General features: G+C 41.4%; 5 protein-coding genes across 8 annotated transcripts; 2 read left to right on the top strand and 3 right to left on the bottom strand.

Moving 5' to 3' along the window:
• Positions 1 to 8133: 8133 nt before the first annotated feature.
• On the bottom strand, positions 8134 to 56998 carry akap7 (A kinase (PRKA) anchor protein 7). 2 transcript variants are annotated; one of them, XM_085770489.1, is made up of 11 exons: positions 56505 to 56998; positions 56169 to 56412; positions 55247 to 55399; positions 54983 to 55137; positions 53947 to 54083; positions 51793 to 51953; positions 49282 to 49394; positions 47653 to 47699; positions 45935 to 46035; positions 15495 to 15530; positions 8134 to 10064 (listed from the first exon to the last, which is right to left on the bottom strand). In XM_085770489.1, exons 1-11 carry the CDS (start codon positions 56673 to 56675, stop codon positions 9844 to 9846), a joined length of 1539 nt encoding a protein of 512 aa, XP_085626615.1. In that variant the 5' UTR covers positions 56676 to 56998; the 3' UTR covers positions 8134 to 9843. The 2 variants fall into 2 exon arrangements, with proteins under 2 accessions (XP_085626615.1, XP_085626616.1); XM_085770490.1 differs by lacking the exon at positions 15495 to 15530 and having other exon boundaries at positions 9671 to 10064; positions 56505 to 56900.
• A 712-nt stretch (positions 56999 to 57710) lies between these two features.
• LOC146962015 (uncharacterized) lies at positions 57711 to 63470 on the bottom strand. The gene is made up of 9 exons (XM_085771734.1): positions 63279 to 63470; positions 63130 to 63197; positions 62909 to 63030; positions 62734 to 62794; positions 62446 to 62629; positions 62057 to 62166; positions 61680 to 61733; positions 58724 to 58918; positions 57711 to 58488 (listed from the first exon to the last, which is right to left on the bottom strand). Exons 2-9 carry the CDS (start codon positions 63188 to 63190, stop codon positions 58160 to 58162), a joined length of 1116 nt encoding a protein of 371 aa, XP_085627860.1. The 5' UTR covers positions 63191 to 63197; positions 63279 to 63470; the 3' UTR covers positions 57711 to 58159.
• A 47551-nt stretch (positions 63471 to 111021) lies between these two features.
• trdn (triadin) lies at positions 111022 to 132267 on the bottom strand. Of its 2 annotated transcripts, XM_085770258.1 has the most exons (6): positions 131867 to 132267; positions 122972 to 123170; positions 120170 to 120211; positions 113139 to 113186; positions 112556 to 112702; positions 111022 to 111260 (listed from the first exon to the last, which is right to left on the bottom strand). In XM_085770258.1, the coding sequence occupies exons 2-6, from the start codon at positions 123156 to 123158 to the stop codon at positions 111238 to 111240; spliced, it is 447 nt and encodes a 148-aa protein (XP_085626384.1). In that variant the 5' UTR covers positions 123159 to 123170; positions 131867 to 132267; the 3' UTR covers positions 111022 to 111237. The 2 variants fall into 2 exon arrangements, with proteins under 2 accessions (XP_085626384.1, XP_085626383.1); XM_085770257.1 differs by lacking the exon at positions 120170 to 120211 and having other exon boundaries at positions 131867 to 132258.
• Positions 132268 to 149325: 17058 nt separating this feature from the next.
• On the top strand, positions 149326 to 267045 carry nkain2 (sodium/potassium transporting ATPase interacting 2). Of its 2 annotated transcripts, XM_085770255.1 has the most exons (8): positions 149504 to 149918; positions 150081 to 150539; positions 212215 to 212352; positions 213186 to 213266; positions 233056 to 233256; positions 254485 to 254545; positions 262976 to 263057; positions 266491 to 267045. In XM_085770255.1, exons 2-8 carry the CDS (start codon positions 150486 to 150488, stop codon positions 266498 to 266500), a joined length of 627 nt encoding a protein of 208 aa, XP_085626381.1. In that variant the 5' UTR covers positions 149504 to 149918; positions 150081 to 150485; the 3' UTR covers positions 266501 to 267045. The 2 variants fall into 2 exon arrangements, with proteins under 2 accessions (XP_085626382.1, XP_085626381.1); XM_085770256.1 differs by lacking the exon at positions 266491 to 267045 and having other exon boundaries at positions 149326 to 150539; positions 262976 to 263061.
• A 6942-nt stretch (positions 267046 to 273987) lies between these two features.
• Positions 273988 to 286937, top strand: rnf217 (ring finger protein 217). Its single transcript, XM_085770647.1, has 7 exons — positions 273988 to 275084; positions 279930 to 280151; positions 281585 to 281749; positions 282684 to 282781; positions 282873 to 282976; positions 284273 to 284344; positions 286046 to 286937. Exons 1-7 carry the CDS (start codon positions 274080 to 274082, stop codon positions 286123 to 286125), a joined length of 1746 nt encoding a protein of 581 aa, XP_085626773.1. The 5' UTR covers positions 273988 to 274079; the 3' UTR covers positions 286126 to 286937.
• The last annotated feature ends 1421 nt before the right edge of the window (positions 286938 to 288358 follow it).

Here is a 288358-nt window from a genome sequence, read left to right as displayed (position 1 = left end):
ATGGAGTGCTGTGATGGAGGGCGAGCTGATTACCAGGCTCCGCTGAGACAAAACCGAACCAGCTGTGCCATCACTAAACCTGAACTTAAATCACAACGCTGACTGAAACCCACGGTTGCCTTCACAGAGAAAACATTGATTCTCTGAAAGGAAGCGCTGCGGATTTTGCATGTTTACATCCATGATGAACAACAACTGCAAAGTCTGATTGACCAGGCCACCTCTGAGTCAGTGTGAAAACCAGGCAGAGTGAAGTGCTACAGTCTTTTTTTTGGCTTGCTCATACCACTGCAGCTTACTACTATCCAAGTTTACTTGGTTTTGTTCCTAAAACATTACAAAACTGTGAATGTATATGTGTGTTACATCACCTGCCAACCAGTGTTTATCGGTAAATGAAGAGAAAATGGCTTTTGAGGCCATTGGGAAAGTGTGATTACAGTTTGTCAGGCTGTGTGTGTGCAGTGTGTGTGTGTGACAGTAGTTTTTCACAGCTGCAGGCAGTAGACACAATTTATTCAGTTATAAATCACTTTGACTGCGGTGACATGTAACCTTAAAATAAGATAATAGCATACCACACTGTACAAGTACTTTTGTTCACATGAAATTATTAATCTAAAAAAAACCACATACACACACACAAGTGTTATGAGGAAGAAAAACCCATTATGCCGCAGAATGACTTGTGGTTGTGGAAATAAATATATTAATGAATCGTTGGGGAGAAATGTTTGTGTAAGCGCTGTGTTAATGTTGCAGTTTATTGAAGTTAGTTTTAATTACCTTAACACTACTGCGCAGTGTGTGGTGTTTTAACCAAGGCAATGCATCATATTGAATGAACAGTTTGACATTTAGGAAAAATGCTCATTTACTGGTGAGACTTAAATGTAGCTACAGCAGCAGCCAGTTAGCTTAACCTAGCTTAGCACAGCATAAAGACAGGCCAGGGTAAAGCTGAAGCTGAAATGCTACAAGCACCTCCTTCTTAACCCTAACCCTAAACTGTAAACTGATGATAATACTACTAACACTAATACTAACAGGGCCTACTACTAATAATAATAATGTAGAAACAAGACAACAGATGTATGAGTAAATCGTGAGTCATGTTCCTAAAATACACTAGAAGTAGCCTAAATACATAGCCTAACCTCAAGTGGCCTAGCATTCCAATAAATCAGATTATACTGGTAGTACAGTACATTACAGAGAAAAGGGTTTGGGAAATACATTTGTTGAATGTATATCTAAAGGGATTAAGCAGAAACCTCTAATATGTTTCATTAGGGTTTGTTTAGGTTGGTTTATTTCTACATGCATTCACTTCCAAACACATTTCGCACATTAAATAGTTTAAGTTCTGTTCCCAAGTCCAACCACTCCAGGATAAGTGTGGATAAAATGATGGTATCATCTGAGCTGTGTAGTTGAACACTAATCTCTGCTCCTACTGGTGTAAAAAGAGCTGTAATCTGGATGACAGAGAGACAGAACATCATTCCTCCTGATAGATTCACTGGATCTGTGTTAGTGGTGCTGGTGGTGCTGGTGGCTTGTTCATATTCCAGTCATGTTTGAGTCACCTTGCAGTCGAGGCTCTTCATCACACTCTCACTCCCCCTCCCTCTGCCTGCCCTTTAATTTCTTAAAATTATTATAGCGATAATTGCCAGCTCTCAGCCCACACCCCAAGTCAGGTGGTTTCTATTTTAAAATGTTTATTATGGATATTGCAGTGTGTGTGTGTGTGTGTGTGTGTGTGTGTGGTGTGTATCCACTGAAATATGAGAAAAAAAGTCTGATCTGTGAGGTGGTGAGTAATAGTAAGCTGACCAGACATGCCTGCACGGTAGGCTATACAGTCTTATTATACATTCTCACAGTTTTTTTTCCTCAGACACACACACACACACACACACACACACACACACACACACACACACACACACACACACACACACACACACACACACACACACACACACACACACACAAAAACACACACACATGTGTTCAGAAAGGCAGAAGCCATGAACTGTGACAAAAATAGACAGAGAGAAGTGGGTGAAAAAGAAAAGAAAGCCAGGATGATATTTTGTCTTTCAGAGCAAAAGTAGAGAACAACCCTGTGGGCTTCAGAGAGCACACACACACACACACACACACACACACACACACACACACACACACACACACACATTCACATAGTATACTCACCAACATGCAAACAAACGGCACAACACACCATAGACCACTGACTTGTATGGATACTTGTCAAGTTTGACTATTTTCTTGTACTATGGTTTGTACTACGTCCTTTTCAAGATCTGAGATCCAATTATGTCCTGCATGTCTGTCCTCAGATGAAACAGTCCTTTTAATGGTTGTGTTTTTGAACTCAGCTGTCCTGACTGTTTTCCTGTACAAAAAAACATACACACACAAATAAAACCTAAGGTATAAAATAGAAATAAGTTCTTGTGCTGTGCTTGTGCAAAATAGAAGCGTTCCTCATAGGAGGCCTCAGGGAAACAGATGTGTTGCTGCTGCTGCTCTGACATTTCACTGGGTGAAACACTAAATGAGTCTAATTAGCTGGATGATCACATGGCTTGATATTTGGAGGAATATCATCTGTTGACATAATAGATATATTTTGGCAAAACATTCAAATACCAGTCTTGAGATGATTTAGAGTAATATGGCCGACTTTAATGCTGTAATGTTAAAGCTGAAATGGACAATAAACAACAGAAACGTTCTACTCTAATAAATGTCTTAGTATTCTAAATCAGTTTTAAAGAAGAAACACACACGTGGTCCTGTGATGGGCCTCATGAATATTCATCACCAGTCACATTAATGATTTTCACTCCCAATGAGACCCAGTGGGTGTGAACCACTAACAGGGGCTAATAGGCGTTTTCTGTCGTGATGCAGATTGTTTTTTCTATTTTTTCCATTTTCCTGGTGAAGCAGTCGCAAGGCCAAACATGAAACCACCAGCCTCGGGGTAATTTCAGGGGTTGCAGTCAAACACATTGATTACGTGATGAAAATGTAACAGCCAGACTGACTCAGAGGCTGTGAAAAAATACATTTTTAAAAAGTCCTCTGTGTCCATTTGTCTCCAATAGTTGAAGGGTACACTCATCTACAGCTGAACATTCTAAAGATGAATATTATTAGTGGGGTAATGGAGTTTCTTTTCATCTTTCACCACACTTTACTACAGATGGAGGTATCAGTATGCGGCCATGCAGCCACACAGGAGACAAACATGAAGTGATACATTTACATTCTGTAGTGTGATCTTTGCTGTTCCATGCATCAGGCCTACAGCAGAGCAAACCATTTACCAAGTGATGGGCTGTAAAGGGAGTTCCATCTTCAGACAATGCTATCTACAGTATATCCCCAGATCACTTCAGTCAGGTCAGGCGATTACGAATTTGCCCTCCATCCATCCATCTATCCATTCATCCATCCATCTATCCATCCTTGCGTCCTTCCTCCAGCCCTGTCTCTGCTTAAATCACGATGCCTTTGACAGTCACAGCTGGCAAGCTGTTAGGTCTCCTCGAGTTCTGATGAATCACGGTGAATGTGCGCCACTATATCACACACAGGTTAGCAGATGACTGAGGCACACCATCAGATATGCAGCATTACTATATGCAACTCAGTGGATTCTCACATTCTGAGGGAAGCTGCGAAATAAAAGAGCTAGCACGTTGGTAACACCCCGATGAACCCATTTCACACTGACTTTTTTTTTTTTAACTTATTCAAAAGCTAATATTGATACGAGAGAGAGAGAGAGCTGAAGGAAAAGTACAAAGACAGCAACACTGTGCTCTTCACTTTTCTTTTCTGAGCTCTGTATTTACTCAGCGTCTCTCCAGGCTCAGTGCTGCAGCTCTGAGGTTGGCTCCTTCACTTCTGCTCAATACCTGCTAAATGTCAACAGAAGGAGGAAGGTCATTGTTGTTTGTCAAATGGCTCATTATGCTGCATGTGGGTGAAATTAGCTGCTCTTATCCTGCTTATGCAAAACTTCTCTGTCCACTCACTCTGTCCCACCGGTTTCATTTCAAAGAACAGCTCATGGGTCCAAAAGATCCACTCATTTATCACTGGCTGTCCACAGATCTGTCTCCTGATGGTCATTCAGAGCGTTGCCTGCAGGAATCCCACTGCACCAGGATCATTAATCCACCTCCTCTGTCCTTGATTCAGACTTTCAGACCAGTTAGCCCCAGGGGAGAAATAGAGTTGACAAGTCCCCCATGTGTCTTTGCTGTAAAGGCCTTGCATGCAAACATACACACACAGATACATGGATGTTTTTCACGGCTGATTAAACCTCCACCCAAGCTGAAGTGAGACGGAGCCACCTCGCTGTAACTCCATCTTACCCAACAGAAAACAGACAGGTGTGAGTTGTCTCCCATTAGTCACTTAACTTCATGGTCTAATCAGGCAATCTAGTGAATCTGCATTTGCTGACACATTCTACTCCCTGACCTCTGCTACCCTCACTATGCACTTTTATTTCAGTACACCTGTTAAACAGCTCATTAATGCCAGTATCAAATGCAATCACATGCAGTCGCGGACTGGCACCAAAAAGAGTCCCTGGCATTTTTGACAGAGAGAGGCCACACATTACACAAACATAATATACAGTATATCAGTGATCATCATGATGATGAGAAAAGAAAATGCATTGTTCACCAAAACTGCACACTGACAGAAGGATTCAATCCCAGACTGGAACAAAATCCTTGTTCATAGAGAGAGCTGCTCTGGTGAACTACACTTTACTCATGATGTCAATGTTATTGTGTCTTCAGTGTTTCAGAGTTGGCCGGCCATAAACCAGCGGCTGCCTCATTACGCGGCCGTTGTGGCATTTGCCCATGTTGCCCTATGGCCAGTCCGTCCCTGATCACATGGCAGCAAGTGTAGAAAGGGAAGAAAGGTGATTTAAAGGGATAGTTCACCCAAAATTCAAATTTCACTCATTATCTACTCACCCTCATGTCAACTAAGGGCTGGGAGAAGTTTCAGAGTCCTCCCTGTCTTCTCTGAGTTACAGCGGGGCTCGGCGCAGCACTGCATGTCCATATGACGGTTGCGAATGGGCCTCACTTTTCTTCGTCCAAAAAGACACACCAAAAAAACATCCAAATACCTCCATAGTGCTCGTAATGTCCCTCTTGTATTGAAGCCCCAACACGAGAAATTGTTCAGAAAAAAATTAAATAAGTCTATATTTTAAGCTTGTTTGTAGCAGAAGCTCCCAGTGTCTCAGTTCACTGCTTTGTCTGTGTCTGTACAAATCTTGCGCGATTTGCATGGACAGTGGACACCTAGTTCACGGCTCCGCAAATCGCGCAAGATTCCAGCAGAGCAACACTGGGAGCTTCTGCTTCAAACAAGCTTCAAATATAGACTAATTAAATTTTTTTTCTGAACAATTTTTCATGTTGGGGCTTCAATACAAGAGGGACATTACAGACGAGCACTATGGAGGTATTTGGATGTTTTTTTGGTGTGTCTTTTTGGACGATGAAAAGTGAGGCCCATTCGCAACCGTCATATGGACATGCAGTGTTGAGCCCCGTTGTAACTCCGAAAAGGCACAGAGGACTCTGAAACTTCTCCCAGCCCTTAGTCAACATGAGGGTGAGTAGATAATGAGTGAAATTTGAATTTTGGGTGAACTATCCCTTTAAGTGACTTTGAACGTGGCATGGTTATAGGTGCCACGTGGGCTGGTCTGAGTATTTCACAAATTGCTGATCAGGAGTTTTCACACACAAACATCTCTAGGGTTTAAGTTCAACCGTTTAACAGCTGGTCCAAAATCTCTGGGTGAAAATACCTGGTTGATTCCAGAGGTCAGAGGAGAACAGTCAGTCTGGTTGGAGCTGAGAGAGATGAGACGTGGGTCTGCAGGAGAGAGTCTGTGAACTCACAGCATATCGAACCATGACGGTCTAGTAGAAGAAGAAGACGCCTGGTCCACTCCTGTCAGCTAAAAACTGGACACTGAGGCTCCAGTTCACACAGACTCACAGAAACTGGACAGTAGAAAATTGGTGGACTGATGAGTCTTGATTTCTGCTGTGACATTGGGATGGTACTGTAAGGTCACAATATTGCGTAAACAACATAAAAGCACAGACTCATCTTACCTTGTACTGATGGTTCAGGCTGATGGAGGTGGTGTATGTGTGGGGGAGGGTTAGAGTTTGGAATAAAGGCAGTTCTGAAGGCAACAGGGCTGTTATGTCAAATGACAAAACTGCACAATCTGGCCATGAAGCAAATGTTTAAGGTAATGGGAGGATTTGGTTATTAAAAAGCACTGGATGCTTCGTATTTTTACATTTTTATAACAAAAAAATTGATGAAAAAGGGCTAGTTGTTGTTTTTTAAAATCCTGCCTGTTTAATTGAAAGTTCTGTCCTCCAACCAAATGGATATGACATTTAAAAAACAAATGCTTTCATGAAAATCTCAGTTTGCCTTTTAGCTTTCTAATTTGCCACCAACAGTGAAGTCCTATTAGTGGATTCAGCTACTGTCCATTAACATGTTCACACAGCCTCAACCACAACCACAGAAACATGTAGGAAAACACAGCCCTTTTAATGTGAGTGAAAATGTACGACAGATGTACCACACACAAACACAAACACACACATCTGACCATGGTGGACAACTGGACTGAATTGAGGACCAAGAGAGGATATTGGTTTCAAATCTCATATCCTGTTTTATTGTTCAAATATGGCAGAACAAGATAAACAACACAGCACGAACAACTCACGCGCGCAGTCACACACACTCTGACAAATGGAAAGACGGACAGAGCAGACTGATCTGTAGAGATGTTCACACAGCTGTGAGCTGCGGTGATTGATAGAGACTCTGGGGAACCGCTGATCAAACATTCCACAGTCACTTTATGGGTTCAAGCACACCAACACACACACGCACTCACGCACACACACACATGCTCAGAGACAGATGAACAGAAAAATCATACAACAGGACAACTTGTGTATTAAAGGGGGTTTTAAGGAGATTAAGGATCTGGTGACAATAGAAGATCAAAATGAAAACGTTCAAAGTCCACCTTAAGACAGAATTCACCTTGTTATTGACGTTTCAATGAGCCCACAATGACAGGACTTAAGTGGATTTTACAGGGATGAGAGCACATTTTCCAGCTCACACCTGTTCGCACTAGAGGGAAATAAACCTCATGTGGCTGAAAATCTGGCTTTATCTCTGTGTCCATGTGCGCACACACACACACAAACTGATTTATCTACAAATAGGGATAATGTGAATTCTGTCTGGACTGGGTGAACCTTTTTTTTTAATTTCTGACTTTTTACATTTAACTCAAAATTCGGACTCTTTAGCCACAGGTTAACATTTAAGAGACTTTGGCAAATCTCACAGCAAAATGACCCATTATCATCATCATCTAGTCATTCACAGTGGCTAAAATGTTACCTACACATTGTCACCTTAAGCACTTACAGTTGAACAAAAATCACACATCAATTGTTTTAGTGACCGAAGGTCACTTAGAACAGAGGTGGTTTGATTTAACAGCATGTATATATTAACCTGCTCTCTGAAAACAAGACAATAAAAAAAAAAAATCATATTTTGTGCTTTTTTTTCACCTTCAAATACAAACTGAGTGTTCTTTTTCTCAGTTGAAAATAAAAGTTCTTCATTTTTTTCCACATTTAATTCATTCTTCTAACAGGAAGCCAGCTCTTCTGCTGTGTCAGCAAAGCAAATAAATAAAACAGTTAAAAAGAATAAAATAAAAATATGTAATGTCAGAGTGAACCAATCAGCTGTATCATCATTGTCTGGCTGTCAGCCCAAAACCCTGTCTCTCAAGACATAGACAGTCTGCTTTGACTTCTGAATGCATTTCATGAGCTCAGGTCAAAAGCAGCATAAGAAAGGCCACATTTCACTGACACATTAACATATACATATATATAAATATATATATACATATATATAGATGCATGTCTCTGTGTGTGTATATATATTTAATTTTATTTATTTATTTATTTTACACACGCAGATGGAAGACAGTGAAATTTAGAGCCAGAGGGTTTTCCGCTGACAGCAGCGATGGTCTGAGTTAACCTCTCCTGACATCAGCTTGAGCATCTGAATAACTGCTCAGCTTTAACTGCTCCTCCATGTGCAGCAGCACCAGGGGATAAAAGCTCCTCAGATCAGCACACATACTCCTCAAACAGCCAGGCTTCAGTCTGTCTGTCTGTCTGTCGGTCTTAGACTTCAGCCTAAACAATTTACGAATGGATTAAAAAGACAAATGGATAATAAACCGTCTGTATGTTCTTACTTCAGCTTCATTGTGCAGAAAAACAATAAAGTATGTGAATAAAAAATAATTGTATATGATCAGACAGGAAATGTAGTTATGAGATTAATGCCTGTGTCTAATGGCAATAACAGCCTGTCATGTAGTAATGTAATAGTTTTCAGTGAGACAAGCGCTCAGGTCATTAATGGAGTACAAATGCTTTCTTGGCAGCTCGTAGTGTGTTGTCGTAATGGTATATTATTTTTCAGCATCCCAGATGTAGTGTCTCCAATTCATCTGACATCTTTTGGAAAATTAGTGTCATTAGTAGAGAGAAATTAATGGATAATAATAATAGACCCACGCGTAGTGTGTATATGTGCAGTGTTTCAGAGTGTTTACAGACTCAACAGAGGAGTCCAGATTGGGTTTTTAACAAAGCTGGTGTCACTTACTTTCTGTTTTAAAAAATGACTTCAGAGTTTAGAGCTGGATTTACCTTAACTCAATGATTGTCTCAGTGCAGCCCGGGCACGACAACAGTAATGTATATAATACTTTAAGCACAGCTGGGGCCACTTTCTGTCAACAACTTAACATAAGGACAGAAGATGCAGTTGGGTTGTGTGGGTTTATGTCAAACTAAAATGAAATGCTGGAAGTTTAAAGAAGATCCATTTCCTGAAGTGGACAAATTCAAAGTGCGTTGAACCCAGCCTTGTGGCAAAATACAAGAAAAATACATCCAACATACTGTATTTGAAGAATCCAACCAGCTCTTTTCTCATTTTTTCCTCTGAATGAACAGATGAGTAATCCTTTGTGTATGAAATCAACACTGATTTTTTAAAGAGAAACATACGCTCAAAAGAAAAGTCAAATACTTCCATCACCTGAAGCAACATAGTAAAGGAGAGAGGAGTGTTATACAAGTCGGAGGGGAACGGAGCATATTGAGTCACTTTTCGAGTGCAGGCGATGGTAAACTGAACCGTTTACAAAACGTTGTTTATCTTCTAGTAAAAAGGGCAGTTAGTGAGGGAGCGGTCACAGTGAACCCTACATGTGCATGTCTCTCTCTGGAGGAGTGCTTCACGTATGTTTATGTGGGCTTAGTGAGAAAACACTGACCCTTAGCTGAGAGAAGGTTTTTTTTGGGGGGAGGGGGTCTCACTGTTAGAGTTAGTGAGTGAACTAACAGGCTTAGCTAGCTGCCTGTTGGGACGGTCACCTGGTAGCACTGATCTTAAGCTACATGATCTATTTAGCTAGCGCTGTGTCAAGCTAGGTTGGGTATGCAGGTAGCTAGCATGACGGGCTAGCTGGTGTAGTTAGCCAGCAGACCGGGCTGACTGGTTGGCTGGTTCAGGCCGCCCACCCAGCACTCTCCAGACCCGCTCTGTTGTCTTTTATGGGCCGCTGGTTTTTTTCAGTCTCTGTGCCTTGGTCCGATGATGTCACTTCCTGTTGTCTGTGGTGGAGTTAGCCGTAGTGTCCGTCTTTGTGGCAGTGTCCTCAGCGTTTCCGGGGAGCTGCGTGGCCGTGGCCTTCGGACCGCCCCCATTTTGAAGTGTCTCCTGTTTGTACTGTTGCAAGGCGCGGTTGACGGCGTCCTCCACCAGTCTCTTGCTGACCCTCAGCAGCTCGGCCTCGTCGGGCTCGGAGCGGCGGCGCCCACCTGGACAGAGCAAAGCACAACAGATCCAAACACTAGATCAATGACAATTTCTAATATTCACATATGGAAACCTCACAGTGCAGAATGAAAACCACATGTCAGATATCATCAAGGCAGCCAGCAAGACAATTGGCATACAGCAGCTCTCTCTGTCTAATTTCAGAAGAGTTTGCTCTTGTCCCTTCTGGGTGGTGATACCGGCACTTCCAAGGGTCAAAACCAACAGGTTTAAAGGGGACATATCACTTTTTGAAGGCTCTTTAACATATATTTAGGTGTTTGTCTTGCCTTTTGGTGCCCAAAGTGTGAGAATTGACAAAAAAAAATCTGTAGTTTTCAGGCTCCCTAGGTTTAAATCCATATGGTTTTAGGAGCTGTTCCCTCAGTTGTCTGGCAGTGATGTAACTAATTTTCAAATTTGGCATTCCCCTTCTCTCTGCCTCCCTGTTTCCTGTCTCTCTTAAATGTAGACATGAAAAGCCAAAAAATATGGCTTGAGAGTTTGATCCTTGGGGTATCTTGACCGAAGTATGTCACAGACATGTCTTTAAGACACCTGGGAACTATTCTAATTTGTAGAAAAGGGGCAGAATACGTCTCCTTTAAATTGTGTTTTATTCCTAGTGCAATAAACAAGCTCAATTTGCACTAGTCACAAACTGACATAATCAGTCTGCACTGACCAAAGCACTCATTATTCATTATTTATCTATTTATTTTAACTCCTCTTCTCTTTCATGCACAGCGTTATTTTATCCATTTTACCCGGTTTTATCTTGGTGGTTGTTACTGTGACTGTGACTGTTGTTTTTATTGTTATGATTGACGTCTTGTATTGTTTTACACCTCACACCGAATTCCCCCTTGAGGGACAATAAAGAAGTCTGAACTCATTCACAAACAAACTTAACACACACACAGATGTGCAAATGATATGCAGATGTGAAATATGTGTGTCTGTGGCTGCTATGTGCTCACAGCTATTTGCCAACTGTGTGTCTGCTGTGTGCTGATGGGCAGGTAACACACAGTGGGTTTATCTGAACATCTCACACAAAAAACAGCTGCAGCAGGACTGGTGAGAAAGAAATCAAATCAATGAGCTGAAAGACACTGAACTGCCCTGAGGAGCTGAGGGGAACTGAAGGGATGGATGATGATTCTGTGGAGATGTGTCAGTGTGAGTGAGCCTTTTCACATGAAACACTGTCATTTTCCCCATATTGATTAGTGCAGCTTTATAGTAAATGAAGTTCAAATGCGCCTGGAATTATATTCTGGAAATTATATATATGTGATATCCTGCCAAAATATGAACAGAATCTATTTATTTTGGGACAAATCACAAACATGTTGTTGCACTAAAGATCTTCTGGAAGAGATCAGAAACAGCCGATTTCAAACACTAATCCAGATTTATACCACTTAAAATGTGATACACTGACGCTACTAACACTTTCTGTAAAAAAGTAATTTTATGTGCAATTTCTGACGGGACTGAAATCCCTTTATAAAAATAGAACTACAACGTAAATCTCAAACTGAAACCCGTCTGCAATCTGTGGATTTTCCACTCATGTTTGTGCATCTCAGCTGGTGGTCCACTCCACTGTACGAGACAGGAATGACATATTCATATTATTTACTACAGTGACATTTAATGCCATTAACTCTGCAGAGGATTTGACTCCAGCTCTGAGCTGCTTCCTGTGGTGCTGGGTGTCGTTTTAGATGATAACAGGGCCTGTTTCCTTCTTCTGTTGTTACTCCACTTCTAAAGTAACTATTAATCTGACAGTAATACATGACTGCACAATCACTCATTGGAGAGTGGGTCCAGCAACAATAGATTGGATCTGACAACAATAGAGATGAGACAGTTGTGAGTGTTGATTTGATTATAATAGATCAGTTAAACAACCGTCTATCAGCTCTTTTATATATAGGTGTTTTGAATCTAATCTACCTCCTGCAGTGTTTGAAAAGACGATGAATTCAACAAGTGAAGCTTTTCATCACACTGCTGCTTCTGCTTTTGTTATGGGAAAAATGGCAGATGAGAAGATGGTGAGACCGAGGCAGAGTCAGACAGACATGAAGCCAGTTAGAAAGAAAATATAAGACCGGCAGAATGTCAATAATTCATGTAGAAAGACAGTTCGGCAGACAGGCTGAAAGATAGACAGCCGGCACTAAGCCATTCAGAAAGAGAGTAATAGAGAATCACTCAGGCATCCCGCCTGTCTGAGCCACACACACATTACTGCAGCGGTCCAGAAACACACTACAACCACCTCAACATTTGATTACTGAAGCCAAACAGAAAATCCCAAAGCTAATCTTCTATACCACAAGCTTCTCCTGAGCCCAGACGTTTGTTTATATGTGAAAGAAGTGCAGTGCTCCGTTATTCATTAGAGACAGTAGAGGCAGCAGGAGTCAGACAGCCAAAGGTTTCCTGAGGTCTGAGCCTGAGTGATATAGTATATACCGTATACATATTTTTACTATCATAGTCTTACCAATGTAATGTTGCTTTTTACATATTATTCTTCCTTGTTAGAGGGACACTATGGAGCAATGTTTATTGAAAGAGTCTGAGTTTGGCTTATTTCTGAAAACTCCACAAGGCCCCGATGACTTGGCACTTTAATACTCTGAATACTTTTCAGAAGCATGTGGTTATGGCTCTCTTGTGCTGTCTTTTTATTTATTTATTTACTTTATAAACTGATCTATGCCTTTCTTTAAAGCTGTATAGAAAAGAAAATTGAATTTGAGCCCACTGTGGGTCCTAACACTAGTGTAATAACTCATCTATCAGACAATGTAGGCCAAACTTCGTGCAAAATTCTATTTTCGAGTAAGTCCGGGATGAAAGTGTGGTATTTTTTTTCACATTGGATAATGCAGGTGTGCAAATTATGTGTCACGTTGCTCACGATTCATCAGCCACTGATATTGGATCCGTCATCCGTCAATCAAATATCTGAGACATGCACACACACATGGAGCTCAGGCTCGCCCCAAACATTGAATATCCCGCCCGCTCGATAACAACCAATCAAATTCAAATTTTCCTTACTCGGGTAAACTCGTGCTGCAACTTGTGAAAACTCGGCGCGACGAACAGGACAAACGGCCATTTCTGTACACCTTTAACCAATTGTCTTATTAAATGACTGTCTTCTGCCTCTCCTTTTAACTGTTGCTGTTTTGGACACCTGAATTATTTCCCTACAGGGATAGGGAATGGTAGGTTCAATCAATCAATCAATCAATCAATCAATCAATCAATCAATCAATCAATCAATCAATCAATCAATCAATCAATCAATCTAAAGACTCAACATATCATTGACTTTCTGGCAAACAGACTCTTTCTCTGAGCTAGTTCCCTAGACCCACTGGGCTTTTATGGCGACGTGTGACAGTTTTGATCATCGTGCGGTCGTTGTGCAGCTTTTTTTTTTTTTTTTTACTGCTCTTGTTGTAGTTGTTTTTTTCCGGCAGTATGGACGCTATCTAAAAAAAAGAGATGGGGTTTTTAATTGCTGTCTCAATTGTCTTTTGTTTGTATAAGTATTGGTGAAATGCACCAATGGCCACTAAACATAACACATCTAACCAGCACTACACTGCTGTGCCAGGTATGAATATGACATGTAAAAGTGCTCTGCAGGTGCTTCGGTCTAATGCCAGTCACCACATGCATCACTTCTTTCTTCCTCCTCCAGGAGTTTGTGCTGGCCTCAGATCTGCTCTACAGACCACTGGAATAAAACACAATCACTGACACATACATGTCACAGCAATATTTCACCACGGCTACCAGCTTGTTCTGTTGACACATGCATTATGCATTCGTGGATTTGTGTTATTTATGCCAAATACTCAGTCTGTTAACAAGAGGCTGGACAGAAACAAGGTACATTCATCAAATTGGTCATCTTGTGCTCAATTTGGCTTTTTTTTTTTATATAGTGCTAAGTTGATTTGTTCCTAACATGATGTTCTGTCCATTTCTGTAGTACATCTAGCTCATGCTTTATTGAGTTGTGCTTTCCCAGAAGCCCTGCTGTTGTTGTACTGAGGTGCTATTTGATTACCTGTGTCCTGCCTGTCAGTTTGGCTCACTCACACCTCCGACTGCTTTTTGATGAGTTATTTTTACCCACAGGAGAGTGGATTTATCAAGTCTGCCTTTTTAGTAAACACTGGGCACTAACATATGGAGCCTGTGTCACTAATGATCACAGTCAGTTATTCAAATCATGGGAACTAAACATTGCATGGTTATTGTGCCGGTCTCTATTCTCTCTCATCTGCTCCTATAAACCTCTATGCAGCTCATTACTGATGATTGGCTCCTGGCCCTTTGTGACCAACAGTAATCAGCCGCTGGTCGCACACAAAAATATTCTTCTGCTTAGGAAACATATTCCCCCACATAAACAGACATGAATATTTATGCAGAGACATTTCCCCCTCGTCTCTGGCAGCGCTGCGACGATATGCAGACGACATTTCAACCTAAACACAATGTACAGTAGAGTAGATGTAGATTGTTCAAACACTGGAGCAGCAGCTGCCATGAAGATGAGGACGCAGCAGGATGTAAACACGGTGAACCATTTCCAAGCCCATTCCTAACAGTTGCTGAGAGCCTCCACCTTGTTTGCACGATTTATACCTTATTTACACATATTCACTGTGCCATAAAAGCAGAAATGTCTGTAATAAAATCTTTTCATGGAAAATGATGAATAATAAAGTCTGTCAAAGCAAATAAGCTGTCACATTCAAAACTTTAATGGCTGCAGACACAGCCTAATGGATTTAGTGCTTTATAAAAACTGTAAATGAGAAACTTCATAAATCAGAGGACAAAATTCTTGTATTTGACAGTAGAAGAAGGACAGGACACCACAGACTGCCTTGCTCAGGGAAACTCAGGCAGGGCGGGGCTGCTGTGGATCCAGCCAGTTAATGGCCAGTCTCTGTAATCACTTCCTGCTCTGCAGCCTGAAAGCAGACAGACAGGAGCTGCCTCTGCTTTAACTGGATTTCAACTGATAGGGGATGTGAGATGATTACAGATGAGAAACATGGCATCAGCTACGAGGAAATGTTTTATTGATTCGATTGCTGATCTTTGATTCGTTTTAACTTACAATGATTTACAGTGGTTAGTTGCAATGTTTTGGAAATATATTTAATTGATTACACACACTTTGTTTTGTGTGTATTTATGATCAATAGTAATCCACGAGTCAGTAAATCACATCGTGACTCATCGTCAATTTGATTGTTCAAAGAGACAACATTATGGGGTGTATCTTTAGCCCACAATCATGTTAGATTACTTATCAAATCAACCCTCCCAAGTCTGATTGGAGATGTATGACATGACATGAGGCAGACACGTACTTGATCGTTTGGCATGGAGTGGACCATGAACAAAGTCTGAAACACAAGCATAAAGATAAAATGTTAAAAACAGCCACACATACAAAACAACACAAAAAGAAAAAAAAAAACGCAGAGATATATTTTATCTTGTTGTCTCGTGGATTTCATACACTCACCAAGCTGTGCAGTAATAAAAGCCTCTTTGTCTGTTAGCACAAGGGAGAGACTTTCAGTGCTACACAGCAGTGAGGAAAAAAAATAGTGTTGACCCCTGGGTAGGGCTGGGCGATATGGCAAAAAACTTTATCACGATATGTTTTTCCATATTGATCGATTCTCGATATCGTCTCGATATGTATTTTTTGCTGCCGCTGCCAGTTCAAGCAGCATCCTGACTGAATCCTGAAGAAACCAGAGAATGTGTTCAGTTTGGGAGGATGACATGAGTTCACTTTAATGTTCATTAAGGGTGGAACAGTTCAATAATCCACAGTTTGATTTGATTTACATTGTTGTTGCTGTTGTTTTCTGTTGTCTTTTTTCTACCATACATCAGCTCTAAAATGTGTCAATCATGAGGCTTTAGTCTTTCTAGTTATTTGAACAGGTTGTAGACAAATATTTAGCTATTTAGCTGCTCTGACACCAGGCTTTATGCCGAGCCCACTCTGATGAATCCAGGTGTGTCTGACTCTGACCTCAGTAGTCACAACAACTGTCAGACACACCTGGATTCATCAGTTTGTCCAATAATGTAAGACAGGAAGGAAAGGAGCCTGTTTGAGCTCAGGAAGTAGTGGAGCTGTGCATAAAGCCTATTTATTGATCTGACTCTGTAACCACGAGCGCAGTTCACGTCAACTCAGGTGATCTGCAGGTTGTTGTTTCACTTCACCGCTCCGACGCGACGCTCCGTGTGTGTGTGCGCGCGGCGCTGACAGAGAGAGAGGGAGGGAGAGAGGCTGTCCGCGCATACTGTGAGTGGATTTGACTCCGCGCGCACTGTCCGCGGACTTTTGCGGTTTCATAGGCAAGCATACAGTATCACATTTGAAACAGATTGAGTCCGCGCGGTCATAAAAATTGAGCTTTGCACGGAAGGGACCGGCGGACGCCCGCTTTGGGTCCTCGTCTGCCTCGAGTGCGCGCGGACATCCGCGGAGTCAAATACGCCGGAGTATGTGGGGGCCTGAGCCTAGCGCATGTTCTTCACACTGTACATGAGCAAACAGACATGTTACCGCAGAATAAACGTCACAAGCAGCTCCGTGTTTCCTCCACTTTCTGACCGTGGTAGGCTATCATCAGGTTGCTCTGACTCCACACTGACAGGCTTCTTTAGCCGGGACAGACGAACTGATGCTCCACACGTTCACAATCGCTTCAGTTGCCATCGGCTCCACCTCCACTCATTTCCTCCCTCTTTTACAACTTTCACTTTATCACAGCTTGGGATCAATAAAGTATATCTATCTATCTATCCATCTTATCCTTCCTCCCTTTAGCTGCAGCAGCTCAAAAAAGCTCTGCATGCTCAGGACAGGAGGCGGAGTATCAGACGGAAGTGTGGCCGGCTGCTGTCGCGCATATTTACTTTCATGTGATATCGAGGAATAGGGCCATAGCTTATTATCGAAATCGTTCAAAGATTTATCGCGATCCCCTATCGAGATCGTTATATCGCCCAGCCCTACCCCTGGGCTACATGAACACTATAATGGATGCACAAATATTCTGAAGAAATATTGTTATCCAAATCCACAGACTTTCTGACTACCAAAAGCTGCAAGACTCAGCAGAGGAAAAACCCGGGTGCAGGAACCTCTTATTTTAAAGATGGAAGAATTGCAAACACAAAATATTTGTAGTGCGTTTCAGACGAGGCAGCATTTTACAGGACACATCTTCAGATGCTTTCAAAATGGGAAGATTAAGCCATATGGGAAGCGAATCCCTCGTTTCACCTCTAGGTTTATTCAGATCAGTTCCTGCTGTCGCTATTAACATCCAGGAAATATTTACATTGTAATTATGACCCTGCATAAACAGACTGCTTGTTCTGACCTTGTCAAAGGTCTTTAAAAAGGTGTGTGTGTGTGTGAGAGAGAAAGTAATTTATCTGCCAGTATAATTTTGCCCTGGCGAAGTGAAGGCCTTTATGGTGGCTGTAAATGTGCCCTCTGTACCTGCCAACACGTGTAACACACACACACACACACACACACACACACACACACACACCTCACTGATTAATTCCTCAGTAGGATACAGTAGAAGTTCAACCGTATCTTCCACACTTCACACCCACTCCTCATAACTCACATCCTCACTCTTTGTTTCTCCATCTCTTCCTCTTCCTCTTCTCTTTCGTTCATACCCCCTCTATCTCTGCCACTCTGCTTCTCATCTTTACTTTTCTGAACCTCTTTTCATCTAAACCTCTTTCCTATCTCTCTCTAGCTCTCTCTCTTTTTTTTTTTGCTGCCAGTGTTGTCATGGTGACAGGATGAGAACCAGATAGGCACTTCAACTTTTAACAACACAGGAGGCTGCACTGACTTCCATCCATTTTTTTTGGCAGGTTTCACCCTCTCTTGTTCTCCTCCTTCACCTTCACCTTTGTTGTCTTCTCTCTGCGTGTCTTTCCTTCTCCCTGTGCTTCAACAACCTTTCTCTTTACAGCTCATCTTCGTCCTCATTTACTCAGCCTCGTGTCTCGAGACCTGGTGCCTGTTGAAGTCTTTGAAACTCCCTGTATGATGACATGTTTTTTTTTGCCTCTAAAAGCTGTAGCTCTTTCAACTACTGACAAATAACTGTGAAATCACTTGAGTGAGTCACCTGAAAAGCTTCAGCATTAAAATTCATGAGTAGATTTCAATGAATGACAAGAAGAGAGTTAAAGACACAGCTTTCCTTCCTTCCTTCATCAGTATGCGTTGTGTTAAACTCTCCAAACTCTGGCTCTGCCTCTGTCACTGTGATGTTCATTCATATACAGCTGGACTCAACCTCGTGGCCCATATGGTGCAAACCAAGCCAATTAAAGTCTTTAACTGGTAAGTAGAAGTAATGAGGACACAGTTTGACGTGGAAATTATTATCTTGCCTGGGTAGATTCTGGTTAAACCTGAGTGAAAATTAGATTAGTCCAGGATATACTGTCGTCTGTCCACCACTAATTGTGTGCCAGCTTTTGTTTTAATTGCCTGGTTAAAGGATTAGCCATGTTAGGGCCATGGTCGGTCACTAGGTCTAACATCTCGGTCCTGCTTCAAATATCTCATCTGAAGCTGCAACTAATGATCACATTCCTCACTGATTAATGTGCTGATTGTTTTCTTGATTTGCCAAGTAGATATTTGGTCCATTTTCTAGAAACCAAGTTGATTCCTTTAAACACCTCATTGCCCGTCACTAACAGATGAAGAACCTCAGATATCGATAATAAAACTGGAAAAGGAACAACTGACTGGACCTCAACTTTGTATCCAGTAACATTTTACTTAGTCCAGTACTTTGTAGTGTTTCCCCTCCAACTAGATAATGATGGCGATTGGCGAATGAAGAAGTGCCGTCGTTTTTTACAACCTGGACCTTCTTTCTGGCATAAAATACTGTTGTTTACTCACCCATATAACCTTGGTGACATTAGGAGTCCTTCAGACCATATCCACACATTTCTATATAGTGGGAGTGATCGGGGCATCGAAATGCAGACTCTAAATAACGTATTATCTGCCACCAAACTTGTTCATTGATGTTGTTATGATTCGTTAGTGCTCTCGAATGTATCTAAATATCGTCCAAAAGACTCGTAATGACACCAAAGTTATGCGGGGGAATAATAAATTACCTTATTTTATGCTAGACATAAGGTCCAGGTTGTAAAAAAACAGCACTTCTCCTTTAATATTTATACTCTTGCAGTGTGACATGACAACACCTAACATAATTGTTTTAAGGCACTTATGAGTGTATGAAATCCTCCTGGACCCTCACATTCTTTGTGCTAGAAATATAATGATTTACCCACAGTGCAAAATGTCCAGAAGTTAATGTGAGCTTGTTATTTTGACATTAGCGTTAAACACGGCCCTAGATGTTCCACCCTTCTCCTTCCACTTGTTCCTCCTCCAGTCTCTGTCCTGTGTGTCTCTGATGTGCACTGGTTCCTAGTGGCTGACACAGACAGAAAGGTCGAGAGGTTGCTGGTGTACGGCTGCTGTTTTTAGGGATTCCAACTGTGCACTGTCACTGAGCTGCAAGTCTGTACCATGTCAAGTGACAAGTGGTGTGCGTCTGCTTCGCTTTGGTTCCATTCCCAGCGTCAGCGGCCGCTCTGCCCTGTTGGACTTGGCTCTGCTCTTTCCTCCCTGGCACCGCTCTACTGTCATTTATTCTGTACTATGTAAGAACCTTTTAACACTATTACTTCAAACTTCCACGCGCAGCTATTCATCCTGTTCTGTGGCAACTTCTCCCCCAAATAATTAATAGAGTCGGTTGGACGGGAGCTGACATTCTGCTGAAGTCTGCCAAAAATCGTTCACCAGATGCTTTTAATACTTAGTACTTTCCATGATAGAGGGATCGCTCTATAATGCTCAGTTCCAGCTGATGGGGGCTACTCTGATGATGCAACCCATACACAAGCAGTATAATCCCATTAAAAACACCAATGAACATAGCAGTATAACTGATTATGTTTACATTCAGCTTAATAATCTGCTGCTATGACTAATTTCTTCTAAATCAACTGATTCCCTGAAAGCTCTAGCAGAGCTCTAAGGCAGAAATGTAATGCAGCAAATTTGGTGGGAGGGGGAGGATGAATGAAGAGAAAGCAATGGGCAGATGAGGAGGAGGAAGGAAAGAGGGGGGAAAAGAGGGGGAGGAAGACTACACTGTGGTACGTGATGTGAGAAAAAGCAGGGGTGAGCATATTTGTGCAAAGCGAGAACCTCTTTACAGGAAGGGGTGAAGGAGAAATAGAAGGCACAGCTAGTGGAAAAAGAGTGGGTACATTTAAGGACGGAGGGGAAGACTGGGGGAGACGGTGGAGGGACAGACATTGAAATAAGAGTCCAGGACGAGGACAGTGGTGTGTGGAGGCCGTGGAGCCGCGGGGTAGGTGGGGATACAGTGCTGATGGTGGAGCGGTTTCCTCAGGAAATACCAGGCGCTCTCTCAGACACGAAGATTACCGAGTCGACTGCAGCCCAGTTCTACAAACTCATGTTTACGCTGTTTTCCAGGGAAGCCGAGTATCGACTAGAAGGGTGTTGTCAGGTTATTATTATTCATTGCGGGGGAAAGACAGCTCATTACGGAACGCAAACACAATGCCACTTCCTAAAACACATGAAGAATAACACCAGGGTGTGTTTACTCTCAGTGAACATTAATCCAGTAAATTAAACATTTGGCAGGAGGTAGAAAGATCAATAAACACTAAGTTGTTCCCCTTTGGCTGGAGAAAGGCTGAGAGACAGTGTCCAATGTCCTAATCAGCTGGCACCGATCACATGAGTACACACTGCACTGAACTCTATTCAATGCATAGGAAATATAATAAGATAAATAAAAATAATAACACAAAACTTTGCAGCTCTCTGACTCATATTACTCAACAACATAATCTGTCACAGCCTCATCTGTCTGCATTTTGGTGAATTCTGTGATAGAGACCCGCTCTATCAAAATGAGTTGGATGTCGCAACGTTCTATTTTTAGATAATCAGCTGATAACGTGGAATTTTTTTTTAACCCTAATTTCAAAGCAATGACATTCAAAAACAATCTCCCAAAGTTTCACAGTCCAGATAATTGAGAAAAGGCACATAAATGATGATTAAAGTTGACCTGCAACTTAAACCCTCTGAAAATGAGCGTTGCATCGGTGCAAAACATGAAATATCTCCTGAACCGTTAGATAGAGACGAGCTGTAAACTGCATCTGAATCGCGGGATTCTCTGCTTTCCGACGGTCATTGAATGGTGCCTCTATGACGAGAAGGGACAGGTACAGAAACAGATGCTAAACCGAGTAGCATCGACGCTAACAGAGCGTAGCATCGATGCTAAACCGAACGTAGCAACAATGCTAAACCGAACGTAGCATCAATGCAAAACCGAACGTAGCAACGACACAACGCTTGCACATGTTTTACAAAACGTCAACAAAACATGACAACTTCTGAACCGTTTATGATAGAGACGAGCTGTAAAAAGCATCTGAATTGTGAGATTCCCTGCTTTCCGAGGGTCATTGAATGGTGCCTCTATGACAACAAGGGGCCGTATAGGTTGTGTGTAATCACGTGGTACAGGGACAGATGCCAGGGTCACTGGCAAAAACTTTAACTGCAATTTTCTCAGGTTTTAGAACGGAATAAGAGAGTGAAAGATCCTAATTCAAATGGCCACATCTCGAAAATCATCAAATGTATGACTTTGACTAGGGTATCATTTTAAAGCTTATTTTCTAATCTTTACATTGATACCAAAATCTCAACTTTGAAATTTGGGTCACTGTGACTCATTTTGATGGATCGGGTCACAATTAACATTTCTCACAATCTTTCCCTTGTGCCAAAACAATGGGATTGAGTGTTTGTGCCCAGAGGTTGTGTGAGTCATTACTGTACCTCTACCACTGCGCTGATCAACAATTTCATGGCTGATATAGATTTCCTCCACCGAGACAGTGAACACCATCAAAGCTCCATTTCACCATTGCACTTTCAAAACAGTGCAACGAGGAGGCAGACTTGAAGAGGCACCGATGCTTGATGGGAAAACTCTACCTGAGGCCGGGGCCTTCATATAACACTGACAGAAGCAGCAGCAGCAGCAGCAGGGTTAACTCATTTGGCTGCTGATAGACACACTTCGTTTTCATTTTGTCCCTCTAACATGAGCATGATGACAAAAGGCAAACTGACATCTTTCCAGGAAAAGAGCCAAAGCCTGGGGCCAGACGTTATGCTGCAAATATGACAGTGTGGAGAATACTGTGCAGGAGAAGACGTACAACATGAACTAATTGTGTTTGTGATTTCAGAGAAACGTGGTTCACAGAGAACGTACATACTAGTGCAATCCAATTATTCCTAGTACATTATTTCAACCTTTAGCCATAGAGGTGCTTTGAGCTAAATGCCAGCAAGCTCCCAGTGAAAGCGGCGTGTGGTTATTATATTCTGCAGGTAGAGAATACAGCACGTTAACAGTCAGAGTTCAGCCCGGCAGGATGCTAAACACAGATCATGAAAATAACATCTGGATTTCATGGTGGCGTTAGTTCATACACTGTCCTCCCCTTTTCTCCTCCCTATCATGGACCAGACGTTTCATCTAAGTCATTAGGATCCATCCTTTTAGGATCCTGAAGCAAATTAGTTGCTAAAATATTTCAAAGCAAATATCAGCCTGGTGTTGGCACAACAGGAAGCTCAGAGGGTGATCATGGTCTAGGCTCAAACAGACAGGGAGACACTGGATTAAAGAGGTGAACATCCTTTATTGATTGCATCTTAAAAAAAAAAAAAGCAGACATGGAGCGGTTTCCATCTAACTCTGCAAAACACACTCCACTGAGCGTCTGTAGAGAATTTCATGGCAAACTGTTTAATAGATGTTGAGAAAATTGAGTCTGGACCAAAGTGGTGGACTGACCGACTGATGTGGCAGAGACTTTATTAACATTTAGCAGGGAGGTGTGTGTGTGTGTGTATGTGTGTGTGTGTGACATTAAAGGCGTGCAGCTGGACAGGTGTGTCAGCCTGTGAACACGGCTTGACCGGACATCAAACACACAGCCTGGCCTTTATAGCATGAATGGGCCACGGGAGAGAAAACACATACTACGCTTTGATTTGACATGGTTTCAGCCTGGTGTCATAGTGCAACTGATCCCAAGCCAGTCTGTGAGCTACGTCCCAACAGCATAAGAAGCGTATCAGGTCAGTACAGCACAGGCCCACAGAGACTACACAGTGGTTTTTCTACGTCACAATTATACAAATAATGCGGGTATTATGATTATCACAATTATTATACATTAATTAATTTCACTCTATCACACTATGAATGTAAAATATAATTACATTACTAATTATTTACACAAAATAATTTAGTTAATATTCAAGCCATTAATTGTCATCTCTACCAAATGTTTATTCTAATAGTTTTCTTTTTATTCCAAATGACATGCTAACATTTCAGTTCCTACCAGTTCAATGTAACATTATGAAATGTAACTTAATTTAAACCAGTATCTGTGCATCTACCTTTATTTTGGTGTTTATTTGCCTATACTTTATGGTTCCGACATAATCTTGTTTGGAAAGTGACGGTATTTGGGAATCATGACGATTGATTAATTGTGGCGTTTAATACCGTGGTTAATTGTGAAAAGAAGTTATTGTGACATCCCTAGTTTCTATAGAGATCGGTGGTATGAGCCGTGACATCATCTTTGTCCCGATCACTTCAGATCAAAGCAGAACAAGGAATCACATGACTCTGCCTGTCTGCATCAGCCCTGCGTCTCCGCCACCACCAAAACTCAAACCCATAACTGCAGCTTTATGATGCGCTTAACACCTTCATAAAGAGCAGTGCCTGTCTGGCCTGGTTTGGAGACAGTGAAACCGTGTCTGACCAAAAGGAGAGTCTGTCCGTCCAGTCAGACCTCGTCATAATCAAACAGGGGCGAGACACAGTATTAAAGAAGTGAACGTCTCTTATTGATTGTATCCTTAAAAAAGCAGACAGAGCTGTTTCCGTTTCTCTTTGCAGAACAAAACCTCAGTCCCTCAGTCCCTCTGGCAAAGCTTAAGGGCATGCAACGCCGTCATTTAAACCCAGCAGAGCCTCCCTCCTGTGTCGCAGCCTGACTCGGGGCAAAAAGCAGTCAGCCAGGATTCAGGCATGGCTTTTCCTGCTCAGTGACCCGGCTCTCTGAGCTGTCGTCTGCTGTCAGACTCTCGCTTATTATACACAGCCTCACGCAGATCTGGGAATTTTTTGGAGCACGGACTAATAAAATGTGAAAATGTGAATGTTTTTTTATGTTTCTTGAGGAGAAAAAAGAAAAAGCAGACTGGACAGAAAGAGTTAACAAAGAGAGGCACCGGAATGAAAGAAGGAAACTTGGCAGACGGGAATGAATGGGAGAGAAAAGGATGAATTAAGCAGTGCTGCATGCCTCTCTCTGTTCCGTTCTCAGCTCTCCTCTCTTCCTCACATGTGGTCTCTGCTGTCTTCACCAGCCATCTCCTCCTTTGTGTACCACTCTGCTCACAAACACAACTACACAGCTCAATTTGGATTTTTGCGATTCCACTGTTGTGTGAAATGCTACATTATTTTCTCCTCGTCTGATCGAGGTCATCTCCGTTCTGTTGTTACACCCTGAATGCAGGTGATCGCTCGAAATGACTTGTTTTTATTTTTCAACAGCTCAACCAGTGGCCAAATGCAGACAGAACTGCCCTTTATTTGCCTATCTCAAGCAAGCTGTGTCCCTGTGAGCAGTCACGCTGCTCTTATCTGACTGTTATTAGAAGAGGGGGGAAACACATACCGATAAGAGAGGGAATAAAGGTTAAATAATGCTACGAAGGGCGTGGCACTGTTTGGTTGTGCATTCGATTATAAGGTTCTCAAAGGGCAACAGTGAGCGAGCACTGATGTGCATTAGCACAAAGTAATTACTGCTTTTAAGATCATGCTTGAAATGTTTTCTACATTTCTTCAGTCATCTGTGAAGCTGCTCATGAGGAGACACAGGTGACAAACACTCACTCCCTCTCAAAGAGCAGCAGGGAGACACACAAAAAACAAACTCCTACTGCACAATTTAGTGACTGGACTAAATGAATGCAGCTTTGTGAAGAAGAAAAACTACTCAGTTTGTCACTCTGTCTGGTGGTTGGCAGGGAATCTCACAGACTGCTCAGCACATTTAAATGAACTTTGATTTTAAAAAAATCAAAGTTAGAACACAACCAAGGGAGGTTTGATTTGATGCAGACAACACCCTCAGGAGCCTTTATTAACTACTTTGACTCCCTGACAGATAATCAACAGAGAATCAATCAGCATTAAGTCTCAAAATGGATAAATCATTTCAGCTGTTTAATCAAGTCAAATATTCCCATGTTGAGTTTTGTTGATTTTATGTGTTCACTATAATCAGACCAGAGGTGGACAATTATTTCTCCAAAGGGCCACATGAGAAACCCACAGCGTTGCCAGGGGCCACGACATTCTTGTCACCCAGTGCCTTCTTCTCACCACTAAGATTAAATATAGACAGGATAATGTGCACTTACTCTTATCATTTAATATTAATGGTAACAAAAATAACTGCAAATACAATCTTGCTAAGAAAATCACTGTACTGCACTGCAAACTCAGAATGTAAAGCAGCACAACGTCAGGGATGCTGTCAACATACATCCCATCCTACAGTATATTCCTGTTTTAAGAACTGTAACTTCATTAAATACATAATAATCAAATCAGAACCAGTAAAGACTGAGCCCTGAGTGAACTAATCATCTACATTATTCATATTTTATAGATTTTGTGATTAACTTAAAAAGTAATCAATACAGAAAATAGTTGTTAGTTGCTGCTGATGTCTACATCATCCAATTATCTATTTGCTTTTTGATATTTTGTATCCTTTTCTATACTAAACTGTAATTCTATAATTTGTTGTATATATTCTTGTTGGCTCCGTACTGTAACTTTTACCATAACGCATCAGTTAAAGTAACAATAACTATGGATAAAGCTGTACAACATGCTGGAACAGGCAGAAGCACAGCAGCAGCATACATTCACAAGGCAGCACTGTGAGTCTGTGGTCATGAGATGTGGTTCACACAAAGGAGCTAATTCAGCCACAGGCATTTGTGTTTGTGTGCACATATCTTGTACTTTGTTGTGAGAGATAGTGCGTGTTTGTGTAGTTTTCACCTGCAGCGACTGTTGACACGTCTGCGGCACCTTGTCATATTGGTCACGCTTGATTAACACACAGACACACACATACAGTACACATGCACGTGTCTGGCTATGCTCACGAGGATGACTGTCACTGCATCACAGGGGTAGCATCTGACCTACAGTACACACACACACACACACACACACACACACAGACACACAAACTCCCTCTCTTTGCCTTTGCAATTGTGCCTTTGTCTCAACATCACCATTTGTCTTTAAGCCCGTTCCCTCCATTTCCCCTCATTAGCCTGCATTCCCTGCATCACGCTTTCCCCTTCTCCCTCCATCTCTCTCCACTCAGAAGTAGGGCACAGTGGCTTGACTGTTTATAGCAATGCAGCTGCAAGCGGGGAGAGAGAGGGAAAGAGGGAAAAGAGGAAGAGAGAAGACACATAGGGGAGAAACAGGAGGCAGAGGAGCAGGAAGAGGGAGCACACAGTGGAGTGTGTATATGCAGCCTAGTTTAATATTTCTGTTACCAGTACAGTGCTTCAAAGAAACACACATGCGCCTCCACCCCTCCATCCCTCCTCCCACACATACACACACCTACACTACAACACCTATTTTCAAAATCAGCCAGTGTCAAAGTCTGCGTTTATAACAGGATGATCAACATGATCAACATCTTACATACAGCAAACACACACACGGACACACACACGTGTTATGTAATTATGTGAAGGCCACAAATCACTGGCTCGTTTTATGACTTTGTGCCACTGGTTAATCATAAATCCAGACCACATGTTTGCAGCAGTATTAATATACAGGTACGGTCATTTTCCTTCAGTAATTAACAGAAAAAGGGGAAACTAAAAAGTGATTAGAATAGAAGCACTTGTACCTTTGCTGGCAGTTGCATGGGTGGCAGATTTTCTATTAGTTCAAAGTGTCTGAATGTGATCAATTTCAATTTCTTGCAGTAAGATCGAAAACCAGGACAAACAACTAACTGATCCAATTTACTCCCCCAGACACAACAGGGTAAAGTGAACTCTATTGACTGAGGCCTTCCTTTCACTACAGCTAATCTATACCACACTGGTAAAAACACTGTGACTTCAACTTAATGCAGCTGACGTCTTAGCATATTACATGGTGGAATACCATGTGTCAGATGACATACTGTATTGTGTATTGTTTTTATTTTACTAGTAGATAAGGAATAACATTGAAAAGACACATATCCTACTCTTAAAACATGAAGTGGCACCAGAACTGAACAGTTCAAACAATTATCTGCTACAGGACAAGGAGGGAAGCCGCCGCTCCAGGCTGTATAATCAAAGTGCGAGCCGCATCAGTGACTATCGTCTCAAGCTCATTTCATTCCTTATGAGCTGAAGCAGACCGGACAGTTTCCTCTCTACATCTCTGTCATCTAGTGGAAAATGAGCGTCTTTGCTTTGGTCCTTCTCCATTTTAATTTTCCTCAAACCATTCCGCTGATGTTGTGTAACAACATCCTGCCCAAACAAGTCATCCAGAGAAAGTTGTAGTTGTGGAGATGAGGAGATATCTGGCTAATCTGCACCACATGGTCGTGAACAAATGGAGGGTGATCCATGAGAAGTTATTTAAAGTCCCTCAAGTGTTTTGTGTTTGAGCTCCACTGTTCAGAATTGAAGGCTGATTTATCCTGTTTTTTCCAACTTCACCTCAAATGGTAATAATTGAATTTAATTTGTCATAAAATGTGACATAAAATCTGACTCACATCTAAGAGACAAACACAATGTGCTTAACGTAATACCACAAAAGCAGTTTGAATATTGCATGTCCTTACTGAACACATGCTCAGGAGGAGTTTTGGACCATTCTTCCTTAGAGGACAACTTCAGCTCAGCCACGTTATTATAGGATGTCTGGTGTGAACGGCTCTCTGGAGGTCATTCCATAGCATCCCTATTGGATTCAGGTCTGGGCTCTGACTGGGCCGCTCCCAAAGGTGGGTTTTCTTTTTTTTAAAGCCACTCTGTTGTAGATTCACTTTCGATGTTTAGGGTGGTTGTCCTGCTGCGTCACCAGACAGCCACCCTGACATTATCCTGAAGGAAGCCTGGATAAACTCTGGAAGTCATTTTGCCCTCAGTGATGGCAAACTGTCCAGGCCCTGAGGCAGCAAAGCCCCAAACCATGATGCTCCCTCCACTGTACATCTGACATGATGTTTACATGCCATTTTTACACTATACGTACAACAAATATTAAAAAATGACATCTTAGTTTCATCAGTACACAAAACATTTTCCCAGTAGTGTTGTGGAGTGTTAAGGTGCTCTTTGCCAAACTTCAGGCGTGCAATGATGTTTTTTTTGTTTTTGTTTTTTAAAGCAGTATATGTAGAAAACTTCACGTACTTTTACTTTTCCTTGCCACTGTACAAAATGATGGGATGCAACTTACACAAGCGAGTGGCAGGGGATAAGTGTGACGTGTGAACCACATGTATACATAAAGTATGTCAGTGAGATATGTCATGTCCAGGAGATAGACATTTAAAAGGGGTGCTATTTGCACACTAACAGAATATGAGAATTTCAATTAAAAGAATGTAAATTCAACTGTCTCAAGCTTTCAGGTTATTCAGTACTGTATGTGCTAAAGCAATACAACAACTAAAGAAGACAGAGGAAACTGGAACACTGAAATATTCTGATAATTCTGAGAAATTATCTGGATCAAGAACAAATTGACTGGAACAGAAAGTTATTTTGCAACCACTCCGTTGTAAACAGCTGCTGTATGTCTTAGGTCACGCTCAGTGAAACCCTTACAGATGGCCCCAGACTGCTGCAGCCTGTCTGGTCTTCAATCAGCCCAAAAGGGCACATGTCTCTCTGCTCCTCATTGACCTACACTGGTAGCCCCAAGGCCGCCTGAATCAAATTCAAGTCACTAATGCTGCCTTCAGAGTGACTTCTGCATCTGCACTCATCTACTTCAATTCAAACTTACAGCCGGCGTTCCTTCGAGCAACAACGTCTGGTATCGTCATCCGGACACACAAAGCAATCACAGACCAGAACAAGACGCTAAACACCGTTAAAGCAGAAGCTTCTCTCTCTATCTTCACAAATCTCTTAGGATTCAACTCCTCTGAGAAGCAGCTCCTCAATCTAACACCTCCAACAGCCTAACATGCCTACCCTCACACTTACTGAATACATTTAGTACTTGGTATTTACAGCAATAATCTCACCTAATGCGTAAATGTCATGTAAATATAAAGCGGAGTTCTGAAGCAGCACTACGAAGCCTCATATTCCCAAGTGATTCACAACCTGTCAGTTCCATGTCATTCCACTCATGGACAGCTGGTGGCAGTAATGTGCAGAGATGCACGGCAATGTGTCAAAAAAAGGCAGCGAAGAAGAAAACTGCAAGGATGTTCACAAAGCATGGTTGAGAATATGAAGAGGATTTTTTTTTAGACCTCAGGGATGCATAATGTGTTCTGTTGAGAAACAGAAGACGTAAACACAACTTTTTTTTGTTTACTTGAAAACTCCACACAGCACCTTTAAGTTGCATCTTTACTGTCTGGAACAATCAAGTAAATCTAATTAGTACGAGGTTTGAAGTTGAGTCTGTCAGTGAGTCTGAACTATTTCATCTCTCAACTCACAATCCAGACTGTTACTGTACAAATATACAACACTGGGCTGCACACAAAGGGAAGTGCATGATTACTCTCTTTTACACGCATGTACTCTTTGTCCATCTGTAGGTCACATACAATCAGAGATGTAGACAGCTGACACAAAGCAACACACACACACACACACAGTGTAGATTATATTTTTTTACACGGCATGCCATGCACACATTCTCTCCACAACACACACCCACGCATGGAGACAGGAGCAGGAGACACTTACTGATTTTCTCCTCGGTTTGGGAGAAAGGGAAGCAGCACAGTTGACCCATGGCGCCTCCTTCCCTCTCCCTGTAACCCCTTCTTTCTCCTTCCCCTTATTCTAAAGGCAGACAGATGGAGCGAGAGTCCTGCTTCTTCCCCTCTGTCTCTCCCACTCTTTTTTCTCTCTGTCTTCTTCTCCCCTCTGTGTCACTCTTTCTCCCCCCCTCAAACGACAGACAGACCCAGCATGGATGGAGGCAAGGGAGGAGAGAAAAAAAAACCCACCACCACCCTCCCTTTTTCCCTCAGTGCAGCCCCGAAGAAGACAGAGCAAGGCAGGAGACAATGAAAAAAATGAACGAGTGGCTCCTTGCTCTCGCTCTACTTTGCACTGACACAGGGAGGAGGGGTGTGTGTCGGAGAGAAAGAGAGAGAGAGAGAGGGAGGGAGGGAAGAGTAGGAGAGGGAGGGAGAAAGAGAGAATGGGAGAGCTGGAGTGTGTATGTGTAGGGGACAAGAAAGAGTGTCATTTTTTATACGTGTTAAGTGGGGAAAAGCGGAGGAGAGGTGTGTATAAGATAACAAGTGTGTAACTAGATGCGGACCGAGAAAGAAGAGGAGGAGGAGGAGGAAGAGGAGGAAGAAGAGGAGGAAGAGGGGTGTTCTGCTGTGTGAGCAAGCTTCAGTAAGCGTACATTCACCAAAGAGACAGAGAGAGCACAAGAGTGTGGCAAGTGTACGGCCGAGGAAAAGGGAGCGGTATATGAGGACACGGCAGACACTACGGTGTGTGTGTGTGTGTGTGTGTGTGTGTGTGGAGGGGGGGAGGGGGTCTGTAAGCTCCACCTACACTCCTCACTGTAGCTTGAATAATGGTTGTTGAACGGCCGGCAGCTGCAGCCTGCTACTGCATCCATCTACGTTATTCATGAGATTTATGATGTTAGTATTCACCGACACACATTCTCAAGGAATAGAAAGAAAAAAAAATCGAATTCATTGTTACATATAGGTCGGCTCCAAGGTTAAGTATGGATTATGGTGGAGGCGATGGTCAGCAGTAAAGACAGACGTCCCAAAGTCAGGCTCATGAGGATATGGAGACGCACGTGGAGATTATCAACACTTCCCCCCCATACGTATTCAATTTATTTCATATTATCTGCTATAAGACAGCACTTATACAGTAAGCTGCAAATGTAAGGAATATATACATCTTGGATTTACATTCTGAACCTCAGTGGGTCTGACAGGATGAGGTCAGTCCACCTGCCTCGGATTAATTCATCCTCCTCCAACAAGCTGACGGTGGATTTCAACTGTTCAGTTTGCTATCAAACAAAAATGCTTTTTTAAATATCTGTAGAGGACATCTATCTTTAATTCTACTGGTTCATTGACAGCTAATGAAGTGAGTGTTAAAATGCCTCATATGCATCACATACATGTTTGCTTTCTGAATGTGAGGATTTTTAGCATGATAAACTACATTGTTACACAACCTGTGGTAGCCATTTTCACTATTTCTTTTATTTCATAAACTAATTAGTTAATAAGTAGTGCCATTATGACAGTAATTGTGAGGCAAAGCCTTTGTCATTTTGATGTTTTTCCACATTAGCTTCCATCATTAGTTCTCTCTTGTCTCATCTTTGACTTCCAAAATAAGGGATTCATTTATTTGTTTAGGAGCTGTCTTCCACTTGTTGCTCCTTGTTTAACGTCACCTGTCAAACACTTTGTGAAAACATTTGAATAGGAGAGAATTACAAGTGAGCACACAGCGAGTGACTCAGTCTGTTTTTGACGCGATACATCAGTCTGATGCCTGGTATCCATGATCAATTCTCTCTCTTCTCATTAATATGAATTACCATGCCTCAGTCAGTACTGCCTGAGGGGTTGTGTAATCAGACTGGTTGAGCAATTTGGATGTAATATATATTGTAGCGCCTAAAAAAGCAGACTTTCCTACTCTCGCTCCGCTCTGCACTGCACTCTGATGTAATGATCTCAAATGAGTCCTCACAGTTGGAGCTCAGTGTAGCCGCCAGCTTGAGCTGCTCGTGCTGATTGAAAACTCTGCTCTGACAGAGGAAATCCCCCCGAAAAACAAATGCTTTACTTTACATTATTCTGCTGTAACATTGTTCAATAATTGGTGAAAAGCAATAAGGGCCGTTTGAAAACAAAGAGCTAAAACAGACTGTAAACCTCTCTGGAGTTCCTTCCCTGACTGAAACTGATGTAAAAAGCAGAAAGCAGAGCAGTGCAGCAGAATGTGACCTTAGGGATTCTGTTTAAGTACAATTTATTCCAAAAACATACAGTACTTATGCAAATGTATCTGTGGAAATGTGACGTTAAGCCCATTTCCACTACAAAGCTCTGCAGCTACCTGCAGCGTAGCTGTCACTCCCTGAAGGCCGGCTGCGTGGTCATCACCAAACAAAGCAAAAACCAGTCTGCCTCCCATCTGGACTGGCACAGAAACACATTTAGAGTTTAGGCTCAAAAGAACTATTAGTCATGAATGACTTAGCCAGTGGCCACATTAAAGGTCCAGTGTGTAAAATGGTGGGGGGGGCGTGACATCTAGTTTGGGGCACTTGCACGCACCCCTCCCGTTGGCAAAGTGACGGTGGCCTCCAAGGACAAAACTACTTGTTTACCACGACTGAGAGTATTTCAGGAGCGATGAGGTGAAGATCTAAACCATTTGACCATATGTCTGTTCCTTTCTTCTTTCCTTCTGCCTTTTTCTTCGTTGGTTTATTTATGAACGCAAAACTCTTGAAACGTGCTCTCTGGTTGGCTGGATTTTCCATTCAGGCTGCCATACAAACATGGCGGCGCAAGATGGCAACACTCTCTAAAGCAAGACCCTCGCTATATGTATATAAAAGAAGAATTATAAGGCTACGAAAACCAAACAAACTTAATTTTATAGCAATTATACACTTCTACAAATATATTCATGGGTAGTATATTCTGATTTTGCCAATCAACCTTGACAATTATTACACACTCGACCTTTAAAGCAGAAATAAGCGATCCGGTCGTTTTGGCTAACTTTTTGTCAGCCCATGGAATTAGCAGCCCCCGCCCTCGTCATGGATCTATTGGTCCTCATCCCTACGTCACCACATTCACGTGCATCCCTTGGCTGCACACACAGCCGTTCATGCCGTTCTCTCTCCTCATTGGATAAAGGTTGTAGGATACAAGGAAAGTTTTCTCCTCGGCTCAGAGCAGAGTGACTGACAGACCCGTGTTTCAGACCAAACACTCTATATAAGTGATTGCTGTCGGAAGATACAACTATTTAAGACTTATATTAACACAAACATTCCGCTTACTTCTGCTTTTAAGTATAAAAAGCTAGGGATCCATGTGAGTATAGTTCCTAACGGACGGACCTAAAGGATTCTGTTCCCATCGTTGTGTAGCTGTCTGATGAGATGAGGATGCAGGTAGCAGGTAGCAGGGTGATTAGAGCTGGGCCTGGTTAAAGCCCTTTCAACAGCCTCCTTCAGGAGCTCTGCTGATGAGTCCTTGAGTCGCACAGTCAATCTCCACCAGTGTCAGGGGCAGGCGTCTGTCTTTGTAGCCTCGTGAGCAAAAAAAACTAAACAAACAACTGAGCTGGTTAAAAGCACATCTCCACTCTGCAGGGTAAATGGGGGATTGCGACCACGGGGTAAGGAGGAAGTAAGGGAGTGTGAAGAGGAAGGTGCAGTCAAAGCAAACAGCCACACGCACACACACATTGTAGTGCATGGTGCTCTGAGCTCAGCTGGGAGGGTAGACACTGGAGCTCTGTCTCCAACAGCAGCATTCAGCTCACAGCTGCCACTTCACACACAAACACTGGCTCCATCACACACACACACACACACACACATCTGTGATGACTGCTATTTGTGGGGCTTAAGTGTTGTCATTGATGAGACACAACTGCTACTGAACATCAGTTATACTGAACTTATACGTTAATGAGCACAGACTGATCACCCCTGTACACACAGGAATCTCTCAGTTTACTTTCATAAACCATTTGTAGGGCCCTATAAATAATTAATAATATATATATATATTTTTTTTTTTCCCAAATTCTGTTTTATTTTTTTCCCAAATTCCGTTTTTTTCCGTTTCAATTTTGGGGAATTCTGTTTTTTTACTCCTATTTGAATCCCCAAAACACTAAAATGTACACAAATTAAATAGAAATTACTTTAAATTAATTGAGGTACCAAACAAACAACACTTTTCCTTCACACCTTAAGAACAAATACTGCATGATGCAACGTAACACTGCACTATAAGTACTTCAAGTACCACCCAGATTTGCTTCCCTCTGTGCAATTTTCCCCAGACGTTCCTCTTCCACATGAAAACAGCATTTCTGTCAAATTATGTCAAATACCACAATACTCCACGTTAAAAATAGATTCCGATTTAATTGGCCAATTCCGCGATTAAGTCCAACTGTGGCTCATTTTGGTCACTATTCAACTGGAAGAAAATGATGTTTCATGCCGTAATATAGTTTGTGAGGATCTGTTTAATGTTTAATAGACACACCGCTTTCATTTAAGCCCTACAATGCAGACAGAGAGACGCTTTTTAAAAAAAACACCGCAACAGTGTTGACTTTGTTTAGCTGAAGGTCGGCTCACGTCGCCTCAGTACTTAGTCACAAGACAGGTTATACACCCAAAGAGAAGAAGACAACTGCATGCTGCAGATAACAGGGACTTCCTGGTATGGCTTAGTGCTTATCATAAGACTAATGAATAATTTACTCCAGACATGCTAACATGCACAAAGACACAGAAACATAAGCAGTGATGTAAAACAAAAACAAGCACCTGCGTATATGTGATGAATAATGTTGAGGCTGTGTGCGACACACCTGGTACTGTAGCTTCTACTAGTCATTCAGCTAATTTAATCAGGTGTAACCACAAAGAACTGCATGTCCAACTGTTACCTTTTTTGCTGCATTTAATATTTACACAGAGCTTAAATGAACATGAAAACCACCTTGAAAATAGCGCTGAGTACCTGTTAAAGAGCCACAGTGAGTGCACAGAGACTGAGTGAGAAAGAGAGATGGCAAATTCAAGGATTGTCTATATTTCCACTTTCACAAAACTGTGGTGTCACTGTGACATTTGACTACCAAAATCTAAACAGCTAATCACAGTTATTTTGTATAATCGTTAAAATTGTTTCCATTCATCTGTATAAAAAAAGCTGGCTAAAACTTACAGAAATGTCATACTTCCATCACTATTTCCACGTCTGACTGGTCCTCTGTTAAAGCAACACTATGTCGTTTTTCAACCTTAAAATAATATTTCTCAACTCATTGAAGCGGTAGAAAAATGGTTAATAAGATGAATGGTGCCAACGATGGCAATGGCACTGGCAACAAATTCACATAGGCTACTGTGCTTCTCTGGGGAAGACACAGTACCAGAGCAGTAGCTACCACGAATCCTACATAGTGTTGCTTTAATGACATCGTCATGTCGCGCCCTCTTCTGCCCTGGTTTAATGGCACATGAGTGGAGCTAATTTCAATACGCTTCATTTCTAATATTTAATAACCACATCGCATCTATTGGCATTAGCATCATGGATTTAGTTGCAAAGCCTAAAGGTAAACAGAAATGCAGTTTTTATTTATATGCTTCGGTGTTGAATGCCAATATATAGTATTTCTTCTTAATGGTTTATATTTATATAGCACTCTTCGATAAACCACTCTACCTCTTGAGCCACTGCCACTTCATAAGTGTGCGTGTATTATTACACTATTTTCAGGCTTACACTATAAAAGTGGCAAAAATGGTAATTAATCCTCAACAAAAATGTCATGATTGTGACAGTCGTAGTTACAGCATTCTATTGACTCAGTGTTGATCTTTTATTATATATATACTGTAGCAAACTGAAGTTTTTTGGCACTAATATACTAGAGTATTTTTCTGTCTGTGTTGGTCAGCCTGTCTGCTTGACAGCCCCATTTTGCAAGAAAAAAAAAATATTTCAGTGAGATGAACAGATTGAGAACTTTATCTTATTAGATAGAGAACAGATGTTGACACAGTTTTCCTTTTTGGACATATTTTTGCAGTGGCAAAATGGTATTACCTCGCAATGCATCACAATGTGCTATTGCAATACTCAGGATATTGAAAAATGATTACAACATAGCAATAAAATTGCATTGTGGCCTGATTTTGGCTTAAAGGGATAGTTCAGTTATTTTGAAGTGGGGTTGTATGAGGTACAAATGGCCCCACAGTATAATACTTATTTATCACTCCGCCTATCAGCTGATTGGATCAGACTCTTAAGGTGAGCGACATGCAAACCTGACGGAGCGACCCAATGTACACGGCCTTCTGCGATATTGTTGCGTATAGTGGGGCTCCATATTGTACTTAGGGGCCATTTGTACCTCTTACAACCCCCGAAAAACTGAACTATCCCACAGGCATCATAATAATTTTGTATTGTGGGAGAGCATAGCTAATAATCAAACAATCAAATCAAACATAATCAGAATAGAGCTACAAACCAACCCACCAACATCCAAGATAAGATCTTTAACTTAAAGGGATAGTTCAACATTTTGGCAAATTGGCCCATTGCCATAATCCCTATAGTCATAGCAGTAGGTTTGTTACCTTTAATTGTCGGTGTAAGCTATTTTTAGAACGGCGGAGCAGAGCCGCGAGCTGCTCAGAGCTACGCTACAGAGGCTAATGGGATTTCTTGGTTTCCCTCATCAAACTCATCCAAAAAGCTCTCGTGGACAAGTTGTGACCTGCACATTCACCACGCTATGAGATAATAACGGAACGTTACGAGATGGAGTTGTTTTAGAGTTAAATTCATGCAAAACCGCTGATGCACGTTGCGTTCAGGGACCGTTTTTCAGCAACAGACTGTATTTACCTCGAAAACGGCTCTGTTGCGTAACGTCCCGTTATTATCTCATAGTGTGGTGAATGTGCAGGTCACAACTTGTCCACGAAAGCTTGTGTATTTGATGAGTTTGATGAGGGAAACCAAGAAATTCCTTTAGCCTCTGTAGCGTAGCCCTGAGCAGCCTGCTGCTCTGCTCCGCCGTTCTAAAAATGGGTTACACGGACAATTAAAGGTAAGAAACCTACTGTACTGCTATGACTATAGTGATAATGGCAATGGGCCAATTCGCCAAAATGTTGAACTATCCCTTTAAATGGTTTTGAGGGGAACTCATGAAGACAGATATAGGAGGACAAACATGTTGCTTGATAAAGTTTCCTGATGCCAAGTGACGGTGTTCATGTGCTGCAGCAAAAAAATTTGTTTCTATTTAAGTGTTTAACAGAACTGATGTAAATAAATATTAAAAGTGATCAGCACTAGAATCAAATATTTAGAGTCAGCCAGACAGAGAAACAGAAACATTTTGACTGGTTTGGGTTGACTTTGTTCATGTCAGACACAGAAAACCTGAGCGACAGTTCATCCAGCGTCCTCCTCCACTTGTCACTGTACTCTACTATTATCCCTCTCTCTTTTTTTCCATCATGCGGTCTGATTTCTACTTCACTTGACCCATGACGCCCCCACGCCTCTCCTCCCTCACCCGCCGTTTAATATCAGACTTCAATTCGCTCATCTCTTTAATGTCACCTTCTCTCAGACTCTCAATTTTCTCTTGCCGTCTGTCTGGCCAGTGGACACGTTATTGCCTCCTCTCATCCTGGCTATCTGTTTAATTCCACTGCTTCTGCAAGTGTCTTCTCCTCTCTTTTCCCACACTCATTTATCACTCTTGTTTAATCTCCCTTATTCCTGGCTCTATCTTCTTCGATCTCCCTCATATGTCCTCCTGTCCTCTGGTCCACTTAGTCGCTGCTGCTTTATTTGCTTCTTACTTCGTCTCTAGCCCAACTCTCTCTGCCTCCTGTCTTCTCTCATCCACTTAATCTCACTCCAGCCCTTCTTCTATCCTCTTAACATTCGCTACTGCAAGCACTGAGTTGTCATGCATTGCTCCACTCAATGCAGATTTAGATATCAACGCAAGATAACACACCAGGATACTAAGTATACACTCTAATGTTGTTGCTTTATTGATATTTAAGGAGCACTATCAGCGACCTGATAGCATCTTTAGGAAACTACACATTCTATTTGTTTTGCAATCTCGTATTTTTACCAGTGATATTACGCATTAGTGCAATCAAAACTGTATAGTTCTTTTAAATTACATCCAACTGTATCACTGCTGTAGGCGACAATTTCCCGGTGGTTTGTTAACACTTCAATGGTTCTTTCACCGAGTGGGAGATACAGTATCTGTGACTGTCACCACACAGACTGGCTGGCGGACAGGTTGTCGTTAACGTGTCTTCCAACTCGATTGCTCGTAATCACAGTCTTAACAATATGATGTGAATGCAGCATTAGCAGACATCCTGCGTCAGGCCCAGTACAACGGCTGAGAGTCCCTTTGTTGCGGTGCGCATTTAATCAAGGCTCTTTAATTTCTTTCTAAAAATAGCTCTCTAGTTGTTGGATTGCCACTAATATTTCTTCCCTTTAAAGAGCATGTTCTTCAGTTGCATAATTAGACATCCTGTGGTGCTTTTCAGAACATGAAATTACTTTAGCCTCTGTCTTGTCTGAATGCTGGCCTCACCAAACAAACTTTGGCAACGTTCCTGTGGCCTGAGACGGATCCACAATACACAACAAAGACCAGATTCAGACGCTGCCCCTAATGAATAACTAATTCAGATTCTCCATCACTCCAATAAAATAACAGAGAAAGGGGTGAGTGAGTTTTAGAGATGACCCATTATCATTAATTATTATGAACAGAGCCAGTGGTGATGCCGATCTTTCTATGAGAGACGCCTTAAAGCCATGGTAGATAGAGTGTTAATCATACTTAAGGCTCATAGGTTTTTCTTTTTATTTCCCAATGTGGAGAGAATACGCAAATGAGCTGCTTAATCCAAAGAAGCAATTAACTGTAACACTACAGAGTTCTTGACTTAAAATTGTATTTTTAAACCAATTTTCCACACAGATATTTGTATAATTGATTTTTGAGCGGTTCTATCTGTAGGTGAAGCCTCTGTAAAACCAGCAACCATACAACAAACTCCGGTTTAGTAATTTCACACTCGATTTGACATTTAAGACATCAATGATCCCTGAAAACTGTAAAGCACACTTAACCTGCAGCCGTCAAGTGTTGCAGTCTTGTGATAGTGTATTTCTGCTGAGAGAAATTAGCCCACTTACATGCAAATTAGCATATTGCATCATCTGACACTCATGGACTGAATACTCTTTTCTCCTGGAAAAAGCCACAGTGAACATTGTGTGCAGGAGTGAGTGACCTTACCTCAATGAAATACCAAAAGGTCACAGAGCAATAATCCACATTCATCAGTTCTGTTTGAGGTCTATGCATTTGTGTCTGTGGGCTCCTTATATGTCTTCATATGTATCTATTCTGTATGTATAGCAGTCAGTGTAAGAGCTTTATATTGTTAATAGATCATGACAACTGGGGCTGTTACTTCAGTCAGAGTTTACTGACCAGTTAAGTATCACTTAACACACACTGTCCATTTGTCCTGGAATTTCACCCTCAGTCCTACGGTGTACAGGACCGAGCACCACATGTCCTCTTGCTGCAACATCATTCTTGGGCAAAATAAATCGAAAACAATTTTACATTGCTCATAGTTTCCCCAACAAATACCTTCGGAATTGACACGATGAGTAATGAGCACCATCTATCTCATGTACACACACATTCTTCTGCTTACATTAACATTGCATTCCTACGGAGCGGCAGCAGCAACATTGTTCTAAGCAATTAACTCTCATCCATCTGTCTAAACAGAGGTCGACCAGGCACCACAATATTTCCCATCCTTCCTTTTTTAGTACACAGAAAAGAGACGAAAAAAAGAGACAAGAAAGCAGGAAGGAGCAGTTTTAATTCAAATGAGTATACTATAATACTGTAGTATATGCTTTTTTTTTTTTGGCACTAGAATATTCTTAATTTAATATTTTATTCTAGGTTAATTTTTTATTTAACTTTTTACTATTTTTTGTACCTTTTGTGTTTGCACCTGACCCCATGTCAAGTTCCTTGTGCTATAAAGTGACCTTTACTGCTCGGCAATAAACACTTCTCTGATTCTGTTCTGATTTCTGGTTCTAATCAAAGAAGAAAGGTAACACTTTATAATAAGTACACACTATTAAACATTACGCAATAATGAAAATAATGAAAGTAATGGCAAACAAACACTGCATATCTCCAAAATCAGGAAGGTTTCCAAGATGCCAAGTAGCCTACTCGTTTTAATGTAACAATTGCCGATGAGAACCTGTGTCAAAATGGAAAAAAGGGAAAAGAAAAGAAAAAAATCGATCACAGACTTCATGATCGATTACCATGGCAACGAACAAAGCTTCGAAGCTTCAAATTTTTTGGGTCAGCCCTAATAAACTGTTAAAAATGTTTTACTCATCATTGGTAAGCACTAACTGTATTTATAAACTACATGAGCATCCATGCGTTATAAATGAAGAATTCAGTATTTATTAACGCTTAACTAATGCTTAAAGGGATAGTTCAACATTTTGGCAAATTGGCCCATTGCCATAATCGCTATAGTCATAGCAGTAGGTTCATTACCTTTAATTGTAGGTGTAAGCTATTTTCAGTACGGCGGAGCGCAGCAGCTGGCTGCTCAGAGCTACGCTATGGAGGCTAACGGAATTTCTTGGTTTCCCTCATTAAACTCATCAAATTCAACATCCCAAAACTCCACAGCGCTTTTGTAGACAAGTTGTGACCTGCACAACCACCACGCTATGAGATAATGACGGAACGATACGAAACGGAGCCGTTTTCGAGGTAAATTCATACAAAACCGCTGATGCGAGTTGCGTTCAGGGACAGTTTTTCAGCAAGCAGTCTCCGTATTTACCCTGTATTTACCTCGAAAACGGCTCTGTTTCGTATCGTTCCGTCATTATCTCATAGCGTGGTGGTTGTGCAGGTCACAACTTGTCTACAAAAGCGCTGTGGAGTTTTGGGATGTTGAATTTGATGAGTTTAATGAGGGAAACCAAGAAATTCCCTTAGCCTCCATAGCGTAGCTCTGAGCAGCCAGCTGCTGCGCTCCGCCGTACTGAAAATAGCTTACACCTACAATTAAAGGTAATGAACCTACTGCTATGACTATAGCGATTATGGCAATGGGCCAATTTGCCAAAATGTTGAACTATCCCTTTAATAGTGTGTACTTGTTATAAAGTGTTACTGAAAAAATGTACGGATTGACAAAGTTATATTAGTGTGACAATAAAATACAAACTGCAAAGAGCATTAGAAGCTACAGATCCATATATTGTCCTCAGGAGTGGGTGGAGACAGGTAATACTGGACAAGTAATACTGGACAGGGAGGGAACACTGTTGGATGTATGTAAACACACAACTGTTGGCTAACAAGTCAACCATGTGAACTAATAAGATGTTGATGTCAGTGTTGTGTTCACAGCTTGTTCCTGAAGCTGCAGGTTTGAAGACAGTGTTTCCACATATTTCTCAGCATCGTTAGGAGGAGAACTTCACATGCTGGATTCAATTCAGTTTTTTCTGTCACTATTTTCTGACATTTTATGGACTAAATAGTTTATCTGTTATAATTGAGAAAACAATCAGCCAATTCAGTGAGGGAAATAAGACTTAATCCACACTAATCCAGCGTTACTTTTTATCATTTTATCTCACCACCATTTATTTTACTGTTTATGTTCAAACAACATGAGCTTCTTGAACAGATAAAACAGTTGCTATGCTGTTGTATTTCTGACAAAATTGCCTCAAGAGTTTCAGGACCTGAACAGCCATAACATTAAAATAAGTGACTGGTTTTAACGTCGTGGCTGATTGGTGTATATCCGCAGGCTGTTTTAAGAGTTCAGTCTGGATCATTCGTAGTTTGATTTGGAATTTAATTTGCAGTTCCAATAATTTTTCACAGTTTTACTCAAATAAAACAAACAAATCAGTTACAACATTAAAACTAGTCGCCTGTTTTAATGTTACGGCTGATCTGTGAACATCCAGGAAAAGTATCTTGTCCTATCAGCCTTCAGTCTGTAAACTCTGGCCTCCTCCTTGATCTCCACACACAAACACACACCCTACAGGATTGTGTATCAGGGAGCTTGTAGAGGATTATGCTGTACAGTGGGTTGTGAGATTAACATACACTCACACACAAAATCAGACACTGACCACAACCAGCACCCTGACCCTCAGCAGCGCGCTGTGAGGCAGAGGAGAGGATAAACCCACCAAGACTCAGTTTAGAGTGTAGCCATCGCTTTCTCTAGTGTCATTTACACAGCATGAGGATGATATCATGTACAGTAAGTAGCACCATCAGACTCACTGGTGCAGCTTAGAAGATAAAACTATGTTTTCCAAGACTTCCAACAACACAGTAGGTCATAATAAATACTATGGATATTACATTATGTTATTATGGATCAATTTATATTGAAGAACTTAGTGGAAATTAACAATATGCAATAAATTGCAGAGTAATTAAAATAATTCATCTTATTAGCAATTTCTCAGTCAGATCTGTTGAATTGTTGGATGAGGAGTCAGTGCTTTATTCCCTGCTGCATCATTGTTTTCAATGAGCAATAAGACTGCTGCATGCTGGCTGAGTAATTGCTTTCCAGTAGAGAGTGCATGGCCTCATTTATGTGTCGGCTTCAAATTACAGAGACTTAGAGCTCTAGTGTGAATGTTGGCCGTACGTCTTTATGGAATTATGTGCTATTTGATTCAATTTTGGTGCATTATGAAAGTCACTGTGTATCAACTCAAAGACTACAACTTTAAAACACCAATCAGCTCTGTTGTTTATTATCTTACTTGTTCTAATGAATGTCCTGGTGGTGACTTTGGGGGTTATTGTACAGTATTAAGAAGCCTTGTAAGCTTTGAATTTCCTTTTATTTCCTACGGCTCTCCTGAGATGCCTCCATTTGGTGATTTAACAGACAGAGTGGGATGGGATCGTGCAAGAAACAAGCATGTCTCCCGGTGATGAACCGTGAGTTTACTGTCTTTGTTATTACTTTCTTATAAACCCATTAGAAATCTGAGACATTGTGTTAAAACACAGCACAAGTAAAAGAAACAGTGAAGAGTCAAAGATGGAAAACTGTCTCGGCAGTGTCGGTTAGTTACTTCTAAACATTATCCAACCATAAGTTTCCAGACCAAAAACACTGTAGTGGAAAAACCAAATAAATTAAACTGAGCAATGATGTGTTTATTCTTTATGTAGTCAGCGTTTCATGTAGAGAAGAGGACGGCGACTGTTGTATTTCTTCTTTTGAAATCTACCCGGCCGCAGTTTAAAAAGCTTTTGTAACGTATAGAGTGGAGGATGACAGACTTAATTCCTCTTACAGAGAGCAGAAAAGAAGTTTATTCTTGCATTTTAAATATGGATGTACTGTGGTGGAGAAAACACTTGACAATAACACAGGCTTTTTGATGATGAGAAGTGTGAGGTAAACATCCCCCTGCTCTGTCTCCCACTTTCACACACACACTGTCGCTCTTTGTCTCTCTCAGACAGCCCAGTGATCCACAAAACATTGTGACAGCCTAGTCCCCCTCATGGTGACAGCTCACACTCACACACACTCACACACACACATATACACATCCGTATACAAAGCAATTAGTGCAACTGCTTGACAGTGGCACTTGGGGAGTCCCTGTCAATCCACTATACATGTATACTGTGTGCTCTATGTGCTAATGTATACTAATGTCTAGGTATAATCCTCTTAACTCCATGGTAACAATGTGATCATTTATTCATGTATATTTACAGTATGTAGCTATTTGTAATTCTTAAAGAAGAAAATGCACATACACATCTTTCTAAATTTCAGCCAATTTTAATCCATAATGGTGAAAAGCAGATCCAAATCAAGCTTCTTTTTTTTTTTTCCTCTGTAGTTTGTTTTAAATGTGTTGGTTTGTCTGTGGGCTTTTGAAGCTGTGTTCATCATAAAATACTGTGAATGTGATCAGAGACCATGGCTGTTAGCAGTTCAAAGCAGGGATTCTCAATTCATGCTTTTCCGTGGAAGATACAGTCACTGATTTCATGTCATTACAGCCAAAACAAAACGGATGGCGTGGTTCCTCTAGTATTTTTAGAGAGAGGAACAGATCCTTAAAAAGCCCCTGCCTCTAATCCCACCGCATCATGCTACAGTACAATACTGGCAAGACATTTCAGAAGTAACAGATTGATGTTCAGTCAACTGTGATTAAGGACATATTTTTTTATCAGCGAACATGTAAATGAGACACATCCATACAATATTCAAAAGTTTGTTGTCTTATGTGAATCAAATTGCAGATTAGCTCCTCGCATGTGGTACAAGGCTCCAGCTTTAGCTAGACACCCTTAGCACAAAGATACTGCCTGTCTGGCTGCATGATCCCCAGTCCTCCTGTAGTCAACAGCCAACAGCGCCATCTCCAGTTCACGAGAGGCTACACATGTACATAATGTAATCTGCACCACAACAGGTCTTGCACGAGCTCAATGAGAAGGAAACACAAAAGACACAATACAGAAATCTGCTGATTCAATTCTGCAACATTTTTTATCTGATTTACAGCATTTTAAACTGTAGTGCAGGAGTCTCACTGATCTGAGCATGTCCTCTAGTCAGTTAAGCTCCAACTCTGAACTAAGACAACAACTAGGTGACAACAAATGTGTGCTTCTATCAGCACAGTTAAACACACAGTCAGAATAAAACCATATGGAAAAAATCATCTATTTTCTCCACACCTCTCTACTATACTACAATGAACACTGGGGGTATACATACATACATACATACATGCCCCACTTACGGCAACTGTTTAACATTACTCACTGACATCTCACTGCACATTGAGCAGCCATTAAGGCTGCTTTTTAATCACAGTGCCAACCTTTGAAAGAACCAGCATGGCAGTAATGTCTAAAATGGAAATGAGTATCCCCACAGTGTTGTAATTAGGCCAGATTGCCTCTCTTTTAACTTCTGGTAAGCACAGAAAGTGCTTTTTTTTAGTATTACACAAACTTACCCCCTCCCCTATATCATAAAACCAGCGTGGGAAATAGAATTCAAGCACAGATCTGCTGAAGTTGCTGACACAGAATGAAAGAATGCAAAGCCCAGATGACTTCCCTCCAAGCTCACTGACAAGGATGAAAAACAAAAACAAACTACCGTAATAAAAAATGTATAACCCCAAAGGTTATGTTGCACCAAGCTAGTTTTACCCCACTCAACTCACCGTCTCATCAGCACACAGCTCCCTCTAGTGGCTCAGTCACGTGCAATAACAGACAGGCAGATACAATAAACACATATTTACACACGCACACCTTGTTGGTGTGTGCACTAACCAAGTTGCAGAGAAGCCTCGGTGTGGTAGTACCCGTCCTGTTGCTTCTTCTTCAACATGGAACAAAGATCCACCCGCTCCACCGTCTGGTCTCCAAAAAACCTGAGTGACAGAGAGCAAACGTGTATAAGACCTTGTTGACGCCTCCAGCAGATGCAGTGCATGTCAGTCATTACAGCCACTTTACAGCAGTGATCACTCCAATTCAAACTGACAACCACATTTAACTGAATGGAGCAGTTTACTTGGGCAATGTGTCTATTTTCATCCTAAAAAAAACAACAAAGCAGGAAACATGACATTACACAATATGATACTGTTCAAATAAAAACAGGTCGATGTGGATTTCAAAGTTAGAAAAAAAAAATCACAAGAACTTTCAAAACACCAGTGAGTCACAAATCTGACAAACTTATGAATAGATTTCATTAGTATTTCTTTATTACTATACCTGTAAGAATATTAACTAAGATGTTGAGCTTAGACCTGGAGGACAGACACACAACATGTACAGGACTAACTCTGAAACATTTTTTTACTTGGTTGCCTAGATCAGGGGTCTTCAACGTTTTCCAGGCCAAGGACCCCCAAACTGATGGAGAGATGGAGCGGGGACCCCCTACTTATATTGTATAAAATTGTGTTTTATATTTAACGAGTCCTGTATTGCCAGGAAATGATAATACATACGTAGTCTATGAAAAAAAGTGGAAAAGTCAGGGGGCAGGGGCCCACTTTAGTATTCTTTCAGGGGGCCCAGAATTCCTAGCAACGGCCCTGGTGCCATATGCCAAAAGTGCCATATTCTCGACTATAAATCACGCTTTTTTTTAGGAGTTTAGTCAAAGGGACTTATATAAAAAATATATGCCATGCCATGATCACAACAGGTCACAACTATGCTTGTGGTAACTGAACGCTGCTACTGCACCAATGAAAGAATTACTAAACCATAAAAAGACAGAGAAAACAAAGCAGTGTTTCCACTACTGTTTTTTTCTCTGGCTTTTTATGCATTTATTTTGAAAGGGCAGCTGGAGAGAGACGGGGGCGCGGAGAGAAAGTGAGAGGGGGGATTGACACGCAGCAATGGGACTGTCAGAGGGTCGCTGCAGCGGCCGTGCCCTACCAAGACTCGTGACTCACCTCCAACCGTCAGCGCCGCGGTCACCGGAGCTGATTCTGGGAACATTTACACCGGGCCGCCGTGTCATGTCTCGGTTCCACGGAGCGTTTCAGTGACGGTGTCACGGCCTGACGCTGCTTCATTACTGCTGCGCTATGAGCAGACGTGGCGGCGCGCGTTCATGTCACCATCGTATGAGTGTGTGCTGTTAATTAACGAGTGTGTATGGAGAATTAAAACTAAAGTCCCATTGTTGTGTAGCTGACGGTTCAGGGGCCAAGTGTCACACAGCACCACTGACAGCGGTGTGTGTGTGTGTGTGTGCGCGCGCCCGCCATCGGGCTGATTTTAGAGGGGGGTGGGGGGGAGTGAGCGAGAGAGAGTGAGAGAGAGACGGTGCGCAGTGTTTGTATCAGATACAATACAAAGTCTCCTGACACCATATCTTTTGTCATATTTCTTTTCCCTCAACCAAAACTTTCGCGACCCCCCTGCAGTACCTCCGCGGACCCCCTAGGGGTCGCGGACCCCCTGTTGAAGACCTCTGGCCTAGATACTTTGCTAGTTATATGAAAATAAAACAAAGCACCTACTTGTTAGTATAGTTGGAGTAAAGGGCTGGGTCCACACGCTTTATACCCTGAGAGACACAGGAGCAAATGGTGTCATGTCACATTTATCACACACGCACAATCGTTCTGGACACATAGAAAACTCTACACACACACACACATATATAGAGGAGGGGAGGACAACAATGCAGCCGGCAGGCGCCAAGCAGAATAAGATGTCATCAGATGTCAAAGGAAAAAGCTAAAAGATAGATGCTATCCTTCCTCTGTCTCTCCCCTCCTGTCCACAGCTCGTCTCTGCTTATCTTCCCGTCCTCTCCACCCCTCACTCCCCCCTCCTCCTTATTTATCTGTTTCACTTCCATATCCATTCCCCTGGTCACACCACCACATTCCCTCTCCTCCCCTCAAACCATATCCTAATTCAGTCCAATACCATAGGTGGTTCTCAGCTTACTGTCACATATTGTTTCTGCTGAAAACACCACAGCAGGTGTGTCACTGCCTCTAGTAGTTTTGACTGGAGCAATAATTTAGATGATACATTTTACAGAGAGAGGTCGGCTGGCTGAGGACAGAGGTGAAACACTGCAGCTGTTTGGCGTCTCTCTCAGCCAGTTTGTTATGGGAGAGCAAGATCATGTGGAAAACACAATCACGCATCATGTTTCAACAAAGACTGAAATTGCTTTTTTTTCTTTTGTTGTGATTTTGTGTGCAAAATGTGCTTCAACATTAAAACTGCAGCAATTTGAGGACATCATTTTTAGTTCATGTCATGGGGATTTGGTAAAATGTTCCCACAATTCTGACTTCAATGTGCCCAGGGGGTGTGCAATCTCACACTTAGATTTAGTTATAGCCATCTTGAGCTAATTATATGAGATATCCTGATTTCTATTGTGGCATGAGATTGTGGACTCAGTAAAAGGTATCCTGGACTCAGGGCTCCAGACTAACTCTTTTTACTAGGAGCACAGTGGTCCCCAACTTAAAATTTTAGGAGCGCAAGTAGAAAATTAAGTGGCGTAAATCGACTTGCAAGGCAAATATTCACATGTTATAACGGCCAAAAATGTAATAACTTCATAATATATGTATCACTAAACATAACGCAGAACTTATTTCACAACTGTGACATCTAATACCCTCAAAATAAAAATAACATATAGTGATACATTATTACATTATTAGCTCCAGTTAATGTCAAAAGTTTTTTTAATACAAAGCCAGAATAATAACCAGCCAATAATTTAGTAATTTCCATTATTGCCAAAAAAAAAAGTTATTACATTATTGGTTATGGGCTGTTATTAGGTTTTGGGTTGCTACAATCCTCACACACATTGGACTGCCACCTGTAATGACAGATTCCGGATTGTTCGAGTTGCTCCTTCTACGATTCACACCGGTTGCACATGTGCAAGTAGATTAAATTTACTTGTGCTGTCTCAACTTTCAGGGGCAAAATGCCTCCATTTAGGGGCAGTCTGGAGCCCTGTCTGGACTGATAATGATGTCTTTTTTAAAGTTGATATTCATGAACAGCTGAGGTATAGGTATTATATATATATTGAGCATAATAAAGACATTTTTTTCCATGACCTACAACCTGAGTGCTTACATTTGCAGAAGTGCCCATTTGCATACCTGAGATCGTAGTTTTGATGCTCTAGACAGCTTCATCATGGTCAGGTGGGGTTCAAACCCACGATTGCCACCTTGGAGAAGACCCTGCTCCTCAAAACGCTGTCGCAACAACTCTGCAACAAACACACACAAAGTATGTAACCATGTATGAATAGGAAGAGACACAAGATCATTTTATACCCATAACATCATTTTTAATATTTTCTCCCAATTACCCAACTCAAACCTGATTTATGGACTTTTATAAAAATGACTGACCCAAATAGAGGGCCGAGCGTGTGTCAGAGGGAGAAACAAACAAAGACAGAAACACAAACAAGGGCACAAGCACAAGCTCCAAGGACATACACGCACAGATAACGACGCACACACCAACTGATGAGGTTTAGAGGGAAACCATAGAGGTATTTTTAGAAGACGAGCTGTAAAGGGAGAGAAAGGTTAGTATATAATCAATAACAGTGGCGGAGAGCGCAGACGAGAGGACGGGAGAGTCTGACTTCCTTCCTCATCCTTATTTTACTCTTTCAACAACAATACCTGGACTTTTGTTGATGACCTTTTCTTATCGCCACTTTGCTTTTCATCTCACAATTATAAATGGAGGTTTGTGACAGGAAGCTCCGGCCTTTATAAAGGCTCTTTGTTAACTTACATAAATGGTCCAGTCATGGTAATAATATTAAGAATTTATAAGCTGTATTTCAAAGCCACGTAATACTTTTAAAGAGCAATATATAAATAAATTGCTGCAAAGCACTTTACAAAGTGCCATTGTTAGGTAAAAGCTCAATATCAAAGTTAGCAAAATAAGTTTGTGAATTCAAGTATATGGACAGGACTTCTGTATTTTAAATTAATTTATCATGACAACGTATTTAGTAGACAACAGCACATAAACTTACATTCATAGACAGGGCGGTGCTCAGAGCAAACAGAGGTGCTGCTGTATTTCTCCTGCTTTGGGCTGTTTCACAGCCAAACTACAGTCGTCCTACGTTTGATACACGCAAGAAAACATTCTTTCCTAGAAGTCAAGATTACATGAGCTCTTGAGCAAAACTGTTTCTATTAATACTTTTCTCGACCCACTCCAGCCTTACTGCAGAACATGGTTAATCACTCAAGGGTTGGGGCTGACTGCGTTTGACTGGGCCAATTATGGAGGGTCTGCCTCTTACATCTGCTGAGAGGCTCAGAAACTTTGATGGAGAAATGTAAATCCAATTAGAGGCTGCAAATTCAAGTGGAATGATACGCCCACCTCGACTGAACCCCCTCTGGTAATTTGGTCATGTACTGGCCGCACTGGATCAACACTGAAAATGTGCACGCAATTCCAACTGATAACTTTAAGGTCTAGCGTACACAAAAAATGAATAAGATGAAAACAAAATCTCCTTTGAACTCTGGTTGTAGACGTTTTTATGAAGAACTGTTGTATTTCCCATGCTGAATTGAAATGTCGTTTGAGGTCTCAGCTTGGCCACCACTAATAGCCACATGCAGTGCTGCTCAAATACTGTATGTTCAGACAATTTAATACACATTTATGGACATCATCAACTTCCACATAGCTGGACACAAATGACAAACTGTGGGTCACATGCTGAGTTAATTGATAGTTAAGAGTGGGAATTGACAGTAATAAATACATTTGAGGTCATTTCCTCTATCTGTGTGTGTGACACTGGGTCTGTGTGCGTGTGTGTTGGTGTCACGAGAGCAACAGAGCGAGAATCCTCTTAGAAATGTTGGCTTAATGTTGTTGCCTAAGGCACAACACAAAAACATACACGCAAATGATTCTGCATTCAGCCCCCAGTCAGGAATAATGATGTAAAAGGACAAATGTAAGAGGACACGTGGATGTATCACACGCACACACACACGCATACACACTCGTGGGTTGGGTGAAAAAAAAGTACAAAAGAATGCAAATGTCAAATTTGCAAATTTCACCACTTATGCTGCTTTAAGAAAGAGGATGGAGTTGCACAATAGGCAATCAGTGCATCTGGTTGACTTTCAAGGATTAGAGATTAACAGCTAATTCTGGGCTCCAGGCCTGGTTGAGCTAAATTATCTCGCTTCTATTAGTTGATTATTTCAAGAACTCTTATTTAACCTGATCTCCAAGTCACTCCAGGACAAAAGTCAGGCTTAGACCACCTCTGAACTTAGAATGTGAGAGTGTGAGAGTTAGCGTCGCAGACCAAAGCCGTCTAATCTGTGACCTCTTAGCAAAGCCTTCAGGACAGCGAGCATCTAAGTGTCCTCATGAAAGACACTAAACCCTCCCACCAGCTGCAGGTCTCCTAAGATGACCCAAAGTTCAGATCTCTCTCCACAGGGACAGAAAAAGACAAGTACTGTACCAAAATAACATTCAATAGTCTGATTCATCTTCTAACAAAACAGCATGAAAACCATTTACAAAACAAAATGTTATTCAGTATTCACAGCCTACAAGTATACATCAATGTGAAAAGCTAAACATTTGCTACTGACCTGCCAGGCTATCCAGTGTGTGTCTGTGTTGTCCGGGGGCCAGCCCAACAAACACCACCTCCTTCCTGAAATGACCGATGCCTGAGAAGGGCAGCACCAGATCCCTCCCACCCAGCAGCTCGGCCAATGACGGCTCGACCTGGGTCAGCACGGTTGCCGCTCTAAAAGGAAATATACACATGAATATAGCCAACACACAATGATGCACGCACACACACAGACACACACACCAGTTCACAACTTAATCCTCTCCCTCTCCACCTCCCTCCCTCCATCCATCACTCTTATATTACATAACGTTAGAATAGTGATTACTAATGACACAGTCTTTTACTTGATGTAGATTAAGCATCGCAATCATCACATACTGTAACTCGCCTCTGTCATTTTCAGCACTGAACGATAGAGTGATAACTTCACTCTGGAGTATAAATATTCCTGCACCAGGCATTAGCACTCAATGTGGGTAATATTTATTGATGGGATTTTTACACACTAGTTTCAGGAACAATGTGTGTTTTAGATGAGACATTTCATCATGACAAAACATCAAAATGTCAAAAAACCTAATATTCAAGATTTATGCCGAGTATAAATATTTCAGAAGTAATAACCAATTGAATTGACTTTTACGAAGACAAATTGTAAGATATGAAATTTATTTGAGAATGGAGTTTACTGACTGCTGTGTGTGATTGTTGATTGGTAATTGGAATAAAAGGCACAGTTAGTGACCTAAATCTAAACCTGAAGAACGTATAGCACTAATTCAGAGTTTTCCTGGAAATGCTCATATGCAGAGATAAAACAGAAGCAGAAGCATGCAATATCTAATGTAGTATGCTAATGATACTGCATCTGTCTTCAAGCACTAACATTAGTCTGTATGTTCACAACCGCAGCAAGACTTTCTGAAGCTACAGTATCTGATATGTGATGCTATGACACATTACCATATCATACTGTAGCATCTATGATATGATAGACTATCACATCATCACACAATGAAGGGGTGGAATCGCATGAGCAAATGTGATTGTGTCTGATTGGAGTGGTAGATCGTTTGACTGAAGCTCAGTAATTTAACTGTGAGTAATAGGGAATATTATGAAGAACATTTTATCTGCCATCACAGAACAGACAGGAGGCAAAACAACCTGTCACTGTAGCAGAATAATACAGCACACGTCTTTGGATGTGTACATGTAAATCAAAAAGCCGATCAGTATGGACCTGCATCCACATGGATAGTTGGGTGCATTATAGCAGGGACTAATCAATAATGCAATATATAAACAGTACTTGTGAAATGGTTTCTTGCAATTCATTTTATGGATATACAAGCACCAGTATTGGATTTTAGTTTGTTTAGAACATTTGAACAGTGAACTGTACCGGCTGGTAGCCCTGCTTTCGCCAGCTAATGGGCTGTTTGACATTTAGGTAATGACTCGTGTCAATGTTGTTGTTTCTGTATTACATACAGTATGGATCCGGTTCAGTGCAATTTGCTACACATTTCACTTCCACCGTCTCTGAAAACAAAAATCAGTAAAACTGCAGGCGTTTGTGTCGTAATTTTCTGCTATTTAGAACAATATAATGAAGTCAATCACCGGATAGACCATCCTCTGAAGTTACACAAACACTGTCATGCACTGAATACAACTGTCTGTGCTGTGATGTCATTGCTTCTTTGTGCAAAACATTGTAGTAGTATATCTATGTATATATATGAATTGCTTTGTCATTTTCAGGCCTGTTGACCCTTTCTCTGCAGACATCTCAACATGTCATATCAGGAAGAACATGGTTGTATTTAAGAATATGAAAAATGTACAAATTTGTTTTATCAGAGCCAGAGCCTGAAAAAAAGCCAGCTGTTTTTCATTTGTTTATTGTATCATGCATTGTAACTGTTCAACAACGCTCTGTATCTTGTATTTCATTAGGTGATGTAAGCAGTAGGGCACTGACATGAACCTAAATATACTGTATGTGTGTGAATGGGCAAATATTGCATTTACTGTTAAGTGCTCTGAGTGGTCGATAAGACCAGATAAGCACGAAATAAGTGCAGCCCATTTACCATTTCCCACGTGTGTGTTTCTGCTGAGTTTATTTGTGTGTGTGTTGGCATGTGCGTCCACTCACAGGTCTATTTGTTCTTGAGTGGCGAGATGGGTGACTAACAGCGTGATATGCAGAGTCGGGATGGGGATCATGGCTTTGGCCATTAGGGGCTCCTGTTGAAGCACCGCCTCTTGGACCTCAGCCACAGCCGAGCTTATCTGTCGGTGGACAAAATCACCTGCAATCATTATCAGTTACATTACTGTAAGGCAGCAGCAGCGTCACACACAGTGAGTAGCCTCCTCTCTTCCCTCAGCACCCCAACCCTCCTTCCTGGAAAAAAGTTTGGTGTTAATGAGCAGAGGAAAGAAGATGAGAGTAAAAGTGGAGCACAGGGGGAAAAAACTGGGGCAGCTACAGCAGTTCAACATTACAGATGAGGCGTCGATACATGATCACCATGGGGTAAATCAATGTTCCCTCAGAAGAGCTTTATGGTCAATGAGCAATAAGATTTCAGTGTCACTAGGTGTCAAGTAAACAAATGCTTAATGTTTTTCCTTAAGTGATTTGCTGCCTGTAGAGATTGAGACACACAGACCATGAGGTGTCAAACAGAGAATTCATTAACAGTCAGGAGACTAAAGTTTTCACCAAAAAGGAGATTTCAAAGGGATTCGGAAAAAGCTTCTCTCATCGTCTTCACTCTTGACAACACATGAGGAGACCACAAGGTCGACAGTCATCTGTTTCTACTAGGTCATAATAGCATAAAAGAGTAGCGACTAAAACAAGCATTGATTTTATTAGCTTCATGAAAACAAAGAACTGCTTTAATACCAGAAAGTAAGCTACTGGTCAGATGAGGACAGCAGTAGAACTGTCATACTCATTGTAGCTTGAAAAAAACTGGATGAAGAATCAGTGTGATGATCACATAGGTTTTAGCTTATTTACTCTGAATCCTCATCAATTTCTGATACTTCCATCTCTGCACAGAAAAGTGTAACTAAGTTAAATCTGTGATCAATCAAAAGTTAGTTGGATAAAATGTGTGGAGCCTCCAGCTTGGCTCTTAGAAATACACAGGTAAGAGAAGAGTAGAGTAATAACTCACCTGTGGGTTAGTGATTGGGATGGAGATAAAGTAGTTTGGTCGTTGGCTCTCCTTCTTCTTTTTCTTCTTGTCTCCATCTTCCTCACTGTCCACTCGCCCTGTGCTGTCTCCTCTCTTCCTCTTTCCCTTTCTCTGGGTTGTTTCTGGGATGGGGACTACAGAGGATGGACATTAGATGAACTGAAATCACCATCAGGTCATCAATAATAGACCTGACCCTCTAAAGGTTACAGCAGAAATTAATTCAGGCCTCTTAATACATACATCCCAGCTCCTTCCATGTGGTGGGGCTGGTCAGAGCGAATGGGAGCTCTGACATTAAATTTTCCGAACTATCAGTTGAATTTTTCTTCATTAACTTCTTCCTCTCCCTCCTCATCTTCCTCTTTGACTTTTTCTCATTTGATGCTGCGGGGGCTGCCACAAAAAAATATGATACAACAGACACAAACATACTATGAATGTATGAATATGGATACAAAAGGACACGTACGCATGGTGACAGAATACACTTGACCTCAACACAACTGAGGTGCTGATTCCTAATAATGTTGATATGTTTTCCTGAAAGGTAAAATACAGTAAGACAGTCTGCTCCATAGTGAGTGACACAAAGTGGTGTCGTACACCACCTGTATCAGTCAAATGTGGACAAATCAGGAAGCAGGGCTGTTTGTTGGAGTTTTAACAGTTAACAATGCACAGTGCCAGACAATTTGACACAATATTTACAGATATCATGACATAACATACAGAAATAAAGCAGTTTGAACACAGATTGGCTATGGTGGAAAACCTGTAGTAGTTACATTTTGAACCAACAGGGAGAAGTAAAGAGAAACACAATACATTTAACTATTGTCTGTACAATTTAAGATTTAAGTACAACCTCATTTAAATGAAAGGTTACAGTGGGCTTACAGGCATTAAAGCCATGTGATGATGTGTTTACAGTCTCGTCTGTTTATCAAGCTGTTGGCACACCTGACATTTCATTTGCCACATGAGCAGCATGTGCTAATTTGCATCCTGATTTTAAATGATTTGGAAAGGCATCCCCATCCAGCACAAAGAGGCTGAGCATCAGCTGGATTCCAGAGCTGGACTTCATTCCAGCTTTTCTTTTTTTCTTTTTTTCCATGGCCATCTTGGCAACTCATTATCTCAGGCAGTCAGTTCTACTCACCGGACACACTGTCAGTGGCCCCTCGCTGGATTTCCATGCTGACTGCATCCACCTGGACAGGACTCATGGTTATCTTCACCAGCTCCTCTTCTTCTATCCCACTCCTCTGCCTAGCCACGCCTTCACTTTCACCACCCTCATCATCATCACCACAGTCTGAGGCAATCGCGGTGGTCTCATAGGAGACACTGGCTGGCTGCATGTCACACACTGTTTGCTGGTACAGGCGGGTCTGTGCTAGGGTCTAAACAGAGAGGGGTGATGTAACCAGATCAAAATACTGGAGTTTTGGTATAAACAGAGGTGAGGACAACAGCCAGACTTTTATGTCATTACCGTGAGGAGTCCAGATGGCTTAGGCAAGCTGACTTTGTGGCTGTGACTGGTGAATAAGCGATGCAGCCTCCGAACCGATACTTCGCTGACAGTTAACACAACTAATCCTGGTAAACAAACGCTTTGTGAACACGTCGACCTGAGGCTCAGCAGGACGCGGCTGCAGAGCATGGCACGACTGTGACAAACTTTAGCAGACGTTCAAACGGCTCGTTAGTTCAGCCGACAGTCCAGCTAACTCCAGCTAACCTACCAGCGACATGAAAACACACTCTCCGTCTAGTTGACACCTGTTGAAATGAATCACGCTGCCATGCCGAACATCTGGTGAGCTAGCCGACTGTTAGCTAACTGTAGAGTAGAGCCGCTAATTAGCAGAACTGAGCGGAACATCGTTGTTTAGAAAGTGGCTTCGTGCTGGAGGCGCAGACAGCTCTGCGGTGGAAGTTCACTCGGAAAAAGTCCAAGCAAATAACGGAAAATGGCATTCAAGCACGCGCGCTACTTCCAAGTGCCAACCGGAAGCAGCTCCTGTTTGTAAACAATGCCGCGCTTCCGGTATGGTTTTTCAGAGTAAAATAGCTTTTCTGTTTTCAAAATAAAAGCGCCTGGCACTTCAGATTAGCAAATAGGCTAATTCGTTTTTCTTAGTTAAAACTCTAAGAATTCAGTAAATATTCAAATAATTAAACCAACAACCAACTGATTACACGCACACAAATGTCTACAATTATCTTGCAGAAAATAGTCTACAGCAAAGTGAGAACACAATGCCCTTAACATTGATTTTTTTTTCTTTTTTTAAATGAACTGATAGAATCAGCTAAATACTTTATATAGTATAGAAGCTTTAAAAAACTCAAGAATCAGTCAGTCATTATGATCATGCTCATATTTCAAGTTTATTGAAAATACCATGCATAGTGTTCATACATCTTAAATAGGCCTACTTTTACATTTTTTATTTATAAGTAGTTACAGCAAAATGTAGATTACAGGAAATACGTTTTTTCTTCATTTGCGTAGTAATTAGTTTTCCTTTATTTGTCCTCTATTTATTGATTTGGTCTACTTTGATAAACACACAAAGTTGTGTGATAACCTAACTTGCACCATCTTCACTGTTAAATCTCTTACTATAGCCTACATTCAATATTAAACAGCGTTAGTAAAGTAGAGACAGTAATGTAAATTTCTTTTAAACACACTTGGATTCATTACATCGGTGAACTAGCTTATTCAGCAAACAGCATGGTGGCTCCATTGCAGACCCACTTTACATTATCAGCAGTATATGTTTACCTTTGGGCCTATTTTAAACTAGCCCTTTCCATAAACTTGCATGCATGGAAAGTTTAATGTACACTTGCTGCTCAAAAGCTCAGTGTAACATAAAGTTAAAAAAAAAAATGCTGCTTACCATTGTCTTAGCAAAAAGTCAAAAAGCAGTTGCACGGATAAAGAGATCATCCTTTTCCCTTTCAAATGAAATTTAAACAGATATAGCCTATGAAAAAACACACATGAGCTATTTTTCTTCTACTTTTTTTATATTTCCATCATTGATTAACATTTTGACATACACACATCAAGAGTCATTATTTCTTTGCAATCATTGATAATACCATTTTTACCACCATCAACACCAGGTACTATTACGGTTTTTTGTTAAAGAGATAGGTGGGTAAGAGATTCCTGAATCCATAAGATGTATCATTCCCACTTCTTTCAACCTCCATGCCTTCACTACCACCATGCTCTACACTGGCATGTTTCAGTAATTCAGTTTGTATCTTTGTGACAGCCTGATTATTTTGTTCACATCGCAGCAACCCAGCAGTTGTCTCATGGTAGAAAATGTTGACTGGAAACACATCACCATGGTCCTGCAGCCATGTTTTCACAGAGCTTGTGTACTTGACCTCACGTGTGTGGTGCATCAACACCAGAATGACAGGTTTATTATCTGTCATCTGTGTGTCATCTGTTATCATACAAAAAAGAGGAAGAAGTATGAGAAGGTTAAAATGGAAAATCATGACCTAAAAGATGTGAATTTGTGTCAGACTTGACTGAACACAAAAAGTAATGAAAGGATGTGTATTTCATTTTAGTTGTTAACACCATAAGATTCTCTTTTATGGACATATCAATACATTGATAACTTAATGTTGACCATATATAACCTTGAAAACCTGGTATTGGATTGAAAAACGTACCTTTAACTTTAGCCATTGCTGCTTCAACATCTGAGCCCACGCGTGAACTGATTGGACAGAAGACAATAATGACCTGGGAGTCCGAATTGTCTTCAACAAACTGAGCTGAGCTCGACTTGGAGACCCGGTCCAGAAGCTGATGATCGGCGCTAAAGGTTTGACCACAGATAATCTTCTGGTACTTCACTACTGAGGCTACAGGAAGAAAATGGTTGTGAAGTGGGTTTTCGGCTAGGTGAGGTATACAATTATTATGCACAGATGTAACCCACATATTATATGTATATAATATATGGGTTGCATCTGTGTATATGTATATAGTATATACACAGTGTGTGTATATATAAAATGGCTCAAACTTCTCGGGTAGGATGTGACAGTTAGCATCCATTATTAAAGGGATAGTTCACTCAAAATTGAAATTTCACTCATTATCTACTCACTCTCATGTGGACTAAGGGCTGGGAGAATGTTCAGAGTCCTCCGTGCCTTCTCTGAGTTACAGCGGGGCTCCGTGCAGCACTGCATGTCCATATGACGGTTGTAAATGGATAAGGAAGACTTATTTAATTTTTTTCGGAACAATTTCGCATTTCGGGGCTTCAATACAAGAAGGACATTACATACGAGCAGCATGGAGGTATCTGGATGTTTTTTGGTGTGTCTTTTTGTTACGAAGACAGTTGGTATCCATTTGCAACCGTTATATGGACATGCACCGCTATGCCGAGACCCCCTGTAACTCAGAGAAGCCACGGAGGACTCTGAAACTTCTCCCAGCCCTTAGTCCACATGAGGGTGAGTAGATAATGAGTGCAATTTGAATCTTGGGTGAACTATTCTTTTAACGTCATTTAGTGGCCCCTCCTCTCGGGCTCAGCTGTGCAGCCATTCAAGGTTCATGACATCCATGGCTTCATTCAAAGATTAAATTCCTGAACGAGGCATGCCATAATATATATATATATATATATATATATATATATATATACACAGTGGGTACGGAAAGTATTCAGACCCCTTTAAATTTTTCACTCTTTATTTCATTGCAGCCATTTGCTAAAATCAAAAAAGTTCATTTTATTTCTCATTAATGTACACTCAGCACCCCATCTTGACAGAAAAAAACTGAAATGTAGAAATTTTTGCAAATTTATTAAAAAAGAAAAACTGAAATATCACATGGTCATAAGTAACCCTTTGCTGTGACACTCATATTTAACTTGCATGCTGTCCATTTCTTCTGATCCTCCTTGAGATGGTTCTACTAAGAATTTCTGCAGCACTCAAGGTTCCTAAGAGCACAGTGGCCTCCATAATCCTTAAATGGAAGAAGTTTGGGACGACCAGAACTCTTCCTAGACCTGGCCGTCCAGCCAAACTGAGCAATCGTGGGAGAAGAGCCTTGGTGAAAGAGGTAAAGAAGAACCCAAAGATCACTGTGGCTGAGCTCCAGAGATGCAGTGGGGAGATGGGAGAAAGTTCCACAAAGTCAACTATCACTGCAGCCCTTTGTATTGGGCAGGTGATGAGCAGTGCCTGGTTTTCTCCACACATACCGCTTAGAATTAAAGCCAAAAAGTTCAATCTTCGTCTCATCAGACCAGAGAATCCTATTTTTCATAGTCTGGGAGTCCTTCATGTGTTTTTTGGCAAACTCTATGCGGGCTTTCATATGTCTGGCACTAGGGATGGGTACCTTTCCCATTTGAATCGATGCGGTATCGATACTCGGTACCTGGGAACCGATATCGGTACCAATCGGTACCTGTTTTCGGTACTTTTTGTGTGTGTGGTAATTAAAAAATAAATAAATAAATAAAAATGTCTACAATTTTTATATTTACCTCTTAACATCACAACTCCTCAGCCTTTAAGAGTATTTTATGTTTTAGGGATGGGCAATGATTTTCATATAATGAAAGATCTGCTCTCATTACGTGACGAGGACTTGAATGGCGCCGCTGTGATGAGAAGCGGGACTCGGGAGTCGGGACCGGACCGCTTCGGTACGGATTGTCACAACAGTCCGTTCTTCACGTTAAATGACGGACGGCTGTTTTTCAGGTAGTGATTTTAAATGACGGGCTGGCACTGCTGCTTCTCCGCCTCTCATTTCAGAGAGAGAGAGGGAGAGAGAGAGAAGGGGGCGGGCGCGACTGTGCAGGGCTCATGCAGACTGTCGCACGACGAAGGTGCGTTCAGGTACCGAAATGTGGTACCGATTGACTTTATGTGAATCGATACTCGGTACTTTGGTGGGAATTCAGTCGGTACCAAAAAAGTACCGGATTTCGGTACCCATCCCTATCTGGCACTGAGGAGAGGCTTCCGTCGGGCCACTCTGCCATAAAGCCCCGACTGGTGGAGGGCTGCAGTGATAGCTGACTTTGTGGAACTTTCTCCCATCTCCCCACTGCATCTCTGGAGCTCAGCCACAGTGATCTTTGGGTTCTTCTTTACCTCTCTCACCAAGGCTCTTCTCCCACGATTGCTCAGTTTGGCTGGACGGCCAGGTCTAGGAAGAGTTCTGGTCGTCCCAAACTTCTTCCATTTAAGGATTATGGAGGCCACTGTGCTCTTAGGAACCTTGAGTGCTGCAGAAATTCTTTTGTAACCTCCAATGAAGGAGTAGAAGCATCTCAAGGAGGATCAGAAGAAATGGACAGCATGTGAGTTAAATATGAGTGTCACAGCAAAGGGTTACTTATGACCATGTGATATTTCAGTTTTTCTTTTTTAATAAATTTGCAAAAATTTCTACATTTCAGTTTTTTTCTGTCAAGATGGGGTGCTGAGTGTACATTAATGAGAAATAAAATTAACTTTTTTGATTTTAGCAAATGGCTGCAATGAAACAAAGAGTGAAAAATTTAAAGGGGTCTGAATACTTTCCGTACCCACTGTATATATATGATGGCATATGGGTTACATCTGTGTATGTTGTATACCTCACCTAGCCGAGAACCCACTTGAGGAAATGATGTGCTTGACTTCGGAGGCATGGTGGCTAAATATTTGAAAAACAACAATTTTAAAATGATTTTAATTTTCACAAAATTTTCAAAAAAACATCATAAATTAACACTTTGAATTGCAATTTTATCTAAAAGTGAATACAGCAAATTACAGACAAAAATTACAAAAACTATACATTTGCAGCTACAAACACAAACAAAATCTTTATATAAAAGTGTATATTTCTATATAACTGCACCACTGCCACCTATGGCCTGTCACACAGAATAACATGAATGTAGTATAAACAAAATCTTAATTTCATTATATATTGGAATATCACAATACCCATGTCGTGAGAGTGTGAAGATTTACCTTGCGCTTCTTGAGGCGGACCAGCACTTTGACTTTTGCGAGGCTCTTCTTTAGAGGCTGAGTCACTTGCACTTGGCAAAGAACAATGCACTTCTTGACGCCCAGTCTTACTGACACCTCCATAAGACATCTCTGCTTACATAGATAACACATTCAAATAAGATCATTAGCCACACATAGTCACACAGCTCTAAGGGAATAAGCTAGAAACTTTAGTTGAATATTTTATAACAGATATGTGTGTTTAGGTCAGGCTTGAACTTGATCTTGGAAAAACACTCAGGCTCAACTTTACTACAGTACAAATTATTTGCCACAGTGTATTCACTATGCTCTGATGTAATATCATAGTAATTTATTTATCAGGGTTTCTCGTGCACTCAAGGTACTATAACAAGAAAACAGAGACTGCATGAAAACCTTTGCCAGGTTCCGTGCCGGCCTGAGGTTTTCTCATGTTCTCCAGGAGATCAATTTGAGCATCCAGGAAGTCCTGCACATTGGTCACTTGGGTCTTTATCTCCTTCAGGATAAGGAGGTAGTCAACCAGGACCCCATTGTTAGTTAGAGCAGCTGGGGGAAGAGTAACAGGTTGTGTGTGTTACAGTTACATTTGGATGATAATTTAGTTCCACACATTATTTACTTACTCAAAGTTTTGTAAATATTTTACATACATCTGAGCTCATCATGTGGAATGAACTCTGTCAGCTCTTTCAGCACCTTTCTGATTGGCTTCTGAAAAAGAAATATTAAAGGAGCATTTCACCGGTCCACTGTTAGTGGTACTTTCTTTTTCTTGATCTAGATCTTTCTCTTTTCAGATCATCACATTTTACCATGTGTGCTCACCTGTTTGTGTATTAATCCAAAGATCTCCCTTCTCATTTTGAGTTTGCCAGGTCCAGGAAACAGCTCATGCAGGTCCTGGCGACTCAGTGACTGGAGGTCTGCATCAGTGTGGAAATCTGCCTCTGAGAAGACAGGTGTGGTTCAAAGTACAGATTGATTTAAATTCATCTCAGCTCATGTCATATTTAGTCAAGTCAATCTGAAACTTAATGCTGTCTTACCTCTCAGTGTCTTAGCTGCCTCCAGGCTGAGCTGTTCGATTTCTCGCAGTAAAACCTTCATGTTTCACCTGAACAACACGAAGAGGATTCAGAACAGTTAGCTTGGAAAAACAACCGAGACGACGGTGGAAGGTAAACAAAAATCTGACCTTAAAACCGATCTGATTACACGATAGATGACCGACTTCAACAACGTTCAACAACAACGTTTAACAACACGGTGTCCACTGTCAGCAGCAGCAGCAGCAGCAGCAGCAGGTGTTATTACTCCGGCAAACTGTCAGTGAATTCACCGAATAAATATCTGCATATATCACAGTAGCTAATCCTACACTCGACAGTTTACACGGAAAAGAAAGTGAAACTATTCGAAAGAGCTGACGTAGAGGACGTCTCGAACAGTCATTGGTCGCTGGAACAGAGTGATTGACACTCATATGACCCCGCCCTCTTTGAACTATCAAGACTTGAGAGTTTTATTTTTCAAACCAAATAAAATTATTATTGCAAAATATGTAGCCTAGTATATAACAATTGCATATTAATTTTAAGAGACTAATGTGGAGTAAACGGCTATTGATATTGTAAGTAGTAGCCTGCTATGAGTTCTTCTCCACTCAGTTTTATTCATACTGAACATCTTCCATAAATAGATTATTGTTCATGTCAGACTTAATCTATAACAGAAAAACAGAGTGCATACATATGGCAGTTGCATGCAGTGCAGTATCTTCCAGTCTTGAGATACTGGGGTCAGTAGTCAGCAGTTACTTTGTGAGGGGAAACTTATTTTTCTTGTGAGACTGAACAAGATTTCCCTGGTTGGTTCAGTTCAGTTCAGTTCAGTCCTTTCTGGCCTCCAGGCGGCTGCTAATTAGAGCCGCGCTTTGTCACCACAGACTCCTCCAGTTGGGCATCACAGCCTAAAAGTGGCATCATGTTTCAGCAGCACAGCCAGCATCACACATCTCAGCATGATTATATGAATAATAAACCAGCAGGGAGCAGCACTGTACAACTTTTATTGCTGCATTCAAACATTTTGCTCCAATAAAGTAAAGCAACAATAGCTGTATTTTTTTGGCCATTTGCAAAATTATAGGCTACTCTCCATTGTATATGTGTATGTGTGTATCTGTATCAATGTGTGAATTCCATAGGAAGCTACTAATCACAAAACACTTATCTGAAAAAAGGCAATTAAAATCTAAAGTAGAAAGATTATTAGTGTGCTGAGCAAGGCGGGGTGTTGTGTATGAGTATGTGCCTCCTCCAGAGTTGACCTGAAATAGTCTTGGCTATGATTGTGTTTTACTGCAGCTCCACCAAACTCTGGCTGCTGTAATGTGCGACATAAATATCACTTTAGAAAATAAATATACCTAAGGTAAATTAAGCTTCTGGGTCAGCTACACGGGAGCAAAGACTTATCACACTTACATTAAATTATATTTCTATAGATTTATTAAACATTTTCTTACATTTTATAAAGTAAAATTAAGATTATAAATGGGAGCTGTACATGTTTAAGAAAACCACACTGTTGGATAGCCTACATAGCTATAAATAAAGTGGAAAAGTTTCTGTAATATAAATCAAAGTTTACAAGACTGATACTGTTCAGTAGCCCACTTTATGTTAAGTTTGAGAGTGTGTTCAGACTGTTTCCCTCCAAGCAGCAGGTACAGTAAGTTCAGTTTGATTTTGGACAAAGTTTGAAGGTGAAGTTTTTCTGTGTAACATGCTGCTTTCAATGTAATGACATGAAAAGGCTGTTTGAGAAAGTAAAAATGTGCAACTACTCCTTCTGCAACTTGGTGTTGTACCCAGGCTGCCAAGATGCTTTTGATATTGGATTCAGTCTGTGATGCCTTCAGTGGCATCTTGGAACAAAACAAAAACATTAATTATGATAATACAGAGGCTGAGGATGTATTTGCAATGAGTAGCCTACAACTGGAGTGTTTTTGATGTTTTCAATTTTGTTCATAATTCAGTGAATAAGTAAACACTTAACCATTCACTTAGCTGCCAAGTCTGTTCAGTTGTCTCTACTATTTTTACAAGCAGTGGCAAACTTTGGCCAGAAGATGGTAATGGGGTATCAGGAGTCCATCTGTTTGATCCCGCAGAAACAGGAAACTTAATAGAGAGGTTTAAAGGCTGATTTGGCCCCCAGCCTAACTCTGATCAAACCAAGTCTGCAGTGCATCAGCAGATTTTAGGAGAGAGCCAACACAAACAGATGTCTCAGTCTTACTCACTGCTCACTGTTATGGCCATCAAGCTCATATCAAACATGTTTGACTCTGAGTAAGTCAAGATTTATTTTGTTGAGCACTTATCACATCTTTCACAATAAAAGCACCCTGCAAAAAAAAAAAATCTAGTTGGCAGGATAACAACAAAGATCAACAATATATCAGATATGTTGAAATAACATCAGACAAAAGAGAGAGGGATCTTGAAGTTGAAAAATTACCTGTAGTACAAAATGTATGATACAAATCTTTATTTATAAAGCACATTCCCCAACACAAGTTAATTTGAAATCAACAGCAACAACTAAAGGTGTCATGCTTGTTTGGAGTGAAACCCAAGCAGCTTCTTTACAGTCTAGTGAAGTAACAATAGTCAGGAGATAACAAAAAAAAAGTTCAACATTTTCTTTCTTTCCAACTTCAACAGATTGATGTTTTCATTATTTTTTATTATTAATGAATTATTATTCATTATTCAAATTCGTTAAAAAGTGTGATGTTGTAGTACACTAGTGCAGAAAACAAAAAAGGCTAAAACAAACAATTGTGTGATCTGTCTTTATTTTAATCCACGCTGTGGGAACATCCAGTTAAAAAATAGAGAAACTTTAAGTTTGTTCTGCACATGGCCACAACTCAGAAATGGACCCAGGAGCTTCCCTATAGAACCCGCCGGCTGATCATTAAAATTGTCAAGACTCACATTCGGTCAAATCTGCCAAGACTCTTGTGAAGTGATATAAATAGCAGTGAGCACTGAGCACATCTGAGAGCACAGATCCTCTAGCAAAACTGCTCTAGTTTTAGAACACAGATTGTTTGTTCAGTTAATATTATACCCTCAGTCTGCTCCAGCATCTGCTCCGTATTGTTTGGGATTGACTCCGAATGCTGCAACACAAAGGTGAATGCAAAGCAAACTGACTCTGGCAGAAAATGTTTGCAGATGAGATCAGACCTCTGTGAGATGATCAGAAATATCAGACTATTGTTTAGTTTGGATTGAGTCATGATAACAGGATTATATGCATCGTGAAGCCCCTTGTGTGCTCTTCAGTTACTTTACTCAGCAGCAGTGGATTGAAAACAATACTATCTTGGCAAATAACGCAACATGTGTGGGTGTTTTTCTATGACAATGCTCAATTCAGACAACACCTCCAGTCTTTGGCAACAAGAAAGTATGACAAAGTGGAGTAGATTGAATGTCTATCTAATAATATTCCTTTAGGGAGGTGCAATTGAGTTGTAAGCCTGTAAACAACAGAAAGTCATACTGGTAAGTACTCAATTGAATTCCTATTTTTTGATTGCATAAAATCTATATTATTTGGAAAAATAATGGAAGAAAATGTTGCGGAATGCAACAGTCAATAAAATCCTATAGATATAGATGGATGGATATTATCTTCTTACACCTGCAATGTCTTTGCACAGCTGTAACAAAAAGAAGAAATACTGTACCATCAAGCAAGAGTTGGAGGAATGAATTCTCATGCACAAGGTGAATAGAGCAGATGTTGACCTTTGGGTGTTATACCAGGAATAGATATGGACACACAATGTCAAGTGGAGAGAAGAAATTCTTCTGCATTCAGTCCTTTGATATGAACGGCATTGAGATAAGGAAAGATGAGAAGCTGCTGTAAAACACGGAACCAATGATGCAACTCATGCTCCTTCACACCAGGAGTCTGATCTCTCCCTCTTAACATGCTCAATTATCGCAAAATATGATTCTCTCTCATCTAGGCAGAAGCAACATGTTAGATTAAAAGTCAAGGCTTTGTAGACACACACACTTGAATACACTCGCACATACACACACATATATATACACACACACTTGATCACAGTCACAGACATTGCCCTCAGTTATTATGCATTCATAAATCAAAAGGTTGTGACGGGAATTAATCTAAAACGATGGCGAGTGTAAGTCACCGGATGCAAATATGACAGCTTTATTAGAAAACTAGATTGCTTGAATTTGTCTGAATTAATGTGACACTTTTTCTGATTAAATAGCCCCCCTGCCCATACCCCCGCTCACTCAGCTGGGCTGAATGGGGAGGTGAGTTAGGCAGTGGCAAGAAAACAGAGGTGGCTCATTCTCAGTCAGCTTTGCCCCCGCTGTTATCCATTCACAGAGAAATGCACAATGCAGCAATACTTCTTAATTACATTTAACTGTGTCTGTAGAATGAGTATGGACTCCACTCTGAATAAATCCAAACCAGAGATTGTCTGTGATCCAGAGAAAATTAGGAAATTGCTGAAAGTGAATTGTTTTTCACAATAGGTTCTTGACACACTCATTTGACTGCCTCATAGCACTTCACATAAAGTCAAAGTCACGGCTGAAATCATTAGTCAATTAATCAATTAGTCTACTGACAGAAAATTAACTGACAACTATTTTAATAATTGATGGATTGGTTCAGTTAAAAAGTCATACTAGAATTTCTTTCAACCCACTGTGCTCTCAGCTAAAAGCTAACAAAATGACAACACACTCCTATTGACAATGCTATAGATACTGTATAATGAACAGATTGTACTGTAGTTTAGCCCAGGCATGGACAAACTACAGCCATAGCTACAGCCTGTGGGCCATACGGCCCCTTGGACTTTATAATCCGGTCTGTTGAATATTGGTACAAATTGTCCATGTTATAGCAAAGACTGCAAACTTTGATGCACTGGTAGAAGAGGGTGAGCAACAACACTGTTCCTACTGAAATTGAATGTAATTTGAATCTAAGTTTTCTTGTACTTTTTTGTAATGGCTTTCAGGTCATTTACATTAGTTCACAGAAACACTCTCCATCCGTCTGATACTGGTCCGGCCCAGCCATCAAACTTTAAAACTCATTGTGGCCCCTGAGCCAATAAGTTCGCCCAATGCCCACCCCTGGTTTAGCTGGTTAGCATGCTAAGATTAACAAACTAGCAATAAACACATGGTAAAGCTGATGGGAATTTAGTTACTTTTCGAGATGTTAGCCATAAACCAGATGTTTTTGTAGCCATGATACTGTAATTTCACCACATGAAAAAAGTCTGCAGCTGCCCGAATTCATTCTGAGAGGATTGAAGTTGTCTCAACAACATTTGATGATAACCCATTCAACACTTTTTTTCTCCAATATGTTTCAGTCTAAAACCCAAGTAGTGAAATTGTCATGGCCCTGAGCCTGTCGCCATTCAGTGGCTCGGTTTTCTGTTGTTTTGGACTGTTTTCTTCTGTTCCTGTTTTATTTTGTAGTTCAGTTCTTGTGAATTTTGTTCTAGTGTTACTTCCTGTGTTTTCCCGCCACACTCTCCTTGCACACCTGTCCTGTGTTTCACCTCGTCAGCCCTGCCCTGCTCCTTGTGTGTCTCCACCAATCAGCTTTCTCTGCCCCCGTCTCCTCACCTGTTGCTTGTTGCTTTGATTAGTGCTGTTGTGTGTCTTTCAGTTCCTTGTCCGATTATTGTGTGTTTGTCATGGTATTTTGTTCCTGCCTGTTGTTAGTTATTAAATGTCAGTTTGCAAGTAATCTGCCTGTGTGGCTCCTGCATTTGGGTCCTCCTGCTTTCCAACCGTGACAGAAATGATTGATATTAAATGAATATCTTTGAGACATTTTTGGACTTTTAGTTTCACAAAGCCAACAACCTTCTTTGTGTAGCCGATGTCGTATCTGGCCCTCTGCGTTGTGTTTCTCTCACGGCTTGCCCTAGGTGGGGTTTGAACACTAGTCGGTAACCCTTTAATTTCCAGGCCGTTAATTACGTCATAATATCAAGAAATGAACTATGGAAATTACCCAGAAAGAATGATTAATTGCGTAGTAATGTCAAGAAATTGCCTAGAAATAACGGTCAATTTCATAGTAATAATGAGAAATATAGCCAGGAAATAACTTTTAATTGTGTAGAAATAGCCCAGTAATAATGGTCAATTGTGTAGTAATGTTGAGAAATATAGCCCAGAAATAACAATTAATTACATGGTAATGTCAAGAAATATAGCAAAGAAATGACACTCTAGTAATATAGACAAGTTGTAGTAGTAGAATTGCAGTGAATTACTGCTAAGTATTGGGTAATTACAGAGTAAATAGCCTGTCGTTTCCATGATATAGTCAAGTACTTTCAGTGTGATTAACCTGATGTAATTGTAATTTCTACAGTCTTACCTTATGGTTAGCTGCAATATCTGTTTCCCAAAAGCAAATGGTAGATCTGGCAACTGCTGGAAATGTCACCATAGTTAACCCATAACTAGAAAAAGCATTTCCAAGAATGGAAATGGTGTGACTGCTGATAGCAACTGAACGCTGTTGCAGAATTAGCAAATAGTGCAAGCAGTGATCACCATACAAATGTTTGACCAAGGTCAGAATCGAACCCACAACCTCATGGTCATTAGACTTCCACTCTGCCTCTAGGCCACAGTGCACACACAGTTGCAGAGACTGTTGTCTGTTAATGATCTGCACACTGTCTCACTCTGACATCAAGAAAGCTTGAGAGTCAAGCTTGAATGACTTACGGTGCGTTCACACCAAACGCGATGGACGCGATGAACGCCACAACTTTCCATTAAAAGTCAATGTAAATGGCGCGATGACACGCGATGGCGCGTCGGGCGGCGCGTTTCGGGCGATACGAGCGACGCGATGAAGCGATGACGCGTCCATCGCGGCCATCGCATCATCGCGTCCATCGCTTGAAGTTGAAAAATTTGAACTTTTCAAGCGACATCGCGTGACGCTGTGCCGCGACATCCAATCAGTGTTGATATTCAACCACGTCACCGACACAGCTGCAGACACACATTTCAAAACATGGTGGAGAAGATCACTGTGGCTGTAGTCTCGCTCACCAGACCCTCCTACAGAGAACCTGTGGCTGTGTAAAAAAAAAAAAAAAAACAACCCAGGGGCTGTGTGTGTTTTCCTCAGATCAATAATATACATCCATGGCCGTTTCCCGGAGCTTTATGACACGACGTCGTACTTTTACCGCGGTCGTAATAAAAAAAGATAATGCCTGCAGAGGGTCAGAGGACCTACAGCTTCCTCCTTGTGAATATTTCATATGTATTTATATTTATTATTATTTCTCAGCCATGGTTGAGGAGAGAAAGAAAATAGCGGGAGGTGGGTTGCATCATAGCGCGATGAAGCGATGGTGAAAAATGTGACAAATATGTCAAGCGGCGCGATGCTCGCGTTACGGGCGATGGCATCGCTTCCATCGCGTTTGGTGTGAACGCACGGTTAGAATGAAAATTTCTGTGAATTTCAGGCTGAGAGCAGCAGTTTCAACATGAAGCAAGTTATCAGAAGTCAACAGAGGACAACTGGGAAAATAATTCACTATAATTGTTGTTGAGGCAAGATTTGAACCAGCAACCTTCAGGTCTTCAGACCAGCAAGCTAACCACTAGACAACAGACAGAGACAGTATGTGAGGGGTAAAGAAAACCTTTGATAAGAGGATCACTGGCTTCTGCTTAAAAAAAAAAGTAAGGAATCGAACCCATGACCTCATGATCAATAAACCTTTACTCTGCCACTTCGCCACAGAGAGCACAGACATAAGCATGTTTCAGACAGAGTTGTGGAGAATTCTCAGCATTGGGCTGAATGAGAGCAGAGAGCTCCCTGGCTGCATTTAAAAAATATTTAAAATTATTATCTAAGTCTCTTTGCATTTTTGACCAGAATTTTAGCCAGAAGACAAGTGTGGCTACAAAACTGGAGAAAATAATTTGTCTAGAGTTTAATTTGCAGAAAAAGTTAAATATTTGAAAAAGTATAAATAGTTAAAAAGAGAAAAGTAATGCCGATAAAGTTCAAAAAAAGCTGCACGTTTTGATATATGAATTGTTGAAATAGCACAACACCTAACACACTAACCATATGGCCACAGATAACCTGAGTTACAATGAGCTTTATACTATGAGGAATCAAAGACTGTCCAATGACAGCTGAATAATTGGAATCAAAAGTCAAGCAATGAAGTGAAAAGACTGAGGCAGGAATCGAACCCATGACCATATGATCACTAAACCTTTACTCTGCCACTCGGCTACAGAGAGCACACTGCTTTCAAAACTGTTGTCATTCATTGTAATGTGATGATGTGCTGCAAACTGGTATGAGTAATCAAGGAGATAACAAACACCTGTAACCAATTGAAGGCGGGGGAGGAGAGCAGAATTGAACATAACAAAACAAGAATTCTTCCCTTGGATTTGAACCAGTGACCTTAGGGTTGGCAGGCAGTTACCCTAACCCCAACACTACAGTGGAGTTGTGAAGAAGAGAGGTTGAGACTTTGATGAATGTGAGATTTTTTGTGAAAAAGTTAAATATTTGAAAAAGTATAAATAGTTAAAAAGAGAAAAGTAATGCCGATAAAGTTCAAAAAAAGCTGCACGTTTTGATATATGAATTGTTGAAATAGCACAAAGTATGAAGGACTAGAAGAAGACCGTAAAAAGGCGGAAGAAAATGGCCAAACAGAAGAACAATAGTGTGACTGCTTCAGCAGTCACACTAATTACCTTTCTGCTGCCTGCAAAGTGTAGTGGACTTTGTTCCTTAGAAACGTATGGGTAGTTTCAGCATAACTAACATGGTTATGAGAACTTCCACTATAATAGTCTTGCCCAGTGGAAATGTCACCGTAGTTAACCCATAATTAGTGTGACTGCTGAAGCAGTCACACTATTGTTCTTCTGTTTGGCCATTTTCTTCCGCCTTTTTACGGTCTTCTTCTAGTCCTTCATACTTTGTGCTATTTCAACAATTCATATATCAAAACGTGCAGCTTCTTTTGAACTTTATCGGCATTACTTTTCTCTTTTTAACTATTTATACTTTTTCAAATATTTAACTTTTTCTGATTTTTTTCAGCTTTATAATGTGTGTGTATTGCGTCTAACGAGCAGAGCCAGAGTGGTGTCAGAGTGGAGAGAGGCAAAAAAACATTCTAGAGTTTTTCTGGCTAAACTGTCAGCACGGCCACAAATTAAACTCTAGACAAATTATTTTCTCCAGTTTTGTAGCCACACTTGTCTTCTGGCTAAAATTCTGGTCAAAAATGCAAAGAGACTTAGATAATAATTTTAAATATTTTTTAAATGCAGCCAGGGAGCTCTCTGCTCTCATTAAGCTCAATGCATTTTTTTCACATCAGCAGGAGAAGGAGCTCAACTTTGTAACTTGCTGTTAAGTGCTTTTTAATTCATTTTAATTCACCAAAAAATAGTCACAGGTCACAAAAAAGTCCTCTTCTTACTTGGTGTGGCTAATCTATATTAATTTATTTTTGTTTTAAGCATCATTGAAAAATCTCACATTCATCAAAGTCTCAACCTCTCTTCTTGACAACTCCTCTGTAGTGTAGGGGTTAGGGTAACTGCCTGCCAACCCTAAGGTCACTGGTTCGAATCCAAGGGAAGAATTCTTGTTATATTATGTTGAATTCTGCTCTCCTCCCCTGCCTTCAATTGGTTACAGGTGTTTGTTATCTCCTTGATTACTCGTACCAGTTTGCAGCACATCATCACATTACAATGAATGACAACAGTCTTGAAAGCAGTGTGCTCTCTGTAGCCGAGTGGCAGAGTAAAGGTTTACTGATCATATGGTCACGGGTTCGATTCCTGCCTCAGTCATTTCACATCATTGCTTGACTTTTGATTCCAATTATTCAGCTGTCATTGGACAGTCTTTGATTCCTCATAGTATAAAGCTCATTGTAACTCAGGTTCTCTGTGGCCATATGGTTAGTGTGTTAGGTGTTGTGCTATTTCAACAATTCATATATCAAAACGTGCAGCTTTTTTTGAACTTTATCGGCGTTACTTTTCTCTTTTTAACTATTTATACTTTTTAAAATATTTAACTTTTTCTGCAAATTAAACTCTAGACAAATTATTTTCTCCAGTTTTGTAGCCACACTTGTCTTCTGGCTAAAATTCTGGTCAAAAATGCAAAGAGACTTAGATAATAATTTTAAATATTTTTTAAATGCAGCCAGGGAGCTCTCTGCTCTCATTCAGCCCAATGCTGAGAATTCTCCACAACTCTGTCTGAAACATGCTTATGTCGGTGCTCTCTGTGGCGAAGTGGCAGAGTAAAGGTTTATTGATCATGAGGTCATGGGTTCGATTCCTTACTTTTTTTTTTAAGCAGAAGCCAGTGATCCTCTTATCAAAGGTTTTCTTTACCCCTCACATACTGTCTCTGTCTGTAGCCTAGTGGTTAGCTTGCTGGTCTGGAGACCTGAAGGTTGCTGGTTCAATTCTTGCCTCAACAACAATTATAGTGAATTATTTTCCCAGTTGTCCTCTGTTGACTTCTGATAACTTGCTTCATGTTGAAACTGCTGCTCTCAGCCTGAAATTCACAGAAATTTTCATTCTAAGTCATTCAAGCTTGACTCTCAAGCTTTCTTGATGTTGACAGTGTGCAGATCATTAACAGACAACAGTCTCTGCAACTGTGTGTGCACCGTGGCCTAGAGGCAGAGTGGAAGTCTAATGACCATGAGGTTGTGGGTTCAATTCCGACCTTGGTCAAACATTTGTATGGTGATCACTGCTTGCACTATTTGCTAATTCTGCAACAGCGTTCAGTTGCTATCAGCAGTCACACCATTTCCATTCTTGGAAATGCTTTTTCTAGTTACCTTTCCACTGCCTGTAAAGTGTAGTGAGCTTTGTTCCTTAGAAACGTATGGGTAGTTTCAACATAACTAACATGGTTATGAGAACTTCCACTGTAATAGTCTTGCCCATAACCCATTTGGATGAAAGATGGTAGATGTGGCAACTGCTGGAAATGTCACCGTAGTTAACCCATAATTACCTTTCTGCTGCCTGCAAACTGTAGTGGGCTTTGTTCCTTAGAAACGTATGGGTAGTTTCAACATAACTAACACAGTAATAAGATCTTACACTGTAATAGTCTTTCCCAGTAACCCATTTGGATCAAATGTATAAATATTTTCCAACAAAGATAAGCTACGTACCATGAAATGTCACATGAACTCTTTTTAGGAACATAGAAGCCATTTCCAAATAATGGAGGAGATAATTACCTTCACATTTTATATTAAGTGTACAATATTCCTGCTATAACCTATTCACCTTTTCTGAACTTCATAGAAGAAAGGCAAAGTAGATTAGAGTACATGAATGGGATGTTGTCCTGTTAAATCTCAAAACTCATATTCACATGTTCCCATGAAGAAAATACAATGAAGCTGTTTTCAGTTGTTTTTAATAATTTCCCTGCTTATGTCAGCGTATTGGAACATTCCCAGTAGAGTTATTCCCTTTCCGATACCAGTATTGGAAATGCCTCCGATACCACCAAAAATGTTGGCATCGGTATCAGCAGTAGGCTACTGGAGTCCAGGTGTAGCCGGGGCGGTCTACTGCGTTGTGTTCTGTGCACAATAACACGGGACGCAGGGCTGGGTTCACACTCAGGTTTATTCCTGTATGATGGCAACATAAAACAAAAAGGATGTGAATTAAATGGTCATCTTCTCCATAAAAGTCCTCTCTCAGTCAGGAACAGTGCAGACTGACAAATGCAGCACTATTTCTCCCAAAAAACTATCACATTTCTTCACATGGTAAAACATACAAGTAAACATCTCTAACATAACAATGGAGGCTGAGCAACCACACACATACCTGTATGATGGCGACATAAAACTAAGTTGATGTGAATGAAATGGTCATCTTCTCCATAAAAGTCCTACCACACAAAAAATAAAATACATTTAGCATGTAGGCTAGTACATGGAGGACGCATTGACACATGCACACCACACACGCACGCACGCACGCACACTCACGCACACACACACACACACACACACACACACACAGGGAGAAATCGCGGCAAAATAACTGTCTCTCTCTTGCTCAAAACAGCTCTTAAAACACACTACACGACAGAAAACACCATTCCAAACAGTTTAAGATTAACATGTGTTCATTAAATTGGCAATAAAACTCAACAAATGTAACTTTTCGGTCCCGGAGCCTCAACTACATACCTCTCTCAGTCAGGAACAGCCACAGACTGACGAGAGAGAAGGGAGCGACGTGCGTCATATCCGCAGACTTTCAAAATAAAAGATCGGTTTTGTAAAGATGAAAGAAATACAAAAATAAAACCACAAAAATTTGAATACAGTATTAACAATAACAATATACCATATTTGAAGTAAAAAGAAACCAAAACACATCATCTGATGGATTTTGGTGAAATTAATAACAATAAAATAAACACCAAAATGTGTAGTAGTTTCCTTTTTCTGTTTATCTGTGGCCCACAACATCATTTTAATTATTATTATAATAATTATTATTCTATTCTAGCTGCATGTTGTATTTATAACCCACAGATAAACACACGTGGTATCGGATCGGTGCCTATAACAGATAGAAAAAGGAAACGACACATTTTATTGTTATTAATTTCACCAAAATCCATCTGATGATGTGATTTAAGTTCTTTTTTACTTTAAATATGGATTATTGTTAATATAATTCAAATTTTTGTGGTTTTATTTTTGTATTTCTTTCATTTTTACAAAACCGATCTTTTATTTTGAAAGTCTGCGGATATGACGCACGTCGCTCCCTTCTCTCTCGTCAGTCTGCGCTGTTCCTGACTGAGAGAGGTATGTAGTTGAGGCTCCGGGACCGAAAAGTTACATTTGTTGAGTTTTATTGCCAATTTAATGAACACATGTTAATCTAAAACTGTTTGGAATGGTGTTTTCTGTCGTGTAGTGTGTTTTAAGAGCTGTTTTGAGCAAGAGAGAGACAGTTATTTTGCCGCGATTTCTCCCTGTGTGTGTGCGTGAGTGTGCGTGCGTGCGTGCGTGCGTGCGTGGTGTGCATGGTGTGCATGTGTCAATGCGTCCTCCATGTACTAGCCTACATGCTAAATGTATTTTATTTTTTGTGTGGTAGGACTTTTATGGAGAAGATGACCATTTCATTCACATCAACTTAGTTTTATGTCGCCATCATACAGGTATGTGTGTGGTTGCTCAGCCTCCATTGTTATGTTAGAGATGTTTACTTGTATGTTTTACCATGTGAAGAAATGTGATAGTTTTTTGGGAGAAATAGTGCTGCATTTGTCAGTCTGCACTGTTCCTGACTGAGAGGACTTTTATGGAGAAGATGACCATTTAATTCACATCCTTTTTGTTTTATGTTGCCATCATACAGGAATAAACCTGAGTGTGAACCCAGCCCTGCGTCCCGTGTTATTGTGCACAGAACACAACGCAGTAGACCGTCCCGGCTGTATCAATGTTGCGTACGCACAAAAAAGTGGCGTACGTCATTTTCCACGCCAACGTTCAGATGTATCAAAAGTGAAATGACCGTGGAAAAGTACGGTGGCCCACGCCAACTCCATAGCTGGCGTACGCACGTTTCTACAGCTATTGTTCCTCTGGCGACACTTAGAGGTGAAGCTGGGAAACTGTTAATAATGTGAAAACAATTAGTCCTCAGAGTAATGTGCACATCAGAGACACATTTATGAACAACCCATCCACGTGTTGCAATTAGATAGGTGGATATAAAAGCACGCGCAAAGTGGTGCCGTCAGCTTTAGTTTTAAGATATTGCAGATGCTGCAGTGCGAAGTGAATGTACAGATGCATCACATATTAACAAACATTGAGGCGAGATGGCTGGTTCAGCGCACGATTCATTCATTCAGCATAGTTGGGAACAGATTACAGGCTGGGACTGCAAAGTAAATGTATTTGTTTAATTGTCCTATTACCCCCGATGCACACTGAGCATGTCCGCCCAGATATCACACTGTCAGTGACTTTCTTTTTTTGCTGGTTAAACTACACACGCTGTGTGAAGTAGCCTACTTAATGTCAATAAACACATGCGTAAAGTTGGACATGTGTCTTTATCAGCCTCCCTGGCGCACTTCTGCATTTATTTACTACGCAATCTGTGTATAAAAGAAGGCAAATAAAATTGTAAATCCATTTCACATAATTTAATTATCGAGTACATTGTCTGCTTTCATTTGGGATGACAGCGGTCCTCCGCCTCACGTTCACCTTTATATAACACACACACTCTCCCACCCCCTTTGTGATGGTGCCGGAGGACGGCAAAAAAAAAAAAAAAAAAAGATGTTTACACAGCTCAACTTTATCGAGGAGCACCTTCAACTCAAATTTGGTTAAATTGCTCTTCCTCACAGTTTTTCATGGTGTTATCTGACCGTAAAGAGAAGGGAATCTTTGGTGCAGGCCTTATTTACATTGATTTGCATATTTAAATGGAGGCGTGGACAGGGAGGAGTTCGGCACTTCTACATGTGCGCTCAATTCCACGTTGATTGGGATGTACAAAGGAAAAGTGCTTGGATCCATGCGTACGCACACTTTGATACATCAGATTTTCTTTGTGCGTACGACAGTTTCTGGATTCTGGCGTACGCCATGTTTCAGTATGAAATCCACGCAAGTATTGATACATGAGGCCCCTGGACTCCAGTAGCCTACTGCTGATACCGATGCCAACATTTTTGGTGGTATCGGAGGCATTTCCAATACTGGTATCGGAAAGGGAATAACTCTACTGGGAATGTTCCAATACGCTGACATAAGCAGGGAAATTATTAAAAACAACTGAAAACAGCTTCATTGTATTTTCTTCATGGGAACATGTGAATATGAGTTTTGAGATTTAACAGGACAACATCCCATTCATGTACTCTAATCTACTTTGCCTTTCTTCTATGAAGTTCAGAAAAGGTGGATAGGTTATAGCAGGAATATTGTACACTTAATATAAAATGTGAAGGTAATTATCTCCTCCATTATTTGGAAATGGCTTCTATGTTCCTAAAAAGAGTTCATGTGACATTTCATGGTACGTAGCTTATCTTTGTTGGAAAATATTTATACATTTGATCCAAATGGGTTACTGGGAAAGACTATTGCAGTGTAAGATCGTATTACTGTGTTAGTTATGTTGAAACTACCCATACGTTTCTAAGGAACAAAGCCCACTACAGTTTGCAGGCAGCAGAAAGGTAATTATGGGTTAACTACGGTGACATTTCCAGCAGTTGCCACATCTACCATCTTTCATCCAAATGGGTTATGGGCAAGACTATTACAGTGGAAGTTCTCATTACCATGTTAGTTATGTTGAAACTACCCATACGTTTCTAAGGAACAAAGCTCACTACACTTTACAGGCAGTGGAAAGGTAATTATGGGTTAACTACGGTGACATTTCCACTGGGCAAGACTATTACAGTGGAAGTTCTCATAACCATGTTAGTTATGCTGAAACTACCCATACGTTTCTAAGGAACAAAGTCCACTACACTTTGCAGGCAGCAGAAAGGTAATTATGGGTTAACTATGGTGACATTTCCAGCAGTTGCCAGATCTACCATTTGCTTTTGGGAAACAGATATTGCAGCTAACCATAAGGTAAGACTGTAGAAATTACAATTACATCAGGTTAATCACACTGAAAGTACTTGACTATATCATGGAAACGACAGGCTATTTACTCTGTAATTACCCAATACTTAGCAGTAATTCACTGCAATTCTACTACTACAACTTGTCTATATTACTAGAGTGTCATTTCTTTGCTATATTTCTTGACATTACCATGTAATTAATTGTTATTTCTGGGCTATATTTCTCAACATTACTACACAATTGACCATTATTACTGGGCTATTTCTACACAATTAAAAGTTATTTCCTGGCTATATTTCTCATTATTACTATGAAATTGACCGTTATTTCTAGGCAATTTCTTGACATTACTACGCAATTAATCATTCTTTCTGGGTAATTTCCATAGGTCATTTCTTGATATTATGACGTAATTAACGGCCTGGAAATTAAAGGGTTACCCACTAGTCTCCTGACGATGATGCCCGATAATATACAGTTTTTCTCGATTGTTTACACACAATTTCTGGTTCTTGAGGCACAATGGCCTCAACATCTAACTCATGCACCAACCCCCTGAACCAAGTCTGCAAAACTACAAGCACAATTCCTGCTTTACACTCAATTTGCAGTTCTACACTTTTTTCAAAACACTACACACAATTCTCTGCATTTGGCACAATTTTCATGAAGAAAATCTCTTGTTTTCACGAGTAACACACTGTTATTCAAAATTCTGAAGTTAGTTTCCCTACTATGCACACTGACTCATCACATGGGTAAACACCTGTCACACAGTTTTACAATTAGCAATCAGAGCTTTAGCAAAAAAGGGCAGCATAACAGGCAGTGATGGACTGACACCAAAAAGAGAGAAACCACACAACACACACACACGCACACACACACATATATATATGTATATAGCAGTGATCATAATGATGATTAGAAAAGAAAATGCATTGATCACCAAAATTGCATGTCAATGGAAGGATTCGAACCTAGACTAGAACAAAGTCTTTGACTACTAAGAGTGCTGCTATAGGTGAACTACATGTTACAGTAGTTTCATCTTGTCAAAATTATGTATTCAGTCTTTCAAAATTGTTCGGCCGTAAACCAGCTGACCCCGACCAACTCTTTCTTTTTTGTGTAGTCAGATCAGCATGGCTGCATCGTCACACGACCACCTCGGTCGCGTCTTCACGCATTTCATTTGTTACTGTGTATTTGAGTGTTCTGAGTATCAAAACAATATTCTAAAATTTTACAACACATTTATATATTGTCTGTAGTTACAGTAAAAAAAAAAAAAAGTCATTATGATGAGTAGAAGTGTTTTCCATTCATCATAGTGTTTTCCACTGAGCACATCAGTGTTCAACTGGTTCTTATAAATGTCTAGTCATATGATGGTTTGTGTCTGTCATTTGAGACTAAAACAGCATTTTGAGAAGAAATAACATTGTTTTGAATGTAAAGTTTCATTTTGCAGGAGAAGTTAGGGGTTTTGCCCATTGTGTGTGTGTTTTTGGATGAGTATGAGGCATGCTTTCAGAAAATGTGTGTAAACAATCGAGAAAAACTGTAATACATCCATGGATGATGCTAACCGCTTCGCCAAGAGGTTGACAACCGCTTGGCTATTCGGTTAGCACGTCCTTTATGGGTGGAGTGAGTGCACATCCGTTACATTTGCTGTCGCTCTAACTGAGTCCTAACAGGAGTTCTACTAAGATAAAAAAAAAAAAAAAGTGATTTAATTTGACTTTATTCTTGATTCGTTTATGGGGTTGACATTTCAAAATAAAAGCCTGTCAGACAGTGACTGCATTATTTGTGTACATTTGTTCCTGACTAGCCTATGTCTGCTAACCTTGATAGGAACCACTTGTGCACCATAGGACATCAAGCTCTTCACTCTGTTGCTCATTTTATAGCCAGTTTATATCACTCACTGTCCTTCTCTACTGTTTCAGTGTTGCTTTTCCTCATTATCTCTCCCTCACCCTCTTTTTCTGTCCTCTTTCATGCTCGCTCACCCTGCAGCATCCTCCGATTAAACCACCAGGAAGGAAGTTATAAGGAAAGTGTTTTTAAGATGAAGAGTTGAATCATTTCAATCTTACCTGCCAGCGCAATTTTATCTGTTTTACAACAAACGCAATCTGTAAATGATGTTGTCTCCAATGCATTTAGATAGCATATAAGTGAGAGAAGGCTGGAAGGATCAGAAGGGAGAAAATGTATTTAAAAAAAAAAAAAGATGTAAGTCAGAGGTGGCGTGATATATTTATTGAGCAGACAGCTTTTTGGGTTGTGATGGAAAATAAGGAGTGACTCTGCTGATCTGACTGGAGTAAAGTCATTCCACCTTTAGAGAGGAGGGTGTGTGCGTGTGTGCATGTGTGCGTGTGCGTATGTGTGTGTGTGTGTGTGTGTGTGTGTGTGTGTGTGCGTGTGTGTGTGTGGCGGGGGGTGATAACCAGCCTGCCGCAGGGAGAGGAAAGCTAAGTGGCAGGTAACGACAGAATGCAGATCACAGGCCGACGTGCGCAACTAGACTGTGGCCTGGAGGTTCAAGCACAGGAATTTTGTATTCGATACAAACAGCCTCGTGCAGTAGTGGGACTGCAGGATGTGCGTGCGTGTGTGTGCATGCGCGCTTGCGTGTGTGTGTGATTGGGGGAGAAATCTGGATGTAAGGGCTAAAGAGTGCTTTGGGAGCGGAGCCAGGAGGGATGTTGCAGCAGCCCAGGCGGAGTGACTAAAGCATGAAAGGAGGGTTGGTTAGAGTCCCTTGCGAGGGAAGTGGTGGGGGTTTTGGAACAGTGCATGGTGTAGACTACAAACCTGCTGCAAGACATCTATGATAAACAGCAATACAGCGCCTCTTTAAAACAAAAAAATCTGTGCATAGGTGCAGGTAGAAAAAGACCATGGAACATCCACCAAAATACAGCCACCTTCTCATATCTTCCATGGCTTAGCAGCAGCTTTCAGATCATTCAAATGTCTCTCTGGTGAATAAAATCCTTCTGCTTTCAATGGTACAGATACTGAATATTTCACAGTCAGCCGTGCACATTTGAAAACCACACTGGAGCCACATCTCCATCGATTTCACATGAAAGAAATTAAAAGCAATATTAGAATTACAGCTCTTCATGTGCGTCACATGCTACTAAAACGTTTTAATTAAAATTAAATGATATTTCTCTCTCTCTGCAATCTCAAATGCCATGGGAGCTTCATTCGGTAACTTACTCCGCTGTTAGATTTTGGTGTGCAGCTCTTTCCAGTTGTGGTGTGTGTGTTCATCTGTGCCTGTGTAGGTGTGTTTGTTGTCGTGTCCGCAGAACATCAAACGACAGTGAGATTCGGTTTGCATGTTTGGATGTGAGTCACGGTGTTTGTCCCATAAGTCCCCGTGAATGCACATGTACAGTATTCGTGTCTGTCTGTTGCACTTTGACACGCTTGTATGCACGTGCTGGTGTGTGTATCCGTGTGTGCCTCATTGTGTCTTTGCATGTGTCTGTGTGGGTTGTTGTGTGTGATAGTCATGGGAGTGTGATTCCTTTGATCACGACAGCAGCATGGAGGAACAGATTACCTTTCACTGCTGCGATGACAGAAAAGTGCTCTCAGGTTGACAAACCTCACCAGCAAATGTAACATCCTTTTCATTTCACTGACAAACACCAGGCCAGGACTCGCATGTGGAGTCACATTGAATTTGTTTGTGAATGTACTGTGAAATAATATGACAATACCTGTCAGTTATTCCCTTTCTAAAACACTAGGGTGTTGTGCTTTTAAACAGATTGCACCACTATGTCCTATTCAGCTGTAAGAAGATGAAAATGGACCTCCAAACTATTGATATAGCACAGGGACTGCTGCCTGGAAAATGATCATTTACATCAAAGATGCTGGTTATTTGATTCCACCAAAGCATTGCCAATCCCTTAAATTAAAATAACATGCTAGACTACAGGAACAGATGAGATAGAAGTCACAGCTTCCACAGGGGCCGGCTCCAACAAAACAACTTATGTTTTGAAAAAAGATGAATTGGCATCACTTTTTTGTGTTTCTATTCAGTGCGTGTGCACCACAGTGTCTGCCATGTTTGTCTGTGCTTTGATCGATTGTTGTATTCATTGTTATATTCATTGCATCCCAGTGCTGCACTGTGTTTTACTAGAAAGTCATTAATTCTGCCATCTTAAAACATGCTGAAATATATACCACACATACACACACACACACGCACACACAGATGCACACATTAGTAGAAGTTCTGCCCACGCTATAAATAGCATCCTCTGTACTGCCTCACATCAACTCCTTGGTGTCAGGCTCCCTTAAAATGTTAGCTTTCCCCACACTGCTCTGGCCCTGTAAAGAAGTAGTTTGACATTTTGGGAGAGATACGCTTCATTTGCTTTCATGCTGAGAGTTAGATGAGGTGACTGTTACCAATCTTATATCTGTAGACTGTAAATATAGAGCTGGAGCCAACAGCTGGTTATCTTGGCTCAGGATAACGGCTACAAAAGAGCTAGCCACAAGTTTCTTTGGCAGAAAACTCTTTAATAACGCCATATTTTATTTATTATGCACAAAAAAGAAAGAAAAAATAACAGTTTCAGAGGGATGCATCCTGTTTAGACACACTAACTTCCCAGGGTCTACTGTATCTTCATGCTAAACACATTAGTTCTTTCTCACTTGGATCACGCCCTAGGAGTGCAACAAATAAACACTTGGAAAACGACAGTTCAGACTAGAGCAGAACAACTGGCTCAGAACTGTAGCAAAATAGCTCACATTATCATAGTGGAAGGAAATATGGAATGGCTTGGCATTAGGTATTTCACATGGAACAAGTAAAAGTGTTTAAAGAAATATCTAATGGCACAGAAGACCAGCCCTGTACAAATAGAACTGATTTTCTCATAATATCTGAGTATATGCTGTTTTTAGTGGTAATGTTTATAAGAAAAAGCACTGAACTTGTTCTTGATATTATCATTGAACTTTAAATTGTTTTAATTGATGGTGTCATTTTAACTTCAATGGACCTACAGTAAGAAGCAGTATCTGTTACCTTGGCAGCGACTGGTGCCATGTTCTCCGTGTGCCTGCTTGGGTTCTCCAACCCCCTCCCACAGTCCAAAGTCATGCAGGTTGAGTGACAGATGGGTGTGTTATGAATGTGTGTGCATTGTTTTTCTCTCTATGTTGGAGTAGCCTCCGTTGACCACCCCTGCATGGAGAGGCGGTATAGACAATGGATGGATGGTACGGTAAAAAAATAAGAAGCTGATGGTATCTTCATCTTAAAGGGATAGTTCACCCAAAATCCAAATTTCCTCCGTGCCTTCTCTGAGTTACGGGGGGGTCCGTGTATTTGGATGTTTTTTGGTGTGTCTTTTTGGACGAAGAAAGTTGGTATCCGTTCACAACCATTATATGGACAAATACTGCTGCGCGGACCCCCCCCCGTAACTCAGAGAAGGCACGGAGGACTCTGAAAATTCTCACAGCTCTTAGTCGACATGAGGGTGAGTAGATAATGAGTGAAATTTGAATTTTGGGTGAACTATCCCTTTAAGCATACTGATCTGATGGTATTGATCTCATATTACTCCCAATAAGATGGAAAATAACTTCCCAAAATGTCCAAGTACTCCATTATTAACCAAGACAGATTGTGGGTCCTATAATAACAGTAATACAGTAAATACCTCACAACCTTTGACACATGGTTTTGCTGGCACTAAGCCGGCATACTTCCCCACACTGGTGGGGGGAACATTGTTGACTTTAAAACCTCGTAACAGGAGCTCCTTATCACGGTTTTAAAACATCTGCATGAAGAAGAATGGGTGTTTTCACACTCACATTATCAGAATTAAACACTTCATCTTAGTGTGGCAAGGTGAAGAGGGCCCGGGCGGGGATTGAACCCACACCTCCCGGGTAATAGTCATGCGTGCTTGCCAGTCAAAGGGACATCCCTTTGGCCAAGTAGCCAGGGCACATGATCAATTAGAGGCATAGTGACAGGAACCTCAACTGTCACATTAGTATTTTGTGCAATAACCTGCTATACCCTGTTGAAACACCCACAAATCTCCTGATAGCACAGTGATACTTGGAGGCAGCAGCAGTGCTAGTGCCAGGCTGCTGCAAACTCACAATGCAGTCAAATGTTGCCTTTTGTGCTCAGTGCTGTGCTCTGTGTAATATTTCAATATTGTTATGATCTATATTAGCATCCAAACACTTAATAACGATGGGGATACAGTAAAGAGATTATTGTGAATAAGAACTCAGCAGGATAAGGAGCGACTAACCAGAGTGCTGTAAACACTGTACGTAAACACACTCTAGACTTTTGGCAACGTGAAACTCATCATGGGGCGATGTGTGATCAAAGGCGGGTGGCACTGCTGAGACCGAAATCTGTTTTGGATTTATGAGATGCCCTGGGTAGGAGATAGCAGACATTAAAAAGGGTTGCTGTCTCCAATCAAAACATGACCAGAGCCAGAGACCTGGGAGGCTACAAGATACGGACTGTATGTAAAATGTTTATTTTATGCAGATGAAGAGGATGAAAAATTATGAATAATATATCACAGTGCTAAATCTTGACAGCTGAGTTGTTGGATCTGTGGCGCAGAGGGTTCATGGAGTTCGGTGACGACTATGCCACACATACACACACTCAAAATGCCCACAAGATTCCCCACACCCCCCACCCCCCCTCCTGCATTAAAGAGAAACTGACTGTGAAACCCTCATCAGACACTGGGAACCTCGGCCACATGTTACATGGCAGTTTGGACCTGGCAGTCCAACCAGCCCTCAACAGCTGCTGATGTCTGATCTTGTCAGCATGGGGGAGGGGTTAAGGACTAAATCTGGCAACCCAAAAGAAGTAGAAGAGGAAGTGTGCTCCATGTTTTTGGATTTCTGGATCATTAGTACAGCTTTCATCAGAGGTTTGTAACTTGCTGTTCGTGCAGCTGCCAAGTGTAATCCAGTCAGACTGTGCTCATTATAATTCCTGAACTGTGTCTTGTGGCGGGGTGACCTTTCGGTTTAACAGCTTTTATCCATTTTTTGTAAAATCATTGTAAAACACTGCGAAGTTTAGATAAATTATGTCAAACAACATTAAGTCAAAGCTGCATTTGAAAAGAAAAAAAAAAGAAAGAGCATCTGCTGTTCCAGGAACAACAGGCCTCTAAAAAACACTGTGGTTTCTTGCAAAAATGCTGTTTTAAAGTGAAGCTGCATTTGCGTGCTACATGATACCATCAGCATTTGTGATGTTGTGATCAGAAGGTTGTTGATGTCTCGTCTCAGTGTAGACTTAACTCCTCATTAAAGGGATAGTCTGATTTGATGTGGGGTTGTGTGAGGTAGTAATGCATACAGGGCACACTACTGCACCACAGTTGCAGATGAGTTAATTCCATATGTGTGTTTGTGTGTAGGAATCATGTACGTAGTTCAAATAAGTGTTCATTTTAAGGAGTATTGGATTGTTTTGTGTGATGTGTTCTTTAGTGTGCTGAGGAGCATGTGTGTGTTTATGTGAATGTTAAGCCCTGAAATTCAACAAATACTTAACATGACTGTTGCCATCAAAAATAAAAAATAAAATACGCCCCCTCAAAAAAAAAGACAAAAAAAAGTACTGTTTGCCTGACAAATTCTCATGAAAATTATTATTTTTCAGCGCTTTATGGAGAATATCTATGCTTAACATGTATATGGAAAATTTCATGAAGTGCTTAAAAATAATAATTTTCATGAGAATTTGTCAGGCAAACTTTTTTTTTTTTTTTTGCCTTTTTTGGGATGTTGAGGGTGATACTGTATCTTAAAATGGAGTTACAACAAACCCCAGAATCTTTTTTTCATGCCTCCCCCTATGTTTCAAGATACTCTCTGCCAAATGTTATAGTTGTATGACTATTTATGCCATTGTAGTACCTAAATATTTGCCTTTACATAATTTCGCCAGCAAAATTACCCAAAAAAGGGGTTTTGGCCCCTGTAGCTTTCCAGCAGCTAGTTGACCGGGTTGTCCACCCAGGTTTTCATCCTTGAAGTTCCTACAGTAGATATCATTTCTGATGTCAAACCTTTTACAACGCTCTGTGTCTGTTTTACAAAAAAATGGGATTTTGCCCCCTGGGTATGTTGCAAAATACATTTCACACAAAAATCATCTGCAGTTTTATTGAGTATCTAAGACTAACACTGTGTCTTTTTGGGATGTTTCAACCAAAGAGATTTAGTATTTACAGCAGTGGTTTTGCATACCACATGTATCCATACAGTACTTGATGAAATGTTGTCCTCGTGCACACCATGTACACATCCATTCATCCCTTAGCTCTACTGCTTATTAATGCACAGTCACAGGGGTGGCGGAACCGATCCCAGCTGACATACAGTACAGTAGAGCAAGGGCCAGGTTTACCATTCTATCACAGGGCGGACATATCGAGATGAACAACACACAAACCCTCACATACACACCTATGGGCAATCTAGAGTTGCCAATGAACCGTGTTGTTGGACTGTGGGAGGAAGCCGGAGAACCTGGAGAGAACCCACAGGCACAGGGAGAACATGCAAACTCCACCCAGAAAGCACCCAGGCCTGGGAGTCGAGCCCAGAACCTTCTTGCTGAGAGGCAACAGTCCTGACCACAGTACCACTGTGCCGCCCCCAGATATTAGAATCATTTTTGTGATATTGAACATGTTTACCTCCTGAACAATCCTGTCCTTTTTCCTCCAGAAAAGCCGACCCAATAGGCTGCCACTGGCTTTGGCTGTGACTGGATGTTATCTCATCTCCCCAACTGCTACTGTGAGCAATACTAAAATGTGCTGAGACTCCACTTGTGATAGAGCCGACGCTGGGACCTACGTGCATCCTCTCTACTACAAGTACATTTGAAATCTTCAAAATGCATTTGTGATCGCAGTGGAGAGGTGGCTGGTATGAGCAAAAATATATCTGAACACATCTATCAGCACATAATCATAATTTGATCTCATGCCAGCGAGGTGTCTCATGTACTGTAGTCATGGTGATGAGGACTGACACGTTCTGCTGCACCTATAAAAGCAGATCCCGACTTCATTTTGCAGTGTTGACTGACTGGAGCTGAACTCTTGACAAGTGAAACCCTCCAGCGGTCTGCGACCATGTGTTGATTTGTTGAAAAGTGAAAACTAAGAAATAAGAAAACATTGCAGATAAACCTCTGACACCTGGAAGTTAAAAAGCAGCTGTTGCTGTGAGGACACGTGGCCTCATCTGCTTTTCCTCCATAAAAAAACACCTGCTTTATAATCAGCATCCTGGTGATTTCAGCACCTTTGCACCCTGTCATTATTCAATGGAGCATGATGAAAACTAATAAATGAATTGATATCTATAAATAGGTAGAGAAGTCATTTAATTTTTGGGATTGAAACTTTTCCCCTCAGAACAGCATCCATGTAACACACCACCAGCATTGTGTTACATTATCACAGATGATTGATTTTATACTGAAGGTCACATGCCAGGTGGAAAAGTGAATATATTCAGTGAATATATTCAGTGTGCCTTGAAAAACAGGCTCATTTTCTAAGTGGAGGAGGTTCATACGACAAAGAAAATGGGCTTCACACCCATTAAAGACAAGGGATGGACGTGATGTCCTCTGCCTGGTGATTGATTGATTGATTGATTGATTGATTGATTGATTGATTGATTGATTGATTGATTGATTGATTGATTGATTGATTGATTGATTGATTGATTGATTGATTGATTGGTTAGACAAAAATATACATACATATGAAAAAACTTTAACCTTCATCTTGTGTTAGCTTTTTACTGCCATCTATGGTGTTTCGGGTCAGTTTTAACCCGTATTTTAAATCAGCTGTAAAATACACTAAATACATTTTTTTTCATCCAATTTGTTTTTCTTCTCTTGGTTACATTGTTAGGCTTCCTTATCCATGAAAATATTAGTTTTAATATTTTTGGTGTGGGTCCCTGGGCCTTTTTTGTGGCTTGGCTTCAATTGAACCTTCCTCTTGTCAGCTTTCTGCTACCATGGTGTTCGGGTCAGTTTTGACCCAAGTCTTCAATCAGCTGTAAAACACACTAAAACAATTATTTATCATCCCATTTGTTTCTCATCTCTTGGTTATGTTGTTAGGCGTCCTTATCCATGAAAAGGTTTGTTTAGCACTTATGATTTCAGTTTTAACTGTAATTATTGTTCTTATCGTAATAACCACACCACAAATGTAACAATTTTCACCAGAGCATTTTAGAACTTTGTGAAAAAATGTTTTTGTTTTATTTTGTTTAAATAGAGATTCCTGACAAAGTCAAAAAGTCTTAATTCTATAAACAAATTTATGTGGTACTTTGGCATTTAAAACTTGAAAACGGGTCACTGGTGACCCAAACACAAGAGGAAGGTTATGTAGAATACACAAGACACAAACATTCAATAACAATAAGTCATCATGAGTGCAATAAGCAAGAATAAACTCCTAAAAGTCCACAGAGAATTACAGTAGTTAAAATGTCTGTGCAATCCATCTGAGCGTTAGAGCTTTGTATAAAAACCAACAGCTGAAGGATCAAATGATTTTAAACACCTCCCAATCTATTTGTACTGGCCATAATGAGGTGACCAAACCAAGAAATCATTGAAAAGGTTCAAATTGATTCTATAAAAGAAGAATACAACATTTTCATAAGTGACCTGTCAACATGAAAGCTCCACAACTTTGTGTGGGCGTATGTTTGGCTAGGTCGGCAGGTTTTTACTGTTCACACCGGACTATCCAGAGTTCAGACCTCTTCAAACCACAGAGGGATCATGATCAGCCTTTTAAAGCCGGCGTGACTTAACTGTCTGATCTGGATGTAGACTTCCTCAGACAGGCACTGGCAGAGGTTTCTGCAGTTAGAGACAAGTTTATCAGAAAAGTCAGACAATAAGCCTCATTACTTTGAAGTGTCCAGAGGCCTTGGAGATTATAATCAATGAGATAAAAATATCATCCGTCTGGACTTTGGCAACAGTGGAGAAATGCACTGTCTGTACTTGGCCACCCGTCTGGTATTTAACGCTCTTAACCTGATGTAAAGAGGAGAGGGATCAGGCATCATCTGGAACATCATGAAAGCAGATGTGCACAGAGGTCCAGATGTTTGTGTGTGAGGTATGATTTAATTCAAGTACACAGTGTGGGCCAGTGGGACTTGAGTGGTTGTGTTTCTTTACTCACATCTCAACAGAGCATCACTGTATTGCGCGTTAAATATTATACTGCGGTTTCTGTTTTTTCTCCCTTTGTTTTGTCCCTTTCCTCATGTTCGTGAGTCTGGATTCTGGGCGGAGTCAAGCAGGTCTGTCACTGATCAGTCTGCACACCTGCTGATGCACATGCAATCAAGCCACCTCCACTGCTGCAGGATAAAAGACTGGATCATTCATCCACTCCTCACCAGACCTTCAGTTACCCTTTCTTGTGGTGTATCGTCAGGGCCCAGTTGTGACTAGACTTCAGATTTCTTCTTTTCTCGAACTTACCACATTTTCTCCACGTTGGATCTCCTGAGACCAGTTACCTGCCCCCCCCCCCCCCCCCCCCCCGCACTCCTCATCTCATCTCCACTCTATCTCCACTCTCCGGAATCTCCCGCCTTCCTGCGAACGCTCCACTCCCGACCTGCTCACCTGCACACGCTCCGTCTTCCTGTCCGCAACCTGCTGCTCTTCCTGGAAACCTCTCCATAGCACCTCATCAGCACTCTGCTTTCCACCTCTGAAAAAACAGAATATGGTGCTTATCAGTAGGTGCGTTTCCATTACCCCTTGAAATGCGCAAAACCTAAATATCGAAATTAAAAACTGATAATGGAAACACCTACATTTCGAAAAAACTCTCAAATATCGCAAAAAAGTTTTTGCGCTCTCATGAGGTGGTTTTTGAGACGTATCGATACAAACGTGTATCGCAAAAGTGTAATGGAAACACTTTTTTTGCTTTTCTACACGTCACCGGCGTCACCAGAGTTGTGTGTGTCCACCGTCCACGCTGTGTTGGTTTATGTAACTTGAGGGGACAAATGAACCACATGTTTATTGTCGTCATGCATTGCTGACCTGGGCATTGTTTCTCAATAAATTAGAAAAACCTTTCCTATCGTTCCCCTTTTCCGTGCATGGTTGAAGGAGACTGGCTCGCATCCACGCTCCCACTCCCTCCTGAGCCGAAATGTCACCTTAAGTCACATAAACCAGTACGGGTGTGTGGACACACACCACCACCTATATTGTTGTCAGCGCCTCATCACCGCTGGTGTAAAAGGCTCCGTTCTTTCTGCAGTCAGGTTAAAGCGCACATCCACCGTGTTGGTAAACAATTAATCCCTCTATACATCAACGGAGGCAACCGTGCTTGAGCAGCTTGGGTTGGAGGTGGTGTGAGTGCGGGCCAGCGGGGGACAGAGGAGGGGGCATTAGAGCTTCAGCACGGTACAACTGGCCCGTGTGAGTGCGTCCTTATTTGTGGCCGCTGCAGCACCACACGGGCTTTGCCTTTCAGTAATCAAGCGCTGTTTTTGTCTTTGTTAAAAACAATAACAGCAACAGCTGTCGGCAGCTGAGATCGCTGTGCCGTCACCATAGAAACGCAAGACGCATTACGGCTCATTCACAAAATACCTTTCAATGGAAACACCCGCAAATAGCAATTGCACTTTTTCGAAGTTTCAGAAATATCGCTTTTATTTTGCGAAAATCTGTAATGGAAACGCAGCTAGTGTCTGCATCCTGCGGTCCAGACCAGGGCCGTTGTATAGGGGAGAAAGGTGATGATAATTCTAGGGGCCCATAAAAAACTCCAGTAGTGTAATCTTTGTATGACTGATTTATTCTGCGTAAGACCCTGACTAATACTCATAGTACACTGTAAAAACTCAACATCTTTCCAAGAATATTTGTCTTATTTCTTGTCCAAATGTCTCATTTCTAGTCAAAGCTAATCTCTTTCCACTTAAAATAAGACTCATAACCTAAAAATTAACTTGTTTTTAGATCATTTTCACTTGTTTCAAACAAATTTTCACTTGAAATAAGTAGAAAAATCTGCCAGTGAAAGCATGTTTTTGTGCTTGTAATAAGGAAGAAAAACTTCCACTATCAGATTTTTTCTACTTATTCCAAGTGAAAATATGCTTGAAAGGAGTAAAAAGTGTCTAAAAACAAGCTACTTTTAATATGATGAGTCTTATTTTAAGTATAATGAGATTTGTTTTGACTAGAAATTACATTTTTGACTAGAAATAAGACAAATATTCTTGGTAAGATACTTGAGTTTTTGCAGTGTAATGCTGCATTAGCATCAAAACAAAGTAGGCTAAATAATAAATGATAATACATATGTAGTCTAAGAAAAAAAAACTGGAAAAGTTAGGGGGAGGGACCCACTTTAATATTCTTTAAGGGGGCCCAGAATTCCTAGCAACGGCCCTGGTCCAGACATTTAATGTACGTAACGGAGCAGGATTGTGACTTTGGTTAGATTTGATGAGTCATGAAACAACAGTCTATTCAGTAGTTAGTATGGAAATTAGACTATGTCATGGGTTAAAAACTGACAAATGTTTCATTAACATGTTAGGAACATTAGTGTTCAAAGTCTATGCAATGAATGCAAATGTATTGTTCATCAAAGTCCCTCAGCCCTTCATTATTTCCCTGTTGTGTCTAGTTAGATAAAGAAAAATATATAATCAATATTAATTATCACAATGTAACATAAGTTACACTTCCAGCCTGCATGAAACATGGAGCATTAACCACTCTACCTGTCAACGTATGTGCTTTCAAATAGAAAATATATTATTTCTTTAGGCTGCTTAAGTTTTCAATTAGTGAAGTATTAATTATTAATCAAGTCTGGACCGTGACTGCAGTCTCGCTGTGATAGAAACATTCTCATGATTAAACAGACGCCATCTGTTTAATTTCATTGTAATTGCAACAGTCAGTCCATTGAAGAGATATTTAAATCATGTTTTATTCATATGGCATTTGCACCAAGAGGAAAAATATTTTTTGTAAAGATTAAAAGTTTTGTGTTTACAAAATATTCATTAACTAACAGAACAGAATGGGATTCATAGCAAATGATGGCGTGTTTCTATTTGTTTTGTTTTGTAAATCTGTCTTTATCAAGTCAGGCTTTAATTAGTCCAATCATGTCATCCTGACTAATGTGACTCGTTTTCTTTTTCATTCAGCACAAGCATCAAGTCTATGAAGAAGTCAATCTTTAGCTCATATCACAGACAAATCACAGGCTTTAAAGAGGAACTATGCCAGATTTGCACCTTAATTAAACAGCTGTGGAGTAATTGTGACGTTAAATGACTTGTTCCAGGGAGAATGGAGGCTCTCTGCCTTCCACCTAGTGTCTCTTGGCTGAAAACCAACCTTGTAGCATCTGAGCCTCTGACCCGGTGTCCCAGATCTTGTCTGGCGAGAAACATGGACTGCTTTGCGGCACTATGACACAAACGCGCCCGGTGATCCGTAATCTCTTTTTTTTTTAGAAGTTGTGACCTGCACATTCACCACGCTATGAAATAATCATGTAACGTTACAAGAGTTGTTTTCAAGTGCAGGGCGGAGTGATTTCAAAAACACAAGTATAGAGTATTTGCTTCATGTGTTATAATGTTACATAATTATTCATGATTAATGTGCAGGTCACAACTTTTCCACCAGAGCGTTTTGGAGTTGTTGGACTGTATATTTGATGAGTTTTGAGGGACAGGGGACCTGTACCGTTAGTTAAAGGTCGTCTGTAATGTCCCTCTTGTATTGAAGCCCCGACATGAGAAATTGTTCCGCCGGTCAGTGCAAATCACGAGAGATTTGCACTGACACAGGAAGAGCAGTGAACCGTGACACTGGGAGCTTCCGCTACAAACAAGCTTAAAATATAGACTTATTTAATTTTTTTCGGAACAATTTTTCATGTCGGGGCTTCAATACAAGAGGGACATTACAGACGAGCAGTATGGAGGTATTTGGATGTTTTTTGGTGTGTCTTTTTGGACGAAGAAAGTTGGTATCCATTGACAACCATTATATGGACAAATACTGCTGCGCGGACCCCCCCGTAACTCAGAGAAGGGACGGAGGACTCTGAAAATTCTCACAGCTCTTAGTTGACATGAGGGTGAGTAGATAATGAGTGAAATTTGAATTTTGGGTGAACTATCCCTTTAAATTGTGTTCACTGAGCAACTCACGTCTCTGCCCCACTGATCTAAAAGCAGCTTGCACCGACAATTAAAGGGACAACGAGGAGTTTCTCCATCGGCAGAACGAAAAATTCCACGACAATAAAAAAGTCTCACGTTAATGTGGATGAATCTCCGCTACCCACACTTGTTAATGGCTACATTTTCGATAAATATATTGTTTTGTCTCTATCGTTATTTTGTTATTATTAGTGGTGGTGGAAATGCTAGGCGAGCTGACCAGCGTTTCTTTACTTTCAGTTTCGCGGCGAGTTATGAGAATAACGCCGCCGAATCGCCGTTTATGGTCGGAACTACGACGGTATGTGATCGTCTTCGAACCTCTGACTTTAATTCTGGATGAATGAAAACATGAGTCTGTCTTGTGCCGGTCAAAGAATTTCACGGTGCGCGGAGGCTCATAAATGTAGTGTGAAAACGCTTCGCTTTTCCAAATCTCCTCGTTGTCCCTTTAAAGGTAATAAACCTCCTCCTATGACTATGGGGATTATGGCAATAGGCCAATCTGCCAAAATGTTGAACTCTCCCTTTAAGATCTGACCTATTATTCAGTACAACTTTCCGCTGTCACCAGCTTTTCCTCTATGTGGAGGACTGGAAGGACCAGCTAATGTGATGGCTCCTTTGTTGGGTCCTCTGTTGCTTCAGCAATACTGACTCAAGTTGTTCCTGAGGAGACGGAGCTGGGAGGACTGAAGGCCGACCACATGGACTTCGATGGCCGGACAGTCAATCATCTCCCCTGTGTGCTGCTCTGAAAGCACCAAGCTGACAGAGTGAGCGACTGCAGAGCAGATGGACACATTCTCCTGTCAGACCTCTGTATATTTACCAAAGAGTCTGCACAGTGTGTGTAGAGGCATAGGAGGAAGAGGAGGGGCAGCGGAGGAAGAGAGCAGCAGCAGCAGCAGCAGCAGCAGCAGCAGTGTGTCTCCGTCCATCAGACTGTGATGGGACGGTCCAATGGTTCCTGTGAAGACACCAGGACATCCAGCATGGTGCTTTGACCTGCTTCAGCTCTTGCTCTGTCCTTTCAACATTTACACGGTTCAGCAGTCAGTCTTGGACTCACAGGGCTGAGGTGATGCCTTGTAAATGTGACTGACCATGTTTGTGTCTGGCAGGTTAACAGAAGGGATTATTTTTACTCCTCAGAGCCTGAGCGTCTGGCAGGGCAGCCGTGGCCTCAGGTAGCATTTTGCACACGAGCCATTGTCGACACGCAGCACCATATCAAATAGTTTGGCCGAGGAGTTAGTAGTGTGTTTGCAGATAGTTTGCTCATCGTGGCTGGGATACACATGTTGGTGTTTTCAGCACTGGCCTCTTCAGAGCTGCTGGCCCGTGGGTCTGGTGGAAAGTACAGCTGAGCCACAGAGAACTCTGCTCCTGAGATACGAGCTTCTATTAAATGGATCTGTTCATCCTGCTCTGTAGAAACTGTTCTCTTGAGCTTCAAACACACAGTTTTATTTAATGTTGCAGACTCCTCATCATCAGTTCACCCCGGGCCTCAGATTTCAGTCTGAGTGAGGAATGTGAAGCATAACAGGAAGGCAGAGATGCAACACGACTGATCCACCAACGTCTCTGCCAGATAACCGGAGCAGCCGGCAGTGGACAGAGAGATTTACACTGATCTGCTTGTGAGGGATGGAAACCTGGGAGCTGAGATGTGTGTTTAACTTGTAAATGAAGATCAGCTTTACTTGAAACATCACCAAGACTGAACAAACAGATAAGTACTCCTCCATAGAGAATATAAAAGTCCAATATGGTGTGATGGTGTATCGGCTCCTTCTAAATACACGATGATCAATCATGACACCATCTTTAATAAACTAAAGTAAATGTCACTATACTCAGTTAAATATTTTGTCTTAAGGTCGTCAGCCCAGTTTTTTATTGACAGGCTGTGTCAGACAGTAGTGACAAGTGTGTCTGAAAAGATTACCCAAATATTGCAAGTCCTTCATCAGCTGTTTGTCTTCAAGAGAGAAACACAAAGGAGGACGCAGCATTCATTAAAAGAGATAAAATACACAATTATTTGATGTTATTATCACAAATATGAATCAGCAGTGTCACTCTGTCTTGTCTGCTCTTTGTCTTTTAGAGACAGAGAAGATGAGACAGGGAGAAGGAAACCATGCACTATAGGAAGCATCTTTAGAAAAAGATTAATACATTTGTTTTAAATGATTATCAGAATTGTTTCACAGATGCTGAAGTTGTTTAGTAAGTAGGGGAGACTGGAGATGAGTACGAATCTTGCTGATAATATTACACTGGTACACAGGAAAGTGCAGTTGTGAAAAATACAGTTACTTGGTTTGAATCTTCACATCTGAATGACATGGTGCCAAGGTCCAACCTAAACAACAGTGGGTCCTGATTAAGCCCATCTTCAGCACCACCATTATTATAATAACTAGGTTTGGACCCTGGAACTACTTGATTAGGGTTATGGGTGGGGTAAGTTTTTAACTTGAGATCAGTCTCCAAGATTATTGTATCTTGCGCCTTCAGAGACAAAACATAAATGGTTATAATAGAACATATACATAGTATATGGTAATATAAAATGTATATGGTACATAAAAGAGTAAAATAATAAATAAATAAGTAAAATATATTTTTAATACATTGATTAAAGCAGAAGTAAGTGATCCGGTCGTTTTGGCTAACTTCGTTAGTTAGCAGCCCCCGCCCTCGTCATGGATCTATTGGTCCTCGTCCCTACGTCACCACATTCACGTGCATCCCTTGGCTGCACACACAGAGAGGACCGCCCCTTTATGCCGTTCTCTCTCCTCATTGGATAAAGGTTGTAGGATACAAGGAAGTATACAAAAAGTTTTCTCCTCGGCTTACAGCAGAGCAGAGTGACTGACAGACCCGTGTTTCAGACCAAACACTCTATATAAGTGATTGCTGTCGAAAGATAGAACTATTTAAGACTTATATTAACACAAATATTCCGCTTACTTCTGCTTTAATGTTCCAACCAGGGTTGATGAATTTAAATAACACCGCACATCACATATAGTTAAAAAATATTCCTCCTTAAACACAAAGCACTCGACAACCTGGCCCCCTCCCACGACCTCCACTCATCCGAAGGAAACATCCTCTCACCACCTGCACGGACCGAGATCCGAACCTGCGGGGACAGAGCCTTTTTGTTGTTGAGTTGCGGGAGATCCACAGCCCTGAGATAAAAACTGAAATTAAACATCTTTAAAAGGTGTGAGTAAGTAGATTAACGTATAATGTGTAAAAGTTTGGTTAAGTCCAAATAGTCCCTGAGACTGCTGAGGGAAGTGTTGCAACCATCCCCAGACTCCCCATTACTTCCTGTTGTTTGTCATTTATCTGCTTGAGAGAGGAACAAAGCCCAGACCCAAAGGAGGAAGAGGCAGGACATTATGTATCTGCTTTATTTTGTTACAGATTGCTGTAATTATTAGCTGTGATTCCCACTTGTCTGTCATTTGTCTTTTTTTAGGGTGAAGAGAAGATGAGACGGCCATCTCATGTACAGAGATAACTATACATTAGTTTTTTTCAGTGTTTCTATCTTCATCAATAGGTCTGATGTTTATATCAAAGCTAAAACAATTAATTGTTATTATCCACCATCTGTTTTTCAGAATGAGGAGCCAACATAATAAAAAAACAAAGATGAGAGGAGGCAACATGTGGATCCTTTATTTCAAAGGGACTGGCGTCTACAGAGAGAGGACAGGATGATGCTGAGTTAACAGCTCATTAACCTTGTCTGCCATAAAGAAATGAGGAGTGGGGAGAAGGACATGACATGTTCTGTGATTTCAAAAGATATGTACGTATACATTTATGTCATATACGCTGAAAAAAGTGAATCTGAGGTGTAATAAATTTAAAGAGGAACTAAGCAGGATTTTCCCTATGTAGCTATGCTTCATTTTTACCTTAATTAAAAAGCTCCAGAGTAATTGTGAATTGTTAACTACATGAGTTGTGACTTGTTATGAGTGAGAACAGAGGCTCTCTGCCTTTCACCTGGCGTCTCATGGCTGAAAACCAACCAACAATCTTTTGTTTATGATAAGACTACAATAGCCTACACGTTGTAACATTGTATATGTTACATAACACTATCCATGCTCCATGGATTGATTTTTCACCAGCTTCATTGTAAACAAATGCACATGGTCAGGTGGAGGGTTAGCAAAACAGAGGAAAACTTAACTTAAACTTAAAAGACCTTTATTGTCCTTGCGGAAATTTGTGCTGCACAGCAGCTCAACAATCATCACAATCCCACTCAACACATATCATACTTAGACAAATCATACATTAAAAAAGAAGCATCATACGTATAAATAAAAGTAAAAGTCAAGATGTGTGCAAGAGTCCAGGGATCCCGTAATGTGTGGGTGTGAATGTGTGTGCATGATTAAGATATGGGGGGGAGGAGGGGGGGGGGGGGGGGGTCAGCGCGAGTTGTTTAGTAGAAGTAAAAGCGACCAGACTTGCATAGTTCCTCTTTAACGCAATTTGAATTTGTGATATTACAGTAACAATGATTGTGTATGTTTACACAAATCTAGTTTGAATCAATTTGTGTTTATTAGAAACAAAGGATTTATTTTCTCAACATTCTTCTTATGTTCATAATCTTAACCAAATCAAACAACCTTGTTATCTTTACTCTTTTCCACTCAACACCAAATTCCGATCAGCTATAAAATTAAAGGGACAATGAGGAGTTTGTATTTAGTTATAAAAAAGTCTCCTATTATGTAAATAACATTGTTTTGAATATAAAGTTTCATTAGGGGTTTTGCCCATTGTGTGTGTGTTTTTGGATTTGTGTGTAGAGTTCTGAGAGTATGAGGCATGCTTTCAGAAAATGTGTGTAAACAATCAAGAAAAACTGTAATGTAGATGAATCTACGCTACCCCACACATTGTTAATGGCTCCATTTTCGATCAATATATCATTTTGTCTCTATCGTTATTTTGTTATTTTAATTAATGGTGGAAATGCTGGGTGAGCCGACCAGCATTTCGGACGCTGCCCGGCGAGTCATGAGAATAACGCCGCTGAATCGTCGTTTATGGTCGGAACAACGACGGTATCTGATCGCCTGTGAACCTCTGACTTTCATTGTTGATGAATGAAAACATTCTTGGCAAGACGTCCGTCTTGTGCCGGTCCAAGAATTTCACTGTGCGCGGAGGCTCATGGTAAATGTAGTATGAAGACACTTCGCTTTCCAAAACTCCTTGTTGTCCCTTTAAGTTGATCTTACATGAAAATTTCAATAATTACATTAATTACATTAACTATTAACAGATCTACTTAAATGTTGCAAAAATATACTTGTTGGAGACAGAGAGTTTGGATGTGGCACTGGCAGACAAATGTTGATCTGTTATCACTGTTATTCAATATTTAACCCTGACTCTGCTTCTTTGTGGAACATGAGAGACACATCTGATATTTAATTTGCACACCTTGCATATGTCATACCTGGTGTATGTGTGTGTGTCATTTGCGCTTTATCATTTTATCAAGCGTGTGTGTGTGTCTGTGTGTGTGTGGACATGGCTCAGTTTTGTGTAATGCACCTAGCCTAAGGGTGAGGGTTGCCAGGTTGTGTAAATAAATTAAAGCAACAAATTATGTTTAAAAGCTTCTCCCTCAGGCCAGGGAAAACTAAGATCCATTATTCATGGCTCTCACTGCCGGGAATCTAAAGGCAGGTGTGTGTGTGTGTGTGTGTGTGTGTGTGTGTGTGTGTGTGTGTGTGTGTGTGTGAGAGAGAGAGAGAGAGAGAGAGAGAGAGAGAGAGAGAGAGAGAGAGAGAGAGAGAGAGAGAGAGAGAGAGAGAGAGAGAGAGAGAGAGTGAGTGAGAGAGAGAAAGAGAGAGAGAGTGAGTACTTGTGTGTATGTACTAGTATCCGTTTTTTGTCAGCTCTTCAAAGATTAACCAGCCTTACCCCATCACATTATCATGTTGGTAAAATAAAATACCATTTACATTTTCATATCAGCAATGAAAACCACAACAAAGGACGATGATCAGCTTCCTTGTTCGGTAAATGGAAAGATTCTTGTCACAATCCACTGCACGAAACCACTAACCTTCAGTGTATTATTCTGAGATGTTTCTGGAGGTTAAATGATTTGCTGAAATAGTGAGTAGAAAAAAAACATCAACATGTATTAGAGATATATACAGTAACTGTAGAGGGGAACTGCTGCACAGGAGGGCGGCAGCAGTCGTTTCCAGGTCAGATGACTTATAATTCTGCCAACATGTCCTGGCCAGTACAGGATCTCCCCCAGCATGTGGTCAACACTAGAGCCTTCTTTATACATGACCACAGCATCCTGGCTTTTATTCATCACTATCACAAGGCTGAGCTGGATCCAATAAAAAAATAAAAGACTCCATTTAAAAAAAATATTTAAAAAAGCAAAACAAAACTTTAAAACATATGTTTGGAGACTGACAAGAAGCATAAGTCTTTTACTTGGAGCTGACTAAGCAGCATCATTTATGTAACGCAGAAACCACAGAGTAACAATGACACAATTGAGATGGTCAGCTACACAATCCCTTCTGCTAGCTACCACTGTTATATAACTAACTAATGTGTAGCCCAGCGTTTCTCAAACTTTTTTCAGTCAGGGCACCTTTCAAAAGTGCATAAAATCTCACGGCACCCCTGTGTAAAATGTAATTCAAAATGACACTGCATAGCCTAAATGTAAATGTCCTGTTTATTTAGACGGGACAGTATTACAGTATTTACGCATAGGTGCCTCTGTAGCCTACATACTGTATGCATGCACACACACACACACACACACACACACACACACACACACACACACACACACACACACACACACACACACACACACATACACACACGCACACAATAATCCGCAATGTGAGAGGAAGAGAGAAAGGTCGCATTTTTTTCATAGCGTCCGGTGGACACGGACCCTACTGCTCGGAGTGCCCGTGACCAACGGCCGAGTCTCTCTCTCTCTCTCTCTCTCTCTCTCTCTGAGCCGCCAGCGCCGCTTGATATAGGCCTACCTACTGTATATATCAGGGGTGGAGTGGGGCAGGGTTAGAATTAGAAAAATAAGAAATATGGGTAGCTATATTTTGCTATTTCCTTCAGAAGTGGGCACCAGTTAGATCATGGATTTGTATTAAAAGTAGGCTACAGAAATGCTGAATGGGGTGAAAGAGCTGCAATTAGTGCCACTCAAGCATTAACGCTGCTGACCATAACATTACATCCAGTCAGGTATATTTCCCCCTCCCTACTCTGCTCTGTGAATGGATTTTACTGACAGCGCTGCACACGCCACGGTTTGGGGTCTTGTCCTACTCACCAACATGCTTCGGTGCCCATAGGTTCCGACTCTCAAGTGGTTAAAATCCAGAAGTAACGGTACCGCGTACCGACCAGGTACCGACGTACCGGCCCACTTAGCACGGACTGTGTTGTCTTGTTAAATTAATATAACTTATAAATAACGTGACACACGGGCAGGACTGATAAGCTTTGCTGTTTAGCTTCCGTGAGTCCTTCTATTTTTAGCCGTAGCCGCTAGTTTAATGATAACTTTCTCAGTGACTTTTCTCTAGCGCGTTTCCCATTTCCCATGAGGCTTTGCGCCATTCTACAATTTAAGAACGAACAAACATTGCTGGTTATTTTATATGTTTGGTCATGAAAGTTCAGTTATATCTGAACAAAAAGAATTAGATTAAGACAGGAGGCTAAACAAAAATCATTTAGTAGTCTGGATTGATGAGAGTCTGCGTCACTATCGCAACCATGAGTGAGATGTAAAAAGACAAGAAGTGGTATAAATAATGGTTGGACTGTTAACATCAATTAATTCAAGGAAACCTTGAAGATTATCATGAGAACATGATTGACTTACATTAGCCTTAACTCACTGTGGCTGGTCATAAAGGCCGCAGAACCGCGCAGGTCAACCTGCTCGATGGTATGCTGGAGCATATTGGCTGGGCGGCCGACCGGGAGATCTCCTGGTCGGCCTGACAGTCACTCCTCAACTGATATATATATATATTTCAACTCTGAGTGCTCTGACAAAAAAAGTAAACTCCGACAGCTTTTTTCCGAGCTCCATAGGATCTGAATGGAAAGTAGACTGTGGACACGGCCCCTTTGCATATATAAAGAGAATGTATTCTATGAAATGTCAGAAGAGGTATTTTTTTCACGGCACCCTTGACGCAGTCAGACGGCACCCCAGTGTGCCACGGCACCCACTTTGAGAAAGGCTGGTGTAGCCAATGTATGTGAGATACTGTTGTGGTACTCGCGACTGGTGTTAGTCTCAAGACTGTCTTGGTCTTAACTCGGTCTTGTGGTCTCAGTATGCATTCTTGACTCGGTCTTGGGTTAGGTGGTGTTGACTACAACTCTATGCCATGGGTGTAAATACATGTCAGCTCAAGTCACTTAGAAAAAATTATAATGACAACTTTTCCTTTGCCATTCCCCTGAAATGGCAACAAAAGGCCTTTGAATCTGACATGTGAGAAGAAAAACACGCACAAAACAAGATGAAGCTTGAGCTGCTGTGTAAAGCCCTTTGAGACAAACTGTTTGTAAAATAAGGCTATAAAAATAAACTTGCCTTGCTAAATGGCAAAAACTATTATTCTTAGTTACAGAATAGGAATAGGAAATCATTACAGTATTGACTGTATAGAGTAAATGCAGACGCTGTCACAAACCGTCCTGCTGGTTAGGGACCGTTCGTTATTTATGGAATGGGCCACCGGAGGAAAATGGGGGGGGGTCATGTCATAATATTCTTTGTTGAGGGGTGGGTCCACAAAAAAAAAAAGGTCAGTGAGGGGGGGTCATTCAACATTTTGTCTGGAGGACACTGCAATGCCCGCAGAAAACAAAAACAAAACAAAAACGGGACATTTCAAAGCTGCAAGCACTGATGACAATGAGAGCAACGGCCCCCGAATCACAACATTATTTTATGTTGCCCTGATCTGCCCTGAGTTGGTTTCGAACCCGGGTCTCCCGCACCGCAGGCGACGATGCTAACCGCTTCGCCAAGAACTCAATAAGGGTTTTGCCCACGACTTAGCACGTCTTTTATGGGTGAGTGAGTTTAACTTCAGTACCGTACAGAGGCTACGCTGCCTGCCTGCCTCATTGCGTAACTCTACATAGTCTGAGCAGCACGTACGTTCACCTTGCTTTTGTGAATTGTAAACAAACAGACGCCCCCTCGGTTTTCGCGTCCAGCAGTTTAGCGGCTAATTCAACTGCAGTGATGGATAACTGTACCGGAGACAACTTCATGAACTACATTTGAGGAATAAACGGCAGCTTTTACCTGACGGGAGACCGACGCCTGAGCTACGGTAGCTAACAGTTAGCTGGTTTTACGTACTTTCTCTCTCTCTCTCTTTCCCTCTCTTTCTTACACACACACACACACACACACACACACACACACACACACACACAGAGAGAGAGTTGTCTGTCATCTGTCGTAAACCTTGTAATAATACGTTGTTGTTGAGTACGGTTCACATTATTGTTGCTTCGGTTTGAGTGTGGATTAATTGTTAATGGCTTGTTGTGTAATGTGAGCTGGTCCAAAATCGCGATTCTGTTATTGATGAGTTGGGTTTTATAACAGCTGATAAATGGCATGGATTGATGAGAAGGTGTTGCACATACTTTGTCAAAATGAAATAATGTAGTGTCACGCGCTACGTGATGCGATGTACGTGTCGATGGCTGGGGGGGGGGGGGGGGGGGTCATGTATCTTTTGATAAGGCTTAATGCAGGGTCATGTTCAGTGTTGTGGGTAACGCGTTACAAAGTAACGCGTTAGAGTACTTTAATTACTTTTTTCGAGTAACGTGTAACGTAACGCGTTAGTTTCGTGAGTTGAGCAATCAGTAACTTAGTTATTTTTTTAAAAAAAGTAATCCGTTACTTTTCGCCGGATAAGGAAAGGAAAATCCCGACTGCAGCCTGCTTTTTGTCAGACAGACTACTGTGCAACCTGCGGATGTGTCAGCCGAGGCGCAGCGCTGTGATGCGTCTGTGTCCTGCCGACCTACGTTGCCTGTGTGTGTGCCTTTCAATTCGCCGGCGAAAAGGACAAGAACATAACGGTAAAAACACTCTGCGTTGGTGATAAGCTTCTATCGACCGCAAAAAAAATCCACATCCAATTTAAAGCTCCAGTTGGTAAGTTGACGAAAGTGAAAGTAAACTCCGCGACTTGGTCGGAAATTTCAAGACAATACTCCGTCAGGTCCCTTTATGAACCTCTGCCAAGCGCCCCACACACACACAGACACACACAAAGTAGCCATAAACGCACCCACAGAGGGAAAAAAAAAAAAAAAAAAAAGATGTACCGTACCCATAGCACGACGTGTAGGAGCGGCGATTGGCTGCTCCTCCTGCTCCCTCTACCTGACTGGTGGAGAATCGTCGGGCGCGGTGGATTTTGGCAAATACGATTACAGGCTGTAGGTGGAGCCAGAGGAGTTGGATTTTGTCCTAAATTACTCATTTAATGTCTGACCATCAGAATATAGTGACAGTTCCAGCAAATATGACTGAATAATTGTTACCAACTGAAGCTTTAAGGGCCCATTTACATGAATCAGCTCCACGTACGGACCTGCTTCACCAGCAGCAACAAGCAGCCCGGGCCGGCTCTCAGTGCTTGCTGCTTTCAGCAGCTCCCTCTTGGCGAGCGGCAGCTCAGTTCTCCCCCGGTCCAGCCCGGACCTCTACTCCATAGCTGCCGTAGCAGCAGTGTGATACCAGTACATTTAACCGCATTTTAAAAAAACTTTTATTACACACAAGGCAGGACGTTCACGTCTCGCCAGCCTCCCTCCTCTCCACACGTGAGTCCTCCATTCAAACTGACAGACAGATCGAGCAGTGAAGCCGCTGAGAGGGATTCACGGCAACTCCTGAATTTTGATCAGTTCTACGATCAAAAAAAACAAAAAAACAAAACCTGCTATGTGGCATATTTCTGACTGTCTTTCCTGTTATTGTTATCCTGTAGAGTTAATTTGGTTGGATGACTATTCGTCAGGACTCAGTGCATTTAAAAGAGGCTGTGTGTCTGTCTGTTGCAGCATGTGCGAGGCGCTGCAAAAGGCTTTTAATTTTTGGTAACGCATGAGTACTCTAACGCGTTACTTTCATTCATAGGTAACGCAGTAACGTAACTGATTACTTTTAACTGATGGTAACGTTGTAACTTAATTAACTACTTTCAAAAGTAACTATACCCAACACTGGTCATGTTAAAATTTACTGACTCCGACAGGGGGGTCATGTAAAAAAAAAAAAAGTCCTGTGAATCCCTCCGGTGGCACTGATGATAAATAACGAACAGTCCCTTAAGTGATGTCTGCTCATTTCTGCTGATGATTTTAATCAGTTCCTATTTTATTTTTGAGGTACTCACCTCTTGTCTTTTGTTTTTTTTTAAGAAATATGAAAAAAAAAATCATATTCTTTTTTATTTCATACCTGCCCTTTAGTGCATTCTTGCCCTGACAGTGTTTGTGCTCGATCGGGATTGGTGTGCTGTTACTGTTCCCGACAGAATACAAATTTTTGGTTGGGTTACTCCATGTGAGAACAGTTGAGATATTTAGGATGAAAGGCCGAGTTTGAGAGGAACACAGGTGTCTCTCTTGGAAATGACACCCCCTGCTTCAATGAGATTAGCTGTAAGGGCACTCACTCATGCACTTACACACACACACAAACAGGTTGACAGCTCTTTAAGGTCAGTGTTTGGAGAGAGATGATTATGTCTCTGTCTCACTGGCTCTATCTGTACAAAAACTATGTGACTGTTGATCTGAAGGTCATGTTGACAGGAATCACAAAATGCACCAAGCCACTGTCTCTGGCTCTCTGAGGCGCTAATGTTCTGTTGTGTCTCGTCAAACATGTTCATTTTAATCATGTTCATGTTTAGTGTTTCATGTTTTGTCTTGATTTATTTCATGTTTCATGTGTAGTCCTTTGGTTCTTTTTTTGTGAAGTTAAAGTCACTCGTGCCCAGTCATCATGCACTTCCTGTTTTACTTTGTTTACTCACCTTTTCCCTCCGTTGAGATTGTCAGGCCCGCCCCTGATTGGTTTCACCCATGTTCCCCTACCTCATGTAGCCTACAGTATAATAGTCATGGTTTCCCTTGTCTTGTTGCCAGTTTGTTTTGTCTGTCCTGTCTCACAGTGCTGTCAAGTGTTCATACTGTAGTATCAACTCGTTTGGTATCATTTAAGTTTTTGAGAATAGTTTTGATCCTCCCTGTGAGCGTTTTTTATTGTTACTCGTATCATCCTCCTTAAGAGCATCTTTTCTTTTTTGAATAAATTCCTTTTGTGAAACTCCCCTCTGAGTTGTTATTGTGAGTCCTCTTTGTTGAGTCAAAGGTCATTAAATTTTCATCTTTTTCTTGCAAATCAGGCTTCACATTCCGCAACATACTAGCCATGAGTGGGATTCAAACCCCAGCTTCTCTCAAAGTCAGTGACATTAGCCACTGACCTATCCAGCTGCTCGGTGACTGTGGACTCCTCTGATATCTCTGCATCATGTGTCTGATTAGCTCTGTCTGTACAAGGTGACTCCTCATGTTAAGTTTGAAGGTTCATTTCCCATGTTAACAGAGCTCACCCCCCAGCAGCACCCCCCAAGGCACTCTCAAACTTTGTGCAAGAAAGATTTTCAAGTATTATCTTTTATTATCCACTATTTTAAATGATTTTCTCCTCAGTTTGAGGAGCTGTGACAGGTTTTACTTAGTGTTTTCTTAGGGAGTAGCTGACAATTCATTATAAGAACGCAAGCTCATCCGGATCTTGTTGACCAAGGCAATAGCCATGACTGGGATTCAAACCTCAGCATCCCAATCCAAAGTCAGTTACATAACCCACAGACCTCTCCAGCTGCTCTAGGACCACCATACTATTAACTTACATTACACTTACCAAAAATAAAACAAAACACAGCATGATCAGTAATGATCAGGTCACTGTACTGAACGCTATTCTGTTGTTAGCTTTCCATATTCTTGCTGTGTCTGTTCACCACAATGTGTCTTCAGTACCAATACCCTGTCCTGTGATTGGTTAGAGCACAACAGAAGAACTTCATCTGCCCACAAGAAATCATCTAACTTGAGGTGAGTGGTTAAAGAGCACGTCCCATATGAGCTCTGGCCCTTGTGTTGGGCCCAGTTGTTCAAAAGGTTAAATCTGGGTCAAAATTATCTGGATATTGAAATCCCTTGTTTTGCCATCTAGGATCACATAATCTGTTTTACTTGTATACCAGTTGTTCAAAGCAAAGCTGGATCAGTGGACCAGTATGATACAGATACAGACTTTTCAGGACTCCCAAATCTGATTGATTTGATTAATTGATAATGAGTGTTTTAATTGGGACTGCATATTACACTGAAGGTTTTACTTGGTTAAAACAGGTCAGAACAGCTCAAAGTGTATTTATTTGAAAATGGGATGTATGTATTGTTTTCTGTGCTGTGTTTTGTTTCTTCAGTGACTTTTATACAGCCAGTCCTTATCTGACCCACAACAAATATTGTATTTGCCCATGTGTTTTAAATTCAAACTTCAAATTTCAATTTTCATTTGATTATCCAGTAGATGGGGAAAAGTTCTTAATTTGTGGAATAATCAAAAGTTCACTTTATTTACTTTATCACTATACTGGTTTAAAGATCAAGTGCAAAATGTAAATGTTGTTTATTTGACCAGTTTGAATTGAATTTAAATGACATTTTGTTCCTGAAATCCCCCCTGGATCCAGCCTACTGCTCAGAATAATCCTGATTTTTTTTGGATCAAAGTTATCCCAATCCTACTAAAACGTTTTGAACATCACAAACTGAGGGTTTGATCCAGATTAGAACCAAGATTGGATCAGTGATTCAATCCGGTCACAGAATCCCTTTTTAGTTTTGAACAAAACTCATTTTCAAGATTTGACCCAATCCATTATCCAAAATCTGATCAGATTACTTTTGAACACCTGGGCCAGTTCGTACTTTACGTCAGTGTTCAAAGAGAGAAATGATCCTCTTAATGTTAAGGTTGTGGATTTGATTCCTATATTGACATAGCAGCGCCCATGGCAATCTCAAAATCTTTGCAAGGAAATGTTTTGGTTTTCTTCATTTTATCTGCCAATCTATCAACCAGAGTGAAATGTTCATTCACTTGCTGGCCAAAGGCCTCCTTTTCATTAACATCTGAAATGAATCTCACGTGAGTGATTTTTATCCTCATACAGTATGAGAGGCGCTGTATATTCTCAGCAAAGTTTTCAATCATCATTCAATCATCAGCTATTTTAGGAATTACATGCTTTTCATGATCTGAGGTTAATGTCTTTCTCTTCTGTCTTTTATCATATGAGGAGACATCTCCAGTAATAAGAAATATCGCCTGATGATCTCAATTAAAGTATCTTGATAAGCAGGTTCTGAGCAGATGACATCGTGTCATTTACTGCATCAACTCCCAGTACAGGCATGATTTTCTGCTACACTGATATGTTCAATGTGGTTAAAATCCATTAGAGCTGTAATAAAGTTATGATTTCATTTTAATTTCATGTTAATTTAATTACGCCAGCCACAACACAGTCCCACAATGCCGATTGCAAGCTGGCTCATTTTTAATTAAAACCTAATGTACCCTCTTTACATTTCGTAAATTATACAAATGCATCTATTAAAGGCTGCAGACAACAATGACGATAATCAGCAAGGAGGAGGCAGAAGCAGATACATTTGTCAAGAGAACAACATGGATGTTAGGGAAGGTGCTCGGCAGTGAGTGGGATCAAACGCTTATCTCTGACTTTCATGGTCACCAAACAACGCACAGCTGTTATCGCTCCCCACAATTCACCATAATAAAAAGAAGACGAAAACACTGCTGTTTATGCAGCTTCAAAAAAAATACATGCGCTCAGGCACTCAAGCACTAAGATCAAAAATTCAAAACAACAAGTACAAGAAGTAAACGGTGGTTATGGTTCTGCTTAAACCACTTATCGAAAGTGTGCGAGTGTTCCTCTGAAACGTCAAAGTCTCAAATCTTCTCTCTGTGTTGCTGGTGCTTGTGCGACAGAAGTTTAACACTTTCAAGAAAAAGGAGGGTTTTTGTCTGAAGCCCCTGCATATGATTATTGACATAAAATGACAACTCTGCTGATGTTTTGTGGAAGAGCAACAATCCCCTGGCAGGCTGAGCTGAGTCAGGTTTGGCTGTGACACTTTCTCAGTAGATGTGGTGCTGTGCCTTCATTAGTATGAGCCCAGACTTGAAAAGATGCACTCATGGGATTTAGCTTTGCACACAGAAGACTCGATGTAACATGTGCCAGACGTGTTTTCATGCAAATTGTGTGCAGCAGAATAAGACACATTTACTCCTTTTATACTCTAAACTGTCTCTTTCACAACTCTACATGCTTGCTTCCCTTTTTATAATTTTCAGATGAGGATTTTACACACAAAATACATGAATGAAACACACTGCAGCTCCACCAACCTCAACAGTGATATACATCAAATCAAAATCAGTGACAAAAGTAATAATGCATTGCCTTGTTTGAATTAAAGATGTGATTGATGTATAGGTGAATGATCTGAGGCTGGGTGGGCGGGCTTGGTGGTCACAGCCCCTGCGTGGAGCCTGCATGTTGTCTCTAGCTGTTTGGGATGCTCCACAGTCCAAACACATGCTCATGTTATGTGAAGTGGAAAATCTAAATTGTCCATTGTTGTGAAAGTGTTTGACTGTGTGCTGGCCCTGCAATTGACTGGCAACCATCCCAGCGTGTGTCTTCTTGCCTTTGGCCCTGTCAGTAGGAATACAAATGGAAAATGACTGTGGTCTCCAGTCTTTTTTAAGTCCTATCTCCACAGTCAGTGTTTCAGGATGCAAAACCTTCCACTAATCATCATTATTCCTGGCTGTATGAGGCCTTCAGCTTGCTGGTGACAGGGCCGTTGCTAGGAATTCTGGGCCCCCTGAAAGAATACCAAAATGGGCCCCTGACTTTTCCACTTTTTTTCTTTTTTTCTTAGTATTATCATTTTTTATTTTTTGTTTTGATGCTATTGCAGCATTACTATGAGTATTAGTCAGGGTCTTATGCAGAATAATTCAGTCATACAAAGATTAGACTACTGGGATTAGACTACTTATCATCACCTTTCTCCCATACAACGGGCCCTTGCTGGTGATCTAACATTCAGGCTCACCCAGTGTTTTTCTTATCTTCTCACCTTTTTATTCCTTATTTCTACTGCAGGTTTTACAGTCTTATCTCAAATCGCAATTTAGTGTTTTCTCTCTGTTGTCCACTTTCATCTACTTCTAATATCAAGCCTGTGTTGGAGTCACCCATTCAGATCATAGAGGGGGGAGAGGGTGTTGGTCCTCATCTGCTCCATGTCTGCTCCCCACAACTGTTCATCCCTTCCTTCCTGGCAGGCTGTTGCTTTTACGTCAGAACTTGGCTGTTGTGGACTTGCAGGTCTGTTAGTCATTGATCATTTTTAGACAGATGATTAAACCAAACCCAGAAACTCCACACACAAAAAAACACAGAGACTATTGATGTTCTATGTGACCAGATTAGCTGTTTTTATTCATCAAATTCCAGTTAACACCAGACAGAAAGAAATATTGCTGTGATACTGTACATTCTTGTCCTCTTTTATCTGTCTTCGCTTTCATCAGACACACTCGTCCCCTGGTCTCTCGCCTTCTTGTCCTCTCTCCAGCTCTTCATGTTTGTCTCTTTTTTCCCTCTCTCCACAATCTTGTCTTTTAGAGCTCCTCGGAGTGGAAAGCTGAGTGAAAGAGGGGATAATTAGACATTCATCAGTCCCAGCAGTTCATCAATCACAGTTAGAGCAGGTATAAATATTAGGCAGAGGAAGACAAAGACAAAGTACACAGCTCCATGACTCCTGCCAAAGTAGCTACTGATACTCCTGATTCCAGTACAAGAAAGAGTAGTTCTGTCAAGTTTTTACTTGAGTTAAATACATATTATGGAAATGTCACTTTTTGAAGGCTCTTTAACAATTTAGGTGTTTGTCTTGCCTTCCAGCCCCCAAAATGTGAGAATCGACAAATACATCTGTAATTTTCAGGCTCCCTATAGGTTGAAATTCATGTGGTTTTACAAGCTGTTCCCTCGGATGTCTAGCAATGATGTAACTAGTTTTCGAATTTGCACAATCCCACCCCTACCTGGGACCAGTAGAAGGGGATAAATGTGATTATTAAATTAAGTAGTCAAGTTGTTACTGTCCACCACTGATATTAGGTGAGGGGGGATGATAAACATGCCAAACTACTGATTCCTGAAAAAACATGCTCTTCACTTACATAAGACAAAGTTTTTAATGTGAAGGGCAACATTACCAAACCCAGACAGTTCTGAATATGATGCTGGCTGTTTGCAGGAAGGATTTTCTTCTTATCTTTCTCTGTGTCTGCTGTTGTTACGGCCTTGAACTGGAGCGGCTTCTCTCGATCCTGATGCAATAACTCTGACTAAAACGTCTTTCTGCAACTCCCTGTGCTGTGAAATACACAACTTCTCCAGTTCATGTTTTTAATTACAGTTAATTAACTGTACTCTGAATGGATGGGTTGTTTTGATAATTAGATAAAGAAGATAAGATGGCAAGTTTATTTTCTGCCTAATATATTCCCATGACTTTGTGAGTTTAAAAGGCACCATAACTCAGTTAGTTAGTGAGAGATTACATTCTGACAATTCCATCATCACTAACAGCTGCACAGCCTGTGTTATCATGATGAGCACCTCCGGTTAAAACATCTGGTTTTGGCAAATGCATTAGAGGATTGTGACACATCATACTATATTTAAGTTTTGATGCATTTGTACTACATTAGTTGATAATTACGCCGCCTAGATTCACTTTCATTTCATGATTTGGTACATGTAAATGTCATGTTCTGAACAAGATGCTTATGTAGGCGAAGCATAGATGGATCATGAGACAGCAGGGCGTCGAGTGAGTCATCCATGAGGTATAAGCATCTTATTCAAGAATCAAGATATCAGTCTCATCATTAGATGATTGATTAGTGTGAGATGATGTGTTCTTACATGTCAGGGTTTCAGTTAGCTGGTGAATACCTTCCTCCTCATCCTCAGGAGCCACCAAACTGGCAGCAAAGGTCCACAACATCCCCAGCCAATCAGTGCTCTCCTGAGGGACTCCAGCAGGGCCTGATTTAATTGGACGAACAGCACCTGGATAATACAGAATAAATAAGTAGGGCAACAGAATTGAATACATGTATTCTAAAAAGGAGTAGACATACGTATAATCAAATATTTAGGCCTAAGATGTTTTACAACTAGAGGTGAACAAGCAAGTTGGACTGAACATCCAAACCCTGTACCAGCAAATCAGTCTCTAAAACGCACACACACAGTTAACACAAATACAAACAGTGTGTGTATACATACATATTCATGCATGTATATTTTTAAAATATATATGAAATACAAGGTGTTTATGTACTATTTTGTACTATTTTCTTGATCGCATGCAGCTGTACTCTACGTCTCAGTTTGGTCACAGCACAGAGAGATAGAGAGAGGCTGTATTTCATACAGCGTTAAGTTAGTATGAAGGAGTGAGTGTGACTGTGAAATGTGTAACAGCTTGGAAGTTGCTTCTTGCCTCTAGTCTTCAAAACTCTCCTACCGATGGCAGGAGGAGGAGGGAGACCTGTCATGGAGATACATGAACATTAACAGAGACAGCGTCATGTGACGTGCAGAGAAAGAGAGAAAAATTGAAATAAGGGGAATTGGGCAAACAAAGACGAGGAAAATGACACGTAGAAGAATGAAAAATACATGAAGCGATAAAGTCAAACAGAAGAGCAATAATCAGTGGACTACATCTCATTGCATATTCTATATTTTCAATCATTCTAATCCACATACAGCTTTAGGTTTATTCCCACACTACAATAATGCAACCAACATGACGGGGGGAGGATAAACAACATTGCACTTTTCATCATACAGAACATGTTAGGACGAATCGTCAACGATGCAGAGGACATGCTGAGTGAGATCACAGCAAGACACAGCAACAACACACCAGCTTCCCAGTGGCAAAAACAGCCCATACACGATTGACTTATATTTCCATCTAAATTCACCAGAAACACCAGTGAATCAATGGACAGCTGCAGAACTAAACCAGAACAAGAGGATAATAATAAAAAAAATAATGATAAGAAACCTTTGACATGTATTGATAACTTAATAACAACTGTAGACTTGATGATTAATAACAAAGTTCCCCTCATTGCTCTTTATTCATGATTTCATTGGTTAATTAAGAACGAGTGTCTCATAAGACAGAGATTTTTAATAAATCCAGCACTTGTTCATTTTAATGACTTCATAACTGATGTGTGAAACACTGATGATTCACTCACCAATAACGAAGCCATTAATTGTCACTTCCAAAGCCACTGTGTGCTGACTGACGCAGGAGTGTTTTGTATTTTTGCTCACTTCTAACTTTGCACACATATTACTGAACACAGGTGTTGAACATGAGGCAGGAGACAGGTGAAGTCTGGGTTCACCAGCGAACAAAGTCATCGCTGGTAAATGAGGCGTTTTAAAGCCTCGCAGCAAGACAATTATAACAAAAAATGATGATGATTATGTTCAGTTTTAGTCTGTCTTTTGTACTTTGACCCCTCCGTGCTATCCACATCGTCCCCCTGACGGCTCTCAGTGCCTCTGAAACACATTTTCCCTCATTTGCTTTGATGTCTGGCTGTGTCAAAGCTTCCTCAACAGTTCATTAGAAACAAACCCTGCTGCATCTGTTTCATGTCGTATTGACTTACACAAGTGTTTTGATTTTACATTTAGCTGATCCAGCGAGCACACGGCGGGTATGGTGAGATACAGTGTGACTTGTCTCTGTGGGGCTGTGCTGCCCCAAATGTTCAGCTGCTCCTCTGTATCTGTAATAAGCCGGATAATACCTTTACTTTGGTGTAAGCTGAAAATAATGACTCTGTTCTCAGTGTCATGCTCTGGCTGGCTGGTGGCGCTAAAACAAACTATGATGGTATGGCTGTCGCTGCAGTGCAGGTGTTTTGCATTCGTCTCTCTGAGGAACACGTGAATGAGCCACATTGACTGCAGCGACGTCAGTGCTGCTGTTGGCTCTAAAGGGATAAATGCATCGTTTTTGGTTGGTGGATCTCTTTCATTTCCACCTCCCCCAGACTTGAGCCATGTTTCCTGGCCATCTTCAAAAAAAAAACAACTGATTGATTTAATGCAGTGACATTTCTTTGATTGGCACTCCAGACACGGTGCCACAGACACCAGAAATAGAAGGTACCCTCCCCTCCCCCTCCTCCCTCCTCCCTCTCCTCCCAAACCCCCACGTCTGTCTTTTAATTCCTACCATGTCCCTTTTCTTCTCTCTCCGCTCTTTGAATCTATTTTCTCTCACAGTCTTACTTTCATGTTCTCTTCCCATGTCGCTCTTCTTCTCCTTACTTCCTGCCTACCTTTGTTTCTCACTCGGCTGTAGTTTAGCAGCCAGATCAAAATGATAAAACACAAAGAAAAGAGATGAAAAATACAAATTGTGCAGCAGAGATATGAAACAAAAAAAAGAAACCCGAGGGGCTCTGAAAACCCTCTCAGAAGAAAAGAGCATAACGTCGCTGGAATAGACACATCTGAGGTGGATACGGGAAGCTGGAGCCTCCCTCCTTCCTTCTTTCCCTCAGCCCTTCCTTTCTTCCTTAAATCATTTCTCTTACCTCCTTTTTCTGTTTTGTCCAAACATACTCCCTCTCCATCTTTTTTGTCCTCCCCCTCTTTGTTTTAAGGTTTGTTTTTCATCCTTCCTTCTTCCTATCTTCCTTAATTTCCTTCTTTCTCCCTTTCCTCCTCCTCCCATCCTTGCTCTGTTTCCTTCATGCTGCTCTTTCTTTGGTTCTCTCTCTCTTTCTTTCTTTGAACTACAAAATAAATCCTGCATGTTCATCCTGCAACATTTTCCACCTGTCTCCATCTGAGCTTTCTTTTTCACATTTGAGTCTCTCTCTTTCTGTCAGAGAAGAACTAGGGTTTGATAAGTTGACTGATTAAAGTCTGACTGTCTGCAACGCTGCATCCTTGTTTCTCCTCCTCCTTCATTTCTCTGACAACTCTGCATTTTTTGCTGCTGCTTTCTATACAATCTTTTATCTCCTCGGAATGACTGTATTTTATACTCTGTGTCTCTAAGTCAATCTTTTTGTGGTGCAACTCTACCTTACTCTCCTGCTCTCTCTCTATCTCTGCTCTTCTACTACTGGGAGAATTGCATTTCTTCTTTATTGTCCAAAAATGTCTCTTTGCTGTTTCATTTACACACACTGGCCTTTATTGAAATGTCACGGTGGGAGAAAAGACTTGTGATTAAAAATGCAGCCCAGCATTTTGTCACTGTCAACTTGCAAATATTTGCTTCAGGAAATGGAAGAAAACTACAACGTACAGGGGACACTTGCTTTTTATGTGCATTTCCCCCTCACTTCAGGGCTCCGCTTAGCCCCAGGAGAAATGTTTCCTTCACTGCGAGAGAGGATTTTAAACTTTCACTGATAACTCTGCATAAGATGTGGCCGATAAATGAATCACTCTCAGGGACTCGGTATTCTATTTTCTTGGATTATCATGTTAGCCGCATCACCTCAAACTTATTTGTCAGTGTCAGCGGTTGCAAGAAAATACATCTGCAAAATTGCACAAATGATTCAATCTGGAAATCCCTACAGTCTATCCCTACAGGACCAGACAGGGTTTCAGGCCTGTGCTGATCAGCTTGCAGGGTGTTCACCGACTCTCCAACAAGCCATCGTTCCCACCTGCCTCAAAACAGCAACCACCATCCCAGGCTGTCCCCAATCCCTGAGCAGTAAAAGGCCTCCCCTGGATGATTGTTATCAAATTGCCTTTACACCAGTTATACTGAAATGCTTTGAGATACTGATATTACAGCCTCCATCCTCTAAGGCAAACCGATCCACAGAGGACAAAGTCTCACCGGCTTTCCACACAGCTCTCGATCCTACCACCTATGTCAGGATGTTAATCGTAGACTTCAGCTCTGCTCTCCATAAACCCAAACAAGCTTACAAACAAACTACTCGCACTGGGAACCTCTGGCACTGTGGATTAAAAGACTTCTTGACCAACCGACCCCAGCATGTGTTCACTCTGGTCCTTTACTCCCTGTTTACTCACGACTGCAATGCCACTCACAGCTCCAATGCTCTGTTTAAGTTCACAGAAGACACAACCATCCTGGGGCTGATCACTGACAGTGATGGAGTGATGGAGGTCCACAGGCGCATGACGTCTGTCCGATTACCCATTTCTCCGACCATACATTTCTTTATTTTTGCGTCCATTAGTCCGACCTCCCATTTCTCTGACTTAAGTAGCCCTAACACTTAACCTTACCCTAAACCTAACCTTAACCTTCGTCTTGTGTTTTTTACTGCCATCTATGGTGTTTCGGGTCAGTTTTGACCCGTATTTTAAATCAGCTGTAAAATACACTAAATAATTTTTATTTTCATCCAATTTGTATTTCTTCTCTTGGTTACATTGTTAGGCTTCCTTATCCATTTGGGTGTGGGCCCCTGGGCCTTTTTTGTCAGTATGACCCTTGGCTTCAATTGAACCTTAATTCCTATTGTCAGCTTTCTGCTACCATCTATGGTGTTCGGGTCAGTTTTGACCCAAGTCTTCAATCAGCTGTAAAACACACTAAAAACAATTATTTATCATCCCATTTGTTTCTCATCTCTTGGTTACATTGTTAAGCTTCCTTATCCATGAAAAGGTTTGTACTTATGATTTCAGTTTTAACTGTAATTATTGTTCTTATCGTTATAATCGGGTCAAAATTGACCCGAACACCACAAATGTAACAATTTTCACCAGAGCATTTTAGAACTTTGTGAAAAAAAAAATGTTTTATTTTGTTTAAATAGAGGTTCCTGACAAAGTCAAAAAGTCTTAACACTGTAGAATGGGTAGTCGGAGAAATGAGCCGTCTGACTTTTGGGCAGTCGGACTGATGTATGCTCCCCGAGGTCCACACGCTCTCAGTCTGGTGCCAGGGCAATGACCTGATCCTAAATACCAGAAATCAAAGGAAATTGTCAGTGACGTCTGGAAAAAGAACATGGACAAATCATCCACGTCAGAGCATCAATGATGAGGAGAGGGTACCAAAACTTCAAATTTTTGGGGGTCTTCATCAAGGATGATCTGACCCAGAGCCTCACACCTCATGACAAAGGTCCCTAAAGCACAGCAGGCTGCCCAAAAGCTGAACGTTTACCACTGCACCACTGAGTCCACCCTGCTGTACATTGAGGTAATCCAGTTGCACTAGTACAGACAGAAGGAACCTGCAGCGCGTAATCAAAGCGGTCTACAATTGATCATGAGGTCTCCTCTACCCAAGCTGAAGGACGTCCACTCAACTACACAGACAGCATCCTCAGAGACCCCACCCAAAGCTGCCTTCATCAGCTCTTGTTAACATTTCTTTGTTTTCGACATTCTGTGTTATAAACTGTTTTCTATTGCACGTCTGTCCTTCCTGGGTGAGGGATCCCTCCTCTGTTGCTCACCCTGAGGTTTCTCCGATTTTTCCCTGTTAAAAGGGTTTTCCATGGAGTTTTTCCTCAGTGGATGTGAGGGTCTGAGGGCAGAGGATGTTGTTATGATGCCATGTAAAGCCCTTTGGGACAAACTGTTTGTAAAAACGGGCTATACAAATAAAATTGCCTTGCCTTGCCACCCAGGACAGCCACTCTTCTCCTCTCTCCCCTCTGGCAGACCTAGGACCACCGTACACAAAAAACACACCAAGTTTTTCCCTCAGGTGGTGGACTACCTTCTTAAGCTTTAACTCCCAGGAATATGCAGTAGGAAGTGCAATATTTTTTATAATAAGGATTATTTATTAATTCAGACTATTTTAACGTTATTTTAATACACTTAATTTTAAGGTTAATTTACTACACTTTGTAACAAATACATCACATCATTTATAGAAATAATAAATGTGTAGAAACAAATGCTGCTATAAATTTCGTTGTGTTCTTCGACCAGTGCAATGACAATAAGAGTCTGGCACATTCACTGCTCATTGTCATGAGACACAATTGTCATACCCAGTAGATGTCTATTTTAAGCCACTGTATCACACAACTTGTTTGTTACTGAGAGCTGTTAGCAGGTCCACAGGGGAACAGAGACATGCATTGCATGCATTACCACAACAGTAATGCAGCACACCCACTTTAATGGCTGGTGACGAAGGTACAAAAGATCACTGGGTGCTTTGATCATGACTGTAATGCTGTGGGCCATTTGTGCAGCAGGTTATCATGACCCATAGTTACATTTTGTTGTTAGGCAAAATCAAATGGCTGTAGAGTTTGTGAAACTGACAGATCATTTCATTACAATTATGAATTGTAATCTTGGCCCTCCCAGTCACCAGCTGTACACCAACATGGTGTTTTGGACCATTGTGACAAACTCTCCACTTATCATAAAAACACCAAATGAGGGGAAATTGTTTTGAGGAATGTTGTTGGAAAACATCCAAAGACTTGTTGGATCAAAGCACTGAGGCTGTTCTGGAGGCTTGTGGTGGCCAAACACCTTTATAGTCTTAATGATGTTTTTCCATTAATTTGCCATCCCTCTGTAGCCGAGAGGCTGTTTGTAGCCGACAGAGGACCAGAAAAAGAATGTGTTGCAGTGAAAAAGTAAATTAAGAAAAGCTTTATATCAGGAAGCATTTCTCAAAGGGCAAATCAACATTGAATCACTTACTCCAGCGCAGCTGGTGAGCCGGTCCCACCAAGGTCAAGAATGGCTTCTCATGCTGAGAACAGTGAATTACTGCAAGAGTCAGGTCAACTTAATGTCTCTTAAATACAAAACGCAACAGAAACACCTAATCAATCAATCGACTCCAGTGGAGTCACATGACCTATGTGAACATCGACATGTGAATTTGTGGTGTCGACTAAAAGCAAACCTCAGGAAGAGCAACAATGCACAGCTGTGTTGAGCCTTTTATTCAGTAGAACCTGCTGGACAAATGGCTTGCAGCCAGCTATGAGACAGGACTTTGAGGGGAAAAACTGTGTAACCCTGCTGTCTCGTTAGCAACTCAGCTAACAAGATGGCTAACTGACAGTTAGCCAGCTTGTTAGGGTGAGAAGGAACTGCCAGCAGGGAGTAAACAGCACAACAGGCTACAGAGTAAATAGGAAGATGTGACTGGGCAAGGTTTTCTTTGAGAAAGATTTACTAGAATACATACTGTAAAACTGTCCAATCTGAGTCGATGTGCTGCTCTTGTCATTTGAAACTTTCAGGCCCATCAATGGTTTCCTAAGTCACAGCAGAAGTTAAGCCTTTGACAGCTGGTAGCAGGACACTCATAGCAGGTTTGAACAAACGAGAGTGCTATCATCAGTCCTGATTTAGTGTTGATTTACCCCTGAGAAAAACAAATAGAGAGCTTCAACATTTGAAATGCATCTCCAAAGATCATGGGGGACGCTGTCGCAGGTGTTAGCACGGGCAAGCAGCGCAGTTCAACTGTTAGTGGTTTGGTTGATTGGTTGTTTTTACCAGAAGATAAACACACGGGGTCGTCACAGTATGATGTGTACTCTTTGGATGGGATGGCAGGTGATTGACCGCATGAGGATGGAGAAGAGGTGAAGGGGTGCAGGTGGAGGGGAGGGGGTGAAGAGAGGAGGAGAAGTGTTAAACATGAATGTGTTGGATGTGTGAGGCAGGTCTATCCTTACACTGTAGGATAGTCCCAATTCATGTGGATGTGTAGTTGTGGGAGTGGTGAGTGATAAAGAACAGATATGAGCAGAACTGACAGAAAGGTCATTATTACAGTAAATTAACTGAGCACTAAAATACACCAGCTCTGTGACAAAATCAAAGTGATTGATTTTCTTTTTTGCGGCTGGAAGATCGGAGGCAGTTTGACCTTTGTGTGTCAGATCTATTTAGATCACTACAGTGCATGCTGGTTTACTGTTACACTTATGTCTTGCTTTACGTTTATTTTTATAGGTCCAAAAAGTTGTGAGCAATAGAGCTTGTTACAGGAAACATGGAAGCCTAATTTAAACCAAAACTGATCTCAGGAAATTCTCTCTAATCTCAAACACCTGTCTGTAAACTAATTTCACATATTTGCATCTTCAGCTGACCTCAATGACAAAACTGTATCAAGTTGCTGACTAAAAACATTCACAAGGTTAATTTAAGAGTTAATCGATTGGGAGTGTAATATTGTGCCAACATTGTTCTGAAGGAGATACATGAATTCAATCAAAAGATGCTGTAGAAACACTGCAACCTACTGTCCTTTGATTTTCTGCTAAAGGAGTTATTTGTGAGTTTTGCTGTTGCTACAGAGACAAATTTAACATTCACAAGAGCTTCAGGGTGCTTTCACACAGGCAGTGTTTAGGTTGACCCAGTTGAACTTTGGGCCCAAGTGCGGTGTGTGTGTTCCGCACCAACTGCCCAGTAAGTTTAAGCTAAAAAGGCTCCTGTAGCTCCTGCAACCAGCGCTACAAATAAACTGTGTACTTGTGTACTGCATTACGTGCGTCTCCATTTGTTAAAATTTAGCATTACTTCTCAGAGTTTCATTTTTACAATCAGGACTCATGTAAATATGACGTAACCACATGTCTTTTTACAGCCAGTCATCATGGAAACATAACACTCTGCCAGTGGTGCACAGAGAGGTTACAATACAACTCCTAAGAAGACCTACTTTTTCAGCACAGACTGGACACTACAGTGACTCGGTATTGGAAATTGACTACACAGTCAAGGCTAACTGGTTAGCATGCTAACGTCAGTAGAAGAAAAAAGTGATAGAAACAGTAAATGAGGTTAAATGCTGTTTCAACACAGACATTGCCTATGTAGCAATAAACTTACAAATAGTTCCACTAAAGACCTGATTTTGTGAACTGTTGTCAGAGCTAACTTTTACTGAACAATACCCTGCTGTATTCAAGTCTGACATCTGAATTGCATTGTACTGTGTGGACAATGTTAAAGGATAGCCTATACTCATTTTATTTCTCAAGTCTGTCTTCAAATGAATGTTTGCTATCCTGTAGGCTACATTGAAAGACGTGGTGTATGACTCCTCCAGTCCAACCCTTGAAACTACACCACCACTATAAATCATCAACTTTAAGTCAGCTATGGGAACATTAATATATACACTAATATTTTGATCCTATAGCTCAATAAAGCAATAGATAAATTGAAACTGGCATTCAAATATACAGGAATAATCTCAATGCAGCTCGTTGTCTGAATAATTAAAATACAGAAGAAAATCCGAAGTGTCTGTGTTTAGAAGAATAAAACAATGAGCTGCAGTAGCTACAGCAGGGAGGATTTTGAGAATGCCGCTGTTGCTCTTTCTTTGTCATCTTGTTATGCAGCACACAGACGTTCCTCATTATCTCCAGATATAACTTAATGGGTTTGTAGAGCTTTGTAAGCCTGATCATAGTGCCAGTGAGCAGACAGTCTTAAGCAGAGCTGAACATGTTTGAAGGGGAGATCTTGACAGCTGCATTTACTTTAATCAATCAGTATCCCACTTGCAATCTCAGGGAAATTCATTTTCTGTTATCTCATGACAATGAAGTAATTAAAGCGTGATCACAAAAATGAAATTTGATCACTCAAGACAATTAAGTCATGGACTGGAGATAGGATTAAAAATATATAAGGAAATAAAGTCGCTCTCAGATTCTGTTGAGCAGCGGCAGTTAATGTACAGAATTTTAAAGAAGTCCACACTAGAGAAATAATCTAACTTGAAAGTAGGCTACTTAATGCTTTAATCAAAATGAGGACTGATTAATCCTTGTGACTGTGTTCTTAGTATGCACGTTAACACTAGGAAGTGCCCTTTTAATCTATTCTTTAAGTGCATGAAAATGAAGAGGAGTGGAAGGATCTCAGCATGTACACAGCTGTATTACTACACTGGTACATACACTGTCAAATGTTAGACTGAATGTGTGAGTGTGAGAAAATGCGCTCATAAAGACTGTGTGCCATTTTCAAAACATTCGGTGCGTGTCCTGTAATTTGACACACGGACGTTGTTGAAAATGACGACCTTCATGAGAGCACGTCCACTTTTGAAGTCTGCTTCAAAAATGTCTGAAAGCCTGTTGAACAATGGCTCAGATGAAATATGGATGTGTGAATGAAATGTGAAAATGGGTAATGCATGAGTGGAGGGAAAATGTCATTAGGATATTGAAAATATATTATAATCACATTTTTATGGAATTATAATCATTGTGAATGGTAACAATGGTCATAATACAAACATAGTGCAATAAAATATTGAATTCTCGTTACCTGCTAGAGTCTTATAATCAAGCAGATCAAACAGAACAATGGCTACGCCTGACCACGTGAGGATCAGAGCTACCACCAGCAGCCAGGCCATCGGTGAACTAAAGGTTAAAATGACATCATCCAAAAATGTCCTCCCATTGCGATGTGCCGAAGGGACGGCCTCGTCTCCGTTGGTCTGACTGCTCATTGTTGAGGAGAACTGGGGACAGGGGGATGAAGAGAGGGAGTAAGACAAGGAAGACAAGATATATGCAAAGAAATGCTTTCTAATGTTCAACAAAATAAAATGCAGAGCTACATCAAGTTTTTATCATGACAGTTTTTGAAAAATAAAAGCTGTTTTACATACTAAGTTAGTGATCTAGAGCAGTGATTCACAACCAGGGAGCACATTGCAGGAGGTACGTGGACACATTAAATAATCTATTTCTGAGACGATAACTATTCCCAGTCATTTCATAAGCCCATTACTAAAATGGTATGTGCATACAACTAGTTCACCATGGGACACAATAACCTGTGGCACAACTCTGTGAAGACATGCTGCCAAGGCCACGGTAAACACTGATAACTGGCTTAAACATCCAGTGTTGCTCCGGACACAGGGAGGGGGTACAGGGAGCTGAATGTCATATTCTTGTTCATTTTTATGTTCAATTTGAGTTAAAAGAACAAAAATGAAGGATAATTATTGTTTAAACCAACACTAAGGAACTTTTCAACCTTCATAAAATATTTTCATAACTTTTGTGATGATACATCGACTTACAACAAGTTGAATGACACCTCTGTCATGGCCTGAGGGGGTCTGTACTATCTCTTTCTCTGGCACTAAGCAGCTTTGAGGAGCATGGTAGGAACCCTGCTCTCACTTAAGTTTCACTTTCACTTTTGCGAGTCACAACAAGGAGGGAACAGGCAAAATGGCACTTTAGCAATGGATTATGTTTGTGTTTTCACTTTGAAATGATCCACTGGAAACAGAAACTTAGTTTTGATGTCTTCTGTTAATTTTAATGCAGGATATTTACAGGGCTTCACGCTAGTGTTCATGGGAAATGGAGTCTTTCTTCAGGCAAAACACTACCGCTTTGGTCCACAGGCACCGCCAAACTCAACCAAAACTGAAAGTTCTTTAGTACTGCTTTAAAATATGATCCTCCATACAGTAAGTGTAAAATGTCCTTGTACAAATTAAAGCGACAAACTAAAATGATTTCATCAATGATCATTTCATAATTAGTGGTGTTACATTTTATATGACCAGTTTTGGAGAATGATGAACACATATATGAATTCGAATACGAATACGAATAACTTTATTAATCCCCAAAGGGAAATTAATTTGTCTTTCAAGCTCATCGACCATTTGCAGAAGGATAAATAAAGCCTGATTGCTGAAGGTACAAAGGAGCTTCTTTCTCCGCCCTGCAGCGAAGGGAGAGGAGCTGCTTTCCTGGTCCATCAAGGTGTTATGAAGTGGATGATCCGAGTTGTTCAGAACGGCCTCCACCACCCTCAGTGCACATCTCTCCACCACATCCTCCAGTGAGTCCATCAGGGAAACATGACTGAAGTGCCTCAGGATGTTTGGCCTGTATCCTAACAACGACTTCATGGAGAACTTTACAAGGAACTTCAGCAGCAGCCGTTGGCAGGATGTACACAAGAATTATTATGATTTGAAAAAATGTCTACTTTCTGAGTCTTCACCAATATCTCCAGCTCATCATCACTGTTGTTGGGCAGAGACTTGACATTTCCCATAAGGACCCAGTTCATCTCCACTTCCAGGCTTTTAACCTTTGCACCACCGGCATCCGGCATGGCAACCACGAAAGCACCTCTTCATCTCAGCTGGAACAGGGTGGCGTCCTCAGTGAAAGAAGCTCTTCTTCGGAAGAATCTCCTCTCCCACAGAAGTATCCATCAGTTGTTGACAAAATACGACAAAAAACATACAAAAACACAACAAAAATGAAGCAGAGGTTGAGTAAAAACTCAGAGCGCATGTTCTGGAATGTATGCAAGACAAAAGCAGTTGTCTTGTGTACAACCACTGATCTTGAGCACCACCCACACCTGTAGTTTATAATACCGTCTACCTTTTTTATATTCTACACCTGCAAGCCCAAGGTTTTTTTTCTTAGACTGTGAACAGCTCCTCCAGCAGCCATGTCTCCTCAGATTTATGTTTATGTGCTAATCTGCAAAAGCAAATATGTTTTGAAGGAAACATAATGCTGCCCAAATACACTGTGTTTATTTTTTCTTATTAACAATTGCCCCGTTTACATGAGAGGGTTAATTCCGAATTAAAATCATTTAATTCTGAATTAAAGTTAATTCCGCTTTAAAAAGATCATGTAAACACTTAATTCTGAGTGAAAATATAATTCGGATTTAAACTTAATTCCGAATTAAGTGGGTGGTTTATTCCTATTTTAAAGCGGAATTAATTAATTCCTCTATCATGTAAACGTTTATTCTTTTTAAAATTAATTCCGGTCGTTCTGCGCATGCGTATTAACTGACTCGCCGCTCTGTGTGTGTGTTGCGGTGATAATTTAACCGTGAAAAGTAGGTTACAACACACACAACATAACGTTACAGCCGCAGTGTTGTGAGTGAATCATGTCGGGACAACCAGGCTTCATGAACCCTCTTCACAGACCCCGGTGCCCGGCCGCCGGTGGCTCACACACCGGGGAAGGCGATCCGGGCAGTGAGGGTGTGTGAGCCCGGCGCTGCCGGCGCTGGGGGCGGCCGGGCGGGGAAGGAGCTTCGCCTTCCCCGCCGTAGCAGTAGCGGCGGCGGGTGCGGCCAGGCTCACACACTCAGGGAAGGGAAGGCCATCCTGGCAGTTAAGAGGAGAAACTTTCTGCTTCTAAGTTGTTGTTAAGTTTAGGAGCAGCGGAGCGGCTCGCGGCTGCAGCTCTGTTCACTTCACACACTGAGAATGGAGTTTGTTTTCTTCCGGTAGACGTAAATTGCACGTGTACCCTCTGTCCAATCAGAACGCTTCCCGACCTCCAGACGTTGAGCGGAATTAAATAAAGGCGATTTAACGTGTTTTCCATGTAAACCCTAATTCGGAATTATTATGTCCATGTAAACTCAAAGGAAAATATTTTAATTCCGAACTATTTAAAGCGGAATTAATTAATTCCGCTTTAAAAACATCATGTAAACGTGGTAATTGAATGGTAAATCGACTGCAATTTTATGGCACTTCCTCTGATGGTCTAACCGTCAGAGCCTTTTATGGTAGAAACCACATTACAGCGCTTCCTTCTACACATAGCACTTCTTCACCATACATTCACACACCACTGTGAACTGGAGGCGGTGCAGTCAAACCACAACCTTCTGATTACTGACCAGCTCCTGAGCCAGCTGCCCACAATAAGGAAACTCTGTAAAATGACACATCTTGTATGTCACAAAATGCTACTGTATCAGTAAATTTAGGAATGATGCATTTAATTTTCTTATTCACATTCACAGAAAAAAAAAAAAATCCACTCACAGCAGCCACAGCAAAGCAGGATTTTACTTTTAACGGTTGCGTTTAAACTCTCACAGCACTTAACATTAACACTGAAAGATTGTGATGGGTTTGATAGTGAAAAATTCCACAGATAGTTGAAGCACCAGGCATGATGTATTCATTGTATTAACATTTGAAATGAAAACATTTAAACTATAGTACTCCACTAACCTTAGCAAAGTGCTTTTGGTGGCTATACCGTTTCCACACAGGACTGCAGACACAAACATTAACCTCCAAGGTCAAAGTCTCTGTACACCTGCCCTCTGCCACAGCCATCCACCACTGGCCTGCATGTGGCACAGAAATGTGGCACTCACTTCTCTCTCTCAAAAAAAACCTTGCCTGCATGTGAACTAAATCCATGCAGCAATAACGTTTCCCATCACAACATAATGGGGAAAATAAATTAGAGCTGCAGAAGAAGATTAGACATCTTTTTTCTCAGGGTGAGAAGTAGTCACCGTGACGACTATAAGCTCACCTTCATGTGCACAGTTTTTGCAATACCTCTTTGAGGTTCACAGTGATTTATGTATGTGTGTGCCCATCATCTTTTGATACGGTGCCCTTTTACCTTTAACATCATCTCGTCCCTGCACACTAAAAGCTCCTGGGTCTAAAATGACCCATAATGGATTATTTTTGACCCAACTCCTGGGTTAAAAAAGGGACCAACTACTTTCTGGGTTATTTCAACACAGAAAATTGTGTAAGCCTATTCTTTTTGACCAAAATTTTGGGTTACATACTTGACCATTAGAGCCATAATGGTCCCAACATTTGGGTTGAATAATGTGTCCACAGCAAGATTTGCCCCTTCAATCCTCTGATGAACACTCTCTACACTCTGAGCCACTGCCATTTCAATGCAGAGCTTGGATTTCTATTGACTTCACCTTATTTCAGTAAATAAAACTTTGCCTTACATTATATTTATCGTCAATTAAAGCTGTTAGTTCTGCCTGCACAAACAGCTTGAACTGGTCCTGCTCTGTGTCTCTATTGTCTGGACTGATCACTGGAGACTCTAGAGGTAAAAGTCCTCCTGTAACACTCTTGCAGAAGAAAGAACCAAGGAAACACTATAACAGCTGGCAAAGATAACTCATTTACTTGTCCAGCCCAACTCATACACAGGTAGGCAGGTAGGCAAACACTGGGTGTGTGATTGTTCATATTATAAATGTGTTTATAACCCAGAAAATCAGTTAATCTTTGAAAAATAACTCATCATTTTAACCCAACACAGGCAACCCAGAAATTGGGTTAAAGAGATAACCCAAGAGTTTTTAGTGTGTAACCCAGAAATGATAAACAACCCAAACAACCCAAGAACTGTCTTAAAATATATAACCCAGAAAAAATGTTAAATAACCCATAATTTTAACCCAACAAAACTAACCCAGAAATTGGGTTAAAGAAATAACCCAGGATTATACACAGATACACACAACAGTACTTTCTTTGGAACCATTTATCACTGATATCTCTGGTGGAATTTGTTTTGAGCTCTGAAACAATGCTTACTGTAACAGCAACAAGTTGTCTGGTACCATGAGGACAAATTAAGAAACCATCAGCATTAAAACCAACCTCCCACAACCATTCACGCTAACTAGAGAAACCCTGGAGTATTGGGGCAGTGGAAGGTTCATGCTGCCTTCAGGTCTTTTATGCCATTAATTCACCACTGAGCCCAATTTGTGTAACTCTAATCTGTGCATTATATGATAATAAAATACCTCAGACAGGTTTGTCTTTCGCATTCATTTTACCAGTTCTTTGGATAGCTGCACACATCAGCTGTATATTCTCACGGATGCCAGTTAATCATTCAAGTGTGTTCAGTTTTTTCTTGTCAGATGATGAGAATGGAGGATGTGGAGAGAAGAGATCAGCAGGAGAGTTGGAGGGAGAGAGAGAAAGACAGCCAGAGATTACCCGAGGTGACGAGGAGATTAAATTCCATCTCACTTTGACAAATGACTTCTCTAAAGAAAGTTTCATCACTGTACGGCAGTGGGGCTGTGCTCCGTAACATGATTACGTGCCCGCGTTCGTTCGGTTGTTTGTGTTCATTACGTGGCGTGGTGTGATGGAACGCCTGAAATGATTTATTTTTCCCTCTGTTTCGCTGCCTGCCTCTCACGCATCTTATCTGCACAAGTAAAGAGATATATTTACCCTGCTGTGGAGCGCTGAATTAAAACAGGAATGACTCATTTGGAAAGAAATATGTCCTTTTTAAGACTATTAATGAGGCCCTGAGGGATGCAGACCCACCAGAGTCCTGTGTGCGCTGCAATGGTCCAGCTGAAGCACTTAACCCCATTCATTATGACAGGCTGCTTGACAGAATTAGGCGGTGGTTTGGACTCTAATGGTCCTTGTCTCCGCTGCCAATTAATGGAAACTCAGCATAGATTGGTGACATTGTTCCTCTGACTCCTCATTATATATATAAAAAAAAAACTCAAGGTATTCCGACTTCATTTTTTTACTCACTATATAAACTTCAGCTTGTGAGTGAACCCAATCACTTGATCAAATTGACCTTATTTCAACCTACTGGAGCCTGTACACCCAAAATAAGGTGTACCGGGCTGTAGATTATTACTAAGTAATATATCTGTATCTGTCTGTCCGTCCGTCCTCTATCTATCTATCTATCTATCTATCTATCTATCTATCTATCTATCTATCTATCTATCTATCTATCTATCTATCTATCTATCTATCTATCTATCTATCTATCTATCTATCTATCTATCTAATTGACCATATTTCAGCCTACTGGAGCCTGTACAGCCAAAATAAGGTGTACCGGACTGTAGACTATTACTAAGTAACGTAGAGTAGAGAAGAGTAGAGAATACTTTATTCATCCCTAGCAGGGAAATTCAAGTTAGTCCAGTAGCTCACACAACAATGACAAAAAAGATGAACACAAAAAACATTTTAACAAGTGTTATATAAAACGATTGCAGCAGGAACAAACGTCTGTCTGTCTGTCTGTCTGTCTGTCTGTCTGTCTGTCTGTCTGTCTGTCTGTCTGTCTGTCTGTCTGTCTGTCTGTCTGTCTGTGGCACCCAGGATGCTTGTACTGTATAATGTGAAGATTGATGTGTTTTGATTCAGGAGCTGGTCTCAGACTGACCTTTCTGTCGCTGTATTCAGATAACAAACTACAAGATCAATTTAACATAATTCTGTGCAGAGAGACCCAAATGTGCATTTGTGTGTCTTGACTCAAGAAAGCCAACCATTGATCGGATGAAACAACAACATGGTGCATGTGTGTGTGTGTGTGTGTGTGTGTGTGTGTGTCAGTTCAGAGGCACAGCCAAGAGTGTTTCTGTGCGCATGTGATATAAAAGCCATTGATCTAGTGAAGCCCTGGCAACGGCGGGTCAGACCGGCGTATTGATCCATAGCAGGTAAAACAGTCACGATGTTGCAATGACAGACGGCTGGGGCACAGTGGAAATGTCCCACAGCACATAGCATGCACTGTCCAATCACACACTTCACTATTCACCAGCAAACCACATACAGTCTGGTTATGTCAGAGAGTCCCAAACATTTCTACCTTACAGTACATGCCCGTGCTCTTTTCCAAACCAGATGACCCAGCCCACCTGTTGTCACCACCAAGTGCTGAGCCGATCTTAACACACATACACACACACACACACACACACACACACACACACACACACACACACACACACACACACACACACACACACACACAAGGACAACAACTGCTGCTGTCTCCTCCTCCTCCATGCCAGAGGAATGAACAGAATTAGAACGATGTGGGTGAAGGCTGTGAACCGGCATTAGAGGGCAAACGGAAGGTGACAAAGGCACGGTCAAGAGAGTGAACCATATAATGCATCCCACTATGTCAGGAGCATAGCAACTATCTGAACACAGAGATGGTGCTGCTTATAATGCATCCTTGTTGGATACCATCACCACTAGTTAAATTAAGTTAAATTCTGATGGACTTTTCTTGATTCACTGCGATTCAGTGGGAAATTGCACTTAACATTTACCTGATCGCTACAGTTTACAGTTACAGTTCAGATACATCAATAATTACTACATCCAAATATAAATAGTAGGTTTATGAAATTGAGCTTCACACTATATTATAACCTCACTCTATATTGGCTGTTTTATTAGCCATTAAAAGGCTGTTTTTTTACCTGATAATACTTCTGTACTCTCACCAGTATTTAGCCAAGTATTTCTAATATGTTACTGCTGCAGGCTCTGGACATGCTCAGTGGGTGGGGACAGATGTCACTGTTTTGGTAGGAGCACTAGTTGTGACATTGACTCAGGGAAAACAACATACAGTAGGACACAAAGAAACAAAAACACAAGCCCTTTTCTTGTTACAGAATAATCTGATCAAAGTCGTTGTCAGGATTCAGTAAGTTTTTTTGTATGAAGCGCAACTTACGTATATGCACATCGTTTACATGTTAGCTATTCCTCTTGGTTACATTTTACCAATTACCTGATGACAGTCAGACACAAAAGAGAAAAAAAGGAGATAAAAGAGATAGTTGATCATCCCAACATCAGAGCCAATATGTTCAAATGCAGCTGTTCCCGACCTGGGGGTTGAGACGGCTGCAGAATCCCAAGACACATCGGAGAGATCCCAATGAGATATGAGTTAAAGATAGATTTTTTTTTTCCCTCTGAAATTCTGGATACTTTCAACTCTTCAGGCTTCCAAAAATCATGGGGGACAAAGAAATATTGCTTCATTTTAAAGGCTTATGATCCAAAAAGGAGTCACTAGTGAGTCTGTGCCGGGGCCCCTAGGTAAAATGTTGCTCTAACAATCAATTTGAACTGATAATTGATTATTCATTTCTTAATTGGAACTGAGTTTTGTGTCAAATCCTGAGATGACAGCAGTCACCTATTTGAAGAAGGATAAAAAGTGCAGTTTTATAGCTGTGCCTGCTGCTGCAAAAGGTAACAGAGCACAGTGTGGCATTTATTCATGAAGGTAAAAAATATGAATTTTAAAGTTTCTTTCTCTCACTTTAACATTTCACCGTAACATGGAGGAAATGATGAGATATTAATGAGAGCTATAGCTCATGCTGAAGCCTATACTGTATGTAGTGTAGATTATAGTAGTCATTATTGTTGTTTTTTGACCAGAGCATTAATGCTGTTCTTCACCGCAGGTATTTTAAATGACAGGGAATAAGAGCAACTGAGGAATGGTCACTGACCTCCTGCATTCAGTAACATCAGCGTCAGATCATTATTATAAAGTTCAGCCAGAGTGAAATGGATTTCTACCGTACCTTGGACTTGCTGGATGTTTAGTGATAACCTTCAGTCCGCAAAAGGCTCTGGGAAATGCTGTGTTACCATAGAAACAAGCATGTAACTCCTTCCGTAAATCCTCTTTGGCCCCAGTTGAACGTGAGAAAAAATAATGGAGGTAACACTCAAATCCTCCAGCACAAAACCAGATCACACTGGAGTCTAAAAATACAGCAAAGAGTTCCCAACAGCAGAAAATGGATGGAAATCCAGTGAAAATTTTCTTTGAGTTTACGTTGTAATATTTTCTGAATTGTTCTTAAAGGTTTGCACATTTATGTCCAGGGAATTCTTGAGCCAAAGTTTCTGAGATTCTGTTTCTAGCTGGTGAAGTGGCTGGAGAGAGTGAGGCACAGAAGGAGAGACGGAAGGGGTTGACCCACCGGGAGTCACCCTGCCCCCTCTGAGGGTCCAAAATAGAGAGATAAAGAAATGGAAGGAGGGGGGAGAGAGAGCAAGAGAAGCTGAGATTTCAAAGGGAGACAGTGAGCGAGGAGAGAACGGAGAGGACGAGGACAGACGATCAAGGGATGGAGAGGAGGGAGAGAATAAAGTGATGAGATGAAGGTCTAAAAGTCTCCTGTACGTGAAACACATAGCTTATTAATCATGTTATAATAATGTGGGCAGAGCCAGCTAACAGCTGCGCTTCCTCCTCTCAGAGGCCCACTGCTCTATTCATGACCTCACCTCCACTGACCTCTGCACAATACCAACCCCCCGACACCTGGGATGTGAATCAAGAACTTTCACTAATTCATCATTCAGTTAATTACGTTCAATAATCATTAGGTAATATGAAACGACTGGTGTGACAACAGTTTGTCCAGAGACCAACACATACTCACTTTGTGCCCTTTACAACAACTTCAACAATAAAGTGCTGAGAACTTTAAACCTCCCAAGTCTCCGAACCCTTCCTGCATTTCATCCCCAGGAAACACATTTCCTCCTCAGCTCCCACCTTGTCAGACAGAGGTCAGCACGGGGAGTAAATACGCAAATAAATATCTCGTCGAGCCTCATGTGAGATTTTAAGCCCTGTCAGAACCTGTTTTTGAGGCCCAGTTTAGAGGAGGGTGTTGTGAATGTGTGTGTGTCTACGCGAGAGAGCAGCGGGAGAGAGTAACCTGACCCCCAGTCTTGCCCTGGGAGCCTGCACTGCAGAGGCTATAATTAGAGATACAGACAGCAGCTGGTGTTAGCATTGGACTGGACCGCTTTATATGTAGGGCGCACAGAGGGGGCTGAGGGAAACACACACACACACACACACACACACACACGTAAGAGATATTTAGGGGCAGTTCAGAAATTACTGGGGTGGGAAGGTGTCAAACTTCATGTTTATGTTACTATTTTAAGTTTTACATACATAGAGTTTTCAAATGATTCAAATATTTTATCACAATTAATTGCATCTGTGTCTACAGTTAATTTGACATTTTCGTTTGTTCAAAATGTGCCTTGAAAGGAGTTTTGTAAGTTTTAAATAATGGACACATCCTTAAATTAGAATATGTATGATAATATAATAATATTTTTCATTTTTCCAATTATTACAGTTTAAATAACCTCTTGTTAGAACTTCATACCATTTGAACTTGCTTTACTTGAGTATCTCTGTTTTATGTCACGTCTGTTTTACTCAAATTCTGAGAAATGTTTTATTTGCAACTCAACTGTCACCTCCCTGACCCCTAATGGTTTTCACACTTGTCATCTTATTTTCTTACACATCCTATGATGCCAATAAGCAAACAATGTACTTACACAACAGCCATCTGCTCCTGGTTAACACTGAAGGATTACATCCAGTCATAGAGAGTTCAGAAACAATACATACAGTATCAGCCCTGTTATACGATGATGTGTAACACTCATGTTATTTCCATGACTTCACCATATAACCACCTGATAAATGTTTACAGCTGACCTGGGTTTGTTAGATTTTGGCTTCATTTCATTTATTTATTTATTTTTGTCAGACAGAAGCTGTACTGTATGCATGCTCAAATGCTCTGATGAAACCAACCATCCAAAGTAAATCTGATGAAACTAACAGCAATCAACAAGAACATCGTTTGTCTGCCCTACAGTACCCACTTTTATTGTGTGTGTGTGTGTGTGTGTGTGTGTGTGTTGGATACATTAATATATCTTGAATCATTTTTCCTTCCATCTGTAGCGTGAGCCAGTGTGGATGTACTGTAACTCACATCCTGCTAGCTGGGAGACTCTGAAGGGTTCTATGAGACTTCCCTCCTGAGCGTCACACTCACAAGTGAAGGATATGTTTTGGCACTTTGAAATTCTCAGGGACAAAGCCTGAAGAGCTTCACACGTTCTCAGGATCTGGCAGAAGTTCAGAACCGCAGACAGCGACAGAGGCCTCTGGTCCTGCCGGAGCCAGTTCAGCACCTCGGACAGCGAACGAGGACGACCTCACACCTGTGGCTGCTGGGAGACACAGCTGGAGCCGATCACAACCAAGGAATCGTTTCAACACCCCGAGGGTGAACTGCCGCACGTGTAGCACCACTTCACTTCTTACACAGACTCCAACCTCTGATGCACAGTCCAGCTAAGTTCCTGTGAGCACGAGGATTCAGGGCCACAAGTCAGAGAATCTTAAAATGTTGGCCATGTCTGCATATCATATGACACACACCTCTATATTTTCATTATATTTTATATGCTGCCTCGTCATGGTCATTGCCAAAAACAGAAAAATTGCATTTATGCTATGCATGCTGGGAACTACAACCTTGGTAATCCTCAGCACCATCCATCATTATAATAACCTTTATTAAATCTGAAGAAGCTGCTCACTACTTCTTGCAACTTGACTTTTGTCTCTGCACTGGTTTTACCATTTAGTCTTTATATCACATCAAACCCTCTCCTTTTTGCTGTGTCTTATGCAATTTGTAAAACACTTTCAACTGCATCTTTTATGAAATGTGCTGCTACAATACCTATGTTAGTCCAAGTAGCACATACTATAGTCTATTCTTTCCAACTGAGACCATACATCTTTCAAATGTGTCATTTAGTTTTACTTTTCAAAAAGGAAAATCATTTCCTAAAATAGCTATAACAGTACAATGTTGAGTAGATAGTGTATTTTATTCCTTCAAAATAAAAGCCCAGGTCAGTAGGTCACCTAACCTATAACCCATCCATGACTTTACTTGACTGATAACTGTCTGACTGTCCTCTTATATCTGTTGTCCCTGTGGACCACACATTTGTTTATGAAGTTCATCAACCTTGCATAATTCCAGAGCAGCTGCACCCTACTTCACTTCTAATGAACCAGAATAAAACAAAGTATAATAAACAACACCTGTGTGTCCTTGCAGAGCCTTTAAGAGGAACACAGCCATCATTTATAGTAATAATCGCATTATCATTAACCAGTATTTTTAGTTTCGCCTCTGATTGTCATTATGTGACAAATGAACATGCAAGAAGACAGAAGAGGCAATAAGCATAAAAATATAATAATAACATGAATGAATATGGTTAATCATTAATTATCTGGTGAGACTATTAATTATGTATGCATTTCATACACAAAGAAGTGTCAGCACAGCACTGAGGTCTGTATTAGCCATCACTCGCCTCATTAACGCATATATAATAGATTATGCTACAAAAGACCAAACCCATCATTTGTGCATGACTTTAAATGATTAGGTCTCCACGTACAGGCTGGCTGATGCTGTGTGTTCTCATTGTGCTGCCACAGGGCCGGAGTTTTCTGCTCACAGACAGACAGCTGCAGGCCGTCCACCAGCAGGACGAGCAGGACACCAAGTCAGTGATTAAAGCAGGAGTGAAGAGGAGTCACACGTCAACCACCAAACACTCCCAGCTCCTCTATTACCGTCTGACTCCTTCACCTACACACATACGCTGTCTTCTCTCTGCTCTTCACTGCCCTTCGTCTTTCGCTTCTTCTTCCACACTTCTCTCTATACTCCAACTTTATGTCCTCCTTTCACCCTCACCTCTTGGTCCTCTCTCTCTCTTCCTCTTCCTTTCCCTCAGCCACCTTTTCTTATTTTGATCCAGCCTGTTCTAGTTACACCACCTCTCCCTCTCCTTCCCTCTGCTCCTGTCCTTTCCATCTTTTTTTCTCTTTTCACCTCCTGCACTTTATTGTTTTTATCTCACTCCACACCTCACCGTGTCCCTCACCATCTTTGTTTCCTACCCTCTCAAACACTCACACACACACACACACTCACACACATACTCAATTCTTATTATTAAATTAGTAATAATGTCACCATGCTCTCTCCCAGGAGGCCAGTGTTATTGACTTCATTATGCAAATGTAAACCAGCCCAGAGCTATACTACTGATGGGATAAGACGCATGCACACACACACAGTTTGTAGGCCGAGTGTGCTGGCCAGGAAAAATTTCTTGCTGTTTCATACAATTATGTCAACCAGTGGCGTTGATGTGCATATTAGCAACAAATGTGCTACATCCAATGAGCCTGGAGATTATTATAGCCTATCTGTCTTGCAGAAGAATACAATAGAATAGAATAGAATAGAGCAGAGAAATGTACAGCACAGTTTAGATTCATATAGATAGAAATATTTGCATTTTTATAACCTGAAATTGAAAGGCTGATGGTTGATACCTGTCTTCTCAAAAGACCTTGACTCTGGGCTCTAAATTGTTCCTGATGAGAAAAAAAAAGTAGGTGACTTTGGCTTTTTATTTATTTTTCAAATCATTATTAAAGCAGAAGTAGAAGCAGAATGTTTGTGTTAATATAGTTCTATCTTCCGACAGCAATCACTTCTATAGAGTGTTTGGTCTGAAACACGGGTCTGTCAGTCACTCTGCTCTGCTGTAAGCCGAGGAGAAAACTTTCCTTGTATCCTACAACCTTTATCCAATGAGGAGAGAGAACGGCATAAAGGGGCGGTCCTCTCTGTGTGTGCAGCCAAGGGATGCGCGTGAATGTGGTGACGTAGGGACGAGGGCGGGGACTGCTAACTCCATCTGCTGACAAGAAGTTAGCCAAAACCACCGGATCGCTTACTTCTGCTTTAATTTCTTATCTTCAACTTTTTTATTTGACGGTAAAGAGAGTTTAATCAGGAACATTTTCAAAAATTGCCTCCCAACAAATATACAATTATGCTCCCCCAAATTAAAAAAGGATTCTGTTTAACATTGGTGTTGCATACTGTATTTGGCCGTGAACAGCTCTACACAGGAAACAGACCGGTGGAAAAGCAGGCCAGGTGTATGTACCTACAAGAACCTGAATGGCTTGTGGTGTAATTTTGGCTTTGTGGGTTGGCCGTGAAGTGAAAGTCCTCACATCTTCACTGTGATCTAGCGGCTGTGTGCCTCTTTCCATCATACTGGCACTCGCTGGCCACCGTTGCCAAGCCACGCTGCGTCTTGATATGAGTTCACAGACATGGAGATGTATTGGAGAGTATACACATACACATGCACACGCACATGCGCACGCACACACCCTGTCGGACACATTATTGGCAGAGGAAGATCAGACAGATGGAAAGACAGCAGAGAGCAGGGAGGAAGTGGAAATTAAAGTCACAGTGTCAGGAAGAACAATTAGAGCACAGGGAATAATATTACAAAGACTGCCTGACTGAATATTACTTATCATTTTAACAGTATAAAGTCTTTTGGTGTGTTTATCATGTTGGTCAGTGCACTGTGTTGGCCCAGACTGAAATATGTTAACAATGGATTGCCAGTGCCACTTAATATTATACACACACTCGTGGTTTCCAGGCATTGAGGAGGAAGAACAGAAAAAGAGTTGAGAGAATATGATTTCCAATTTTCAGACTGCCAGGGTAAACAGCGTATCGAATGGATAGTGTCCTGTTTATTATAAGCTTAACGACATATAGATGTTTATGACTGCGCTGCCTCAAAGGTTGTTGAAAAATAAAATGATATCAGCAAACACCCATCTATCACACATTAAAGGGATAGTTCGACATTTCGCCAAATTGGCCCATTGCCATAATCCCTATAGTCATAGCCATAGTCATATTTGATGAGTTTGATGAGGGAAACCAAGAAATCCCATTAGCCTCTGTAGCTTAGCTCTGAGCAGCTCGCGGCTCTGCTCCACCGTTCTAAAAATTGCTTGCACTGACAAATTAAGGTAACAAACCTACTGCTATGACTATAGGGATTATGGCAATGGGCCAATTTGTCAAAATGTTTAACTATCCCTTTAACCTTTTCTTTGATTCATAATTTAATACTAAATGAATTTAGTTGCTTATTCACAACAGTGCAACTGATGTGGCAGCCACTGCTACTCTGCTAACCTATGCTATTTAGCCTAGCTTATAGCATAATGTCTTTAGCTGGTTTTGACCTATGTGACCAGATTTAACCACTGCACTGCAAATTACCAAGATGTTGGTTCATAAGAATGGTTTTATTCATTTAAGTTTCACCTACTGTGTTTTCTTGTTATTCTTGTCAGATTGTCTGTGTTCACACCCTTGCTTTACTTTGTTTTGCTTTATTTGTTTATTTGGGTGGGACAGTGCACATCAATGAACGTATAAAAACATGTAAATGTGCCGGATTATAGCAGCAATGCTAATTTCTATCCGGAGTCCCAAAACATGAAAACAGCACAGTGACAGAAAAACATATATTATAAACGACATAACAATGCAGACAACAAGGACATAACAAAACAACTATAACAAAATAAAACATTGACATTTTTACAGCACTTCCATGGGCTTCCTGTGTGTGATTCATCCCCGTGTGCATACATGTTCCTGCGTGTTGCCTGCAAAGTTTCCTTTGCTTTTTCTCCGTAAATTTAGGAAAATATTTATGTTCATTTACAGTATGTGAATCCAGTTTCTGGTAAACTGGGACAGAATTATTGCTTTTCACTTTTGCCTAGCTTTTCCTTGTCCTAAATGTGTCTCATGCTTTGTTTGAATTTTAGCTTCTTTACATTTTTATGCATGAACATTTTATAATGGTCTACTCTGCCTTTCTGACAAATAATCACTTAATTTCTGATTTAGTACCAGCACCATGTTAAAACTCTGCATAATGCTTTAGTTTCTTTAGTTTAGTTCTACTGCTGAGGATAAGTAGCCCACAGCCTCAGAGTTGCAGGTATGACTGCAAAGTACTTTTCAGGGACAAGCAAGTAATAGGTATGCCACAGGTAAAAGACAGATACATTTCGGCCAAAGCTGATAAAAGTAGCCTAAGTGACAGTGACGTTAAGAGCAAGGCTGAATAAAAACAGACCCGAGGGACAAAACCACCGCAGGACAATGAAATAAAGCATTTGATTTAACAACTGTTTAAAGAAGCAATTTTACTGACTGGTGCCTGAAAGGACAATGACCCAGTCTGACAGACCAATACCATTCAGTCTTGGTTCTGCTCTCAGCCAGACAGGCATACCTCTTCACTTACCTGTTCTACTTCCAGATTCTCTCTACAATAACAGAGACAACAGAGATAAACATGAAGCGGACATTTTCAACCACGGACACAACAGTTCATTTTCCTTCTCAGTATTTAAAGTTTACGGTACTTTGGGTGTTTTCCTGAAAGTCCTAAGTAAGTGGGTACTGTGTGGATTTGCGGTTGACATTTGACTGTGAAAACAGGCTGCAAGCTGTAATGAATGTCCTTACTGTCGGATGGTGTTAGAGACTGAAAGCTGAACCAAATGTACTGAATGACTCTCTGTATTTCCATCTGAATGACTGACTGACTTACTCAGCGCAGCAAATGATATAAAAACAGCTATTAAACCCAGTTATTCAGGGAGACAATGTTTTAGTTTCAGACTGTCTGGTCAGAAGGCATTAGAAATGAGGAGCTGCGCACCAGACACCTCATGCATTTTTAACCAATCAATATCCGCCGTTTCTACATCTCTTTCTCCTCCTCCATCCATCTCTTCATTTTGCTCTACCTCTCTCTCCCCCTGTCCTTTGCTTCCTTTTGCTCTTCCGTTACTGTAATTGTTTTCTGTCCTCTCTCTCTTTCTTCCTTTCACCTTTTCTCCTTGAACGTCTGCAGTTTATTAATTTGTCTCGTCTCTCTCATCTCCCTCTGTCTGATCTCTCACTCCATCTTGAGCCACGCTATCTTTCTCCTCCCTGTCTGTTGTCCTTCGTTTGTTTTCATTCTCTCGCTCTTTGTTTTTCTTTGCTCCAAACACTATTTATGTTCTCTCCGTCCTCCCTCACTGTCTTGATGCTCTCTTTCATTATATCATTAAAGACTGGGGCAGTAAATGTCCTTCCCTTTTGGCTAACTTTAGAAATTATACGTCCCGCTTAACTTTATCTTAATTAGAATAAGAACATGGGCTTTTAGAGCACTGGGTGCATATATATGAGGCTCACACAGCCAACCCTATAAAGACCTTAATACAATACAAGAAATATTAAAGGGTTAGTTCACCAAATGACAACAAAAGAACACTAATTTCATTTACGGTTGTCTATTGATCACTTATTTAAATTTGCAGACTTAAAAGCTTTAGATACCACAAATAAGTCACAGTGTGATCTGTGGATCACATGGGTGGGTGAACACTGGAGTTTCTGCGTGTACTGCCAAATAAATAGTCCCTGTGAAGCAGTTGTTGGCAGGGCGAAGATTATGATATGAGAAATGGGTGTCATGATTCCGAGATTCTGTTTAATTAACTTCAGTTCACCTCCCTTTTTTGTGGTGGCAGCAAAAATGACTGAGATCAAAATATCAACACCTTGTCAAATGAAGCCCGGCACAAAATCAAACAGAAAGGGCTTGGTGCCATAAGAAGTGAGTGTACGGTATTTCCTTTCTGTATTTTGGGTAAATCAACATATTGCAGTGCAGTACACATTTGTATTTGCGAGCACAAACATACTAATGAGTGCACACATGAAATAGATCAAAAGCACGGCTCCTCATGAGGCAGGGACACAGAGCCCACAAAGGACATACTCAGTGTCTCAGAGGAGAAACTCCTGAGAAGTGAAATTACCCTTTCATTCAGTGAGCTCAAAGCTACATCCATTTGAGGATAACTTCATTGTTACTATACTGTATACATTTACAGGAGAGGTCTTTAAAAGAAACACAGGAGGTATAGAGGAGTGTTTTCTGCTTTGTTTTAAAGTGGAGCTGCAGCAAGCAGGTAACAAATGTAAATGTCCTTGAGAATATGTTCTCTTATTAAAGAAAAAGAGAGCAGAATCTGTAGATCTAAATGCATTGAATAGAAACTGACCCAGGGCTGGATTCATTAATAGGACTTAGAGCTTGTTGTGATTTACATGAACCACTTAGCCTCAGCTCTTAAATGACAAATGCTTTGAATTCTAGTGAGCTCCTGTGAAGAACTGCTGCAATATCCAGGTCTAATGGCATCTACACTTCTGCCTCCAGGTACACACACATGACTGAACGCATGCATGCACACTTGAGGTCAGCCTCTTAAGAGGGTGAAATGTTTCCTCAGACAAAGAGCACAGATAAACCTGAATTATTGTGATTCATTGCATAAGGAAAACACAGCCGTGGTTCAAAGCATTTTAAAGACCCATGGTGTTTTGTAAAATTGCTAAGGATCCAAATTTGAGCTGTGTTTGGTAACGGTACATACTTCAAGGAGACTTTGAGTGGTGTTTAGTGGGGTCAGTTGTGTTACGAATGTCTGCTTTTGTGCGTCCATGCCCCAATGCAAGGTAAACTGAATAAAATGTTGAAGGCATAAGTGGACAAAATTCTTTCAAGGTTAGAAAATAAATCACTTCATCAATATTCCACAAGCACAACCGCTGAGAACATGAAATAAAGGGATCCTTACTGTAATCACCTTGCTATAATTATTATAGGGGTAAATATACATCAGCTGGTGAATGAATCGGTAATACGCTTGAAGACAAATGAAATCACTGCAGTTGTGAAATTAATGGCAGTAATGTCACAAAACCTGAAGCAATGCTACACTGTGACTGTAGATATAAGTCATTAAAATGATGCTTTAAATGGGATGTTAATCAGATTGCATTTCAAGTGTGTAAATGGGATCCCCCCATCTGTTGCCTGCATTACAAACAGTTCAAGAAAAATATTGTTAAATTAAAGCATTGTTTTACATTTCCCTGGTTTGTGAATGCAGTCATGGCATTAGTTAGAAAAACATGAGTGAAAAATTTGATTAAAATTACAATGATGCATTGGATGTTTCTACATGTGTAATATCTGCTGGGAGTGTGTATTTTCTGCAATGAACCCAGTCAGTTCTATTATGCAATTATCTTTTTCTGTGAGGACTTTTATTTTGGAGTCACAATGACTACTGTCATTATAGGGAAGCCTCCGCTCCAGTTAACCCGTTTAAAAGAGAGTTTCAGAGAGGTTTATTCCACCTCTCTGAAAGCAAATGAAATTCCATTTGGTTTGGGCTTGTTGTTTCTGATTGAGCTGTTTATATGGAACATTTTCATTCGGTTTGGACATCTAAACCAATTCTAATCGGAATATTTGGCTCCATGTAAACCCAGTTACTTTATTTCAACAACTACTGTAGATGTGCGTTGGCTTGCAAGGTCTGTATGAGTTACAAGTGATTTACAAAAAAATATATATATTTGTAGAAAATATGAAGACATCTAAATTTTAAATTGTTCCTCAGTTAACAAGTCATTGAACCTGCCCTTTTTCTTTTCTTTATTAGGATCCCCATTAGCACCTGCAGCAGCATCGGCTATTCTTACATTTACCCGTAACAAAAAGAGAATAATAATTAAAGAGTGAACTAAACTTATTATTCGCCTCTGAACTGTATTAATTCCCAAAGGCATACACAGTGAGAGAAAAAGAAAGAAAGCAAACGCATGGTAAGGTGTGTTGAATAAGCCTCAGTGGTGTGAAATGCAGTGTGATTTTGAGTGACAACATTAAGACTTTACAACATCCTGTTGGGAAGCATGCTGAACTTTAAGGCACCTGCTGCTGCTGTCACTGCCAGTGCCTCTGTCAGACAGAAGAGAACGAAGTGTCTTTACCAAACACCTCGGAGGTGCTGGGCCAACAGCTAAAAGCTGCTCCCTTGCTGCATGAGCACATCAAGAGATTAGGAGACAGACAGTTGCCAAGATGTTGCTCAGTTTGGGCCAAGCAACCATAGTTCATGCTCAGTTATAACAAAGCAAAACTGTTACACATTTCCTTTCCTCTACACAGCACAGCAGTGGACCAGCCACAATTCAGGATTATTATTTTGTCTTTTTGTGTTTTCAGATCTGTGCCATTTCCACCTCCTCATCCTGGATGGTGACGTACAGGCTTCTGTATCTCCCTGCTCCATCTGAAATCTTTTTCTTCATCTTGCTGACACATGAGTTGCAAATGGTTCATCTTTTACCACACAATGGGGCTCTCCACTTGACTTCTTCACTGCATTTTTTTTTTGGCCTTACAGTGCCTCTATAAATAACTAAGGACCATTAAAACGCTCAATAAAATGTTCTAATATGTGGAAAATGTGGAAGCTGCTGCAAAAGGTGACTTCAAGGACAAGGTCATCTTATTTACAATACTGTGAAACTACCTCTTTGTCCGGCAGACCACTGCACTCTAAGGAATCGTCAGTGAACTTAGTTGTGTTTGTTTGGTTTTTTTGACCACATTCCACAAAACAGTAATTCTACTTTCAGCTGAGTTGATTTGTGCTCAATTGTCAGACCACTTAGAAACAGTCAGAGTTACCGAATACCCTACAGTTATGCTGTTATGCCTCAATCAGCCACTCAGCAGGATGTGTCACTTAAATGCTCTGAACTACATTTTCTCACATAAGCCAATCCTTGTCCTATGTACTGTACTGTAGGGTTTTCCACTCTCGATTGATTTCCACCAGTTGCAGAGTATGCAGCTGTTTTTTTTTTTAAATTATTATTTATTATTATTTGTCTTTATTTTGGATTATTTTGTCACTCAATAGCACTTACAGTACATTCAAGCATTTGGATGTGAAGAAACGTCACTAGGCATTTACAACAACACGGAGCATGCGCAGAAAGAACCGTTTTGACACAATTTTCATTTCTTTTGGCTTAAAGCAGTGTTTTTCAACCTTTGGGTCAGGACCCCATGTGGGGTCGCCTGGAATTCAAATGGGGTCGCCTGAAATGTCTAGTAATTGATTTAAAAAAATTACCGATAAAAAATATTTTTTTAACTAAATATTATTCTTTTTAAAATTATAATTAAAAACACCACAGACAATCTTAAACAAGTCTGTACTTTCAGTTTATCAAATATAAATTGAGTTCAAATAAAATGCAGCATATAAAAATATCTGAGCTGGCCCATCTTGATTGACGGGTCGCCTGATGTCAAAATGGGGTCACGAGCCAAAAAAGGTTGGGAACCACTGGTTTAAAGGTTCAGGCCTATTCACCTCTCTGAAACTGAATCAAATTTAATTCTGTTGGGGCTTTATGGAACATTTTAATTCGGTTTGGACATTGAAACCACTTTTACGTCCAGTTACCTTCATCTACTGAAGCATGCTAACTAGCTAGCTCTGAGTCACTATACAGTAGCATTGTTTGCCCAGGAAGAAGTAGCTAGGCTAGCCCTTCTCAGAAGATGTAGTAGCCTATAACTCTTGCTCTTCACAAACTGGTGACTGAACAGCTGATGAACAGTATCAAAGAGCTTCTTTAAAGTAGCTTCTCAATTCTAAAATAATAGCCTATTTAAGTCCTAAAACTTCCTCTATTTTAGTCTCATAAGCCCATGGTCTCCACACCACCGTTAGACAATATAATCACTGTTTTCATTCTTCCTCAATACAAAATGTGTGACAGCCCATCATTCTACGTTTTATCTTTTTCTGTTTTCCAGTTATCCGCACACAACTCCTTAGTCACTTTAACATTACTCAGTCTGCACTTTCATGCTGCTATGATTTGTATTTTTCTTCAGTTTTTTTTTTTACATCAAAACTCTTAACACAGAGGTCCCATTTTCTCAACAGCACATTATCCCCTTGTGCTTCACTTTCCCTCCTCACCGTTCTCTTCTCTCTGTCATCTTAACCTCTCCTCCAATCTCATTCTGTCTCTTGCTTCCTCTCTTTTTCTCTGTCCATGTCAGCTTGCGTCTATGCGATTCTGCCTGTCCTCAATTTTACGAGGGGTAACGGTACGGTCACTGTAACTGATACTCCGTATTTAGAGACTATTTTCAACTATATGGCCGAGCAGTTAGATTGTTTTCAGATAATACAAGGTGTAGGAGGTATAGCATGTCAGAGTGGCAGAAGGTCTTTGTGTTTTCTTTGTGTGTATATGTATGTGTGTGTGTGTGTGTGTGTGTGTGTGTGTGCATGTGTGTACGTGTGTGGGCTGAGATAGGCTGGCAGCAGCAGGCATCTGGTGACATCTGGTCCAGACAGATAAAGTAATAAACACACACTATCTCACTATCTGGAAAGAAGAGGTGCAGCCCTCTCTCTCTCTCTCTCTCTCTCTCTCTCACACACACACACACACACTCTATCCATCTGTCAATCTTTCGCTCTCTCACTTTTTCTCTCTGTCAAAATCAAATTCAAACGTGCCTTATTGACATGGCAGCAAAGCAGCATATGTTGGCAAAGCAGCACAATTTTTCAAATGAGTTCAATAGCTTGAACGCTGACTCTAAACAATGAATAAATACTAATATGTATTCTGGCAACAATACACTGTGGTGTCTTTCATTTCTGTCTCTTTGTCCTAATTTTTTTTTCTAAATGTTTGTTGTTTTCTTTTTACAGTCCAGTAAAACAAGTGTTTTTTAAATAACTGAATTGAAAATTACAGTTTAACATTAACTTGAACTCTTTGACTAAATGTAAATTAAAACTCCTATTGAGTGTGCCCAACAACAGTTTCTGAGGCCAAGAACGAACTAATCAATTAATAGAAATGGCTGTCAATCAGTCCTTATCCTGTGTAAAAAATGTTTAAAAAAGAAAAAAAAAAGACATCTAGAAATCAGGATAGTATAATGGATAAAAATGAAAAATGTACGTATCACAAGTGCAATTACTGTAAGTTCAACTTATAAACTAGCAGCTAACAGTTGTTCTGATGAATGATCAATCACCTGATTATTTCCTGGATTAAATAAAACTGTTCACTGAAAATTTGCACAGGCTAAAGATGGCAACATCAAATGTTATCATATCCACAAATATTCAGTGTATTACAGAGAACAAAGAGAAGTAGAAAATATTCACTGTTTGGAAACTGGGAAAAATGTTTGCATGTTACCGTAAATGCTTCAGTTAACAGATTTCTATCATAATCGTCTCAGTATCTATTTTGGACTGTTCTATCAGTTCTTTTAATACTCAGATTGACATACACAGAGATGAAATTTGTGATACTCACCCTTTGAGCTGACAAACCTCTGACCAGCAGGGGCTCACCTCAGGTGAACAAAGGCCAAGGTCCAAGTGGTCAAAGGCCCCTGGGCACCAGCTCAACTGGTCCAGTCTGTGACCTTCATGAAAGAGCAGATGCTATGTGACAAAGAGAAAATTAGAGAGGCTGAATCTTTGAGTGAATATTAGAAAAGGGCACAGAAATGACAAAGAAGGGAACTGAAAGAAAGGAGAGAAGCAGCGAGCGATATAAAAAGAAAGGTGGAGGATGTTCAAGATTTAAAAAAAAAAAAGGAAGAAGTTGAGTGGAAATCTGGGCGGATAGGGCGATGGATGGATGACTCAGTAGGTAAGATGATAAATAGAAGAAGAGATGGATGGATGAATGGGTGGGTGCTTTGACACATGGCCTCAGGGAATCAGCCATTATACATGCCACTGTCACTCAAGATTAGCGGCATAATTAAACTTCTGTCGCACTGCGTGTGGCTCTGAATGTGTGTGTGTGTGTGTGTGTGTGTGCACGTGCATTTGTTTGCGCACGCGTGTGTGAATCTGAATGCGTGTGTTGTTTTCCGGGGTGTGTGTGTGGGAGGGGTAGGCTGTGACAGAGATTGATGGTGAGGGGAAAGCAGGCCATTATGTTGTATAGCTAAGGCAGTGATAGCCTCTACACCTCTGTGTCTGTTTAAACTGCTGGCCATTTTATAGGCGTGGCACAAATGACCCAGTAATACACACACAGATTACCCCACCTTTAATTGGAGGGAAGCTGCTTTCGGGAGCATTTTGTTGCTTAATTTGGCAGTAGCCTATAGTCTGCTCTGCTGCTGTGATGCATTCACAGAACTCCAGATACTGTGGGAACAACACAGAGGCCACTGAGCTAAATTAGGTGTCATTCACAAATGAGGCAATCACCCTCTGAAGTGTTAACCCAGGGCTCTTTCCAATAATTGATGGATAGTTGTGAGCAATTTTAATATGCTAAATGAAAATTTTAAATACGCTGCTCCCACCCTCCCCCCCTGCTTTATTTAAATATCCAGCCTTAATAGCAGGTTATCAGGAAACCCTTCAGCCTTCAATTAAGTGAATGAGAAATGGGGATAAAATGATTATCTTGACAACTCAGACAGGACACCCCAGTGGAGGAGAGAGGGGGGGCAGAGAGAGGGAAAGCACAGTGTCATTCATTACAATGCTTGATGATGGTTGAAGGCCATGTTCTTGAGCAGCTGCACTCCGGCCAAAGCTACATCTCCTTCTGTCTCTGTTTGTGCGTTTCAGGGAGTGAAAGGAGCCCAGCCGCTCCCCTGCCGAGCGGAACATCAGCTTTATCAAGTCAGCCACAATCAGCCACAACAGGGATGGGGGTCAGGCACATGCGCCTTCAAAATAAAAGCACCGAACATGCCTCTGTCAAACCTTTCATTATATTTCGACCAAACAATTTTTCAAGAATAGCTTTATGGGGGTGTTAAGTTGTCTTTTTTTTTTGCTTTGATATAAATTTGCATGAATAAAACATAAGAATGATGAATAAAATAGGCTTTCTGTTGCATCCCCACATAGGAACTGAAGGCCTATAATTTCTTACAAACAGCCTTCTTCTGTCAAAATATTTCCATTCTCTCTCATGTCCACTTGGACCCACTCACGAATTAGACACAATGACCGACAAATTTAAGCCTTGGAGCTATGTACACCTTCTCATTAAACTGAAGAAAATGTTTGCAAAACATGCTGGCTCACTGAGCATCAGAGGTGATATGCACATTAAAACACGGATCCATCCGTTCCAGTTATTTATTTTTTGTGGATAGCAAGTGATTACATAAAGTGGATGATATTTTTCTTAAAGCAGATAACAGCGGCACGGCCGTTTCGGCTAATGCTGTGTTCAAGGCAGGCTTTTGAAACCGTAAGTTACAGCTTCAAGTCACAACTACAATAGTAATGTAAAAACCTAGGCTATCGTTTTCAAGCTCAAACATAGGAGAATAAGAATATAGCCGAATACTAAATGGGGGTAGGCTACTAAGCCTACTTAGTTAATGCATCCACCATGGAGCTAAGCTAAGCTACGGTTCTAAGGTAAAACTCAGTTGGCCTAATTGTCTTTGTTGGGAATGTTTTAGAGGGAAAAGTTAAGTCAAAGGTTACAGGACTTGTGTGTGCAATGTGCATAGCTATATTAGTCCAAGTCTTGTGATTTTAGCAACTCAGCCAGCCTGTTTACGTTTTATTTTGTACACAAATATGCCCATGAAAAGTCCTCCAAAAGCCTTCAACACACGACAAAAGTTAGCAGTTATGTTCATTGAATTGAATTAGCAGATAAGACACCTAGCTAGCAGCTAGCCATTGACATCAATTGTTTTCCAAAAGAGGCTAAGTTACTGCTGACACCTGTCACTCAAACAGCCACACGTCAATTATGCATTAAAGGCCTTAAATATACACAGGTAAGTTAAATATAAAATCTGTGGCACTTACCGAGTCGCTTTGATTTCAGTTCTTACGAGTAAACGACACTACTGTTGTGGTTTTACAGAATTTCCGGGTTGGGAAAAGGCTTTAATTCTGGAAAGCAAAACCGGAAGTAGTGTATTGTTGCCCGGTGTTTGACTTGACAGATGGCAGGCGAGAGACGCTCCTCTCGGCTGTCTCTCTCTCGGTCCGTTGGTCCATCCCGGTTCCCATTGTCTCTCATTTTCACTCCTTGAAGACAAGCCCGAGACGACCAAACTAAACTTAGCCTGTATTCCGTCCATTACCGCCCTTTGTTCGTTACATTTTACAGACTTACCTCGACCTGTCGTCTCACCCCGTCCCCCGTCTCTTCGAAACGTGGACATGCTTTTCTGTGTTTTTGCCTCTTTTTTGAACACTGTGGAGGTTTATTCACCGCACCGGAGGAGGCGGTGAGTGAGCGGTGTAACGGCGGACAAAACGGCGGCTGTGTGTGTTAGTGGAGCTTGATGGGAAGACGAGCCGGAGGAAGAAGATAAGAGGACTTCTACCCGAGCACAGACACCAGAAATCAGCTTCCAGTGGCTGTTGACATATCGCAGCATCCTAGCAACGATCCTTTGACTCACCATTTTCCAACAGGGATAAACATCAAGGGAACATTTAAAAAAAGAAAGAAAGAAAGAAGAAAACTAAGAGGCTGGGTTTCCACGGCAGGTTTGGGGATAGAAAGGTTGTGTTTGTGTGACGGTGTGGATGGAGAGCAGAGGATGCTGCCGCGAGCCCGTGACTTCCCCTGAGAGGAGAGGAGAGGAGCAGCTCTGTGTCTGTGAGGAGGCAGGGACCACTTTCACTTGTTTTCTCCACCCTCAAACAAATTAGGCTGCTTCACTCAGATACATCCAAGCGGCGCTTAATCGGATTATTAAACAAGAGGTTGTCTAATCAGGAGAATACATCTCCTATCTCCTGATCTGGCCATCCCTCTTTGCTGTTTTCTCCAGCCTTCCAACTAAGTAGCTGCTGAACAGGACCGTGTCAGAGTCAGAGATGCTACTCATCCAGGCTATTGCCCACCGGACTTTCTAGTCCAGCAGGTGAGGAGTGGACATGTGGACTACATCACTGTAACCTTTGTTTGAGACATCAGCCCAGTCCTTAGACAAGGTAGTTGTATTTCAGATGCTTAAATCAGTGTTTTCCATTTAATCTAAATGCACCACACCACCTGATGTATTGAACTGTTAAACTGCCTTCAGTTGCAGAGGCTCGGAGAGGAGAGGGTTTGCTTCCAGGACGGAGCTCAGCGGACACACCGAGGACTATTTGTGGACTTGAATCCTCCCTAAGGCCCACCTTCCATCTTTGATCCCTGACCCCCTGTGTGTTGGAAATCTAAGGGACCACATTTCAGGCTCTTAACCTGTCAGCAGCTCCTCCATTTGAATGAAGTAGTAGCCTTTCATTCCCTCCTGAGCTGCAGAGAGTACAGGGGCTGTGCTCTGTTCTCTGAGGCCAGGCAGCGAGCGCCTCTACCTGGGCTGCCAGCCAGCCAGACGGCCCTCGGGGGGGCTTTTTTGGATTTTGAAGGGCCAGCTGGAGATTTGGGAGTTACCCAGAGATTCTTCACCACGTGGACCACAGGAGAGACAGAGGAGGACACCATGGGGTGCTGTAGTGGCAGATGTACCTTGGCCTTCATCTGTGGCATGCAGCTGGTAAGTGTTAAGATTGTTATTGATCCTGCAAGAGAGTGGCTGAATGGGAGGATAATGTTTTTTTTGTTTTTTTTGTTTCAAATCTTGTAATAATTCAACAAAAACAACAAACACATTGGGACACCAGCAAAGACACACATTTAATAGACACAAAAGAGTGATGATGGATAGATGGAGGGAATAGGATTGATGATTGAGAGGTCAGATTTCAGAAGTTAATAAGCGTGTAAAAGGTCATGATACAAGGTTGGATCTGGGTAGAGGGACAGATTGAGGAATAGGAGGACTGACTGGATGAATGGCTGCTGGTAGGAGCTCTAAGACTGTACTAAGTCCTGATGGATAGACGGAGGCAGGGAGTGATAAATGGGGACGCTGGAGAAAAAGGAGGCATGTATGGATGGATGGCAGATAGATAGATGTATGGAGCAGGTGAGTGTGATTTATGGAGGAAAATGTATGGATTAGGGGACTAGGAGGAAAAGAGGTGATTAAAACCTCATGGTATCAGCTGCTGCCTTCGCTCTCTGTGGCTGTCTCTTTGTATCTCTCTTTCTTCCCATTACCATCTGTGTCAATGGAAACTGGTGCCAGGCGAGACAACAGGGAGGGAGGAAGGGATGGGGAGGTGGGTGCATGCGTGCATGTATGAGAGGTTGTGTGAGAAGCAAGACATGTTATTTCACTAGTTCACTAGCCTTGTAAATTTTGATACTAAAAGAAAATCCCCCTGAAAACACCAACAATTACGTGAGGTGCCAACGCTACATTGGTGGCTCCCTTTTTGTTTCCTACAGAAAAATGGCCCAATGTGGGTAATCTGCTGTCGCTTCAATAAATTTCAAGGAGAGCTGTAGTACAGTGGATTTTATTAGTGCAGAATTTTTCATCTGAAACATTTTTCCTCAGTGTTCAACAATGTTATAGAAAGAAATCCATCACAGTAAAAAGCGAATAGAAACTTGAAGCAGCTGTAGTCATTTTGCCGAGGGCAGGTGGAAGAAGCTACGAACACAACAGTGACATATGGCCTTGTATAGCTGATATCCAAACATGCTAGTAATCAATTGCCTGCAGCAACATTTGCATCCATTTAGAATCATGCTATCCGTTGTAGTGCACATGCAAGTCGAATATTTTAGTCTCTTTTTAGTTTAGTTTTGATCTTCACCAACTTTTTTTGAAAAATGTTGGGCTCTTCAGCTGCTAAATGCTCTCGCTGGTCTCTGACTTGTGCTTGTAGGTAACACACAGTGAATTTATCCCAACCTCTTTGCTGTCGGTGAAAACAACACTGATGAGAGATCACAGGATTAGCTCAGTAGAATTGGGGTGATAAATACCATCGAGGTTGTGACTTGAGTTTGAGTTTGTTTTGACACATCAGAAAAAGAACAACAACAAAAAAAAACATCCCTCCAAAAGAAGGGATGTATTAGCCTGACTGAAAGGGTTAAGGCTGAAGCTAACTACTGTAGCTTAGAAATGTCCTAACCTTTAAACCATATATAAATACAGCACCTATACGTAAACAAACATGCATACATGCCACACATTTACATGCATATACATATACACATGCATACATACTCAGCAAATACCAAACAAAATCCTAGAAATTCAGTTTGTCCCATAAATCATGACTACATACCTTCATGTCTATATCTCTCCAGAATGATGTTTTTAAAGATTTTTACTTTCTTTGATCTCATCAGGTAACTTATTCCACAGCTTCATCCCATAGACTTTGAGAAACATCTTTCACATTAAACTCACTAATGTGACTAAATAATTCATATAAAAGTATTAATTAGTGCAGCTTTGATAAATCATAATACAGCGGACTCAGAAGACATTTTGACTTGCACTGTTCCCCAGCTGTAAAAAGGTGGTTGCTTGCTGTAACTGGTGTGATCATTACCGGGCTCTCCATCTTGGCTAGCCTATGCGTAGAACTTAAAGGGGACATATTATGGAAATATCACTTTTTGAAGGCTCTTTATTTGGCTGCCTGTCTTGCCTTTCATTCCCCAAAATGTGAGAACTGACAAAAAGTCTGTAATTTTCAGGCTCTCTAGGTTGGAATCCATGTGGTTTTACGAGCTGTTCCCTCGGTTGTCTTCCAGTGATGTCACATTTGCATTTAAAGGGACAGGCACTGAAACCAGCCGTTCTGAACAGGGCTGTTTTGAGAGGATGAAAAGAGCTGTGATGTTTGATCCTTGGAGTATTTTGACCAAAGCATGTCACAGACATGTCTTTAACCTGGGAACTATTTTAATTTGTGGGAAAGGGGCACAATATGTCTCCTTTAAGGTGCATTATCACTGTACATGGTATCAGTGAGACTGACAGCCAGAGCACAGCAATAAGTCCAGGCAGGGCTCTCTGGAGGCCGCCCTGGGAAATGAAGGAAATAACTGCCTCAAGTAGAGGCAGAGGGGAGAGGTTTAGGAAAAGTGGTGTCAGTCTTTTCAAAATATACTCTTTTATTTTTTTTAGGGTGGAGTTATTCTGAAAGTGTGCATAGAACCTGTGACACTATATTTGTGTAGGCACATGAGCAGAAGTGATTGTGCTGTGCGTTCTCAACTCATGGAGTCATGTACAGTAAGCGTGTTCAAACTTAAGACCTATTGTCATGTTGAACAGGGCACTGTAACTGACATAAAGCCCTATGTGTGTCGGCATCCGTGTGTGTGTGTTTGTATTTAGTACAAAAGATACGCAAAGACGAGCTGATTTACCGTAGGATATTAATGTGAATGACCCTTTTTGTGCAAGTGTGTGGTTGTCGAGGGCCGTTGCTGTCCGCGATTTTCTTCAGAGAAGGGACAATGGCTGTGTAAGTCAACATGTCTACAGTAGAATGCCACTGAGACTGCCACATGTGCTGTACATGCATCAAACACACCATTGTGCTGTAAATCGGGATGATGTGCGTTTCCATAGTGAAATAGGGGGAGTGTTTGTGTGTGTGTGTGCGTGCGCGCTTGTGAATGAGATGCTGTCACAGTGATAGTCATTGTGTCTAATGCGGTGGAACTAATGCTATGCCATAGTCAACAACATGTTTTGCTCTGCTAACTGTTGTAATAGCTAAGCCGGCTGATACCACCACTAGCTGAGCTGCAGGTCTGAACCCACTGTATGTCTTACTGTTTGGCTACGCACAGTTAGCTCGCTTACAGTCGAGACCATTCAGATGCAGGACGCCTGATGGCGGAATGCTTGTCTTTACATAACAAAGAATAAATTCTCCACATTGTAAGGAGGCTGTGATGCTGTGGTTACTCACAGGAAACCACATAGCCCACAGTCCTCATTGTTAAAAGCTATTTACTTGACCACAAATGAAAAGACAGTCCCCCCCTGTCCCCCACTAGGGCTGAACCATATGGACAGAATTTCATATCTCAATATTTATTCTAGATATCTCAATATCAATACGATATGATATGACTATGGCTTCAGGGAAAACTGAGCATTCAATAAATAAATAAAGTGACATAATAATACCAAAGGATGTGGAAAGTGCAGTTTTATTGAACAGAACAGACCAATCACTCAGTCAGTGATTGGTCTGCTGCAGCTCTGCTGTGACTCACAGTCTCACAGTCTCCCTCAAAAGGCAACATAATACTGTAACAATGTATGCAAATGCTCATCAGAACTGCCAAACTGGGGAGCATACATCAGTCCGACTGCCCAAAAGTCCGACGGCTCATTTCTCCGACTACCCATTCTACAGTGTTATGGTTAGGTTTAGGGTAAGGTTAAGGGTTAGGGCTACTTAAGTCGGAGAAATGGGAGGTCGGACTAATGGACGCAAAAAATAAAGAAATGTATGGTCGGAGAAATGGGTACGTCATGCGCCCTGCCAAACTTATCATCGCCACCAGCTCACAAGTTGGTTTTTTTTCAATTTATTTAGAAAGGACAGCTGGAGAGAGAACAACACCCAGCAAAGGTAGTGCCGGGTGGAAAAGCCAGGCTCGCTGGCTTCTCAGCCTATTTAACTGGTGATTCAACCAAGCGTTTCAGTGACGGTGAGCGTAACAGTAACAGTCACGTGTTACCGTTACCATAGCGATGAGCTAACATGTCCTTTTTTGTTTATAATTTTCTCTCCTGCAGCTTCACATTCTCACTCCACGCTGTTCTGGCCGAACGGGGGAAACTCTATCGTCAATAGTGTTGCCTTTGCGATATTAATATCTTGCATGTTTATCTAGACATAGGCTAGATATCTTATGATAACAATATATCCTTCAGCCCTACCCCCTACCCCCTTGTCTGAACTGTTTTTTGCCATATGTGAGCTTCCACCTACTAGTTGACCTTGCAGAGTGGGAAACAATGCTGGCCAGCGTGCCTTATGTAGTGGAACTGATATCTTATGTAACTCTTAACAGCTGTTTTTCTCTTGCTTCATTAGCTGGGTTAATTGGCGAGATAGTTGATGTCACCATAGCTGAGTAGAGATCAATAATCCAGGTTGGAGATATGTCTGCTTCACAGCTGACGTCACCTTGTGCCAAGTCCAATCACTGAACCCCAGTGAGTTTGTAATCCTGGGTAGCTTTAATGTGTTGTATTAGTTGGTAAATCAGTTTTCCTTCAAGGACACCAGTCGATTTAAAATAATTGTTTTCTACTTTCTGCAGTGGCTATTAGTGTTGATTAACTTCAGAGATTTCAACACTCGATTTTTTTTGTTTTTTTGAGCCTTGCCCTTTGGAAATATCAGTTTCTAAATCTTCTTTATTCGCCGGTTGTTTTCAATTAAACAGTGATGTGCAACGTGTAGAGTGTGTGTCATAGTGCGAGAGAGTGAGAGAGATGATAAAGTTGGATGCTACAAAACAGAGCAAAGCGAACGGATCATAGCACATCAGATGCTGTTTTTACCAACACCTTTGTACACACACGCGCACGCACACACACACACACACACACACACACACACACACATATGCCACTGGTGACTCACTTAGCGTGGCGATGGTTGTGGTCCTTGTTGCTATATCAGTTCACACACCCACCAGCTGCTGTGACAAAGATGATGACTAAATCATCCAATGGCGTGATAGGTAATGGGACGCCAACTGGTGGCCTCGCTCCATTGGCTGGTTCAGAGGAGTCTGTGCAGACGGTTGGTGGGTGTTAATGTTGATGAAACGTTAATTATGTTGTTGGTGTGGAAGCTAATTGAATGAAAGTGTACGGAGCTGAATTATAGTCTCGTAATTCATTGCAGTGCACAGTGAGCATGAGATGATGATTCCTGGTGCGAGAGAATAATGGATCCTTTAAAGGGATAATTCACTCAAAATTCAAATTTCACTCATTATCTACTCACCCTCATGTCGACTTAGGGTTGGGAGAAGTTTCAGAATCCTTCTCTGAGTTACAGCGGGGCTCCGTGCAGCACTGCATGTCCATATGATATGAGAAATTGTTCCGAAAAAATTTAATAAGTCTATATTTTAAGCTTGTTTGTAGCGGAAGCTCCCAGTGTCTCAGTTCACTGCTTTGCCTGTATCAGTGCAAATCTCGTGTGATTTGCACTGATACAGTTCACGGCTCCGCAAATCGTGCGAGATTCCGGCAGAGCAACACTGGGAGCTTCCGCTACAAACAAGCTTAAAATATAGACTTATTTAATTTTTTTTGGAACAATTTCTCATGTTGGGGCTTCAATACAAGAGGGACATTACAGACGAGCAGTATGGAGGTATTTGGATGTTTTTTGGTGTGTCTTTTTGGACGAAGAAAAGTGAGCTCCGTTCGCTACCATCATATGGACATGCAGTGCTGCATTGAGCCCCGCTGTAACTCAGAGAAGGCACGGAGGACTCTGAAACTTCTCCCAGCCCTTAGTCCACATGACGGTGAGTAGATAATGAGTGAAATTTCAATTTTGAGAGAACTATCCCTTTAAAGAAGGCATGAAAGGTGGAGATGCAAAAATCATTGTGGTATCAAAAACCAAAATTGTTGCGCAAGTACACGAGACAAAGACATACAACAAGGTGGGACATGCATACGGTATGTGCCATGGACTATCTGAGACACAGTGTGTGTGTGTGTGTGTGTGTGTGCTGGTACATTCCTGTGACATTTCCACCACTGAATGACATAATGAATAATTTACAGTGTGGGAGCTGCAACATTAATGCGGAAATAGTTACTCTGCATGCGCTGCCTGATTGCAAACCAGTGTTTGTCTTATTGGCAAAACATCAATTTCCACAACTTGAAAAGAAAATAGAAAACACTTAGTGGTGACATTTGTTTTAATATTTTCTGCTGGATTACTTAACAAACTGGCACAAATTGTCCATGTGAATTCAGATGGTGCTGTTTCGCACAAAGGTCCTCGCTTTCAGTCAGATTCTCTCGCTCCGCTCCCCCGTTTCGTTTTATTAGCGATGTTCACTCTGGAGTTGTGTTGCAGTGTGCGTCCACCTCACACTGTGGGTTTTTCAGCAGTTTTGAAACAAATCCACTGTGAGAGTACTTTGAGTTGAACGCGAGTGTAGCCCCTGCACTCTGGCAACAAACATAATCTTCAGACCTCCTTCCTCATCGCCACAACTCTGAGATAAAAAGGCTTTCCTATCCTTTATGTACAGCGCTGCTTTCAACAAGGGCCACACACAATCCCAGCTGCAAGTCTATAGATTTTCCGTCACTCTTTCTGTTTTTGCAGTCTCTAATTTGTCAGTTTCTCTACCCCCCGGTCTCTGTCTTTTTATATAGTATGCCCTCTCTCTCTTTCTATGTCTCTTTGGCCTTTTTTCATTTCTTTATCGGCCTCCATCTCCTCTCTCTCTGTCTGTCTTTGCTTGGAGGAATGCAGCCGTCACCGTGGCCGCTGACTTGACTGGCAGTTCAGTGCGCTCAATAGAGTCTGTGCACAAAACAAGCTTTTCACCTACTGGTCCTATAGAGGTAGGTCCATTGTGCCAAGCAAGTCTGACATAAGACCTCGGACCTTGTAGATCAGTGCAAGCTGCATTTATCTCCAGGTTGTCCATGGTGAATAAGAGGGATTGTACTGCCATGATTTTAGCTGTCAGGAAGATTCAGTGTTATTAATTGAAAGATGCTGTTTTTTGTAGATAATGTAGTAAGGAGACAGAGGGCACTAAAAACTGGGAAAAAGTATATTCCTGCTTTGTTACTGTAATAGTAGCTTGATGAATCTTCTTCATAGTGAGTTCACATTTTTACAGTTTTGACTGTGATTTCTTTTTGAAGCCGCTGTTTTGTTAAACCGCAGCCTCTGCCAAGGAGACGAGTCTTTACAGAACCGATTTTCATGGCACTTGATGGAGGAATGAAGCAGGGACCAAAGAAGAACCCATTAAGTCGTTGTGTAGATATGGATCATTTACTCTGAAGTAGAATTTTTTCCTTAGAAATCTGGTGTGTGCCTTGTGGCAGGTCTACACTCTACTTACTGTTGATATCTGTCAAGAGTTGTCGTAATTACTGTATGCCTCAAAGTTTATGTTGATGGAGAAGTACACAAAAGGACTCTGTATCTGTCTGTATCTGTATCTTCCTATCTGCAGATGTACCAAGTTAGTTTAAAGGGACAACAAGGAGTTTTGGAAAAGCGAAGCGTTTTCACACTACATTTATGAGCCTCCGTGCGCACCGTGAAATTCTTTGACCGACGCAAGACAGACTCATGTTTTCATTCATCAAGAATTAAAGTCAGAGGTTCAAAGAGGTTCACATACCGTCGTAGTTCCGACCATAAACGGCGATTCGGCGGCGTTATTCTCATGACTCGCCACGAAACCGAAAGTAAGGAAACGCTGGTCGGCTCGACCAGCATTTCCACCATTAATTAAAATAACAAAATAACAATAGAGACAAAACGATATATTTATCGAAAATGGAGCCATTAACAAGTGTGGGTAGCATAGATTCATCCACATTAACGTGAGACTTTTTTATAACCAAATAGAAACTCCTCGTTGTCCCTTTAAAGGGATAGTTCAGTATTTTTGAAGTGTTGTTGTATAAGGTATAAATGACTCCTCAGTATAATATCTGCAGTAACTCTCTGCTGTCCTCCAGTTAGCAGCACATTGTGCTGGACAGAGATACAGGAGATAAACGGCTGTGAATGGACCCACACTAACAGTGTATTTTCACTGTCCCATTTCAAAATTGTGTGCATGCTACACTTTGTTTTTTTTTACGGTGCATGAGCTGGTCAGAAGAAAAGCATTTCATCTGGAACTAGCCAACTCACTCAGCATTCCACCTTGCAGGCTGCACAACGCGCTATACTAGTTTTTTTTAAATTATTATTATTAATGCATATTATATGCCACAATCTATAGTTCTGGTTGATGAGCCAGAGAAAATGCAATGCAAGGTAGAGCTTCAACAACCCTCACAGTGGTTGGAATCTTTAATGTTCTTATTCATATGACTTATGCTACATTTAAACAAGAGAAGGGTTTTAAGATGAGCAATAAATGTTGCACAAACTGAACAGTATCAATTGCAGGTTTGTCTGGAGTAAGCTCCTGAACACTCTTAACCTGTGACCTCGCCTCAATGATAAACTTAGCAGTGTATCATCATGTGGGGTCACAGGTTGGTGTATCATTAGTATACTGAAAGAAAACTGAATTCATCAGCTAAAGAAGTCCATTAAAAAGTGTCTCCAACCTTGACTGTTCAAACTCAGCCAATACATTAACATTTGGAACATGACCAATATTTGAAATGAAAAATGTCTATAAAATGTGTAGTTATTTATGTTGAAGGACTCAGCAAAAGGCTGCTAGAGCCTCCCAGTCAGGATGCTCAGCTGTTGCTGCCCAATCACCACGTGCATCACAAAGCATCAGGAGACTGAGCTTCTCTCCCATGACCCTTCACCAATTGATCCCTGAAGCTTCAGCAATGGAAGTGTGGCGTTGTCTAGGTGTGTCAGCTCCTCCTCTTAGCTCCCGGTATCATATTTAAGTCAATTAGTCATTAATGCTGCTGAAAGTAACAGACCCTCCCCCTGTCTGTGCTCCATTAGCATCTGTTATTCAATATGTTTTGTCACTCAGAGATTTCCTTACATTAGCTGTTTCTTATCCACCACTTTCCGGAGAATGACGCTGGGTGTCGCCATGACACTTGATTCCACTGCTGTTGTTACTATATAGTTGATAGACATTGGCCATGATGACTTTATTTATAATCATCACGTACTTTTAATGAGAACAATACGGACAAGGTTTTAGCTATATATCACATTTTCACGACACCGTTGTGACTACTCTGATGTTTATGAAGTCTATAAAACGAATTGTTGAACAAACATTTTAGATTAGCTAGGCTAACCGCTAGCTGTTAATTAGCCGTTAGCAGTGTCTTAAATAACTCAATGTACGGCCCACGAAAAAAATATTTTTTCCAGCGGATATCCTAGTTCCAACATGACTGAGCTAACTGGAGTAGTTTCATGTTGTGTCCGACAACGGGAGGGTTTTAACAGCTGACGTCCTGATGTTAGTTTGCTGCTGCTGTTAGCTTAGCTGTCAGCAGCAGCAAAGCTAACGGCTACGATAACCATGACTAATTACAAAAACATGCACACAGAAATAGTAATGTTTGTTCAATAATTTGTTTTATAGACGTAACAAACATCAGATTTAGTCAAAACGGTTTTGGCAGCCCGAAGCCCACATTTGGTGCCTACACCGGTGGCTAACGCTACTAATTACCCGCTTGCTAAAATGCTATCACGGAGTGAAACGGAAGTTGAAAACCGACTTCCGTTGTGGTGTGACGCAATGGATCATGGGAAAATAAAGTGGTGGATAGGCTGTGGAATCAGGGAAGGTTCCACAGTGGTGGCGGTAGCTGTGGGAGGCACAGCGTCGCTTTCAGCTAACAACAGCACGCTGAAATGTCACAACGACGATGCTAAAAGTCAGTGAATCACCAGAGATGTGGAGGCAATGAATCTGAGTCTCTGTAAAATTTCATCACAATCTGTTTGCTCACAAATGTCCAAATATTTCACAGGTTTATAACCAGGAGGTGATATGCGTCATAAGGATTCATCGTCTTGGAATCACAAACGTCTGGTCAAAATTTAGTGCCAATCTGTAAAAATTGTTATGTTTCGTATTTTAATCCACACCAACACAGGGCACCGACCCAATACCGCCTTCATTGGTTTTCTGTCATAATAACTTGTGCAGCCATGACATCTAAAAGAAGAAATGTTGTCTCTCCCTTTTGCCCTGTGAACTAGATGTTGGTAGATTGGGTTCTCTGTCCACGTAACTTTGTCTATAGACGTCCTTGGCCAGATTGAATTGTAAGCAGAACCTAAAGGAGGACACATATTCTCTTGTGATGCAGGATATTTACTTAATAAATGTTCCTGTTTGGTGCAAAGTTGAAGAACTTTTTAGATCTATTCCCACATGACTGTTTCACCACTAGAAGGCTCTCTGCAAAATCACTGCTCTACTTTTTCTTTTTTCTTTTGGGCTTCCTCATAAACTGCAATGTTCCACCCTAGTTGTTTTTATTGTAAAAACAACATGGGTTTTTTTTCTCCCAGTTGAGATTGTTGCTAGTCTTGTAAAAAGCATTCAGCGGCTCTCAGAAAGGGTGCAAAACCATGATACTGTATCAACTCACACTGTCATCATAAAACAGTCTGTGCAACTGTGGAAAAGTGGAATCAGTAAAAAGTGAAATCTTTTTATTCGAGTTGGAAAAGCTGACTCAATCTATATTCCTCCAGAGCTTAGTGGCGGCTTTAAATCGAACCCGTACACAGTTGGATTATTTGTTCTATAGTCTCAGTGATGCTTACACACATAGTGTGAAATCACATCCACTGTTGAGACCACCGCTTTTAATTCTGTGTTGAACAAACACTGGAATGTAGCGCACAATGTTATCTAGCAGCAAATATTGCTATCACTGAATAATGTGAATGCAATACTTAATTAGTTTTATAAGACAATGTTTTGTCATTCAAGTTTTTATTCTTTTTTTTTTAATCATACAAAAGACATCAAACTTCAACACAAACAAATCAACCATATTAACTCATTGAGTGCCAGACCTTTTATAAAATGGTCAGTGCCAGGTGCCAGCGTTTTGGGGCATTCTGAGTAATATGTCAAGACCCAGAGAGTATTTTGTACTATGACTCTGAAAACACCAAACAGCTCAAAGGAAAGAGGAGACTCTCTATATAACTAGGGAAAAAACCATTTGTTTGTACCTTGTTCCATTCTTGATTTATCTAAAGTTGAATAGAGCCTGGTTGCACCAAAAAGACCACTTTTTTTCTAGAAAGCTGAGAAAAATGCATTTTTGTGAAAGAGAGTCTCTCAAGAAAAACAGTGATTTATCCGTTTTAATTTTGGATTCAAAAATATGTAAGACCTCTGAAAATTTCATTTCACATGTTCTTTTCACCCCCCCCCCCAAAAAAAAAAGACTAAACAAAAAACATAACAACAACAACAACTAAAATACAACAAGTACGAGCGGTTGCTACCCCCTCAGCCTCTCCTACGCCTCCCTCCCCCTCCCCTCCCCTCTCCTCCTTCTCCTCCTGCTGCATCGTCTCTGAAGGAGGGAGGGAGACGTCGTGGCGTCTTCAGCCTCTCTGCTGGACGCGGCCGCGGCCGCGCACCGCGCTGATCTCTTGGTTCGTCGTCACGTCGGTTAGACAGCAACTGGTGAAACTGACTCCGCGATCCGCTTTCGCTTCGGCATTTCGGTGCTGATCATCTAGATGAGTTTACCTTTCCTGCCTCCTCTGATCACTTCATGCTGGAGCTATGCTAACAGCACCGTGGCTAAGCTTTCCTCCAGCTCCACGTTACACTTGTTCCAGGCTCTGCCCGTCGTTTTTCTCTAGAAATAGAAACTTTTTCCGACTTTTTTTTATCTCTGTACCGATCGCGCTCGTCTTCTCCTTCCTCTTCACTTCTTGCTCTGATCTACAGTCTTCTTCGTTCTACACATCCCAGAAGCCCCAAAATTACTCACAGTGTGCGCGAGAGCGTCCCCATTTACCAGCCGCAGAAAACTGCATTTGACGTCTATGGACGTCAATGGCACTCAAGCGTTGGATTTTGATTGACGTCCATAGACGTCAATGGCACTCAATGAGTTAAACAAAGATACACAGAATATAAACAAAATATGCATATATACATATAAATATACATACCCACACAAATCCCAGCCCATAAACAGAAAAACACCCCAAATCTCCCAGACCTGTTCATGTTGCACCCTGCCCTAACCCTATGTCAGCTGGGATTGGCTCCAGCACCCCCATGACGAGGGCTGTAATGATACATCAATCTACATGGATACAAAGATTCAATGGCCAACCAGTCATTGACATTAATACATATTATCATTTGTTTGGCGTTCTTTTATTTTGAAATCCTTGCTGTCCCAGTCTGTTTCCACTTAAGCATGCAGACGTTCAAACAAAATGCTCGTAGCAAGCAGCCAGAAAAAAATCAACTATTATCTGCCCTCTCAGGAATAAATGAGCAGTGTAGAAGTATTTTGAATTTGGCAGAAGATGTGTCAACGAATAATGTAAGTAGCGTGCTGTGTGTGTGAGCAACGCCACTTAAGCTATGAGTATCACTCTGCAGTTTCATCTTTCACTCACAAAGGCGTGTAAAAATATTTAGTTTGAGAACCTAAATCAGAGAAAGGTTCACACTTACAGTAAATCCTGCTTTAAAGGAACTTAATGGTTCAGTTTTCTTTTATAGAATGTAAAAATTGCAAAGCTCAATAAACTAGAATGTGGCTTTTTTTGTTTACAAAGGAAATGTTATTATAAAAAAATATGTTTTTATTGTTTTTCATTTTTTTATTTTCAGCTAAGGAATTAAAATGTAAAATTATATGTAGTTACTGTTTGATATCAGTGGGAGTGATTGAAATCGTATTGTGGCAGACTGTCATACTGGCAAACATCAAATCATTTTCCATTAAATTGATATAATATCATATCATGATGAAACTTGTGATTTCCCTTGACCCTGTATCATGACACTGATGATTCTTGTGTGGAGTCTTGTAGCAAACTAAAGGCTCGACCAATGACAACGTCTAACTACCTTTGGTTGGCTGAGGAGCTAAAACAGTTTTTAGTTGCAAATATGACAAAACTCATTTGTCATGGAATAGTGCTGCTGAGTCATGTGTCTTCATTTTGGCCATTATAGAATAAAAGTGAATTAGCTACAGCTGATTTAAAGCTCAATGTTTTTAATTGTTCTTTGTAAATGTGGAAAGATCTGAATGAATATGAGGGACATGCACCCTGGGAGTTTTAGTTAACAACTCGCGTCATGTTTTTACATACACACACTTGTACACTTTAACCTCTGTTATCACACAGCCATATGTTTTCTAATGTAATGGTATCTCTCTTGTAGCGATGAGTCAACTGGAAGAGATTTGTGTGTCCTGATGTGAGTCACCTCTTATTGTGTGTGGAAATAATGAATGCCTGAAATCACAAGTCATTAGTGCCCACGGTCAACCACGAGTCTGCATTTGTGTTGCATGAAGCTTCTCCTTTGCAGAAATGACAGTCATTTTATCTGTGATGCGAGACACAAGGAGACAGGGTATCAAGTATAAATAGCACTAGTTCTTGAGTTTGAGGAAAAACAACCAGACAATGAAAGAAATTGCACTTAATGTTTTGAATGTTTGAGCCTTTTTGAGTTTTTGTGTGAGCGTTTTATTGATCCTAGAGTTTTAAAGTTATCTTCATTACTCCCCCAAAACCTTTTTATCTCAAACTGCATCTTTGAAAAGGCTCTGAATAAGATGCAGCCGCCGGCCGGTCACACCGCAGCAGACTTCATCGCAGCGATCTTGGCGGCCGCTTTCAATCTTCCTGCATCATATTCCCCAGACCTGACCCCCCATCTTTGAAAATCACCGCCGGTTTCGTGTCGACACTCGGCTGTGGCGTGTGAGAGAAAAGTGAGGTTGACGGCGGCACGCAGCAAAAGGTCACACCGTGTGCCCTGCTGAGCCGCTAAGACGTGTTAGTGGCGGCGCTGGAAGTTCTGACCTTGTGCTTGACCACCGCTGATGGATGAGCACCAGGTTGGTGTTTGGCCAAATACCTGCCGCCTCGGTATACAGACGAGCAGACAGGGGCCGGTCTGACATGAAAGGTTGGACAGACGGACGCCGACAGACACGCGCTTGTCTTTGTGTTTTTATTTCAATACACTTTGGGACTGTTGTGGCGCTCGCTTTCCGTTGCTCGCTGCCGTTTTTATTGTTATTTACCCCTCAAGGTGAAACGCTCCTCTATTGTTCTTTGAGAACTCATATCCTGTTGATGTAGTTGTTGCTATTGTTGTTGTTGCTGTGAATCCTGATACTCCGCCTGCGCAGTCGTTTTGATCTTATAACATCAAAGGAGCGCTTGGATTATAATGGCGAGCGGCTGCAAAGCAATGCCTCAAGCCTCATTACACATAATTATGAGATGGAGATATGACTCTTGTCAGATGAACACCTCCTATCTGGAAGGAAAACAACTGTACTTCCAGAGTGACACTGATGTGTGGTTGAGTTGTTGTTTTGTTGGGGGGGGGGGGGGGCTCAGAAAGGAGTCTGAAGTTATCAACACTTTATATTTAGCTGATAAAGCAGGAGAAGTGGATTCTATTGTTCTCAGGTGGGAGTGGACCTAAAATTTCATTTAGCCGTTTTTCGTGCAGAAATAATTTTAATTTAACAATGTAAGCATCCTCCCATCAGTAATAAACACACTGCTGATTTAATATCATCTCAGACTGTGCATAAAGTTCATCGTATTGTCAAACATTGGTTAGAAACTTGTACGTTTATTTCATGTCTTGTGTTATTCTGTTCATCATCTATCTTGTCCTTGGTTTCTGCTGCTGCTCCACCATATTTCTCTCTGTCTGTATGATTGTTGCCCTTGTTGCCTTGTAATTTTTTCTCTCTCTCTGTGTCTCTCAATCTTTCTCTAAGGCTCACTCGCTCTTTTATTCTCTCTTTCGCTGCTCTGCACAGTCACTCCCGGGCCATTTGAGTTGCTCAGGGAGCTGTGAAGAGCCGTGAAAACGATGTCTGTGTGTCTTTGCGTCTGCATCCTGTTGGGAGCGCCTTTGTATGTGTGTGTGTGTGTGTGTGTGTGTGTGTGTGCACGTGCAGGGACAGCGGAAAGTAGTGGAGTGTGTTAAGTCTTGCTGTAGAAGCCCTTCGACTGGGATAAGGAGCCGAGGGAGGAAGGGAAGAAATGGATGGTTGGATGAATATATTCTTAGAGAATAGATGAATGTCTGTGTGCGGATCGATACTGGGATGGGGGGATCGAGATTTGGATGAATAAATGGAGAGAGGACTGGAGAAGATGAGTTGGGGAAACAGGGGAGGGGCAGATGATAACAAGAGAGGACGGATCGATGATGGATAGGTACCCAAGATGTATGGATGAACAGATGATAAATGGAGGAACGGCTCGTTTAACACCGCAAAGTTATCAGTAATGGCCGTAGATGGCAGGCAGCAGAGAGGGCCAAATATGTTGGGTGTTGACTTTATGACAGTGAACAAATAATGTGTATATGCTGTACAGCAGGAGTTTTAGCTGACCTGCTAAGGATCAGTATAAGCCCATAAGTAAATAAATCCAACGCTCATTATGCAACACAGAAACACTGTGATTTAGGCTGGGTCAGGGTGTTAAGGGTATGGTTTAGGTTATGTAAATTGACTTAAAGAGACCCCGAGAAGTTTGCTTAAAAGAGTCTCATATTAAAGGGATAGTTCACCCAAAATTCAAATTTCACTCATTATCTACTCACCCTCATGTCAACTAAGAGCTGTGAGAATTTTCAGAGTCCTCCGTTCCTTCTCTGAGTTACGGGGGGGTCCGCACAGCAGTATTTGTCTATATAATGGTTGTGAATTGATACCAACTTACTTTGTCCAAAAAGACACACCAAAAAACATCCAAATACCTCCATACTGCTCGTCTGTAATGTCCTGTATTGAAGCCCCGACATGAGAAATTGTTCCGAAAAAAATTAAATAAGTCTATATTTCAATCTTGTTTGTAGTGGAAGCTCCCAGTGTCTCGGTTCACTGCTCTTCCAGCGGAACAATTTCTCATGTCGGGGCTTCAATACAAGAGGGACATTACAGACGAGCAGTATGGAGGTATTTGGATGTTTTTTGGTGTGTCTTTTTGGACAAAGAAAGTTGGTATCCATTCACAACCATTATATGGACAAATACTGCTGCGCAGACCCCCCCGTAACTCAGAGAAGGAACGGAGGACTCTGAAAATTCTCACAGCTCTTAGTTGACATGAGGGAGAGTAGATAATGAGTGAAATTTGAATTTTGGGTGAACTATCCCTTTAATGTGGATGAATCTACATTACCCACACTTGTTAATGTGTCCATTTTCGATAAATATATAGTTTTGTCTTTATACGTAGTTATTTTGATATTTAGTGGTCGACTCGTCCAGCATTTCCTAGTTTCTGTTTCGCGGACGCTGCCCTGCGGGTCATGGGAATAACGCCGCTGGATCGCTAGTTGGCATCGTTTATAGTCGGAACTATGACGGTATCTGATCTGGTCTTCCAACCTTCGACTTGCATTTTTGATCAATGAAAACATTCTTGGCAAATGTTTTCACTTTCGTCTGTCTTGCACCGGTCCAAGATTTTCACCATGCGCACAGAGGCTCATGGGAAATGTAGTGTGAAAACACTTCACTTTCCAAAACTCCTCGTAGTCCCTTCAAGGCCCTCCCTAGGGGTGGGCAATATGGCCAAATTATTATATCATGATTTTCACAATTTGATCACAATTTTTTACATTTATTTTAACTATTGGTTGTTGACCATTGCAAGTTACTGACAGTGCAACCCTACTGTTTCCCCATAGCCATAAAATAAAACTATAATGGAGCATTTAGGTCAAAGAACCTTTCTGAATGGATTTTAATCAGTTTGTGTGGTTCTGCCAACATGTGCCAAGTACAACGGACATTTAACAAAAATGCTGCTAATATAGAGTAAGTTAGTAAGATGAGTCCTTATGTCTCCCTTGGGAGAAATTCATTTTGGACAGATTGCACAATGCCCTACATGAACATATACAGTAGACTTTAATGTTATTATTATATGTTTCATCATCTTTAATTTTTTGAAATAGTGTATAATATTGGTGTTGATAGTAAGCCAATGCAATTATAACAATAGAAAGGGGCAGGTAATAGAAGTTTTTCTTCATCCTGCTCCTTTTCATTTATGATGGTGACTATGTGTACATTATACTGTATGTGCAACCATGTGAAATATGTAACCCATGAATGGCAAAACTCAAAATGAAAATGAAAGTACACTCACTTTTGCTCAAATCAAAATTTTCAGTGTATTTAAAAGGTAAGAGAAAAAAATGAAATGAAAATTAACTCCAGTAGCAAGTCAAATAAAAATTAATCTGAAAGAATAATCTAATAATTAAAAATAACTTTATCCATTGAAAACAATGAGCTCACGTTCAGACCATTCTGCCCCTAAGATTGGAGACAGTGCAAGTAAATTTTTCATCTACCGTACTTGTGCATGTGCAACCAGTAAATTAGCTTTTTTTAAAGGGACAACGAGGAGTTTTGGAGCGAAGCGTTTTCACACTAACATTTATGAGCCTCCGCGCGCACCGTGAGATTCTTTGACCGGCGCAAGACAGACTCATGTTTTCATTCATCAAGAATTAAAGTCAGAGGTTCGAAGACGATCACATACCGTCGTAGTTCCAACCATAAACGGCGATTCGGCGGCGTTATTCTCATGACTCACCGGGCAGCGTCCGCGAAACCGAAAGTAAGGAAACGCTGGTCGGCTCGACCAACATTTCCACCACCACTAATAATAATAAAATAACGATAGAGACAAAACTATATATTTATCGAAAATGGAGCCATTAACAAGTGGTTAACGTAGATTCATCCACATTAATATGATACTTTTTTATGATGGCGGAATTTTTCGTCCTGCCGATGGAGAAACTCCTCATTATCCCTTTAACACTGGAGAAACATGGAAAGGGTGAATCAAAGAATCTGAAATCTGTCATTACAGGTGTCAGGCCAACAACGTGTGTGAGGAAACAGAAATGTGACTATTTGCTTTGCAAGTGAATTTACAGTGTGCTCCCATAAATTTACTGCTTGCGCTCCTGAGATATTGAGTCAGGGGCCACGGTGCTCCAAGTACAAAACATCAGTCTGGAGCCCTGCAGGTCAGAGCCGTTAACTAATGAACCATTAATCATTACGTTTGCTTTTGTGCTTTTGTGAATTAACTGACCCATTGATAGAAGACAACCATCATTCATGTGAAGAGCAGAAGATCTTGCACAGACAAAAAAAAAGATCGAACAGTTAAAGCTATAGTGCGTAACTGTGTGTCTGTAAATATCCGTCACCCAAGCCACTACAAGAGGAGATGATACAACGCTGATTAAGCCGTTCGGCTCCTCTAATGCCTCATGGTATTTTTCAGTATTTGTTCATTTTGTATTTGGTGTCTGGAAAAAAGAAAAAAACCACACGCACATCCGTGCCAAGAACTTTGGGCAGGTGCTGAGCCGAAGACGTACAAAGATTAAAAAGAAAATAAAATAGAACGGCTTTCACACCACAAGGCTCCAAAATGCAGTCCATTTATTCACAGGAGATGTAACGTTTCGAGCGACAACTGCTCTTCGTCAGACATGACATCTCCTGTGAATAAATGGACTGCATTTTGGAGCCTTGTGGTGTGCGAGCCGTTCTATTTTCTTTTTAGTATTTGGTGTCTGGTGCAACATTCCCGTGCTGGCTCACAGGAAACGACCGAAACAACGCGTTTTACTGGGTTTTACCTGACAACGAGAAGGGAGGAGAGAGGAGAGCGCTCTGCTGCTGCTAGAAGCAACACCTGTTAGCAGCCTGGTGTTAGCCACATGGTCAGCCTAACGAGCAGTAAGTTACCAGGTGTGTAGCCCGTGTTGCTGTGTGTAACTTACTGCGGGGAGTCTGTGTGCTGTGACGAGCAGTGTGCAGCGAGTCGCGAGTGTTATAGTCCGTGAACTGTGGTCCGTGACCAGCAGCATGTGGTGTGTTGCGAGTGTTACTGTTACTGTGTGTGATGTGCATTACCGGAGAGCTACAGGGGTAGCGGTGGGGAGGGGAGGGGCAGGTTACACCGGGCCATAGGTGCCGGCCGTATCGTTGTAATTACGCAGAAATCCTTTAGGGGGCGACAGAAGTTATGCACTATAGCTTTAATAAACTGATTTCAACCCGCAGGCTGGATCACTCACTCCTCAAACAGGTGGAGAATGAGGAATCTGCAGCACAAAAATCGATTTTTTTTTTGTTGAATTTTTTAAAATATTGTGCAATGTGCATTTGTTCGCCTTTTTTACATACAGAGAGTCCAGGTTTTGAAAAGGGTTTAAGTTCACTTTATAATGGAGTATGTTAATTTATAGGCTCCTACAGTATTTGTGTGCAGATAAATGTTAAAAATGCAGACAAAAAATCAAGAGAATCGGCAATATCGTAGAATCGTAATTTAAATCGAATCGCCATCCAAAAAATCGTAGAAGAATCGAATCGGGAGAAAAGCATATCGTCCCAGCCCTATAGTTCACTATGATTGGTTGATCCCCGTGTATCTAGGGCGGGCATGAAACTGTCATGATCTAATATCGTCACATCGCTCTCCCCTTGTCCTTCCACACAGCTACACCCTCTAACACAATGTGTGGACCTAAAAGTTGTTACCATGGGGACTATAGGCAACACATGCATGCTGATTGCTCTGTGTCTCCTCATCAAATCTCCTCATTGACTGTCTTCTTATCTTCTAGACCCCACTGGCCCTAATATCCATCATACAAGCTCCACACCGTGGGTTTGACATTGTCACAATATGAGATTTTATTAGAAAACATTACAATGGAATGGGTATATTTCTGTAGGAACTGGTTATTGAAAATCACATTTGCTGTTTTTTTCGTCCATTGAGCTGTGTCCTCTTCATTATCTGATATCTCTCCAGACAGAGCCTGTGAATAGAACGGGAGGAAGACTTTCGCTGAGTCACAGACTTGTACAATAAATAATTTGAGAGGAAATTCTGTAATAGTAGTTCACTGTAATGAATTGGAGAGTAAGTTTGGATTTGTTTCTCTTGTAATCATGGTATTATATCTTTAAAAGGATTGGCTGAATGGCAGAGAGGAGGTACAGCTGGATCAAAACTGAATAGAGGGGAAAGAAGAGAGAAACAGAGCTGATTGATTAACAAGCTTCACCTCATTTTCCCTTTTGTTGTAGAGCGTTGTAGTGATTTTCCAGAGACACTCGTGTTAAACACTTCATCAGTGATAGTACTTAAATAATCCAAGACAAGATAGCTATGCCACTGGAAATATCCCGCTGATGCCTCCGGCTTTTTCTTTTGTTCACATGATTCTCTCATCTGGCTCTTCTCAGAAGTCTCTCATTTGATATTGAGCATTTCCTTTGCAGTCAGAAAGAGACACAGCTGTAAGAGCAGGCCAGGACCAAATGATATGGTACGGAAAAGTTACGACCCAATATGTTGTGTGACCTTTATTGATTTATCTACTAAAGATTTACCGCCACTCGGTCAATACAGCCTCCTCCTCAGGTTCAGAGGGTTCGATTCGATTCACACAAGGATCAGAGATCTAATGTTGAACCTTGACCCCATTTAACTCCTTGAAGTCTAATTGTGGGCACTAGAGTTGAGGGTCCGTGGTGGTGCAGATCTGTCTCTTCCTCTGCTGATGAAGTATTCATCGTTTCAAACATCAAAACACTTTCAAAATGTCTTTGACACCGAGTGCATCCAGTGCTGATGAGCAGAGTTTATGCTGCTTTAGGCAACTGGAGGAAATCTTCAGCCCAGTGTCGCACTGAGAAACCAGATTTCAGAATAAACCTTTGACACACACTAAGTCATATCCATCTCCTACATTATCTTCTCACGTCAAGCAAGTGTATGAGTCTTAGTTATTTTTGGCTCAACTTTGAGCATGAGCTTGTTTTGCCAACAAGGTAGTGAAGCTCCACTCCTAATCTAATAATAAATACCCAGCTCACTGGCTCTTTTTTACTGCAACTCCTTTGAAAATAATTATTCTAGCTCAAAAAGTTACAATCATGACTTCTGCAATAATTGGCAAGATAATTTAGAAACAGATCTACTGAACACTGCAGTTTCCCTCATACTGAGGCAGCAAACTGCAGGATAAGATCATCTAAAACATCTGCAGATCAGGGAATTGGACATGGACCCTCTATTTTCATAAGCTGCAGTGAGAAGGAAGTTTTATAGTTTGTAAAGGAGCTGTTAGATTCTGCACAAAAAGAGCTATAGGTATATTTAAACTACCTATTTATTTGGATCATTTTCCCATATACTTCATAAAATCCCTCCTAAATGACAGAAAAGGTGATCCCAACTTCCTAACTTGTTCGATATCTATATGTCACATGTTTCTGGGCCAGAGTACGTCAAAAACTGCTGCTCAAGCCTCAGAACATCTGGCTCACAGTCTGCTCAAGTTTTTACAAACAAACTTGTCATAATGAGGCCAAAAAGACCCTCAAGTGGGACTATAGAATGAATTATAAATGCAAAGACTGTTTGCGTCCAACACATTTGGTCTGCCGGCACAGGGAATGGCTTGCACATGGTGGTGGTTACAGGAATATCCACAGAGAGACATGTGGGCTTTTCATTGTTACATACAGAAAGCTTTTTTTTCAGCAAAAACAGCAATTTTCTTTTACTCTCCACAGTTTTTCCTTCACACTTTTATGAAGGATAAGAATCCAATTTCCCCCTGTGTGCCCTTCACCCACAGCCTGGTCATCATCCTCTCCATTTAAACCATTCTCCTCCATTGTCTGCTCCGTCCCTCCTCTGTTCAGTGTAATAGGTCGTGTTTCAAGCAATACAAGTAAATAATTTGCTCGCTTAAACAGGAACGATTCAACACCACCGGGATAACACTTATTATTTTCCTCCTTACCTGAGAGCTTTAGGATACTGCTCTCAGATGTGCTGTGAATACATCAAGACGCAGCAGGTGATTAGTTTTGTTCATTAGCTTAGTTTATCATACAGACGGAAGCAGTCTATATAATCATATTAAATATCAGCAGTTCCTGAAGTCTTGAGTCTTGACGGACAGACAACCAAAAAACCGCAAACTATGTAAGCCTCTGAGTATGAAAACTAACAGCACGAAAGTGTGTTTTGACAGGGGAGTTTTCTTCTTGATGGGTCATATTTTCTCTGCTGCCTGCCAAGGTCTCCTTATGTGTCTCCAAAAGCTGTCATTATTTTTGATCTATAAATATATTGGGTATTTGTTTTCTTGTCCCTCTCTCTCTTAAACACACACATGCACACTAATGAATGTAATGCCATGCACTACTTCCAGGCCTGTACACATTGACATAAAGATGCAGCCTTCCTGTTTTTGGCTCTGAAGTCTTGCAAAAATGAATCTGGAGAGTCCTCTTCTCCTTACATGGTCCCTGAAGGCAGCACTGAGGTTTTGTTTCAGTTTTGAATCCCTTTAAGGGCTGGGGAAAATATTGGTTGATGTGAGAGCAGAAAGAGCTCCACGTTACACTTTCATCTTCACCTGTAATCCTTTTCCCTCCACTCTCTCCCTCTTCCATGCCCTCCTCTCCTCTCCTCTCCTCTCCTCTCCTCTCCTCTCCTCTCCTCTCCTCTCCTCTCCTCTCCTCTCCTCTCCTCTCCACCTCATCCTCTCCTCTCCTGCTCTCCTCTCCTCCTCCACCTCATCCTCTCCTGCTCTTCTCTCCTCTCCTCCTCCACCTCATCCTCTCCTCTCCTCTCCTCCTCCACCTCATCCTCTCCTCCTCCTCCTCCACCTCATCCTCTCCTCTCCTCCTCCTCCTCCACCTCATCCTCTCCTCTCCTCTCCTCTCCTCCTCCTCCTCCTCCTCTCCTCCTCCACCTCATCCTCTCCTCTCCTCCTCCTCCTCCTCCTCCACCTCATCCTCTCCTCCTCCTCCTCTTCCTCCTCCACCTCATCCTCTCCTCTCCTCTCCTCCTCCTCCTCATCCTCTCCTCCTCCACCTCATCCTCTCCTCTCCTCCTCCACCTCATCCTCTCCTCTCCTCATGAATTGATTTTGTCTTATTACCTTACACACCTGCCCTCCGGTTTGGCTCCATTCTTATCTCCCTCTCTCACATAGACACACACATACCAACCGCCAGCCCCTCTCCCTCTCTCATTCTCATGCATACACAACACAAACACACACAGACACCGTAATCAGATCCGGCAATCTCTTGTATTTTTGAATACAGCAGCTAAAGTGAGATATGGATGCAGTCTCAGCTTTCAGCTCGGCTCCGTATCAGCATATCAGCCTAACCGTGGTCACGTAGCACCAAAATAGAAGCACAGTATGTTTTTGGATGTAGGAGACGTGGTGGCAGCGTATGTGTGTGTGCGTGTGTGTGCAGAGCAGCACTGTGCTCCAGTGGCCACCTGTATGATATCTGTACTAAAACTGGACACATTGATGGCAGCTAGGGTAAAAATACCACAGATTGAATATATGACTATACTACGTATATATATTGAATATGTGTGAGTCAGGGCGTCCTATAGATTTATAATCCGTGTATCATTCGTTCATTCGTTTTTCAAAATAAAACCAAAAATAAGAAAACGAAAAAACAACTCTTTTTCTCAGTATTCGTTTCCAAAACTAAAATGAAAAACGGATAACGACTCGTTTTTTCAGTTTTCGATTTTATGCTCAAATGAATAATGGAAAAAAAACGGATAACGAGCGTTTCTCGTTTCATGTTTCATGCAATTTTGATCTGAAGTGCAATGAGCCGGAAATGACCGTGATCCGGAAGTGACAGTCTCTGCCTTTACTGCTAGAGCCATGGATGTATTATATTGGCTAGAGCCCGCAAAGTAAAGGATAATGTATAGTTCGGAACCTGAAGGGGTTTATTTCTCCATAACAACCGACCAACTATACATTATCCTGCTTATTACACGGTTTACGAGTGAAATTAATTTGAAACATATGTTGATCAAAATACATGTCAGCCCGAGTCAAAACGTAACCTGTACTGACGTAATTGACTTTCATGGAGACCACTGACACCTGTGTGATAGAGTGGCTCACAGAGGTAGACAGGTAGTTTGTGATGTATGGACTTTTGCTGAAGCGGGATCGAGTCCGGCTCCACGCGAATATGTGACGATTATTTTTTCTTCACTTTATTTTTTTTTTTCATGTGGCTGGTACGTAGTGCTCACTCACAGCAGCATATTCGCTGCAGTAGATGTGAACTGTGGCTTGAAACTCGCTGTTACTGTAATATGTTGTGTTGTGACGGAAGCGCAAAACAGCTGCAGCTGTTCCGTACGGTAACCAGTTAAATCAGAAACCAGTTGGGCCATAACACCGGCCAGATGCTGCTCTCTGATTGGTCCATCGCTGCGACCGTCGTCAAGTATAACAGACCGCTGCTAGGGACGCTGCTCTGATCAGCGCAGCTAGGAAAAGAGAAACTATGCAGGATATTTACCTTTTACCGTCATTAAACAGCTTCGGACTAATTGTGATTTTAGATGTGTGATGAAATGACTTAACTTGTTACAAGCAGAGTGGAGGCTGCTTCCACGTCGTGGCTGGAAACCAAACCTGCTGATCAGAGCCTCTGATCCATAGACTGTATGAAAAGCTCTGACCCGGTGTCAGCTCTCCTCTCGTCCCGGTGGCACCGCGAGTCCGCGACACAAACGCACCCCGTAAACAGTAAATCTCTTGTTTATGACAGATACCACTACACACATTGTAACACTGTATCAATCAATCGATCCACTGATTGATTATCAAAATTCCATACAACCTGTCGGGGTTTATTTATCGCGAATATGCTGCTGTGAGTGAGCACTACGTACCAGCCACATGAAAAAAAATAAAGTGAAGAAAAAATAATCTTCACATATTCGCGTGGAGCCGGACTCGATCCTGCTTCAGCAAAAGTCCATACATCACAAACTACCTGTCTACCTCTGTGAGCCACTCTATCACACAGGTGTCAGTGGTCTCCATGAAAGTCAATTACGTCAGTACAGGTTACGTTTTGACTCGGGCTGACATGTATTTTGATCAACATATGTTTCAAATTAATTTCACTCGTAAACCGTGTAATAAGCAGGATAATGTATAGTTGGTCGGTTGTTATGGAGAAATAAACCCCTTCAGGTTCCGAACTATACATTATCCTTTACTTTGCGGGCTCTAGCCAATATAATACATCCATGGCTCTAGCAGTAAAGGCAGAGACTGTCACTTCCGGATCACGGTCATTTCCGGCTCATTGCACTTCAGATCAAAATTGCATGAAACATGAAACGAGAAACGCTCGTTATCCGTTTTTTTTCCATTATTCATTTGAGCATAAAATCGAAAACTGAAAAAACGAGTCGTTATCCGTTTTTCATTTTAGTTTTGGAAACGAATACTGAGAAAAAGAGTTGTTTTTTCGTTTTCTTATTTTTGGTTTTATTTTGAAAAACGAATGAACGAATGATACACGGATTATTTATATATCCCACTACTGTATATGATATTTGAATATACCAATCAATTTTTTGAATCAATCACTCTTCTGGCAAAACCACAGTTTTCAGCAGTTCAACACAAGCTGCAGATCTCATATCAGCTTTTTGTAAAACTCTAAACACACTTTCATCTGCTATAACACATTGTGCACTGTGATGCATAATGTTAAACAAAGAATGTAGAAGTCAAACACAACTACAGCACAGGTGTGATCGCTTAGAAAAACGAAAAACCCGTTCACGCTATTTACTAATGAAGTGATGAAACCAACATTGCTTGAAGGTTGAAGTCTGAGTGAAATGGTGTGTGTGCTGCATTTTTGCATTCTTGGTGTTTTTTATTTTGACTGGCTTGGGAGTGATCTGAGAACAGTTTGATTTCAACCACAGATTATAAAACTGTTTTGAGGTGTGTGTTTGGTTTTGCAAGACGGGAGGTTTGGTGACAGTGGTTTGACTATTACTAAGCAGTTTTTAGGGAAGCATGTGTTTTAGAAATTGTGGAACACGTCGCTGCAGTGCTTGTATTTGATACTTTCTTTGGTATCATCTTCACTGAAGCCAATATGCCCCTAAGGATACAACACTGTTTTTAGCTGTAAGCTGCCTGAGCTGAGACTCAGTGTTCACGTCGTCCATATCACCAGCTGTGCTCTGATTTTCAGCCCTCCAACCTGTCAGAGTCACAAGAACAGCTCCCGGTACAGCTTTAAATTTAAATATTGTAATTCATCCCTATACATACAGGATATATTCCCCTCTCAGCATTTTTTTTTTTTACCAGTGCCTATAGTCAGTGACTCAGCATAGTGGATTTTCTTTTTAACCTTTGCTAGATGTTGCAGCTTTCTTAAACTTTCCCCCACACTTGCGGCAACATTTCCTTTAGAGGGGATGGAAGTGGTTGCTTATGTTCCTGCCTCTGGCAACAACTGTTGCTGTGCAGTCTGCAGGTAATTGCACATCCGAAATCTTAAAAACCACACCGTGTCCCCGCTGTGTGTGTGTGGCTGTCTGTTTTATAATCGCCCTATCGGTGACATCGCCTACAGAAGCAGCCGCTCTTTGCCGTGTGACATTTAAAACCCATGCCATACTAGTTGAATCCATATCGTAGCGTGACACGTCTGCCTGTTTGCAGTAGTTATTAAGCTGCCCTCACTGAGGCAGCAAATTTGAAAATTGCAAATAAAAGCGCACAGAAACACATAACCTGAACAAATATTAACACAAAGTGAGTCTCTCCTCTGGATCCCACATAATCATTCACAGAGTCTGATGAAAGCAAGCCAATATCATATCGCAATCTGGAGGCCTTTTTGCGGTGCGGAGGACATGATTGATTGAAATAAAGGGAGACGATGCGTAATACAGACAGTGTCAGCTGTCCAATCCCCAGAAAGGATTTTATGATTGATGGCAGGCAGTAGCATTTAGAAGTCTCACACCTCTGCACTGCACTCTCAGCACTCACGGTGATTACATCTGAGAGGGTGTGTATGCGTGAGTGTGTGTCAGAGTTGATGTGTATGAGAGACACATGAACAAGAGGAACCAGAGCCAGAGGTGTTTGCGTGTGTGTGTGTGTGAGTCTGCATGTGTGGGGTTGATTACAATACCTACCTGCATGCGTTTGTGTGTGTGCATACGTGAGAGTGTGTGTGTTAAGGTGAAGGTGCAGTCTGTCCACGTGTGATTGTGTGTGTGTTGCTGTGGAAACCTGAGTGCCTGTTGGTGTTAATATGGGACTGGAGCAGGGAGGGAGGCAGTGAAGGACAAGTGAGGAGGAGGCGGGAAGAGATAGATGTAGGGCACTAAAAAATCTGGTTTCATTTTTGGAAATTCATTTTTTACGTTTTGATTTTTTTGGAATTCAGTTTTTTACCTTTTACTTATTTTATTTATTTATTTTATTACTTATTTTATTTTATTATTATTTATTTTACAACCAAAAATAGTTTGTCTTTAATGTTAAAATGTACCGTAATTTCCGGACTATAAGCCGCTACTTTTTTCTCAAGCTTTGAACCCTGCGGCCTGTACAACGATGCGGCTAATTTATAGATTTTTACTGGCCAACGGCCTCCGGGAGGCGCTCTAGCAGGAAGCGCTAGTGAGACAGAAAGATTATGTGCCGAAGAAGACACTGGTTTTGCGTTTTGGTGCAGAGTTTTATTTTCTAACCAGGCATGTTACTGTCTGTTGGTGCTGTGTTGATGCCGTGTTGGTGCCTCCGGAGTAATTGTGATGGTTTAACTCGCTACATGACTTGTTACGAGTGAGAACGGAGGCTCTCTGTCTTCACCTGGCGTCTCACGGCTGAAAACCAACCAAATCACTGCAGCGCCTGGTCGCTGCCCCGTGTCCCAGCTCTCGTCTGCACACCGCAACACAAACGCGCTCCATAACCCATAATCTCTTGTTCATGACGGTACTACACAAACACACACGCATAACATCGTATGTTATGTAACGTTATCCACCGCTCCATTTATTGATTTTTCGCCGGCTTCGTTGTCAACAAATGCACATGGCTAGGAGCGTAACCAAAACAGCGGAAAAGCGAGCAGACTTGTATAGTTCCACACATCTTCCGTGTACTGTCTTTCTGTGTCTCATGTTACAACATGAAAAACCTGCGGCTTATATTCAGGTGCGGCCTATATAATACAAAATCTATTTTCTTTTAAAATTTAGCTGGTGCGGCTTATATTCAGGTGCGCTTAATAGTCCGGAATTTACGGTACACAAATTAAATAGAAATGACTTAAAATTAATTGAGGTACCAAACAAACAACACTTTTCCTCCATACCTTAAGAACAAATACTGCACAATGCAACACAACACTGCACTATAAGTACTTCAAGTACCAACAAAATATCAATTCTTATGAACTTTAAACTAGGGGGGCGGGGCGAGGTTGTGCCACCCAGATTTGCTTCCCTCCGTGCAGTTTTCCCCGGACATACGTTCCTCTTTTACACGAAAACAGCATTTCAGTCAAATTATGTGAAATTCCGCGATATTCCACGTTAAAAATCTGTTCCGTTTCAATTGGCTGATTCCGCAATTCCATGATCGCAGAAATCATAGGGCCCTACAGATGGCTAGCAGGGAGTCAGGGGGATAGAGGGATACAAAGGAAGAAGACAAATACAGTAGATGTGCACCAGACAAAGTCCAAGGAAGAAATGCAAAGTTTTGAGGATGGATGGACGGTGAAATAAAGCCGCAGCAGCACAGCAAAGACAAGGTTGTGTGAAGGGGAGCGAGGGATGGGTAAAGACAGAAAGGTGAAAGGAGGAGGGGAAGGAAGGATTCGAGAGAGAGGGATGGAGAGAGAAGGAGTAATGTTTGAGCAGAGCTGTCGAAAGGTGGGTCACATGGATGGATGTTGAGAAAGGAGGGAAGGACACATTATGGTGTGGCTGAGGGGAATAAGAAGGTGATAGGGAGACAGGGAGGGGTGGGGGATGTGTTGATGGGCGGACAACAACACGAGATGTTGTGTAGTAGCCACTTGTTTTGACATGCACAAAAAGTGCGAAGATTATCTGCTGAAATGTGAAAACCTGATGGTTTTCAAGGTCTGGCTTCTGTGGATCCATCACAATCTGGTTTTATTTTTACTGACTTGACAAACAATTAAATGCATCATCAGGGCGGGGTGTTTTCAATGTTATAGTGACAATTATGTGACAACACTGGTTAAAGGAATAGTTCAACATTTTCGCAAATTAGCCCGTTGCCATAATCCCTATAGCAGTAGGTTCGTTACCTTTAATTGTTGGTGCAAGCTGTTTTTAGATCAGCGGGGCAGAGATATGAGCTGCTACAGGGGCATATGGTATTTCTGGCCTTCCCTCATCAAACTCATCAAATACACAATCCAACAACTTGTGGACAAGTTGTGACCTGCACATTCACCACGTTTTGAGATAATCATGGAACGTTACGAGAGTTGTTTTTGAGGCAAATGCAGCTGGAACTACATCCCAGACACGGCTGCTGGGCGGAGTGATTTCAAAAGCGCAAATAGTTCCAAGTGTTTGCTTCATATGTTGTAATGTTAAATAATGTTACATTATTATTTAGGGCTGCCCCCGACCAAAGATTTTCTTGGTCGACCAGTGGTCGTCATTTATAGCGATTAGTCGACTAATCGACGACAGCACCCGCTAATCGCTAATAACCCGAAAACAGCAGGGACACGTGCTTTCACGCCGGAGTCTCCAAACAAGTTCGTCTGAAAAAAAATGAAAAAAAGTAGGGACCTGCCGTGCCGTGTAACTAGTGTTGCACCGATACCGATACTAGTATCGGTAGGGGGCCCGATACGGCACTAAAATGCTGGCATCGGTATCGACGAGTAAAACAAATGACGCACCGATGCCATTTACTGATATGAACGCAGCGCCTTGTGTCTTCTCTCGCCCGACACTCACTGCTGTGTGATCACATGTGCTCAGTGCATGCCAAGCCAAGTAAGGATGTAAACATTTAAATTAATTGCAGTTGATCAATCCTTTTCTAGGAGTTTTTTGTGAAATGTAAACAAGCAAAGCCGACATAAAGTAGCGGGATCTCTATTTAAATGTGTGCGCAGCGCACTGAGCAGCGCACTGAGCACACAGGGGAGAGAGGAGGTGAAAAGAGACAACAACACTGTTACCTGTTGTATACTGGCCTCAGGCTGTACCATCGCTAAAATGCAGAGACCACAGTGTGTAACGAGTCAAAAAGCCGCCGACACTGAGCTGCCAAACCGACGCGGGTCCAGTGTGTTTATCAAAGCTTGGTCGCCGTGCTGAGGCACCGGGTCGGTTTGAGCTGCGTTCAGGCTGCAGTGACGGCGGCTTTTTGACTCGTTACACACTGGTCTGTGTGTTAGTGATGGTACAGGCTGAGGCCAGTATACAACAGGTAACAGTGTTGTCGTCTCTCCCTTGTGTGCTCAGTGCGCTGCTCAGTGCGCTGCGCACACATTTAAATAGAGATCCCGCTACGTTATGTCGGCTCCGGTCGCTACCGGAGCTTAATAAAAAAAAACAAAAAAAAACGCTCGTTGCGGTGCAGCTGAGAGCAGCGGAGTTTCCTCTGCTGCAGCTGATCATCTGACATGTGGTCAAGACGAAGCTACACCGGTCGCTGTCACAGGTGTCTCTCATCTCATCTCATTAGGACTTCACCCTCAGAGCTGTCTGTCTTCAGACTGTCCTGACCTGTCCCTGAACATCACACATAGACAACATGGAGTTGCCTGTGCGATTGGTTACTGAGTTTATTAATGTTAACATCAGGCTGCGTTCAACCAATCAGTTTATGCTACTGTGATTTATATACAGTAATCATCATAGTGTAGTGGCAGAAAAGACCATTTCATGTATCAAATCTATTGTGTTGGTCAAGTCAGAGGAAAAATGTTCGGGGTGTTTTTACTGTTCCTAAATGTAAAAATGGGTTACAATGGACCCTCAACATTATTTAAAGGTTAAATAACGTGTTACTTAAACATTTTTACCAGGTAGGCAATAAAGGTTCTACTGGATTATAGTATTAGAAGCTCTTATATTTTTTTTTTTTCCAAACTGTGTGGTATCGGTACGGTATCGGTATCGGCCGATACTGCACAGCCGGGGAATCGGAATCGGTATCGGGGGCCAAAAAATGGTATCGGTGCAACACTACGTGTAACAACAACAACAAAAAAACTGACAGCGAGTGAGTGTCACCACTTCCTGTATCTGGCCCTTCAAATTAAAAGCCCTGTAGCCTTTCATGTACAGTTCAGTCATATTGATTTTGACTTAATTTTGACAAGACATGGCTCCAAATGTTTTGTTTTTTTTCCTGCAACCAATCGACCAATGAAATCTTGGCCGGATAATGTTGTAGAGTTGTTGGATTGTGTATTTAGTTTGATGAGGGAAACGTGGCAATACCATGCAGCTCGCATCTCTGCCCCGCTGATCTAAAAACAGTTTGCACCAACAATTAAAGGTAATGAACCTACTCGAAATATTTGTCTAAGGTTTGGTTTTAATACGCGAAAACAAGCTGGTTAGGTTTCAGTCCTTTATCGTTGTCATGGTTACAATAAACAGCGTAGATGAGGTTTTGGTACCTGCCCACAAAAGCCACTATGTGCATGAAAGTATTCACCCAGCAGCATCTCTAAAACTCACTTATTAATACATCAGGAACACTGACAAGTGTAAAAACAAGTTTCTGTTTTATTTTTTTTTTACCAATCCAAGAAAGAGTTGTGCACTCAGCCCCAGATGATGGCTGCAGCCGCCTGTGGAACAGACAGATATAAGAGTCGGTTTAATCTTCTCACATAACTCTCGACAAGAAAGTGAATAGGCATATTTTCCAAAATGTCAAACCGTTCCTTTGAACTTCCTCTGCAGTAGCCCTCTCTAATCACAGGAACCTCTGTGAAGAAATGTAGCTGCTTTAGCTTTTAATCTAATGGCTCAGAGTGTCAACAGATGCTGCAGCAGAAGCACAATGGCCTGACACACACTTACTTACTTTGTTTCCCATAAGAACAGAGACAGAAATGTTATCATAGCTCAGCCAAAGAAGCCCAGAACTTATGAAACATGACAGGTCTCTGCCGACTTCCAAACAATGCTTATCCACCGACTGGAGTCCTGTTTGATCCGGTTTCATTGAAGGTTAGTTCACACAACAGTATAGTTACCAAACTTACTTTATGTCAAACTTTTTTATTGCATGTTTAATAATTGACGGTTCAAATTGTCTTTTTGTAATGTCAGACTGGCATTGTTCTTGTGTGTCATCACTGCTGTCTCCTTGAATAATGACAGAGGCAAAATTACTGGTTTGTGTTTTTACAAACACGTTATTTTAGACCCTTTTATTATTATTATAATTAAAAATGCAGATGGTGACCCTCAAAGTGGCTGTGAATAATAAATCATCTGGAGGTGTGTGCGTGCCTGTGCACTAATTCAGTAAGTTTTATGCAAGTGTTTCTTTGTACTGGGACGCGGGGTTAGTGTGTATTAATGTGTGTCATCTTGTGTTTGTGTGTGCGTGTGGGCACTTTTTTGTGTGTCTGTGTCCCTGAGTGTGGTTTCAGATGTAGGGTCAGTGACAGGGCAAACAGCGGGCTAATGGAGACTGTGTGTGCGAGTGTGTGTGGTTTTCAGCAGTCAAGAGGACACAGCAGGATAGGTGAGATGCCACTTGACTAATGTGCATCTGTGTGTGTGAGTAAGTGTTCCTGTCAGGTCACTGGCTCCCCAGGTCCTAGTGGTGGGCAGGGCATCGCATCATGGCTGCAGCCACCTGTACGTTCAAACCACGGGACAAACTCATCCTGCAGTTCAGTTAAACAAAGAAACTGTTGGTGGCGGTGCAGAGCTGTGGGTGTGGGTTTTTTGATACTGACAAACTGACTAGAAAGAGCTGGTGTCTCTGTGAAATACTTGGTTGAAGAAGTTTAGTCTTTAGTACAGACCCAGCCCAGCGTGGTATTGTTCTGTCAGGCCCACGAGATCAAAGACAAACCAGACACTGATGTCACTTATTTTTTAAATCAAATGAAATGATCAAAATTAGCTTTTATTTTGAAAATGCCCGTGTAGCATGAGTGTGCGTCCTGTCACGCGATGTTCACCGGTCACCTGCTGAGCTTCAGACATCTGATACATGTTCAGAGAGGGTTGTGCCAGTGGATATTTTCATTTCATCTTAGTTGTAAAATTTAGCTGTGGGCCAGGGTTGCCAGATCTGTGAGGCAAAAGCAGCCAAACAGCAACTCAAAACCAGCCCAAAACCAGAACTCAAAATATGTCCATAAAACCCATTAAGTAACACATTACATTAGACCTATAGGTCCTAAAAAGGCCTTATGTAATTTACAGTATTTTATCAGAACTTAAAAATATGATACTTCAGCTCAGAAATGCACAATATTTTATTCATAGACTTACTAAATACGTATGCAGGCTATATAATGTATTACTGTGTGATGCTCTGGTTGGTTATGTGCTGCAGTGACGTCTCACAGCATTGACATATTATTAGTGTGTCTGGCCCGGAGTCAGTTTTACAGGATTTGGGTCTAAACATTTGTGATTCAAAATATAAATCTTTATTCATAAGCATTAATCATATCAACTGTATGCTATGCAATAGGTCTGCTTTAAAGTCCCCCTCCCGCGACCCTTTTTGGTCATTTTAAAACCAGCTCATTAGCAATGCACCTCTGGAGGGTGGGCGGAGACTGCGCTGCTCTGCACCCGCCCAGCCACCTCCTCGCACCCCACCCCCCGCTCGCTGACAGCTGGACATTGTACAATTACAGATTCAGCGCGTTTAGCGTAAAACTCCATACAGGGATTCAATCCCAGACTGGAACATAGTCCTTGCTCACGGTGCAAGCTGCTCTACCAGGTGAGCTATACCTGTTATACCTTGACAGCTACACCGAGCTGTCAAGCCTTTCACCTCTGAGCCAGATGCAGAGCGGGGCGGGAGCTTGTAGCACTAGTGCCCTCCCCTGGAGCTGTGACACGTCAGCTCCAGTCTCCCTGAAACTGGCATTGGTTCACAGCAATTTGAAGGCAGAAAAACTCAGAAATGCAATTTTGCACTTCCTTTTCTGCTGATATGTGCTCTAACACAAGAAAAATGCCACAGGAACATGTGAAAAGCATGAAAAACACGATTTTCATGGGAGGGGGTCTTTAAGGTCCAGTGTGTAATAACTGGCAAGGTTTATGGGCAAAATTTGAATATACTACCCATGAATATATTTGTATAAGTGTATAATCGCTATAAAATCAAATTTGTTTGGTTTGTAACCTTATAATTATTCCTTTAATTATCTATAAGGCAGGGTTTCCGTTGTCCGGTAATTACCGGACTTTGACCGGTAAAATCTGCCAAAGTCCGGAATTTTCTAACCCCGCCGGTCCAAATGTCCGGTGAAAATATTCCCTCTGAGTCCGAGCACAATTTGAATTTTATTAAAACAAACAAAGAAACAAAAACGAAATCAGAGATTTCAGCGACATCTACCCTGAGTGGAGAGAGGCTTCACTCTGCAGAATCACATCAAAACAGCACAGTGAAGTCGCCTGGGGGAGAGCAAAGTCACACGACTGATGCGCATTTCAAGCTGCGCGGAGACACTGCACACATTTAATTTTAAAACAGCTGCAGCACATTTCACACACGCAAAAATGCGTAAAAAGTAAAAGAAAAAAAGAGAACTTGTCAAGGGTTTTTTTTTTCAGTTTGTTTGTAGAGTTTTTATTGCAAAGCAGCAGACTTTTTTTTTATTTCAAGTTGCCAGCACGCCGCGTTATTATGAAATGAGCCAGTCGAAGATGTGTTTTATTAAACATATCTGAAAAAAGGTTGTTCTTTATGTAGGCTATGAGCGCAGGCTTGTGCAATATTTATTTTAGAATTTATGTGGTCAATTGACGGCGGCATTAAGGTAAAGGTAAAGGTAAAGGTACTTTATTAGTCACATATACAGCTAGTACAGTGAAATTCTTTCTCTGCATTTAACCCATCCCTGAGGAGCAGTGGGCAGCCGCGGTGCAGCGCCCGGGGACCAACTCCAGATTATGAGCCAGTGCCTTTGGTCAGGGGCACTGACTGGAGGATTAACCTAGCCGACATGTTTTTAGTGGTGGGGGAAACCGGAGCACCCGGAGGAAACCCACGCAGACACGGGGAGAACATGCAAACTCCACACAGAAAGGCCCTGGGCGGCCCGGGATTCGAACCCAGGACCTCCTTGCTGTGAGGCAACAGTGCTAACCACTGTGCCACCGTAAATTACGTCCGCCATGAATAGATTTTTCGACCAGCGCAACATCGTTCCGTTCAGTCATCTCCGCATAGCGCTCCTTCTCTGCCGTCGCCACACACAGAGCAGCGTGCATGCATGACAGTACTAGTAGTGCCCAGTAAAAACTAAACTCATACAGTCCACCACCACCCCTCGACCCCCGGACCTTACGATCGCGACCCCCTCCCACCGTCGGACAGTCGGACCCCCGCCACAGTGTCCTTGCAATAAACCTGTGGGAAACACTGAGTCCTGCATATCATTTATCATTTTAAGCTCAATAAATTCAGATAATATTTGACCGGAATTTCAAACATATGTCCGGTAAATTGAAAACCTGCCGGTCACGTTGTCCGGTGCCATTTTTTTCTAGTGGAAACGCTGCTATAAGGGTCTTGTTTTAGAGAATGTCGCCATCTTGCGCCGCCATGTTGATACGGCAGCCCGAACATTTCGTGAGTTTCGCGTTCATGAATAAACCAACGAAGAAGAAGGTGGAAGGAAAGAAGGAGGAGGAAACAGCAGACATATGGTAAAATGGATGAAAACCAACCTTGCAGAGCTGGGACGCCGCCCCGGTGTCCCAGCTCTTGTCTCTGCCCACCGTGACACAAACACGCTCCATAACCGGCAATATTTTGTTTATGACGGTTAAGACTACACAAATACACACGTTGTAACATCATATATGTTATATAACGTTATCTACCGCTCTATGTATTGATTTTTTGCCGGCTTTGTTGTAACCAAATGCACATGGACGAGATGAGTGCTAGCAAAACAGCGGAAAAGCGACGGGACTTGCATAGTTCCCCTTTAAGCCCAACCTGCAGACATCATTTAAAAAAAAAAAAAAAAGTAGCCCAAATCTTGCAACCCTGCTGTTGGCTGACAAACATGTGTCAGCAATGATCTTGGTGTGGCACCCTGGAAAAATAATTCCCCACCTCTGTTTTAGTAGGAGCTACTAACTTGCTAGCCAGCCTTCAAACGTTTTTGCTAACAGTGATTTAGCAATATGTTTAGCTTGTTAGCTTAGCTCATTTACTGACAGAGCAATGAAAAAAGTCAATTTTGTACATTTGTGTAGGCTATTTGTTTAATTGTGCATTGATTCGTCTCTGCAAACAGCTGTTTACACTCCATTAGAGGAAGTAAAATGAAGATCAACACAGCTAATAGGTTTAATCCATTTTGAACAGTCCAGCTCTGGGGCACCTTCAGGACATCTTGGTGCTGGGATCATTTACACATCAAAATAATCCAGAACAATTCTTTTAGTCTTCCTGCTACATGACTGTCTGAAGGAGGTGTGCTGCTGTTACCTGGGTGTCATCAGCAGCAAAGTGATCGTAGTAGCTAATGATGTCACATTTGATGTCATTGTAATCAACAAGAGGGAACTTACATGTTAAAGCAGAATGTAATTCCTAGTCACACAAGGCTTGTTGGGAAGACAGAGATTTTATAGTGTGTTGTTTCTTTTGCTTTTTTACTGGCATATTGTCAGTGGAGAAAAGCTCAAACAGCTCTACAGGATTAACAGCATTAATCTTTAGCTCCCAAATTTTTGAAAATTAATTGCATCTTTGAAACTTTCCAGGCACAAAAGAAGAGCTCCATACTGCATCTTAAAGTTAAATATCGATACTAAGGTAACTTTGCCATAGCAGCTGTGCAGTTATCTTCATCTTTTAGTGATTTGGGAACCATTTCAGCATTGCACAGTAGAGTTTATCTGTCGCTGTAACAATATTTGATCCACAGTTTACAGCCCAACAAGATAAAATTCACTTATGAGCACAGCCCATCACAGTGTGTGGCTGACAACCAGCTGCACAAAACTTTCTTAGTGCACTCAAACTGATTTGTGTATCTTATATGTGATTTGTCAAATCAAGTCAGTTTTATTTATACAGCAAGAAGTCACAATTTATTTGCACCTTTCACACAAAGCAAGTTCAAACTCTTTATAATATTGCACTTTTACTGACGGTTGTGGCTATCAGGCTACTATAGATTGCCCCTCAATTTTCATTGCCACTCATTGTAATGCATTTGCCATGGCTGCAAGCTGTTGTTTATTGGTTGTAATAGTTTAATTTTTATTAGATAGAAAGGGAAATAATGGGCCCAACAAACAGACCAATGGGAAGAACTTACAATATTTCCTCTGAGTGTATTATAAGTCTCAGATCTATGTTCCATGTTGCTGTTTAGTGTTAATGACATTTTCATTTCATAAACGTTCTACCCTATTGAACGATACTGAGTGATATTACACATTACACAAGTGATTAAATTTCATTATGATCATTAATAAAGGACAGTTAGCAGGCATAGATGATAGCAAAGACAGCAAGTGTAACAACAAAGAGTTTTCTGAACGTATTCAAAAAGCAAAGATTGTAATATTACCTGTAAAGTTGATCACCACACCATTTCCACCATTTAAACTGATCTGATGTGCTCACTACTCATGCCATTAACCTAATGAAAAGCAAACACGAAGAAACACAAACACATGCTGTTTTTTCTCCATGTCGAGGGAGAAAAAAAGGCGGTAGAGACTTGATAAGAGCTTTTGTTCCGACGCTGGCAAGCTATGCTGAAGCTGGGATTTTAGTTTTTGCAATATTTTAAAGTAGCATTTTACAGTAAAGTAGTTGCAGTGGCCAGTTGGCTTTGGGCACAGATGCTGTACGCGCACGCAAACACAGGCGTACACACACACATTTACGCGCATGCACACACACTCATGCACGTACTTGATGGATTGAAGCGCCAGATAAATCACATTACAGTAAGAGCATTTGGAGGGCCACACAAACAGTATGCTAGGTAGCAACTTGGCCAATGTGCACATACCCTTTAAGACATTAATTGATTTATTCTCCATTTTCAATTGAGAGAAAAGCAGTTGCCAACAATTTTGATAATTAATTTTTATCTACAATTTAAGTAGCCTAATTTATTTGTGAAAATGGCATAAATTAGCTCTTTTAAATTGTCTTTCTCCATGTCTTTGGAAATGAATTACAATTGAATATGTGTTTGTTGAAGGCTGTTGATAAGACACAGAAGCACCAACAGAACGAAGTCAGCTTTGGCTCTGGAAACAGTGATATTTCACTATTTAATTCACAATTTTAGCTTGCAGCCCTACGTGGTCTAACACATAAATCCATATCTGTAAATCTATGGCAAACATCTATTAAAACAAATTACAAGTAAGATTATAAGACATAAGGAGTGAGCTACAGCTGACCCAGGAGGTCAAGATACTGTAAGGCTGGTTCTGCTTTGCCCTGAACTGCAACATGTTTGGCTTTATAATTGGACAACGCTGTGTGTTTGGTGTGTAGAAGCAGGTAGCTGCTGATGCTGATGGAAACGCTGCGGAGGCTTTCAAATTGACAGCGTCATAATTGGCTTAAATGCAATCTGCTTGTGGGCGTTTTTGTACAGTAAACACACAGACGCGCCTTCATGTCCACATGCACTGGGAGCAAGTGCTGGCTGGATGTTGCTGCGCTCACAGTGAATAGGCGATCGGCAATGTGGCCTCGGTGATAGCACCCGGAGTAATATTATGGAAATATGGCCACATTTTCTGCTTCATAACAGTGAGCAGGAGGAAATAAAGTGGCCAGCATCCATTGAAGCTATGAGCGCTGCGAGCACAATGAAGCTCATTTAAATAAGGTGACAAAGTTGGCCGCCAGTTCATTGTCAGCTGGGACACCACGGGTTCTTTTCATGTCTCCCATTCAGCTCAGGACACAAAGTTAATTTAATGTTGGCCCGCGACCCAGACACAATAAAGCGCACTGATGCTATTGTCTCCGGACTTACTCAGAGAGCTGAAACATTTGGGGAAGCAGCTTGTGTTCAGAAAGAAAGTCTACCTGGCTGTTTTCATGCTGCTGCTGTTCTCAGATACAATGAACCAACAAAAAGCATGGGTGCAGATCCCGGGGGGGACATGAATTGTCCCCCCCAATAAAAATACCCCAAATTATTCAAAATTGAACAAATTTATTTTCAGACAGTCTCCACTACAATGCAAATGAATGGGTAGTTTCTTACACAGACGCTGATGACATCAGCAGGCCTTAAAAAAAACAACCCCCTCAATCTTAGGGCTTCATATTTTGATATTCATCCATATCAATTAATCATGCATAAAGTAGTCCCATACACTGGGAGAAAAGGAAGATGGTGAGAAGAATTGGGGATCTGGGAAGGTCGGAGGGAGGCGAAAGATAAGAACGTGAGTAGATATTATATGTCCGAGACCCTTAAAATTATAATTTACTAGTGATACCCTACATGCTGTTGACTGTTTAGGACAAATAAACAAGAAAGGTAAGCACAATAAATGATTCCCTGCAGTACTTTTTGAATGATATGGTGAGCCTCTACCAAGTTGTTATTTAGGGTGGCATGTTATGAGCTGCATACGGGCAAAAAAAATAAAAATCACTTTCGTGTCCCCCCCAATCCTGACATCGGATCTGCACCCCTGACAAAAAGGATCACATCTTTCCCTGTTTTATATCATTTATAGAGACAAAATCCTCTTTTTTTTTTTACCATAGAGCTCAAATTATGCAACGCACACACTGTTGCATCTGCTCTCGTACATGTGTAGCCTATACACAGATGCACACACCACAACCACTAATGATGTGGTTGATTTCATTTGGTTCCCATGTGGTTGTTCAGAGAGAGGGAGAGGCCAATATCAACTTACCATTCGGTGTGTGTGTGTGTGTGTGTGTGTGTGTGTGTGTGTGTGTGTGTGTGTGTGTATTAATGTGTGTTAATGTGTTTTGTGCTGTCTTAATGTTTCTTAGCCCGCTGGGCGTCCATCTGTGGGTTTGTCTGGTGTCATTTCCACTCTACATATCCCACTACACACACACAAACACACAGTGAGACTTTAAAAAAACTAACTAAACTAAACACACATCACACGCAGTACCATTACCTTGCGCACACGTAAATGAACACACGCCCCGCCCATAGACACGAGCGCTCACACACTGATGTGTGCATGCAGGCCAACAGCCCCTGGGTACAATAGAGGTGCCTCCTAATACTAACTATTTATCATGCAGCAGTTGAACCCCCCTCTTTCTAACCAGGACACACACTCTGGCTCTCTCTCTTTCACTCTTTAACACACACACACACACATTTTACATTCACATAAAAGCACTGCCTGCATAGATCGGCCATTAAGATATAAGAGTGTACGAACAGAAAACCATTGGTGGGCTGATAATTCATTTACAGACTGACTGAGGAGGGATGATTGTGTGTACGTGTGTGTGTGTGTGTGTGTGTGTGTGTGTGTGTGTGTGTTTCATAGTAACACAGAAACCGATTAAGTGAGGGAGGGAATGACGGAGGTGCGGGGTGAGAGGAGGAGAGACGAGGAAGGAAAGATAATGGAAGTGGAGGCAAAAGGGAGAGAGAGAGAGAAAGGCTGATTGCAATAGAGGAGGAAGAGGAGGAGGAGGAGGGATGGAGAAAAGGCTAAAATGAAAGAAGGGAGTGAAAATGAATGACAAGAGCAAGGTGAGATAGAAGGGAGAGGTTTGTGATAAAGGAAAGAGTGAGGGGAGAGAGGGGGAATGCCGCTGGGAGAGCTGAAAGATAAAGGAAGAGGGAAAAGGCAACAAGCACAGGGAGTCTGAGCCAGGAGAGGGAGAGCAAAAGAACAAATCCGTTTGCACAAATTGCATAACTTGTAATATCTGTTTGAAATCATCGTGGCTTTACTACAAATGCGGCCACGGGGCATAACAGGATTTTAGCCCCAACAGCTGAAAAATCTTATCAGGAGCTTTTGATTCATGCACTAGAAATATGAAATCTAAAGAACCCCCGCCCGGACAATAGCCTCCACCTGTTTTGTTGCTCTCTGTTGTCTTCTCATCTCTTATGTGCCTCTGCCAGCGTCGGTCCAGTTTAGATCAAAGCGGCTGAGCAAATAAAACATATTGAGACAAAGCTGAGCATTCCACTTTTTCTGCTTCCCTCTGATAATGTCAGCGATTCTTTGGTCAGACCGGATCAAAAAAAAAAAAGAAGAAGAAGAAGACAATCTAAAAGACAGATAGAGGAAAATTTCAAAGGCAGACAGGCAGATAGACAAGCTTACCCTCAAAGACATTAAATTTGCTGCTACATAGTTTGATTAACAAGGCAGAAACAGAGCATCAGAAAGAGGGTGAGCAGGCGGGGCGGACATGAGAAACAAAAGAAGAGGAAGAAAGGAGGGGAAGAGGTGGAAACGCAGCAGTGGGAAGAAGACAGGTGCATATCTTTGGATGATGTGTGTGATATTAATCTTAATCAGTTGGTCAATCATGCTAAATAACTCTAAAGAGCTTCTAGTGCAGCACGCAATTATTACTAATGACACATTCAGCTCAGTATCAGCACACACACACACACATACGCACAGTGCCATACACACACTATCTGATTGATAGTCTGCAGAGAGAGAATGTCCTCCAGCTCTATGTGTGTGTGTGTGTGCACATCTCTCTCTATACGCATGTTGTCTGGCTTTGTTTTGTGTGCCTGCTTCGCCGTGTGTATTTGGATTTGTGTAGACGTGAATGCATGTGGGTGTACTATTGTGAGTGCACCATTCAGATGCCACTGCTATAAATAACCCCCCCTCCCTCTGTCTGTGTTTTGAAATGGGGACATGTCATTAATTGTGCTTCGCAGTTTGAGGTTATGCTCAGATCTTCTTTGACAAGATGCAGATAATTTGATTGGATGAATGATCCTTTCTCCCTTTACCATACCAGCAGAACAGTCTATATATATATATATATACTATACATATACATCTACAGTACCTATATGTTTGCCTTTATGCTCATCCTTTGTCACCTACCACTGGTGTGTTATAGTCTTCTACTGAGTTGTGTCTTAGGGAAATTCAATATTCCTTGCCACTGCTATAATGATGATATGCAGCTGTAGCTCTTATTGAAACTGAGTGATACTCAGTGGTGAGGATATTGAATTCTGGATGGCCAAAAGTTTCCTTCAGCTGAATTGCAGAAGTTTTTATTATGATTGTGACAATTTCCTTTACTAATTCTCCTCACATCTAACTTCTCAGAGATGTCACGATTACTTGTTTTGACAATTAATCGCAGTATTGGCACACTTAATTAATCATCATGATTCCTACATACCGTCACTTTCCAAAAAAAGATTATGTCGGAACCATATTGGCAGATGTGTGCCAAAATAAAGGTAAATGCACAGTGCAATTGGTAGGAATTTAAATTTGTAATTAAAAAATGATGAAAATGATTAGAATAAACTAGATGACAATTAATAACTTAAATATTTCAAACACTTCCCCTGGTGGATTCATAATTTGTCTCATATTAATAGATACCTGTACTTGAAATATTTTGTGTAAATAAATGTAATTATATTTTGACTATATTTGATTTTACATATTCATAGTGTTGTGAAATTAATTAATGCAAAAAGAATCGTAACACCACAATTATTTCTCTGACAATAATCGTGACATGCCTACTTCACCTAGTTATCTTACAACCAATCGCTTCACCAGCAGTTTGTCTTCATGATGATGATAGCAATACATTTTCTTTGTATTTACATGATTTTATTACCACACGTATTACTGCAACTCCCTCTGTGGGAGTGTGAGCCCTCCCTGTCTGACCTGCAGGTGCTTCAGACTCCTCTTTGGTTCCAAGCAGAGAAACCGTATCTGTCCTGTCTTGGTCTCCCTCCACCGATCACCAGTCAAACAGAGAATTGATTTTAGGTTTTGTGTTATGCAGTATATCTCTGTGTGGTGTAGCAACAACCTCCAGTTTCCTCAGTTTATATTCTACATCCAGACCCCTCAGATCATCTCACTAGTTGCCTCAGTTATGATTATTTACCTCACTTTTAAACCCATATAAAATAGTTTTTTGGGTAACACTTTACTTGACGCCTATCTCTATAACACATTATAACCATACTTATAATGAGGTATAATGCAGTTATAACACTGTATGACTATAGTTATAAATGCTCATAAATGATCATAATGCTTTATAACAATAAGCATAACACACTATAAAGCATTTTATCTTGACTTATAAGGTCAGGTATTATAATAGGTTGTAATTGTTAGTAACTCACTGACAATACCCACATTTATTGTGCATTATAAATATAGTTATAATGTGTTTCAATTGGCTTATAAACATGTATAACTGTCATTATAAACACTCATAAATCACATAACACATTATAGAGAATTATAAAATGCTCTAAGATGTCTTATGCTTCTTGTTATAAAGCCTTATGATAATTAATGAGTGTTTATAATGATAGTTATACACGTTTTTAAGCCAATTCTAACACATTATAACTTTATTAATAATGCATTATCGATGTTGTCAGTGAGTTACTAACAATTATAACCTATTATAATACCTGACCTTATAAGTCATGATAAAATGCTTTATACAGTGTGTTATGCCTATTGTTATAAAGCATTATGATCATTAATGAGTGTTTATAAATATAGTTATACAGGGCTATAACTGCATTATAACTCATTATAAATATGGTTATAATGTGTTATAGAGATAGGTGTCAAGTAAAGTGTTACAGATATTCACTTTTCTCTGTACTGCATTTTAGTCCTGTTTTGTTTTTATTTGACTTGACCAGTGTCGATCAAAAGCAACTCATTGCAGCAGGAAAAACAAAAGACAGAAAAATAAAGAAAGAAACAAAGAAACTCAATGACAGTACCAGGATTTACATTTACAAAAACACACTCCAGTCAGACTTTTGTTTTTTAATGTTGTTTCCAGGCGGAGGCAGCAGAATCCAGCTGACAGAAAACAAAAGAGCCTTGGCAGAAATAGATAGAGACAGAGGGGTGGACAGACACAGGCAGAGAGGGAAGATCTGTTGAAATACCAAACTGATTAGTCGGTGTTTCTGACATTTAAATGCCACGTTTACATAAAGAAATGTTTCCTAGGAATATTAATCACTGTAGTTAATTCACAAGGAGATGTGAAATGGATCCATGGTGCTCCTGGCAGGGACAGAGGGACAGAGGGATGAGGCAGTGAAGGACAAATACAGAGGGAGCACAGGCAGAATGATATGCTTTATTACTGCTATTAATAAGAACGTCACAAAAATGGGAACTACAACTATGTTTGCATCGCTGAGTTATTATTATTCTGCTACGAGTCACCTCGCGCAAAGATGTAGGTATGATGACGAGCGTCAAAACCCACTGGTTTTCAACAAACCATGATGGGAGCAGCAGTACAGAAAGAAATACCATTTGTTTAATGGATTTTATCCAAAGTAGCGTAAAGTTGTGGCAATGAAAATGTTTCAGCAGCATACAGTACAGTACAGTACAGTATGGTTATTTCAGTGTAAAATGAAACCTCTGGAAACGGCTTCATCTTTTAAGTCAATGGTCCGAACACAAACACAGTCCATTTAGTTAATAGGTGAAATCATGCTGTCTACCTTGAAACATCTTCATCTCAGGGGGGAGAGAAAAAAAACCTTCTCAACATGTGGCACCATCAGGCTCTCATACTTGTTTGTTTTTTTTAACTTTATTTTTCACGTTTTTCCCATTTCGCCTTAAAGGGATAGTTCACCCAAAATTCAAATTTCACTCATTATCTACTCACCCTCATGTCAACTAAGAGCTGTGAGAATTTTCAGAGTCCTCCGTTCCTTCTCTGAGTTCATGTCGGGGCTTCAATACAAGAGGGACATTACAGACGAGCAGCATGGAGGTATTTGGATGTTTTTTGGTGTGTCTTTTTGGACGAAGAAAGTTGGTATCCATTCACAACCATTATATGGACAAATACTGCTGTGTGGACCCCCCCGTAACTCAGAGAAGGCACGGAGGACTCTGAAAATTCTCACAGCTCTTAGTCGACATGAGGGTGAGTAGATAATGAGTGAAATTTGAATTTTGGGTGAACTATCCCTTTAATATAGTTTGTTGAATGACCTCTTAATTCAGCTATATCTCTATATAGTTTGCCAATGATCTTTCTGGAAGGCTCTCATACTTATTAGAGGTGAGGAAAGAACTGAGCGTATCCCAGCACTGCAGCACTTTGTCAGTGCCATCCCAGCTTCAAGCTGAGAACAAAAACACGACAAAGGGACAAAGAGAAGAAAAGCAGGCGCAGGAGCTGAGGAAGGGATTTCCCTCCATAGTAGAAAGGAGCCTTACGTAAGGTCTGTCTGTCTATCTGTCTGTCTGTCTGTCTGCCTGCCTGCCTGCCTGCCTGCCTGCCTGCCTGCCTGCCTGCCTGCCTGTCTGCCTGTCTGTCTGTCTGTCTGTCTGCCTGCCTGTCTGTCTGTCTGCCTGCCTGTCTGCCTGCCTGCCTGCCTGTCTGCCTGTCTGCCTGTCTGCCTGCCTGCCTGTCTGCCTGTCTGTCTGTCTGTCTGTCTGTCTGTCTGTCTGTCTGCCTGCCTGCCTGCCTGCCTGCCTGCCTGTCTGCCTGCCTGTCTGTCTGTCTGTCTGTCTGTCTGTCTGTCTGTCTGTCTGCCTGCCTGCCTGCCTGCCTGTCTGCCTGTCTGTCTGTCTGTCTGTCTGTCTGTCTGTCTGTCTGTCTGTCTGTCTGTCTGTCTGTCTGTCTGTCTGTCTGTCTGTCTGTCTGTCTGTCTGTCTGCCCTGTGATATTACATTTAAGTACGTCAGACGTCAGTGGGACCTGTGTTGTAGTTACAACTTGTCCAGGTGCTGGGGCTTATTATTCCAAATGAGGCCAGAAACTGGATTTTGCCTGTGGGCCAGCGGTTGCTCATCATCTCCACAGCACAGCTTTCATTAACACACTGCCATCTTGATCCATCTCAGTTGTTCCACATGACACATTAGGGTACTTACAGGGTGTCGCTAGCTGGCTAACACTGCCTCCATCCTCTCTTTCCATCTGCTAAAACGCCGTGGCAGCCAGATATATAAAACCTGACTTGCTGGGCCAATGGCAGTGCAAAACAGATGAACCCAACGTGTAGAATCTGGACAGGGACCTATGAAAGTGACAAGTGTTGGGTGTGACTGATTTGGAGTTTATAGACACTGCAGCAGTCCTCTGTATTACAGCACATTGTAGTCGTTATAAGGCAATAATGAGATGATGGATGGGTAGCTGTATGCAGCAGCCATAAGGGGCTGTCTTGTGTAAATAATCCGTTAAGTTTAAATTTCCTCTACGTGATCTGAGTACATTAACACTGGGCTTCAAGTTACTTGAACCCTGGAGCGTGTACAGTACAGTACTACATTAGTTTGCTTGGTCAGACCAGATCAGTGCCATTTGAACTGTGGTGCAGAAGCAGCCCGGAGTTGCTGATCTCTCCCACTGATCCCAGATGGTTGTGGCTGCAACCTTCTTCTGCACATCAAGACAGAACTGTGCTTTTTAAAATGTTATTGTGAACATGGCACGCAACATTTTCCCTCTTGAGCTAACCAGAAGTTTTTTTTTTTTGTGTGAGAATTAGTGAGCGAGCATGATTCACTGTTACCATGTCCTACATCAATCACCGTGTAGTTCACAGCTTAAAGGTCCAGTGTGTAATGTTTGGCAAGGTTTAGTGGCAAATGAATATATTTGTTGAAGTGTATAATCGCTATAAAATAAAATTTGTTTGGTTTTCGTAGCCTTATAATTATCCTTTTTATATACATGTAGCAAGGGTCTTGCTTTTAGAGAGCGTCGCCATCTTGCGCCGCCATGTTTGTACGGCAGCCTGAATGGAAAATCCAGCCAACCAAAGAGCACCTTTCGAGTTCATAAATAAAGCAAAGGAAAGGAGGAGGAAAGAAGAAGGAGGAGGAAACAGCAGACATATCGTAAATGGTTTAGATCTTCACCTCATCGCTCCTGAAATATTTCCAGTCATCCCAGTCGTGGTAAACAAGTTTTTTTGTCCTTGGAGGCCACCGTCACTTTGCCGATGGGAGGGGTGAGTGCGAGCAAGCAAATGAGTGTTCCCCCATTTTACACACTGGACCTTTAATGTCCTGTCTTACTCTGCTTTCAGCTCCAATTGTCTTCCTCTGATGTTAGTGACCAGACTGGTCTAAAACCAATTCATTTGGTCATTTGGTGGTGTGAACAGTGAACAGAAAAGGTGCAAAGGCTGTGAGTGCCATAACCAACCACCAGTTGAGTCATTCCTGCCTTTTTTTTTCAGCAGAGGAATATTGAATACTTAAGCTCATTGTGTCATGTCTAGACAACTGTAAATCCCTTCTTACCTCTGGGGCAGTCTGTGTACTAGTGAACCAAAACTGCTGTTGCAAAGCATTCGATCAGAGGCTGCGGCTCAGGAAGAGCAGCTCATCCAGAAATCAGAGGGTCTGTGGTTCAATTCCAGGCTCCTCAGACAACTGACCCCCCTAAATTGCCCACAGTGTATCATCAGTGTGTGAATTGATATAGAAAACAGTGTTGTGTGTAAAGTGCCATGGGCCAGTAGCCTACATGGCATTAGTATTTTGATAAACAGGTTTAGAAACACATTCAACGATTTCTGTAACTCTCCAAAAAGCAACAACCATGACGTTCACACCCACTTCCCCCACTGACTGACCGTCTGAGTGGAAGAGAGAGACAGGAATCAGGCTTTGAACTTCTTGGTTCTTTGAACTAACTTGTCACTAGGGCTGTCGCAATATACCAGTATCGACGAGAATCCTGGTATTAAAAAATATCATTTTAATATTGTGTTAAAAATGTGCCTGATAATGTTGTCTAAATGATCCTGTACCACTTGAACACCCTGGGTTTCATTCATTAAACGTGAGCAGCACGAATTCGTGTGTTAAAGCAGAAGTAAGTGGAATGTTTGCGTTAATATAAGTCTTAAATAGTTCTATCTTCCGACAGCAATCACTTATATATATAGAGTGTTTGGTCTGAAACACGGGTCTGTCAGTCACTCTGCTCTGCTGTAAGCCGAGGAGAAAACTTTCCTTATATCCTACAACCTTTATCCAATGAGGAGAGAGAACAGCATAAAGGGGCGGTCCTCTCTGTGTGTGCAGCCAAGGGATGCACGTGAATGTGGTGACGTAGGGACGAGGGCGGGGACTGCTAACTCCATCTGCTGACAGGAAGTTAGCCAAAACCACCGGATCACTTACTTCTGCTTTAACTGTGCAGTCAGAAATTTATGTAGATTTCCGCATTCATCAATATTTTAGTAGCGCTGATCTTTTCGTAACTACTCACACTATCTACACCTGCTGCTGACTGCGTGTAGTGCTTGTCTAAATGTAGGAATACACATGAACTGCTTGTCACTGTTGGAAATTAGTAGACAGACACAGACAAATTAGTTAATTTTAATTCGTATTGCTCTCTGTTATGTTCACAATACACTGATGCATTTGAAACACGTAATTTAAACATGACAGATGTTTAGAAATATTTGTAGAGGGGCAGGTTTTAGGCATTGGACACGCACGTACGCATCAAGGCTCTATCTAATGATGACAATAACCTGATATATGATATCAACCGGAAAAACTTGTTGCTACAGGCTTGCTGGACGCACACTTCATCCTGAGCAATAACGCAGCTGGCACCGGTTTGGATGGAGCTGTGAGAGACGGATGGTTCATCTGTAACAATATAACCTGCCCGTACAACTTGATGTGTTGATGCAGCCGTGCTCCTCTGCAGCAGACAGCTGAGGCTGTGAAGAGCCTGCTCCTCCTGTGGCTGCTGGAGTTCTTATGAGTGTTTATGTGTTTTTTCATTTAGTTTTTTCATATTTCAAATCAAACTATTTTTGCTTTACTTCTTCAACGGTTCTTTAAACCGAGGACATTATATTCTGCTACCTCCCTCCAGGCCTTTGATTTACCTGTCCCAGTCACACCACTACTAACAGAAGAGAATTAAATATTTTTTCTGGACTCCACTTCACCACAAAAAACTTCGATCCCCAATCTCTCTTTTTTCCTCTCTCTCCCTCTTTCCTTATTTGCGCCTATACTCCTTATATGGTGGTCATGGTCTCCTTATATGGTTATTCATGGGTGAGGATCTACTGTATGCTAATTTCTGATCACCGGGGACACGCTGTCAGTTTACAATGGGTGGGCATTCATGATCTTACACACGTCGTGTTACGATCAAATCTGAGATTCCCGCTCCGTTCATGAATCCAAAGTAGGCTTTAAGTAGCATGGACTTTTATGTGAAAATCTACACAGATTTACTAATGTTTTCTGAATGAGACCTACACCAGGACACAGTAGTAGTAGTAGCTCCTAGTGTTGTAGTACTCGAGAATGGTCTTGGTCTCAAGACCGCGTTTTCAAGGTCTTGGTCTCGTCTCGGTCGAGCTGGTCTCAGGATTTTTTGTCAAGACCAGCCGAGACCACAGCTGCTGTGATTTTTTTTTTTTAAACCGCAAGAACTTCCCGAATTAAAATGTAACAATACGGTATTTTATTTTGAAAGTGTTTATGCTGCCACCTACGTGTCAGAGAGGAGAACAAGAGGGAGAAAGGAAGGTACCAGCTGTGGCAGAGACACCGTCAAAGTCATCAATCATTCAATTTTCTTATTCAGCCCACATTTATCTATGTTTTCGTTCCAGCAGGTGAGTTAATTTAAGCTGTAGCTACACACACAATAAGCTGTCTGATTTTGGCCCAATTTTCCTCCTTCCGACCAAGAACAAAAAATCAGCCGAATATTTTATGGCTTTTATATGCTATTGTAAATATTAAACATGTTCAATATTTATGACGGTCGGCCCAGACGATCCTGACCGTTTCAATCAAAAGTCATGTGTGTAAGAACAGAGAGAGAGAGAGAGAGAGAGAGAGAGAGAGAGAGAGAGGGGGACTTGAATCATTTTGGGAAAAATGACAACAACAAAAAAATCATGTAGGCTACAGTATTTTTTGTGAATCACCTTTCAAGTGTTGTTCTTTATACATTGGTTGTAACAGCATCATTGCTGCTTTTGAAAGCACCATGTAAAAAGGGTTAAGTAGCTACTTCTGCAGGCTGGTTGGCTTTACCAACAGTTTGAAATACATTTATTTTTCAATATGACAAATAGACCATAATTCTTCTGTTTGGTCTCGGTCTTGGACTTGGTCTCGCCCCTCCATGGTCTTGGTCTTGTCTTGGTCTCGGCCCCTCAAAGTCTTGGTCTTGTCTTGGTCTCGGTATACTCTGGTCTCAGCCTTGTCTTGGTCTCGGGTTAGGTGGTCTTGACTACAACACTAGTAGCTCCCATGGTTACCACTGCAAACATGTTGGAGGTGTCTGAGACACTCTATCCCGGCCCTGAAAGAGTTAACTGGCCTGTGTGGGAGTTTTTCGGGTTCCATAATGTGGGCCAGGAGGGGGAGTTGGATGCCCCCGCTAGCAGGCGCCCCACAAACGGAGGCTATAGTCTTTGCCTGCAGTGACCCCGGGTTCGAGTCCACCCGGCCTGGCAGCCCTTTGCCGCGTGTCATTCCCCCTCTGTCTCCAGCTGTCCTGTCAAAATGAAAGAATTAAAGCCTGAGGGGAAAGGAAAAGTGAAGGTATCTGCCAAAGGGGGGAGCACCACAGACTGTTCCCACCTTCACCTACAGCACTCTGATGTTTGCCACAGCAGAGAACTGCATGAGTTGCATGAATAGGGAAAGTGAATGCTCCAGTCAGGTCTTATCTCTGCTGTTTTCAGATTGACTCTACACCTCCTTACACATGTATCACACACATTTTGAGTGTAATACATCTGCCAAAAAGAGACAAAACACACCAAAAATAAAGTTAAAGAGGAATTGGATTGATTGTATTACTAAGTACGTTTTTGTTGATGATTATTGTGACATTTTTTGCCCACAGTAATCTTGAAGTGAAAATCTGATGTTGTGTCAGCCCTACTTGTCACTTATGTGTGTGTATACCTTGGTGCAACACCGTGAAGGGGAAACCCTGTCTGAAAATGTGCATCATTATCCACATAAAAACAATCATCTCTTCTCAAACGTATCATCAAATATTTGTTTGATGTACTCATTTATGATTTATCCAGTGTTACAGTCTCACTTCACACAGATCCGATGTTTGTGTCAGTCATTGAGCATTTATGTGCTTCATGTACATGTTTATTTATTCACTTCGTCTTTGCAACAATATGTTGAGATTTATTATTTTTCATTTTTGCTGTCTCCACTCCATGTGGATGGAAGCTTACCTTTTCACCCCCTCTTCCAGCGCGCTTATTTGGAATGACTGAAACACTTTTTCTGGTGGGTAACCACAAACATTATTTTATTTATTTATTTAACTCCCACCCATCTTGATGTTTTTACATTTGACATTTGGTAGATGTCTGTCCACTATTAGAGATGTCCTTCAACTTTATAGCATCAGATCTCTACATCTCACTAATCATTGCGTTCTGGTTGCTCCTCCATGCCCAAAACTAATGGAGACTCCTTTAAAGGGGACGTATTATGGAAACTTTTTGAAGGCTCTTTAACATATATTTGGGTATATGAGAATTGACAAAAAAATCTGTAATTTTCAGGCTCCTTAGGTTAAAAATCCATGTGATTTTATGAGCTGTTCCCTCAGTTGTCTTCCAGTGCTGAACTAGGATTCAAATTTGCATAATCCCACCCCTACCTGGTACCGGTAGAAGGGGCGGGGCAAGCAGTGGTTCATTTGCATTTAAAGGGACAGACACTGAAACCAGCCGTTCTGAACAGGGCTGTTTTGAGAAGATGAAAAGAGCTGTGATGTTTGATCCTTGTGGTATTTTGACCAAAGCATGTCACAGACATGTCTTTAAGACAACTGGGACTTTCCCAGAGTACGGTTTCAAAACCTTTTATTAGTGTGGGTGTTTTTCTAGGCTCACCTCGGCATGTCAAGTTGCAGAGCCATGTGATGAAACGCTAGCACGGAACAAAATATTAAGCCGTATCTTGAAAATCTCCTTCACCAGCAAGAAAGCCTTTAAGATCAGGAAAATTTGAAAGGTGCAGTTCGGGGCAGAGAGGGATCTTAAAGCAGATATCAGTGGAATGTTTTTGTTAATATAAGTCCTAAATAGTCCTATTTTCCGTCAGCAATCACTTACATGAAGTATTTCAGCCTAAACACGAGTCTCTCCGTCACTCTGCTCTGCTGTAACCCGAGGAGAAAATTTTCCTTGTGGGATACAAGTGTTATCCAATGAGGGGAGAGAACGGCATGAAGGGCTGTGTGTGCAGCCAAGGGATGCGCGTGAATGTGGTGACGTAGCACGAGGACCAATTGATGCCTGACAAGGGCGGGGGCTGCTAACTCATGGTGCGTTCAAGGAAACTCGTACTTTGTGTTTTTCCTTCCTGTGAAGTCATACCAGTTCGATCTGGTACGAGTTCACGGGTCGGAAGTTACGAGTGGCCGTTATAGGGAACTTTCACAGACAACAGGACAGTAAAAACACGAGCTACGGGTTACCTGGAACGCTACCAAGTCGTAGTTGTGACTTGAAGCTGTAACTTACGGTTTCAAAAGCCTGCCTTGAACACAGCATTAGCCGAAACGGCCGTGCCGCTGTTATCTGCTTTAACACAATTCGCTGGAAAAGTTCAACCAACTTGCACAAAAAAAAAAAAGCAACACATCAGCTGTGTGTCACAGTATTTTAGCAGTGGCTGTTCCTGTGAAAACACTGCACCGACATTTGTGACCACAAGCTTGAACAGCCTAATGACCTTCCTGTATTGTTAATTTCAGTTGGTGTTGTGTACAGTCTATCTATAGCTGAGTGACTGGGGCATTATGGCTATTACAGATGTAACTGAATGGTTGTGATGACAATGAGTGGGCCTGAATGGAGGAAATTGGATATTTAATGGGGATATTTTCACCTTTGATCATCATTGTCTCTTTCCATCTCCGTCCTTCTCGTATCTCCCTCTCTCCCTCTCAGCCATTTCCCATCTCCTCCATTCTTTCTCCCTCCCTTCTTTTCCCTACACCCATTTACCTCCCTCCCTCACCCCGGTCTTCCCTGCCGTCTTTCCTCTCTCTCTGAGCCCTAAGTAGCCACAAATGGTCCCTAATAGCCTCCAATGGAGATGAATTGATCGTTGTGTGAACTGAATCGATAGGAGATTGCTTTTGCTGTACACAGTGGGATACTGCGCAGGCAGGCGGCCTTAATTAAGTTAACAGTAAACCACGATTGCTTCAGAGTTTTATTAGGAGAATAAAGTTTATGATGATTACAGAGAGAGAAAAAAGTTATGGTTTTGGAATGGAAGCCAAGCAGGGACAAACAAGGGCATATATTTACCTCAGTGTGTCTGATTTGCTTGGATGTTGCTACTCAAGTCGTGACGCTCCGTGTCTGACTCACAAAGTGTTTGTTGGATGTCTTCTCGCTTCCCCTGTCTGTTTCTCACTCCTCTCCATCCTCGCAGCTCTCCGTGCCCCCCCCTCTCCACCAGCTCCTTCTCCGGCTTCTCCTCGCTATCTGTCTCACCCTAGCCTGTCTGACCTCAGCTCCTTCCCCCTCGCCCCTCTCCCTCCTTTTCCCTCCCTCCCTGTCGTCTATAATGGGATGAGCAGCAGAATTTGATCAGCAGTTTTTTAAAGGTCACGGAACCAAGCGAAAACTCTCAGCCAAAGCGCCGAGGGAGCGAGCGAGGGAGGGAAGGAAGGACGAGATTGAGGGAGGGAGGAGGAGGCGAGAGAGAGAGATAACCGGCCGGGCAGAGCCGAGGGAGAGGGAGAGGAGGGGAAGGAGAGCTAGAGACGGAAATGCCACATGGAGAGTGGACAGAAGGTGGAGATGGAGGCGATGGAGGCGCAGAAGAAACAAAGGGAGAGAGAGGCAACAAGGGGAAAGGTAGTTCAGTGATGGAGGAAAGACATGGAAGATAAGAGGGAGGAGGCAGATGAGGTAATTTGCTGTTTTATGACAACAGATCTGGGAACAGATGAATGCATATTAAATATGTAGGAGAGGGAGAAGAGGATTGAGAGCAGTGGGTGACAACGAGAAGAGGAAAGAAGAAAGAGGTAGAGAGGAAATGAGAAAACGAGAGGAGATTAGTAGAGTTAGGAAAGAGTGGGCGGGAGAGGGAGGAAGGTAAGGAGGCAGGGAAGGAGTGACAGGGGCAGAAGATGAGACATTTGAACTTCTCTCACCCACTGTCTCTCTGTCATTTTCTCGTCTTTCCTGAGCAGCCGTCAGATCTTAATCACCTCTCCGTCCCTTCAGGCTCCCTCATCAGATCTCTGGGTCTGTCTCTGTCTGTCCCTCATCGTCTTATTCTCTCTCCTCTCCTCTGTCCTCTTCTTCTGTTAAGATAAAAGACACTTTTATCGCTCTGCAGTCTCATAATGGTCACAGAGTGCAGCTGTCTCCCTGTCTGGAGCAATAATAATTCTTTGATATCATTCTATCTTTCATTATCAAATAGACCAAAATCTTTCCCAAACTCACTGACGATTTTCTCCTCTGCTACTCACTAGCTACTGTCCCTTTCATCACCCCCATCTTTCTGCTGCCAATCTATTCCCCTAAGTGTTTGAGTGTGAGTGTCTTTCTTTATCACTTCAGCTCCTTGTCTATGCATTTGTGTGCCTCTATGGCGTATGACACACATGCACAGGTATTACTTAGTTTTATGTATTTATTTTGTTGAGTTTCTGTGCTTCACTTTCTCGCCTTAATACAGTGAAGACATGTTCTCCAGGGCACGTCAGTGCATCGCTGTCATGTGAGGATACGGGTGCAGTCTTTACAGTCGGGGTGTGCTTAGAGCCTTGAAACTTTCAACCAACATTTGGAAATAACAACAGAAACACTTAGTTGATGATCAGGGGGAAAATAACACATTTTATTTATTTATTTTAGATATTTTAAATCCTCCTAGTGAATAATGCCATGTAGTCAAAGCCATTTCTCTACATCCATAATTTAACATGGTACAGTTGTTTTGTTTCTGAACCTTGGAAGGACTCCAAGGTTGAAACCATTCAGCGGAAGATCAAGGTCTGTGAAAAAACCTAAACCCATTTACATTTACTGAGATAGCCTGCTGCAGTAGTGGCCTATCAGAGCAGTGGCATTACATGACATTACTCAGTCAGAATCATTTAAATATGATTTTGACAACTGTTGTTGTCCAGTTAAAGTTTTTCACTGTAGCTCTTTAAGCTAACATTAGCTTACTGCTTTTTAGACTTAAAGCAGAAGTAAGAGATCCGGTGGTTTTGGCTGACTTCTTGTCAGCCGATGGAGTTAGCAGCCCCCTCCCTCGTCATGGATCTATTGGTCCTCGTTCCTACGTCACCACATTCACGCGCATCCCTTGGCTGCACACACAGAGAGGACCGCCCCTTTATGCCGCTCTCTCTCCTCATTGGATAAAGGTTGTAGGATACAAGGAAAGTTTTCTCCTCTTACAGCAGAGCAGAGTGACTGACAGACCCGTGTTTCAGACCAAACACTCTATATAAGTGATTGCTGTTGGAAGATAGAACTATTTAAGACTTATATTAACACAAATATTCCGCTTACTTCTGCTTTAAATTCTGGAGCACTTACAACTTTAAAGGTGATGAGCTTAAAACAATATGATATAAATAAAATGAGCAAGCTGCAGGGCTCTCAAGTCTCACGCATTTGGCGTGTGACACACGCATTCCCACCCGTTCACACGCTCACACGCCACACATTGTATTTCTCACGCATTTAAATTACCACGGTGACGTCCACCAAGTTGCACCGCTTTAACAGTGGAACAGATTTGAGGGCGCACTGATCACAGGAGAGAGGTGAAAAGAGACAACAACACTGTTACCTGTTGTAGCCTACTGGCCTCAGCCTGTACCATCGGCGACCAGTGAGTAACGAGTCAAAAAGCCGCCGACACTGATCACTGCCTGAAGAGTTTGAAAGTAGCCTCTTAACTTCATGAACGCAGCTCAAACCAAGCTGGTGCCTCAGCACGGCGACCAAGCTTTGATAAACACACCGGATCCGCGCCAGTTTACAGTATCATCCCGTATTTTAGCCGTGTTGCTACCGGTGCTTAATTTAAAAAAAAAAAAAGCGCTCGTCGCGGTGGAGCTGAGAACAGCGGAGTTTCATCTGCTGCAGCTGATCAGCTGACATGTGGTCAAGACGTAAAACAGACCTGTCACTGTCACAGGTGTCTCTCATCTCATCTCATTATGATAGACTTCAACCTCAGAGCTCTCTGTCCTGTCCTGACCTGTCCCTGAACATCACACAGAGACAACATGGAGCATGATTGGTTACTGAGTTTTATTAATGTTTACATCAGGCTGAGTTCAACAAATCAGTTTAGCTACTGTGATTTAAGTAGTTAAATACAGTAATCATCATAGTGTAGTGGCAGGAAATACCATTTAATCTGTATCAAATATTATGTTGGTCAAGAACAAGTTCAACAGAGGAGAATGTTTAGGGTGTTTTTGTTCCTAAATGTAAAAATGGGTCACATTGGACCCTTAACATTACTTAAAGGTTAAATAACGTGTTACTTAAACATTTTTCATTGTGCTGTGCTCTAAAAATTTATAAACTAACAAATACTAGTGTAGAGTCCTGTATGCCCAAAATAAGTGATTTGAGGGCATCCTCCAAAAAATTTTGGATAGCACATTCACATTCACTGTGCCCCCCTCCATTTTTTGGGTTGCATGACGCCCCTGGTTAACTTATTCCAGTCATAAATCATAAATATTTTTGTTTTAATCCCCACTTCAACCAAATCCCCGCTGCCCTGGTAAAATCTCACTCTGAACTCACTTCAAAACTTGAGAGCCCTGAAGCTGTCACAGACATTCAGACTGAGCTCCATGCTAGCTAGCTAGCTAGCTGTTTTTCTGCTAGCAGAAAGCACCAGTCCACTGCCTTTTTTTTTTGTCGAACATAACAGCAGCACTCATAGAGCATGTTAATGAGTCACATATAGTATCAGTGTTAATTAACAACAGCTGGGTATGGCTAATGTCACTGCTATTGCAGCTGCTGCCGAAATCTTTATTTAGCTTGTTAAGACACTGTTAATTATCTCAAGTGGCACCACTTTGGATTCGAAAAACTCATCGGTAACAAGTTTATTAGTTCACCAAGGAACACCCAGTTTATTCTGTCTTTACCTGAAGCACAGACTTTTCTTCAATGGCTGCTTTTATGTCTCAGCCACTACTGCAGGACAGTAGGACCGGACAGTAATGGATCCACTGTGGAGCTTTAGTCAGTGGTTCAGCCGACTGTTGCATTTGGGAAACTCATACTAAAAAGCACACGAGCATCAGTGTATGCTAACAAAACAGTAGGAGGAATAAACAGTCTTGGTCCCTGAGGGATTCAGTGCTGCTACTACACAGATTGACACAAGGCTGCATTCCAAGTTGTTTTCTATATTTTATGAAGCATACACACACACAGATATATTTTGTACAATCCAGGCATTCATAGATGCATTCACTGCAAACTTAAGTATTTGTGTAGCTCTAAAAATGATTTTAAATTTTAAATTTTCAGCTTTATGTATGGACAAAAACATCCCGCGAAATAGAAGTTATATAACTAATAAGCTGTATCCACAGGTGGATGCATGGTGCAGTATATACCATGCCTCTGCCCTTGTGCTTTGAGCAGAGGAACTGAAATAAACATCTCTGTCAGCAGCATCAAAGCCTGTCGCAGGAGATCCCAAAGGACCCGGCTAGCCAGCTTGAAGCTCCACCTGTACAACGCTGAAGCTTTCATCAGCTGCACATATCACAAAACTGCCATATCTGCTAACATAGGTGCTGCTACTGACTACGCTCTGTGCACATCTCTCCATCTCCATCTCCCTGGAGTCATAGAGGCCTGGTAATTTCACACCTCATCCGAAGCTTCTGTCATTTGACACACGTATGCAAAGGATGCTGGGATTTCGGCAGCAGAGGGGGTGGGGGTGGGGTTATGTGTGCTTTGTCTTTCGTATGTCAGGAGAAGTTAGTTGTTTAGCAGCTGAGCCATGTAATGAGAAGTTGACATGAAAAGCTGGGTGTGGTGTGATGGAGCAGATGGTCTGGTTTTGAATATTGCTCTTCATTGGCTTCCATATTAACTCAGGTCAGAACAAGACCCATAAAAAAAACATGAGGTTTTGCTCACTGACCGTAAAGGACGTGTGTTGTAATAACCAGGACAAATCAATATGGTCGTTACCTATAGTGTACAAACAAATTCTTCATCCTTCCTATCAAATTCTCTCTCCTCTGTTTGTGTGATTGATCGTGTGTCTTTTTGGGGACTGCGTGTGTCCCAGCTGGACTGAAGACTGTTTATATTATTGGTGATGAAAGAGGGGCCTCCAGGGGCCTCGGTAATGGGCCGGGAGGCCTCTGACTTCTTATAATAGCCTGCATGTGTATGTGTGTGTACGTGTGTATTTGTGTGAGAGGCACAACTGCAGCACTATATAATTGTCAATGGGAGGACACACTTTAACATAATAAAACAAAGCCAATGCACAAAGACACATACAGATATGGTGTCTGTCAAAGACAAAGAAACAATGTCTCTCTCACTCTCACACACACACACACACACACACACACACACATATGCGCACACTCTCACACATTGTGGTGCCAGCTGAGCCCAGTGTGTCCAATAACAGCAGGTGCTGTCAAGTGCAAGCACAGCAGACCTGCCCTGACATGGACACACACACACAGACACACACATGGTTGGATGCACATATGTCGGCACACATACACACTCTTTTGTACAGCTTCCTCCTCATGTGAATCTCACACCCAATAAACATCCTCCTATTTAAAACTAACAATGGAATGATGCAATTTATACAAGTTGCAGTTTGTGTTTGTATAGTGTGTGTATTTGTGTATTTATGTGTGTGTCTCTGTGTATGCGTGTACCTGCTATCTGGCTGTGAAAGGCTGTAGTGTTGCCATATGGTCTCACATTAGGGCACGCTGAACTCAGCCATCCAGAAGTTTGTTTGTGTGTGTGGTCAGTCTGTGTGTGTAAAAATGAGAAGAACAGAATACAGAACATAAAGCCCTTGATTGGAGATCTATCTATCTATCTATCTATCTATCTATCTATCTATCTATCTATCTATCTATCTATCTATCTATCTATCTATCTATCTATCTATCTATCTGTCTGTCTGTCTGTCTGTCTGTCTGTCTGTCTGTCTGTCTGTCTGTCTGTCTGTCTGTCTGTCTGTCTGTCAACCTATTTTTTTTTATTTTTTACCTCTCTGTGTGTGTGTGTGTGTGTGTGTGTGTGTGTGTGTGTGTGTGTGTGTGTGTGTGTGTGTGTGTGTGTGTGTGTGTGTGTTATATTTAGCAGAGCCATATCATACGCTGTGCTGACTCCATTAACCAGTTTCTCAGCATGAAGCTCCAGCGGCTGAGTGATGATAATAAACCCTCTCTCTCAGCCTTGGGAAGCAAACACAAACACACAGATAACTGAGGGTTTACTTCATTATGATTAAGGCGCTAATTGTAAATACATCCTGTTGTTATGGAGAAGACTTGACCGGCATGTCAGTTCTGATTAACAGTTTGTCACATAGCTTCAATCTGAGGTGATACTGTATGTGATAAATGCAAGTCGTGACAGTGGCTCGCTGTGAATGGTGTTGTTTTCACTGTGGAAGTCTGTGTGTGTTTGTGCATGTGTGTGTGTTTGAGTGTCATCAGGCAAAAAGTGATCACAGGAACGGCGGTTTGGAGTGCTGTGGCAGGTGTTGATGTTAGTCTGCCTGTGGGTGGGTTTTCAATATGAAAGTGTCACAACCTGCAAGATATTGTCACAAAACTACAGGTCTGTAGTTTATTTTATCAAAATGAGTTGTGGGTTCTAAGATACAGTAGCTGTGGTCCAACCCCAGCAGCAGCACTGAGCACTTATGTAATAATGTAGTAATATTTACTGATGATTAATCGTGAGTCAGCATGTCAACATGTTGACGGTGTGATCCCACTGCAAGATGGAATTTGTGAACAGTGAGAGAAATTCTAACAATCTCATGTATGCCATTCACTAATTAGTTGATTAAGAATACATATTTCATTTCTCTTTAGTACTAATGTTTTTAAAAGGCAAGGCAAGGCTATTTTATTTGTATAGCCCATTTTTACAAACAGTTTTTTCCTCAAAAGGCTTTAAACAGCATCATCCTCTGCCCTTAGACCAGTGTTTTTCAACCTTGGGGTCGGGACCCCATGTGGGGTCGCCTGGAATTCAAATGGGGTCGCCTGAAATGTCTAGTAATTGATTAAAAAAAAAAAGACTGAAAAATATATTTTTTTAACTAATTATTATTATTTTTTTAAATTATGATTAAAAACGCCACAGACAATCTCAAACAAATGTATTCTATACTTTCACTTTCTCGAATATAAATCGAGTTCAAATAAAATGCAACATATAAAATCTGGCATCTTGATCATCAGAAATTTGTGATGTCAAAATGGGGTCATGAGCCAAAAAAGGTTGGGAAGGAAACAGTTAATAACACATGGAAAAACATGGAAATGGTTAACTTCAGGTGATGTCTTCAAAGTGCCTGTTTTTATGTATACAACATGTTCAGGTAAATGTCATATAGTACAACAGTATCAGGAAAAGGCTCAGAGTTTGAAACTAAGAATTCAATTAATTTGAGATGCAAAATGTGTGTTTGTGTGTGTGTGTGTGTGTGAGGGGGTTAATCTGAAAAGACACATTTTTCTTTGTTTTTTTTTGTGTGTATAATGAACAGATGGGTTTTTGTCTTTTTTGTGACTTTAAACTTGAAAACGATTCCAGCAAATCATCAGTCTTAACTGGTGAAGCCTTTACATGTTTGGCATTTTTTCCTGAAAATGTACTTTAACTTTCCTCCTCCTCTTTCTCCTCCTCCTCCTCTTTCTCCTCCTCCTCCTCCTCCTCCTCCTCCTCTCAGGTCAGTGTGCTGGAGCGTCAGGTGATAGATTTCCTGGGCTACCAGTGGGCTCCCATCCTGACCAACTTCCTCCACATCATCGTCGTCATCCTGGGCCTGTTTGGCACCATTCAGTTCAGGCCGAGATATGTTACGGGGGTGAGTTAAACACACTAACACACATATTCACTCACTCTATGCAAATACCTTTTTATATAGTCTCTCAGCAACAGCCTCTTGTCAGCGTGACTGACGTTTAGTCCCATTCTTAGATTTCATCCTGCTGACAATGTCAGATAGTGTAACATCTGAGCTAATACTGAACAATGCATTCATAACCACAGCAAACTGTTCTTATATAACAAGAAATATGACCTGCTCTTCTTTAATTATTGAATTATTTTCTACAGCTGGATCCAAGTAGGAAGGAAGAAAACGCCAATTTGAATATATTATGTATATAGTAAATAAAAGGTTAGAACAGTGGTATGGCGTGGGAGGAAAAGGATCTCGCCAAGTGAAATGATGTGTTCCAGTTGTCTGTTTCTCAGCAGATGTCAATAAAATAATTTATATTTCAGAAAACTTTCACAGGTTGCCATAGTGTCTGCAGGGCAGAGACCTTCATGAAGAATATTTAGTGTGAAGATTCAGAAAATGAAAGTTTGATCTGAGCTTATGAATCCTGCCCTCCTACCTCCATTCATTCTTTCCTGCCCACACACACACACACACTTGTTCTCCTGCTCTCTATTTTCTCTCCTTGCCTGCTTTGATTCAGGTGATTGGTTGCTCTCTGTGCTGTTGTTCCTTTTTGTTTCTCTACATCTCAACAACATCAAAAGTGAAGTTTCCCTCTGTCGTTTCTCTCCATCTCGCTCACTCTGATAGGAAGGCGTGAACATGCTTTTTTTAATTCTCCAGCATAGGCCTGTCAAATCTTGTCTGCCTCTCACTGCCCCCCCACCCTCCCTCTCTCCCTCTGTCTGCAGTACGCAGCCTGGCTCGTGGTGTGGATGACCTGGAATGTTTTCATCATCTGTTTTTACCTGGAGGTTGGGGATCTGTCCAGAGTAAGAACACATTTTCTTGTACTATTTCTGCATCCTTGTTAAATCTCAACTGTACATGCCCAGAGTAGCAATCACTGGCTGGATTTAGAAACTGGATACTTGGAGCTAATGTGGATCCATAAGGCCCTGAATGTCCACATGCATCCTCACTGTCACATCTCAAAGTCCAGATTCTAGATTGGCCTTACAGTCCACACGCCCATGAATAGACAAATGTATGCGTAGCTAAAGTCTAATATAGCTTACTCCTCTGTTTCTTTGACCACCATTGTTGTCCCAAAACTCTTAAAAGCACTTCAATAAGCCACACAGTTGCACTGAGTGACTTGTTCCCTCATTACCATATATATAGGACCTGTAGTCTATTTTGAGTCAATCTCACATTTCCGTCCTGCAGCTATTACAGTTTTTCCCAATCACTTTGATGCAACTCACACATCAGAAACGTCATTCTCACAACTCCTAATGCACTTCTCAAAACAGTTCATCATTTCCCCGCACACATTAGCATTTCTCCTTGTGTTTGTGCCAGCCACAACTGAATCTACACATACTTGACCACAAAAGATGCTTTCTCATTGTGTTGATGTATTTCTCATCTGACTCTCACAACTCATGAAAACAGTTTGTCAGATGAAATGATAGACCTCTCACTCACTTTGATGCAGTCTGGCAATGCATCAGTGTTTTCAATCAAATCACTTATATGTGTGTATATACACTACTCACTAAAAGTTTGATATATTCAGCTTTTGGATGAAATTTCAGAATGCACCTACAATAACATGCACTTTAACCTTTACAGATGAACTTAATTTGACCTCCTCTAAACGTTTGAATGCACATGTCCAACTATTCAGTATTTCAGTACTTACAGTAGAATATAACGTGGTGTTCTCCAGCAAGACAAAACAACAAAACATCATGATCCATGAATCCACCACTAAATGTTCTGCTTCAGTGACAGTTTGTACTGAAACAGTCCTCTTCATCCTGCTGCTCACATTCTGACACCATGAGACCAAGACGACGTCTACCAATCCACCAACACTACCTGGTCATGTCCAGCTTGAGTGTCACAGAGTGTCATCAGCAGGTTGAACAGAGACACAGAGACTGGAAGAGCATGAGCTTTTTATATTTTCCATAAATTTCATCCAAAAGTGAAATATCCCTAATTATTTGTGAGTGTTGTATATATATTCATTTGTTTGTGTATTTTCTGGAATGCATAGTGCATGTTTATCATCGTGCAATCCGTCAATTTTAGCAACTCTATCCTGTGGATTATACAGTTTTCTACAAAAGCTTGAACTAGGGCTCATTATTTCAAAACTACACACAAATTGCACAGATTGCACTGAAACTATCATAAAAACATCTAAAAAATGATGTATTATTTTTGGATAAACCATGCTCACAATCTAGTAATAATTCCCTGTCTTTCATTTCCACAAACTGTTGTAAAAGTGGCAGTTTGATCTGCTTAGAGGTTACATACTTACTGTTAACACCACTGCAGTGTTCAAATAGAATCTAGTTATTTTTCCAAGTTGTTACTGTAACTGTGCAGTTTTGTATCTGAACTTTTTATTACAGTTGTTGTTTGGGGTAGTAGTGATACAATGCGTGTCATGATACATGTTATTTATATTGCACGTCGATTTTACATGGATACGAGCACTGTTGGAGGGTCACGTTACACTTTTCATATCAATGCACTGATGCAGTGAATGAATCATTACACCCTAGTTGTTTTGTATATTTTATGCAATATTTAACTGACTTTGCAGGTTTTGATCCTTGTCAGCAAGGTTTTAATTATTTCCTTCTTTTTGCACGAGTGATTTTGTGTTATGCTGAGTGGAACTAAGCACTAAGAGATGTGAGAATTACATTTCTGATGTGTGAATTACGAGTAGTGTGACCTCAGTGTATCATTCTGCAGCTGAAATATGTTTGTTAAAGCCCCAGTGTGTAGCTTATTTGGTTTTTTATTAGCAAAAATCAAATACTGCTTTCATAAATACCGTAGATGACCATTTATTAGCCCGGGCGTTTAATATGCTAAATCGACTTGGAGCCCAGGCGTTTATAAGAACCAGGCGCGTATTTGCAACAGGCTACAATTTATTTTTGCAATGAGCAGCACCAGACCATCATGCAAAGAACAAGGAGGTCACCGTAGGACCACTTGAACAAAACTACTTTTTTCCCGACCTACCTATATCTTTATTGACATCAGACAATAAATACAAAGACAGTTTGTCTGTGTTACGGGGAGCTGATCAGAGCAGCCAATCAGATCAGTGTTATGAACGATAGCGGGATGTGGAAGGGGGGAGAAGTGTGGGGGTGGGTGGGGGGCGGTCGATCGCGGTCATTTCAACACTGTACATTAGCGCATTTATCTATTTGTCTTTGTCTATTAGTAGTCCAGCGCGACCTGTCCCGCTAGCGCACCTGTGTTTCTGTGTGTGTGTGTCCGCCTGCATGCGAGAGAGAGAGCGGGAGGAGCAGCTGACTGACAGAGGTAGAAGTCGCTGTTAAAAAAAACTTTTTTTTTCTGTGCAAGACTATGGTAAACACTTAATCGCCCGGGCGTTTAATTGAACCGGCGTTTATTATGCCAAATGAGCTCGGACCCCGGCGGCTATTAGAGCACAGGCGCGTATTTGCGCGCGGGCGACTATTTGGTCATCTACGGTACGTATTTCACTGAAGTGGAATCACACCCGCATACAAATGAAAGCTTTCTTGTACCTTAGAATGAGTTGTTACAAGTCGTTACAAATACATAAGTGGGCGACGCACCGAACCGAGGCGGCCATGTTGCATCGCCATTTTTTACGTTGAGTGGCAGTGTGACCGTAGGTAACCACGGAAACTCAGCGGAGCTGTCGGCTCGGCCTGTTAAAACTGTCACCACTGTGTAGTGTGAGGAAGGACGGAGGCACTGGTGTTGCATTCAGGTGCAGTCAGGCAGACGGCCGTCGGCAAACCAACCGGATGTCATTTTACTCCACCAGAGAAAGACGGTAAAACGTGGGTCAGGTAAACAATACCACATCACCATGACAACATATTGTCACGCCTGTATTGTTTTGCCTCGTGCTGGCAGACCACTTGTTTACATAGAGGCTTGTTTATCCTTACATGCAGCGTCTGTTGTCTGTCTGACGTCTGCCCCATTTCACGTGAATGCAACATCAAGAATACGTTCAGATATGCAACCGCACCGCTAGATGGGGGGAATTCCTACACGTTATACCTTTTAAAAAGGTAAAAAAAATAATTTAATCTAAATCTTAATCTTCTGAATCTAAATGTCAATTTTGCTACTCTTCGCATCACTCCACCACTACAGTATAAGAGCAAGGTGTGTTTACATTGGCCACCATAACAACTTTCTGTATGTCCACACTTCAACTGCTACTGTAGCACTGAACTCTCTTGAAGGACTTTCCCCTCGTCCCTTCTGACAGGGAGGGTCACTTTATTCCTGTGTAATTTTAGTCTAACTTCAGCTCCTGTAATCACGACGGCATGACCCTGTCAGCAGCAACATCCACAGACCACTTACTGATGTAGTTACACTCAAGAGGAGTAAAGACTCCACACGCAGCTTGGAAGGATGGGTTCCTTTACACGTTTTAACATCCGGCTTACATGTGAAAACAAATTGCTCCGTTAATTGAAAAATTGGATCGCTGTCCTTATCACTAACATTCATACAGTACAACAACCTTGAAATACACTCAAATCACACACAAAATGGTTAAGTGTGAACACTCAGGATCTGATATCTGATATAAGAGAGCATGTCAGGTCTCTCTGTTGGTTCATAAAAGTTGAGATTGTTAAAGTCTCTACAAAAGTTTAGCTTCTCTGCTGTAAAATTGGCTGATTTTAAGCACAGATTAAAATTAATTAGAGCCAATCAGTGCCTCCATAAACATAAGAAATCAGTTGATGGGTGTGCTGATTGTGGCTGATTATACTCTGTGGTTTGGTGGTAAAAACATTGTAGTTTTCCCTCCACCATTTGCTGTAAATTACTTGTTCCACTGGGCCCTTATATAACACCTCTGCATTTGATGAATCACATTAACTTTCAGCTATAGGCCCACATATTCTCATTTTATTGGCATTGCCAGTTTTCACAGCCTTAATTAGAGCTAGTTTGTACAGCAGCATGACTGGCACATCTTCATCCTCACCGTCTCCGTTCCACACAGTCATCCACTGTCTGCTCTTTACACACACACACACACACACACACACACACACACACACACACACACACACACCATGAGCCTTGTTAAGTTTTGTTACCATTCAAATTATGGCCACAAGTTTCCTGTGAGTCAACAGTTGTATAAAATCCCTCCACAATCTGTCGAGACACCTGCACCTTTATCGATCTGTGATTCTAATGATATTTACACCTTCTCTCTTCCCCTGAGGCACAGTTTTAACAGTTGCTATAGGTGGAAAGAACTGTTTGGGTTTTGTCGTTATCACACTGCAAATACAAGCCTTTCCACCATTTCGGAGGGCGATAGACCAAGTCAGGAACATCTGGAAAAGCAGCTTCTAAATTGGTTAAAGGTTTATAAATAGGATCACATGAATTATATCAGCACATCCAGAGTTTATTATAAAACTATATGAGTCTTTTCTTTAAACGGCCTCAGCTTCCCTGAGCAGAATCAACACATCTGGTTTCTAACGAGGTCGAACCAGCCACTTAATTAGCGACACCTTTATCAATTACCTGCTGACCAATCAGGGAGAGGCACGCTCCAACCAGATGCCAAACAGCCTGTTTTTATGACCAGACCGGTTTGTGTGTGCCGCGCTCAAGGGCAAATCAACCTTGACCCAGTTACTGAGGGAGTGGGGAGCCACAGACGCCGCCCCCCCCCCCCCCCCTCTGGATTCACCAGCTGTCGTATGAGATACGGATTCATCACCTGCCGTTCCATGGCTTGTTTACTGACCTGAGGGCTATTATTACACTGGACCACCTGTAACACATGTATGGTTTTCCACTCGATTCCAAAACATAACAACTCCCCAAAATATGATAAAATCTAGATTTACACTGTCAAATAAAATAAAAAAAGCCATTGTTAGCATACCAATTCATTTACTCTAGCACAAGCAAGGACATCACTTTACTATTACAGCAGTCATTTTATCAGTATAAACTGCTGTAAAGTCTGAATTGACATATTTTTTTCTCATAGGAAAAGAAAATCAAAATGAACATCTGAATATAAACCAGTAGATTTTATACATTTCCAAGTCCAGAAACAAAGGAAGTTGGATAATCATTTCCAGGGTTAATTAAAAAAACCTTTGTGCTAACAACAAATATCTCTTAAGCATGAGTTCCAATAACTGGTACTTGAAAGGAAAAATGGTGAAGACTTAAATGTATCCACAGTCCTTAAAAGACAACAGGAACAAATCACAAAAACATCAAGCTTCTATCTGTTTTTGAAGCAGTTAAGGTAACATAGATCATGGAGGTCAGCTAGCTAGCTGGTTCAGTTATGTGTTGACTGTCAATATCAGTGGCACTGAATTAATGTAGGCCTTCATTTTTTAAAATCATTTGCCAAAGGAATACAATGTAGTTTGATCTTGTCCAAAGTGCCAGCTATTTGTCTCAAGTTAAACCTTTAGTATTTTAATCGATATGAAACCATGCAATACACAAGACCTTGTATCTCGATGCTACAGTAACTGTACAACTCTAGGATGATGACAAGCCTTACACACAGACACAAACATTAAAAAAAAAAAAAATACATGAATAGTACCAGTACTCACACTAACATCACAGAGAACCAAATAAGCTCAAAGTCGAATGTCATAACAGCCCAATAGAGTCTATGTGTTAAGATTTGGGTCACAGAGGATCAGAAATCCATGTTTTGCCGAGATATCAGAGAGTATACAGCATGGTGACATGTTTCCCTGCTTAGCCTCACCTCTTTTTGTGTAACCCACACACTGGATCAGAATAACTTGTTGGTATTTGGTCAGGGTAATGATGGTGTGCTCTGTGATAGAAGAAGATAGGAGTGCTGCGATAGAAAGGAAAATCTCTGAATCTGCCTCTATTGCTTTCTGAAGCCGCTTCCCTCCTCCTTTGGTCCCTCTCCCTCCCTCCCTCCCTCCCTCCCTCCTGTGCCTCGCTTGCTTCATCTCCATGTAATTCATCCCTCCTCTCCCTCTGCTCGCCCTATAATCAAGTCTTTTTCATGTTGTTTTGCGTGAGTGCCACGCGAATCTGTCCCCTGCTCCTCTTCCGTTCTTGTCTTCTTCACCTTCTCGCCTCCTTTTCATTCACTCTTTTCCTGTCTACCTCCAATGCAAGACTTGAGGAAATGTGCTCATGTCAAGAAGGCACCGCTATTTATGGTCAGTATGAATTCATAGTGCAGGCCTTTGTGTATCAGCCAGCACTGTGCTAATTTAATACATTACTTGATACACTCAGACCTAGAGTTGTCACGATACCAAAATGAGTAACCACGGTACTATACCAGACAAAGTATCACGGTTCCGGGTAATATCACGATACTGCAACCTTTTTTTATTATTATTATTTTTATGAACTGCAATGTATTTGTACAAGTTATAAATACTTATTAATTAGGCTACTTATAATGTTGTTTGGTGCATGATAAACATAATACTGGTGAAGTAGGAATTAGACTGAAACTAATATTTTTAAATAAGCAATAAAAAACAAATAAATGAAGTTTATATGGTTGAAAATAAATAACCATTCAGTCTCTTGCACATTAATTTATGTTTAACAAATAAAACAAAAAAAACAAAACAAATCCACTGTCGTTAAAAAAAAAAAAACTATTTGACAATAGCCTAATACTTCTTCTCCAACATAATAAATCATAGAGGACAAAATACAATGAACAGGAACTGATTCCCTGTGAAAACTATATTTTTATGCAATTTCTAGGTGCTTTTGGACATCCTTTAACTCTTTATTCCTCAGCCTGTACACGGAGCATATAGCCTGATATTAGCCAATGAGAAAATAAACAGAGCTAAATTAATTAAGTGCCACTGACGACGACACCGCGGCAGACTCGCCGCTCGCGCCCGGTGCTTCTGCCGTGGTCAGTGTGTTGTCTCGTGTTTGTGAAGCCGTGCGCGCGTCTGGGCGAGACACAACTTTAGCTCGTTGTTTGTTTTGAAGCGAGTTTCTATCGAAGCGGCCGGAGCTGTCTCAGCTGTCTTCATGGAGTCCGTTCTTGTCGGCATGAACCATGAACAGCCAATCAGATAACAGACAGGCGGACCCAGCGTGCGGAAACAGCCTATCATATCCCCGGACATCACCAGTAACAGGGAAACAGCCAATCATTCAGCAGCTGTGTAGTTAGGTTGCAGTGGATGCATGTGGGTTTTGTTTACAAGGGAGTGCGTGCAGTGAGAAGCCGGGAGGAGAGGAGAGGCGGCTGCTATGTAGCGGAAACTGGCGCCGTAGTAGTAATCCACGGTAGTACCGTCGTGTAGAATTTCTAGTATAGTAGGAACCGTTACGTTTTGGCACCGCGGGGCACCGTGGCTACCGTGGGTATCGTGCAACTCTGCTCAGACCATTACTTTGGGGTCACAGGACAAGAGTGATTGCGACAGACTCCATTTTTCTTCATTATGAAAATGTGACATCTTTCTGTGTATGAAAGCGACAGAGAATCTCCCCGGCTTTGATTCCTGCCATGTTATCAGTGACTCTGTACTGCAGCTTTGATGTAATTTTACAGTGCTAACACCCTGTTTTATCCATGAATAGACCTAATATCCAGATGGCGCCTCCTTTAGTGCCAGAAGTGTAGGTTTATTAGAAGAATGATCAGACTGTCGGGAGGCGAATGGATACACAGGCCCGGCCTCACACTGTAAATTAATGTCATAACGTCACCGTCGTATTGAAGAGCTGGAAATTTCGCAGGTAGAGACGACAAATTCAGTTGGATGCATTTTGACAGACATGTTTGTGGCTTGTTGCCATGCATCATCTTAACTCCGCATCCTGACATACATCAAGCGAGCAAAACGGCGACGAAATCTCGTTCGTCCTGATATGCAGCGTGACGATTTTGTCACGAGTGTATTTCATTGGTTCAGAATCCAAACCAATCAAATTATCGAGGGACGTAAACAAACTTCTGGCGCTATTTTGAGATTCCTGGCATTTACTGGTTGACATTTTTCACTTCTTGGAGTGTTTTTTTAGTTGTATTCCTCTCATATTCTCCTCGCTCTGATAACTTGCCTGTCAACAGAAAGCAGCGTGTACTTATCAACCAACAAGAATTGTTTAGGGGCGGGACACCGCCGCGAAATGTCGTCCAGATAGAGACAGAGCGAGCAATTTTTTCAGGGTTGAGCAACATCGCTGGAGGGAGCATTATCACTTGCGGCATGTCAGGACAGGCTGATTGAAAAGTACACATTCTAATCACTTTTCTTCGCTCGCTCGCTGTCGCGTCGCTCTATGTCAGTGTGCAGAACAGGGCCGTTGTATAGGGGAGAAAGATGATGATAATTCCAGGGGCCCAGTGCCCAGTAGGGCCCAGAAAAAAACCCAGTAGTCTAATCTTTGTATGACTGAATTATTCTGCATAAGACCCTGACTAGTACTCATAGTAATGCTGCATTAGCATCAAAACAAAGTAGGCTAAATAAAAAATGATAATACATACGTAGTCTAAGAAAAAAAGTAGAAAAGTCAGGGGGCAGTGGCCCACTTTGGTATTCTTTCAGGGGGCCCAGAATTCCTAGCAACGGTCCTGTGCAGACCATCCTTCACAGATGTTCAACAGGAGAGCTGCAAATATCCCTGCTGTCTTGGAGCACAAGCAGGAGGAAAGTAGGAGGGAGGGGAGGTTTGGGCCGTTGAAGTTTGCCAAACACATATGACATTTCTTCTTGATAAGGAAAGCAAACAACGAGGCAGCGAGTAGAAAGGTGAGAAAGACAGCGAGGAGGGGAAATGCATCAGCGTTTGTCAGCGCAGGTTGAAGTCCAGAAGTCAGGTGGGCAGATTGGACAGACGCTGCAGGAACACACAGCCGAGGTAATGATAAAGTGGGTTCGATGAGACATCATCTCGCTGCTCAACAGGACGCTGTGAGGAGCATGTTGCATGTCAGTGGTGAGTCACTGACATTGTCCTACGCATACAGTAGGACTGTAACTCAAAGTTTGGATGAATCTCTTTTTTCTGAGCATGACATTGTATTATTTGAGAGAAGAGGCAACAGTCTTCTACCACATCACATGGTTCAACTCAACAGATTGCATTTACTCATAGACATGAGTGTCTGCTTACTCATTCACTCCGCCTTTCATCATAGACACCTGATAGTCAGAGCAGTAGACTAAAAAGAAATTTAAAGGGATACGCCAACATTTTTTTCCCCGTGTCTTGCCTCACTCCCGAGTCCATGACAAGCAGATAGACACCATCCTTTCGACTGTGCGTGCAGTAACAAGGAAGAGCCCGTATCGCCCGTAATTAGCTTAGCTCAAACGCTGGAAGTGTATAGGTAATGTTAGCCTGCCTCCACCTAAAGTCATCAGAGAAACTCTTCAGCAACTCTAAATGCCGGTAACGGGACGAGATCGGTCAAAACGGAGGGTTCAAGCAAAGACGGTTTATTTTGGTTCAAGCTAGCTACATCGAGGGTAGGTTAGCTTCCTATTTCAAAGTAAAAGCACAAATCGTCATGGTTTTCTGTATGTAAAGGGAAACAGGTGTTTTATTTTGTGAAAGTAACTGGAAGTGCGTTGGTCACAACAGCTAGCTTGAGTAGCGCCGAATTCGTCCGAACAAAATTGTAAACAGCTGGTATTTCGACAAATTAATGACACCCTGCTGATCTAAACGGCTACTTTCTCACCTAAAAATGTTTGAAATGTTGATTAAGTGATAAATTTTCAGAGTTTAGAGCTAAAATAAAATCATCTGACTGCTGATTTCTGCTCGGGTAGGAGGCAGGCTAACACTACCTATGCACTTCCAGCGTTTGAGCTAAGCTAATTACGGGCGATACTGCTCTATCTCCCTTGTTACTGCACGCACAGTCGAAAGGATGGTGTCTATCTGCTGGTCATGTACTCGGGAGTGAGGCAAGACTCGGAATTTTTTTTTTGCCGTATCCTTTTAAGCCAATGACTACAAAATAACTAAGAATCAAGGCTATCAAGCATGTCTTTGTGGGTTTAATTCAAATATAACATCAAATGCACTCACAATTACAGATATCAGTGGTCCCTGCCAGGTAAGAGCCCCCAAATGAGAGCAATCCAGTCTCTTAGTTTATACTAGAGGAAACAAGAGGTAGTGCCCACCCCAGCTGACAATGGGTGATTTCAGGCTGCACTGGCAGGTAGTTGTAAAGCCTCAGGAGTAAAAGAAGATACTGAGGGTTGTAAATGTTCAGGAGTAAAAGCAGATATGTGGGGTAGGAAGGCAGATAACTCACTCACCACTTTAATGAGCTTTTTAAAGGGGTTAAATGAGGTTACATGAGAGCACACGCATGATTTCCATTACAAGAAGAACGGCTACAAAAACAAACACATTAAACTTTTCCATGACAGCAATCGTTTAAAAATCATCATGATTTTCCCTCATCGGTGGCACAAATGTAATTCTCACATTCATAAGATTTATTGCATCGTAAGTTTAGCAGAAAATTGCAGACCAAAGGGAACAACAGCAAATTATCTGTGTGCAAAATGCCACAAACGCTGACAAATTACATGTTAAATAGACCAGAATTATGCCTTCAGTGGCCCATAATCCCATACTCTGTACTTTTAAATGTACACACTGTGGCAGTGCGGGAATGAATTGTACAGAAATGCTCGTCAGATGGTCGAACAGCATGTGAGAAACCAGCCTTCCCTCTCTGCGTTTAAATTGGACCGGCTGTGTCTGAAAGTCTTTGAAACTTTCTAACAATCCAAACAAACACACCCACCTCAGGCAGAGATGGTCCAGGTGTATGGAGGTGTGAAAGTAGGCAGGTTTCGAGCCTCTCTCTTTTTATTTACTGACATTTTCTTTTTGAACAACCGAATGTTCAGAAGAGACCAAAAGCAAAATCCTCATTTGAGTGAGGAAGATTTCACCGTGCCTTTGTGTGTAGCCATTCAAAGCAGCCACGCTCTGACTGCACATTAGAATTGCTGATTTGATTTGGCCATTTATATTTTATTATGATATAAAGAAAAAGGTCTTCAACTAAAAAATGTTATGTATTTTAACTTAGCACTGAGTTGCATATGTAAGATTGAATTAAAGAGTGAAGAATATTGAAACTGCACCTGAAAAATACAACTCTTGTGACATGCCTTTTCAACCGTTTGTGTTTGATTGAACTTTCTATCAAATGTGTATCTTTGCCTCCCATGAGGCCCCTGTAGAGCCCTAGAGGCAAGATAAGGTGTACGTCCCGTCTTGACAGTAATTTGAGTTTAAGCTCAAGATTCATACCATATATCAGTCTGTCACACTTCCATCCTTCCTGTCACTCGCTGCTACACTATCTAATATAGCAGCAATGCCACAAAATTAATCTTTAAAAAGATTTCTGATGTGGCAACCCCTGACAGATTTGGAGGAGAGCCTGTGGAGAGAGAACTGTCACCACGTTGCAAACACACACGCGTGCACTTCTTTCTTGCATGTTTGCATCTACTCTCTCGCACACAGTCTGAAGACAGCTAACTGTCAGTAGTCCACTGTGTCATATAAAAGATGCAGCCACCCTCTGGGCCTCAGATGACACACAGATACAGACACACCGGATGCACACATACGCTGCACTCAGCTGTCACTCATCGACGGAGGAGGCGGGGTGGTGTGTGTGGGAGGGATATCCCGCATGCATTTTTGCATATAGTATGTGTGAAAGTGTGTGTCTGGCAGTGTGCGAGTTTGCGTGTGTGTTTGCTCTGCTCGTAGTTTGGAGAAGCTGTCATTCATTATTTCAGTCACAAGAAAACATTGGGGACATACGCGTGCATACAGTATGTGCATGCTGAATCTAGACAGACAGACACTCAAAACAGTGCCATTTAGAATCCCATCTGTCAGGGCATCTATTCTCTGTCCGCAAACACACAATGGAGCCATGACAGAGGGCGAAAGGAGCGACCGCAGGGGAAGCGGTGGAATGAAAAAGATAGAGAGGAGAAAAGGGGGGAGAAACAAACGAATACCGAAAGATTGGATGTAGAAAAGAGAGGCATCAGAGGCGGACAGAGCGACTGAGAGGTTTCGACAGGCGACGGCACGACAGGAGCTACAGAAGATGACGTGCGATGAGATGAAGCCACATGTGGATCAGTGTGGCTTTCAAGAGAGGAAAGACAGAAGAGAGGGGACACGGGGGGAAAGAAGAAGTGGAAAAAGAGAAAGTTAGAGGAACAGAAGCTCAGAAGACGCCTGGATCACTTATGTAAGAGAGAGAGAGGGAGAGAAAGCATGTCCCTTTTGTCTACATTTCAAATCAACATCAATAGACGCTGTTGTCAGTGCAAGGCAAGCTTTTTACTGCAGGATAAATTGTTGAACAAAAGTGACAGTAAATCAAACTGCAAACCAGCAAATTCATCCCCGAAGAAAGTAAGAAAAACAGATTGCCTAGGCCAGTTTGAATACTAATAGTCACTTAATTTTACTTCCCTCAGTATTCGTTCACCACCGATTGAGGTGATGAATGAGAGGATCCCTCACTTTTAATCATAGACATTCTAGTTAAAACCTCCACGCCCGTTTCTCTGAGTTAATGCATCAACTCTGACTGTGTTTGATCAATGGATGCATTTGTAGAAATCATGGCATGAAATTGGCTTTTTTTTCATCAGCATGTCTCTAGTGGGATAATCTCACCATCCAATTTTATCATTTGAGCCCTGAGCTATTATTACTGGTGATTCGTTTTGATTATTCATTGTTGCTCTATAGTTTTCACGGTGCGGTGACAAGAGTTAGTTTTGACTCGTTCAAATAGAACGAGCTGACTGAACAGAGAGCGGCTTTATGCGGCAGCAGATTTGATTGACACGACGGTCAAAGTCAAACTTGCTCCAGGGTTGGATGGTGGCGGCCGGGTATTAATTTCAAACCTTGATTGTAATGGATTTAGCCTGACTGTGATATCAGTACAGTATACATGCTAGAGGAAACAAGAAAACTGCTTTTAAAACCTGTTTTATTTGCACTGAAGTTTTTGTCTAATGAGCTGAGGAAGAAAAGGGTTTAAAGAAGTCTGCTTTGATTGAAACATGAAAGGATAATTCTGGATTATTATGTCTGGGGTCTTATTTTGTAATCATTGGTGTTGGTCATGATGAGGTGGTACTCAATGAAATAATTGATTTTTTTTTCAGAGGATAATGGCCTCACTATCTCAGTCCAGTCAGGTGCAAGACTCACAAGAACATGCAGTGGATTTTTACAAAAGATGATTTTACTGTTTGTATTATTTACTTATTCTATCTTTGTTATTTTTCCTTGTCTGGTTTTGGATTTTATTAAAATCTCTATGATCTCTGACAGCACACGGTTCTTGCCTTGTAGGACGTCCTCAGAGAAACCCAGCAGGGCCTACAACGAACAAAGACTCGGTCACAGTGGAGATGGAAAAACTCCCACTGGCGTTATTTGTGTGCAGATATTCTTTTATTTTCCATTAATTGTTCATGCAAACCAGCTCGGATTTCCGAGTCCTGATTTATTGGGTAAGGTGTGGCCACAGGGTTTACAAAAAGCCAATTAACCCCATTGAAAGCTTGAATTAAAAACCCCCTCCTCTTCTTTGTGCAATTGTGGATCCCATCTGGAGGAGGCACTTTAATTGCCCTCCTCAGTGTGAAAGATTGAAGGGGTTAAAATGGTTATGTTGAGGCATTTGCTTAGAATTGGTAATGGGTTTGTTATAGAGTTAAGGTCAGGGTTAGGATCTGGACTTCATCTCTATGCACCACCCATCCCATAGCACATACACACACACATACATACAAACAATTCCCTAAAAATGCTTTAGGCATTATGGGTTAAGGCCTCATCTAACACCCATGGGAAATCACAGCAAAACAATGTAGGGAGATGCACCGTGACTGATGATATTGGTGTGAAATAACACAGGCAGAGTGACATAGTGAGAGAGAGAGCACAGAGAGGTAAAATAATAGAAAAGGAGATGAAGCCACAGATAGAGATGGAGGTTTAGTTAAATAGAGTGAAAAATTGACTTTAGAGAGAATAGAGCTAATATTGTCTTCCCTGATTTTCTGCCATTTAGTTTGATGATCTGCTGAATTTGTGGCTGCCCACTGGACGTCTGAATGTCTGGCTGATGTTAAATGTAGAGTTAGGGTTAGGGCCTGTCAGCATGTCACTCAGTGTTTTATATGCTGTCTGTGTGTGTGTGTATGTGTCATTAAATGACTGATGGAGCTTGAATTATATGTTTAATCAATTTTTTAAAAGTGTTAGATTGTTGGTTTCTGTGTATGTGCGTGTGTGCGTGTCCACAGAGCAGATGCTGAAGCAGTCATGGGGAAAAACCAGCACTCCCTTCCTTATGCCAACATCCATCTATCCACCCATCGATTTCAGTCTGTCAAAATTGACTTGGAAAAAAACGAGTTTTATAAATGTCATATCTGCTCTAATCAGATTTAGACGCCCATTTTTCTTAACTTGCAAGGCTTCAGAGTTTAGTTTTGTAGGTGTTTTCTTCTCAGACTGTCTGTGCATTGTTTAAACCATCACATTAGTGTCGAATCTAGTACCAGGTAGCATCAAAGTGGCATTGTTCCCCTCTTGACCAGACCTTCAGAGGAAAGGCTGTTTCTGAGTGGTCTTTTCCCTCTCCATCCTTCTACATCTCATGGGAGTTGAAGACAAAGGAAAATATAGAGGTGGGAAATTGAGGGGAAATCGAGAGAGAGAGAGAGAGAGAGAGAGAAGAAGGCGGAGGCAGAATGAGAGGGAGGGATATAGAGAAAGGCAGAGGAAAAACAGATGTGGTTCACTGAAGCGGCACTAGCCCACAGTCAGAGACAAAGACCTGAGAGCGTGAGTGCATGATCCTCAACTAGCACTCTGGAAATGTGGACTCTGTGTGTGTCTGATAGAGAGAGACAGAGAGAGGTATTACAAGAGAGGTTAGAGATGCAATGAAAGGGGTGGAGAAATTTGGAGACTTGAGAAATAGTCAAAAATTAGAGAAACAAGTTATTAGGTCTCAAGCCAAACAGACCAGTAATCACCAGGCAGATTAATATCTCAATGACAATCTATATTTATCAAAATAGTTTTGAAGCCACGGATTCATCATGCTGGTGGATTAGTTGCTGTGATTGTAGACAAATTCCATCATTAAAAATCGATACATCAATAGACACGACTGCAATTTAATTGTTTTGTATTCCAGTGGTGTGTATGGAGTAATTTGAGTTTGCTTTCAAATCCTTTGTGCAGGATGTTTTGGATTATTTGTTATTATAAAAGCATTATCTCTCAAACACTTCTGCTATATTTTTTCAGAATAATGGGCTTAATTTCTAATATGTTTTTTTTAATATCACATTTTCTCCATCTGTGCAGGAGAAGGTTTGTTGTGGTGGTTCACTGCAGCCGGATGAATAGAAAGAAGATGAAAGTTTTCTTTTTATTACCAGTCTATTTTACAGACCCTGTAACCTCAATAAACTCGTGCACTGGCGCAGGATCTTCAGACACTATGTAATGGAATAGGAAAACATAAAGGTCCACCTTGCTGTTCTCAGTCTCCTTTGTTGTTAGATTGGGTGGTTTTTATATTGATGTTGAAAAGTGTAACCACAAAGACAATATGACATTGACATTCACATTGATGATGCTTCAGTGCAGGTACAATGGAGTTAGGGGAGACAATTATCTGAGATTAGCATACAGACTGAAAATCAGCTAGCTTGGATGTGTCCAACCTAGTTTGTTTTTTTTAAAACCTAAACTAGAAAGCTCACTAATTATAATACACAAAATGTTACACTTTGGACAATTTAAACAGGCAACAGTGTTACTGAGTTTAAGAGGTGCTAGCAGGCAGATTTTGTTAACTTCGGACAACAGCTAACGTCATTTATGCTAACAGCCTCTTGGCTAATAGCTTCATATTAATCATAAAGATTTGAGATTGGGCTCCAGCCTCTCATCTTACTCTTTCTTTCTAATAAGTCAAACTATTTCTTCAAAGCAGGCTTATTGAGTCTGACTAGCAAAATTAGCAAGTGTTAAACATCTTTTAGCAGAGACAACGCTCACTTTTTCTACTTTCTAGAACTTTTCTCTGAAAAAATTGCACATATTTTGTTGTCAAACTCTTTGAAGCCTCATTATGCAGGATTTGTGGTACTGGTACTCTGGGTGAGAAGAGTGACTGTCTGCTACCGTGTCCCCACAGCAGCCTACGTGAATTTGTTGCTCGGGACATAGTGCCGCCAACATTACCGCTGCCGTTGCTGGTACCGGCTGTACCATCACCATTGATGCCGTCGCCATCGTCATTGACTGTGTCGGTGCCATGTTGTTGCCATGCCGTCTCCATCGGTACTGTTGCCAGTACCGGTGCTGAGAAAAGCTCCAGTGAGCTCTGGGAGGGGAGGGGAGGCTGGCTGGCCATGCGGCCCAGTACAGGGCGCTCATGTGTGTGTTAGTGAGAGGAGAAGGGAGACCAGGTTTGAGCTCGGTCTCTAGTGGAACTGCGGTGTACCAGGACCAGCGTGGCGCTGTGTTACTGAGTGCAGTTGCAGACGGCGTGACCTCGCTCAGGCGGCAGTGGCAGCACGATTCATCCTATTTACCGATTTTCTACCACTTAAATGAGTTTAGAAACATTATTTTAAGGTCCAAAAACTACATAGTGTTGCTTTAAATTGTTCCAAACTAAGCCCTTTATATATTCATTAGTGCTGCTTGATATTTTTCTCAAGTTGAGTTAAGTTGCAGCTTCTGTTGTTCCCACAATCTAAAAGTAGTCAATGCTTTGTCTAGCAGTAACTAGTAGCTGGGCGGAGATCAGACACATTCCTCTTGGTGTTCTGTCCCTTTTGTGGTGTTCAGAAAGCGTGAGAATATTAGTAGCAGCATTAGTCGCATTACATCCTGCTTGGTCTTGGATGACATTTTGCCAAATTCAGCTTTTCACTGATAATTACTTTTGTGTTTATGTGTGTGTGTGCTTGAGAGGCTCATTAGTAAAGTACTGATACAGACTGTACTGAAATAATTATCATGCCAACCCAACCCCATTTCTCTCTCTCTTTCACTATCCCAACAGTGAGAAATAAGAGTGAGGGGAGTGGAAGACAGAGAAACAAAAGCAAGAAGAGAGGTGAAGGAAAGAGAGCAGAAGAGGGAGAGGGAGAACGATTTGGAGTAAGGCAGTGACAGTAAGAGACAAACGGAGGGAGAGTGATGGTTGAGAGGGGGCAAGAGAGAAATTTAGAGAGATTTTACTCATTAAAAAGAGGAGCACAACAAGGAGAGATGGCATTAATCAGAGCTCTGCGCTAATGAGGCATTTACTCATTACACTGAAATAGAGAGGGGCCAAGGAAGAAAAAGAGGGGAGAAAAAGGGGAGGGGGTAGAGAGAGTGGTAAGAGAGACCTCAATATGAATGAACAGAGAGAGGAACATGAGCAGTTTGGAGACAGTTGACAGAGTCGAGTGCGGATGTTGGGGGAGAATAAGTGGGGCAGATAAAGTGGAATAGTGTAGAAACATTTGGAATCAGGTGTTGATGGAAGAGCAGAGTCTATTTAAAGCTCGGCTTAAAGCTCTATTTGGGTTCTTCGCCACAATAAGTTACTTTAAATACTGACGGTGTGCTTCCTGTTGGAAATAAATGAGCTTCCCTACCCTTATTGGGGTTATTTGCCTATCTGTTCCAGCAAACTGTAGCTGTTAAAGGCCACAGTCCCTTTGAAAATATACTTTCTTTAACATTTACAGTTTGACTGCCATTTGAGTGAAATTACCATATGGCTTTCTAAGAAAAAAAAACGAATATAATTTGAACAAAAACAACAAAATCAAAGGCTTTTACATCTGTTGTGGTATCTTTGGAAAAAGATATATCACCTCTGAGAAAATTAGCAAATGAGGTGAAAGTTATTTTGCATTCAGCCTGCTTTTAAAGAGCTTTTCATTTGACTAATGGCGCAAGCAGCAAGTGCCAACATGTGTGTGTTTGCATTTGTGTCTGTGTGTGTCAGGGCGGTTTGCGTGGCCCTCTGATGAATGATCTACGTCGCTCCTCGCTAAGTGGAGTCGTTAATATGTGCATTATTTAAACCGAGACGACTATGGCAACTGATTTATCGTGCATCTTTCAGGCTCTTAGAAGGAAGGGGATCGAAGAGGAACCACAGCAGACACTCTGCATTGTGACTGCAGGGGCCACTGCTGCTGTATGTGGTCTCTGTGCTGCTGTGAAGCAGAACTGAAACAGTGGGGAGCAGAGCATGTTTATTTATTTACTGGTTGTCAGTTGTGCTATTCTTAAGCTGTAATATTAATTTGTCCCTGAGAGCAATGGGGCTGGTTTTTGCTGTGGTGGACAACCAGAGCAATTCAAGAGAAGAGCTGGAGTCTATGGAGAGCTGAGTATGAATCAGCGGATCACCAGCGTTATTACCATCATCAATTTCTAAACTGAATTTCATATCAATCCATCCAGTAGCCTAGTTAGTGGAGAATTGTTACACCATGAGCTGGACATATTAGCCATTTGTCAGCATTAGAGAAAGTCAGTGGGTTAACAAAGAATAAGATTCGTCCTCTGGGAACGGTGACTTATTTGACAGAATTTCAAAGGGAATCCGCTCAGTATTCGCCGAGATATTTCAACCTCAATATCCAAAGAGGTATACGCTAACAGACTTGCCAGCGTGGTTGTGAACCCTTTAACAATGTTGCCTCTTGGTTTTAAGGTCTCTCTGTTCTGAGGTTGCCCTGTTCAAGGAGAAATAAATCAGGAGAACAAATCATAACTGTGTTGCCTTAAACAACCTCAAGTAACAATAACTTTTTATTTACTGACCCTGCCTTGACACCACAATACAAAGCCCTCCATCTCTCAGGCTCGAGGCATCATACCACAGTTTTTGCTGCATTAAGAAACACCAAGTCAAAACGAAGCCTCCCTCGAGCTCCTCTTCTTTTTTTTTGTTGCACTCTGTCTTTCTCTCTCTAGCCACCGCCCAAAGTTCTTCTCCCTCTCTGTTATTGTCCTCATCATTACCCTGCGTGTGTACGGTTCTGATCTAATCTGAGAGATCCCAGATCATCAGAATGAGACATCTGGGATTTATTTTTAGCCCTAGCCAAACCCTCACCCCTCTATCTATCTATCTATCTATCTATCTATCTATCTATCTATCTATCTATCTATCTATCTATCTATCTATCTATCTATCTATCTATCTATCTATCTATCTATCTATCTATCTATCTATCTATCTATCTATCTATCTATCTATCTATCTATCTATCTATCTATCTATCTATCTATCTATCTATCTATCAGACAAACAGTTGGGCTCTAATTAAAACTTTGTTAGAGCCTGCCCTGACATTCAGCCTGCCTCTGCCTTGTTCTTGATCTGTCTTCTGTCAGAGGATGTAATTCAACTCACTTTCTGTCTGTCTGTCTCTCTCTCTGCTTTGCCAGGACTCTGACCTTGTGCTGACTTTCAACCTGTCCATGCATCGCTCCTGGTGGATGGAGAATGGCCCGGGGTGCAGGGTGACACCCATCACCCCTCCCCCTTCCTGGGCACCCGAGGACCACCGATATATATCTATATCTGGCTGTCTGATGGATTTTCAGTTCATAGAGGTGGCTCACTCCTCGCTGCAGATACTCCTGGCTGTAAGTACTTGAGCTAAATAAGTACTGTCTAGTATGCACTGTAATTTCAAACTGGAGCACCTGAGTGTAGTAGATATGCTGCTCTGGGTTTATGGCTTTAAATGTCCTTCTGACTAATATTAATACCTGTTGCTGCTACTGTAGATATGAAACAGGTCTAAAACACATATTTGTTGTGAAAGAATTACAAAAACAGAAAGAACTTTTTTGCTTTTTATCCATCCATCCATTCAACAAAAGCACAACTACAGTGTGTGCCTCTTGAACACAGTGTAAATAGCTCTGTCCTTGCACCAAGACTTCCTGTTTATGTTTCTATGGTCAAGCTTCTGACCCACAGTTCAGCCTCAAACAGCCTAACTGTGACCTAACTCCATCAGCTGACAAGAAGTTAGCCAAAACGACCGGATCACTTACTTCTGCTTTAAATCTGTAGTTATTATGACATATAAAACGTAGGCGTACATTTACATAAACAATAGCCTATCAATCATACCCAAAAATAAACAAAATAAACCTGCAGCCTAAATTACTTTCGCTGCATCGATAGGGAAAGCGCCTGCTGCCATGTTGGATCAACAAGCTATCAACAAAGTCGCTTCGGTGCAGTGTTGCCAACTCCTCAGTAAGGAAAGTCCCTATTGGCTGTCGTAAAAGTCACTAGAAGTCCCTAAATGACGTCAGTACCGCCGGTGAGTGCTTTGGGACGGGGGCGGCCGGCTCACAGCGCCCGCTGCACATTGAAAAGAGCCATGATAACGTGCTTTCAGGTTCGAGTCTCCAAACCAGAAACATTTGTAACAACACCAGAAAAAGTCGCAAGATTTGTCGCTAGTCGCTTTTGACAAAAAAAGTCACCAAGAGGGTTTGAAAAGTTGCCAGGTTTAGCGAGAAAGTCGCCAAGTTGGCAACACTGCTTTGGTGTGTCATCCTTGTCTTGCTGCCCCCTCCCCCGTTGTGATTGGCTCCCTTGTTGAGAGAAAAATTGGGTCCATGGTTTCCAGGCTCACTTGCAGAGCGAATAAAATTGCGTGCAATGCAGCATGGGTATACCCAGGCTAGTCAGGAGCTAGCCCAGCTAGCATAAAAAAAGAGGCAGTGGAAACAGCTAGCTTAGCTTTCCAATGATAATTGATAAGCACAGGGGAGGAGCATTAGCCTACTGAGAGAAACAGATTATATGTCCACCGAAGGACAACATTTAGCCAGCTAGATATAACTGATAAAATCTACTGGTTCTGTTTTTGGTCATTTAGTGGAAGTAAGTTAGCAAACCATTGACTGTTTTTATACAGCTCATTTAGAGTCAACACTCTTTCAACAAAACAAACCTCTAAAGTCCACACGCTCTTTCGGCTCTACCAACTAGGCTAAATACTGCCAAACAGCCGCTTGGTTGAAACGCTAGAGCAGTCTGCTAAAAAGCCATGAAGTTAGCATGAATGTTTTTGTGTGGAGAGTAGTAATACACAGTTAAATTGTGTTATTTGTGTGCTTTGAAGTGAATTTTATCATTCAGTCAATATTTTATACAGTTACACTCATTGGGTTTAATGGGTTTTAAAGTGTATTACAGCTATGCCAACCTCTTAATCTGTTGCAACTGGTCAGTGGATAGCGGGGAACTTTGTAGCATGTGTTGTCGAGTTAAGCAAAGCATTGAGGCTCCATTAAGTGGATAATGTCGTACCCTCATTTACATAGAATAGCTGCATGAGAGACTCTAGCTCAGTATTTTTGCGTCTTGCTTTTTCTCTTATTCCACTGCTGCGAAAAACGATTTTGTTCTTTGTGTTTTCCTCTGCTTGTCTGTTACCTTCGCCCTCTGTATTTCTTCCTCTGCTGCACTGTCAAACTGTGATAATTAGCAGGATCAGAAGAGACAGCAGAGAGAGGAATAAAGAGTGGGAATGAAGGAGGCCTGTCACTTCTCATCCGACTTCTCTGTACTGCTGCTCTGCTTTTTTCTGGGTGTACACATACATATGAATATAGACGCATACGCAATAAACAAACCACTTGAATGTGGCTGCATGCATCATTACACCATTACAGACAGAGAGGCAGAGATCGGGAGTTTCAGTCTGCCTTCCTCTTTTATTTTTCATTCTGCATCTTCCTCCCTCACTTAGCATGACTGTCTCTCTCACCCACTCTCCACATGCACTCTCTCTATCTCTCTGTCAATCGATAGTGGTACTTATAGTGTGGCTGAGTGCCAAGCCACCACACAGCTGTACCACTGTCTCGCTGTAATTGGTGTGTGGAAAACTGTCATGCTTCATGAGCACACACTCAACAGTCTAACTGGTCCACTGGCTGACTGGCTGGCTGGTTTACTGTAATTGGTGGAAACACTGTCAGGGTGCTTAATAACATACATTCAACCAGTCGACTGGCTAACTAAGTGAGGGGTTAGGGTATGGTTGGGTACTTGGGTTAGGCCAGAAAGTGACTGTGGTGGTGTGCATAATTTTCTGGGTGTCTGGCTGGTTAACAGATGTCCTGCAGTGGAAGAGTTGGGACTGGTTGGCCAGTTGTTTTCCAGAAATCAAGGCACTTTTTAGTATTGTATGGAAGTCAAAACGGCCACTGAGGCACATCGTCAAGGACTGTGGAAAATGTTGTTGTTTGGCTGGGTGGTCAGTCGTGATGGACTGGCCCAACTGGCTCAGTGACTGTGAGCTGAATTGTCTTTACAGCATACTGAGTAGCAGACTCATATTTTGAACAAGTTCAGATCTGGTGGTGCACCATACAGTAGGATCTGAACTTCTTGTAGGTATTTTATTTTTCCTGCATGACTAAAGCCCTAATCGCACGGGATTAGTATTAGGCTACCTGGGGACGTCTGGTAATTTGTAAATGACCCCCCCACGTCTGTGTTTCTTGCGGTGCATTCGCACGGGATAAGTGAAGTCTGTATTTTTACTCGAATTTACTGACATTAAGGCTCCGATGACGTCAGAGCTGTGCACGTCGTAACATCCGCTGCTGTCACATCCATGTGCGAAGCAAATGTAAATAAAATGTCAAAGCAGCAACGTGACTTTGCAACAGTGCAGTTGTTGTCACAATAACGGGCCGTCATGGCATTTGTATTAAGCCTGTTGAAAGCCGCCGTCATCCGTCTCAATATCCTCCTAAATTTTGCTCTTTTTATGGATCTGAGCTGTTTCTTCAAATGGGTCTCCAGCACCGATACGAGCCTGTGTTTGCACCTAAAACACCTTCGAAAAATGCCGCTCATAATTTCCACCGCAGCCTCCATGTTTCAACCCGTACAGTAGCTATGGTTTCAACCGGGGAAGAAGTAGAAAAGGCGCGCAATAAAAACAACAAAAACAAAAAATGCCCCTCAATTACTAAGATGGAGATTCACACGGGACTAGTTTTACCATGGGATGTCGGTCTTTGGTGAAATATAGTAGGTAATTTGCGGGGGAATTTTTACTTTACAAATTACTGACATGGCGCATTCGCACGGGATTAAGATCACAGACGTCCTCCACAATTGTTACAAATTACCAGAGGTCCCCAGGTAAAACTAATCCCGTGCGAATAGGGCTATAGGAGCATTTATGTACTGTAAAAAGAAAATGAGCTTTCACACCCAGCTCCTTCAGGCAGCAGTCATGGTTACATGTTGAATTTATTCGCTGATGAACTGACTTGTTTTACTGCCTGACTGTTACAACAAATTACACAATGTTTTTGAAAAAAATTATTGTAGCAATCATATTTTATTTTTTGCTATTAACAAAGATTGCCATAATTATAAATGACATATCACTAAAGCAAAATCTAAGACGAGGGTTCCTGCTGGCTCAGTGGTCTAGAGTTCATGCCAGCAAGTAAATTAAGTGATTAACACAACTTGAGCCTGAGTAGAGGAACTAATCAGCAAAATCTCCTACTGTTGTCTTTGATAGGAGAGAAAACCTGCACACACTCCTCCAAGCCTTCCAATGCACACAGTCAAATAACCTTGACTATGACGTGTTATGGGTTCACATGAAGAAAATGATCATTAGCTATGCCTGCTTGTTTTCATGCTACACCTTTTATCAACACTGAGCAAGCTGACGGCGACAATGTGCTCTAATTGCCACCACTTTTAAATAAATACCCAACTCTACCAACACCCATAGTCAAATATATTGTGCGCCTAATTGCCTCGTGCCCTTGACATATTTCTGGTATAAAATCTAAAATGTTGAGATGGTTCTATAAAAATAACCCGTAGCCATCTGCCAGTATCAATTCTATTTAGTCTCAGTTATTGGGGTCACTAAAATGTTGACATAATTATATTGATTTAGTGTTGTCGTTTCTGTCATAGAAATACAGCAAAGGAAATAATATGTTGAATATTTTTAAGGGAAAAAAACAATGATTACAAAGATGGCAGTGGTTTTCGATGGTCACAAACAAAAGGAAACACTCTGGATTTGTGTGACTCAGTCTGTGATTTCATATGAAATCCACGTATACATGTTTATATAATGGTCATTTTCTAAATAATTCTTAGCAAAAGTGAGTGAAACTGTTTCTGGGGTTCCTCCTCATTCATCGTGTGCAAAGCAGGAAATTGAGTCATTAGCATATGAAGTGTTGTTTTTATTTTCGTTTTTATTGACTGAATTGAATGTGACATTGTTGTCGTTGACACCAGACAGTGATGTCAGGGTCAAATTGTATTCATGGAAGCAGCGCTGGGAACAGATAGGTTTTCATAGCTGTTGTTATTCAAAGATCAGAGAAGGGAAAGGAAAGAGAAAGAACAATGGCATGAGGATTTAATGTCAGTCAACCAAGGCAACCGCTGTGCTCTACAGCGCTAATCCCATATTTGATGAATAAGTAAAACCGCTCCTCTTTGATTGTCTTTTTTGTTTTGTTTTTTCAGATTAAGACAAATAACACTGAAATTCTTAAATCTATTAAACAAAAGTGTGCAACAAGCGACAGTAGATGTAAAATTGTTATGTATGAGAGCTGTGACATCAGATGAAAAAAAGTCATCCGTAGCGGGTGAGCGAGGTTGATACATTGGTACATTTTTACCTCATTTGTGATTCATTTATTGCTGCTGTAATATGCATGGAGTTTTATACTAGTATCAAATGGCACAAACAAATGTAGATGAAAATGATTAACAGCGATTTTTCAGTGCAGCTCTGTTTCACTGACAAAACATTCTCATCAAAAATGATTCACGGAGAGCACAGGGGGAAGACACCGGTGCAAAACATTTGACTGTAAGCAGCAACAACAGATTTAATCCAGTGGATGTGACACCTTCATCACAGCACAATTTATCTGCAGAGGGCCATGATGCAAAAAAATGGATTCTTTCATCTGAGATGAGCATGTTTTCATCACAGAGTCTTCATTAAAGGGATAGTTCACCCAAAATTCAAATTTCTCTATCTACTCACCCTCATGTCGACTAAGAGCTGTTTCAGAGTCCTCCGTCCCTTCTCTGAGTTACGGGGGGTCCGCGCAGCAGTAGTTATTTGTCCATATAATGGTTGTCAATGGATACCAACTTTCTTTGTCCAAAAAGACACACCAAAAAACATCCAAATACCTCCATGCAGCTCGTCTGTAATGTCCCTCTTGTATTGAAGCCCCGAAAGGCGAAATTGTTCCGCCGGTCAGTGCAAATCACGAGAGATTTGCACTGACACAGGAAGAGCAGTGAACTGAGACACTGGGAGCTTCCACTACAAACAAGCTTAAAATATAGACTTATTTAATTTTTTTTTGACCAATTTCTCATGTCGGGGCTTCAATACAAGAGGGACATTACAGACGAGCAGTATGGAGGTATTTGGATGTTTTTTGGTGTGTCTTTTTGGACGAAGAAAGTTGGTATCCATTGACAACCATTATATGGACAAATACTGCTGCGTGGACCCCCCAGTAACTCAGAGAAGGGACGGAGGACTCTGAAAATTCTCACAGCTCTTAGTTGACATGAGGGTGAGTAGATAATGAGTGAAATTTGAATTTTGGGTGAACTATCCCTTTAACGAGGACGGTTGAGGGGCTCAAGAAGAAGACAGTGGGACAGGAGTCATCATAACATCATCATCTGCTGAGATGTTGGCCGTGTATCAACCTGTGTGAGCTGATTCAGGTCTACAAGTTTCACAGACCTTGAGGGAGACGTTTCCGTGGCGTCAGCACTTTCTACTTTGATTGTTTTGGCAAAATGCAACCTCCCCTTCCTCCTTGGTGGAGGGCGGTCTGCGTCACTTGGTGACTGACCTATAGCCGACTTCCTCCGGCGTCTGTCCTTGCTCTTTTTCAAAGGTCTCCTCCCATGATGCTTTTCCTGAATTTTTTGGTCTGAGGCTATGCAGAACAGCGCAGGTTTTCCCTTCCTTATCGAACACCAGCTGTTTGACATTCAGCTAATTTCTCCCCGAGCTCCTTTCAAAACTTCCAGGTGTTCTCAGAATCTCTGCTAAGGGAGCGTTTAGGTCTTGATTATTGTAGGGGAGAATGATGATTCAGTTATCTTTTTCTACTTTAATGACATTACTTTTGCGCTTGGGTAATATAGTCCTACACTTTTATGGGCCTCTTGATCATTGTGGGCCCAGTGTTATCTGTAAGGTTTTTAGGAGAGTTTTTATCTGCATTATGACAGTAAAATCTACTAATAAACCTGCTAATGGATAAGTATAACAACACTTCAGGCTAAAAATTGTACTGTATTTACTTCATTTAATTATCTCTCATTTATTTGCAGTAACCTCTGTCATAGTGCTGTTTTTTTAATTGTTCATTTGTAGCCATGCTAGCAGTCCATTATATAGGTGACAAAAACACAATCATTAGGGCCGCGGGCAATCGCCCCGGGCACTGGTCCCAACAGCTATGAAATAGCTGCAGGGACCAGTGCCCGGGCGAAGCCCGGGCACTACTGTTATTGTGTGGATTTTTTCCTAGTTATTAGTGTGACTGCTGAAGCAGTCACACTATTGTTCTTCTGTTTGGCCATTTTCTTCCGCCTTTTTACGGTCTTCTTCTAGTCCTTCATACTTTGTGCTATTTCAACAATTCATATATCAAAACGTGCAGCTTCTTTTGAACTTTATCGGCATTACTTTTCTCTTTTTAACTATTTATACTTTTTCAAATATTTAACTTTTTCAGATTTTTTTCAGCTTTATAATGTGTGTGTATTGCGTCTAACGAGCAGAGCCAGAGTGGTGTCAGAGTGGAGAGAGGCAAAAAAACATTCTAGAGTTTTTCTGGCTAAACTGTCAGCATGGCCACAAATTAAACTCTAGACAAACTATTTTCTCCAGTTTTGTAGCCACACTTGTCTTCTGGCTAAAATTCTGGTCAAAAATGCAAAGAGACTTAGATAATAATTAGTGTGACTGCTGAAGCAGTCACACTATTGTTCTTCTGTTGGCCATTTTCTTCCGCCTTTTTTACGGTCTTCTTCTAGTCCTTCATACTTTGTGCTATTTCAACAATTCATATATCAAAACGTGCAGCTTTTTTTGAACTTTATCGGCATTACTTTTCTCTTTTTAACTATTTATACTTTTTCAAATATTTAACTTTTTCTGATTTTTTTCAGCTTTATAATGGGTGTGTATTGCGTCTAACGAGCAGAGCCAGAGTGGTGTCAGAGTGGAGAGAGGCAAAAAAAACATTTCTAGAGTTTTTCTGGCTAAACTGTCAGCACGGCCACAAATTAAACTCTAGACAAATTATTTTCTCCAGTTTTGTAGCCACACTTGTCTTCTGGCTAAAATTCTGGTCAAAAATGCAAAGAGACTTAGATAATAATTTAAAATATTTTTTAAATGCACCAGGGAGCTCTCTGCTCCCATTCAGCTAATGCATTTTTTTCACATCAGCAGGAGAAGGAGCTCAACTTTGTAACTTGCTGTTAAGTGCTTTTTAAATCATTTTAATTCACCAAAAATAGTCACAGGTCACAAAAAAGTCCTCTTCTTACTTGGTGTGGCTAATATATACTCATTTCTTTTTATTTTAAGCAACATTGAAAAATCTCACATTCATCAAAGTCTCAACCTCCCCTCTCTACAACTCCACTGTAGTGTAGGGGTTAGGGTGGATGTTTGCCAACCCCAAGGTCACTGGTTCGATTCCAAGGGAGGAACTCTTGTTATGTTATGTTGAATTCTGCTCTCCTCCACCGCCTTCAATTGGTTACAGGTGTTTGTTATCTCCTTGATTACTTGTACCAGTTTGCAGCACATCATCACATTACAATGAATGACAACAGTCTTGACAACAGTCTTGAAAGCAGTGTGCTCTCTGTAGCCGAGTGGCAGAGTAAAGGTTTAGTGATCATATGGTCATGGGTTCGATTCCTGCCTTAGTCTTTTCACTTCATTGCTTGACTTTTGATTCCAATTATTCAGCTGTCATTGGACAGTCTTTGATTCCTCATAGTATAAAGCTCATTGTAACTCAGGTTCTCTGTGGCCATATGGTTAGTGTGTTAGGTGTTGTGCTATTTCAACAATTCATATATCAAAACGTGCAGCTTTTTTTTTGAACTTTATCGGCATTACTTTTCTCTTTTTAACTATTTATACTTTTTCAAATATTTAACTTTTTCTGCAAATTAAACTCTAGACAAATTATTTTCTCCAGTTTTGTAGCCACACTTGTCTTCTGGCTAAAATTCTGGTCAAAAATGCAAAGAGACTTAGATAATAATTTTAAATATTTTTTAAATGCAGCCAGGGAGCTCTCTGCTCTCATTCAGCCCAATGCTGAGAATTCTCCACAACTCTGTCTGAAACATGCTTATGTCTGTGCTCTCTGTGGCGAAGTGGCAGAGTAAAGGTTTATTTGATCATGAGGTCTTGGGTTCGATTCCTTACTTTTTTTTTTAAGCAGAAGCCAGTGATCCTCTTATCAAAGGTTTTCTTTACCCTCACATACTGTCTCTGTCTGTAGCCTAGTGGTTAGCTGGCTGGTCTAGAGACCTGAAGGTTGCTGGTTCAAATCTTGCCTCAACAACAATTATAGTGAATGATTTTCCCCAGTTTGTCCTCTGTTGACTTCTGATAACTTGCTTCATGTTGAAACTGCTGCTCTCAGCCTGAAATTCACAGAAATTTTCATTCTAAGTCATTCAAGCTTGACTCTCAAGCTTTCTTGATGTTGACAGTGTGAAGATCATTAACAGACAACAGTCTCTACAACTGTGTGCGCACCGTGGCCTAGAGGCAGAGTGGAAGTCTAATGACCATGAGGTTGTGGGTTCGATTCCGGCCTTGGTCAAACATTTGTATGGTGATCACTGCTTGCACTATTTGCTAATTCTGCAACAGCGTTCAGTTGCTATCAGCAGTCACACCATTTCCATTCTTGGAAATGCTTTTTCTAGTTTTAAATATTTTTTAAATGCAGCCAGGGAGCTCTCTGCTCTCATTAAGCTCAATGCATTTTTTTCACATCAGCAGGAGAAGGAGCTCAACTTTGTAACTTGCTGTTAAGTGCTTTTTAATTCATTTGAATTCACCAAAAAATAGTCACAGGTTACAAAAAAGTCCTCTTCTTACTTGGTGTGGCTAATTTATATTAATTTATTTTTGTTTTAAGCATCATTGAAAAATCTCACATTCATCAAAGTCTCAACCTCTCTTCTTGACAACTCCTCTGTAGTGTAGGGGTTAGGGTAACTGCCTGCTAACCCTAAGGTCACTGGTTTCGAATCCAAGGGAAGAATTCTGTTATGTTATGTTGAATTCTGCTCTCCTCTCCCCGCCTTCAATTGGTTACAGGTGTTTGTTATCTCCTTGATTACTCGTACCAGTTTTGCAGCACATCATCACATTACAATGAATGACAACAGTCTTGAAAGCAGTGTGCTCTCTGTAGCCGAGTGGCAGAGTAAAGGATTAGTGATCATATGGTCACGGGTTCGATTCCTGCCTCAGTCATTTCACATCATTGCTTGACTATTGATTCCAATTATTCAGCTGTCATTGGACAGTCTTTGATTCCTCATAGTATAAAGCTCATTGTAACTCAGGTTCTCTGTGGCCATATGGTTAGTGTGTTAGGTGTTGTGCTATTTCAACAATTCATATATCAAAACGTGCAGCTTTTTTTTTAACTTTATCGGCGTTACTTTTCTCTCTTTTTAACTATTTATACTTTTTCAAATATTTAACTTTTTCTGCAAATTAAACTCTAGACAATTATTTTCTCCAGTTTTGTAGCCACACTTGTCTTCTGGCTAAAATTCTGGTCAAAAATGCAAAGAGACTTAGATAATAATTTTTAAATATTTTTTTAAATGCAGCCAGGGAGCTCTCTGCTCTCATTCAGCCCAATGCTGAGAATTCTCCACAACTCTGTCTGAAACATGCTTATGTCTGTGCTCTCTGTGGCGAAGTGGCAGAGTAAAGGTTTATTGATCATGAGGTCATGGGTTCGATTCCTTACTTTTTTTTTTAAGCAGAAGCCAGTGATCCTCTTATCAAAGGTTTTCTTTACCCCTCACATACTGTCTCTGTCTGTAGCCTAGTGGTTAGCTTGCTGGTCTGGAGACCTGAAGGTTGCTGGTTCAATTCTTGCCTCAACAACAATTACAGTGAATTATTTTCCCAGTTGTCCTCTGTTGACTTCTGATAACTTGCTTCATGTTGAAACTGCTGCTCTCAGCCTGAAATTCACAGAAATCATCAGAAGTCATTCAAGCTTGACTCTCAAGCTTTCTTGATGTTGACAGTGTGCAGATCATTAACAGACAACAGTCTCTGCAACTGTGTGTGCACCGTGGCCTAGAGGCAGAGTGGAAGTCTAATGACCATGAGGTTGTGGGTTCAATTCCGACCTTGGTCAAACATTTGTATGGTGATCACTGCTTGCACTATTTGCTAATTCTGCAACAGCGTTCAGTTGCTATCAGCAGTCACACCATTTCCATTCTTGGAAATGCTTTTTCTAGTTAGTGTGACTGCTGAAGCAGTCACACTATTGTTCTTCTGTTTGGCCATTTTCTTCCGCCTTTTTACGGTCTTCTTCTAGTCCTTCATACTTTGTGCTATTTCAACAATTCATATATCAAAACGTGCAGCTTTTTTTGAACTTTATCGGCTACATTTCTTTTCGGCATTTAACTTTTTTTTATACTTTTTAAAATATTTAACTTTTTCTGATTTTTTCAGCTTTATAATGTGTGTGTATTGCGTCTAACGAGCAGAGCCAGAGTGGTGTCAGAGTGGAGAGAGGCAAAAAAACATTCTAGAGTTTCTTTGGCTAAACTGTCAGCACGGCCACAAATTTAAACTCTAGACAAATTATTTTCTCCAGTTTTGTACACACCACTTGTCTTCTGGCTAAAATTCTGGTCAAAATGCAAAGAGACTTAGATAATATATTTAAAATATTTTTTAATGCAGCCAGGGGAGCTCTTGCTCTCATTCAGCTCAATGTATTTTTTTCACAGCAGCAGGAGAAGGAGCTCAACTTTGTAACTTGCTGTTAGGTGCTTTTTAATTCATTTTAATTCACCAAAAAATAGTCACAGGTCACAAAAAAGTCCTCTTCTTACTTGGTGTGGCTAATTTATACTATTACTCTTTATTTTAAACATCATTGAAAAAATCTCACATTCATCAAAGTCTCAATCATCTCTTCACCCACATCATCACTGTAGTGTAGGGTAGGTGGCGTTTGCCAACCCCAAGGTGGTACTGTTTTTATCCAAAAGACTGGTTCGATTCAAGTAAGTTGTCTGTTATGTTGAATCTCCTCCACCGCCTTCAATTGGTTACAGGTGTTTGTTATCTCCTTGATTACTCATACCAGTTTGCAGCACATCATCACATTACAATGAATGACAACAGTCTTGAAAGCAGTGTGCTCTCTGTAGCTGAGTGGCAGAGTAAAGGCTTAATGATCATAAGGTCATGGGTTCGATTCCTACCTCAGTCATTTTACATCATTGCTTGACTTTTGATTCCGATTATTCAGCTGTCATTGGACAAGTCTTTGATTCCTGATAGTATAAAGCTCATTGTAACTCAGGTTCTCTGCACATTTACAAGCTAATGTAACTTGAGTTCAGTGAGCTGAGCCCAGCCCGAACTCACAAGACGGGCAGGCTTGCAGGCCTAGATGTGGTGTTGCACAGATGTGACAGATGGACCAGTTTTCCTCATCATTAATCCTCATTATTATAGTAAATGAGGTTGCTCTTCAATATATTTCCAAATTTAAATAAAGGTTATAATAATAATTAAACCTGGGCTATCATCCTATCCTTCCTCGTTCATGTTGTGAGGACAGGACAAAGTCTCTTGGACATGAGAGGTGGGCAGGTGCTTCTCTTGCACTCCTTCACTCACCCACTCTTGATTGGCATATAAATGAATGTTAAATGAAAATAAAAACTAGTTTGGAAATAATACATACCGTACATGCAAAAAATGCGAAATTTAAATAATATAGGTTAATATAAAGTATTTTTCTATTCTATAGTGACTACAGCTGGCCAAAATTGGCCCCCAGCTTATCATGCCACACCTGTCATGTCTTAGATGTTATGAGTATTTCATGATACAATGTAGCCTAATAGTCTATATTGTTTGTGTCCTAGGGTGTCCTCAACTCAGAATTGTGTTTATGCTGAATAGAAACTTCAAGTATTCATTGTGTGACCATGATATGATTACTTGTTTTGCAAAACATCAACAAGACATTATAACATCTGAACTGTTTATGATAGAGACGAGCTGTAAACATCATCTGAATTGTGAGATTATCTACTTTCCCAGGCTCCTTGAGTGGTGCCTCTATGACAAGGGACCGGGTGCGTGTAATCATGTGGTGCAGGAACAGATGCAGAAATTTTTCTGGTCTTCCATTTTTTTTTAACAGATTGGCTATTTTACAATATACAGTCTGTCACAAAAGTTCTTCATATGGCTCAGAGTTGAAAGGCTTGGCAGCTCGGTGTAGCTGTCAAGGTATAATAGTATAGCTCACCTGGTAGAGCAGCTTGCACTGTGAGCAAGGACTATGCTCCAGTCTGGGATCAAAATCCCAGTGGAGAGTTTTTACACTAAATGCGCTGAATCTGTAATTTATACAATGTCCAGCGTCAGCAACCGGGGGGTGGGGTGCGAGGAGGTGGCTGGGCGGGTGCAAAACAGTGCAGTCTCCGCCCACCCCCCAGAGGTGAATTGCTAATGTGCATGGCTAATGAGCCTGTTTTTAAAATGGCCGAAAAGGGTCGGGGAGTGAGACTTTAAGCATCATTGAAAAATCTCACATTCATCAAAGTCTCAACCTCTACTTCATTGGAAGTGTTGGAATGGCCTAGTGGATAAGGTTCCTGCCAACCAATCACAAGGTCACAGGTTCAAAACCCACCTGAGCAGTCTTGTTAGTGTCAGCCACTTTGACCTTTAACAATACCACTTGGTCTGGTCACAAGATCAAACTTGATAATGCATATGCGCCCCCACCTATTCTCTTTACCTCTTTCAATCTTGGTTTATGTTAACATTTTTCTTGTTTATACCACTGCACTAAGATTGATTTGCACTGGAACTACAGCTTTGGGCTAGTTAACTTCAGAGTGAGACAGAGTGCAGTTCATCAACAGACAACAGTCTCTGCAACTGTGTATACACGGTGGGCCTAGAGGCAGAGTGAAAGTTCTGCTGATCATGAGGTTGTGGGTTCGATACCTACCTTGGGCAACCATTTGTATGGTGATCAACTGCTTGCACTATTTGCTAATTCTGCAACAGCGTTCAGCTGCTTTCAGCAGTCACACGCATATTTCCATCAGGAAATGGATACTTTATCTAGTTATTTTTCCACTTCCGGCCAGATTTCGATTCCGCTACTAGTCCTGCAACTCGAAGAGTTGCAGGACATAATATATATCAAAACGTGCGTCTTGATCGGGATCGCTGTGCTATTACTTTTTCTCAACAGTTTACGAATTTTTCGCGACGTAGTCACGAAAAAACTGCGCAAAAAATTTTGCATGTAAGTCAATGGGACGGGCGGAAAAAAAAGAGCGAAAAAGACCAATCATTGGAGTTTAACAAACGTCTACTGCTCAGAGCATACTTTCACCTAGAGACTCCATTTAAACTTTAAACAGTAGACACAAGTCTTGTGTATTGTCGTATTACTCCACGTTTTGATAGGTCATATAGTTTTTGATCAATCCCTGATCAATGACCATGATCATTTTTTGGAGAAATTATGAGTTTATAATGGGTGTGTATTGCATGGAATGTTCGTGTCAGAGTGCGTGACATCATCGGTTAGAGTGGGAGAGAGTGAAGAAACATTCTGTATTTTTTCTGGATAAACTGTCAGCACGGCCACAATTTACACTCTACAGACATAATTTTTTCAGAATTTGTAAGACAAACTTGTTATCTCTCATGTCATGTGCTCAAAATATCAGAGAGACTTACAGAATTGACAGAATCAGCCTCTGAGTGCGGCCACGTCTGTCTCTGCTCCTCATTGAGTCCAATACAAATATTTTCTGAGAGGAGCAGAACGGCCTGATGTTTTAAAACTGCCAGCGTCGCCAAAATATTTACTGTAGAAACACCAAATCGTACCGAAATTTTCATTAAGTCCTTAGAGCAACGTTGATCTGTGTTTTGTTCTGATAGGAGTTACCGTTTTGTCATGCTAAGCCTAATTGTGAGACCGGTTTAGAGGCAGAAAATGGCTGTTTTTCTCCACGTTTCTGTCTGTCTCAGCCTGCGGGGGCCCCTATCGCCGTGGTAACCTCTTTGATCCTCAGGCCAGAGCTCGATAACTTCATAAACAATCACCTGGCGCTCGTTTAAATGTTATAAACACAGACACAGCTAAATCAGACTGACACAGGATGCAGCTACTAACTAACTATGTGACAAGTCAGTCACACACACACACACACAGACTCTAGAGCCAGCTTCATGTGATTACAGTCACACACACACACACACACACACACACACACTAGGGATGGGAATCGAAAACCGGTTCCTCTTCGGAACCGGTTCCAACTTGGATCAATTCTTGGAATCGTGTGCGTGTCTGCTTTAACGATTCCCTTATCGATTCCGTTTGGTTCAGAAACTCGCGCATTAATTGATTAATGACGTTACGTAACGTTCCGTTAAAATCAATCTTCATTATAAATGAGGGTGCTTAGTGTTTATATCCACACGTCACCGTTTGTTCTCACAAAATAAAGTTAGTGGCGTGTCTGCGTGGAGCGGAGCTGCTGACAGATGCAGCTGACAGTGACGTTTCCTCATCACTAACCTGTGAGCCAGAGCCACCCTCCGGTCCTCCCTCCCTCACGTCGTGAGGACAGGTCAACGTCTCCTGAACAGGCTACATGTCTATTCTTTCTGTTTTTCTCTCTTCATTCTAATCACTTCCTTTCAGGTTTTGCTCGTAGCCACGTGAAACGGTAGCTGCGCCCTGTGTCTTTTCTCTGGCGCGCTCTCTCTCTTTCGCTCGCTCACTCCGCATAAAAACGAACGTTATGAAAACAATAACCTACAGATGCATAAAAACCATGTAATGGAAACATTGTTAAATTCCTCCTGTGAGCACAGCTGTCCCACAGCCACAGTGGTCTAGTGTTAACCTGTCCAGGCAGGTCGGTCCTGTCAACTTTTTTAATGTCAGAGCCATTTATGCAGTGTTTTCAACCTTGGGGTTGGGACCCCATGTGGGGACGCCTGGAATTCAAATGGGATCGCCTTAAATGTCTAGTAATTGATTAAAAATAAATAAATAAACTAATTATTTTTCACAATCTTAAACAACTATATTCTTGATATATTCACTTTTTTGAATAAATCAAGATAAAATAAAATGCAGCATATACAAATATCTGAGCTTGCTCATCTTGAATGAGGGTCACCAGAAATTTGTGATGTCAAAAGGTTGGGAACCACTGCATTAATGCAAACAAACCCATTTCTCTTTTATTCCCTCACCCAATGAGAATCGATAAGAGAATCGATAAGGAATCGAATCGATAAGCAATATCGATAATGGAATCGGAATCGCTAAATTCTTATCAATACCCATCCCTAACACACACACACACACACACACACACACCTTCATGTGATTAAAACACAGTTAACGTGCAACAGAATTTAAACTTAAACCATGATTTAATCTGGTTTTAAAGTTAAACCTTGTTGGTGTCTCACACACACACACACACACACACACACACACACACACACACACACACACACACACACACACACACACACACACACACAGTTAACCTAATGTGGTTACAGCTCCTCCATATCAGTGCTTATAGAAAGATGATCATGTGTCTGTCTGATCAGCTCTGTCTTGCGCTTAAGATCGTGGGTTTGATTCCCATGTTGACAGAGATGGCACAACCCGCAGTAGCTCCCGTGGCCCATTCAAAATTTCCCGAGAGGAAATTTTCTAGTTAACACTTACAATTACACCTATGCACATGACAGTTACTGTAGGTGAGTGAAACACACTATTTCATTTCCATTTCACCCTCTTAGTAGACTTCATTCATGTTATCAGAGGTTATAACAGGGAGAAATGGGAGCCACAATCTCACTTCCCAAGAACCTATGAACTTCAGAGTTAAACATTCAAACCCAGGCACTGTCCCTGGGTATACATTGGAAAAAAAAGTGGGAAACCTGAGTGTGTATCTGCAGTGCAATAATAAGCTGCTTCTCAGTTATCATCATTGCAACACTTATTCAGAACATTCTGTTCAAGCTCTGAAGGAGAAGGATGTTACAGTCGACAATGGAGGAGAGGAGAGGAGAGAACATGGACGTTTGACAGTTTATTACCCAAACCATTACTCTCCACTTCCTCTAAGATAATGTCACTTGGTTTTGCTGACTTGCTGTTGCATAATTATCTACATTTGCTGTGTTTACCATGGCAACAAGACCCAGCTGAACAGTGTGAAACAGAATAAAGCCTCGCCTCCTGGAACAGTGTGTGACACCGCGCACACTAAAGCCCATAGAAACGGTGTCTGCTCTGAAGGAGGCACAAGCCTCTGCGAGGTGAAGTGGTGAAGTTGTACAAGTTATTGCTTGTTAGGCCGATCAGGTCAGGAAGTCCATGCTGAAGTGGCGCTTGTTTTCATTTTCACCCATCACACTGTACATCCTTCAGGTTTTGCACAGACAAAATGAAATAAGGGACCAGTGTCAGTCTGAAGAACTGGAGAGCTGTTGAATTCATTTATCTGGATGCAGACAGAAGAAGCCAGGGAAGAAATATTTTGTATAACAAATACTTTTTCATTTTATCCCTCCACACACAAACTGTCAGTCTTATTGTTACCACTGTGTAGCTATTAACCGCTCATTAACTCCTCAAAAATTCAAATTTGCAGTTGAATGATTTGAAATAATTAAAATAATGGGGAAAAAAAGTTTAGCTACTTTTTTTTGTAAACTATTTTTATTAATGTTATACCAACAGTACCGACAGTACATGTGTCTGAATGTCTCTATACATTTGGGCATACTGTACTGTACATGCAAATGGTGCATAATGTCCTATAGAAACAAAAAAAAAATCCTCATTTTAGAAAAATAGAGACATGCAGATATTTATGTCTGTATTTTACCACCAACCCCACTCAGACAGTTGTCACACAAACCCCCTCACACACACATCCCATTGTCAGCAATTCACCACATAGTACATGAACCCTTCCCTTCCCGGTGAGTGATCTGCACCCCCCGTTTTATAGGCAAGATTCCTCACAGCTGTGATGGCCTCTGACCAAGATTTTAAGAGCAGCTGTAGGGTTCACATATCTATCAGGAGGTGCCACCAATGATGTAATAATAAAGTATGTGGTGGTTTCCACTGTACTGCCAACATTGTCTTAGTAGCAGTGAAGTTGGAAAGCCAAATTCTTTTTTCATGTATGAGAATTAATTTATCATTCAGCAAAGTACATAGCAACATGGAAGCTCCTTATTAAGAATTTTAGAGAAGGATTTGACGCCTTAACAGCTGTACTCTAGGCTAGACATTCCCAAAACATATACGTAAAGGTACCTACAGTAAGCAGCATTGGGTACACGTACAATGATTCCAACTTCTGGAGGAGTAAAATAAGCTCTGAACCATTTTTAGATGTATGGTTTGGTGATTATGAATTTTTGAAGCATGAGTGATATTACTGTATCCACACACATGCTATTTCAGAAGAGATAAAATCATAGTCATTCTGCCAAGATGTTTGAATTGCCATTGGTTTGTTTGTAAGATGCCCGCAGTGTTTGAACACACAAAGCTGATACAGTTGTTTTCAAGTCAGTTGAGATCCATGTCAAGTTGAAAGCAGGTGAGCTGTTCAGTTCATTTTTTACCAAACAAACCTCAACGGCCTTAAACGGCATATTCTTTCCTCACGTCACTTTGCAGTGATGGAATAAACAGAATGCTGCGACCTTCAGTCATTGTTAGTAAAATAGAATAGAGAAGAAAACATGGAGCTTCAAAGAGAATGTCATTTGAGTACAGCACGAGATGTGGATGGATGTTTAGAATAACCTGTTCCTAGAGGTTTTATTTTTTACTATAGATATAAAATATGATTTTTATCCAAATACTAAAATTCAGCGGTCATGAACAATATGGTCCAAATATAACTCCACAAACAAACCTGACTCAGACCCAGAACTTCAGTAATGAATATGACAAAGGAGCAAACACGTCATAGTGGTGCACCCTGGTTATCCAGAGAAGATATAATCAGGGTTATTGTAAACAGGATATTATGCTTATACAGCAACACCAAAACACAGTACTTGAGTATCCAGAATATTAACAGGATATTGATGTGCAGAGAAACGCACTCTGTCACAACTGATCAAATGTTCTCTATTGCAGCATGGGCACGGCTCTCTGCACTCTGTTCAGTGGTGCTAACAAAACTGCACCCAGAAGTCATTTTCAGAGGCAATGAGGCCGGAGACGACAGAGCGCGCTCCGGATCAGCTTTCACTCCATGTGACAGAAAAGTCCTCCGCTCTTGAAAGTCTTTTAAACAACATTTTGACTTTGTGACATCTAAAGTCTCCTTTAAAATGAACGCTAATAATAAATCATTGTAGCCGGAGTGGCAGCAGACAGGGGGAGGCAGTCAGTGGCTCGAGCGAGGTCGTGTTAATCTTTCAAAATAAAGGTATTCTACTTAACTCCTGGCAGTGATGGTGACAACCGAGACTTTGCGGCCGGTTACGTCTCGGAGCTGTGGTAATTTTTCAAGGCGTTTCTGCTACATAAAGCCTCCTATGTTATCCAAATTGATTTTCTCATCACCGTTGATCCCGACGCTGATACTGGCAGCATTGTCTACTCCAGCAGCGTTGGCTCAGCTTAAAGTAAATTCATCCCCCACTGAGCAAAACACTATATTTGTATGACTCATTTACTTGTCAGAGACAGGAGAGGAGAGAGACGGAGAGAAATAAAGAGAAGGTGGAGGAAGGAAACGGGGGTGTGGGGGGGAGAGAGGGAGCAGGAAGCTGGAAGGAAACAGCGAGTAAGGGGAGGGTGTATGAGAAAAGGATGAAGGAGAGAGGAGCTCTGGGAGCTGAACATTATTTAGACTAAATGAGGTCAAGACCTTGAGATATACGCTGAATTTCAAATGTAGCTGCTCACATTTGCAGCTTGCTGTGTGTTTACGTGCCCGTGTGTGTGTGTTAGTGTAGTCAATAGAATACCAACCAGGTCAATGTCATTTTTGCTACACTTAAAACCTTATTTGAACAATAATGCTGCTTATTTGTTGAGAAAAAACACATGTAGCTTTACAGTACCTCCGCCTCCGTCTGCCCGTAGCTTCTTCTCTTCATTTCTTTTCTTTCTCTTCCTCTCTTATCACTGCACGGTAATAAGGTCACTAAAATGCTGACCCTAAGTTGACCGCACCCTCTCGCAGCTTTGCTCCAACGAGCTACCGCCCATCAGTTGCCTTGGAAACAGTCAGCCAGTGAGAGAGATCAGAGAGCAAAGGTGTCTTGCTAATGTGGTCTGCTGTACCCCTGTCTAAACACTATGCCCAAATACACACACATTCATTGCTCTTTTTGTGCAGCTGTCATTGTTTTCAGGTTTATTATGAATGGCCTCAAACAGAAGGGATCGAACAATTTGAGGTACACATCTATATTGCGTACAGGCTCAGACAACAACACACTGTCACCGTGGGTCGCACTGGGTTTCATTTTGATGATGGTGACAAATACAGAACGATCTGTCCTGTCACCGTGGGAACCAAAGAGCTGTGATTGAAGGAGGTGAAGAATTCAATTTCAGCGATCACAGTCTCAACTTATGTAACTTTTCTATGTATGTATCCTGTACATTACAACAATGTCCAGCTCTGAAAACATAACCATGTGGCTGTCAGTGAAAACGCTAGACACTCAGTGTGCATGGGCTTGTTTTGATTTCCTTGTGGGGATTTAAACCTGCATGACTCACTAACCCGGATGTGTGTCACTGTGGAAACAAAAATAGAGGTCCTCATGGAGAGATAGAGGCTTTTAGAGGGTAAAGGTTTGGTCTTTGGGTTTAGATGTGGGTTAGGTTTTTAATTGTCATGGTTAATGTTAGGAAAGAAACTAGGGAAATAAGCGTCCACATGGGTATAGTGAAACTTTGTTTGCGTTTGTGTGTGTGTGTGTGTGTGTGTGTGTGAAGCCACTGATTCAAGTGCTCTATATTTTGGAGTAGACACTATGCTGCTCTGCTCCACTTACATCAAAAAACTGTTTTCTCTGCTGTGCTATCTATCTATCTATCTATCTATCTATCTATCTATCTATCTATCTATCTATCTATCTATCTATCTATCTATCTATCTATCTATCTATCTATCTATCTATCTATCTATCTATCTATCTATCTATCATCTATCTATCTATCATCTATCTATCTATCTATCTATCGTTCTATCGTTCTATCTATCGTTCTATCGTTCTATCTATCGTTCTCTCTATCGTTCTATCTATCTATCGTTCCATCTATCGTTCTATCTATCGTTCTATCTATCTATCGTTCTATCTATCTATCGTTTTATCGTTCTATCTATCTATCTACCGTTCTATCTATCGTTCTATCTATCTATCGTTCTATCTATCGTTCTAAATGTATGTTTTTTTCTCTCTCTAGTTGGTGGGGTTTATCTACGCCTGCTACGTGGTCAAGCTCATTTCTGAAGAAGAGGATAGCTGTAAGTACCCAGTCAAACACAAACACTTACATACTGTACAGGAACATATACACACATTTTTCAAATCACCCAAATTATAATGATAATTACTACTAAGAATAATATGTTTATATACCCTGTTGTAAAACCTTCTGACATGAAATGACTGTTTGCTAAGCTGCACCACCGTTTCTGTGTCTGTCAGGCTTTCTGTTCCACCGACACGTCTAGTAGTCGTTTTTTGAAACAATGGGTCCTTGATTTCAGCCTGAGGTAGAAAAAAGACAAAAGTCTCATTTCTAGCCCAAATCACTGGATAGCTGTTGGCAGACTTTATTAGCTCTAGCTAGCTATAAGCTAATGTAAAGCACCATGTGTTGAATGACTTTTTAGTTCCAGTGGATTTTTTTTTTTTTTTACAACAAGATACATAAAAGGTCTTTCATCTGTGTTAGAACAGACACAGTCATGTTTTGTTGTATAAAGGCACAGAGATTAAATTTCATATTACGTAACATGACACTGTCTGGCTGATTATCTCTTTTACTTTTTGTTATCTTCAAACAGCGTGTTTTCACTTTTACTGTTACAGGACCAAAGGCATTAGGGCTGAGGAACAACAAATGTCTTTGGGAAAAGTCGTCCTATTTATACAAACTGTTGTTTTCTGGAGTTTGAACACAGGGCTGACAGCTAACGTTACAAACACACATTATATCCAGGAGCTTGTAAACAAACAATGGTGTGCTTCTTGAGTATAGTGCTTTTTTACAGTAACGAAACCTGTCACACTACAAACTATGGTACTTTTAATAATACATTAAATAGTTTGCACCTTGGCCTTCATTATTACTGTATAACAGCAAGCTAACAGTTGCAGATAATGTCTAAATATACTGTTTAATCCATTCTGTAGACATTTGTCCTTGGTGTGTGGATTTTGAAATTAAAAAACAGAACAAAAAAACACCACCATCGAGACATAAAATGACCAGTGATGCTCTTATTGTTGCTCCATGCACACCACTTCAACATGTGGAGAAATCCAAAGCTCAGACTTGCATTACTCAGTTGTGGCTGCTAAGCTATGACTGGGAAATCCCTCTTTGGTGAGGTTTAGTGAATGAAGTTGGAATTTATATGTAGCCTAGGTCTTAGAGGTTTAAGTTCATGTGACTGGTGCTTCCGAGTTCAGAATAAAACAACAGGTTTGAATGAACCGAGGGCTTTTACTGCTGCTTGGACAGAAAGCCAGTGTGAAACTTGAAGCTTCTAGTCACAGCTGCACTCATTCACAGTAAGACATGAGAATGAAAGAGTGGCTTATTGAGAGACAAACTGAACCACTATTAAGCAACAAGACAAAAAAACAAAGAATGGAGACTCAAAGAGCAAGCAAAGACACTCACACATCCATTCACGCATCATTTATCTTTATTCAGTCCTTTGAGCTCATCACTACAACCATGTTGATTAGGAAGTTTGTAATTTGTAGTTTAAAAGGCAACATTAACTATCATTGAGTAAGCATTTTGACAGTGTAAATGAATTGCATTTGAAGAGTAATACCAGTAAGCGCGAGGAAAATGAGGCAAATCAGTATGTTAATTGTGTGATTGTTGTGTTTTAAATGCAGCGCATCCCTGTGAGCATTAACTCGAATGAGCCCATTTACCTGAGCCCATCGCTTTAGTTATTCCATTAAAGCAGATGCAGCTGTTCCACACAAGGATCAATACCTAAGCATGTCTTATTCAACACTGGATTGAGGATGCTGTTTGCTAACACATAAATATTGATAGGTAATAAATTCAGGCTGGATCAGTGGAAATGGTTTGAAGTGCTGAGTGTAGACAAGTCGTCCTGCTTCCCCTCTGCATTAAGCAGACTGGGGATTGAGATTGGCAGGGTAATGTCTTTTTTTTTTACAGTTTTTCTCAGTCGCTTTGGTGCTTTTCTCACATCACTCTTAACATTTGCACAACAGTTAGTGCATTTCTCAGAACAATTATCACAAACTGCAAAACCTAGTGGATGACCTGCAAAAGCGCGTCACTTGCTCAAAATGGATTGTCCATCCCTCAAAAGCAAGTACTCATGTCAATGAAACTGTCAGTGTCGTCAAAATGAGAAGTCCTGACACCATCGTTTATGAACAAGATAGTCAAATGGCTTTGTCATGTTTTCATTAGGACACTTTATTCTCTAAGTGTTTTCCAATGCAAAAAGTGATGATACTACCTGAAAATGCTCAAGACAGCACTATACACTACTTGTAGCCATGTGAAAACTACAGTAAAGTTACACATTACTGTATTTAGTGGAGATACTGAATATGTATGTTTCACATTTCTACTGCATATGCTCTTTGCAATTCTGATTTGTTCACAGCATTGTTCAAAGGAAAAATACACTACAGTCATCTACAACAAACATATAGTAACTGAACCTATAGAGTACTGTAAATCATTCCTGCACATCCAGACGTTCCAGTCACATTTTCATCTACATCACTCTGTCAATTGTAGCGATTGAAACAGATTCAATCTTCCCAAAGATACAGTAATGTCATCCTTACATTGTATCTCTTTCAACCTTATGCCATTGTTTGTAATGGGCTCAGTCTCTTCCACCTCTGTGAGGTTGTCTTGTAATCCTATGTGATGCAGAGTAAAATTACAGTAATGTACAGTACATGTAGGCTACTGCATCAACCATTATTACTGTAGTGTACAATACTGTAAAAGTGCTTCCTACTTGTAAAATGCTGTAGTACAGTACCGTACTGTAAAGATGGGAAATCTTTACTGTGGTTGCTGTAATACATTACAACACAGTAAATCTGTTCTCTAGTGAAGCTGTAAGTCTAAATGTAAATGTAAAAAAGTTCTTGTCCCACTGTATCTTACAGTAATGCCTGACACAATGACAGCAGTGCAGATTGTTTAGTGCTGAATTACTGTCCAATACCATACATACCTATTGTTCCTTACTGTAAATGTTTGAATAATTGAATTCACAGTGCTTCTCCCAAAATTTAAAACTAGTTTGACAGATTTTGAAAACTAGTTCAAGAATTTTGTATGTAATGACTCAAGCAATGAAATGAGGACTATTAGTTTTATAGGGAAAGACTATTCAGCGTTCAAAAGTGTAGTTCATTTTGACTGACATGACATAAACAAACGATAATGTTGTAAAACAGCAGAGAATTGTATGAGAGCAACTGATACATGTCCAAAAGCATTTGCAATTTGTTCAGAGGAAGGAGAAACTGCTACTATGATGTGGACAAATGACTACATGTTGTGGAGGTTGAACTAATAGTTATGAGAACTTTCATTCTGATCTGAGAATAGCACCAAAGCGACTGAGAAAAACTGTAACAGTAGCTGTTATGAGACTGAAGGTGAACACTTGATGCCAGACCTGCTACTGTTTCTACAGACTCTTCATGTGATAAACAACCTCTGTGTTCAACGAGGTCACAGTTAAATATTGAATCATCTGACTGTTAGAATCAAAGAGCAGTTCAGAGTCCCATTTTTATGGAGGATAATTAAGTTTCAGGGGTTATTTTGAGATTTGAATTTTTAACACTGCGATTTATAATGAGCTTTGATGACAGGAAACCTAAAATGCCACTTGTTCCGTGTCTGAATAATTGATGTCTAACAGTTATTTGGCTTTCTGCTTAACTGCTGTCTTTTGGTTGTTTCACTATTGTGTTTTCCCTCAAATATAAAGTGGATGGAGTTTATTTGGAAAAAGGTGATAACACCATTTGCCCTATTTCCATGCACCATGCAGTGTAGCAGCATTTGAACCAGAACCTAATGGCGGTTGTGTTGCCCGCTCTGTCAAACTGTTAATGAATAATAACTGAGAACTTGAATGTTTAATATTTTTAAGAAAACCAACAATATGAAACCAAGTTCTCAGGCTAATTCCAGCTCCATACACCATCAGCTGACCATCTGATCATCCAGTTTTTATTGAATGTGGAGTGTGGGGCTGCAGAGTTCAGCCTGGACAGGTCGCCAGTCCATCATGGGAGGAACACACTGACCAACACATTGAACTCACATCAAGATGAAGGCAGCTCAGAGATTCCATCCACTTAAACCGTGTCTGTGAGCTGTCTGTGGGAGGAAAAAAAAGAACAGACGGAGGGAACCCACACAGACACAGGGAAGACATCCACACTCCACACAGATGAGCGATAATAAGCTACATGAGTCATTTTCACACTGCTTCTCCTGGGACAAATGTTATCAGAAGGAATCAGAGCTCAGATTGAGGTTTCGGGCCACTAATAAGGCTTAATGAATATGTACACGATGGCGCCGTCGTGTCACATGCTACATTTTCACATAGGGAAAAAGATCATTTTCTCCATAATAATTCTGGGATCCATTGTAATAATTATGTTGCCGAGCCTTAAGTCCTGGATGTGACTGTGGAAAGCGCTGCGCAATAATGCAGTCTGGGAGACTAAACTATAATCAGGGAGCTTAGTAGGGAAAAGCGCCTTGGGTGAAGACGCTAATACTCACAGAGGACCAATGAAGATTTTGAGTTGCTGAGAAAGCTAATTACTCTGATAATTATTCTGTGCATGTGTGAGTATGTGTGTGTGTGGTTGTGTGTGTGTGTGCGTGTGTGTGTGTGTGTGTCTGTCTCGAGTTATCTGTCTCGCAGCTACTCAGATGTGTCAGACAGATTCTTATCAAACACACTCGTAAACATAGGAATAGCACACAAACACACACACACACACACACACACACACACACACACACCTTAAAGGGATAGTTCAACATTATGTCAAATTGGCCCATTGCCATAACCCCTATAGTCATAGCAGTAGGTTCGTTACCTTTAATTGTCGGTGCAAGCTATTTTTATATCGGCGGAGCAGAGCCGTGAGCTGCTCAGAGCTACGCTACGGAGGCTCATGGGATTTCTTGGTTTCCCTCATCAAACTCATCAAATACACAATCCAACAACTCCACAACGCTCTGGTGGACAAGTTGTGAGCTGCACATTCACCACGCTATGAGATAATAACGAACGTTACCAGACAGAGTTGTTTTAGAGGAAAATTCATGCAAAACCGCTGATGCGCGTTGCCTTCAGGGACAGTTTTTCATCAAGCAGTCTCTGCATTTACCTCTAAAACAACTATACAGGGATTATGGCAATGGACCAATTTGACAAAATGTTGAAATAGCCCTTTAAGATTACGGAAATAGTCTCTTTGTATGATGTTATTTAGATCTTTCGTCAATAACAAACATTTTTAAGTAAAAAAAAACAACTTATGACCCCAATAATGTAAAATAATTGCACTGTAAAAATGTAGGAAATCTCACCTTTACGATTTGCAGCTTGTGTCCAGTGAACCCTTAACAGCTTCACAAGAGGCTTGTTCATGTTTTTACGTGCTCATTGGTCAGTCCTGGGCCTTTTGAATAACGTATCTGAATTTTTAAATTGGGCCACTACAGCGTGATAGGCAGCACGCTGGCAGGGTGAGGGGTTCCATTTCCTCCCGTGTTCAAAGGGTCGTGCATGGTGAAAACTCTGCTCAGAATATTTGACTGCAGCATGAATCAGCAGGAAAAACCTCACCGTTCACACCAGGCCATTCTTCCACAAAAGGATCAACACAAAGAAGGAGCGCATCAAACACATAGGCAATGGCTCCGCATTGTCTGTCTGAACGACAATAATGAGCTGAATGATCATAAAATATCACCATATTGCAGCAGTCCTGGAAAACTGCTGATAGACAAAGAAGATCATCTGTTGTCCCGTTGCGTAGTATAATCAAAATTTCACATGCATACATTAAGGGGATTAAGGGAGAAGTGAGAAAAAGATGTGGTGACTTGTAGAAGATTGTTTTACAAAATCCGGCAGAATTGAAAGAATGACAAAGGTATGTGAGGACACATAGCTTTACAGATAGACTTAAATACACCTTGAAAACCTTAATGCGACAACAAAAAGAAAGTAAATCAAAATTTCTACACCTTTAAAAATGTCTCTTCAGCTGAATGACTGCAGTTTTTTATTAAAAGAATTGTTCAGTATTTAAGCAGTTGTGTTAATTAGATTTTTTTTTACTGATGAAGCCAAGGCCAAGCTGGATGTGATGTGAGCGTGGTGGCTGGGGGAAGTGATGAGTCTCATTTTGTTGTACATGTTAACAGATTGGAGCAAACTGCTGCCTGTGTGATGTACATTTGACCTGTGAATCACACTTTGATCCAGAAACCCGTCTCTCGCCTCTCCACACTCATGTCCCAGTAGAAATGATTGACACAGACTAGTAACATAAAGGAGAACGGATAGAGTCCACCATAGTTGTCTATGTGTGGGCTGAATCTGAATATGACACTGACATGAAAAAACCAAAACATTTAGCAGCTGCACTGGTACTTGATTGATGTTTTCAGTCAAAAATAAAGTGGAAATTGGAGTACCCTGTAAAATCAATGTAGAGAGACACAGCTAAATGGACAAGCTCTTACATTTACAAGTGATCTGCCAAGCATGCTTGTTTCCTTTGACACATCTGGCAACCAACTTTTGGAGATCATCTTCACAAATTTGGATTGTTCTTTGTTTTGTTTTTTTGATTATGCCAACCTTGCTGCAGCTTGTCCCAGCCTATCACATGATCACGTGCCAGTGTTGGAAATGGGTAAAGTAGACGAGAGCTGAGCTGGAACACATCAAACAATGAGCAGTTATATTGAGTAATATTGATGTACAATTAATAATTTGATGATGCAAAATAATAAAAGAAAAAAGCATCATTCAAATACTGATTTTGATGTTGATTACGACAGAAAAAGTTGAAGCTTGAAGCTTTGAGGCCTATTAGTTGTTGGTGAGAGGGCGAACATATAGTACTGTACCATGAGTGTAGGCAGTTAGCATGTGTGGATCAGTGTCAGTGGTGGACAGTAACGGAGTACATTTACTTGAGTACTGTACTTAAGTACATATCCAGAGGATTTGTATTTTACTTGAGTATTAGATTTCTCTGGTACTTATTACTCTTACTTGAATACATTTCCAAGACAAATATTTTTACTTTTACTCGAGTCAATTTCTCGCAAGGCTGAAAAGTACTCGTTACTTTCAGATCTGCTCTTTTTTTTTTCCTTTTCTAAAATCCTATTGGACACAAGCTGTGTTTGTCAAAGAAGGAAACCCTAACCCCTAAAAGCAGCACATCAGTGCAGCTGCTTTCAAAGAGTTCATTCTCAGAAACAAGAGTTAAAAGCTCCTTAAATTCATTTAGAAAAAATTATAGTAATTCATTGATGTGAAAAATAAGAAATGTACTCTTACTCTTACTTTTACTTAAAGTACATTTAAAAGCATGTACTTTTGGATACTTAAGTACCTTTAAAAGCAAGTACTTTTTTACTCTTACTTGAGTAACATGTCGACTGAGCTACTTTTACTTGTAACGGAGTAAATTTTGACCAGTAGTATTTGTACTCTTACTCAAGTACTGGGGTGGAGTACTCTGTCCATCTCTGATCAGTGTAGATACCAGAGCTCACCCAGCACACTTCACAGGTGTTTGTCATGACAGGAAGCGTTGCTCCAGATGTCTAACACAGTATGTGTCGGTTGTGGCACGTTCACACACTTTTCAGTCATACCAGTCGTTCCAACAACACAAAAAAACACTGAATTTTCACTGAGAGAAGCCGCTGCAAACAGTGTTCAACGTTACATTATACAAAAGAGAGATTTAAGAATCTGATCAGCTCAATCCGTGTTGTGTCATCTCATCTAGTGATGGCTTGGGTGCAACAAACATTTAACAGACGTGTCAAAGTTACACACTAGCTTTAAGGGGAACTTCTTGCTACTTTCATGTCTGCAGTGACAGCCAGATTCCACATTGTACGTAATGTTAGGAAATCTCTCTGAATAAATAAGGAAGTATGCGGCTGATCAAGGCAAGAAGGACCCTTTTATGAGCTCTACAACATCAAAGTAAGAAAATATCATGGCTTCCTCTTCAAAAGTCCAGGCTCTCTGCCTCAGTCAGAGGAAAGCAACCACCTGCTGGCAGATCCTCAGCCCGGGAAACCGAGGAGCCATCCTGGATAATTTAGGCATTAGCAGTATTCTCAAAGCATAAATATATCCCTGCATAAGTCTTAGTCTTCTACCCATAAATAGTTTTAGATTTGCATCACTGGATTTTCAGGCCAAATTCTCATTCAGAGCAGTTTTATGCCTACAACTCTGATGAGCACTAAGAGCAATGAGCAGCGGCGTCTGTACAAAATATACTGTCTAGGAATCTGTAGGTGTAGGACGCTTAATACAGTGAATCATCTATGGTGGAAAGTTGCCAGTTGGATGAACACTTCAGTAATTGGTGTTTCTTGTGTTTGTTTGTTTTTTGTGCAGTTGATTTTATAGGAGGCTTCGACTCGTACGGTTACCAAGGGCCTCAGAAGACCTCCCACCTTCAACTACAGCCCATGTACATGTAAGTATAGTATCTGTCTATAAAGCCGTGTTGAACATACAACAGTCATTAATAACAAATATGGGGATAAAATGACAGTTATTGTGCTGGATGTTCTCAGAAAGTACATAGTGTTCCTTGCTGTCTTGAACCTTCCTAAAATCAAGGAAATAAGTTTTAGATTTGCAAGTTGGAGGCTGACAGGTCTCACCCTCATAAATCCAACCTTACTGTCAACAACAAACTCTGTTCAGGGAGTCATTTTCATCGGTGTTTGATATCTTCAGGTCTGCGCGGGATGATATAAGCACATTCTCGCTGCATCAGCATAAGATCTTATCATTTATTAGCACAAGGTCTCATCACTTGTCACTGTTGTGCTTTTATCACTCCCTCCACACGCTGCCAATAAAGGTGCAATGTGATGAGAAGTGTCGTGTCCTTGATGTCACTCATGCTGAAGCTAGTCTTCATAATTACCTGTCAACTATTTTACCTACAGTGTAGCAAAATGCTATCCACCGGGGTATTGTTGTTGTATTGTGAAATGGATTCTTGTAGCTTTTATTTCACATCCCTATGGTGATTTCCTGAGACCGAGTATTATCTTCCCCGAGACCGTGGATTCCACCAACAAGAAGATCTTAAGCTATTCTTAGGCCGAAGAGCCAATAGAATAACAGAGCAGCTCTGCATCAATCTCATGGCCTCTCACTTTGTTCTGTAGAAACCACCAAGCAATACAACAAAAGCTACACCACTTTAACAAACAACAAGGCAGAATAATGGTGATTCCACTGATGTGCAGCCGACAGGTTATCAATAACTGTTTTTATTAAAGAGAAGAGCTGGAGCGAATTAGAGAGAGATGCAGACGGGCGGAGGGAGAGATGGACAAAGAGAAACTGAGATCAAGATGAGCGAGAGAGCAGAGGAGACAGAGAGAGAGAGAGAGAGAGAGACGGGAAGATGAGAAACACAGTGATGGATGAAACACAGGACTAAACAAAGAAGCAAGGCAATAAAGGGCCATTCTGTAGTTTTATATGTCCCCTGTGGAAGCCATAACACAGATCATAAATCATCAACCCCCAAGATAATGGCTGCAAACACAAACACACACACACACACACACACACAATCTGGACCATGACTACACATATCTGCCCACAGACACAAACACACAAACTCTTTGTGCTGGTCTCACAAACATGTAAGCACACGCAGTGAATGTCCTGATGGGCGGCTTGTGCTTACACACACACACACACACACACACACACACACACACACACATTAATGTACGCAGGGATGTATATGTGCGCACACACGAACACAAACATCATCAATATGCTATCATTGTTCCCCAGCTGTTTGTCCCTTCACTTTGGTGGTGTTTATTGGCTCTGGCCAGAGGGACCAATAAAACTGCATCAGCTGCACCATCCCATAGGAACGCTCCTGCCCCACCTCCATCGGCCCCACACACACACACACTTATATCGTAGGCTATATACAGTCAAATTAATTCTGCACATTGTAATGAGAGTTAAGCTTAATTTCACAACCATCATAACCTGTAGAAATAGCCTATATAGGCTACTACTCGACTAATACTAAAAATAAAAGCTCTCGTGATGATGTATGATGTGGAGATGAAACACCATATTGTTGTAATACATTTCCTGTAATTGATGATTTTTTTTTTCTGAAGCCTTTGTTACAACTTTTAACTGATTGTGAAACACTTCCTTCAGGTCATTGTTTATTCACAAAATCAAAAGCTTTATAACATAAATACAGGAAATTTTCCAGGAACCCAGGACTCTGAGAAACACAGCAGATTTGTATGAGTGGTGTGCTGTAGCAGGACGTTTCATCTAAGAAAAGTTAATGAAACTGTGTTAACACTGTGGTAATAGTTCAGCTAAAACAAAAGATGCTAACAGAAGAACCATTAGCCTACTGAGGGTATCCTCAGTTTTGCTCAAATGTTTGCTTGTTACAGTAACTTAAACCAACACTAAGGAACTTTTCAACCTTCATATAATATTTTCATAACTTTTGTGATGGGTCATACAGTTAAGAGTTGATATTCCTGTGTTTATGACACAAACAGTAGCTTTCCGACTGCACGTGAACACACCGAGCACAGCAACTACTTGGGTCTCGCGCGAGACTCCGGGAGACTTTGAATTAGATCTAATTTTACAAACATGTCGGCTTGCTTGAAGTAAATAAACTTCTCGGTGCATGTTTGAGTAGCCATCTGACGCTGTCTGTGGAAAAAAATTGCGGCTTTGAGGGATGTAAACAGCCTAAACAGCGGAACTTACATCCGCTCCCATTCATTGCTGCCGTGGCGATGCGGGGACAGACGCAACTACCGCAAAACAGGAGCAATTAAACTGAAAATCTTCAGATTGCATCTTTTAGACCTAAAATGTTAGTAAAATACACCCCGGAGTTAAATTTGCCCGGAATTATCCTTTAATACTGTAGATCCATGCATTTACCACAACTATGACAACGACTGAAAACCATGGAAACGTAAATGTACAATTCCACCGGAAATGTAAAACCGGCCTCCGGTTCTGACCATATATAGATGACGTTCAGAAACTTGTGGATAGAATTACTCTACTTGTGATGCTAGCTAATGTTAGCTAAGATTAGCCACCAAACACATCAGTTTGAGTGGTTTTAATGGAAAAAATGTTGAATGTTTTGAACGGAGCCACAGAGCTTTAATCATGTATGAATCTATCTTGGAGAATACTATTCCCTGGTCTCACTTTCAGGCTCTGCCTCTTACCCTGCGTCAACACTGTGATTTTGATTGTTTTGTGCAACCAAATACAGAGCTGGTTTTCTTTCTTCTGGTGTATGTTTAATATTTTGGGGCGAGTGTAGCCTATCAGAGAGCCTGAATACCCATGAGAGTGTTAATCTGCCTCTTGAGTGTTATTATCTTTCATAAAGTAGAATGGACAAGTGCTTCTGATGTTCTCATCAAGCAACATTATGTATTTCGCTGAATTACTTTATCAAGGGCAATACTGAGCGAGTGCAGCACTTCATATTTCATCATAAACCTCTTCACCTTCTATCTCAAACTTTCTAAATAGCTTTAAAGTTACATCAAGTGTTTTCTTACAGTGTGGCAGAGTTCATATCCTGTATGTTTTATAAACTGACTGCAACATGCCTTTAAATTAAGACATCATTTACCTTAAAATATAGGAGAGGCACCATATAGCCCCATATGAAGAGGCCCCGGTTTGATTCCCCCGGTGGCCTTTGCTGCATCTTATTCCCCCTCTCTCTGCCTCCCAATGTCATGTCTCACTCAAATGTCCTATCCCCAGAAATATAAATATATTTATATACTTGAGTAATAAAAAAAGATTCTCTCACTATTTCGTATAACCCTCTCCACTCTTCTCCTCCCCAGGTCAAAGTAAACCCAGGATATACTCCAGGAGTGCTGCCTTACCAACCACCACTGCTTAACATCCTGCTCTTACTACTCCAACTCCCTTTTTATAAACAACAGAAACTCAGACAAGAAGATGGGATACAGAAGACACTCAAATTTTCTGCGATTCAAGCTCCCAATGCCCCCAGTACTCGGTTCCAAGGCTTCCCTGATCTGCATGTCTGTTGTTTTTAATGCAGCTCAGTGTGTTCCTGGTGAAACACTGGCCTCATGTGGTTGAAGGTGGTAACTGCAGGACATATGCTTTTTGTCTGACTCTGAAGGGACACACTCCGGAGCTCAGTGACTCGCCTCCTCTCGTGCTGTTGGGCATCTACTACGTTGTGAAGGAAACCAAATGTATGGAAAGAGGGAACAATTCATTGGTGTTGTAGTTTCTTCCAGGGAGAGCTCATAGATTCCTGTTAACGTGGAGCCCTGTTCCTTCATGCTACTGCAGAAATCAGTTGCTTTCTCAAGCGTTGTGGTATCTAGATCTCAAGTGCAGATATGCCTGACCAAAGAGTTTTAGAGAGACACATCAGTGTGTACACAATAGAGCCTGTTCAGCCGTCTCTGGAACTCCTTTGCTCATTGTGCCTCACAGATTAGACACCGGACTTTAACCAAACTGACCAAGCATCTCCCAACAAGACTACCGATCAAGGAATGTCAGACTTCATTTTTCTAAGTTTTCTTTCTGGTGCATTTGGGTAAGAGCGAGTGCAAAGACGGAGGCTTGATAGAGGTAGAGAGACCGGACTGGAGCCCAAGTACATGCTACACATTTAACCCTGTTGTTTCATAAAAAAAACTCTGAATGTTGAATAACAGTGTGATGTGTAGATTTACATATTATCATCTCATATGTACATGTGTACAGGAAGCAGACACAGTCACATACACACAGACAGGCATTAAGAAATGCATATGTGAATACACACATGCTTGCACACACACACACTCACATACACACACGCTTATGACCTAGAACCACTTAACTTTTTTTACTACTAATGTGAATCTTAACAATGTTTACAACAGGAATTCTGTCTGTCAGACAGAAAGACTGAACTCTTGACTGACAGGGGCAACAGGGAGATAGACGGGCAGACTGGGAGACAGACAGGAGACTCAAAGAGAGACACTTTATAGCTGCAGCATCCCAAAGACCATGGGATGTCTTCTTCCATATTAACATAGTCAGGACAGTTGTTCCAGATGTGTTTCATTGGTCTCTTGCTGTCTAAATATTTTGTCTTCCATCCAAGACAGACAGGTAAAGAGAGATAGAGACAGAACATGACAGAGAAAACAACCACAGAGGAGTGATTGAGGTCAGGCAACAGTATCCACACCCTTCTCCCTCAGCAGGCAAGCTTTACCCTTTTTTTCTTCTTAATATATATATATATTTAGGGGAAAAAATGCTGGAAGCCAGATAAAGTGCCCAATCAGCCTTATCGTCTGCAGCATCCAGCTCTTTTTAATAGCAGAAATAGTTCAAAAGCAGTCAAACTCTTCCACAGGCAAATGCTTACAGAGAAAGAAAAGACACACCCTTTACAGAAATGACAATCACAGTCAAAGTGGCCTGAATCTAGTCGCGGATTGGCATTTTTGTATCATGGAAAAAGAAGGGATGAAAAACTGAGGGACGGTGTCATCCACAATTATATGATTAGTTTTTTTCTTATTGTTGTTAATGTGCTGCAGCTCGAACCGCTACTGAATAGCAAAGCACGGTGAAAGACAGAAAAAGAAGACAGAGGCTGACACTGTAAGCATCCATCTTCCCTGTGGAGAAAAGTGATAGGCTGACCAGAATGCTAGAGACTTAGCAGCCCCCCGTCCCCGTCCCCTCCCGCCTCACCTCACTACTCCAATTTTAACATTGAAAGTGCCAACTGAATCACCACCTGGACATCTGTAAAGCCTGGTTTCTGCTTGCCATCGACCAGGACCAAAAGTAAAGGATTTCAGGTTCACTTCTCTTTGGTTCCCATGTAAGAAAAATAGCAAGGATATCATAAATAATTTTTAAAAAATGGCATTCCAGATGGTCAGCAGGTTTTCTTTGTGTTTGTTGGTTTTGTTTTGTTTTTTTATGCTCAGAAAACCTGCTGATTCCCTCTGGAAACGTGACTAAACCTGTTGCATTTGTGTTGCAAATCTGTGGACCAAATGTTTGAGGCCTTCTCTGTATAGTACCAAGGAATTCTTTTTTTAGGAGGAGGGGGGTGCAGCAGCTTCTCTCAACACGAGGATGGACTAACAAACCGTTTCACTCTATAAACTGATCTCAAAGTTCACCCCTCAACCCCCCCTTCCCCCCATGCCCCTCGGCCAGTTATCTTCTTTTTTTTTCCTAACCAAACTCTGGGTTGAGTCGCGGCCCCACGTGGCTCCACTGACCGTCACTCTGGAGGACAGAAACAACATTTTGTGTGTTTGCATGAGGTGTTTCCAAACTATTGCGTATTTAATCTCATGCTGCGTGTGACTAACTAGCTACTTAAAATGGGAACTGTTTGGTTTGTTGAATGCTCCTCAACTCTCTTCAAAGAGTCCTAAATGTGAACTTTGTGATTTTTCTATAAATAACACAGTCTCAAATGTCTGCCAAGTAAAGGAGAAAAATAGCTACTACAATGTAAAACGATGAAATGTAACTTTGAACTTCTAGACGTTTTTTAATCACGTGGCCGTGTTTACTGTTTTTTCTAGTTGACTACTAATGTATGATGTTGTGTACAAGTGGGACTACTATGTTTTATTTCTTCTAATTGTACAGTGTATTTGAAATGAGAGAATAAGAGGAGGATGGGAGGAAAGAGAATTAGTTGCACTATAGTCTATAATTCTTTCATTAAACATAATGTAAAGACTGGAAATTCACTTTCACTTCAGCACATAATTAACTTTACCTTATTAATTTATATTTAGATTGTCAAACAAGTACAACAGTACATATTAAATTGATTTTTGATCGGTAAATGCACTTAAGATAAAAGTGTCTGTTTGGAATTATCAAATGAAGAACCATTAAAAAGGTCACATATCTGTTATGTAGGCGCTTCATTGAAAAAGATCATTAATTGGCTGTGTCACTAAGATATGACACCATTTGAAATGAAAGTGAGTTCATTAGCTGCCAAAACACCAGATTTAAGAGGCTGAAGCAAATATACACAGAGACAGAGAAAATTCCAGATATATAATGTGACCCAAATATGTGTGTGTTTGTGCGTGTGCATGTGTGTATCTGTGTGTGTGTGTGTGTGTGTGTGTGTGTGAGAGAGGGAGACTCTGTGCTGCAGTATGTTGTTTTCTGTGTCATGGTGAACTGAACGGCTCTTAACCCAGAACCTGCAAAACCACAAACTCCTCTGAACTCAACACCAATTCCCAACTAAAGGAAGAACTCATTAAAGATGAATGAACAGCAATAACAACAGTAATAATATATTTTAAAGTAATAATGATAATAATGAAGACACAATCTGCACAGTCCATGTATCTTCAGAGCTGCTTGATCTCATCTAGACTTTGGAACAGTCAATAGAGCTTTTGTCTGCAGACCTAATCATGTACTTCTGTGCAAAGAGAATTACAAATGTGCAGAAGGAGCTGGAGCAAAGCCATTATTGTAGCTGAAAGGTGTCAATAAACATTTACTCAAGCCATTGTAAAATTACATAATCTATCTTAACATCTAACTGCTCCATTCCTTACATTTGTGGCAGGAGTTTAAGGTTATAGCACAGTAATAAATGTCAAACTAATGTGGAAAAGAAAAGACTGTATTTGGCCAGTGAGGGTAAGGGTTAGAACATTTGCATCTGATAAGACAAATTCAGCAATGTCATCTTTATAGAAAAAGTATTACAGTGTCCACAGTTTAAAGCCTCGAAAAAATTTATGTACTAAGGAATTCTCTATTTTCTAAAATGTGTATGACAAAATTAGCAACAATCTAAATTAAAGTTAAATAACTCTTCATTTGTAAACTTTTAACAAAAATTATATGTGGGTGTGGTTTGATTCTAATATTGCATAAGTGGGATTAGGGCTCCCGGCTCAGACATACATGACATCACCTGCTGCCACCTGAGTCTTGTCCGCCTCAAACTAGTGAGAACAGCACAGACCAAAACATATGTGGACAAATCCTACAGTGGAAACAACAAAAACAGTTTGAACTCTGTTTCAGACCCCAGAAAAGAGGAATCTAAAGGCTTTGGTGTCTTTCAGAATTCTCATTGGTGCTTGTACAATTAAATATGGGAACACAGCTCTAAAGTATTATGTTAATAACTCCAGTGCATGTTCAAGTGAAAGTATCAAGCAAGCAAAAAGTGGAGCTTAGCTGCTTTAAGTGATAGACCACTGTTTGTTGTAGACAGTGAAAACACATCTGTCTGAAACCGCCTTTGCCTTCATTTTAATCTGAAATTAATTTAAGGGAGATCAGACAGTGCAATAATACATAATCATATACAGACACCACCACACTGTCAGTTCTTCAGTGCAGAAATATTCCTCTAACTCCAGGTGGAAAATAAACTCCAATCTTTCTGTGTGGCTCTGGGTTGGTTTGTTAATGTTCACCACTGACTAGAACCATCTATGTTGGTTTAACTCCTTCTCTTTTTCTGATGGTTTTCCCACAGGAGACTGACTGTACATAAACTAGACAGTTGGGAATAAAAGTAGACAGTGAAGAAAGTCTGTAGTTTGTCCTCTGTTCTCTAACACCTTTCAGATAGTGTTTTTGTTTCCTTTTATGTATGTGACCAATTATACTTGCAAATGACAAGGTGTTTATTTATTCTTTTGGTTGAAGGGGTCTTTCCTGTCCAGCCCAATACCTAAAATAAAGCCAGACCTGCTCACCACTGAAATAAGTGCCTAAAATCCAGACCCTGATCAATCAGAGCACATTAGTGTCCTTTACTAACCCCCCCCCCCACACACACACACACACACACACACCCTGAGAAAGCACTATTCTTCTTCTGTTGTGGAAGTACCAGTGTGTTTTAAGGGAAATTAAATGTAAGTCTTTGAGAATGGTTGTGCTTAAGTAAAACATTGAACAAACACCCATTATTAAGACTGAAAACCTCTAGAGCGTGTTAGAAAAACCCCTCTCCACAGATGCATTCAGCTGAGTTTCTTGGATGTAGTTTAAATAATTATTTGTAGACTGCACACCGTGCTCACTTTAGGATCTGCATAGTGTGGAGCTGCACACCTCCTGAAAAACCTCTGATTGGCTCTCTGGCGTTATGTAATAAACTGAGACTGGCACTTGTAAAAGCTTTTTTAATGTTGTTGGCATTCTCCCCTAAAACCAATTGGGCAAAGCCAGGACAAGCAAACTAATTACCATGTGGCTTGCACCCTGCGACATTAATGAGGAATTGTAACAGAGCTAACAACCCATTTTACAGGCGCCCCACTTAGGTTTATTTGAAAGTTGTGCCGAATGCTGAACTAAAAAGGTGCCTGTCCAAATTACACTCATTCTTCAGGGTGTCAGAATGAATTGAGTTCTGGTTGTAGGGAACTTCATGGAGATGAGAACTGTGTGTGTGATGCAAGGAACAGTAATGAGTTTCCAACCTCTCAAATTAGCCTGGAACTAACCAGGACTATCAGGACAGGTAATGATGATAGATGAACACATGCTTTCAGTGTTTTGCTCAAGGTCAACAGCTGGCCAGATGTGCTTATGTGAGCTTGAAGTAGCAACATCTGGCTGAAAGGTTTTGCCCCTTCCCTCATAAACAGTGTCCTGTCTGTGCACACAAAAAAGTGTGGTTTCATTGATGTGATGCTGTCATAATCAGACGCATATAGTTTCACCAAAAATGCAGAAGTTCAGTTATGAACCTGCAGTTCCAGTTCAACCTGCACCACCAAGAAAAAAGAATAATAACTGTAGTTTCCAATTTCATATCTTGAGGTGTACTGTAGCTTTTCATTGCTGACCTTGGAAAAGAGTGAAAGCGATACTATAGGTCCTCTTAGCACTTTCTAGAAGTTACAAGTAAGTGCTCTTTATCAGTAGACACTTTGTCCAGCTGTCATAGATATGACTAGACTCTGCTTATATTTGGTGATGGAATGATAAATGAGACCTCAACATCTGAGCAAATGAGAAAATAACGTCCACAGATGAAGACAATTAGATGGGTTTGAAAGTTCTGGTAACAGTTGTGGTGCATTTTTTCTGTTTAATGTTGGGACTAGCAGAGCCACACATTACCCTCATTGTGTGTCCTCTAGCCCACAAAACCACAGTTGTGGTTCTACATGAATGCACACATGGGCCTGTAATTAATAATAATATAATATGTTGTTTTTATGTTGTTTAACAGATAGTGCCTACTGCACTGTACTCCCTTGACCCTATCTCCTCCATCATAACAGATGGTTTGAATTATTTATAACAGATCTATGTATTTTATGTGAGAGAGCTGCCAGAGACACCAACAATAATCCATTTGCCACCGGATTGACCCACAGGCGCTTTAGGACTGAACGGGGCTGCAGACCTCTGTTAGTCCCTAATTGCAGTGGTGCAGTGTGAAGAGGTTTTCACTTAGTCCCAAAGGCACTGTGTCACAGTTTAACCCGAACCATTTATGACACAACAACTGACACTGCTTGACTTGACATTTGTCACAGACTGGTGCTGTAGTCAAAACTAGGTCTTCGGATTGGGTAATGCTGGATCCACTTTCAGATTCACTATTCAATAATATTATTAACTGTTTCCTTGGCTGTACAACATCTATGTCCCGTCTGCCCGTCCTGGGTGAGGGATCCTCCTCTGTCTTTCACCCTGAGGTTTTGCCTGTTTTTCTTGGGAGTTTTTCCTCAGTGGATGTGAGGGTCTAAGGGCAGAGGATGTTGCCATGAAACAAATTGTTTTTTTTTTTAAAAAAAGAAGGAAAAAAAAGGGCTATACAAATACATACAAAAATCGCCTTGCCTTTATGAATGACCCGGGTCAGTTACCCAGGGCCGTTATAGGGGAGAAAGGTGATGATAATTCTAGGGGCCCAGTGCCCAGTAGGGCCCACAAAAAACCCCAGTAGCCTATCTAATCTTTGTATTATGACTGATTTATTCTGCATTATGACCCTGGCTAATAGTAATGCTGCAGTAGCATCAAAACAAAGTATGCTAAATAAAAAAATATAACGTAGTCTAAAAAAAAAAAAGGAAAAGTCAGGGGGTAGGGGCCCACTTAAGTAATCTTTAAGGGGGGCCAGAATTCCTAGCAACGGCCCTGCAGGTTCCCTGCAGGTTCCCGGTTCTAGTGGTCTGCTCCAGCCTGGGCTACACAGTGTACTGGACCCATCATGGACCTGTCAGGTTAGGCATGGCTGCCACCACTAGGCTTCCCCTCGGCCTATCGTTGCTCTCCCGCATGCTGACGACGTAGACCCGGAAGCATTGAAGCTGCCTCCTGCATTGTTTTGTTTTGGTAGTTGCGAGTTGTGTAAGCGAGAGACAGGCGGAGGTCCGTCCCGGAGAGAGCGGCTCGCCAGATGGGGAGAGCTAACCCGGGGATGGAAGATGACGAACCGATAGCTGACGCCTGTAAAATGCCCAGTTTTATCAGCAGTTTCGAGGAGGGGAGGGTGAAAGTGTCCCGCAACCTGCCGACGGAAACTTCTCTGACGGACGGTAAAGTTGAGCGGTCGGTCGGAGATTTAAACGGACGTGTCACCAGATCCAACTCCCGGTTCTCGCTGGACGGAGGAGAGGGGGAGTCGGAGGAGAGGAGCGGCGGGGAGGAGAGGGATGCGGAGGGCAACAATAACAACAACTGCAACGGCGGGGGAGAGAGGAGGAGGAGGAGGGCGAGCGCTGTGGAGATCCTGAGGAGGAATCTGGGGGTGTCCAAGTCTCCGTCCCTCCGTTCACACCCCGGCGGGCGGATGCGGCGCGGCTCCGAGCAGCAGGAGGAGGACCACCACCACCACCACCACCACCCGGGGGACGGTAGCGGTAACGGCGACGTCAGTAACGGTCATGGGAGCGAGAGCGGCGACTGTGGAAACAAGTCGGAGCGATACACGGGCGAAGCGGAGGCGGAAAACGAGCCAACCTCGAGCGAGTTAACGACCTCGGACGCTCGCGCGGCTCGGTGTCATCATGTGTGTGACAGTGACAGCAACACGGTGAGTTTGGACGAGTCGTTCGGCGTCAAAGAGCACGTCTACTGCACCGTGTACTGCATAGCCAGCGACAGCCAGCAGCGGACAGACGGCCATGGAGCGCTCGCGGCGGCTGACGCATCAGAAATGGACCTGGAGTCGGCGCGAGACGCGGTGCGTTCGAGTCCCGAGCCGGCTCTGTACACTCTGGACGACCTGGTGGACCCGTTCGGGGATATCTCCCACCAGCTGTACCGGCAGGGGCAGGCCGCCGGCGCGGAGGGTGCGGTGCAGAGTTGCCGGGTGTGCCTGGAAGACAAAACCATCGCACCTCTGCCCTGCTGCAGGAAGGCCGTGTGTGACGAGTGTCTGAAGCTCTACGTCAGCTCTCAGGTTGGTGGGAGGGGGGGTAATGCAGGGTCAGTCAGCAGCTGGATTAAGTGTACTGCAGCACCAATCACACACACATACACACACACACACTTACAAACCACTTATCACTTCTTGTGTAATGGCAGCTCACACATTTCCCCACTGCCAGTCCATAAACACCCCCCCTCCCTCGGTGACCTGACCCCATCACAAGTTTCAAACAGTTCAGATGGATTAGGGATCTAAACGGGCTCTGGCTATTGTTACTTAGGATCAAGTTTTATGTAATTATTCTCAAAGTGTCACCGCTCAACATCTGCAGGTCTCCTCCACATCTTGTGATAACTATTTTTCTGTGAATGTGGGTCACTGACACAGGAATGCTTTTCACAATGGCAGACTTTGTGCGTTGTTGGGCTGTTCCTGCAGAGCTTCCTCCTCTATCACTTACCTCTTAAAGTCAGATTCCATCCTCATACTGTACACAGTCGTTGTACTCAGCTGTGCGTCATTAGTTCCATCATTGTGGCTCTCCTTCTACTGCATTGTCTTCTTTGCTCCCCTCTATGTCTTCTCTTGATGCTGACAAACAGCCCTGAGCACGATGCATTTAAGGTGTGCATGGAGAGAGCAGCGCCTCAGCAAAGAAGCAGTTGAGGTCAGTCAGTCACAATGAGGACACAGCAGGTCTCGTGGAGGCACTTAGCAGCCTCCTGTACAAAGGAGCTCTCCTTGTATGACCTTTGAATTTGATGCAAAATAAAGAGTCTTAGTCATTGATCCTGAAGGTGATTTACTCTGATTCATCAAGAGAATGAATAATTGATGGATAAATGTGTACTTCCAAATTGGGTCTCCCTCCTACCAAAGCTAAAGAGTCTCATGATGGATTTCTTTTTTTTTTGTCTCTCTAAGTGCTTTGTTTGTGAGCTGGTGCCAGTCAGCGACCTTCAGAATAGAACTCCAGCTTTGATTAACTTTGTAAGCTTCTGATACTGATACTTCACAAGTTGTGGACATGTAACAGTTTGAAGCTGTTACACAGGAGCACTGCTCTGCTTTTATCTGTTTTGATAAAAACAGTTTTTATCAGTCATATAGACTACTTTGTATCTGTAATTATCTGTCTTTGATAACTCCGCATGAATAACCATAAACACAGACACAAGCTGACTGTTTGATAATCTCACTGAGCAGAAGATAAGGGTCATGTAAACTATCCTGTGTGGGTGGAATTTTTCCTGCTAACACTCAGCGCTCTCAGTGAAGAGCACATGCTCAGTGTTAACCCTCAGTAGGTATAGTGAGCTCTGAGTCCCTGGGATGGCAGTGTGTGATCTTAGAGAGGAAGCTTGGAGGAGTCTCAGCTCATTTCTTCATGGCATGTTGGCAGTCAGTCTGGATGTAGCAATGGGAGGCTGGTTTACACTGGTCTGGTTCTAATCATGCGCCCGGGATTAAACCAGGAACCAGGAACTTACTTGCCTCTTTAAATGAGGGCAACACTGGTGGAGCTATTATTAAATGTATAAGAAGTAGGTGGTGATAACGTAGGTAATTTTCCTTTTTACATGTAATGTTTATTACATTTGATGTCTCAGACATACAAGATTATTAGGGTTATCAGTTGCCATTGACGTGGTTACACTGTAGAAGTGGATATTGTCTCCATAATTTAAAAAAATATAGGCTATGATTTAGTCATTAGTGTTTATGCTGCCTGTTCTGCATATCCATTACTTTTATCTAACTCCAACCTTTCTATCCAACCCATAGACAACTTAGGCTATTCAATTGCTGATTAATATCTATTGGCAGAGCTGCAATCTTTTTGGTATAGGTTAAAGAGACCCCAAGGAGTTTGCTTTTGGTTATAAATGAGTCTCATATTAATGTGGATGAATCTACGTTACCCACACTTGGGGTCCTTTTTTGATCAATATATTATTTAGTCTTTAAAGTTATTATTTATTTTTGAAAACACTTCACTTTCCAAAACTCCTCGTAGTCCCTTTAAATGTGTCACATTGTCATGCAAATGCTTAAATATTTTAACAGTATAGTGTTTTGGAGTCCGTGGATAAACCGCGGGTCGGGCGGATGACGTGACGAAAAAATATATTTTAATTAGATTTGGGTGGGTGGCGGTTGAACCAATTAGGAAAAATATATAGTAACATCGTCCATATTAGATAAACAATGGGCGGATGGCGGGCGGGGGTGGTTTTGAAAAAATGTTGGTTCGGGTGGATGGCGGGTGGATGACGACTTTTGTGATGCGGTTGCGGATGAAATAATTGCCTATCCATGCATCTCTACTGCTTAACCAGTTTTAAAACACTCTTAAATGTAACTTACCAATTATATGATAAACATCTGCTTTGCACCAGTTTGTTATTACATTTGGTTGCTTTTTTTTTTTTTTTTTAGGTTATTTTTTTGCTAGTATACTTGAGAGAGACAGGAAATGGGGAGGCAGAGGGAGGGGGAACGACATGCAGTAAATGGCCACCTGATGCGGGATTCGAACCGGGGCCAACTGCAGCTAGCCTCTGCATATGGGGCATCTGCTCAACCCACTGCTCCACAAGACGCCCCCTGGCTGCTATTTTTGACCTTATCCCAAATATAGAGACATATTGTTGGATCTAATCACAGTTTCACAGCTGCAAAGTTTACAACACCACAACGCACACAAACATGGGACGTGGCTGCATGCTAAGTGACTGGACAGCCCTGTGCATGCTATAAGCTTTATTGTTACTGTTTAACATGTGTGGATTTATGATGGATTATATTTTACCCAATGACAGTGAAAATGCAGAAGTAAGTAGTAACCTACATTTCAAATACAATCTGACACGTGTGTGTGTTTGTGTGTGTGTGAGACATAAAGTGGCAGCAGTCCAAACCTGCCCGACCGGTCTGGCAGGGGTCATAGCAGTGTTGGTGTTGTGGCAACAATCCTAACACATCAGCTCTCATGCCTGCAGAGGATACATTTTCATAATCATCTAATAGGTTTTTTGAGTACGTGTGTGTGGGTGGGTGCTTGTGGATGTGTGTGTGTGTGTGCATGTGGTATTGGAGATATAGGCGTAACACTGTCACAGGCCTATGCTATTGTTCTTTCCCTTCTGTATGCTGTCATTTCACACACTCTCACAGACTCACACACACTGACATCTTATCATGTGTCATGTGCAACAGGTCTCGCTGGGCTTTGATGAACTAAAAGTGTGGAGGGAGAGAGGATAAGACAGAGAGATAATGTGAAACGAGGAAGAGAAAGAGAGGGAACAAAAGAAGAAGACATTTCCTGGGAGGAAAAAAAGAGACAAAATCAGAGAGCTAGAGGGTGAAAAGGAAACGAGAGAATGGGAGGTGACGTTCACAGTGTCTCTCTAATCTTACCTTTGATAGTTGATAGACCACAGGTAAAAACAGGTGAGAGCTAAACACACACTTTATGGTGTTTAGCTGAACCCATGTATGACTTAAAGGTACATTGTGTAGGAATTACTTCCATCTCGCGTTGCGGTTGTATGTCGCAAGCAACTCAATCGTATTTCTCATGCTGCATTCACGTGAAATTGGGCAGACGGCAGACGGACGACAGCCGCTGCACGTAACGGCATAAACAAGCGTAAACCAGTGGTCCGTCAGCACCAGGCAAAACAATACACATGACGTGACAATATGTTGTCATGGCGATGTCGTATTGTTTACCTGACCCATGTTTTACAGCCGTCTGCCGACTGCATGTGAATGCCGCATCAGTGTAACGCTCCATTCCTCCTCACTGCGTTACCGTGGTGACTTTTCACAGACGTCACCTCGACCTGAGCCGACAGCTCCGGTGTCTCCGCTGAGTTTCCGTGGTTACCAATCGTCACGCTGCCACTGAAGGTAAAACCTTGGAGACACCACATGGCAGCCAGCACCGAGCTTACCCGCTCCATGGAGATATGAATGATATGAACGGCAAATTCAGAGCTGAAAGGAACACTTCACTTTGTTGATGGGGGGGATTACTGATTAATGAAAAACAGACTTTTGAACCAAATAATCGATTTTTGTGAATAGATAACAGGAGAAGTTATACAGTGTCCCTTTAAAGGACAGCAGGTTTGTGATCTCTTTCACGTGCCTCGATTAAACACACACTTGAGTATCATAATGTTGTATTTATAGATCATGAAATAGTGTGCACACACCAAAGTGAGAGCATCAAGTCTGCTCTGCAGGTGTTAGAATGGCCCACACATTTTAGATAAGTACAAGGACATTTTTGTCACGGTTATTTCTGGGTAGTTGGAATGTTTACATCTGCCTCACACACCATAATAAGCCAGAATTCAAGTGTGCAAAGTGAAAACCTTCAAAAATTGAATCTTTATCTTTAAGAAGTGTGTTTTCTCCTGTTTCTCTGTCAGAGCCTGTGATGTTAAATTTAGTGTTTAACTGAATGACCAGACTGTAATTAATATGTGGATGAGGTCCACTTGCTAGTGTGTGTGTGTGTGTGTGTGTGTGTGTGTGTGTGTGTGTGTGATACATATTCACTTCCACTCTCTCCACTGCTTCCTTCAGCCTCCTACTTCTGCAGTAAATTATTAACCATTTCCCATCAGTGCTGTAAATAGTTTAATGTTTACCTGTATTCCAAAATATATTCTGGAAACTGGCAGTCCATCTCTGTATCATAAAAAACCCACAGCAAAAACGATCATACCATCAGTGCTGCTTGAAGCTCCAAGATTGAAAAATGTGACATTTACAAATAGTTCATGTTCAAACTGTAAAGTGTTTTTCCCGCTGGTCTTGCACGATGCTATCAATCACCTGTCTGTTATGTTTCCCCAGGTGCGAGTGGCCAAACCTTACATCAGCTGTCCGATCCCGGAGTGCAGTGGCAACCTGGAGGAGGGAGTGGTGATTTCCCATTTGGCCAATGAGGACGTGGCAAAATATCGGTACTTTTTGGAGTTGAATCAGCTGGATTCCAGCACTAAGCCCTGCCCACAGTGCAGTCACTTCACCTCTCTGAAGAAGCACAACCCCAACCACTCTGAGCACAAGTACAAGGTGAGATGACAGTAAGAATACACATAACATCAGACAAATACAAAACATTTTAGAGTAATATTCAGTGAAATACATAAGAATCAGAAATGTTTTTCAAGAGCAGTGAAGGTCAGTTACAGCACAAGGAACTTGTCATGGTGTCAAGTGCAAACATAATGTTACCAAAAATAGTTAAAGGGATACACCAAAAAAAAAAATCCTTCCTGTCTTGCCTCACACCCGAGTCCATGACAAGCAGATAGACACCATCCTTTCGACTGTGCGTGCAGTAACAAGGGAGAGCCCGTATCGCCCGTAATAAGCTTAGCTCAAACACTGGAAGTGTATCGGTAGTGTTAGCCTGCCTCCACCTAAAGTCATCAGAGAAACTCTTCAGCAACTCTAAACGGAAACCGGCGGGCCGATCTTCATCTCAGAGCTGACAAAACTCTTCGGTAAGGCATCTTGAGCGGTCAAATGCCGCTAACGGGACGAGATCGGTCATAACGGAGGGTTCAAGCAAAGACGGTTTATTTTGGTTCAAACTAGCTACATCGAGGGTAGGTTAGCTTCCTATTTCAGGGGAGCATACGTCAGTCCGACTGCCCACAAGTCCGACGGCTCATTTCTCCGACTACCCATTCTACAGTGTTGAGGTTAGGTTTAGGGTAAGGTTAAGGGTTAGGGCTACTTAAGTCGGAGAAGTGGGAGGTCGGACTGATGGACGCAAAAATAAAGAAATGTATGGTCGGAGTCGGAGAAATGGGTAGTCGGACAGACGTCATGCGCCCCCTATTTCAATGTAAAAGCACAAATTCTATCGTCATGGTTTTCTGCATGTAAAGGGCAACGGGTGTTTTATTTTGTGAAAGTAACCGGAAGTGCGTTGGTCACAACAGCTAGCTTGAGTAGCGCCGAATTCGTCTGAACAAAATTGTAAACAGCTGGTATTTAGACAAATTAACAACACACTGCTGATCTAAATGGCTACTCTCTCGCCTAAAAATGTTTGAAATGTCGATAAAGTGATATATTTACAGAGTTTAGAGCTAAAATGAAATCAGCTTCTGACTGCTGATTTCTGCTCGGGTAAGAGGCAGGCTAACACTACCTATGCACTTCCAGTGTTTGAGCTAAGCTAATTATGGGCGATACGGCTCTATCTCCCTTGTTACTGCACGCACAGTAAAAAGGATGGTGTCTATCTGCTGGTCATGGACTCGGGAGTGAGGCAAGACATGAAAAAAAATGTTGGCGTATCCCTTTAAAGGTAGGGATACAAATAAAAATTTAAATCAAATACAGTAAAATAGAATAAATTATAGTGCAAAAAATATGCATACTATGTACAATTTAGGATTTATATAAAGAGAATACAAATATAATAAAGATAAAGATATATATGACATTAACTTTCACAAAAATCACAGGTCTGTCTCCTGTCTCTTTTCTAGATCCAGTGTAGCAATTGCCAGTTTGTGTGGTGCTTTAAATGTCATGCTCCCTGGCACAACGGCCTCAAATGCCGCGACTACAGGAGAGGAGATAAGCTGCTACGAACATGGGCGAGTGTCATCGAACACGGACAGAGAAACGCCCAGAAATGTCCACAGTGCAAGGTAGGAGTACGAGTGTTGTGAGGAGTGTTGTTATGCCGTTGTGCTGTGGCCACGGCGTGAGGCGGGTGTGGGTAAATGGAAAGGGAGTTGACTGATGGAGCGTGGGATCAATGTGGATGAATAAATCAATGAAAGCAAAGAAGCATTAAAGCAGGGACGGATGATGGATGGGCTGTTATAGAGAACTAGATGGACGCACAGATTTAAAGCGCCTTACAACAGATCAGAGACGCACAGGTTAACATATTGGAAAAACATAATGATGTCTCTGCTGCACAGCATCATATCTGCTGGACTCGTCTGGTCTCTCAGGCTCATTGCGACCAAGTTAGTCTCCGCAGGATCTAATTTGACCGTCAGAGGATGACTAAAGGAAGACATAAATTAAGATAATTACCGGTATATGGGAAATGTTTGCTCACAGCAGCAAATGCTTACCATCTGTGTTTGTCACACTGCAGCTCTGTGTCTCTGAGTTTCTGCTCTGAGAGCAGGGTGAGAGGATCGCATTTGACTGTGAAGCCAACAAATTGGTGTCATGCTGCGTTTAGCCGGAAAAGAGGCTGAGAGCAGCTGAACTTAACGCCTAGTTTATAGGAAGACTCTCTGCCGCTGCAGCCAAGTAGTGAGGATCCATTAACTGCACTGCTGCACGCACATTGCTGTGCTATTGGAAGGATGCTGAACCAAATTCTTCTAGATTTTAGTGTGAAAATAAGACACCTTTGCCAGCATTGCATTTAAATGGGAGTAACATTGGGGAATTGTACTTCTCTTATAATAAATTGAGCTGACTTGACTTGGTTGTTATAAGGATGTGTTCACATTGGATGACTGACTTTTCAGATAACACACGCAACTGTTTGTGGGTGCAGTGACTGTTTAACATCTCTGTGTTTCATCTCATCACGTTTTTACCTCTTTATCCCTTTAGATCCACATCCAGCGTACAGAAGGATGCGACCATATGACGTGCACACAGTGTAACACTAACTTCTGTTACCGCTGCGGCGAGCGCTATCGACACCTAAGGTAAGCATCTCTTTTTTTTTTTGTTTGTGCAGCTTTGATTCTTTTTTCTTTCTGCATTTCTGATTTCGTCTTTCACCGTGTTTTTTGGCAGATTTTTTGGGGACCACACATCCAACCTCAGCGTGTTTGGCTGCAAGTATCGCTATCTGCCTGACAAACCTCATCTGAGGCGGCTAATTAGAGGGTCTGTCTGTGGTATGTTGATGTGTATGAAACGTGAATATGTACTGTAGCAGGTGGAAAGAGGATCCTGAATCTGCACCTGATGATCTTTTGTTAGAGACTTTTTTTTCTCAAAATGACATCTGGAAAAAACAGAATAACTCTAATACAGCTTCTGTTTCTTCTGTTGTTTTACTGGAGAAGTTTATGGTTTTAATGAAGCTACAGATTCAGTGTAGTAGATGTGGCAGTAAACTGCTTTGGGTGATGAAAAGGTTTTCTTTCCAGCGTATGCAGCTCCTCTTAAACCGCCACTGTAATACTGCACTCTGTTGACTCAAAATGATCCTGTGAGACCACTTTGCACTCAGCCAGGGATTATATTTGTGAATTAGAACAAGAGTGAGTAACAATGATATAAAATGCAATGGAGTAGTTTTCTTCTCTTTTCATGTGTTAGTTGTTAGTCTGCAGATGCTGCCAGCAGCTCTGTGAGTCTAAAGCAGCCCCTCCAGCTAAAGGTTATCGTCACACACCGACACTGTCAGTAGATCTGACTAGACGTTCACCATCTGAGTTCAGCAGGTTAGCATGCTAACATCTGCTAATTAGTGGAAAAGAAAGAAGAAAATGAGGTTTGGTATGTAGCTATTTAGTCATCGATACCCTCAGGATGAAGTGGTGCAACAGACTGACAGAGAGCCACACCTCGAGGAAGACTGGAAAAAGCTCTCGTCAGAATGCAGCATGTTGTGTCTTATCACAGCGTTTATATCTGACTGAACTTGTAGATGCCACCGAGAAGAAGCTTTAATGAAGTGTGAAAGCATCGCGTATCAGATTATGTTAGCCCAAATCATCCATTCACACTTGTGCTCTAGTAAGCCTCCAGGAAGTCAAGCCCCCTCTGATAGATGTGTTTGACTCTGCTCTCCATGACAGCTACAGCTCGTTATATCAGCGGGGAGCCTGTCGGACTGGGAGTTAATTTGTCCCTTAACAAGAACCATTTACTCATTACAGCTCTCATCACTGCTCTCATGCAATGGACTGTTAGCGCTGCAGATTTTGCGTTTCATGTGAAACATTTAACTGTAGACAGAGCTGATCGTTTTTTTTTTACCAGAATCTGTCCTGCATTAAGTGACTTGCATTGACTTTGTGTCCAGACAACTTTGTATTTCTGCAGGGATGCATTATTAAAACTTTATTTACATTGGAACAAAACAAACCATTTAATGTGAACCGTGTAATTTCCATCTCGGCTGAAAAAGCAGTTATTCATTATGGATGATTCTGATTCTCCTCTGTCTCTGTCTCTCTCTGTAGCCACTAAGGTGCTGATAGCTCCTGTGGTCATTCTGCTGGTCGTGGTGCTTGGAGCTCTCGCACTGGTGATAGGTAACATAATTACACACATGAACACACACATGCGCATTAATCAGGGTGACGCTCCAGAGGAGAGCAGTAAACAGATAACGGCTAAATGGTTTGGCTCTATTACAGATATTTCCCTCCACACAGCAAAACAGCCCAACTGTCAGTAACACAGTGGCGCATCTGTGATTTCCATGTGAAAGAGACGCAAACTGTCCCTGTTTTAAAACAAAAAGAAAAAAGCAAAGCTGTAGATGCAGATTTTCATTGACTCTTACTTCCTGGAACTACATTTCCTCATATCATCATCCGACTGCAGACTCTCTGAGCCGCCTGTCAGACAGTATTGTGAACTATTGATGCCTCAGCTGAACTGTAATTAGAGTTAATCTCTTTCCCGTGTCTGTATGTCTGACAGATGATCCGCTGCAGGCTAACATGCTGTGATGGCAGATTCATATTTATTTTCATCATAAATAGCATCAGAGCTTCCGACCCTCTTTTATTTACCTCAATGAACTTCACACATGTCAGTTCTCCTTACAGTGTACTATAAAATAGGATAATTAGATTAAATCCATGTGGAGATTTAAAGGGATAGTTCAACATTTTGGCAAATTGGCCCATTGCCATAATCGCTATAGTCATAGCAGTAGGTTTGTTACCTTTATTTGTCGGTGCAAGCTGTTTTTACTACGGAGGCTAATGGAATTTCTTGGTTTCCCTCATCAAACTCATCACATACACAATCCAACAACTCCAAAACGCTGTCGTGGACCAGTTGTGACTTGCACATTCACCACGCTATGGGATAATAACAGAACGTTACCAGACAGAGTTGTTTTAGAGGTAAATTCATGCAAAACCGCTGATGCGCGTTGCCTTCAGGGACAGTTTTTCAGCAAGCAGACTCTGTATTTACCTCTAAAACGGCTCTCTAAAACTAACTACTTATGCTAATTTCACATGGTCAGCAGAATGGGAGGAAGAAGAAAAAAATATTGAAAACTTGGACACTTAAAGGGATGGTTCAACATTTTGGCAAATTGGCTCATTGCCATAATCCCTATAGTCTTAAGAGTAGGTCAGTTACCTTTAATTGTCGGTGCAAGCTGTTTTTAGAACGGCAGAGCAGAGCCGTTAGCTGCTCAGAGCTACGATTTCTTGGTTTCCCTCATCAAACCCATCAAATACACAATCCAACAACTCCAAAATGCTCTCATGGACAAGCTGTGACCTGCACATTCACCACGCTATGAGATAATAATGGAAGGTTATGAGACATAGTTGTTTTTCGAGGCAAATGCAGAGACTGCTTGCGGAAAAACTCCCAGATGGGAACACGCATCAGCAGTTTTGCATGAATTTACCTCGAAAACTTTATCTTTAAAAATGATCTAATAGCACAGTGAATGTGCAGGTCACAACTTGTCCACGAAAGCGTTTTTGAGTTGTTGGATTGTGTATTTGATGAGTTTGATGAGGGAAACCAATAAATTCCATTAGCCTCCGTAGCTTAGCTCTGAGCTCTGATTTCTAAAAATAGCTACACTGACAATTAACCTACTGCTATGACTATAGCGATTATGGCAATAGGCCAATTTGCCAAAATGTTGAACTATCCCTTTAATATGATCAGTTGCATCAGGAAAAAAACATTATGCTTTTATTTATCATTCTCCTTTTTTGTGTCTTTATCTCCACAAACACCTACCCTGTCTGCAGGTTTGGTGGTTTTCCCGGTCTACTATGTGTGTAAGAGGAGGAAGAAGCAGCGCACTCAGGGCTCTGGACGGTGGATCTGATGCCTGCCCTGCTCTCCATCAAGACCGCGCTCGCACAAGCTTAGATCGTCAACGCCCACATTTTCCTCAGGGACAGACATGCCAGCCTGAGTCATCGTGAAAAAGGAGCGCGAGAGGAACATCAGAAAAAAAACGAACATGACTTGGATATTCAAGCTGCTGAAGAGGACGTAGAATCCCAGTTGAATTCTGCTGTTTCACACAGCGCTGCTCTCACATGCTGGATAGTTAAGTGTTAGAATCTCTCACAATGAAATTTCACGGCTGTTAGGACTCTCCTGCTGATCCACCCTCGTCCCAGACACATTACAGAGAGTTTCTGCGGAGCACATTTTGCAGACGGAGGTAGTTTTGTTTACACCCACACTCATGAGGAGAAGCTGGGAGCCCGTTGCTTAGATGTTACAATGTTTGCATTTCACAGGCGAGAGGCTTTGGCTGTGTTGGACAGCAGAAAAAATGTTACAACAACGCTCACTGGAGGAATCCAAAGGTGAACAACACAGAATGGCGAGGAACTTAGTTGCAAAAAAGTCGCTTGTGCTGCAGGTAGCAGGGAGAAAGTGTCCGACGGTAGCTGTATTTGGAACAAGCCATGATGGAGAGTGGACACGGACCTTGTTCATCTTCCTCTGTTGGAAATGCCGTTTTTATTGGATATTGAACATTTCCATTGCAATTTGTGTCTTTGACAAGCGCCCACTGTGGAAGATAAAAGCACTAAACTTGAAGGATGATGCTACTCAGACACTGCTATTCTTGGCTACCCCGAACAATACTGACACTGCCTGATCTAAAGTTCTTGCTAGAAGGCAAGTTGGATTGTGTGTCTAAAGGAACGGTTTCGCCAAACGCACACTCAGCACTCTGACCTCTGAATGGAATATTGAAAGACACCAGTAGAATTTTAGTAAAGCCTCCATTGATTTCACTGATGGTTTTACATCATCTCCTCCCTTCTTCTATCCGTCTCTGTCGTCCTCTCTCTCTCCTTCCATCCCTCCCTCACTGCCTGGCTGGATGGTTGCACACACACACACACAGACACACACTCCTGCCTGGCAGCTCCTGTCTGCTGTGCCCACACTGTATGCCAGTATCTGCATCATCAAAAAAGAAAAAGTCTGCTGTACGAACGGTAATGGTGCCAAAACAAAACGCTGAACGTGGCAGGACAGACAGTTGGCCCTGTGCCTTTGTTAGTCTTTCTTTTCTTTTTTTTAGTTATTGTTTTTTAGGGCTTGACGTTTGCAGAGTTTCAGGTGGTGGTGCTGTCAGTGTGTTGTGGAGTCTGCACCAGGCCACACAGGCTGTCGGCATTATTATGCATAAAAATGGTTGGAACCCATTCAGGAGCGCTTATGTAAATGCAAAGACTTTAGATGACTGAACAAAGTGTTGCACTTGCAGATAAACAGAAGGTTTAACTTTGCTTTTTCCATTGTTGTAGTGTGGGTGGTGGTTTGCCATGAAGGTAAACAGAGAGCTAGATTTTTAAAGGTTGAGAATATTGCTGTGCACTCAATATGTGGTAGATTAAAGGGATAGTTCAGCTTTTTTGAAGTGGGGTTGTATGAGCTTAAAAAGTCCATTAACTATACTAGATGCAGTAGAAAGGTCTCTGCCTCTTCTCTCCCTCTTCTCTACCGAGAAACACCGGCACACCACGCTGCACCGAGACACAGGCACAAGACAACAGTACACTGTTGTCAATGGGGGACGATTAATCAGCGAGAAGTCCCGTCTCAAAATAACACACCAGTTCAGTTTCTCTGCCTCTCCCACACACCACACATCCAAACAGCTGATAGGCGGAGTGATACAGCGTGCCACAGAGCCTGCCTGTGTGGAGGGGTACCGGGGAATACTGAGTGAGTTGGTTAGTTCCAGATATCAGCTGATGCATTGTAAATTTTTAGTTTTTAGTTTTTAGTTGTTGTTTTTTTGGTACTCTTGAACTGGTGTATTATTTAGTGACAGGACTTCTCATAGGCGGTGAAAATTCACTGATTAATCATCTCTCATTGACAACAGTGTACTGCCTGTGGTAACAGTGGGGGGGGGGGGGAAGATACCTTTCTACTGTATCTAGTACTTAATGGGCATTTGTAGCTCATACAACCCCACTTCAAAAAAAATGAACTATCCCTTTAAGTTTGGATGTAAATTATAAGGTGATCAGGTTTTCAAGCTTTACAAGGATTAACATGAATATGTTTGGTTTTTGTGGTGA

Source organism: Trachurus japonicus, chromosome 24 (genome assembly GCF_045865225.1).
Source record: "Trachurus japonicus isolate A0001 chromosome 24, Traja_1.0".
NCBI classification, from domain to species: Eukaryota; Metazoa; Chordata; class Actinopteri; order Carangiformes; family Carangidae; genus Trachurus; species Trachurus japonicus.
This window is presented reverse-complemented; position numbering and strand designations above follow the sequence as displayed.

Bases quoted from the DNA above. Each gene is read 5' to 3' on its own strand.
- nkain2 (XM_085770255.1), top strand. From the start codon at position 150,486: ATGGGGTGCTGTAGTGGCAGATGTACCTTGGCCTTCATCTGTGGCATG. The intron at 150,540-212,214 runs GTAAGTGTTAAG...TCCTCCTCTCAG, and splicing joins TCATCTGTGGCATGCAGCTG to GTCAGTGTGCTGGAGCGTCA. The intron at 213,267-233,055 runs GTAAGAACACAT...CTGCTTTGCCAG, and splicing joins AGGTTGGGGATCTGTCCAGA to GACTCTGACCTTGTGCTGAC.
- trdn (XM_085770258.1), bottom strand. From the start codon at position 123,158: ATGAGCAGTCAGACCAACGGAGACGAGGCCGTCCCTTCGGCACATCGC. The intron at 112,703-113,138 runs GCAAGAAGCAAC...TGTATTATCCAG, and splicing joins GAGAGTTTTGAAGACTAGAG to GTGCTGTTCGTCCAATTAAA. The intron at 111,261-112,555 runs GTAAGAACACAT...TCTTTCACTCAG, and splicing joins GCTAACTGAAACCCTGACAT to CTTTCCACTCCGAGGAGCTC.
- rnf217 (XM_085770647.1), top strand. From the start codon at position 274,080: ATGGGGAGAGCTAACCCGGGGATGGAAGATGACGAACCGATAGCTGAC. The intron at 281,750-282,683 runs GTAGGAGTACGA...TTATCCCTTTAG, and splicing joins AGAAATGTCCACAGTGCAAG to ATCCACATCCAGCGTACAGA. The intron at 282,977-284,272 runs GTATGTTGATGT...CTCTCTCTGTAG, and splicing joins AATTAGAGGGTCTGTCTGTG to CCACTAAGGTGCTGATAGCT.
- LOC146962015 (XM_085771734.1), bottom strand. From the start codon at position 63,190: ATGAAGGTTTTACTGCGAGAAATCGAACAGCTCAGCCTGGAGGCAGCT. The intron at 63,031-63,129 runs GTAAGACAGCAT...CTGTCTTCTCAG, and splicing joins GGCAGCTAAGACACTGAGAG to AGGCAGATTTCCACACTGAT. The intron at 62,795-62,908 runs GTGAGCACACAT...TTTCTTTTTCAG, and splicing joins TTGGATTAATACACAAACAG to AAGCCAATCAGAAAGGTGCT.
- akap7 (XM_085770489.1), bottom strand. From the start codon at position 56,675: ATGCTCTGCAGCCGCGTCCTGCTGAGCCTCAGGTCGACGTGTTCACAA. The intron at 15,531-45,934 runs GTTAGTGCACAC...CTTGTGTTTCAG, and splicing joins CGAGGCTTCTCTGCAACTTG to ACTTTGTTCATGGTCCACTC. The intron at 10,065-15,494 runs GTACGTGTCTGC...TGCTCTGTCCAG, and splicing joins ACTCCATGCCAAACGATCAA to GTGGGCGCCGCCGCTCCGAG.